This window comes from Crocodylus siamensis, chromosome 3, assembly GCF_052110815.1.
Source record: "Crocodylus siamensis isolate JL-2025a chromosome 3, ASM5211081v1, whole genome shotgun sequence".
Classification (NCBI taxonomy): Eukaryota; Metazoa; Chordata; order Crocodylia; family Crocodylidae; genus Crocodylus; species Crocodylus siamensis.
The window spans coordinates 247,195,698-247,484,055 of NC_143397.1; the positions used below are offsets into that span (position 1 = coordinate 247,195,698).

Genomic DNA, 288,358 nt, shown 5'->3' on the forward strand with positions numbered 1-288,358 from the left:
TCATTAAAAGAAAATTAAATGTTGAATTCAGTTGATACTGTAGTCCAGTGAGTTTTTAAAATGTAATGGTAACATGCATTTGATGTAAGTGGCATGCAGGCACATTTGCATTGTGTGTCATGGGCACGTCTGGAAACCTCCCAGACTAGATTCAGAGTTGGCTCCCAAGAGCCCTGGTGGCGGGGCAAGATGGTGACCAGGTTCCACCCCCGGTGGGCAGAGGCTGGACAAGCTGCCCTGGGCTCTGGCTCCAGGCTTTGCTGGAGCTGCCTGGGATGCTGGGCGGAAGCAGCCCCACTTGCCCGGATCTATGCCGCAGGGCGTGACTGAGCCACGCTGAGCCATGCTCAGGCCTGGCCGCTGCTTGTACTGTGCTGCACAGTGCGAGGCAGGTGGGGCTGCTTCCACCCAGTGCCCAAGTGCAGACCAGATAAAAATCAGTTGGCGAGCCGGATCCCACCCATGGGCCGTATTTTGCCCACCCACGTTCTAATTGCTTGTTTGCCACTGCACTGGCTTAGGGAACTGATCCATAAACATCCCAGCTCCTGAGTGGTTGAGACAGCACTTCTTTTTATTGCCCATTTAAATGCTCACATATGTTCTTTCTTCTGCAAATCTGCACAAAGCCCTGGATTGTGCACTGCATTGGGTGCTCAAATGAGCAAGCTTGGCTAAAATTGCCGTTTGCAAAGGGTTTTTTTTTTTCTCCCCTTTTTTTTAAGACAAACAAGCCTTTTGTATCCTACTGGAGAGAATGATTCTAGAAGGGAAATCACAAGGTGGAAAAACACACTGCAACTCAGAGTCCATTTCCAAGCCAAACATGAATACAAACAAGCTCCTATAGCAGTGTCCCAGTTAACCTGCCTTTTGTAGTTCTTCTAAGGGACTCCTTAAAATGGAGATGGGTTTTGACGACATTTTCTCTGTAGATCTGGGGAATACTTTGTATTGTAAAAGATTTTTATGAATTTATTTTTTCTTTGCAAAAGTTTAATCCGGTGTTTGCTATAGGCCACTGACTCTTGATGTCAACAGGATTGCCAGATGGTGATTCACAATAGAATTTGGACTATTGATTTTCTTTCTAAAGATCCTAATACCAAGGCCTCTTATATATAGTTTGACCTTTATGTCCAAACACATTTGAATTATATCATTAAAATACTATTTGCAAAGGGCTTTTCCCCTTTTTTCTTTTGAGACAAACAAGCCTCATCAGAGAGGTATGGCAAGACTGGGCCACATTTGTCCCCACTTACAATGCTGAAGACTTTTTGGCTAGGTACAGACATTCAAAAGGCCTGCGGTGGAATCAGTCCAAGTTATATGGTATTCTGTAAGTGGTGTAGTTTAGATCGATAGTGAACAGAAAACACATTGCCCTTGAGGGTGGTGGGGCACAAATCTTAGGGTGCAGACAGAAGTGACAATTTTTGCCCAATCTGGCCACAGAAAGCAGTTTATAGCTGTGACCAAACAGAAGTGCACAATTGCAGACAGCTTAAAAAATGGCCGATGGGGTGAAAAGCTGACCTTTTGTTGCATGAGGTATCAGATAAAGACATTTCAAAATGTATCATCTTTTGTAACTTGTGTCTGGAGTTCCCAGCCTGCTGCTGTTTTAAGAAGGGGAGGGGGAATGGGGAGTGGAGGGAGTTCAATTTGGGGGGCTTTCGGGCCCCCTGGAGGGTGGGGCGGATGTATGGAGCTCCCAAGGTGGGAGGAGCTACAATTCACCCACCCCACTTTTAGCACAGGCTGGGGAGCCCCAAGAATGAGCTCCCTCTGCTGCCTCTCCCCCCTCCCATTCTGAAAACAGGGATGGCTAGCAGAGCCCTGGCCAATGCCATTGCTGTGGGGGTCTGGCTGCAGGCTCCCAGCAACAACTGGATTTCCCTTCCCCTGGAACCAACAGTGAACTTCTGTATAGTCTGGGGTAATGCCGTAACTCAGAACGCTTTGCAACAGTCCTCCCAAGTTACAGCTGGAATGGGCACTTCTGTCTGCACCCTATGAGCCGCTCCTACCATTTTTAAACCAGCCTACATGTGAGTCATAGATTCATAGAAAGAATTCATAGATTCACATGACTCATGTGAGTCACAGAATCTATGACTCACATGTAAGTGGGTTTAAAATTGTTGGGAGCTGGTCACAGGGTGCAGACACAAGTGCTGAACTTCTGTGCCATTACAGGTATAAACTTGTTTTGCAAGCTGAACTTCTGTTCTGTTATGGGCATAGACTAGTTTTGTGTGCCAAACTTCTGTTCTGCTACAGGTACAGACTGATCTCTGATCACTTGTACTGGAAAAAGTGTAATGTCTGTATCTGGTCATGAAGAGGCAGAATACATGTAGCTATCCCTTCAGGCAGATACTTATTTAAAGTTGGTATCGAACTTTTCTGGATGAATCTCTGTGTCTAATACAAAAAAAAAAGTGTGCTGTGGTTAAAGCAATAAGGCCAGGAACTTCCCAAGAATGCTTTCTTGAACTTGGGGAAAATGACCCAACCATTCAATCTTTCCTAATTCTGTGGATAGCAAACTTTTGGGAATGCAAGTCTCCAAAATCCAATGACAAAAATAGTCTCATTAAATCAGGTCATGGCTATTGTACAGAACTACTTACAATGCTCCTGGGAATTAAAAAAAAGTTATTTTTCACCTATTTCATAGATGGGCAAGAAAAAAAAAGTCAAGTGACTTACTCAAGACTACTTAGAGCAAGTTCACTGCACAACATATCGCAGCATTCGGGGACTCCTGGTACTTCAGTACAGTGTATACTGAGGAACAATTTGGTGACAGAAACACTGACGGGATCACAGTCCATTGCTCTCAACAGCAGACAAACTGCATTACTTGAAATCCAGAGATATACCAGCATTGGAGTTGACTCAGGTTTTGGATACAGCTGGACAATGCTTTTCACTCCAAAGTCAAATCAGTCTAATAGAGAACAAAATCTTGCCCGCTGTCGTTAAATGAAACATATTCCAAACAGCATACAGTTTAGTACCCCAGTTGTATTGTTCTATAGGTCAGTTATTTATTTCTTAAAATCAATACGATCTAGACATGATTGAGCAATGGGGCTGTCTTGCGCTAGCTTTATGACACCAGCTTATGAAACCGGTTGAAATCTCGCTAGACAAGCCTGCGAGAAAGTAAACAACGGCATGAATCATTAGCCAGCTTGACCCCGAGTTTCAAGTACAATACCTTTTATATGGAAAGCTGGTAATCACCAATGAAAATTCAAGTGTGTGACTGCAATTAGTGTTGCTGTTTACTGTCGATGCTTTGCTCCTCACATACTTTTTCAGAGGCTGACTATAAAAATGTTGCTACAGTTCAGGCTCATTAAGCGGTGCTATCAGATGACATGCATAGGTCAGCATTCAGGGTCTTGACAGTAGCATAACACAATACACCTCCATTTTGTGTCATGTCCTCTAAATAAACTACAGGCCAAGCTCTTCTCTCACTGACACTGTTTTTGCACCAGAGTGGAGTACTCCAACTACTTCAGTGGACTTCTGATTTATAACGCTGTGAGAGGAGAAGGAAGCCTTCTCTGTCTAGAGAGAGACACCGTATGCAGTTGCACAGTATAAAAACAACAGCTGCTGGATGGAGAAATGAAGAGGTCCAGATAGAGAAGGGGGAAAAAGGATGTTTTATGGAAAGCTGAAAATAGAGCCACAGCGAGGTAGAAAGTTTTGGGAAGGCTGCGCTGGATGATGGAACTGCACAGGAGGGGTGTGGGAAAACTGCATGGAGCGGTAATGTAGACAGGTGCAAACTGAGGACAGGAAACCAGGAGGAGAACAGTCAAACCAGATCAGGGCAGCAAGCTGGAGCAAATGCTGGAGGGTTTTTGTAAAGGTCAACACCTGTGGACTTTGCATCCTGGAGGTGTCCGGTGAAGGGTGAGAATCATTTTTCTGTGGACACATGAGAAAATAGTCAGAAACATTTTTGCATGGGCTGAATTCTGGAAAACTGAGACCCCCCGAGGAATACAGGAGTGTGTTTTTTGTACTGGCAGAGAGGCAAATAACATGATCTCGCAGGCTTTCTTCTACCTGTGACATACACAATCCAGAGTTAAGGAAAGTGAGAAGACATGGAGACCTGGATGATAGTTTTAGAAGGGTTGGATGTGAAACGGTGTCATTCCCAGGCAAAGCTACAGGTTTACTATGTAAAGTCATAATCTCTTCAGAGCAGGACCGGCTTTTTGTTCTGCATTTGTACTGTGCCTAGGACAGCGTGTTCCACCACCAGTCTTTGGTGGTAAAGTAATGCTAAGAAATAATAAATCATAACCAGCATCATAAAAAAGATATGTATTGTGTGCCATCAGTGGAAACCCGGTAGCTAAGGTTAAGCATATAGAAAATATTGACTAAGAGGTAGAAGTTAGAAAGAAAGAGGAAAATATCTGGGAGCCTTCTAGGATCTTGGCACAGGTGAGCAACAACAGAACTAGTGACAGCAGGTCAACAGCAACTATAAGAAGGCCCCATGGCTATTTGGTTGCAGAGCATCAACCTCAAGGACAGTGCTGAAGTGATGCACTGTGATGTGGAGGTGGGGCTGTAAAACAGCAGAAAAACAAGTCTTTAATAATTAAGAATTAGTAGAATATACTAATGGATTAGTATATTCTTCAGGCATACCCAAATCACCCCAAAGCTAGGGTGAGCATATTATTAGGGTGAGCCCCCTTGTCCCCAAAGTTGGTGGCACTGCTGCAGGCAGCAGTGCTCTACTGTGGTGCTTGCCCACCCACCTGCCTGGTACACCATGCCATGCCTCCTCCCCCGGATTGTATCCCACACTCCTGTGATCCTGTTACTTCTGTTTTAATTTTCACCATAAGCCTGGGACCAGCTTATGAAATCTGGGACTGTCCTAGCCAAACCAAGGCATACGGTCACTCTACCCAGAGGGAAAATAATCAGGGGATACAATTCCAGGACTGGAGAAAAGAGACACGAGTCTCTTAAGTGCTCTGCTGAGACAGAGGAAGTGGAGAGAAGTAGGAGAATAAGATAAGGGAAGTAGATCATACAAGTTATCCTTAGAGGACAGAGTTCAATGTTTAAATGAAGCTAACTCCTTGCTGAAAAAGTGCTGCACTTCCTGAAAAAGCAGTTGTAATTCATATGGTGTAGCCCATGGGCTAGTGGAACTTGCTGCAAAAACAAAAACCAAAATAAATATTATCTTCAGTCACGCATTGAGATCTGCTGCTCCTTCACTGCCTGCAAACTAGGTCAATGCCAAAATAGAAAACATTAACTCATGCCCTGAGCTGATGAAAAGATGCCAGTGAGATGTCTTTCCATGTAATGTGCTTAACCTTCCCAATGTGAACTTCAGCACTCAGTTGTTTCCAAATGCTTAATAATGAAGGGAAATATTGTAGTTGTGAGAGCAGCTGACAGAGAGTTAGGAGATCTGGTTCCTTTTCCCAGCTCAACCAGTGCCTTGTTCTGGGAGGCTGGACAAGTAACTTGACCTTTCTGTGATGTTTTCCTATCTGTTAACAGTAGAGCAGCAAGAATAATTGATCAGATACACTTCATCTCTCTTTCTGTCTGTGCACAAATTGTCTACAAGCAGCCTGAATTGTATCACATTTGTTATTTAAAATTATTCACCGAACAGCTTCTAAGTATAATTCTCTATCCCTAGCTTGTTTAGAAGTCTATTGCAAGTCAGGGTCCAAAATTTGAGTTGGCCTGGTGTGCCCACTCCACACAATTACTTTTGTTAAGCAGTTCTGTCTTATACAACATACAAAGAATCTCTTCCTTGAGTAAATTTAAAAGAAGAAAATAAATTAGGATCCACTCGACACAGAACACAAACAATACAGTGCAACCTCATTATAACGAGTCCCCACGGGGCTTCAAGAAAAATTTGTTAAAAGACTGTGTTTTCTATAACAGGGCTAGTCAATTTGCTGCACTGGAATAAAGAGAAACGAGTGAGAAGTGGAAGTTTGTTATAACGAGGTTGCATTGGCCGAACATGTAATTGCTGGGTTGCAGCGTGACGTTTACAAACGTCTTCTAGCAGCGTGTCTGCGATCGCTCGATTTTGCTGAGCAAGGACACGACTTGGTACCAAATTCCACAATACAGTCGAGGTTGCAAAGCAGGCAGTTTATCTTTAGACCAGTACATTCAAAGCCCAATTCAAGCTACACTCAGTGTATGACTATATGAGAAAGAAAAGTGCAGAATTTCTGTTCCCATTCAGAAAATATTGTTTTCAAATCCTAACAGTGGACAAAACCCTTTCCCTGTCTGTACGGTTATACTGCAGTAAAAAGAGAAGGCCGGGGGTGGGGTGGGGGACACACCACCCCTGTTCATGCCCAGACACCAGCTGGGGAATTTTCAAATCTATGCTCAGCAGAATGATAAGTAGACTATCAACTGAATGGGACACTGCTACAGTGTGTACCAAAAGGTCAAAGCCCCAGTCCTTTCTATTGAACCTGAATGCCACGGGATGGCTCTGGACCAACTGCTGAGGAGTTCTGAATCACTGCCTTCATTAAGTATTAGAAAGACAAGTTTTCTATTATGTTTTTCACACAGACGCCCTTATTTTATACCGATATTGGAGTTTAAGGCAATGCAGATATGTTGACTTTGGATTAGCAGCAAGTGTTCGAATTATAGTGGAGCACACGTGTATTCTAGATCTCCAGAATGATACGTAGAAGCACAGTCTCTTCATTGTTAAAGGAGAGGTTTGCCACATGATGGGTTTAAAACGGTTCCCCCTATCTTTGCCAAAAAAGATACCAATAGCCCTACATTTTCACAGGCAAAACCTTTAAAACAGGAAAATTCTGCCCTACTTTAAGCTTGAGGGAAAACAAACATGGTTTTGTGGTACTTGAAGGGGTCAAAATAAGGAGGTTTCACTTGTTAATGCTTTAACATTGTTCTCACATTTCCTGTCTCAGTTTAACTCCAAACTGGGCTGGCTAAAGACTGCTGATGCTTTTGTAGATGGAGATATTTAAGTAGTTGTTTGGGACCAGCTTCTGTCATCTTTACTTGTGATGAGTGAAGCCTTACTCCAAAAGTAGCTCCATTGGCTTCACTGGAACCACTTCTACATTAAAATATTATCTGATAGGAGTATGGATGGCAGAATATGGCCCCTAGTCATTAGAAACCACAATTCTTCATTATCATTTCCTGGAAAACTTGGACTGAAACCAGAAGTCCATTGTGCTGGGCAGTTTTTATACATATACTACTACACATACAGACACTACTTACACAATAAATTCTTTAATCAGGAACAGCCTTTTGGTTCAGTGCTTATGCCCAGTAAAGCAGAGTACTGGTCCATTTATCTATCTTAAATTCTTATCTGGCTCTTTTCACTGCAGCATCCAAGAATCTGTCAACTTTAATATATGTATCTTCACAAAATACCTGTGAGGCGTGAAAGTCCCATTATCCTTATTGTACAAAAGGGAAATGGAGTCAGGCATCATCTATGTTACCAGCCCAAGGTCACGCAGGAAATCTGTAGCAGAGAAAGAAGCTGAACCCAAGACCTCCAGCCCCAGACTAATGTTTTAATCACTGAACTATCATGGCTAGGGACAGAAATTACACATAAACCAGTTTAAGTGATCAGAAACTGGTTTCCACCTGTAACAGGACATGAGTTCAGTGCACATAAACTAGTTTCAAAATGGCTGAAACTGGTTTAAGATAAACCTGGTTGAATATAGCATCAGACTTAACTTGGGTCAAACTAGTTTATGCAATGTCTGTCTCAGACCCCTTCCTGGTTTAACTTAAACCAGAGTCCCCCAGCATCCCAGATGCTTTGCATCCCTGGGCTGGGCTGGGCTGAGCTATGCTCTCTGCTCCAGAGAACAGGGCTGGCTCCAGCCCTCTGCTCCCTGGCCAGTGCTCCAGGGGAGACTGCAAGCACAGCAGGGTCTGCCTAGCTGCCCTCACTGCTCAAGCATGGATCACCCCCTCCCTTCCTCCCTCTGATCTCCCACAGCATGGACCCCAGCCCCACAGACCCTAGGCATGTAGTATGCTAGCGAATGTTGAAAGGTGTATGTGTCTTGATTTTTACTGGGACAGGCAGACAGAACAGTTGTCTGCTTGGGGCTTTTTGGACCTAATCAACAGGTCAGCTGTTAATGTCCCTCCATTACTCCCTTGGAAAAAAAACTGTTTAAGAAGAGCTTGAGAGGCTTTTGCTTGGTTGATGGGCTGATAAACACTGTGCTATCAGCCCCCTACTGGCTACTTCACCTGTTAGATTTGCAGGCCATATGAAGAAGCAGGGAGAGGGAGATTGAAAAACTCAGTATCACCAACAGATGCATGCCCTCCACACACCTCCTTTGCCTCATAGTGCTAGTGGGGGTCTGGGGTCTGGCAACACTCCTGTCCCTTGAGCAATGAGCAAAGAAAAGCCTGGGATCATAGGGGATGCATAGGAGAGGCATGGGAGGTGGGGAATGTGCCTCACCTGAGAGTGCTGGTGTCCTCCCTGAGAGTGAGCACTCTCGCTAGTAGTGGGGCACAGAGAGTACTCATGCCCCCCCTGAAATTGGCTCTGCTGGCGGGATGTCAGTGGCAGAAGTGCCAGATGGCATGCTCAGTGACTGGCTGCTGGGGGACCTCTCTCCCCAGTAACTGCATTTGGATACTGGGGGACCCCCCCCCAGGTCGTGCCCCACTGGTGCCTCCTCAAACATGGGAGGCACCAGTCACTAATGCCTGGGAGAGTGGGGCTTTAAACTCCTCTCTAATCAGAGCATCCTGCTAGGGCCTGGCCACACCCCGCTCAGCTCAGCACTGTGGGAGGGAATGGAGGACTGCCCCCTGACTTCTAGCCTGAGCCACTGCAGGCGCGTGCCTGAATTTCCTCAGTCCAAAAAGAATGTCTGTACAGTTGCAAACTGATTCAATCTAGACAAGTTAGACTAACCTGCAAAGATTGAATCAATTCAGACTCAAGCTTTTTGAATGTCTGTCCCTAGCCCATGACTACAGCGTCAAGGTACTATTGCCATACTGTGAAAGTAAGAAACAGTCCCTGACTGGGGGCATTTTCAGGCTCTACATACAGTAGATATAACGGTAAGTGTGGGGCACAGAGGTAAAATGACTTGTCCAAAGTTACACTACTGCAGTTGCAGAGCCAAGAACCAAATCTAGGTCTGACTCCTAGTCCAGGAATGTGAAGGTGCCTAATTTAGGGAAAGTAGTGTATTTTAGGCTTCAGGAGCCATCTGGGATCAACCCCTATGCTGTTCTTTTGTTTTCTTCCCCCTTCCCCCCCACTGTTGTTGATTCTTATTTACAGTACAGTAGTGGCCCTTGTCCCATTCTGCTAGCCACTATACAATACACTAGACAGGCCTAGTAACAACAGTAGGAAACAAGTAGAGTAGTAAAGAGGAGAGGCAGAACCCATGGAAAGATTACAACAGGCGGCGGGACCTGATGATCTTCCAAGATCCCTTCCAGCCTTACAGTCTGTGAATCTATGAAGGAGAACACCTGCTGACACAGATTAGCTGAGAGCACACTTTGTTAGATATGTTAAAAATCAGACTGAACTAGCTGAGACATCAAATTCAACTGACCTCCTGCTGACAAAAGGAGGGGGTTTAATGAAAGTGGGTAACGAAGGATCCAGACCATTCTCATACATACAGGCCTTAACTGAACTAGTCTTTAAGAGCAGGACTTCAGGCTGGGAAGTGCCACGACAAACCCTGTGGAAACTAGGAGTTCAGTGCACTAAGGAGAAAAATCTTTGGTGTAATTCTGTACTCAGCCCTACCACCCCAGATACAGGGAATAAAATCTATCCTCATTCCATGCCAGAGGGCTGTGTGGCAGGCCAATAACCTTCACAGAAGTCAAGCCCCTATGCTTTTTTGAAAAGCAAATGCAGCCCTGTCCTAGGCTGTTATCCAGAGCACCAGGCTCTCCGCGGAAGCCTGAAGAGACTCTCAAAGAGACCGTGTCTTAAGGTTCAAAACAAGCAAAACATCCCCTTTGTAGGGAGTTTCTTTCCCGCAGACATTTTTGCAAAGAACCCAGCCTCTCCCCAGAGATCTGGCAGGCAAGATCCACACAACCGACAGGGAACGGTTTCCTTCTCTGCAGGACGCGCTGTCTTCCGTCCCCGTCAACAGCCTGTCCTGCTCGGTGAAGGAGGCTGCTTCCATCACGCCCAGGGTAGCCATGGCGCTGTGCTCCTTCCCAGGATCCCTTTTGATGGAGAGGAGGACTAGTTTAAGGCTGCCAGCCAGGGCCCTGGACAGCCAGCTGCCTGGGTTCTCTCCCCAACCGTAAACTGCTAATCTGCAACCACTTCCTCTCTTTCAGTTCTTGCTGGCAACTGAGACTTAACTTTTTTACCTTAAAGGGAAAGTACACCCTGTCAGACATACTGAAAAAGGTTTTAAAGCACCCTGGGCAACCTGAAATCCAAGGTCAAATTGAAGAAAACAAAGCATGTTGCTACCCTCAGACTGGATATACTGGGAAGGGCAGAGCCTGGTTTTGTTTATTGCCAGCTATAACAGATAGCCCAGGGCTCTCTGCTTCTTAGAGGAAAGCAGCCCAGCCAGGGAGCTCTGTAGACAGGCAGGGTGCCACAGCTGCTGGTAGCCAGGGCAACTGGCTAATGGGATAATTAGCCAGTACCTGCAGGCGGTCTGATGCCTGGATGTAGGCAGGGCCCCATCTGCATATTAACTCAGGGCTGGGGCTAGCAGGGTAGTCTCTCCCTGGCTGCTACCAGGGAAGGAGCTCCTGCCCTGGGGAGTCTGGGGTACTGGGTTAGTAAGGGGTTATACTCTTGTAGGGGTGGAAGGACATGATAAAGCTTGAGAGAGTCCAGAGAAGAGCCACCTGTATGACCAGAGACTTGTGCAGCAAGCCGTATGAGGAAAGGCTGTGGGACCTGGGACTCTTCAGCCTGAAAAAGAGAAGGCTGAGAGGTAACTCGGTAGCAGCTTACCACTACATCAGAAGAGTACATTAAGGTCTCAGTGAGCAACTGTTCACCAGGGCACCCTTGTATAAAACCAGAAGTAATGGCCATAAACTCCTGGAAGACCATTTCAGGCTCAACATTATGAAAAACTTCTTCACAGTCAGGGGGTCCAGATTGTGGCATAAGTTCCCTTCAGAGGTGGTACAATCACCTACCCTGGAAATCTTCAAGAGGACACTGGATGGTCGCCCTGCTGGGATCACCTGACCCCAGTTTTTTTTTCTGCTTGGTGCAGGGGGCTGGACCTGCTGATCTTCCAAAGTGTCTCCCAGCCCCTTACAATCTTTGAATCTAAGGCTGCTAAATGTTGGTATTTACGCTATAGCCCAGAGGCTTGTATTTATGTTGTGTTTACTGGTGGTTTGTGGATGAGGCTACAGGGGAGGTGAAGGTCTCATAGATTCTAGGGTCGGAAGGGACCTCAGTGGGCCATCTAGTCCAACCCCCTGCCCCTGGCAGGCAAGAAAAGAATCACCAGCCCTGGTCATGAGATCCTAGCCAGGTGCCTGTCCAGTCTCCTCCTGAAGACCCCCAAGGATGGGGTGAACACCATTTCCCTTGGGAGCCCAGTCCAGATCCTGGCAACCCTGACCATGAAGAACTTTTTCCTAATGTCCAGCCTAGATCATCTCTCCAGTAGCTTATGGCCATTGTTCCTTGTCATTCCAGGGGGTGCCCTGGTGAACAGATCGTCGCCTACTTCATGTTGCTCTCCCCTTATGAATTTGTACGTTGCCACAAGGTCCCCTCTCAGCCTTCTCTTGGAGGGGCTGAAAAGGTCTTTGCCTTTCCTTGAAGGGCCATCCCTGCAGGCCTCTAATCAGATGAGTGGCCCTTCTTTGGACCCTCTCCAGATTCTCCGCATCCCGCTTGAAGTGCGGCGCCCAGAACTGGACGCAGTACTCCAGCTGCGGCCTAACCAGTGCCGCATAGAGAAGGAGAATCGCTTCCCTGGACCTGTTTGTGAAGTACCTACGGATGCACGACAAGGTGCAGTTGGCTCTGCCGACTACTTCGTCACATTGGTGACTGGTTCATCCTGGAGTCAACAGTGACTCCAAGATCTCTTTTGGCCTCAGTGGAGCTGAGAGTGTCGCCCCCCAGCCTATAGGTATGATGGCAGTTCTTTCTCCCTGATGTAGCACCTTGTACTTGTCCTTATTGAATTGCATCCTGTTGCTCTCTCCCCACTTCCCCAACCTGTCTAGTGTCTGGGGGGGGGGGGGCGGCATTTGATTGTTGTGAGCTCTACCAGGGGCAGGTTCAGGGCATGAAGGCTTACTGAGCCAGGGGCTCCTCTGTGCACCTGGGAGGGACACAGCCACAGAGAGAGCAGGGATCTGGTATATAGGAGCCAAGGGCTCGGTGCCTAAAAGGGACAAAGGCAGCTAGTTCCTTGCAGCCAGTTTCTTCTTAGTGGATCTAGGCTAGTAAGCCTAGCTAAATTAGGGGGGCAGAGGCCGAGGCCCTCAACAGAGGGACAATATACTGATAACACCTGTGAGGCATGGGGCATGATAAAGGGACGGTTTGGTGCCATGCAATTAGCCCATAAAGTTTTGAGTGCCCTGCTGGGCACAGTTGATTGCAGAGGCTCAGCCAGGGGCCTGGGAGTATAGAGGTGCAGCCAGGGATCTGGGGACCAGTACAACTGGGGCCGAGCAAAAGGGCAGCCTCGCCTTTTATATATGTATATGATCCATCAAAGCATGGCAGGAGAGATAGGGGGAGTGCCCTAGGGGCGGAGCAAGGCACGGTCACAGAGCCACCAGGGGGCATCACTGCCACCCCTGGGACCCCAACCTGTTACACCAACCCCAGTCTTTGCTTTCAAGAATCATGGTTAAGACCCTGAAAATATGCAGTTCTTTACAAATGATTATTTTTTGGGCAGAGAAGAGGATGTTTTGGGGTTTTTCTGCACCTGTTTTCTAAGGATTAAAAGTGAGTTGCCCTGCTCCCAAAGATTTCAAGAGCATTTCCAAGCCAAAATACAGGTCCGAACACACTGCAGTTTTGGCTCCTAGAAATGTCCTGGAAACCGTCTCCTCTTTTGTGGCTCTCTGCCTCCTCAGTCTGCTTGTACTTCCCTCCCCGCTCTGCCTCCCTTCTCCTCACAGGAACACTGCTCCTCACAGTCCCTGGGCGCATCTACATGAGATGGTTACTGCACAATAGCGAACCGGTGAAAGCCGTGCTAATCTACTGTGCAGTGTTATTAGGCTATTGAGCAGTAACTATCACAAAAAAACCCATGCGCCGGGACTACTGTGCAATAAATGTAGTTACTACACATTCAATTAGTACTTCATTAAGGCAGCCTAAGCTAAATGTGCAGTAACTACAGTGCATTAATGAACATGTAGACATGGCCCCTCTGTCCTAATAGGGCCTTGAACCCTAGTGGCAGCCATTGTGCTTGAGGGAAGTGGTTCAGTCTCATTAAAGCAGTGGGAGGCAGCAGCCCCCTTTATTAAGTGCCCCTCAATATCCATATGAACACACTCCATAAGGAAAAAGCATCCATCTTGTTGCCTCTAGCCCTATTGAGAGTATTGGGAGATGGTGGCTATTTTGAAATGCATAAGGGAAAAGTTGGCTTTTGGCTACTTTACATGTTTTCACGAAGTGTTAAAAATATGCCCCAATGCCACGAGTCCTACCAAGATTGTGATAGTTAAGAAGACTCTTCTTATTGCATTTTGGATGCATGGAAAGCAATATCCCATTCCTAAACAGCTTCTAATCTATACTTTACCATTTTATAATTTTAACCTTTTGTTGGTTATGCTGATTATATTCCCAGCTCTATAGAGTCAGTTGAATCCCTGTCCATCCTGAAGGCAGAATTCCCTCTGATTTCTGAAGGGGTATGATTTCGCCCATAGCCTGTAGACCTCAAAGTGCCCTATAAAGGCAGGAAACCCCCATTGCCTTGTTTTAACAGTGGATAAACTGAGTTGCAGAGAATCAAACTGATATGTCCATGGTCACATACCAAGAGGCCTAGTTTTGCCAGATGATGTGGGTGGCACACCTTTTCCTTGTCATGGAGCACATCTACACATGCAGTTAATGCCACTGAATATACTCTGGCTCAAAGTAAGCTAATCCTGACATCACTGTCTCCACATGAATCTAAGTGTAGTAATTTACAGCAGCATAGTATAGTACCTGTTACTAACGGGACTATCCTACATCGGAGTAAATTAATCTACTGTACACTAATTGTGGCACATGTGTAGATAGTGATGCCTTATTGCGAATTAAATTAGTCTAATGTGCAGTAAAGCACCCATGTAGATGTGCCCATGGAGTGCCACTGCTTCTACGAGACTCCGGGTAGACGCCATTTTTATCACTGCCGATTGCTTTGAAGATTGAGTCCCAAGTCATGTCACAGTTTCCCTGATTCCCAGTTTTATGGTTTGTTTATCCAAGGGACTATACTCTGTCACTTAGCCCTTAAAACTGCCATTCCCTTACTGCATAAAACACAATGGATGAGGTTTAAGATATCTGCAACCAAAGCTGTGTGCCAAAATGCATACCGTTTTTAAATTGTCCCAAACACAATGGAACACAGCCAAACCAGTAATCTATTCAGGAGTTAAAATTACACCTAGCTGTCATACTGCAATAGTAATAGACATTCATTCACGTGTCTTGAGTAAAATAGGAAGTATGGGGCTGGTTTAAGATTGCCTGGGGAGAAATAACTCTGGTTTGCATAGTTTAAAGAAGTCTTATTTTGTACAGTTCCATTTTGTCGTAAAACGGTTTATTAAATACAAATGCGTCTCAGCTCTTTTGCTGCAACTACGCTTAGTCTTAACACTGAGGACTGAGGACTTTATCCAGATCACATTTTCATTTAGGCAGTATTTCCAAGGTTTAATTACTGAATTCAAATATACGATAGCTAAATATATAGGACAGATTCTCAGCTGGTGCTGCATTCTGATTTACATCAGCTAATATCCTAGGTCACATTATCCTACAGGCTGAAGCCTAAATTCATCACCAATGGCTCCTAGAAAACTTTAATCCTAATAAACTGAGATATTAGCTGCAGGAAGAAGGGAAAGAGAAAAATCTATGATTCCTCATTCTCATTATTTATTCAATGGGTTTTTTTCTCTTGTTTCTAGTACCTGACTCTGGCGGCATTCTTTAACACACATGTGCCTTATAACGCCAGATGCCAACGCCAGTGGTGTACAAGGCACAGAACGCGCAGTTCCTGCCCCAAGGAGGTTACGATCTGAACAAGACAGTAACAGAGCAGGAAGACAACACTGAGAAACATGACGAGGAAGTTGGCTTGAAAGGCAAACAGATATAAATAATTATAAGTATTACAGTAATTTCCCACAACACACAAGAGCCGATTAATCATTTTCACTGATTAAAAAAATCCCTAATTTTCAGATTCAAAAAGTAACCCCAAATCCACATTTTCCCATGATTAAAATGAAGCTCCACTATATATAGCCATAGAGCTAGGACTAGCATCCAAGATCAAGGATAATAAAAAGTCCTTTTTCAAATATATAGGGAGGATGAAGAAGGCACCGGGTAATGTGGGGCCCCTGTGAAGTACGCTGGGTAATCTGGTGGTTGCGCCAGAGGAGAAAGCAGACCTCTTTAACCAATTCTTCACCTCCGTTTTCTTGTGCAGGGACCGGGACTTCCCCGCTGTGATGCAAGACGGACTCGAGGGGAACACCTCCAGACCTCAGGTTGCGGAGGACCGGGTTAGAGAGCTTCTGGAGGGGCTGGTCGTGTTCAAATCAGCGGGTCCAGATTCTCTCCACCCCAGGGTGTTGAGGGAGCTAGCAGGGGTTATTGCAGGGACGGCTTTACGAGCGCTTGTGGTGCTCAGGCCAGGTGCCAGATGACTGGGAGATAGCTAACGTGGTCCCCATCTTCAAAAAAGGGAAGAGAGAGGACCCGGGCAACTATAGGCCCATCAGTCTTACCTCAATCCTAGGGAAGCTCTTTGAGAAGATCAACAAGGAGCACATCAACAAGGGCCAGCTTCAGGGATGATACTCAAGGGCAACCAGCGCGGTTTCATTAGGGGCAGGTCATGTCAGACCAACCTGATTGCCTTTTATGCTCAGGTCACAAAGGCAATAGATGCAGGTGTCGCTGTGGATGTAGCCTTCCTAGACTTCAGCAAGGCCTTTGACACCGTCTCCCACCCCATCCTCATTAAAAAACTAGGCGACTGTGGCATTGATGCCTACACCGTCAGATGGATTGCAGATTGGCTCAAGGGTCATACTCAGAGGGTGGTGGTGGATGGGTCATATTCGACCTGGGGGGAAGTGGGCAGCAGAGTCCCCCAGGGCTCGGTCCTGGGGCCTGCGCTGTTCAATTTCTTCATCAGCGATTTGGACGATGGGGTGAAAAGCAACCTGCTTAAATTCGCTGATGATACCAAAATTTGGGGTGAGGTGAGCACGCTAGTAGGGAGGGAAAGATTGCAGCAAGATCTGGATAGGTTACAGGGGTGGGCTGACATAAACAGGATGCATTTCAATACTGACAAGTGCAGGGTGCTGCACTAAGGCGGTAGAAACCAGCAGCACACTTATAGAATGGGAAACTCCCTTCTTGAGAGCACGGAGGCAGAAAGGGATCTTGGAGTCATTATTGACTCCAAGATGAACATAGGCCGACAATGCGAGGTCACGGTTGGCAGGGCTAACCGGACCTTGTCGTGCATCCACAGGTGCATCTCAAGTAGAGCCAGGGAGGTGATCCTCCCCCTCTATGCGACGCTGGTCAGGCCACAGCTGGAGTACTGCGTCCAGTTCTGGGCACCGCACTTCAGGAGGGATGTGGACACCATGGAGAGGGTCCAGAGGAGGCCACCCGCGTGATCCGGGGACTACAGGGCAGACCCTACAGTGAGAGACTGCGGGACCTAAACCTGTTCAGCCTTCGCAAGAGAAGGCTGAGGGGGGCCTGGTGACTGTCTATAAACTCACTAGGGGGGACCAGAAGGGTTTGGGGGAGACACTGTTTCCCCTCGCGCCCCCTGGCATGACAAGGAACAATGGCCACAAGTTGTTGGAGAGTAGGTTTAGATTAGACATCCGCAAGAACTACTTCACGGTCAAGGCGGCTAGGAGCTGGAACCAACTTCCTAGGGAAGTGGTGCTGGCTCCTACCCTGGGGGTCTTTAAGAAGAGGCTTGATGCCTACCTGGCTGGACTCATATGAGTCCAGTTTTTCTCCCGCCCAGGCGGGGGTCAGACTTGAAGATCTACAAGGTCCCTTCCCACCCGACTTCTATGATTCTATGATATATATATAGGAGCTCTTAAACAGGTGACATTGAGAGGTCTGGGTGATGTGCAGGGATCCTGGTTTTCACAATATCTATCTATCTATCTATTTATAGTGGTGCTTCATTTTAATCACAGGAAAATGTGAATTTGGGGTTACTTTTTTAATGCAAAAATTGGGGATTTTTTTATCAGAGAAAACCAGGATCCCTGCACATCATGCAGACCTCTCAATGTCACCTGTTTAAAAGCTCCTCTTAAAGTCATGGTGATAAAACCTCCTTATCATGATGCCATGAGGACTCTGATTTTTAGCAAAGTCTCAAGCAGAGGGAGTCACATGTTTAAGGTTGAATTTGGCTTAGTGGAGAGAACCGGCAAAAAACCCAGTGGTACAAGTGTCTTTCCTTCATGAGTCTGTCTCAACTTTATCTGCCAGAAAATCACTTGTGAACCAGTCCTGATCTTTGCATTTCTTCCTATTCAGAGGAAAGAATGTATTCCACAAAGCTATCTGGGGAATTCAATATCTTTAAGCATCGGGGTTGTTTTGGATGCTCACTATTCCTATTTGTGTGGGCAGACACCACATGAATAATGCATGATGTAGTTTTGATACAGTCTTCCCAACCAATTATCCTCTGCTATACTTTGTTGAGCTTTTTGGCTGTTTCTAGCATTTATTCCTGCAAGACCTTCCTCTAGTTCCCTCTGCCTTGGAAGGAAGTAGCTCCAACCCGGCAAATGCCTCTCTGAAGCAGAAGGAATTAAGGAGAGTACAAGAATATCCTGCCACAAAGTAGTGGTGGCCCAACAGAGACATACAGCTGGTTTCTTCCACCCTTCTACCTACTGGTTCACTTGTCCTAACGAAACCTCAAGCTGAGCATCCTTAGCACCCACTGATTTCAAAGGGTATTTTACTACCTCATTGGATAAAGACTTAACAACATATATATTCAACTCCCCCTTTCCCATCTTTCTCAACCCTTCAAGGGTCCAGTCCTAAAGTCATTGAATTTCCTTTGGTGAGCAAGCACTTGTCCTAAAATGAAAAAAAAAAAACATTCTCAAGGATAAAATGAAAAAAAACCCCAACAAACCCATTCTCAAGGAGGAACCAATAAATTGTCAATGCAATTTTAAATCCAATGCACTTTAGAATAGGGAGGGTCTAGCACAACTAAAATGGCAGTTCCGTGGAGAACTGTATTCGTCAAACATTGCTCAAAGCATGCATGTTCTCATCACATAGAGGTGTTGTGGGTTTTTTCCCCCCTTAAACACTGGTTGAAAGGCACTTCTTGGGAGACAGCATGACTGAGTGGCACATGATTTGTCAGGTGTTATGGAAAAACCTTTACTTTAGTCATAGGAGATAAGTTACAGAGTATGCCCTAAGGAACCTTTCCTAATGCCCACACCCTACTTTCGCCTATTCATTGGTGGAATGCTCTAAGCATCCTTGAACAGATCAAAGTGTCCCCACCCTCTGTGCCTCCGGCTCGTTTTACTGTTCAGCTTTAGATTAAAGGGGACCTGCTTCGGGGCTAGAAGGGGCTTCTGGGAAGAGAATCCTTAGATTCAGGCCTTCAGAAATGGGCCCGCTGCCTTTTATGAGACTTTCGGTGGGAACTGCAGGAATAATAAGTGCCGTCTGAAGGCAAAGCTCCCATTGAACCCAGTGGGATAGAGTGCAAGTGAGACACATGAAATGCCAAAAGAAGAAAGTCCAGAAAAAAGATGGGACAGAGGATGAGTAGTATCCATCCAGTCCTCCCATTGTCTGTACAATGGTTCCCAAGGTGGATGACTAAATTAATGTTAGCTTTTTTCCCCTTGGCCCTGAACACAAGCCACACATCACCTCGTCCACCCTAGATTCCCTCCTACAATGATTTGCTTTTACTGCGCCAGCATTTACAGTTTGCATTGCAATACACTCCAGTCAGGATCAAGGTCCTGTTGCGGCGGGTTGGTACAAACACATATGGAAGAGATCAGCCGTGTCCAGCTGAGTTCACTTTCTGATTGGAAGCACAAGATGAAAATCCAGCTGTTACCAGCAAACAGAGCATTTTCAAATTAGGAAGGTACAATTTGCTAAGTGTATTAATTACAACAATCCTAACCCTGTTCTACACAAGGAGTCAAATCCTCTTCTCTGCCTCATCTACCCTCCTGGTGCTAATCGCTGCAAACTGTTGGACAGGTTGGAGAGGTCGTCTGCAGAGTGAAGCTTCCCTTCGTAGGGTCTCCTGACTCCTACCTCTGCCTTGCTCAGAACAGGTTTGTGCGGGGATCTGAACCTCAGCAGGCCTGGATGAAAGACTGGGGCTTCTCTGTACTTTTTTCTGGCTGGACTTTTCCCCAGTTTACTGAGCAGCTAGCCTGGAAGAAACCAGCTATTATATTGTCTCTTATGCAATCTCTGGAGCTTAGAGTGGAAGTGATTAGACATGTGAGTTCTGGTTTAGAAGAAAGGTTTGCAGAGTGCCAGGGGACGTGCAGAAGATCACACACACAGAGTCATACCCACAAAAAAACAACAACCAAAAAACCCAACAAACTTCACATAGCTGCAGCAGTGACTCAGTGCTTCTTTCTGTCAAGGAAATGCAGACACAGCAACCAGGAGCAGAAAACAACTGGGAAGGATGAACAGAGAGCAGCAGAGGAGGGAAGCCCTATTTTAAAATAGGATGGGGGTTTCATAACCTGGGACGTGCTCCTCTGCACCTGTAAGGGAAGTCTGTGCATGCCCAGCCTGGCCTTGCTCCAACACTTTCACTCTCTGCACCTCCTATCCTCTTCCCTATCAAGCTGATACAAGCAGGCAGGAATTGTAGGATATGGCTGTGTCTTGTGAAGAGACCAAGCTTCAGGTACATGAGCCTCTGGGGAATCTGTGTTAAGGGGAGTTCACACAAGGCAGTGGAGATGGTTATGTACAAACATTCAGTACTTCAAAATCAAAACCACATGTTACAGTGCGTTTCAGAGCTTGCCCCATGCGATGGTAGGAATGAGATGGGAGGTTGCATTTCAGGATTACTTTTTCAAACACCAGGAGCTTTAAAATGACACATTGTTATTAGTTACATATACATAAAAACAATTTTATTATCCTAGAATTACGTTTAATCGCCTTTAATTGCATAGAATATCGCCTTTAATTGAGTTCATAACTGAGAGAGGGATTATTAATAACAAAAATAAGGTTAAAGACTAGCTGGAGTGACACATTCATGTGACCAATACAAAGGCCCTAGCGCTTTGCAAATGGCACATTTAGTTAACAATATAAATAGGTAAAAAACAGTCACTGCACTTTTCACAAATGACCTTAATTCTGACCCATTTGAGATATCTATAAATTGTTCTTACACCTCAGTAACATACATGTATTTCCAACTATCCAGACTGTCTAAGTGGTGATACACATGTGGAAAGAATGCACCAGGAGTAATGAGTCCTAACTAATTAAGCCCTAACAAAGGGATTTAATCCCAGCATTAACCGGACATCTCATACTATAGAGTTACTAATGACACTCTCATAGCAAGCATGGAGTTTTCCATCAGTCGGTCCTCTTATTCTGGCTCCAGCGACAACTCCTGCAGGCAGTAGCTTGGACTGGCTTGGGTGGATGTAGGGGCTAATGCACTCTAGTGAAGAAGACATTGGCAAGGTCCCTTTCCACCACTAACTCTCAGCTTAGCGTCTAAATAGGGTTACTGTTCAGAGGTACAGGACCTCTGTACTGCGGCATATTTCATCCTTCCAGAACAAGTCGGGGTTTCGACAGGTAACGCCACATCCCAACAGGAATAGTTCGGTGCTCTGACTTTCTTTGTAACAAAAGCAGGATCTTGGAGTGACGGTAGGTCTGTGTGAGCTGCCTAGCTCTCCAGAAATATCCAAAGCCCGATGTTAAAGTCCTGACAAGTGTAAAATTGCCGGTGAAATCACCTGTGCGAGGGCCTTGGGGTCAGGCAGCTACTCAAAGCAGCAAACATACAGCAGTATGTTTCTTTGAGCCTTCGCTGAGGTTTCTCACTGTAGCATCTTAACATCTCACAGACGTGTAGCCTCACAACTTCCCTGTGAATAAAGTTTTGGGTTTTTTTTTTAAAACACCTGGCTTGCTCTGGGCCATAAAAGTAATCTGTGGCGGAGCTGAGACTGTCAGGCAGTCTGAGACCCAGATTACTCCCAGGGTGTGGTTTGCTCATGAAACCATTACTCTGCCGACTAATAAAAGAGTACTGAAAGCTGTTTCAAATGCCAACATGCTGCACAGGTCTCAGCCTCGTAAGACTAAATTCTAGCTTTTTTATGGTGCTCATCACTGTAGTGTCTGGTCATGAGTACTGCTGCATTTTGAAATGCAGCAAAAATGTAGCTGGGCAAGGCGCAGACGCAAATGCAGAGCCCCCCATGGCTGGAGGCAATAGGAGGTTACTCAGCACCGTGGCCCTGCTACCAGCCACCCTGGGGGAGAGGAGCCTATCCCTGAGCAGGGCTGCAGCTCCCTGGGACACGGTTGAGCCTGGGACCAGGACCAGGCTTCTCCCTGTGAGCAAGTGGGAGAGCAGGGAGGCTGCACTCTTCCAAGGTTATGCTCAGTGAATGCCCACCCTACTCTTCCTCCTGGGAGTGTTTGGGGGATGGAGAGAGCAGAGCAGTGTGAGGTGCTCAGAGAGCAAGAGACCAGGGCCACGGTGCACTTGGCTGATGTTAGATGTGGTGCTCGGAAATGAGGCACTACAGAGAAGCTCTTGTTTTGGCCAGGGATGTTTCTGTAGTACTTTTGCCATTTTGGAGGGGGCATGGACAGCTGGCTCCTTGACTTCTGTAGTGCAACAAGAGCACGTGCAGCGCTATAAGTGTAACATCTGTCTTTGGCCTCTGAGTACTTCGCAAGCATTCACTTTTACGTCATCCACTTCTGTAATGCCGGAGGCAGAGGTCCTAGGCAATGGTGCTGCAGCGGTCCTACAGACAAAGGGACTCCTGCTCTCCACTGCCTGTGCCATAGCGTACAAGGAGGGGGCTGTCCCTTCACTTCCAGGATGGGACTCCAGCTGATAGAGTCTATTTTAGCCTGAGTAACCAGGGAAATGGCCTGGGGTCCCAGTCTGTAGGGACACCAATAGGTTGGTTAGTGCAAGTCATCCCACGTGCACGTGGTAGGAAAGAGGCACCTGTGCCACAGACTGTGTCCAGGGCCTCATCAAGTGTAATAAAGACTCTGCCTGTAGCAGGCATTTGCAGAGCTGCTGCTGCTCCAGGGTCCCTGTGCTATTACACAACTTGTCCTCCTTCATGCTCCATGACCCCCTCATCATCTCCCTATCCCTTTCTTGGGATGTCTTGTCTTCCGTTGCGCTGCGCATTGAAGGCTTATAACTTGCCCAAAATCTGGTGAATTTTCACAGCAATGGCCAAGGTCCCTACCAGGCTTTTATTCTCTTTCCCAAAGTCTGTGGATAGGCAACTTCATCCAAATTCTTCTTCAGAATTTAAAGCAGAAAAACAACTTACTTTCTAGCTTCATTTTCAGAAATGGTCAATTATGGTGGTTGAAAGTTAAAAAAAAGTCAGGCTTTGCCATGCAATATTTCAGATGGACTGGTTCAGAGTCTGGCAATATTATAAGCAAGTAAACAACGGCATTTCATGGGAAGTTTGGGGCAACCTTAATAATAGGCATTGAACCCAGTCCTGCCTCTGGCTATCAGAATTCAGTTTGAGAAGCATTGCCACTTTGGAGCTGGGGACTGACCACAGAATCCCATTCATACATCGGAAACATAAGGCACCTATCAGTTTATTTCAGTGCATCTTATCAATCTTATCATTTGTCTTATTATTTGTTTAGGTTATTGCGTGTATGGCAGTCTTTCCCTCAGACTTTGCTGTTTGCCATGTAGATATTTATTAACTGCTCAGTGCTAATGATGTGAACGCTACTGACTTTGCTCCTTTTCTCAGATACTTACTTTGATTGCATTTGGGTGTGGGGGGGAGCCTCACTTCTACCAACCATATTCAGCAGACCAAACATTTCCATTTAAACAAAATAGAGGGTTTGTCTTCTTAGCATGCTTTCAGAATAGTTTACACTGAAAAAAAAAAAGAGGCCTCACCCCATTTCATTTTGGAAACATACTGAGTTTAATGAAGAATGATAAAAAACCCAAGCCATTCACGGCAGGAGACAGCTGTGATGCATCTGTAACTTTCTAAGCCCACATTGCAATGCCCATTATTATTTTGCCAGCAGACGCATTCTGCTCTCCAACGGTTTTATACAGGTGACTCACAAGTCCTAACAATCTCTCAGGGAAAATGCTGAAAAATGTCCTCCAACCAACTTCCCTTATTTGCTTGCGGAGTGTCTTGTGTTACAACAAATTCTTTGGCTGCCTGTATGTACACTGTCACATATTCCTACTGCTTCAAACACTAGCAAGGCCTTTTCAGGTGTTTCTGCCAAACCTGCAGCTCCAGGAAAACCTTTATTGTCTATTCCATTTATTAGATCCAAAAAAAACCCCCTCAAACAGTTCCTACTACCTCATCCCTTTTGGTCCCTCTGCTCCAGCACTGACTAGATTTCTTCCATGTGATCCCCGAAGGGATCCCTAAAGGGAGCACATGTATACCTAAGCATTATTATTAAACATGATGGGACTTTTCCCACCTAAGCTTTAACACTAAACAGCCATTTTTTTTTCTCAAATGGATTTTTTAAACCTTATTTAACATTTTAAATGCATTAACAAGAAAACTGAAAACCCATGTATCTCTCATTCATGAAACTGAAAAATGTCTCACTTTTGGTAATGATTTCCTGTTTTCAAATAGCAAATATTCTTTGTTTTCAATTCAGACACCTGAAAAGAAGCCTCTATAAAATATATTTTTAAAAAAGGAAATGCATAGCATTTATAATCAGTTCTGTTTATGAGGGCTATGGTATATCTGTCTAAGACCAGAATATTTATAAACCAAGAGGAATCCCCAGTTTGCAGAGCCAAAAGGTATCCCCAGTTTGCAGATACTCTCTGGGGTCTGGAAATGGGAGCACCAGCTTTAAGCATTTACACAAATGATTACAATGGTCATACTGAAAACACCATTGCCAGGTTTAAGCTAATAAGGAGACTGATTTGATGACAAGAGGAAATGATAAAGAACAATGGGACACAAGAGATGGGCAGGGATTATTACATTTGTTGCTAAGGGTCCTCAGTGTAGTTAAACGTAGAACACAGAAACCTGGGATTAGAAATAAAAGAGGTGTTAGACTTACATGATAAATATCTCAAAGACAGTGAATAGCCTCTTTGACCTGTATACTCTTTCTTGGTACGCACCCTGTATATGAAGGTAGGAACAAAGAGTTGTTTTGCAAAGCTTAAACTTGATATGGAAAGAGATGCAGAGTACCAGGATGAGTGAGCTACCACAGGGCACTTGTACATGCGATGATCATTACCATGGACACGTGACAAAATTCTCTTTGTCTGGCTTAATAGCATCACACAATTCACAGGCATGGGGTTTCAAATGATTTTGCAGTGTTGCAAACTGAACCACATCCCCAAGTAGTTTAGTTTGCAGTGCTGCAAATTGCGATGATGCAGCAGCCGGCTCGCCCCCCAGCTGTGGGAGAGGCGGGCAGGATCTGCTGGAAAAAAGTATCGGGCTCCGCACCACTTAACCCTTCAGCCAGTGCTTGGCAGCTGCAGGCCCCTGCTGAAGGCAGAAGCAGCAAGGGGTCCAATCCCCGCTTTTCCGTTTTTGTCATAGAGCCTGCTCGCCTCTCCCATGGCTGGGGGGTCAAGTTGCTGGGGGGGGCAGGGGAGTGGCCCCTGGCTGCAAGGGACCTTCCCTCTGTGGTGGTGGCACCCCCAGGGTTGCCCAGGTGAGCTACTAGTGGGCCAGGGGCTGCCCCAGTTCGCAGGCAGTACCCAGCCAGATCCACCTCTTCCCCAAGCCCACCAGGGCTTCCAGCACCCCGTTACTGTCCCCACTGCATTCCTGCTGCCTGGGGCCATCTGCCAACAGGCCGGCTTGCCCCTGGGGCAGTGTGTGGAGGTGGCAGGAGAGTGGCTAGATATGCTGGTGGCCAAAGGCAGTGGGGATGGTGCACAGGGGACTGGAAGCACACTGAGCCCAAGCTCACCTGGACTTTCAACGCCCCCGTGCACCCCCGTTCAGCCCCCCAGCAGCTCAGCCCCTGGGCAGCTGTAGAAGAGGCAAGCAGGCTCTGCAAAAAAAATCCCACTGTTTCAATTTAGATGGCATAAATTAAAATCCTGGGGTTTAAACCCCTGTCACATGTGCAAGCACCCATAAAGTGCACTGTCACCATTAATGAGTAACGATAGTAATACCAGAATGCTGTGACTTTGGTGGAAGCTACTGATGTGAACTGGGTATTTGCTTCCAGAGGCTTATTGTTCAGGTCTTCTAAAACAAGGAAAAAAGGAAACCAAAACTGCAAGTAAAGCACAGTTAATCAAGCACCAAGTAATAACAGCTCTCAAACTAAAGGCCATGTCATCTGCTCTTGCAAAACCATATCACCTGCATCTTCAGCAGGGGTACTGCATGCTGCTCTGAAAAGGAACTGTGTCATCGAGCAACATCCAGCTTGTTCCTCTTTCTCTTCCAGTCAATTCGGGGGCAGTCTAAGCTGATTTGTAGCATGTCATTGCTGTGTATGCTCTATCTTTTCACTTACTAGGGTGTTTTAATGGCACATGGAGCACTACAAACATTTGCCTCAGCCCTTAAAGGAAGGACTTGGAAGATTAAAGGACAAAAACCGTTGCAATGGGACAGAAATGATATTCCCTGCTCATTAAAAAAGGTGCTAAGGCAAACGAGACAGACAAACGGCTCTGAGGTTTGCATCATGATTGCAGTGAAGGGGCAGGAAACATATGGGTGCGCAATCACCCCTCTGCCAAACCTCAACCTAAGCTTTATTAAATACATATTTAATCTCAGGGCCCAGCATCTGCTCTCTCTCTCTCTCTCTCTCTCTCTCTCTGGCTCTCACTAGTGCTGTAAGCTCTTCAGCCTCACGGATTCTGAACTGACCTGCAAAATTATAGAAAAAACGAGCATTGGGTCTGTCATCCTACTGAAGTGTATGCACTACACTGGTTGGCTCTCAGTATGCCCAAGCAAACGCAATGCATACACAAGGGAGTGGCAAATACAGAGCCTGGGTACTTTGTAGGGTTAGGATCCTTACCCGCTGCCGAGATCAGGGTTTACAAACTGGCCAGGTATATATGGAGCCACATGACACAGCTGCTTGGGACCCCTGAGATGCTCTAGTTGTGTGGGAATGTGGCATCTTTAGAAATAAAAGTGGAGACAAACAGCAGAGCAGCTTCTTCTGAATGTGGCCGTCCACTGTGGACTTATTTTTTGCAGGTGGGCAGTGCTAAGTTCTGCGAGCCTGGATGGTGCTTGCCATTGCTATCAACTGAGTTATTGATCCAAAGACAAGTGTGGACCTTGTTATGGATGCAGCGGCTAGGATAGCTTAACAGAAGGTGAAATAAAACTGTGTTATACCGTGAGACAGCAAGAAGCAAGGAAAGCTGCCATCCGGAGAGGCCTCAGCGGATCTAAGGCTAAGGCAGTGGGGTTTGATAGAAAGCGCATGGGTTAAGAAACTGGGTTTTTGGTTTCCCAGATGAGCGTGGGACAGAGAGAGGAGGCAGAGAGAGATCCACAGTTTGAGCCGAGACGGAGGAATTTCGGAGTAAGGAAACTGCCAGTTGTTTGCTCATCGTCGGGGAAATGGGGCTTGGTTTCTATGCAAATAAACAAGAAACCTCTGCTTCCGTTCAACTGCAAAACCCTGAAAACTGGCTCACCGATCAGGCCATGAGGAAAGCAGTATCCTCGCCTAGGATGCTAGGCTTTTTTAATGTTAAAATGTTGACTATAACTGGTTTATCAGGAGGCAGCGGCAAAGCGCCTATCCTGCAAACGAGGCAATGTCTAGCACTGATTAGAAGATCATCTCCCTTTTAGCCCTCCATAGACTTGGGCGCACTCACTCCAGTCTACTGCTTCTGTGAAGTGACGATATGTCCTTTTGTTTCTTTTGGATTTTGCCTCCCTTACAGTTGTTTATAATGAAGACTGTGAAAAGAATAGCATCTAGCCAGGTTAGAAAGAATGTGAGAGGCTTATTTTGATTATATGCTTTCCTGCAGGCTTTCAGTTATTTTTGCTGGCAATCTATGGTATTATAACAGAAGAAAAAGCCTGTTACTTTTTCTTTGCATAACATCAAAAGTCCTATTATCCTGATATACTTCCAGGTTGGGTGCTGACTAGTCTGGGTGAGCAAAGATCAGACCAGGCTGGATTTCTGGTGCAATGTGAACTTTGCAAGGTTTGACTATTTGCGTCTGTCACTACTAATGGTGACGATAAAACTTGGTACTGAAGCTGGCCCCTTTCATTAAAGTATCTCAAATTTTAGCTCTTCAACTTTAACTCTGCATAACTTTAATGATTACGTAGCACTTTTCCATTTCAAAAACAACTTTATTGTGCTGTGCAACTGTATAGGGTAAAATTCACATTTTATGCATAAAACCCATGTCCTAAGCAAGCCCTATTCTGAGTAAGTGCACAGGCATTGGGCAGCTGTCTATACAAGAATGTATTTGACTCCTAGGGAGCACAGGCAATGTCCTCAACTAGTGTAAAACAACATCGTTCCATTAAAATTAATGCCACCATGCCTGTAGCAGCTTGCAGCAGCAGCTAAGCACAGACTTACCTGACCCTGTTGGCGTCAAGGTTGCAGATATGATTTTACAGTGGCTGGGGGTGTACACGGTGATGCTTACATGCTGAAAGTACAAGACAGTCTGTGGTGGGAGAGAGCAGTCTGTGAGCATGTTTGGCAGTATGAGGGTGACGCACTACATTGCTCAATTGATGGCTGACTTCGCTGGAGACTTCTTTGATTTTTATTCAAGGCCTTTGCACTCAAGCAACTCCAATTACATGCTAGTATGTTTTTATTTGGCAGGTATGAACTATAATTAACTGTCACCTTTTATCTGAAGGTGCCAACTGTGTCCTACCAAACACTGAGTTAAGCGTCACACTTGGGATGTAGGTAGTTATTGTATTAATTAACTGCTATATAAACTGAGCCATGGGGAAGTTAGTGGCCTGCCTAAGGCCACAATGAGTTAGGAGAAGAACTGGAAGTAAAATCCAGGAGCCCCAATGCTCACAGCAAGATCCACAAAAGGACCTTACTGCACAAAATTTTCCACATGCAGCAGTGAAATATTCAGGGAAACAGAAATTGTCTACCCAGGGGACTCTGCAGTCTTGATGAATTCATTCATTATTACATGCAAAGCAAAGCTGCCTCAGCTGACTTAGCAAATCCTCCTGCCACACAGTCCGATGTTTTCCATACCGCAAGGGCGCATTGGCCAAGCGTGTGCTGCACTGGGTTTTTTTTCCGTGGGTTTTTTTGATGCGTGGATATCCAGGGGTAAAAAAAAAACCCCATGGAAACCCCCCCCCCGGTGAAACGCACACTTGGCCAGTGCGTGCTGCTGCAAAGTGGAGCTGGAGTTGCACTCCGCTGCCAGCCAGGCTCCGTGCGGCAGAAGCGCTGCGGCTGCAGCCCCGGGAGGTAGGGCTGCTGGGGCCAACTCGTTGTGTACCAAAAGCGTGTGGCACAGGCATTCCCTGCAGACAAGTAGTGGTGGTGCAAGGTACGCCGCCACTGCTTTTCCCTGCGGAACCAAATGTCCATGCACGTCTAGACGTGCCTTGTGGATTTAACCCCAGGTCTTCCTTATGCCAGTGGAGTACGCAAATAACTGAGATGTTGCATACAGGGCATGATGAATGGTCTCAGAATAATTATGAGATTGAGCTGCACTATGGGATATCCAAATGAATGCCTAATTTGTGAATATGGTGGCATTTATGCTGGCAATAGGTACCTCACAGTATAATGCTATAAAGACTGAATGACTTCTAGACATGCCCCCCAAAAAACCTTTAGGTACAGAGGGAACTTAACCCACAATAATTCAATTACCCCTACAAACTCTCAATAAAGTTACCCCTACCAACTTTAAGAGCCAAATGTGTTAGGTGACAGCTGAGCAGGGGTGTTGAACATTTTGGCCTTATCTGCTAAACTGGCAGTTACTCAAAATCTTAACCTTCCTCGGTCATTTTGTGGATCTAAACACCAACGTGGGTCACAAATGATGTCCTGAGAATAACACACATAGGCTAGGGGTAGGAAACGTTGTCATGTGTGGGCCAGAATGACCCATCCCTGGTTGGAGATGGGCAGGTGGGCAGGCAGAAGGACCCTGCTGCTGCTGCCTCTTGTCTCTGTGGTGGCACAGAGCGCTTCCAGCCAGTGCTCATCCCCACAGCAGCATGCAAAGACTGTCCACACTCAAAGCTCACTGCCACTAAATGCAACTGAAGCCCATGTCTGTGGGTCAGATCCAAAGGATCTGTGGGCTGTAGCTTGCTGACCAGTGTTATAGTCAATGGAGTAATTTGGGCCTTATATTATCAGTGTCAGCAAATCAGTGGGAGGGCAGTACTGTTGCAATCAGGGATCACAGTATCAAGAAAGAGGATACCTATGCAATTGTGTTATAGAAGTTCATTTCACAATCAAATGCTTTAACACAGGTGCCTAGGTGTTTAGGTACAGAAATTACATGTAAATTGGTATAAGTGATTAGAAACTGGTCTCAACCTGTAACAGAACAAAAGTTCAGTTCACATGGACAGGTTTAAAAATGGTGGAACCTGGTTGAAGATAGACCTGAATGTATGCAGTATCAGATTTAATCAATTTAGAGTAGACCGATCTATCAAACTTCTGTCCCAAATCTCCTCCCAACTCATGTTAAGTCGCAGTCCCCTGGCATCCCAGGGTGCTTAGCAGCCCCCTCCCTTGCAGAATGGGCAGGCTAGCCTCTGCCTGCGCTCTTCTGTTCCAGCTGCACAGAGCTGAGGCAACAAAGCGCTGCTCCCCCGCTCTGTGTCCTGCCTGCACATGTCAGCTGGGCCGGCCAGTAGGGCAATGGAGCCTCCTGTCCCAACCCCCTGCTCCCCCTGAGCTGGGGTCTGCCCAGCTGAGCAGCCTGCATGGCAGGGGCTTTTCCTCTACTGCTGGATCTGCCCGGCTGTGTAGTCCAGCTGGCTGGGCAGCCCAGCCCAGGCAGGCAGGCACAGCAGTCGGGGAAAAGCCCCCTCCCTGCAAGCTGTTCATATAGTGGGAGCCTCAGCTTTCCCCCCACTCCCACACTGCAGTGGAGATGGGGACAGATTCAGTGCTGGCTTCTCCCCCTCCCTACACCTGACAGCAGGGCGCGGGGGGCACGTGCTGGGCAGACAGTCAGGGATGGCCATAGTTCAGCTGCCCTCTGCAATGTCCAGCAGGTTGGGAGGCGTGCGGGAGCGCCCCCTGCCTTCTGGCCTTGGCCACTGCAGGCATCTGCCTGCCTCCCCCAACCAAAGAGCAGGCACTAGTTTCATTCACTCACCATCAAATCTGTGCAGCTTAGAGACACCCATGCAGACTGGATCAATTCTGCCTCGGGCTTTCTGAATGTCTGTGCTTAGCCTTGGGAAGTAAATAACTGAGTTTTGGCACCAGAATTTGTTTTGTTATGTTTATGGCCTGCAAATTAAAGACATGTCTAAGCTTTAAAAAATGTCAATAACTGCTCTCAATGATTCTTACGCAACCATGCTGAAGGGCAGACTTTTATTGCGGATGGCACAGGCTGCCGAGTTAAAAACAGGCATCTCTTTCCAGAACGGCACAAAGCACGAACTCTGTGTAGTAGAATGATCGTCAGGTGAATCTATTTAATGACTAACTGCAACTAATACGTGCTCAGCAAAATGCTGTTTAAAAACAAAAGGGCTTGATCCTGCTCCTAAAAGAATCAATAGGTGACTTTTACCACTGAATGGTCAGAGCTTTATCCCCTGGCATTGCTGGCACAGCTATGTTGAGGTGCTTAGTTGTGAAAAAAACCCCCAAACAACATCATGTAGTAGTCCCCAACCACATCTATGGGCCCTATTCTATTCATGTTTCCTGCAAGATCCTCTGTTGTCACTCATGGCCCTGGGAAATTAAAAAGTTTCTATTGTGGTGGACAGGAATATCAGGGTGTGATGTTGCCAGCACAAAATTACCTGGAATTGCTTCCCATGGGTGCAAAGCTTGGGGATCACTAATACATTAGATAGCTCCCCACTGGGAGTCTTTCTATAATTTAAATGGAGTTGAACAGAACATGCCAAGCAAGGGGTGGCTGTCTGGGGCTAGGACTGAGGCTGGGATTGGGACTTCACCAGGGAAGCTTTGTCACCTCCAGGTATAGAGCCCCCACCACACGGTCCTAGCACCGGGGGTGGCTCCTGCCAGCTCTGAGTTGCAGGCAGGTGGGCCACCCCTGGCCCAGCCCAAGCAGGAGTGCTGGGGCCCAAACACAGCTCACCCAGAGCCTGCTGCACAGAGCCAGGAGGGCAGACAAGGCAGCTTCTGCACAGCATCTCCTGCAGCGTCCTCAGAGGCCAGAGCCACTGCCCGTGCTGCCTGCCTGCGGGCCAGGTAGAATCAATTGGCAGGCCGGATAAGGCCCACGGGCCATATTTTGCTCACCCCTTCTCTTAACCCTTTGAGGCTAGGGGACCATCTTTGCATTATGCCTTGAATATAGTGGCTAGCAAAACAGGGCCCTAATTTATGACTACGGCTGCCAACCTGCTGCAAGACAGAGAATGAATAAAAACAGTGAAATTCCTGCAGCTCTGGGGCTGCACATGGTTTATACAGAAACAGACATTTTTAAAAGTAAAAAAGTAGATCCTTGTTTGTGCTCATATCAGCTCTGGCAGAAGGATGAAACTGCGTGGGTTTGCCAGAGCTTGATCAGTTTTGCCCGTACTCTAGTGTGAAATTTATATGCTTGCCATATCCCCTCCTGGAATTCGCTCTACAAGGAAACCAGCCCATTATGGCCAAGCTCACCAGCGGGTTGCACTATTATGGTTGTTTGACAGGTGGAGACCATGGCAGGGAGAAACTATGGATTAGATCCATGGTAAATAAGGACCTAAAGGCAGATGACAAGTGGCTGAATCCAAAGTTATTACCCTGAAGGTTGCCCCCTCAGTTTCCAGCTCACTCCACTGGAAGCACTTCCATCCAGGGGGGCCGCGGTTTTTGACCTTCACAATTCCCAAGTGCCTCCAAGTTCTACCCTGAACCGGCCCGCAAAGCCCTTGGGTTTGTCAAGGTTGAGCAGGTTGGCACCTATTTCATGCATAAGCTTGATCAGGATCCAGGAACTAGATGTTCCTCTGCCTAAGTCCCCTGAGGGATTCAATCTGGTAGGTATTTTTGGAATAGACCTAACATGCATTGACAGGATTGGACTCCTGTCAAAATGCAGAGTTTGTTGTTGCCTCCTATTAAACCACTGCTGGTGGTAGGCCCCTTTTATAGACTGCATTAGTGATTAGGGCAAGGAAGGGGCAGACCTTGGTTTAGTTTTCTCCTGTGTCTGGGGGACAATATAAGGGACAATAATGTTCCAACAGGGACTTGTACAGATATACAGATGTACGGATATAACTTTAGCAGAATGAGACCTGAAGAAGAATGCATTACACGTGGAAGCTTGTCTAAGTCTATCTCAACCACGCAATAGTCCAAGAGAAGATATCATCCATAAAACTACTTACCTCTTACATATAGCAGAATGATCGTCTGGGCACACAAGCGATTTTCTTTCCGGATAATGACTCTGCTCTGGAAAGCGTGACAGTGGAAATTCACTCCGGTGCTCTGCCTGTACTCATCCTGTGTGCATTCAAGAGGGAAGTTGCGTCCCGATTCTTCCTGGTTTAGAAATAAACCAGTAGTTTTTCTTGCATCAAAATGAACAAAGTCAGTTTTAAAAAGTGAGTTATTTTTAATGGCTAGGTGCATTCATTCAAAAAGCCCGAGACAAAATCGATCTAAGTTACGGGGTTTTCTGTAAATGGTGTAGTTTACATCAGTAGCAAACAGAACGCACATTTGCCCTTTGGCGGGTGGACACACACACACACACACACACACACTCTGTTACTGGTGTAGACCAGTTTCCAATCACTTGTACCGGTAAAAGTGTATTGTCTGTACCTGGCCTAAACGTATGTTAAAGAATAGTAATTCTTTACATCTGTCAGTAGCGATGTCTTTCCAGGAAACCTGGACAAAAAGAGAACAAGATGTTGTCACATTAAAAACTCACTATTTTAGCTTAGCTTGTAAATTGTATATAAATAGCTTCCCAACTTAATGGCTTTAACAAGAAGGACAAATATAAGAAGGCAAAAAGAAAGAGTGGTTAATAAGCAATTGTGGTTAGCAGGGTTTTTGGAACAGTGTGTAAACAGTTTTTGCTGCAAGCAAGATCTGGTTGGGCAATAGTTTTGATTTTACATTTTTAAATCCATGTTGTTTGATTATCTAATTTGCTTCATGTGAAGTACGTTACAGAGGCTTGTTCTAGGCTGTGGGGAAACGAGTAAGATTAAAACACAAGATGAATCAAAGTTGCCTGATTAAAATGAGAGGGATCTGTATTGAAACTCTGGATCCCTGGGTAATGAACTGTAGATAACTATTCTCCCTCCTTGATGTTTTGAACAGTAATGAAACTCCAGACCCAAATACACCACCCTGAAATTTGAAACGCTAGATCTAAATGTAAATAATGGGCCCTAAATAATTATCCTCTCTCACTGATGTTGCAAACAGAGATGAAATCCTAGATCCAAACACACACCTTGGAAATGTGAGGTTTGGATTTGATCCAGGCCCTCTCCCATGCAAATCTTCCAAGTCTCACATTGCTCACCTCACAGGGTCCAATCCAGCCTCTGCTGAAATAAACTCCCACTGAATTATTTCCTTGATTTCAGCATCTATTTAAGACTTGGTCCAGTCAGTGACGTAGGCACCTAAAGTAGGACTTACATAGAACTGAGTCCCCTAATGCCAAAACTACAACCTAGGACACCCCTGCTTAGCTGTCCCATACCCCAAAGATGCTTAAACTCACAAGACTCCTCTCTGTTTGACTGTAAACCTCTCTAAGTGCCTGCAGTTTGGCTTCTTGTATGACCAGAACTATCCCAGTCTGGACAATTCAGTGGCCATATTTTTATGAGGATTTAGGAAGAAGGCAGAGCATCACCAAATCCCTATGAGGGGCTTAGCTTGCTCAGGGGTCTCAGAGTCACATACAAGATATACCAAGAGGTTTGAGGCCCTCACTTGAGCCCCTCCTGCTCAAGCACAAACTGGACTGGACCTTTTAAGTGACTTGAGTAACACCCCGCCTAACATCTGGATCCTGATGTGGATTAGGTAGGAGCAAGGTGCTTAGACTGGGATAGCCTGGGCATACTCAGGAGCAGAACCTGGGTGCTTGGTGAGCTTTCACGTCCAGCTAGCAGGGGCTGAGTTAGTTTAGTGGGAATGGAGATGGCAGTTTTATACTTAGGCACCTAAAGCCGTCTTAAGTCCTTTCTTGGATCTAGCACCTTAAAACAAGGGGCACGTCACGCTACGCCACCGTCTTTGCAGCTCTGTTTTGACTGCATGTAAGGACGTTGGTGAGACTGCAGTCACTCGGAAGGAGGCAAGGGCAGTGTGTGAGATAGGAAATGATGGGGACCTTTCAGAGCTTTCATGGAGAGGTTGTGTACTGCATAGAAATAACAGGAATTGGTGCGGGGCAGGCAGATTAAGATGACCCAAAACTCCAGCAAATGCCTACTCCTTTATTTTTGATTGAGATCAGGTTGTTCTCAGTTCCTGAAAGATTTATTTAATCAAACTCACCCCTTTGAATACACTGTAGATACTATTTTCATGCACTGTAATTAAACCCAGGGCTGCTTCTAATCCTATATTATGAATGAGAGCCTCCTTATTTGACCGGTGAATGACCCTCCACTCCACCCCAAAGCAGTATGAAGTTGCCGGGTTTTTTCGGCAGGGGTATTGTTGCTACTTAGAGGCACGCATTTTTCCCCCCTTCTTTTATATGTGCAAAGCTTTCTGTCTGCTAAAAAATAGGATCACAGCACCTTTTGGGACTGTTTACATTCCTGAAGTGCATTCCTGTACTTATCTGTGGGGAGACTGTCAGAGCTGCCTGGCAAGTGCTCCCAGAAGGTGTGCCGTCCTGCTTCCCCCGCACGGCGAATCCCAGCTCAGGTGGACTTGGTGTTCACCGACTGTAAATGTGCCATGTGCCCCCCGTGTAAGCAAGGTAATGGAGTGCAAATATACCCTGTTAATGCTCCATAATCTCCAGGATCATCATGCGGATTTACCGCATATGATCTCAAGGTAGCAAGTGAAGCAGCAATTATTTGGTCTGAAGTGGAGGAGAAAAAAGCAAGTGTATCAAGACTTCGGAACGAGAGTAGGTATTGACCCCTAATGCCTGGCGAGGACATCTTAATCACCTGAGTGATTGCCTCGAAGGTAAAGGTATTCTAGCGTGGTGAGCAAGACTCAGCCCAGTGCTTTTAATCATATGTATTACTACAGGCTGGGCAGAGTTCATTTACGGTAGTTGTAAGGAACACTTAAGCTCATTTATAGGATACAGGCTAGTGGGCTCTCTCCCCAGCTGAGCCACTTAAGCCAGTCACCCAAATTATTCTTAAGCCTTTCCTTTATGGCTCAGCTTATACACCAAACTTGCAAAACAAAGAAGGCTATTCCCGCATTTCAAGTGTGATGGGGAGGAAATACCAACCCCTGCTCCAATCATTGACACGGGCTTCCTCAAGTTTGGGGAACCTTGTGTCGCTAAGAAAGGGCGAATCAGTGGAATATACAGATCCAAACCCTCAAGTACTCTTATGCCAGGTCCTTTCAGGGGAAGATGAAGAAATCAAATAGTCAGTATTGTAGATAGGTGTATTTGTTGTTGCGGGGAAAGGTCCCTCATATAACGTCTTCTCCGTCTCTAGTGTTTATGAGGCCATCCAGTCAAACCTTCCCTTTAGTGGGGATTGGTTGTGTTTATTATGGTACTGCCAAGAAGCCGCACCCGAGATAAGGGCCCTGTTATGTTAGATACGGCACAAACAGAGACAAAGTCTTCGTAGCTGGATGCTCATATTTCAAAGACGAGGCCAAGGAAGGGAGTAGAAAGGCACAAGATAAAGTCATTCGCTCAAGGTCAGTGTCAAAGTCCCTGTGTAGGGCTCTGTCCACCGAGCTGGGTCGAGCCCACCGCCCAGAATGCCAAGTGCAAACAGTCTGAATCGCTACCTGGAGTGCAGCGACGGGGGAGAAGACTAGTACAAAGGGAGTCCGTGTACCATGCAAAATGCGCGTATGGAAGGGAACCGAGCCAGAGAGCTTGATTTAGCACTGTACACAAACATGAGACCTGGACGAAGGCCATGCAGGCATCCATTTGCAGTCACACGTGTAGGTGGCATGCAACAACACAAGATAATACCGTTTAAAAAAAACCTGTCAGACGATGTTATTGGGTCCACGCTTGGTTACACCCGACGGGTCCCTGCCAATGCCTGTGCAGACATCCTCCTAGGAAGGCCAGTTGATTGGAATGAAATGGGGGGAAATACCTCAACTGGCAGTATTGAGCTGTTGTTACAAACTCCCCTGGATAGAGGTGTCAACCTCACCCTTGATCCGGATCCCAGGGGCTCCTCCCAGGCCGGATCTGCTGGACCAGCAATGACTGCAGTAGATCCAGGCCAGACGGCACTGCAGAGTCACTTTTGGGTGGCAAAACAGGGACACATTCAGGCAGCAGAGGGAATATGGGCCCCATAGTGATTTGGTATGATCTTTTCCCATTTGCGAGTTCTCATTCCTTCCCACACAGAGGCACGAGGTGGCACAGAGCTGTGCGTGGGCAGTAGCGCGGGTCTGGAGGGCTGCCATCAATGGCCATGTCCAAGGTGGTCCAAGGACCCCAAATTCTGCAGCGGGCCACGCCTTTCAATGTCTGGAACAGCCCCACGGGCCAAATGTGGATTGCAGGTTGTATGTGTGACACCCCTACCTTAGGGCTTGGGGCGCTTTAGATGTGGGGTTTTGTCCTGGACCTATAAGGTGCTGCCCTACCCTCTGCCTAAGAGTTAATGCAGCAACTCGCAAAAGGGTAAGTTTAGTAGGCGTGAAAGGGAACAAGCTATGGCTCCCTCCTATGATACTCTCCTTCTGCTCCTTCTGTTTCCCAAGCAGCCACATTTACAGTAATCTCTTCCATAAAGGTAGGGGAAATGCTGACCCAAAATTAAGCCCATGCTTGCTAGGACATAGGCATTGCTCCTGAAAGCAGTCCCCAACCAGTGAAAGAAATACAGCTAAAAACAGATCAGAACTTCTTAAAAGCAGGGAGTGGCACAGTCTGCTGTAGATCTACTTGCATATCTTCTCAGCTATGCTTGCTCTTTGCTATTCACTGCAAGTCAAATTATTGCTGGTGCTTTGTTAGGCAGCCTGAGTTAAATATTCCACTTTGAAACGCTTCAATTCACGTCCTTCTAAGGCACACCGGTCATGTGCCTGGACAAAGATCAGTGCTAGCCCAGGATATCTGGTGATAGCCAACTGGAAGTCAGTTATTGATTAAATTCTCATTATCACTTGCAATAGATGAATAAACTTGGAGAGGGACTCTATATATTCAGCACTGGAAGATTTTCCCTAACTCCTGGAAAATCTTAGTGTTTGGCAAAAGCTGGGCAAACACCATCTTATGGAGTTTAAGTCCTGTACATTTTCCCCTCTGCTGAGCAGAGGTTTGTGGCTATTCAAAATCAAACAAATGGGCTCTAATTTAAATGAGGAAAAGAGCAAGAACTAAACAGAGGCAGATGGTCACTACTGAGGAGAAGGAAACAGTATATATTTGTATATATCTACCCTCCTATTTTTTCATTCTTTGCACATGTTTGCCTTGATCTGCCTTTAATGAAAACTGACATTTCTAATAATAATGAGACATGATAGTTAAAACCTTACCAAATATTGCTCATTCTCTGGAATCACCTCATACAGTGCAGAAACACAGCCACCTCTGTAGTGTGCCAAGTACAGCAGCAGCAAATGCAACAACGAGGCAAAGAACAAAAAGGAGGATTGTGAGATGGCAGAGCTGGGATTCAGGCAATGCCCCATCCTGTACCACACTGCAAAATACTTCTGGGTGCTGAATGGCCACGGGTCATTGGGTCCTGGGCTTTGCATACACTCCTATGAAGGAACACCAGCGTGACTGATCTGACGCAGAGTTAAACCCACTCCCATCAAAATAAGACATAGGAAAGGCTTGCCTAAACAAATGCCGGCACTAGGAACTGCTGGCAGTCAAAGCATGTCAAGTCACTTTGTACTCATTACATGAGTTTTTGCAGCATTTTGGAGTAAGGTGCTTCTGATTTACTCCAATCTTTCTGCTTACTAGAATCTATGCAACAAGCTTGAATTCTGTATTTCTCACCCAAAGTGTGCAAACTTGTACAAAATAGATCTGGGTACCGCAGCCAGCATTAGGCAACCGTAAGTACACGGAAGTAGGAAGGCATGAGAGTCCTTCCCCTATATATAGGAATCTTGATCTCACTCCTGACCCGTATTTATTTTCTTCTTCTCCCAGCAAGGGCCTTAATCTGCAGTGCCCTTCTGGATTGAACAAGCTGTCACCTCCAAACATTTAGGTCTCGACTCTGCATCGTTCAAGTCATTCTTAGTATTGATATTCCTCTTTTACTCCAGTGGTTAGCCAAATACAGGAGTCTGAGGGTTTGTTTAGGAGCAACTGCTTATAGAGTCAGGCGTTTCTCTGATGCAATCCTGTTTCTAAAGAATGGACAAAGGTCTCTTTCCTTGAACAGAGCAGGGATTAAAGAGGAAGAAAGCATCTTTGCTCATACCTCCAAGCCCCTTCACACTTGCCAGGGCGTTTTATAACTATTGCCTTGGTTTCCCTCTCCTGCTTCTCTTCTCTTAGTGTCTCTGGCCCTTTTTCACAGACTCAGAAGCCTTCAAAAAACAACAGTGAAACCCCTTCACTGTTGTGTTTGTTTGGGATGGGACATGTGCTTGTGTTTGGGATGGAAGTGGTTATTGTCACATCTGCCTGGTCCCCCAGGTCCAATGTCCTAACCACTGACCCACATATTTTCCCCTCCTCTAAAATTCACTTCTTCTATGATATAGCAGCTCCTCTATAATATGAGTCGAATCTAATTTCCCACTACCAGCCCACTCATTTTTGATCTCGTCTTCTTAGCAACCCCAGTTGTGACTCAACAGCCCACGCTCTAACCAGCAGACGACATTGCCTCATATGCCCAAAGTGATTCATAGCATCATATACTGAGACCACACTGGATCTAGAGTTTTGTCGGCTCAGACAAAGCAGCCACTACCTGCCTAGAGGAAACGTTGCCACGAACATTTTGCTACCACTCATTTTTTTCAGCACAGACAGGTGCTTCATCTGCCACCCCGGCACTAGGACATTTTCCAGTAGAACTGATAGGAAAAGACCCCCATGCAAGCCTTTCTGGAGATCTGCAGTGGCATTGTCAACATCTGAAGTGTCCTGTAACAGGATTTGCCCTTATCTACAAAAATCTGCCTTACGCTGATTCAGCAAAAGGGAAAGATTGCTCTCCTCCCCCCGCCCCATGTTATTTTTGTCATAGCACAATGAACATTATTATATCCTTTGTTAGATCTGGTAAGTGTGAGTGGGTGAAGGCAAGTCACAAGATTTACTTGCTGGACTGATTGTGTAATTGTACGGCATTAAAAAAAATAATGGTAGGATGGCAATGTCACAGCTGCTGCTGTCTCTCAGGTTTCACATGCCTTACTACGAGGAGGATACGGCTCTCTTTATTGTCACTGGTGATCAGAAATGCAAGACACGGGGAGCCAAAGGATTCCTGGGTCCCAGAGAACTGGCCTGAAGAAGGCCAACAAAAAGTAAACGCTTCACGAGTCCCATCCCTTTGTGCCTCTTGGTGGATAAGTGACCCTTAACATTTTGGTTTTTCAGGCACGCTTTACTGTTTGCCAAAAAATACTCAACACAAATAAAAAATCACCCACGTGGGGTGGGGCCTGTGGCTTCATCCTGAAAACACAGATGCAAGATTAATCTATTTGAAGACTTGGACGTGCTGTTTTCCTGCTTGTTTTAGAGCCCTGCAGTGAGTGATAGCGGGTGCCAAAAATCTGTGAGAAGCAGCAGGTGTCAGGGCTGTACTCCCCCGATTCCCTTCTCCTCCCATCCCTCCTCCATCTGGTAGGTTCGACCTGAATGACTACCAACGCTGAGGCTGGGGAGCATGACAGAGGTTGGTGGGGAGGGGAGTAGAAAAGATGGGTGCAAGCTTTCCCCCCTTCAGCCACCCCACACCCCTTCTGAAAGCTGACTCGGGATGCTGGGTTGCCGCGGGGGGGGGGGGAATATGGCCCCCATAGTGATTCGGTTTGATATTTTCCCATTTGCGAGTTCTCGTCCCTTCCCACACAGCTCTTTTCCGGGCTTCCTCCACCTGTTCGCTGTGACCCACTCATTACTCCTATTCCCCGTGTCCCTCTCTCAACCCTGCCTGTCTGCACCTGCCAGATTTGGAGCTCTCACTTAAATTCCCTCCAGCCCACGCCTTGCTGTCCAGAAAGGCCAACAAAGGCCCATTGCATTCAAAGTCGTCCCCCACTCCCCCATCAGATCTCCCCTTCCTATTTGCTCCAGAAAAATGTCCTCCCCTATGCCCAGAAAGCCTGTTCTCCCTGGCCAGGGCTGGTCTGCAGGGCCTTGCTCAGGGTCCTGCCTTCCCTGGTCCTTAGGAAGAGAAGCTGAGGCAGCAAGAGGAGTCCAGAAGCCCTGTAGAGACCTGCGACCCCTGAGCCCCTGGGCAGCGGGAGCTGCTTTCAGCTCATACACAGCAAAAAGCAACCCCAGGCCCCCAGAAGCTCTCCTGTGGGAGCAGAGATGTTGGACCACGCTGCGCAGAACCAGAACAGGGGAGGCAATGGTTTTCCCACCATGTGAAACTGTTCAAGATACCCTGAATCAGGAGGGCAAGTCACAATTTCCACTAACAACAACATCCTCGTTGGCTCTATTGAAACACTGCGTGAATTCAGAATTATTTTACTTTGACCGCTACTTTTTTTTTTTTTTTTTTTTTGCTGTCATTGGCTTCACCGTCTAACTGGAAAGTTGTTCCAAGCTGGAGAAACAGGCTGTTTCATTTAGGAGATGCTGAAATGCTTCATTGAGTTTCAGAATTTTTTCTTTTCTTTTTCAAAACATTAAAAAAAAAAAAATTCCTTGAAGCCAGCCCTTTCCTGGGCCTAGCTGTGGTCTTGATGAATTGGCCTTTTCCAGCATTTTGCCCAGAGAGGCTGGAAATGTAACTGCGTGGTAGGCACTGCATGGGCAAACAGAGGATGCTAAGCTGTTGCAGTTATGTGCATGAGAGTAGCTGACAGGGTAGTCAGGAGTAGGGGGCGATGCTCCCACCAACCACTGGCAGCTCTGGCTGCCACACAGCGATCATCCGTGGTAACTCCTGCATGGATAAGATATAGCACCTGTGGTGCCCGCTGCACGGGGCATAAACAGAGGAACAGCACGAGCTGTCCTGCCTAAATGTTCTTGGCGTACCTCTGGGGCTGCATCCGATGGACTTTCCAAGACTCACGGTTCATCTAGCGAAGCACACGGCCTTGCTTTGCCACATAATGCATAGCGCTTTCTCCTGGTAAGCCAAGCACACGCACAAGCTCCCTTTCCCTCATGCCATCCCAGAAAACCACTGGCAACTTGTTTTCTGACAGGCTGCAAAGAGATTATTTTCAATTGTGGAGGTGTCCTGTCATTAGGATGCTCAAAACCGTATCAATATGCATTTAGGCAGATTGCCATCAGTGCACTGTACTGGTCTGTAGATAAGATTAGATTATTAATGCTGACACACCCTACCCTTGATGAGATGCCAGCCTTCGGTGCCACTGGAAGATGAGTACCTTGGCACCGGACTTATCAGCTAACTGTCTCCTGAAAACCATGGAAGAGCAAGATGTGGCAGATGACCCATGGGAAAGAAGTGTTTAGCGTGTTATCAGATCAGATTTCCCTGAAATCTTTTGCATGCCTAAGCAGGGTGGGACTCTGTAATGTTTGTTCCGTCTAGCTAGAGTTCAAAGGATGAATCCAAGACTCGGTTTGCAATCATCCCACAACTTGGTCAGGAATCTGGCCTGAACCCATCAGAGCAGGAACCACTTGGTACCAGTCCCCCCATCCGATGCTGAAAGCAGCAGTTGCAAGGCACAGCTCCTAAGGTAGGAGAGCCTGGAGCGACATGCTTCGTAAAGAAGATTGCATAGTCCCGGAGGATCCAACAGAAAATGATATCCTTCCTCTAGGATTTCAAAATCCCCTAACAGAAGCGACTTCCTCAGCACACGCTTTAATTGCACAATGACAAGTAAGACTTCTATAGGAAGATTTATTATCTTCTATGGGTGAAATCTTGGTCCTATTTAAGTCAATGGGGGTTTTGTCACTGGCTGCAGCAGGGTCAGGATTGCAAATTGTAGGTCTGCCGAGTCCTGTTCATCTTCCACAGACCCATACTCTCTAAACTGTATCAGATTTGTTGGGCAAGTCCCTCAGTGGCAGCGGGGACGGTGCTAACAGCAATCCCTACTGTGACTTGCACTGAATGCGCAGTCACCCAGCTGGGACAGGGGTATTCATTGCTGGGCTGGGACATTGCCAGTTGTCTTAGTGGAAGACAAAGCTGTACACTAGAGTGGGGAGGAGTTATTTCAATCTCATCTGGCATTTGAGTTTGTTTGGTGAAACCCTGCGTGGGGAGATGGAAACCAGCTTTAATTTAAATTTACTGCCAAGAAATATCCTGTGAGAAAGTCTGCCCTAGGCAAGAGCTAGTTTCCAGATGATAGCTAGTGCAAACAGCCACTGGCATGGCATACATTTCAGATTAAACATTACTCCACCTACCCCTCGGTTCCAGTTTAAAAGAATGCTAATTGCTACTCTTGGACTGCCATGATCCTATCTCGGATTTTGAATGAAAAATAAGGGACCTGGAACCCCGTTTTGCATCTCCCTCCCAGCAAGCATTTACATTGCAAAGAGGCTCAAGCTTCTAGCCATTGTCATCCCCGATAGTTTGCGTTTCTGAGGGATTTGAATACTGCTATTCTGCCCTATTAACTTCAGCTTTTGTTTCCACAAAATGGCATAATCATCTCAAGCAACAGTTTTGTGGTTTTCTGCATGCTGAGGATTCGCATGGTAATTCCCTGAAGCATCTGTTCCTCCATATTCATGGGTGCTCTACTTTATTTCAGCCTACGTGCTTCTAGGCTTGCATGCTAATGACTAATTTTCAGGTGGGTGACAAATAGATTGCTAATGAGGCTGGTGATGAAACAGAGAAGAGTGCCCAAAAGGTCTCCCCGTCTGGATGTTGCTCACGTGTCTGTGTAAGTCATGTTGATGGCTTCCATCCCTTTTTTTGCAGGATGGGTGACCCAAGACAGACGGTCTGGACAAAGATACCTTGCCAGGACCATGCTGTCAAAGGCGTGGAGTGGGAGGATGCCCATATTCTAACGGCGTCACCAGGTGGCTGGCTGCAGCTATTTGGGGCAAGCTTGCTGATAGGAAGAGGTATCAAAGGCAGTGCTTTATGTAAAGGTGAGTGACTTTCAGACTCAACACTAAACAGGCCTTTCACGGTGAGAATACAGACAGCAAAGATTTACTCATATATATATATAAATCTTATATAAGATTTACTTATATTTATCTATCTATATAAAGATTTACATACATACATACATACATATATATATATACACACACATACATACATACGTGTGTGTGTATGTGTATAAGCCCAGATTCATTCCTCACAGTGGACCAGATTTTCTTCTGTATCCTGCAGCTAAGGGACATTACGTCAGTGGAAGGCAGGTGCTAGGCCCTACCTTTACTTGTACTGAAGTAACATTCAACAGGTGCAATCCTGTTTAACACCTGGGTGTCCAGATATGCTGCCGCATTATGTTGCTGAAAGCAGGGGTCAGATTGGGAAATGAGGACAAAAAAAAAAAAAAAAGACTTGGGAGGTACTAGTCCAAGCTCCATCCACATTTTAAGATCCAGTCACTCGAACTGCAGTATACCTCCTGAGCTGTATACTCTGCCTGTGTAATGCCCGAGAGGTAAGTGATTATGGCAGCAGTCCTAAGGTCAAGAGAGAGGTGGGGGAGACATGGCCTTTGTTTTTGCCAGTAAAGCTGCCTTCTAGATGCTCAGAGATTTGCTTCTTGGGCATGCCCCAAACCACCCAGTTTTGACAATACTAATGAACTAGGTACCAAATCCATGTCTAAATCTTATCAGCATCCGCAGCCTAGGCAATCCTCCAGTTATTTTGCCCACAGACTCCAGCCCTCAAAATCTGGTAGGTGATTTCAGAGCGAACCAACCAGACTGAACCCTGCAGGGGGAGTGGTCGTGTTTCCTTTCAGCTAATTGCTGGTTGGGGAGGACCTGAATCCAGTTCCCCCATTTTGCTTTAGTAGATCTGCGCTGGTTGAGTGGTTTGGGCAATCCTCGAGGAGAGAGATCTGGGTTGCAATCCACTGAACATGCAAGTATTGCACATGCAGTAGGCACTGAGTTGCTATGACATAAAAGAAACTAAAACTCCTGATTGCAAAGCTTTCACATTCTCCTGGAGTCCAATGCTGCAGATGTAGGAGTCCTGCCTTCGTGCCATAGGGTTTCCTTGAATGTGCTAACAGCAACATTGCTAATAAAATCAGTTTAATCTGAGAAACTGTTCACCTTACAACACATAAATGGGGACAGCTGGAAATCTAAACAGATGTGTACCTTTATACAACCAGGTCCAGCGGGTTAAAAGACTTGCATATACTCTTTCTGGAAAGGCAGCACGGGAGCGAAGACTAATAAGTCAGGAATAGCTTCTTGTGCATGCAGGGAAACACGTTAGAGAATACAGCGACCTCCCCACTCACTCCAAAGCCCGCCCTGAAGCTTTTCCTTGACAACTTATTTCAATCCGAAAACGAACCTCGGAGGAGACACGGAGCCCGCTGTCTTCCGCTCCCTTTTCCCCTAGTCTTTGCTTTCTTTCTGTCCCTCTACACAACCTCATTGCTGCTGATACAAGAGTCGTCTTCTCTGCCAGTCTTCCCGTCTGGAACAACCATTTCATTTTCCCCATGTCATTTCACAGCTCCTCTAAAAAAACACTTCCTGGCCTGAACCTTAGTGAGCAGCAGGCAACTAATGGAAGAAAAGCAAAGCTTCATATTAATGTGACTAATCTGTTGCCCTGCTTGCTTCTCCCTGTCTGGCTTGCTGCTCTGCTTTCTGCTCCCTTTCCCTTCTTCCATCTGCTGCATACCACGCACAGGTTGCCGGTGTATCACAGGCTGGCGACCCTTGCTTTAGTAGCATCCCAAATTCACTTCCTTCCAGCACTACACATCGAAAAGTTTATGGCCTCTTTTGCCCTTTATCTTGTGGTCAGGGTGACTCATCCTCCGCTGCAATCAGAGCCCCGGGCTGAGATATTCAGAAGTAATATAACAGACTGCAGTGTCTAACTTCTATTGGGTTCAGTGGGTTGGACACCTAATTCTCCTAACCCTCTCTGCAAATCCCAGCCTAATGTCTTCTTCTAATGCACAGTAATGATGATGATGATGATGATTCAAAATATCCATGCACATGTAATTTGTGATTTCTGGGTAAGGAGAAGGAGTTACGAAATTGTGGTAGTGCTCATGCTTCCCCGTATCCACCCTTGATGACACAGACTGTGTGATGTCTTGTTCAGATCAGATACAAGCAGAACCATTGAACTTAAGGGCCATGCTCTAACCAGTCATGGGGTAAGGCAAGGTGTAGCAGGGAGAAAGTCTAAACAGTGGAAACTCCCCAAGCAGGATAAAAGGACTGAGGTGACAAAAACTGGACTCACAGAAGGAATGGGGGACGCCTGGGGCAGGGAGGGGAAGAAAGGAGCACATTTTTGCAGCGGTGGGCAGCGGCTTGGTTGAGCTGTGAAACCAACCAAGATCAGCAGCCAGCTGAGCTGAAGAGATGCTATGGTTTCAAAGCAAGCCACGGCAGAAGAAGGATCTTGGATCAGCCTAGACAATCTGACTCCAGCGTAGCATGGGGAGGTAACCAGTGCAGGGAAGGGTGCCAGGGAATATTATTTAGTGTTGTTTATTCATCAGCATGAGAAATATAGCAATACAGAGCTGAACCCCTGTGCCAAACCCATCTGGGCATGTGCTACACATAGTACACGTCCCTGAAGGGTTAGGGGGTTGCCCACACATCTGGGGCCCTGGAAGAGGGTGTGCTTAAGGCGTATGGGAGTCTGAGATCAGCATCTAGGTCGCAAGGACGGGAGAAGGACCACAGGTCCCAGCTGGCAGGGTGGGGTGTTAGGCAGATGCTTTGTGCTCTGGGAATGTGCCTGAGGACCCCCTCAGGAGCCGCACCTGCATGCTGTGCAAACTCCAGAGGTTCAAATCCAATCCAATCCAGTCCAGAGGACTGAGGCAGAGCACAGCAGTGGTGCTGATGGGGGGCTGGACAAAAGAGGGGTCCCAGGTCGGTCTGTGACACCCATCAGTGCTAGTGCCCAGGTACCAGCCCTCAACATTCGAATAATATAAAAACCTAGGTCTGTCTGCCTGCCCATAACGCTTTCTTCCACTCTGACTGGCTCCAAGCCCACAGGCTGGCGACCCTTGCTTTAGTAGCATCCCACTTCTCCCATTCCCCACCGCTGCCGGGTCGGCCCGGGCCTGCTGCTCCCTCTACCGCGGTGAGCCGGCTTCTGCCCACCCCCAGGTCCAGCCCTCCCCAACATCAGGCCCGAGCCCCCTCCTCCCCTCCCCACACCGCTGCACTGGGGGGTGGGGAGCGGGCCTGGACCCCAAGCAGCAGGAGGTAAAGGGGGAGTGGGCCTGGACGGAGGGGACACGGGGCTCCCCGTCATTCCTGGCAGACAATTAGCTAGTGCAGGAATAAGAGCAAAGCTTTGTACCAGAGGAGGAAAGAAAAGCGCAAATGAAGTTAAGCCTAAAGGGGACACATACTGCTAGACTAGCTGCTATGAAAAGTGTGACTGTGGTGGGTTATAGGCTCAGCAGCAGGGAAGGAGGATGGGACCTGACGTATTCAAATCAGCAGTGGTGCGGTGCCAAATTGAAGGACTCTCCCTGCAAACACGTCCGTCACATCTCAGCCAAGTGGGTGGTGCCCCTGCCAGTAGCACTCACCTTTCATGTGATCCCAATTCAGTGCAGCCAGCACCTGAGTCACTCTGCACCAGAGCAACACCCCTCTTGTCCTGTTTCCCATGAACTCTGAACACATCACGGGAGCTGTCCCTGCCTGAGGTTCAGGGCGGACATGCTGCTTCTCCTTGGTGTTTCCAAGCCCCGCGGGTTGCATTCTGTGAAAGGTTTCCTTGTCCAGCTATATGCTCACTAAGTACAAGCTCAGCTTGTTCCCATGTAAGCTCACTGGTGGGTTATTTACCTTCCACCCCGCTTGGAAAGGAATATCTCTTGTTATCTTGCAAGTGGAGCGCAGGCTCAGGGGTCTGGAGATGCAGATAAAAACTTCCCAAAGCAGAGAAAACTACCTTTCCCGACCTGCGTGCACTGGATGCAAGTGCCGAACGTGCCTCACCTCAGAGGATCTCAGCACACTTCACACAAGGGTGTTAATCTGGAACTGTAGGTGGGGAAACTGAGGCACATTGCATCTAAGGGACATGCTGAAGGACGGAGGGCAGAGGAAGGACAAAAGCTGATCTGTGCTGCTTCTGCAGGGAGTCTGCCTGCTCCTGCTCCTGCTCCACAGGTGCCCCCCAGCAATGAGGGAGCCATCCTGCTAGGAGGAGACGCCCTCAAGGGCTCTGCAGGCAGGCATCTGGGGAGCAGCAGCAGGGGGTGCTCTCAGAGCCTTTTTACAGCCCCATTTCCAGGTCTGGCGCATGTAACGGAAGTGGGAGCAGTGGGCAGAGCGGGCTGGAGAGCAGCACTCCTGGGAGCGCAGCGGGAGCAGTGCAGACACCCCCATCCAGGTTCGCTGACTCTCAATGACTTCGTAGCACCAGCAGGGAGCGAGGGCATTTTGCACTGAGATGGGGCGTGCAAAACCACCCAAACGAGGCACCGTGCAGCTGGCCTACTGCGACACCACACACTCGCTAATACACCCAGCCCTGCACTAAGCTGGAGGACCTACTTCCCATTGGGGCAGCAGTATGGGCCCAGCAAGCGTAGCACATCTCAGCTTGCAGCTCCCTAACGCTATGCTGGGGCGGTCTAGGTGTGCCCTCTCTCACCTGCTCCAACCACTGGAGCCATGTGCTGCCTCCTAATAGGGCGCCCTGTATCCCCAGGGTCCTTCAGCCCCTCTGCGGCCCACCGTGACCCTCCCCAGCTCTGCCATTACAATCTGGGAAGGAAAGCCACAACCTTGAGACTCCGGCAAGCTTTGCTGCTTTGATCACATCAGCCCGTAGCTGCTCCAGCCAGCGTGTGAGTACCTGTTTCAGGGTGTTAGCTTGACTTGTACAGGAGTGAGATCATTTACTTGACAAAGAGGCAGACATGAGCCCGCCTAAGTACGGATAGCACAGCTTGGTGCATACACTTAGTTAACGGGTATGCCTCGTGGTATTCACAGCCCCTCGTGCAGGGTGATCTCACAGGTCACGCGCCACTGTCTAAGAGATTTCTCTCAGATTCTTGCAGCTCCGAAGCTGGATTTTCCTCTCATGCTGCTTTTGCATCAGGCTCGTTCCACCATCTCCGATGGAGTCCCCCAGGATTCACACCCGTGTAACAGAAAGGAAAAACGCGTCTAGCTTCAGAAGTCGTCTGTAGCTGATTCCACTAAACCCCTCAGATTATCTTTTGAATGAAAGTTTATTCCAGCAGTTAATCACCCTCCCTGCTGGAAAGGCGTGCCTTATTTTCAGTTTGAATTCATCTGGCTTCAGCCTCCAGCCATTTGTTCTTTGCTAGATTAAAGAACCCTGTAATACCCCGTTAAGGTATTTGCAGTCTGTAATCAAGTCACTTCTCAAACTTCTTTGTGACAAGCTAAACAAATGGAGCTCTTTAAGCCCCTCACTGGAAGGCAGCTCTTCCAGCAGCTGAATGATTTGTTTGCACTCACTCCAATTTCTCAAAACCCTTTTTAAAATGCAGACACTAGAAATGGACACAGCATTGGGCTCACCAGTGCCAGGCACACAGGTGAAATAATGTCCCTGGTCCTGCTCCCCCATTCACGCACCCAAAGATTACATTTTTTTTCTGCAGCTTTGCATCGAAAGATCATATTCAGCTTCTATCAGGTTCTCCACCTTGGGAAGAAACACCCACAGCATGGTTATAGGCTCAGCAGTGCTAGGCTGGCTAGCACTACAGATGAAAGGGACTTGGGGGTCATGATTGACCACAAGATGAACATGAGCCTTCAATGTGATGCTGCAGCTAGTAAAGCAACCAAAATGCTGGCTTGCATCCATAGATGCTTCTCAAGCAATTCCCAGGATGTCATTCTCCCCTTGTACTCGGCCTTGGTGAGGCCGCAGCTGGAGTACTGTGTCCAGTTTTGGGCTCCACAGTTTGAAAAGGATGCGGAGAAGCATGAGAGAGTCCAGAGGAGAGTCACAAACATGATGAGAGGGCAGGAGAATAGGCCTTATGATGACAGGCTGAGAGCCATGGGGTTTTTTAGCCTGGAAAAGCGCAGGCTCAGGAGTGATCTGATGGCCACCTATAAGTTTATCAGGGGTGACCACCAGGATCTGGGGGAACGTCTGTTCACCAGAGCGCCCCAAGGGATGACGAGGCTGAATGGTCACAAACTCCTCTGTGATCATTTCAGGCTGGACATAAGGAAGAACTTCTTCACTGTCCGAGCCCCCAAGGTTGGAATAGACTGCCATTAGAGGTGGTTCAAGCACCTACTTTGAATGCCTTCAAGAGACATTTGGACATTTATCTTGCTGGGATCCTTTGACCCCAGCTGACTTCCTGCCACTGAGGTGAGAGGCTGGACTCGAAGATCTTCCGAGGTCCCTTCCAGCCCAAATGTCTATGACATGTAAGCTGCTTGTCATCGTTGACCCATGCACATTTTTCACTGCTTGTGTTAGGGCCACTATCCTGGAGATGTGGAACAGGGGATGGCTGAAATTGGGAGCATGAGCAGCTACAGCTTGAGTTGAAGACTGGAAGTGAGGGCTGTAATATCACATGCAAACTGAGCCAAGAGAGGCTCACGTGAGTTACTTTTGGAAGTTTACTGAGTATCACTAGTCTGTTTGGCTTCTGCTCTCGTATGACTGAGGTTGATGACTAACACGTAGTAGTAACACCAGTTTGTTGGCCCATATTTTATAGTGATGAATGTTCATTAACTATTCTCCTCGGAGGCCTCTGCTTGTCAATATTTTCATAGGGAATTATGGGAAAGTTCATATGATCTGCCCATTAAATGCAGAATAAAAGAAGTGCTGTGTAATTTCACAACCTCCTACAAACTTCCCCTTGATTTTCCCTTGATTTTATGCTAGGGAGCACTCTAAGTGCTTTCAATCATTTTGGGTGCATCTATACAAGACGCATTAATGTGCCTTAGCCTAAGCTGATGCACATTACGGGCACATGTCTACACGTGCAAGCCCTTAATCCACATTAATTTAGGTGTATCACACCTAAATTTGATACTTGCAAATGTAGGTCTCAAATTTAGGTGTGATTAGTTAATGCGCATTAATGCACGTGTAGGCACAAACTGGCACTAACTTTAGTGCCAGGTCTGCCCTGCCACTAGGGGGCCACACTGAGCCCAGCCTCAGGGAATATCCATGGGCTAAGCTGCTGGGCACCTACCCTGAGGCCATGCCCCTTATCCCCCGCCTCACAGCCCCCCACTCTGGGCTTGAAGACCCAAAATTTTGTAAATAGTTTCCTCCTTTTATATAGTTTCCCACCTGTAAGCCAGTTTTTATTGTTGGTGGGTGAGGAGGGTGATGGAGGGGCCCTGTTAGTTGAGCGGGGAGGTGGTTCTGTTTGTTGAAGGGGGAGAGGGGAGGGACGGGGGTGGGTGTTTTGAATAATAATGTTTTTTGTTTTACCCATGTGCATGTCCTGAGAGTGGTGCTGGGGAAGAGGGGGTGGGGGATGAGGGGTGGGCAGCAGTGCAGGTGGGCTGGAGCAGGGAGAGCAAGAGTTTGGGGTCGGGCAGGGTCTCTCACAGGCAGTTCCCTGCCCCCCACTGGTGGGTGCACAGTTGTCCTGGGGCCTGTGGAGGGGCCCGCTGGGCTCAGCAGGGCCAGCACCATGGCACGGGGTGCTCGTTGTTACTGGCAGAAGCAGGGGCAGGGGCAGGGGCAGGGGCTGGAGCAGCATGGGGAGGCAGGGTGGGCAAGGAGGGAGCTGCCACATGCACTGGGCACACGGCTCTTGGGTAGGCAAGTGGCTGGCCAGGGATCAGAGTTTCCCAGATGGCTGCTGGGTGGTGGCAGCTGGCTCTGGCTGCAACATGGCTGCCAAGTGCTGGCAGCCCTGTGGCCGGAGGCTGGAGCTCCCGCCAGTGGCCACAGGGGCGCATGGCAGGGCTGCAAGGACTTGGGACTAACTTTAATGCCAAGTCCCTGCATGTGTAGATACCTGCCAAAAATTCCTTAATTTGCATTAGCTTAATGCGCATGAAACTTAGTCGTGCTTACATGCATGTGTAGCCGCACCCTCTGAGGATGTGGGGTTGTGCTTTTGTTCTGTGTTCACCACAATCCATTTGGTGTGGACTCACGGTGGTATGAAATAAGTGAAGTCATTTGTTATCAGGGAGATGATGGCAAAATGGTGAGACAATGGAGTTGGTCTGAGACATGTTTTTGGGTGTATCTGAATAAGAAGGTCATTGCCAATCAAAGTCAGAACGCTTCAGTTTGACGTAGCACCATTTGGATATTTAATCAGAAGATGTAAGCTTGTTGAATGTTTTTTGGCTCCCTAATGAACCTAACTGTGTTGTCAAATGCATATAAAATATTGGCTTTCAGATAACCATGCCTACACTTCACTGGTCTCTCAGGGCGATGAATTCCCATCTGTTGGCAAATATTTGAGGAAGCTGTACAATGTTTAACATTTCGGAGCAACTCCCCAGTACTTTATTTTCCTGGCTGCAGGGTGTTCTGTTTATGAGGGCAAGGTACCAGGTCTGTCAGAGCACAGACAATGTCTCAGCACAGAATAAAGCATTATGCTGCCAGCTCTTTGTTCCTGCAGGAGATTTATTTAAAGATTTGCTGATGCCTTATGGAGAACGATGAGGAAAACATTCTGCGCAGGGACAATTTCAATTCTCACTTCAAGATATTTTCTATTGCCCAGATTTTCCATAATGACTCGTAACTTTGGGTGCCTTAAAACTCAGGGGCTAGTGTAAGACATTTTAAAGGCAGCCAGCGCTTTGAACAGTGAAATGTAATTATTTTAAAACTATAACAAATATAGCTAAAATTATCCAACTCTCTACATACTTTGTAGAAGCTAATTTCTGCTTATGCCTGTGATCATTGTACTTCATTTACTCCTTAATTATCCATGCTCAACCAGCAAATTCTTGCTCTACCTACAGTATATGACAAATGGAAAGCTACTGCTGGTTTGTTGCTTTTGAAAGATCCCTTCCCTTTTTTTGCCTTTCAGACAATACAGATTTCAGGGCCTATTGCATATTAAACTACAGAATTAATAAAAAATTGATCACAGATAGAAATATTCTTCCCTCTTCAGATAAAAAAGCCGGTGCCTTAAAAATAGCTTACTAAAGAGCAGTGTGAAACCAAGCTGGTTTTGTGAGAGGAGATTTTCACTGGAGTATAAGAGGCTAGCTTGCTCACTGGGAAGGGAAGTGGTAGCAGGGAGAATCTGAAAAATCAATGCAAAGAAGGGGGAAAAAAGGCTTATAACATCATTGCAACTCCAGGAGTGCATCTCCTCTGCAAAGCAGTTGTAAAATTTGCACAGTGGGGTTCCACATTTGTTGTCTCTTGATGGATAGGTTCTGGTTAAGTTTGCTCAGTCTACAGTGAAAAGAAGTTCCCTCCTCTTACGTTGTAGCTCCATAAACTCAGCCTGGGTTCTGGGATTCAAGCTGTGTGCTTTCTGCATCGCACATCATCACGGTAATAAAGATGCTGCAGACCACTGGCTGCCTGGCTTATATTTACGTAACTGCCTTTTAAGGATGCTTTCTTCTGTCTGCACATCTGTCCTATCGGTGGGGCTGTGCAGATGTGAGGAAGGGACAATGCCAAGACAGTTAGTTTGCATGCTGGTCTTCAAAACAAAAAGTCAGTTTAACTTGTTGATCCTACAGCAACCTATAGCTTTGGCAGGGTAAAAGTGATACAGTCTAAACAGGATGATCAATTGATGATAATGGACCAAAAGAAAGAAAAGTATAGGATAATGATTCCTTTGTGATTTCCACATGCCAGCCATCTTCAAAGCACTTTACACTCATTAACTGATAAAGCCTCATAATAAACTTAAAGACAGGCAAAATTACCCCTGAATTATCCCTGCCCTGCAAGCATGCAAGCAAAGTCCTCGGCTTGCCCAAAGTCACATGAGAGTGAATAGCACAACTGGGAGTGGAGGCCATGGGCCCTGACCTATTTTCCTAGAGTAAAGCCCTGATCCAAAGCTCCCTTAACATAGCAGGATGTTCCTATTCATGGCAAAGATCAGCAGTGAATGAGAGCAGGGAGAAGCAGTTGAGCAAATAATGGCATATCCAATACCATTTCTGTGGCTGGTCCCACACTGTCACCAATAAATAGGCCCTGCCATCAGCTTAAACTCAGCAGGTGCCATTAGGCTGCACAGATGTTTTGTGGTCACTGCCACAGCATGGATGTGTGTACCCAGCATCTCTCCCAGGAGCACCCCCCAGACTGACCTCCCAAGAGCGACTCTGGGCAGTCACTAAAAAGCAACTCCATTGGCACATGAAGAGCAGAAGCAAATGAATGGGGCTTGTTCCCAGTGACAATCTTGGGCTATGTAGAGGAACCTCAAGGTATACAGTGAGGAAAACCAGAGTGAAGTAGAGGAGGCATTAAGACCCAGTGAAAGAGTACAAGTTTGGGGATGGACCATTCCTCAATGATTATTTTTACTCCTTTTTCACTAACAAAGGATAATTGAGGAAATGAGGGAACTTTCTCAGGAAATAGGACACGCACCACAGACAAGAAAGAAGCAGTTAGCTGTGTTACTCTCAAGTCAGGCAGAAGTCAGGGCAGAATGGCACCTATAGACTTAAATGCCTATCTGAATTACTCTCTAATAGGGGTGGGAAAAATACAGTCTATGGGCCAGATTCATCTTGCCAGGGGGGCCTCCAAAAAATAATAATTACCATCCCATGGCTGTCCCTCTGAAAACTGGCATGAGACACCTGTAAATATGTTATAGTAGATGTTTGATTTTTGTATATGATTTGTTTTTTTCTGGTTCCAAGCCCAAAGGGAGGTAATCCTAGATGGATCAAAGGGGGCAGGAGGGCGCAAAAGCCCCCATGGCTCACCAACAGCATCCGGGAGTGTCTCCTAACTAAAAGGGAGGTGCACACCCAGTGGCAGGGAGGGGCCATCACCAGGCGGGGACTATATTGCAGTTGCTCAGGGCTGCAGGGGGGCAGTCAGCAAGGCCAAGGCAGAGATGGGACTGGGACTAGCTTCCCGGATCAAGAACAAAAGAAGTCCTTTTTTAAATACATAGGGAGCAAAAAGAAGGTACCGGGTAACGTGGGGTCCTTGCAGGACACGCTAGGAAATTTGGTCGTCACACCAGCTGACAAAGCTAACCTATTTAATGACTTCTTTGCTTCCATTTTCCTGAGCAGGGACCAGATCAGCCCCAGGGGAGACGCACCTAGGCCAAGGGTCAGGGAGGACCTAGTCAGGGAACTTCTGGGGGGACTGGATGTATTTAAATCAGCTGGTCCGGACGATCTCCACACCTGGGTGCTGGGGGAATTGGCTGAGGTCATTGCAGCACCCCTGGCATGGCTGTACGAGCACTCATGGTGCTCTGGTGTGGTGCCAGAGGCCTGGAAGAGGGCCAGTGTGGTTCCTATCTTCAAAAAAGGGAGGAAGAAGGAACCAGGAAACTATAGGCCAGTTAGTCTTACCTCGGTCCTGGGTAAGCTTTTTGAGAGAATTTTCCTGGCACACATCCAGGAAGAGTCAGCGGGGGAGCTTATGTTTAATGAACCCAACACGGGTTCATTAGGGGCAGGTCCTGTCAGACCAACCTGGTGACCCTCTATGACCAGGTTGCCAAATCCTTAGATGCAGGGGTAACAGTGGACATAGTCTTTCTGGATTTTCAGAAGGCCTTCGACACTGTCTCTCACCCCGTTCTCATTAAGAAACCAGGGAACTGTGGTGTCGACACCTACACAGTCAGATGGGTCGCCAACTGGCTGGAGGGCCGCACCCAGAGAGTGGTGGATGGGTCATTTTTGACCTGGAGGGAAGTGGGCAGTGGGGTCCCCCAGGGCTAAGGTCCTTGGGTCCACACTGTTCAATATTTCATAGATTTCATAGACATTAGGACCGTAAGGGACCTCGGAAGATGATCGAGTCCAGCCCCCCACCCACAGGGCAGGAAGTCAGCTGGGGTCATAAGATCCTAGCAAGATAAGTATCCAATTTACTCTTGAAGGTGTTCAATGTAGGTGCTTGAACCACCTCCGCTGGCAGACTGTTCCAGACCTTGGGGGCTCGGACAGTAAAGAAATTCTTCCTTATGTCCAGCCTGAAATGGTCTTGCAGGAGTTTGTGACCGTTCGACCCCGTCATCCCTTGGGGCGCTCTGGTGAACAAACGTTCCCCCAGATCCTGGTGGTCACCCCTGATAAACTTATAGGTGGCCATCAGATCACCCCTGAGCCTCCGCTTTTCCAGGCTAAAGAGTCCCATGTCTGTCAGCCCATCATCATAAGGTCTGCCTTCCTGACCTCTGATCATGCGCGTGGCTCTCCTCTGGACTCTCTCAAGCTTCTCCACATCCTCTTTGAATTGTGGACGCAGTACTCCAGCTGCGGCCTTACCAAGGCCGAGTACAGGGGGAGAATGACGTCCTGGGATTTGCTTGAGAAGCATCTATGGATGCAAGCCAGTGTTTTGGTCGCTTTACTAGCTGCAGCATTGCATTGCAGGCTCATGTTCATCTTGTGGTCAATCATGACCCCCAAGTCTCTTTCTTCTGTAGTGCTAGCCAGTGTAGCACTTCTAAGCTGATAAGGATGCTGCAGGTTTTTCCTGCCAGGGTGGAGAACCTTGTATTTTTTGGTGAACATCTTCATCAGTGACTTGGACGAGGGGGTAAAAAGCACCTTGTTCAAATTTGCTGATGACACTAAGATGTGGGGGGATGTGGGCATACTAGATGGGAGGAATAGGCTGCAATCGAACCTAGACAGGTTACAGGGGTGGGCAGATAAGAACAGGATGGGTTTCAATACTGACAAGTGCAAGGTGTTGCACCTAAGGAGGAAGAGCCAGCACCATACCTACAGGCTGGGGAACTCCCTTCTCATCAGCACAGAGGCAGAAAAGCATCTTGGAGTCATTATTGATGTCAAGATGAACATGGGCCGGCAGTGTGGGGAGGCAGTCAAGAAGGCCAACCGTACCCTGTCATGCATCCACAGATGCATCTCGAGCAGGTCCAGGTAGGTGATCCTCCCCCTCTATGCGGTGCTGGTCAGGCCGCAGCTGGAGTATTGCGTCCAGTTCTGGGCGCCACACTTTAAGAGGGATGTGGACAGCATGGAGAGGGTCCAGAGGAGGCCACACGCATGGTCAGGGGGCAGCAGGGCAGGACCCACGAGGAGAGGCTACGGGACCTGAACCTGTTCAGCCTCCACAAGAGAAGGCTGAGGGGGGATCTTGTGGCCTGTTACAAACTAGTCAGAGGGGACCAGCAGGCATTGGGGGAGTCCCTGTTCCCCTGAGCACTACCAGGAGTGACCAGGAATAACGGTCACAAGCTGGCAGAGGGTAGGTTTAGGTTAGCTATCAGGCGGCACTACTTCACGGTCAGGGCGGCTAGGATTTGGAACCAACTTCCAAGAGAAGTGGTGCAGGCTCCTACGCTGGGGGGGCTTTAAGAGGAGGCTAGGTGAACACCTTGCTGGGGTCATTTGACCCCAGTACTTTTTCCTGCCATTGCAGGGGGTTGGACTTGATAATCTGTTCAGGTTTCTTCCGACCCTAACAACTATGAAACCCTCCTCCCAAAAGGAGTATTTCCAGGGGCAAGGAGAGGCACTTCCAATGGCAAAGGTCCAAGTTAGGGGGCCAGACATTCAGTCCCCAGATGGCAATCAGGGGGTGAGGCACCTGTCATGGGGCAGGGCTACCCTTGCAGCCCTCGACAGCTCACCTAAAGTCGTTAGGCGGCCCTCCAGCTGAAATAATTGCCCACCCTTCTGTGTAGGCTCCAGTCAGAGATCTGTTCCCCACTGCATCAAGCACAGCTGAGACTGAGGTTAATGAAAATGATGAGAGCTGATCTCCAGGGAGTTGCAAATTCCTTTACAATGACATTTGCTGCTCATGCTGGAGTAGCAGCACAAGAAGGACCAATCTAAATGCATAAGATGGCCTAAAGAGGCCAATTGTAGCAAGCCATTCATTTGTGCATCTATGTAAGGCTCATTTATTTTATTTAACTGTTGTTTTCTATGGTGCTAGGAAGTAACATGGGATGACATAGGTAGAGATCACTCAACAGAGTGCTTCTCTGGAAAGTGTGGAAGTCTGGACAGACCAAGAGGTGACAGAGACGTTCATGACAGCATCACGGTTGAGTAAAACTCACAGTTTCCTCGACTATACTTCAGAGTGCAGGAGATTAGTAAAAAAGCTAGGGAGGTAATATTGTTCTATGAAGCTCTGATATGACCTAAAAAGCTGGAAAGGACACACAAATGACAGAAGGACAAAAGGCACGTGAAGGGACTAACAGAGCTAATACTCCTTGATTCGTCAAGGTCTATCGTTTTATGCCAGATTCACCAGTACATGCCAGCTGTTTTGCATTGTTCTTGTGACAGACGGCAGCCACAAGACGGGTTACACCTGCACAATGAGCGCATTCAGGTGATTCTGGGTCCTCATGCATCATTTACAACCATGCAAAGAAGTGGCAAGCTGTATTAGTCTTAAATCAGAAAGAAGGTAGGGCACCATGCACCTTCAAGGCTAACTTGTTCAGAGAGGTGCAAACCTTCCTAGGCAACAGCCTAATTCATCAGATGCTGGCCAGACAAAGCAGGTGTGTGGAAATGATGCTCTGATTTGGCAGGACTTGGTTTTCAGAGGGAGGATGATCCCATCCTCCTAGTCCTCTTGAAGCACCTAGGATATGCAGATAATTAAAATCTCAGGAAAGCAAGTCGGTCATGCAGTACACCCACAAGTGGAAACAACTGGGTACAAGGACATGGAGATGCCAGCCTTTTATAGAAGTGAGCTAGAAAATATTGCTGAAAGGTATTGCTATGATGGCCCTATCTACCAGCCCTTTGTAGCCCTATAATTACATTTCATTTCTTTTTCTGGAAATACCAGTACAACTCCACAAGAGAACTGGGGTATCTGAGCTTGCAGAAACCAATCTGAAAGCTGCTTCTCTCCAACATGACCAGTGAAAGCCAATGCACGTCCCATATGCACTAAGAGAACAGGTGTATTTATTCTCATCCAACACTAGTTACTTATTAAAAGAAGATAATGAAAACAGCCAAGTTTTGCAAGGCAGGAATACATAGTTGAAGGTGCAGAGGATAAACATTGGAGTCATTCATTAACTAGCCCACAAGCTTTTGTAACCTTTGCAGTTCTTAGCATAGTCTGACAAGAGACCAACACGCAGATCGGTGCCAAAAGTGCCCAGAAGCTGTGTAACAAATGTTAGACTTTATCTCTTCAAAACAGTTTAATGTGCATCTCTGCACCACTGCCCTCTTCTGATGGGAAACTCAGATCCGGTCCAAGGAATGTAATCCTGTTGCTCTGCAGTGATTAGCAGAGAGATCATATAAGCTCTACAACCGCTACCGTAAAAGAAGATCGTCTTTGAGAAGAAATAGTTACGCCTGTGACTGTCGAGCAGCTGGTTGTGAGTTTTCCTCCTGTGGACAGCCCCCAAGCCTCATCCTCCTGAGGACATAGCACAGTTACACCCAGCGGAAAGCAGCACAGATTACCTGGCAGTCCGAAAAACCCGTCAGATTCCTGCTTCTCGTGATGAAAGGCAAAGGGAGATTTCAGACATTTTCTTCTCTGCCATTGCCCCCATCTGGAACAGCCTACAGGTCTCTGCATTCTCCTAAGGCCATCTCTTTTTGAGTCTCATCTCAAATATCATCTCTCTCTGGTTTACAATTCTTCATTTCCCTTTTCCTGCCGTTCCTTATCATTTCAGTCTATAACCTGATTTCACTCCAAGTGGGCTTGGTTACCATCTGTAAGGAAAAAATGAGAAACTGGTAAGACTCTGTCTAATTAGAGATTGTCTGGCTCACAAGCCAAGACTTTTCCTGCTTAATGACTGCTAAGTTTCTACCCTCCACCGGTGAAGGGAATGGGACAGATGCAGCAACCCCTCCTTGGTTCTGCACCCCGGCGACGCCGGTGCCACATCAGCAGGCTGTCTTGGTGAGGTGCAATCTTCGCAGTTTAGTGATGAATAAGGAAGCAGCCATGGTGTTAATGATCCCGCGGCTGATAAAAGCACGAAAGCCAGGAGGAAGGGAAGTTCTGCAGGATCCATTGCAAGGGGGAGCTCGGTCTGGAAGAACATTGATCTGAGTTCAAAGACCCAAGCAGTAAACCTGAGCCCCACAAAGACGGCACCGTTCCCGAGGGGCCCAGCACGGCCTTCCAGCTCCATCAGTAGGGACCCAAGTCTAGGGAGCCCAGTGAAGCCAAAAGGCAACATCCCCATAGTGTGTGTGTGCATGCGGGGCAAGTCCCGGGACATCAGCAGACCACACAGGACCATTGTGAGCATCTACAGACTCCACTGGGAATGATGGATCGTCCTGGGGTCTCTCGTGGGTGGAGCTCAAAAGGCTTCAACTCTTTTCTGTCCAGTTTAGCACCAGCCTGTACACTGAACTGTCACTGAGATTATTATTATTATTTTTTAAGTTCTTCAGTTTTGTCCCTTGTTCATTCTTTTTAGCCGACCCTGGAAACAAAATGTTCGTTTGCTGATGCCCCACGTCCTCCTCTGTGACCTGCCTGTGATACATTCGGCTTCGGTTTTTTTTTATCTTGATGATTCACTGCAGGGTGCCTCCCCCGCCCCCCTCCCAAGTCCCAAATAAACACCATCGAGCGTCCTGGAAAACAATTAGAAGTTTGGCAGAGGACGAGTCTGTGCAGTCCCTGCCAGAAAAAGACACTTTGATGAACATCAGTTCCTTTCTTTTCCCCTGCGTGACAAAACTGACATCAGGGAAAGAATAAATACAATTGGAAACCATCAAGAGTAATATCCTGTTTGTTTTCCTGACTCAATTCTTTTCTGGCCTGAGGACCAGCAAACCTGATACAGGAAAGCCGGCCTTTCTCACTGCACCTCGTGCTGCTCGCCGATGCAGGGCAGTTCTGTATTATTCTTACGTATCGTCGCCATATATAATTGGTGGCAGGGGCCCTAATTACTCTTTGCACAGTCCCACCTGTTATTCCCAACCATCATTTCTTGCTTCGCTTAAGAGCAGGGGAGCCAAGCATGGCCTACAGGGCTTGTAGAGGGGCCAGGCTGCACTGCGGTACGGAGCCCCACCGGTGCTCTGTGTCAGCAGTGGAGGTGAATGAGAGCGGCGGTAACCTCTGCGGCCGCTGCCTCCTCTTGCCCCAGCACCACCTCATTCAGACCCCATCAGTGAGGAGCCCTGAAGCCTGGATCCAGCCCACCGAGTGGGATGGGGTTGACACTGCTTGTTTAGAAAGTTTGGCAGAACTGCGGTGTGATCCAAACACTTGGAAGTCATCCCCCTTTCGAGGAGACCAGAAGGAAACTGTGCTAAGGGCATCAAGCAATTCAATCAGAAGAAAGGGTGGCTAATTCATAAACCATTCACATGTAGGAGGGTCGATGTGCCATACACATGTTGGGCACCACACGTGAGCTATGGTGTCTCTGGTCAGTGCCTCTTGCCCCGTGGCACAGCTCTCATTGGCACTGGCTTCAGAGTACTGGAGATGACATGAAAGTGGTGCACGAGCGCCTTCCCTGGGCAACTGGACAGCTCAAGGCACTGGGAGTGGAGGGGGACTTTTTAGCTTTCAGTTCACTGGCTCCAATCTAGCCACATCAGCGAGGGCCAAAAGTCTTAGCGGCAGATCAAGCAAAAGGCAAGGCAAGATGACACCAGATGAAGGACCAGGTCCCCAAAAAGGATCTCTCTCTGCCTCACCAGTGCAGATTGACATGCTTGCTGTAGAGGATTGGCAGACCGCTGCATGACTAGCTGTGATTGCTTTATTGATGTCAGAGGAAAAAGAAACAGGAAAGAAGGGAGTAAAGTGGGCCTGTGGGGAGATCTGTCCTGTTATTACAGATGTGTTGCTGAAAGAACAGAAGCCAATGTGAGGGAAGTAATCACTTTTGTGGAAAAGAGTAAGGCAGGCCTCTGGGATGACATTTCATTCTTTGATAATTGCATCACTTATCCTTAACTCACCCTTTTTTGTCGTTGACCTTTAAACCCAGGTATTTCTTATCAACTGCTCTGTTAACCTGTGGACTGTTGCCCCCTTGTTTCCTGAATTTTTTTCCCTATTTAAATGATTTTTCAGAGTCAAGCCGTTTCCTTAGCACTGCCAGGTTCCAACTGGCCAGTGGCAGAGCAGACCCAAAAGGACTTTGCTTTCATTTTCCTGGCTAAAACAGAAGTGGAGACATGCCAAACATGGTCACTGAACCAAGGCGAACAATTGTTGGCCAAGGCCAGACCTGCTTTAGTCCAGAGAACAGCCTGAGTTAGCAAAGATGTGGGCCCATGCCAATCAGGTCACGCATCACATTTCCTACATTTCAGGAGTTGGTTTGAGGGACTTGTTGGGCATGCCTACACTGCCTCTGGGCTCCATGAGTGGCGTCCCAGTGGAGTACAACATGCCCGTTCCCCATATGCTTACCTGATGAAGTGGCCTTAGCAGTGCTGGCTGTCCCAGTAAACATGCCTGGGAGAGCTCGAGGGATTGTGCTTTGTGCATTTTGAAGTGCAGAGCATGTAGAACAGCCTCTCATGCTCCTCTGCACGATCCTTTGATGGTGTAGACGTGCCCTTAGGATAGGATCCACAGCCTGCTGCATTGACTCTGAAAGGCCTTGGGCCATGTCATAATACAGACCATGAAAGCCTACAACCTGATGCCACAAACACCCACCCAAGCTCCGGGACTCTGAATTCAGTTGAATAACTCACGTGAATACAGGTCTACAAGCAGGAATGAGTTTGCAGGATTAGGGCAGTGTTGAAAGTCATCTTGTCTGATCATACTTTGTTCTGAGCAAGGGTGTTTTGTGCACCAAAAGCTTGGCTAACATCTCTCCGAACCACAGAGTCACTCCAATAAGAGCTATTACCATAAAAACCCTGCTTCTTGCATATTCCCTGGACCATGATGGTTACATGAACACAGCAATATCTGTTGCCTGGCATAAGAGCTCATAACTAAGACTGTAAGCCTGTCTGGTCTAGAATACTTTACGCAGAGGTGGTTGTGAAATAGTTAACATCTGCGCTACAGCTTCTCAAACGATGTCAGAATGAATCCTGCTTGAAACCAGCTTAAAAACAGTTCTTCTAATGCTGTCTCATCACTAATGGAGAGTTTTCCAACACATACACGCACACACAAAATATTTTTAAAATGCTTTGGGGAAAAATTTTATTTTGCTCAACATGTTTTGCTTCATAGAAAACAAACCGCTAGGGGTATTTTTTCCTCCCTCTCACTCTTTTAGTTTTCCCCTAGTTTTCAAAACGTAGGGAAAAGAATGAAAGGCAGAAATAAACCTTATAATAAAAAATAGGTCATTGTTAGAAAAATGATAAACTTCCCACAAAAGTTACCTCTTATGGACTGGTGCTTCTGGTAATGCAGGGAACAGCCATTTTAAATGTTTATTTAGCAAGGTCATTGGGAAAGGGGCTGATTTTTGTACGATATTTGTACAGTGCACAACACAACTGGGAGCTTGGAGATGCTGCTGTAATATAAAACATACAATAAAAATAACAGAAGTAACACTGGGGAGGTGTTGTAGCCATGGGAATATGCAAGAGGGAAGGATTTTTGGGGCGATATCTTTTATTTGACCAACTGGATGATTAGGAGAGATTTAAAATGAGCTTTTGGGCACCGGGCACCCCCTGAGGAAGCTAACTGGACTAGTCCGTGGCTTTCTGCAAGTCTTGTATACAGAAAACCAGAATACTGGGCACTGTCCTAAAGCAGCAGAATCTGATATGCAAATATATGCAAATTAGACCTATTCCCTTGATCTCCAACTTTTGTTGGGCGGGTCATCTTATTCTTAGCTGTTTTACAGAACTGTTCAGAGGTTTCAAGACAGGGATGGGATGCCTGTGTCCTAGGCACCGGTCAGTTATCTAGAACCCCCCAAAACTTAAATTCTCACAGTGGAAAGGATACAAGAAGAAGAATGAGGTTTGTGGCATTTAGACAAATAAATTCCAAGAATGAAGGTCAAGGGAGAACTGCTGATATTAAACTGGCTCCTAATTTTCTGCCTGAATTTAATGCGTTGGATCGTGTGTAACCCAATGCAATTCCATTGCTATCACTGAGTCCAGTTGGGTTTTCTCAGGAGAGGATTGGCTGCTTGTACGGTAATAGAGTGGACTGAGAAGAGAGCAACTGTGGGAGACCAGCAACCGAACTTCCACTATTTGTGCCAGACTAACTGGTCACTGTAAGCCAAAACTCTTCTGCATCAGCCCAGATGCAATCCCTCATTGTTGTAAGTGCGTTAACTTTTTGGTACTTCCTGCAAAGTACTGCCTCTCTGCGAACAGCTGGATGGCGGGATGCTTTATAGCTGAGCTTAGAAGAAAAATCTTTATGCCTTCTGTTCCAAGCTCTGCAACTGTGGTCGGCTTACCAAAGCCATTTGATTCATGTGCAGAGCTGCAGTAATCCCAAACTTGCCAACAAATGGATGTGTGAAATGCTAAACTCAGCACATGGTTTTGCAGCTTATCTCATGGCTCTCACCACCAGGTCTCTGCAAAGAGATGAAGAGACAGATGGTTGGAAATATTAGGGCTGGCATAACAGATGAGTCAAGAAAGCAGTGTGCTGATCAAGGCTCGACCTGGTTTACATGAAGGCTTAAAGTTGAGTGGGAGCCATTATTTGGTAAAGTGACATAGCCTTCAAGGTGTGCAGGGTGCTGCACATGTGGATTAACACTCTCTACTACAAGGGTCCAGTCTAGAACAACAAAGAGAGGTGGAAATTGGAGGAAAGAGTTAGAAGGAGAACGTATGACAGAGTTACCAGGATAATGAGAAACATAGCTTGTTTTACCCGCAATGGTAATAACTACAATTCAGGTGTGGCTACAAGTATGACAAGATGGCAGTTCCCTGAGCAATTCTCATCCCAATCTGAAACTAGGCCACTGCTGACTAGGCTCCAACCTGGAACCTCAGGGCTGGATTAGTTGCTGGTACTAGGCACTAAATCTCTCGTGATAACAAGTTTTATAGTTTCATAGTTGGTCAGGTCAGAAGGGACCTGAGCAGATCATCATGTCCGACACCCTGCCATGGCAGGAAAGAGTACTGGGGTCAAACGACCCCACCAAGGTGTTCATCTAACCTCCTCTTAAAGACCCCCAGGGTAGGAGCCAGCACCACTTCTCTTGGAAGTTGATTCCAGATCCTAGCCGCCCTGACAGTGAAGTAGCGCCTCCTGATATCTAGTCTGAATCTACCCCCTGCCAGCTTGTGACTGTTATTTTTAGTCACTCCTGGGAGTGCTCGGGGGAACAGGGACTCCCCCAATGCCTGCTGGTCCCCTCTGACTAGTTTGTAACAGGCCACAAGATCCCCCCTCAGCCTTCTCTTGTGGAGGCTGAACAGGTTCAGGTCCCATTGCCTCTCCTCATAGGGCCTGCCCTGTTGTCCCCTGACCATGCGAGTGGCCTCCTCTGGACCCTCTCCATGCTGTCCACATCCCTCTTGAAGTGTGGCGCCCAGAACTGGACGCAGTACTCCAGCTGCGGCCTGACCAGTGCCGCAGAGAGGGGGAGGATCACCTCCCTGGACCTGCTTGAGATGCATCTGTGGATGCATGACAGGGTACGGTTGGCCTTCCTGACCACGTCCCCACACTGCCGTCTTCAGTTTGAACCATTTCTAATATTCGATGGATCAGCTGGGGCAAATCTGCATAACACATTTTACCACCTGATGCCAACCACACAACCCCATGGGCCAGATACAGGTGGCATGACTTACTGACTATTGCTTTACTTATACCTATAGCACAAGTGAAGACAATGGGACTACTGTTGGCGTAAGGAGCCATCCTGCATGAGCAAAGTCTTCATGTGCAGGTCATCCCCCTCATCATGATCCCTGACGGTCCCAGGGGAGGCACAGCCAGGCCCAGGGTTGGAGTAGACCTAGTCAGGGACCTCCTGGTGGAACCGGATGCATCCAAATCAGCAGGTCTGGACAATCTCCACCCCTGAGTCCTGAGGGAATTAGCTGAAGTCATTGCGGGTCCCCTGGCACAGCTTTACAAGCACTCACGGTGCTCTGGCGAGGTGCCAGAGGACTGGAAAAGGGCCAATGTGGTTTCCATCTTCAAAAAAGGGAGGAGGACTTAGGAAACTATAGGCCTGTTAGTCTTTACTTCCAAGAGAAGTGGTGCTGGCTTCTACCCTGGGGGTCTTTAAGAGGAGGCTAGATGAACACCTAGCTAGGGTCATTTGACCCCAGTACTCTTTCCTGCCTGTGGCAGGGGGTCGGACTTGATGATCTGCTCAGGTCCCTTCCGGCCCTACAAACTATGAAACTATAAGGATATCAGCGCTGAGTGCTATATGCGTTTACCATATTTACTTGCATATAAGATGAGTCAATCAGCATGGGGGGAAAAGCCCCATATCATATATTCACATACAAAGCAGAGGGAGGAAAAGGTTGTTGCTGTAGCTTTGACCGCAGCCCGGAGCACTGCCCCATGTCCATTTGCCCTCTGCAGTTTCTGCCCCCTTCTCTTCCCTTTACTGTCAGGTGCAGCTTGGCTGCATTGCACTTCTGCCAGCACTGCTGCATGGCCAGGCAAGGGCTGAGCCTCCATGTGCTCAGGGACGCAGAAGCCCGAGCAGCAACTGACAGTAAGGGGCAGAGACTGCAAGGCATGAAGGGAAGGGGCAGAGACCAGGAGGAGTTTGCAGGCAAGATGGAGAGATGGAGGGGAGCAGGAGGGAGGGGCAGAGGCTGATGGGAACTGGGGCTGCGGTGAGGCATGTGGCAAGCAGGCTGCAGAGGGAAGAAGTGAGCCGGGCAGAGGGCAAGGTGGCAACGAGGGGCCACCTGACCCCTCATTGCCACTGCTTTCCTTGCTTTAGCGGGGGGTAGGAGGGAGGGAGGATGCTAGACAACCCTCCAATTCTTAGGCTCTACACCTGGAAAAATATAGTACATTGATAAATTTTCCATATATCGAACCTAATTATTTGGCAGGGGAGGGGGATGGTTGTTTTATATTTAGGGTTATCTTATATTTGAGTTAATATGGTATTCATTCTCTGAGGTAATATACTAATGAATGGTCCCTTAACATTGCAATTAATCAAGGTATCTGTCTTTGATCTCTAATTTAAATGGTTCTGCTATAGGTTTTTCTTGATCATAAAATCAAAGGACCACAAGAGACCTGCAAGATCATCATGCCCGGTCCCGTGCCATGGGCAGGAGGTAATCGGGCTCAAACGAGCTCCACAAGGTGCTTGTCCAGCCTTCCTTTGAATACCTCCAGGGACGGCGACTGCCCCAGATTTTGGGAGTATTGCAGATTTTGGATACTTTACAGAAAAGAAGTTTTTCTTTATGTCCAGCCTGCATTTTCCATCAATTAGCTTGTACTCATTGGTGCTTGTCCTGAAAAAGGGGTGCCTTCCTGAAGAGTTGCCCCCTAGATCTTGGTGATCACCCCAATGTACTCTTAGGTGACTATCGAGTCACCTCCCAGTCTTGTTTTACTCAGACTGAACAGACCCGGTTCCCAGAGTCTCTCCTCATAGGGCCTATCCTTCATGCCCCTAATCATACGGGCGGCCCTTCGCTGGACTCTCTCGAGCTTATCCACATCTTTCCTGGCGTGCGGCACCCAGAACTGGACACAGTACACCAGCTGTGGTCTCTCCAGCGCCGAATAGAGAAGGAGAAGCACCTCCCTGCATCTGCTGGCAACACATCAGCTGATGCACACCAGACCTCTATTTGCCCTGCTGGCAACTTCATCGCACTGTTGGCTCATGTTCGTCTTCCGGTCGATTGTGACCCCTGGGTCCCGTTCAGATGCTGTGCCAGCCAGTGGCCCACCACCCATTGTGTAGTTATGCTGAAGGCTCTTCCTACCCAGATGAAGAACCAGGCACTGATGAGGCAGATCCCCAGGGTGTGCAGGGCACGGTTGCGCCCTCCCCTTTTGGTCCATGCCATGGGAGCAGCAGCTGGGGATTTCTGTTAAGTCCTGAAGCAGATAAGAAGCCACCCCTAGCCCCACTCTCAGCACCCCTCCATGTTCAGCAGCACTTTTCTCCCCTCCCTCCCTTGCCCACTGCTGACCAACCTGGGGATGGGGAGGGGGGGAGCTCCAGATCTGCTCCTGCCCTGCTCCAGCTGAGTTGCTCGACTGGGGTGGCAGTGGATGGTTTCCCCTTCCCTGTCCGATCCCCCCAAGTGTTACCTGTCTGCCCAGGAGCAGAAACCCACCTGCCACTGCTATCACAGTCCGTGACTAAGCTGGATCCCCATGCAGCCACTTCTCTCAGCCCTGGAGCAGGAGCAGGGCAGTGGGCAGGCCTCCCTATGCCCAGAGATGTAGGTAGGGAGGAGTGGGGGGTAGAGGTGGGGAAGGGAGGATGTGCTGCTACTACAGAAAGAGACTTTGGCAAGTGCATGATTAAAATACTGGAGCTACCACATGAGCTTTCTGCACTAGTTCTCTTGCTACATGTCTGGGGTCATAGTATCATAGTACTTAAGGTTGGAAGGGATCTAAACAGATCATCAGCTCCGACCTCCTACCCCAGGCAGGAACGAGTGCCAGGGTCATATCACTCCAGCCAAATATCTCTCCAGCCTCCTCTTGAAGACCCTCAAGGTAGGAGAGAGTACCAGAGGTCAGGGGAAAGGGTAAGTGTTGGTCATGCAACACCAAGAGAAGTCCCATCCGAATCGTCCAGCATGATGGACTGCCCATGACCAAACTTCCTGCCCTGGAAATGCTGGGCCTTTGTAGCCTATGAAATCAGCCACGGCTCCAGCAGACTCCCAAGACAGACGTGCCCATGAATCCCACCACTGCTAGGAGAGGAGAGGCTAAGTGAAGAAAAACTCTTTTTCCTCCATTCTCTCAATTCCTTGTATCTAATACACGTTCCAGGGTGCACCTGGTTGTTTTCTCTCCCCCCACCCAATGGGGAAAAGAAGGGAGGTTACCAAAGCGTAATAAAGCACTTATAAACACTTTCAACTGTTTTACTGAATCAAAGGTGTGCAATATAAATCGTTCTTTCCATAGTTTGCTGCCTGTAAAACAGCTGCAAGGTGGAGAAAGAAACCCATGGCTTCCAACCAAGACATTTCAAGGCCCTTTACCTTTATTTCCTTCTTCATTTAGATGAGCGCTTAGCTAACTGATGCTCCATGAAGAGGTGTGTCAGATGAAGCCATATTTGCATATCTAAAAGAAGTTTTTATGCAGAAGTAGAAAGAGGGAGAAGCTGGCCTAATACAAGGCCCTTCCCGAGGAAACCATTTTAGGAAGAACAAGAGAGAAGAATGAGCAGGACACTCCTGTCCCTTTCTCCCTCTCCAAGTTTGATATTTTTAACAATACCCGCCAGGAATATCACACGTCAAACGAAGCAGACGGTGTTTACGTTTGCGCAGATTAATTGACAAGTCTCCGTGGGAAGTATGCGCACGGCACCAGTCCCCTTGTTAGGCATCCATCCAGGTCCGGTTAGCTGACTTCAAGGCTGCCAGCGTGCGTAGCTCCCTGCTGGCCGTACTCATGTCTGTATAATGAGACATGACCGTGTTCATGGAGCCACACGCCCGCCTGCTGCAGTCGGCCTGACTTCACGGAGCTCACGGCAGGCACAGACTTGGCCCAGGCTGTTTTAAAAACAAAAGGCAGTTGTTAAACTTTTGGAAGAGGTGACGGCTGCCAGCTGCAGTCTTGCAAGATGGTTAGTTAATCAGTTCCCACTAAAGGAGCAGAGGGCAATGGACCCTTTCGCAGATTCATACCCAGTATCCATCTCGAGGGTCAGACCGTCCACATACGATCTGGTGCTTCTTGGGGCTACAAGGCTGAGTCATAAGCAGCCCTCATCCCAGCCGTGTCCTCCGTCTCCTGGCATCGAGCACTTGATTTTTGTTTTCTTTGCTGAGAACAACCTGGAGACCGAACGTGGCAGGGCTCAGCTGCTGCACGGCTTGCGTCTGAGGAGATGGAGGTGGAGATGGAGATGGGATGGGTGGGTTTGAGGCCCTGATTCTGCACTCAGCACAAACCCCACTTAACACAAGGAGTTTATTATGACAAAGCGCCAGTGGAAGATGCTGATATTTAAATCATGTTCACCTCCCAGCAGTAAGGGAGCGATACCATCTATAGGGTGGTTTCACAGCTGGCCTATTTTGGATACAGCTGCAGGAACTGCATGCAAATTCTTCTTCATTGCCTGCATACAGGAGGCTGGTTAGGGGCCACCTACACTCTAAACAGGCTGTAAATGACCCACATGGGATGAGCACAGTGTTTGGTTTTCCTATTTTGCACCATGCCGAAGGTCTTTGATAGACAGCACATTTACAGAGAACATGCAAATGCTTCTGACCACAGTGCCCCGGGCTCGGCTGCACCGCGTATCTGCAATGACCCAGCTCCGAGTTATTCTAGGGGTGTTCCTGTAGGTTCCTTCAATTTTTGATCTCAAAGCCAAAGCATCCCAAACCAGTCTGTAAAGGCAGGAAGAGATTAATGGCTCTCTTTGTACTACTGGGATGGGAGCGCCGTGCGGAAACGATTGCACCATTCTTCTCTGCTGGTCGTTTATTAGGATGGAGCGCTGCTGAAAGGCACCGACATTTAAATAGTATTCACCCTCTAGTGGCAAAAGAGCAGAACATCCATAGGATGGTATCACACCCGGCCTGAGTCTGTATGTGAACTCACTATAGCTATGGTTTTCAACTTTTTTTCATTTGCGGACCCATAAAGAATTTCGAACGGAGGTGTGGACCCCTTTAAATTGCACGTGTGGGTATTCACACACTTTTGCTTGATCACAGCCTTCTTTCACAGACCCCTCAGACACAATCTGTGGACCCCCAGGGGTCCGTGGACCACAGGTTGAAAACCACAGCACTAGAGCCTTCTCTAGCGATGGCTAAAATGCCCTGGGAACATTGTTATTATTTTTTTTAGAGACTTTTTTGTGTTCTAAGCCAAATCTGCCAAATCCATGAGTCAGTCGAGAACCATAAGCAGCCCTACTACCAACAAACATCCTCCACCCCCATCTGGGGCTTCAGATGTTTCCAAATCCTTTGGCAAGCCTCCTACATGCAGGCCCAAGCCCAGAGACCTGGGGTTTGGATGCCCCCGAATTTTGCTTGCCTTCAGCCGTAAGGCCGCAGGAGCAGGCTAGGGAGGAGTCTCCCCTAGGAACATTGCTTCTTGGAGGTGGCACATTTAAGGTACTCCCCATCTACCGAATGGGCATGTTGCTACGTCCTCTCTCCCACCCTTTGTCTAACTTCTCTGGTCACACTGTGAGCTTGCCCAGACGGGCAGGGTCAGCACATATGGGAAAGCCAACAGGGTTCAACTGAATTGTTCAACCAGCATAGACAAGTCCAGAGGGATCCTGAGTCACACTGGAAGGCTTATGATGTCCCGCACGTTCGCAAGGCAACGCCTATGGGGCCATTGCATCCATTCAACCCTTCTTTTCCAGAGACATCATGAAACTTCAGTGTCTAGCTCCACCCAATGCCTACCCCATCCTTCTGCCCAACCTCAGACTAACATGCCCTCTCCATCCTTAATGGTCTACTTGTTCCATTAAGCAAATGACACTCTTCCTCTCCCCACCAGTAGACAGCCTGTGAAGATGCAACACCATTGAGAAGACACAGTTGTAAAGGGAATTGGAATAAGAACAGAAAACCCTTCTTGGACATGAAGATGCAGCTTGCTTCGGTTCCCATACAGCAGGGACAGGCTGGTAACAGGAGCGGGATGTGTGTTTTAAGAAGGCAAGAGGCAAACTAATGAGACTAGAACTCCAGCACCCTCTGGTGATGAAATTAAGACATCGAAAACACCAGCATACAAACCAAACAACCAACGCAACCAAGCCTGTGCTAATAGCTTTGCTGGTGAATGCGCACAGCTGTTTAAATGCACTGCTGTGCAACTTTCGAGTAAGAAGCCCACAGCATTATAATATGTCAGAATACAAAGGCAGTAATCTTGCAGGGCACAAAAGATCCAACTGAATTCAGTGTCTGGGTGTGCCTACGTCTTCCCGTATCCTCAGGCAAGTCACTTAGAGCTTGAATCTCAAAGTACCTGCAGGCTCCATGCAGAACAGCTGGAGTTTTGCATGCTTTGTAGTTCTGCAAAGCAGGCCCTTCTGTGTATTGTGTCTATTCACAGATCCTCCGTGTGTAAAATGAAGATTATAACACTTCCTTTTTCTGACCATTTGTGTATCTTCCTGTTGCGTTTCTTTCCCTTTCCACAATAATAATAGTAGGTAGAAGCCACAAAGCATGGTGGAGCTCAAATAACTGAGTTTTCTATGTATATACAGCATGGTAGGGCCAGTCACAAACACAAATTGCTGCCAAGGTCAGCTTCTGAAAAAACACACACAATGAGTAACTTGCCCCAATCGCAGAGGTGAGTTTGAAGGCCAAAATGCCCGCCCCACACTACCCAGCTGTACACCTGGTCATTTGGAAAGGACAGTCCAAAACAGTCAGACATGATGTTAACCCACATCGCTCCCTTGTGTGCTATTGGCTATCGAATTCGGTGCATCCTAACGTACTAGCCCAATGGCTTGCTAGGCTTTGGATCCGACACAATTCCTGCATGCAACACTTGGTCGTCTATTTGGATTTGAGCTTTTTGGTTCAAGGCCTGCTCTCTGCTCATGCACCTGAGCTCAAGTACTGTGAGCCTCAAACCTTCAACAAGGGGAAGAAAAAGCAATACTATCAAAGGACACTGGGATGATACACCAGGCAGCAAACTGGGCTTTACAGCATGATGCTACTGAAAGGAGGGCCCAGGCTTTGTATCACAGAGCAAAGAAGTGAGAATCCCTCCTACTCTGCACACTTGGGAAATTATGTTCACATCTGAACACTTCTTCTACCTCCAAGAAATGGACAGAAAATAACTATGAATCTAGGCATGCACAGGCTGAGTGTGGAGGAAAGACTTATAGCCAAACTTCTGCTAGCTGTCTGCAGTAGGTAGATTCATTTCTTCCCGTGTGGTGACTCACATCAGATACAGCTAGTGGGACCAATGCTATTGGAGTTCAATTTGTGCAGCTTGGCTAAGGAACAACTCTGGGAGGACAGAAACAGCTGCCGCCAGCAGAAAGAGGGAAACAGCAGTCCAGGACGAGCAGTCATTAGGCAATTTCACGGGGTTAATTATGAGCAATGGGTTGAAATTAAGACTCCAAAAGTCTGCAAGAGCAGCAACAAGACGCCTTCACTGACTGCAACTGTCCTGCAGGCTGTGGTACAGGGGAAAGGTGGAATTCTCCAGGCCTGATATACGTACAGATAGACTTGATACTCTATTAATAATCAAACAGCAGAGTACAGTCAGATCCGGGCTGGGAAACAGACGGGAAGACCTTTCCAAGCTCCCGTACGCGCAGATGAGGAGGGCGACAGGAGAATCCTGTGTGTAAAGAGCCATGCCTTCTGACACGCTGGTTGAGCTCACCTGTGTATGCTTGTCCCAGCCTCTGCTGCTGCTCCACCCAGCCCAGTGCTGGTCCAAGCACAAGGCATGAAGGTCACCCTTAGACTTGCTCTATTTGTCTTCTCCTCTCCCTGAACTTGTGCAATCTGAGCTGGTCTTAAGACAGAGGAGAAAAGGACCTCTATGGAAATTGCGACAAAAGAAAAGCATTTACATTTTCCACAAAAAATGTTGACGTTTCCAGTGAAAATTCAAACAGCAATACTTTTTTTGGCCTGAACCCAAGCAATATGCATTTGGAAACATCACTGCTATATCCCACACTTACTATTCTGGTGTCTAGTACTCTAGCCTTTCCGAGTCTCCTCGTTTGGCCGGGTTGCCTGTTTGGAATACAACTCCTTTGTACCACACCGTCTTCTTGTAGAGGAGAGGCCATGCACCTTGGGAGCCCCTGGCTGATGTACATCCTGGGAGATGTAGTCTACCTGGGGAAAGAGGCCCCTAGAAGAGCGTGAGTACATGAGGCCACCAAACTACAATTCCCATGAAATACAGTGGCAGCCTGGCAAATACCTTCATCTGCAAATAGTTCACCATTTACTGACGTAGTTGAGTGCTTTGTGCTCAAATTTTCAGTTAGAAACATTGGAGCGCCTTTCAAAAAGCTCATGCTTTCGAGGGAAAAGTTTGTGCAGGCAAAATCCCAGGCTTCTGTGGGAGAAATGGTTTGGTGGAAACTTGTGAACCAGCTCTTCTAACCCCAGCTCTGTTGTTGGCTGTGTGCTGGCCCAAACCAGCTTCTCAGGACAGCAAGAGGCATAAGGTGCTCTTCATGGCATTGTTAGTGCTGCACACATACCTTTCTAAGGTTGCTGCTCCTCCTGTTTTCATTGGAAGAGTCTGGGAACAGAGGACCTCTGTCTCGAGTCTGGCTGGGTGCCTGAGCTGGAGACCCACTGGACAGGCAGCGAACCTCGGCGGTGGCTGGAGACGGGTTTGGAAGTGCGCTTTCAGAGATTAATTCCTCTCTTTAATGTAGCAGAAGACCAAAGGAAGACGTCTGCCTCAGAGCGGGGTGTCTCCAACCTTATCCAGTTAGCTCTTGTGGTGGTTTGTCTCTCTGCCCACTTGGGCTCAATTCCCTTTTCTGCTACAGGCTTCCTGTGCACTCTTGAGAACCTCACTTGTTTTCCTGGGCCTCGGTTCCTTATCTAGAAAATAGCACTCCCTTGCCTCGCAAGGGTGTGGGGATGATAAATGCACTGAGGACTGTGAGGCACTGAGCCATGATGATAACGGAAACAAAGTCAGTGCAGAGCAAGTAGCAAACTGATGGGCTGCACGGAGCAAGCAGCAAACCAATGAGCTGAACCTGGATTCTCATGGGGTCGGGGTCAGGGTCACACTCCCAGGGGCAGGAGGGATGTTGGCCTTCAGCCTCTATCATACCTTGAACAGTGTTCAGGAGGGTTACAAGTCTGCCCACAGAACAGAGGAATAGGAAGAGCTAGGACTGGTGCATTCTGGGATGCTGGAGGTATGAAAGTAAGGTGTTTTATCTCCCTGGAATGACCTGGGTAAAAGGCTCAAGGATAAACCTCATTCCGAGTGGTATAACTTAAAAACATTAAGAGGGCACGTATATCAATTTAAGTGCTTATGATGGTTTGAAGTTAACCTGTAACATGGCCCTGTGAATTGATTGGTCCTTCTTTTCAGTGGCATTGCATAGGGGGTGTATGAGAGTACACGTACAACCCCTGAGAGCGCTGGTACACCCCCTGACTGGCTGCACTTGCTGCTTAGGTGATGGGCAGGGGGGCAGGTGGGAGCGCTGGTGCCACTTCTAAAGCACTGGCCGATTGCTGCGATTGTTGCAGCCACTTCTGGGAGCACTTGCAGCAATTGGCTGTTGCAGGGGGAGACCCCTTCTAGTCCACAGAATCACCCACAGGGGACCCCCCAGTCAGCAGGATTGGTTGAGGGGGGACCCCCATGGTCAGCAGAATTGGTTGCGGGGGGGCCCCCCCGCCCCCCCGGTCAGCAGGATTGGTCGCAGGTGGGGCACATGCCCCCCCCCGAAAAAGGCAGCACCAGTCGTCCATGATTCTTTTCCACTGAATACCACATGGAAAGCTCTGTTTCTATTATAGGAGGATATGCTTACTGATGGAACTGAGATCTTAATCAGATATTAATTGTAGCCATTAATAAGGCAGATAATTAAGTGCTTCGATCCCCAGCCTTGACGGAGATGAGTTAATTACATCTCACTGCTCAGAGACTCATTAATCTGTGTATATGATGATTTTTCGCATTCCTTTGCTTCTTACAGGAAATAAAAACATTATTCCAGCCACACTTACTTATACGTATCATGTCTTCTCGCTTAGTCATGAAATTACTGATCTGGGGGCTGGAATTTTCATCTGGTATAAATCAATATCGCTCCCCTGGCTTCAGGGGAGCTGCTGCCATCTCTGTGAGCTGGGGATTTGGTCTGTGATCTATTCATGGAAAAGGGCCTGTCTCTGGGAAAAGAGATTTTGAGCAAGTAAATGAAAGGAAGTAATTAATCATCTCTGTTGCTGTTGCAATTGGCCCTTTAAAAATTTAATTCTTCAAACTGAACTGAAGAGGTCTTGTAAGTTCAAGGAGTGGCGCAGGGACAGGTTGTGCATGTCTTGTACAGGGTACCTTAGCTTTGGAGAAGCCCCTGCTTTATTTTACTTTGGGCCACTCTTACTTGTGGATCCCAGGGTGGCTACTTGGAGGGATCAGAGGGTGTGTGGTGGCATGGTTGCACCCTGCTTTGGCTATGTTGTGTGTGCGCAGTGAGCACTGGCATATCAGCACAGTTCCTGCCAGACCCACTGCCAGATACTCTGGATCCCAGGGGATGAATTCCTGCCATTTCTCATTCCCTCTTTTCCCCTGAATTCAGCGAGGGAAGGGGCAGGATGAAAGGTGACAACACTTACCCCTTGGCTTCTGGAGCACTGAGAAAGCCAGAGCCCACCAGAGGGATCAGCACACATGGAGATCTTTATTAGAGGCTATGCAGATGTGTTGGCAAGCTCAAGAGAGCTCACTAAGCATATGCCATGCAGCCAAAAGGGGTGTGAGTGTAACCTCCTCACCTCCCTCCTGGACCTACCCAGGGATTGACACAATCTGGCCTGCAGTATCAGCTGTGTCTCAGTGTCCAACAGCACCTTGCCGCATGCTGGCCTCCCTGGGTCATGGGTCTGGGCCTCCAGGGGTAGAGGGACAGTAGTGTTTCCTCCTGTTGATCCACCATGCCGTGAGCAAGCAGTGGATGGGCCATAGGTCTGCTCTGCCCCTCTGATGTGTTATCCAGCTCAGCTGCACAGGTTCACAGAGGAGAATCACAGTCAGCTGATGCAAAGCAGCAGCAAGTCCCTGCTTCCTGGAGGGCAGGTTCTGTACTTCTTGCAGGCACCATCCCTTCCCTGCTGTGCTCACAGATAGATGGTGCACAGATGCACTGCACCTTGCACAGCGTGAAAGCAAACACCAGCCCTAGGTGACCCTGAGGGCACATTGCAAGCTCCACCTGTTGCCCAGGGCATGGCGATTGGAAAGCCAGTGACTGGGGGCCTGGGGTGGGCTCTGATGGGAGGAGCCACTGAAAGGTAGCTGAAATAAGCTTGTGGGGAAGTGCTGCCCTAGCCAGGCAGTGCCTGCACAGCAGGAAGAGGTAGGGTCTGGCTTGTGGTCTCTGGGCCTGTTCAGTGATACTATTTGCAGTATGTTTTCAGGGGTTTTAGCCCATTGCTGTGCTGTTTCCTTAGAAAGACCACGGGGAAACTGGGGACACTGCAGCTCCTTTCAGACACCAACTGTGGGAATCTCTTGGTTTTAAGTGGTCATGTGGGGTGGGGGGTAGGAGGCAGAGGGGAAAGAACAGCCCAGGCTGGGGAGGGTTGGCAGTAACCACTCCCATCCTTAGGGAAGCCAGAGGCATAGTGAGCTTTTTCAGTGCCCAGGGCAGAGGCGGAGGTGGGAAGGAGGACTTATGCTGACTACTGGAGCAGTAGATAGAAGTGGGTGTGTATGGGAGGGGAGTCTTACCCGCCCTAGCTTTCCTCACTCAGGTGGCAGCTGCTATGGCTGTGGTTGTTGCTGTAGCCACATGGGCTCAAGCTGCTGCTGGTGTGGGGATGGGCAGTGCCTCAGGGGCCACTCCTGCTGCTGTTTGCTTCCCCTCCCATGGAAAAGCCTCTGCAGGGGTGTCATTGCACATCTCCTTCCCCCAGACATATTTCTGGCAGGATTGTGCCTGCCTGGCTTCTGTGGCAGGGCTGAGCATGACTGTGCCTGCCATTACCTTGAGAGGGGGCCATACTGGTGCCCGTCTAAGTAAGTCATTGCCCAAGGCTAATATCCCATTCACCTCCCTCCCCCAGTTGAAGGGGGCATTTTTGCCCCTCCTAGGCCATGCCTATACCCAGCCTGTGTTCAGACGCACTGTGCAGCTCCATGCATGCTGTGCACTGTGTAGCAACATCGGCACAGTTCCTAGTGGGGGCTAATTAGCACTGTTGAGCAACAGTGCCAGTTAGTCTTCCTGAATGCTAATTATCCTACCGCTGGTGCTTTACACTCATGGCTACACTTTTGGTAGCTGGCATGGGCCGGCCTTCAGCACAAGTCCATACTCCTGTTTCTGAAGCCTAGCAAGACACCTACCCCCAGCCTGTAAATCCAACTGGATCATCATCCCCATTCTGGAAGTGTTGGAGGTCCAGAGAGGGGAAACCCTCTGCCCCAAATCACACAGCATCAGAGGCAGAGCTGAGACTGGGGTCCAGGACTCCAACCCCCATTCCCTTTCTCCCACGAATTTCTAAGATCAGGGATGTCCTTCCTACATTTAAAGAAAAGATGCCACCAGAGTGACCTCCTAGAAAAGAGCGGTTGACTAGACTTTTCTAACTTAATTCCTGCTTGAACTTCAGCAGCTCAGCAGGAAAAACCCCATGAGCAAGACAGTACATTACATTTCCTGTTCTAGAAAAATATGGCTTAACTTCTGAGTGTTGCTTGTGCAAAACGGAGCAACCCTCAACAAACATGATGGACCACATTTTATTTCATGGTGCCTGAAGATAACCGAAAGGGAATGAGCCCAGCTGCTCCCTGTGAGCTTTCGTGAAAGACACATTGGAAGCCGAGTTTTTAAAGGTGCTGAGGGAAGCACTTGCCTTTTAATTTGTTGGGTTTAATTGCTACTCTAACTATGAGCCATCAGAGAAATTCGTGCCAGGGTGGGAAATCTGTTTTGTTCCCATATGGGTAATTTGTTGCTTCAGCCAGTGGAATAAGCAGAATCCCTTGGCCAGCTACTCTGGTTGGTCTGTCTGGTTGGGGTTTGTTGCTGCTGTTGCTGTATTTCTCGCTGGTCTCCTATGAGTCTCGTTTGTAATTTTATGCAGATTACCTTGCTGACAAGATCGTCTCAGATGGGGATGTTGTATCTCAGCGCGTTTCTGCCTGTGAGCTGATGTGAAAGAAACAGCAAGGGGGTTTCGGGAGAGGACTGCCCTCTGACAGCCAGCACCAAAGGAGCAGAGCGAGTCCACGGAGGAGAAAGCAATGTTCTGCATTCTCCCCTGCATTGCAGGGAGGGAGGAGGTGTGCAACTCTGAGTTGCATTTTGCCTACTAGGGCGGCCTCCACCGTCCCTTAAGCCTCGGTGTGGGCCCTTACCATCCATGTGATTCTCACTGTGCTCATCACCTCCAGAGTCAGACTGACACACAGCTCATTGGATGCGTCTACACAAGATGTCTACTGCAGCTAGCCTTGCTCACGCTCCAGCCAGCTCCTCTGCAGCACATTGAGCCCAGTTGGAGCAGCCCCAGGTTGGCAAGCTGACCACTGGGGCCTGCTGCTAGCTATGGCTTCTTCAACTAGGCTCCACATGTTGCGCATGCATAAACTCCGGGGATCATTGCTCCAGATTTAACTGCACATTCAAATGTTGCAAAAAACAGCAGAGCAATACGCTCCCGAGTTTATTCATGTGCACTAATTGCACGTGTAGACGTGCCCCTTGTCAGCCTGGTTAATGCTGGATGAGCTGTATCAGCTGATTGTGATCAGCACATGCTGCGGCATTGATTGGGCTAAGTGCTGGAGGGATGAGTGTCTTAGCTTGTTCTTGAGTGTGGACTTCTGAAGGTCAGGCTGATGAGTGGCTCTTACAGTAACTGTCAGACCATTATCTAAGTCTAATAGGAAAACTTGCTGACTTGCATGGCCTGATTGTAAGTGAATTGCAGCACATTGTCATATCGCTGTCTTGGATTCATATCATTAAGCTGTCTGGATGAATTTCAATAGACAGATTTCACATGCGAATTAAATTTATGCCTGACAGCCTCTGAGCTGCCCTTGCTCTTTAAAAACTATTTAAAATGGGAACAGCCTGAACAAGGCTAAGCAGCTTATGACGCTGACAAGAAATATCTAGTAGGTGGTCTCACATCAAGCTGTGGGCAAAATGCATCAACCACTTTCTGATACAAGGGAGAGGGGATAGCACCACTTCCCATGCTGTATCTCCATGCCTAGATGACCCACCCAGGATTTGGGAGACCCTGCATGGCTCTGCTAAGATGACACTTGAAAGCTCCTTCTATTTCAGTGGCAACTAGTTATAAGTTTAGATCTGAGAGCTGCAAGCAAATCTCCATGGACAGAACTGTGCAAAGCTTGGGCACCTATACACATGGACTTCTGCTCTGATGCATGTTAATTAGCACATGTTGGAGCAGACTGAATTAACTGAGACTGCTGTGAGTCTGCTGGAGTATGCTAATTAGTGCACTCCAGCAGTCTCAGTGGCACGTGTATTCAGCATCCCCAAGTTTCAAAATGGCAGCGGGGGCATTTTAACTAAAGCTCGTCAAATGAGCTTTGGTTAAAGCACCCCTGCCACCATTTGAAGCATGGGATGCTGAATACACATGATGCTGTGAGTGCTTTAATTACAGCGGTTCTCCTCTCACCCTAGAGCATGTATCTAGACACCCCTTGTTAGAGGAGCTGGGCCTTATTGGGCTTAATAATAGTGCCCTTAATAATCATCACCTGCCCAGTTGTGGGGTGGCCATTTAAGAAGAGGTGGGCTCAAGCCTACCTTTACCTAGATATTTGTCTTCAAGTGATGCCTCTGTCTGAAATGAAGGGAGTACTATTTGGAGAGACTTGGGCAGAGGGTCTTTGCTCAGAGAGTTCTCATAAAAATTGGGGCTTGATAGCAGAGAAGAGAGATTTGTGGGGTGGCTGCTGCGTGGAATTATGAGAGATTAAACCTCACCCCCAGAAGAGAAGAATAAGCATAAATTGGCTGGGGGAAGGAGCCTGGGGGTAATGGGTGGGAAGCAGTAGGGCGAGACCCAATTTACAGTGTCTACTAGAAATAAGCCGGTGGGTAGAAGCTGGGGTGCACAGACAGATGCCGTTGAGCTGATTAAAGTAAAAAAATTTATTATGATTCAGATAATAGTGAAAACTTTAATAAATAAGACATCAAAGAATGAGTGGACCAGACTCCCTACAATCAGCAAAAAATATTGATTATCAAAATCAACAATGGACTCAAAAATATAGGAGACAAATCTGGAGATGGAAGAAAAAAGTGCTGAAGAGACATGGCTTTGGTTAAAAACAAAGCAGGCAATCAAGAATTGCTTTGGAGAGTTTGCATGGTAGGAAAAAGCAGTTCAAAATGATGAACTGAAATGTCACTTAATTTAGTATTAAGATTATTATTATTTTCTTTTTTATAGAGCATTTCCAAGCAGGAAGACTGTTTGCAAACAATGACAAGAACGGACTCTTTCTCCAGCCTCCTCTGCTGGTGCCCCTTCATGCTGAGGGCATTTGAATCAGCAGAGCAAACGGCAGGGAAATCTTGACGAAGACTGATTGGGACCCACATGGATTTCTAGAAGTTTCAGAGAAATATTAGCAAGTTCCTTCAAGGTGGAAAGTGGATGACACAAATCAGCATTGTTCCTCTTCCTGTCTCCAGAGAGTCTGGTCCCTTACCTGCTCAGCACACACCCTGAAAAATGGATACCATTCCAAATGTACTTCTCCGCTGCTAGCAAAAAAGTTCAATGGGATTCTCCCATAGGCCAGTGATGAGAATTGTAGAGTTGACTATGACCTGTGGAGACCGAATGGACATACCATGCATTCTAGTTCAATGTCATAAACACCGGCCTCTATTATAAGGAATACTCTGCTAGGAAAAAAAAAGAAACCCAGCAAGTTTTAATTTAGTTGGAGGATGGAAATTTTCAGACCCAACTGAAACTGAGGTGACCATTTTCCATTGAACTTCAGCTGAAGTTAGATCCCAAAATGCCAGCTCCTATGAAAAGCCAATGGAAGTTGAATGTTGAACTGCCCCACATACCTTTGAAAGCATTCTCCATTTTAAATATAAGGAGGGTTTAGCTGCAAGTTGACCCCAGACAAAAGAAGTATGAAAATATGGTCCATTCAAGATGTACGTCTCTGAACCACAGACTGAAAATTGAAATGTCTAAAGTAGTATTTCCTCCTCCCGCTACCACTTCTAACCCAGCCTCTTTGTTTGAAACATTAGTTTGTCATCTCAGTTGGAAACATGTTATTTTACAATAATCAAAAAGTGGTAACATAAAAAAATGGGATTCAAGTGGACATGGTTCATTCTTCTACAAAGCAACATTAGATGATGGTAAGTTGTTATCACTGGACCTTATCCTGAAATCTGCAGTAAAATAACTGGATTGTGCCAGGATAAAGGATCTCAAATTACTGAGAGAGTGGTCAGTAATCCTGCCCCTTCCGTATTGCTAAAGCTAGGGGTCATGAAGAAATAGGAAGGGATTTCCAAGAGAAAGTGGGTGGTCCTGTTATGGGAAAGGGGTGCCCAGTGTAGAAGAGCATGACAGCTACGACTCTTCATATTCTGCACTGGAATGACATATCTGTGTAAAGCTGCTCACACTAACAAGTGTTTGGAGAACCAAGACCCTAATTAGTGAGACTTCAAGTGATCATGCCATTACACTGTACGTTTCTGCCACTAATCCAAAAACACTAATAAGAAAAGCCACAGGGTAAAATCCAGCCCGACAGAAGTTGATGGTGAAGGGGCCGGTATTTCACTTACAGTGCTACCAGAGCATTCATCAGAATGAACATATTTGTCACTCAATTGACCAATAAAAGAATAAAATTATTTCAGATATATTTTTCTAGATTACCACGGATTTCAACTACTACAATACATGGACAATCCAGTTAGCAACTCTTTCATGGCCTAACCCAATGGCCATTGACTTCAGTGGGAAGACTCCCATTGGCTTTCCTGGTCGATGTCTTTGGTCCATTGTTCCTTGAACCCCATTTTTATGATACTGTGAAACAAGACCTACAATACTCATGAAAGAAAAAAAAATCAAAACTCAGAAACAGCAACAACAACAAACCCAAAAAACAAATAAGCCCCCTAGGATGCATCCCCACGTGCATTTCTCTGGGGACAATTATCAGCGGTACACACTTGTGCCACTGCTAGTTCTCCCCTGGCACGCTCCTGCACATTTACTCTGGCACATGGCAGATTGCCCTGGGAGGTGTAAGGGAGGCTGGGGCCCCAGCAGCTTTTCCTGGGGTCCTGGGGGCTACCCAGGGCTGCAGGGGCAGTGATCTGGGCATGGAGAGCTTAGCTGAAAATCAGAGCATGGTGGCCAGCCAGGCTCTGGTGTGGCGTGCGCTGCAGCCACGTGTGCCATGCCACTTCTTTTCGGTGTGGTTTTTTTGACACTGGGATCTCACAGTCAAAACAAACCTGCCACAATGCAAATGAGCAGTGTGGCAAATGCTTGTGGAGATGCATCCCTGGAGTTAGCTCTTTAATCCATGCTTACAATAACAACCAGTAACCGGTGAAAATCAACTGTATTGATTTTTGGAAAAAAGAAGTCTGCAAGACAAACTCCCCAGTATGACATTTCTTATTGGTTTCCCTCCCCTTACTGCATAGAAGTACCTATGTGAACAGTTACATTTCTGTAAACACCCACATAATTCAGAAGTCTGGATTGCGCTGTAGAAGCAAACCACACAGGATACACCATATATATGCCATTACAGTGCTGTAGACTCCTATAGTGTTGGTAGTTTACATCACCGCCAATTATACCTTTTCTTCCACTTAAACAATTTAAATAGCTGTAGCCTTCTAGGTTTGTAAAAATAGAATGAAAAATTTCCTTGGAACTTTTTGATTCTGTTTCTCTTTTGATAAAAAAGGTAGAAGTTACCTTAAAAACTACCCTTGATTTGTTTCCTCTTTTCAAGTAGGATATTGGAGCTGTCGTTGTTAGTGTTGACTACAAAATGGTACTATATGGAGCCTAAACTTTGGTTAATTCTTTTCCCCTATAAAAAGTTTAATTTAGGGTTTCTGACCTTAAAAAAAATATATCTTGTTGCACAAATATAAAAGGCACATGTAAACCATTGAAAGAAAAATAGTCCATTTCTCTCTCTCTCATGGTTTAAATAAAAACCAGCATTCAGAAATGACAACGGCAAAGTCATGTTTAAAACAAACAAGCCAAGAACAAACAAATGGCTAAAAAAAGAGTTTCAATTGGAACTGTGTCCCTTCTCTCATTATGGCTGTATAAGACACTACATTAAAAAAACCAAAAGATCAGAGATGAAGGATTTTCTCCAGATTTCTAGATGCTCTGAATGCAAACTGATGCAAGGTCAGAGGCTGCTGTTACATCAGGCAAGTCAGGTGCATCCCGCCTGTCCATAATACAACGTGGGCCGAGAAATAACGCAGGGACTATAAGAGCTGGTTTAAAGAAAGGACTGATAGTGAAATATGTGAACTTGTTCCTCTGAGATAATCCTTACTGAGCTGTTTGCAGCCACCCAGGCGTTGTTCTCACCTCTCTTCTGGACCTCTCTGGCTTACTCAAGGAAAGCATGGGCGTGCACCCAGCAACTCCTAGAAAGCAACCATCTGGTTTCCCTTAGCTGCAAGAGGCAGCCCTCTCCCCAATATTTCAGCATTTAATCCTCCCCTTCATTCCCTCTCTCAAAACAGTGGCTCAGCAGATCATGTATGGCCCACAATTGATATCCTATGTCCCCAAGATCTGTATTCTCAAATGAGGCAATCAAGTTCAGTCTGGAAGCAGTACTGTTCTGCTCGGTGGCCACCGCAGTAGCGAGATGCTCCTAATCAACTGCGGGTGCCGATATTCAAAGCTGCCCAGCTCCTGGATCATCCTCACCTTGCCCCTTTCTGTGCTTCGGTACGTGCCCTTTTTACTGGAAACTGCAGTCACAGATCCCTTTCTCTGGGAAGGGTCATCTGCCCTTGAAAAGACGTATTTTGTTAACAGCAGCAAGAGTCGAAGTTATATTGGATTCGAAATCCCCATCGTGGACTCCGGTTTGTCGGAAAGCCCCCGCTGAAGGGTTGTTTTCCCAGTAGTGATGCCAATGCCCTTTGCTGTTTGCACCGAAACCGTACAAATTCACCTAGCGAGGGAGAGAATCAAAAAGTGACAGCGTCAGAGTTTGCCCTCAGTGCGGTGAGGTCTTAACTCCGTTTTGGAAGAAACGTCCATGGTTTCTGTACAGTAGTAGCACCGTGGAGTCTCGACCCCAGGTCAGCTGAGCACACAGAGCAGAAAACTATGTCTTTCTCCAAAGGGACTGCAACAGAAGCAAACCATGCTGAGACTTTTTCTATACCTGGATCTTCAGAGAAATCTCTCGCTACCCATCTAGGATTCCCCGCTCTCCTACTGACGAAGGAAAGCAAGTGGTCATGACTTTCTGGCACCAATTCTGACCAGATCACAGCCCCTTTTCTTTGGGAACCCCTCTCTGTTGAATGTAGACCTCAGAAATATGAGAGACCCGTGCTTTCTCTCTTTGCTGTGTATGTATAGTTATCAAGATGATACTTCTTGTCTAGTCGTAGCTAGGTGTCCATGGCTGGAGGAGCATTGATGCCCGGTGACAAGATGGGTAGTCTGTTGGCACCGTGGGTCAAATCACAGCTCCTGCTCTGCTCTTGGTCAGGTATTGGTGTTAGTGGGAGGCCTGAATGGATGGGACTGTACGTGCATTTTTTTTCAAACAGCGACTCTCAACCGCATTTGTTCTGTAGCACAACAGGAATATCTAGTGGCAGGATAGTCTATCAATTTGGGTTTCTCCATAAATATATCTTAAGGGGCAGGGTGAAATTAGGATCTGGTTTTTCATACGAGGGATTTTTTTTTTTTTTTTAACGTGTAGAGACATTAATGCACACATGGAAGAGAAAAGTGTCTTTTACGGGGGAGAGTCTGCCGATGCACTCTTGTTAGAGTTCAAGGCCCCCCGGCCTTTCAAGCCCACTCGCTCCCAACTTTCAAAGAGGAAACACAATTCCCCAGATATTTTGCAACCCACATGTCATCCTCAACTCAATTTTTTCCTAAGAAGAAAATCAGGAAAAGAAGAGCTGTGCAGGTAGGGCACAAAGTGGAAAGGCAAAGTTTCTTTAAAACCATCTTGGTGCTCCCCCTGATCTCGGAGACAGTGAGGAATGGGGTCAACACCATGTGTCAACTGCAGCAGCCTCTGGGTTGTCCCTAACTTACACCATCTGCTAACAGTCCCCCTTGGGCTATCCCCTCGCTGGGGAGTTCTGGAGCACAGTGTCTTCTAGACATACCTCCTTCTACCTGGTCGTGGGTGGGAAGAGGTGCTTTACAACCAGCTATGAAAACTGGAAAAGACCGGAGGCTTGAAAATTGAATCTTAAATCTGTACCAGGCAGGGATTCTCCTACAAGATGAGAATCCTATAAAAGAGCTGGCAGAAGGTGATAGATGGTTAACAAAGTCCTGACTATTACTAGTTCATTGTATTTGGAAGTGGCCCAGTCTAAAAATAGCCTATGGGTTTTGCTGGTCTTCTTAAAGATAGGGACCTATTGGCATTTTATTTTAGGGAGACTTGTGGAAAGTTTTGTAAGGGAATTACAAAGATACAATATAAAGGACTTGTGACTGGGCAAAAAGCACACAAACACCAGGCAGGGCAGAGTTTACTGACGCGTGGGCTCATTAGAACAGACTTCGAAAGAGGTGGAGAAAGTCTCAACAGGACCAGGAATTGTTAGGTTCAGCACCTCAACTAGCCTAAATTAACAGAGCTTTGTTGGCTTCATTTTATGTCAGGGATATGGCCAGTGCCCGGGTTTACCCAAAGATAGTGGAATGACCAAAAGAGATGGGTAAAGATGAGCAAGAAATGCAGAAACCTCATGCTGGCATCACGTGAGACACAATTTACAGAGCCAGATCCTATTCCATTGATCAGATGCCCTTATTAAATGCAATCATATTTTACTGTTCAAATCCCTGAAAACCCTGATATTTTTTTTTTTTTTTTTGGTAAGATGCGGTTATCTTAGTCTTACAACCAAGTCATACAAAAGCAGTGAGGAGGAGGAAGACCTTCCCACCTTCTGAATGAACTGTTTTGCAGGGACTCACGCAGAATGGATGCTATCACGCTCAGGTGTCTAAGCAGTGGAAGAGGATCTAGGCCCCAGCACTACAGTCTGTCAGGTTATCGATGTACGCTAAAGTCTGAAAGGAAACAGCCTTTACCTCATCACATACGTGGAGAGCAAATATGACTGACAGGATGCCTGTGGAGGGGTATCTTCCATGGCGCTGCAGCCAGTGGTCAAACACATACTTGAGGAAATCTGGGTGATAGACCAGGATCTAGGGAGAGTTGGAGAGAGATGTTGGTTAGCAAAATCGTTTAGGAAAATAACAGCAGCCATCTCCCAAAGGGGCTAGGAGGTAGGGGGAGGGAAAGAAAGGGAAGGGACATAAAAAAGTGTCACAGTGAAATCCATGGTCTACCCTTCCTGGTCCTGTAGGTTTTTCAGGTTGTTGGGATGCATTTCTCCATGCACTCACATGAATGCCAGTTGAAATATTGGAGTCCAGGCGGAAGGAGAACCAGGAACTTAGGTTTTCCTGGTCCTGTGCAAAGGTTGCAGCTACAGATTTCACCCTGGGCTGCAGCAGCAGTAAGTGCTGAGCACTGGTGTGGGGAAGGCAAGTTTCTGCACCGGATTTGGCAGGGAAGGAGTGTGTTCTTGTAGCTGGCATGCCCATGTCTTATTGCTACCATCCATAGAAAGATGGAGCCCATTGCCACTCTCCCTTCCAGGCGAGCCCAGCCTGATGGACTATGTGACCAGGCGTGAACTGTCATAAGTCTGTTCAAGTCAGTTGTGTCCATGACCATTTACTTCACCTGGGAATCTGGCCCTGGATTTCTATTCCTGCCCAAGCCTCAGTCTTGCAGTGTGGTTGCCAGCAAGTCCCTCACCTCTTCTATGACTTCTTGTCACACACAGATCACACTTGCCTGTCTCCCAGGGGAATTATGGGTCCGATGAATCCAGGCATCGCTCTCAAGAGGAGAGTGGAGTTGCAACAATTTGGGAATTTGTGTTGAATACAAGTTCAAGGGTTTAAATATACAAAAGTGGAGGCACCACTTTCATTTAACCCACAAAGGCTACCACCTAAGTCCTACCTCAAGGGGTGCCACCTAGGAAGTGGAGTATCTAGTCTAACTTCTTCCTCTGACTGTGGAGCTGTGAACCTATGTCTTCCCTGGGGTGGAGACTGGCACCCAGTAGGCATCGGGCTACTTGAGACTCTCAGTTAATGGCTAAGCAGCTTACCCAACGTAGAGCAGCTCTCACAGGAGATGTGGAGAGCACATGCACCAGAAGACCCCACCAAACTGGCATTAGGACAGCCCCAAGAGGTGGGGGCACCTCAGGTCTGATCCCTCCTCTGAACCAGGTGAAGAGAAGATTTTCCATTCCAGCCCCGCTCTACCCGCCCATGCTGCCTGTAGAGAGAGACTGGGTATCCAGGCAAGCTGATTAGCTGCAGGGCTCTCATTATGGAGGCAGGGGTTAATTACTGATATCTGCATGCAATCTCTTCTCATGGAGGGGTTCTGCATCACACCCCACATTTATTGTCCTATTGCCTAGACGTTCAGACTACAGGGATGCTCTGAGCTGTGGTTATCTGCCAGGACACTGTGCACAGCCCCTGGTCATCCTGAATCTGCCTTAACATCTGCTGTGATTTCTTCTCTAAGACCATCTCTGTTTGCCCTTTCTTGGATGGGGTGGCTATGGGAGGTGAAGCCGAAAACAGCTGAAAATGTCTCACTTCCTTCCTGACTTCCTCAGCATGGTTTTGGGGTAGGGAACTCTGAGCAGGGCTGTTAGGGTTAGCCATTAGAGAACTTGGCACATCAATTTTATGTACCTGGGAACGGCTTGTACTTTTCCATCCGTGGCTTAGGCTTGTGTCATATAATGATGATGCTTTAACAGAGGGATGTCAAACTCATCTGGTGCCAGAGGCCAGTCCATGGGCTGGATCAGGCCCATGGACCCCCATGCATGCCAGAGCTAGCGCACATGTCGCTTTTTCTGGCCAGTCCAGGATTACACCACATGTAGCACCTGCATGGGCCAGTCCAGGACATGTGCTGATCATGGCACCTACCCTGGACTGGCTGGGGTGGGCACCTCATGCAGCACAGGTCCTGGACTGGCCAGAGTGGGGTACTGCATGAGGCTCAGTCCTGGACCAGCTGGGGCGGGCACTGTGTGTGGGGTGCGCTTCCTGTTCCCAACAGGCAGGGCTTAACTCTTCCGTTATTCCTCTACTCATAGGTGGAGAACCAGGGCACAGGGAGATATGGTGATTCACACAAGGTCATGCCTGCAATCTGTGGTAGACTCCAAGTCGCCTGACAGAAACATGCTCAAACCACCACCCGCTGCTGTCAGGCATGTTGCTACAGGCGGGCTCTAGTTTTCAGCAGTGAAAGGGCCGTGCCTTATGCACAGCATGAAAAGCGATTCATGGTCTATGCTCTAACGCAAGTTATCCTAATGTATCCTAATGCAAAATATCAAAATGTATGCACTATCAAGTTCTAATTTATTTTCTATATGCAAACAATTAGATACTAGGTTCAGGTTCAAGAGCCTTTAACCTTTTGCCTGTATTGGCGAACAGGGCACAATGCATAGTAATGGCATATTAACACTTGACTTACTCTACAAGAAAAGGAGTATCTGTAAATCCACCGTCCACTCCTGAAGGGCACCTGGAATGCTATGGCTCTGGGCTCTTGTTTGCAGTTTTGGGGAGAGATTTTCAAAAGTGCCTTGCCTAAGGGGTTTAGGAGCACAAGCTCCACTGAATATTGATAAAAGAGAAGGGGGAGAAGGACACTCTTATTTTCTTAAGAGCTATTGCAACAGGCAGCCCTTACACTCCTTTAGGCAGGAGACGATTTTGAATCTCAGATGATTTTGAGTCTCCTGCTTAAAGGAACCTGTGTTTAAAGGGCAACCTACTGAAATGACTACCTTAAAATACAAGTTGCATTGCCCCCCTCCCCTGTATCAGTACCCACATGTATTGCTCACAAATCAAGCTTTGTCACAATGGATTGGGAACACAAAACACCAGATCCGGTGTATGCTGTGTCTGGTCTGAATCCTGCCTCCAGAAACAGTTTGGTGTCTGATCATTCAAAGCATAGGCTAGATGAACCATAGCTTGGTAACACATGGGAATAAGGATTCCTTCCTGACCACTATCGTGTTCAGTCTCCTGAAGCAGAAGATATGACCACCTTTGAGCTTCTCATGGTCACGAATTCCCCAGGCTGGATATGTACTCTGCTCCAAGGGCCGTGGAAATCAATAGGAGTTTGCAGGTTTGGGATTAGAGCTGGTATGAACAGCACTTCTTTATTTAACTGTCTTCTTATTGTGAGCAACAGAAGAGTTCTTGAAAACAAGCATACCAGTGTCTGGGGCTGACCCTTAAAATGGGAAAAACAAAGGTGCTTCACCAGCTTGCTCCAGGCCAATTAACTCCCCCAGCAAAGATCCTCATTGACGAGAGGCGCTGGAGAGTGACTTCAGCAGCAGCGTTCCCTCTAGGCAGTGTGGTGTGCACGGCTGTGCAGGCACGCTCATGCCACACTGCCAGGTGTGCCTGCGCAGCCACGCACGCCACACAGCTTAGAGGGAACGCTGCTCAGCAGTAGAGGTGCACTGATATACTGGTCCATATCAGATCAGCACCAATAAAAGGAAAATTGACATTATCGGCCATCGGCTTTGTTTGGCTGGCATAGGCAATAATGTCACTGAAGAATGCCGTGTGCAGCCGCAGCATGCATGTGGCCAGGAGTGCAGCCCTGCGGCTTGGAGAGCAGCATCTGCCCAGCAAGTTAAGAGAGTGTAGGGGAGGGAAGGGCCATGGGGAGGGAGGGCAGATCAAGGGCCCCATGGCGAGGGAGGGGCAGCAGCAGGCACTGCCCAGCCGGGGCATGGCACAGGACGGAGCTGTTGGCAGCTCGGCCAGGAGACACGGGGAAGGGGGTGAGCTCCCTGCTGCTGTGCACACCCCTGGAGGAGGTGCCCCCCCAGATGTGTGTGTGGGGTGAGGGCAGGCTCTCTTCTGTGGGCTCGGGGCCAGGAGCTGCACCGGCCTCTTCCTGGCAGCGGGGCCTGGGCTGGAGCTGAATTCAGGGTGGGCAGGGGCAGGGCAGGCAGCAGCGGTGCTGGGAGGGGGCTATGTGGTGGGCTACAGCCACCCCAAAATTCACTGTAGTCCCCCTGTAGGCCCCCTCCCAGCACCCCTGCAGCTGCTCACCCATGCTTGCCCTGAGCACAGCCCTGGCTCAGCCCTCCCCGCTCCACTGAGAAGAGGCCAGCACAGCCCCTGGCCCTGATCCTGCAGTGGGCAGCCCACCCTCGCCCCATGCACAAATCCAGGGGGCACGTGCCCCTCACCTCTCCCCCAGGGGTGCGTGGTGGTGGGGAGCTCCTGCCCCCCAGACAAGTTGCCCATGGCTGGGCAGCGCCTGCCCTGCCCCAGCCCCACTCCCTCCCTCACCATGGGGGCCTCGATCTGCGCCCCCACGCCCCTTCCCCACTACAGACTTCCCAGATGTTGGTCTGCAAGACACCGGGATGCATATCAGATATTGGATTGTCATCAGCTGATATGGCTGGTTAATAATCGACCATCGGTGTCAGTCAAAACAATCTTTGTTGGCTCACCTCTACTCAGCAGCCATCTCTCAAAAGGCCAGCATCGACAAGGAGATCTGACGTGCCAGCTCTGCCTTCAGAAGACCCTGCCATCATGTGTTCAATGAACACGACATCAGGACGTGAACAAAGTTCCTGTTATAGAAGGCTGTGGTAATCCCAACCCTACAGCTGCGAAGTGTGGGTGACTGGAGGCCTGCAACAGCCTCGCCAACCAGCGCTACCTCCACAAGATCCTGACCAACGCCAACACCACCGGCATCAAAGCACTGATTATTCAACATCAGCTGCGATGCACAGGGCATTGTGTGCCATGTCTGATGTCCGTTTACCAGCACAACTGCTACAGTGCAAACTCAGCCAAGGACAAAGGACAGGTGGGGGGCCAGAGAAAATGCTTCTAGGACCACCTCAAGGTGAACATTAAAAAGTGTGGCGTTGACAGTACAAATTGGGAAAAACTAGCCTGGGACACGGCTACATGAGAGAAAGTACACATAACTCTCAGGAAAACCATCTTACCCTGGAGGCAGAAAAACAGTAGAAATGGAAGAAAAGGGAACAAGATCGATAAATCCACAGTCCCTCTCTTTTACCGCCACTGGTGGCATCTGCGGCTCTAGGATCCGCCGTCTTAGCCATCAACAGACTTATCTACATCTCTTTACTTGACTTGTGGGAGCGATCATCCTTGACCGTGGGGGATCTCCAGTGAGGATTCTTGTGAGCAAAGGCAGAGTTCTTGAAAACAAGGTAATCAGCCTTTGAGTTCAAGCAGCTGGATTAATAAAAGCCAGGGGTAATTATTAATGGGGCACTAAACCCTGTTCAATGTTTAAAGCATTGCAATTCTAAGGTCTGCTAGTTTATGTTAAGAAGAAATCTAGACAGTTGCTTGGGGTTAGACTAATGAGCCAGCTAATCTCATCTTCTGTCTTTGATCGGTATCAGAGGAAGCCACAAAATCCTCGTAATGGGCAATAATGTAATGACTTGGTCACGTGAGAACTCCCTGTTAGTTATTAGCAAGAATATCCCCCAAACATGAGGCCATATAGTCTTAGCCTTGCTAATGTTGTTGCTGTGAGTATTTGTATCACTTGCATTATTCGTTATTAATATCTAATCATTGTTTGCATCCTACCAATCTTTTAGGCCTAAGAGTATTTTAGAGCAGTGAGTTCATTAATGAAGAGAATGAAAAACAAAACATCATTCACCTTTTCTTTCTTCACTTTGATTTTGCGAGGAACTGGAACATATGTGCTGTTAAAGAAGAGAAACCCGAATCAGTGAAATCAGTCAAATGGGATATACGCTTTAAAGTGAGGAAAGCATATAATTAAAATCAATCAGCAAAGTCAATCACTGCAACCAGCACAAGATCAATACATGTATAATACCTGAGAGCGATAAATGTAACAAACGCTGGAAAATGTAGCAGCATTTCAATATCTCATTCAATAATTAATAACTCAAATGAATTGCACGTTAATGGCTCAGGTTGCTTTCAGCCTTGTGCTTGGGAAAATACATATTTCACCACTAGGAGGAGACTCCTTCCCTCTTAATAGTCCTGGATGAAGATTCACTGCTTTCAAAGTAAAAGCATTTTTCCCGTTTTACATTTCCAAAGTATAATGGCATTTTCCTGCCTCCTTCCACCCACGTGGGGGTGGAATACGGCCCTTCCGCCATCACACCAGCATGTCACTCCTCTCGTCTTAAACAAATGGGCCAGCCGCAGAAAGTTGCCGGGGGCTTGCAATGTAAAACTGCAGCTCACGCTCGTGACGCTGTCAAAGCTCAGAGCCCTGCCTCGGAAAGGAAAAGCCTGTTTCCCTCCACATCACATGCATGGTCCCGTCTGGCAGGATGCAGCTGTGCCACGTCATGTGTGTGCTGGGTCGTAGATACAAACACATGGGAAAAAAGTCTCTGGGGGTTTTCCTGAAGTCAGAGAGTCCTGCAGTGCTTGGTTTGCAGCTGGTCAGGGCACACCTATGGGTACGGGCTCGATCTTTTACTTACCCAGAAGACGGGTCCTTGCTCTGAAGTGAAAATTGCCATGGGAATCTTTTCTTCCTAACTGTACTTCAACTTTTCCAAGTTTTTACTCTTGCCTACCTCCATCTCTTTATTCAGCCCCTGCCTATTAGCATTTGTGTTTGAGTCTTTCCTACATGCCGGGTGTTTTCAAACATCTGCTCCTTCCCAGTCATTTCCCTGGACTGTAATTCCACCCCGACCCTCTTGTCTGCTCTTTGAACCCTTACCCACTGCAACCAGAATTTCCACCTCTCTGTTTAGCAGTGTCTGCTACCCAGGCCACAGAGGGCCAGACTTTCAAAAGAGCCCAGTTCCCAAAATGCCTCTTAGCTTAACTCATCCTGGAGTTGTGGGAGAGTTCACTATTTCCAAAGATCTGTCTAACCCCTTGAGACTGTGGCCGCGTGGCATGTCGCGTTGCCTTCGGCATCCCGAATCCTCCAAAAATCTCGTACTTCTCCTCATATCCCCTGCCCCTCATCCTTTTGGTACCACTTTTGGTAGCTAACCTCAGTCCCGCTGACCATATAGGCTGCCCCCTTGTTGGCAACTACACGGTCTTTTTAAAGAGATTGGACTTGATGGTCTGTTAGGTCCCTTTCGACCCTAGCTACTATGATACTATGGAAGGGACAAGCCAACAGCCATGTTTTGTGGGTAACCAGCCAGGTACCAGTCGAGCCCAAAGCTAACCCTAGGCTAACTATCTCACCATTTATCACATATCCGTCTTTTTCTACCACCTAAGTGGTGATGAGACCTATGGATCTGCTCAATCTACTGTTAAAAAGAAACATAAGCAGGGACCGAAGGAAAAAGCATTCACATTGGAGAGGGATTTTTCCAACCAGTGTGACCAGCCTGCAGTCCTCAGGCTGAAATCTCATAAGATGATCCAGAAGAGAAGGGATTATCTGTTTGGAGAAGCAGCCAGGCTTTAGTTATGGCTTCTGCGGTGCAGCCAGAGCCACTCTGTGCTACAGGAGGACACTAGAAGCAATCCAGTGATGGGGGCTGAGACGTCCAAAGGCACACGTGTCCAAAATGCATTCTCTTAGCTGTGTTTTCAGAGCACGACACAGCGGGGGCCCAAGGGACTCCTACCTTTGCGGCCTCCTCTATCTACCCGTGGAGTTCAGGGAGGGACCTGCAGGGCAAAAGCCCTGGTCTTCCGACCACCAGGTCCTGCCTGGCAGACGCGTGCCTTGCAAGCTCTTTGAAAACTGGGGCAATGGCTGCTTTGAAATATAACGGAGGCACCTCCGGCGGCTGCTTCTGTGTGGTTTATTGTTATGCAAATATTGGTTAGCTGATGGTGTTTTTCAAAGCACCGTAATACAAGGAAACAGCACTCTATGAATTAATAAACAACAACAACAAATAATTTACTCCTCACTCAAAGCCTATTGTTCAACGAGGCAGATTAAAGGATTGCACAATGTTTTGTAATAATCCGCACAACGCTGCAGGTGGAGGGCCGGGCTGCCTTCAGGCACAAGACTGGAGTAACCCTAGGCACCGGACTCGGCTCATCTGACGGGGCATAACTAAGGGCCCGATCCGAAGCCCACGTCAGTCAGCTGGAAGCTTCCCATTGGTGCCAGTGGGCTTCGTTAAATAGCATAATTATCATCAAGAGAACTTGCTCAAAATCTCATAAAAATGACAGAGGCTTTGTTTTGCTCCTTTTCAAAATGGACTGGCAATTTTTTCCCTCTCCCTCCCATATTTTCTGCTTTTTAACCGAAGCCTTTGTTTAAAAAAAAAACCAACAACTAGTATTTTCCCTGAACTTGGAAAGGGCATTTTCACTCTTGAAAATCCCCAAGCACGTGACTGCATTTACAGAGAAAAAGTGACATGAGCAAAAGCAACCATATAATTGGGAGGGAAAAAAAATACAGGATGTTTTGAGAAAATCTAAACTAATTTGCAAAAAAGTTTTCATTTTTGGAAAAAAGGCCATAATTTGCCAAATCACATCCCCGCCCCCCCTTTCTTCAGAAAAAAAGCCAAGCAGCTCTGATCACTGGTGGGTGGAAGTATTTGTTTGCACATTCTAAGTCTTTCCTAGTTTTCTGTGACTCAGGCAGGGACCTTAGGGAAAATGCTGAAACATTTCACAATTCCTCTTAGTAAGAAACTGCTTGACAGAGGCTTTGCTCTCTGTGTAGAGCAGGAAAAGAGGTCGCCATTGCTGGGTCTTCCTGAACGACCCCATGAGGTCGTGACTTATAGGCACTGGAAGCAAAGACAAGTCCTGCATACAAGATAACAACAAGCTATTGTTGGGTCCACTTTCAACAATTTAATTACTGTTTCAGCCGGCAACCCCAATCCTGAGGAAATGCAACAGGGATCTGGGAGCAGCAATTTCCCCTTCATCAGGGGTATGTGAGATATAAGGGGAAGGGAGAGCAAGAGACTCAGGGAGCGTAGGGGACACGGTGTTATTGTCGGTTTGCTCCCTGCCTGCCCCGCTCTTTCATCCTTACTTCTGAGTAAAGAAGAAAAACAGAGATCTGTCAGAGGCCTCATGCCTCAGGAGCAGAGATGATGCAGAGCTACTTGCTCTGAGCTAGGGACCCCGTTCGCAGGTCCTAGGTCCGAGCATTTATAATCCTCAAACACAAATCTTGGCTCTCTTCCCATTCCTTAGTGTTGTCCATCAAGCCTGACAGACACAAGCCTTTCTCAATGGCCCTGATACCCCTTTCATTTCATCATTTGCCTCTGCATGGCTTGTGGGGAGAACCATCCCTGTCCCCGCTCCGTGTGCTCTTCCTGAAGGCAGGTATGACGCCGTGCCTGAGGCCCTGCTTGTGGCCTCGGTCCAGCAGACTGGCCGTGGCAGGGGTCCATGGGCCTGCTCTCTAGGACCTTCTCGCGTGAACTTGACTGGTCCCCTGCTCCGGTGGGTCTCCCACAGCAGCTCACATCCTGCTCAGCATATGTTCAGAAAGGGGCTCTTCAATAGCTGAGTCCCTCCTTGCAACCTCAGGTGATGTTGCAATGATCTTTGTGTATTTGTGCTACTTTTGCCTGCCACATTTAGTCCCCAGGATCCCTGGGCACTAGGGCTCCCTGGGGCTCAGACCTGGCTTTCAACAGGCAGCACATCCCCAGCAAGCTCTGTTTTTACCAGGACGGAGGTAAACAGGGCAGTTTTGAACCCCTCTCCCCTGCTCTCTGTCTCCAGCCTAGTGGAAACGCATGTAAAATCAGATCTTCTCCCTGCATCTCTCCTCTTTGCTGTGACAGACCCTGTCTCCTCCCCATTTTGTGGACCTGCAATTAGCCGCAGCTGTAATTTAGTCCTGTCTTGAATGAATTGTCTGCCTGGATATTCAGGCTCTCATATAGGATCTCGCCAGACTGTTTGAATGGGAAACAATTTCCCACTAGGAAATTAAAAATGCACAAGAAGGATGTCCCAAACACTGAGTTTGCTGAGGGAAGCAGGAAGGAGGGAAGGAAGGAGAGGACAGAACTGACAGGCAACGGGAGATGAATGGAGGGGAGACTGAGTCCTACAAAACTCTCCAGTTAGATTAACCCATCAGCAGGTATGCCCCCCCTTGTGCTGCAGCTGAGCTTTTCAAGCTAGAACGGGGGCGGGCAATTATTTCGGGCAGAGGGCAGCTGACTGAGTTTTGGCAAGCGATCGAGGGCTGTGTGACAGGTATCTAGGGGCAGATAAATGCTATTATAAATTTTTAGAGGCCCCGCGGGCTGGATAGACTGGCTTGGCAGGCTGCATCCGGCCCGCGGGCTGCATTTTGCCCACCCCTGAGCTAGAATGATACCATGGGGCAGAGCCTGCTCGAATACCCACATGTGGCTCCATGCAGGGGAACCCTCCAAATGTTAAACCCCTGCACTCTCACAGCACCCCAGGGGTGCAGGCTAATAAGGGAATTTTGTTCTTTCTTTTCAGAAGTCAAAACAGATGTTAGGCAGCACCTGGCCCTGGCCTAAAGAGCTGAATCAAATGGTTTGGGGTCTCCACATGCCTCTGCTCTACATACACTCCTTCCTTCATTCCACATCCATCATACCAACCCACTAATGGTTGGTATGACAGAGTTGTCGATTTTAAGTATTTTGATGTGAGACACAACGGGCACTTTTCCCCTGTGGGTCCACAGCAGGGGACTTAAATGACCTGCTGAAAGTCAATGGCAGGGCATGAGGCAGGGGAAAGGTCAGTGGCAGGATGCCACTTGAAGAGCAAGGCACTGAACCTAGGTTTCCACGGTGTAGGCTAGCACCTTGGCCACTGGGCCATCCTTCTTCTCTGGTCAGGTGCTGCATGACCTTCAGTAAGGTCCCAAACCTCGGTGTGGCTCACTTCCCTCATCTTAAAATAGGAATGATAACATTGAGAAGTGTGTGATGTGGCCGATAAGCCTTGTCAGGCAGCAGCAAAGTATTAAGTGGGCAGCCAGCTGCTGCTCAGTTGGTACATAAACCCATGATGGCCGCAGAGAGACAGGGAGATGCTCAGGCTGAAAGCCAGCCAGACAGAGGCCCAGCTGGCTCGGCCGCCGACTGACTTGGAACGGGCCAGCTAAAGGCAGTCAGGATGAAGAATGGACAGTCTGATGACAGGCAGAGGCCTGGAAGGCTATACATCTGGAGGAACTTATGAGTTTGGACGATGTACAGCCCTGACCCAGGGAAAGTTACTCAGATCTGGCGTAGAATTACTCTGGGAGAAATTAGGGATAAAACAACACTGATATAAGTACACCAGTGTAGATGTCATCTGTCTGCAGCACATCATGGGCTAGACTTTTTCTTGAGGCAAACTATAAGTTACCTGATCCCCTGCTACCTAATGTTGAAGTACTGTAACAACAATGTGTTGTGTGCAGCTACCTCTGGATAGCTGCAAGCCTGTCTCCTCTGGATCCCAAGTGTGATTTATAGTGCTGTACACAATGGATACAAATCACGCTGGAGTCAGAGGAGGGGCACATGGAAGTGCTCTGGGTTAGGATACAAGGCAGTCGAGGGGAAAGAGACTTAACCGTGGGGGTCTACTGCAGACCCCCCAACCAAGGGGAAGAGCTCGACCAGGAATTCTTAAGTCGGCTCACGGAGGTAGTTAGGTCAAAGGACGTGGTCATCATGGGTGACCTGAACTTCCCGGACATCTGCTGGGAAGAGCAGTCAGCCAGGTCTGACGGCTCACGTAGGTTCCTAGCCAGAGTGCAGGACCTCCATCTAACCCAGGAGGTGCACAGCCCCACCAGGGGGACGCCTTGTTGGACCTGGTGCTGGCCACGGGTGACGACCTGGTGAGGGGGCTGTGGGTGCTCGACCACCTGGGTGACAGTGATCATCGCCTGCCAGGATTCACCATCCAGTGCAAGGTGGCAAAGGCCTGCAGCAAGGCAGCAGCCCTAGATTTCAGGAGGGCAGACTTCAATGAGCTAAGGGGAATAGTCGGGGAAGCACCGAGGTCCCGGGGGAGAGGGGAGCCAGGTGTCCAAGGAGAGTAGTTGCTCCTTAAGGAGATGATCCTCCAAGCCCAAAGAGAAGTAATCCCAACACGGATCAAAGGGGGCAGGAGGGAGCAAATGCCCCCATGGCTCACCAACAGCATCCGGGAATGTCTCCTAGCTAAAAGGGAGGTGCACACCCAGTGGCAGGGAGGGGCCATCACCAGGGGGGACTATACTGCGGTTGCTCGGGGCTGCAGGGGGGGGTCAGGAAGGCCAAGGCGGAGATGGGACTCAAACTAGCTTCCCGGATCAAGGACAACAAGAAGTCCTTTTTTATATGCATAGGGGGCAAAAAAGAAGGTATCGGGTAACGTGGGGCCCCTGCAAGGCACGCTAGGAAATTTGGTTGTCACACCAGATGACAAAGCTAACATATTTAACGATTTCTTTGCCTCCATTTTCCTGAGCAGGGACCACATCAGCCCCCCGACACCGGGACCACCTCAGGTCCCAGGGGAGGCGCACCTAGGCCAAGGGTCAGTGAGGACCTAGTCAGGGAACTTCTGGAGGGACTGGATGTATTTAAATCAGCCAGTCCAGACGATCTCCACACCCGAGTGCTGGGGGAATTGGCTGAGGTCATTGCAGGACCCCTGGCACGGCTGTATGAGCACTCGTGGTGCCCTGGTGTGGTGCCAGAGGACTGGAAGAGGGCCAGTGTTGTTCCTATCTTCAAAAAAGGGGAGGAAGGAGGACCCAGGAAACTATAGGCCAGTTAGTCTTACCTCGGTCCTGGGTAAGCTTTTTGAGACAATTATCCAGGCACATGTCCACGAGGGGCCAGCGGGGGAGACTATGCTTAGGGGCAACCAACACAGGTTCATTAGAGGCAGGTCCTGTCAGACCAACCTGATGGCCCTCTATAACCAGGTCACCAAATCCTTAGATGCCGGGGTAGCAGTGGACATCGTCTTCCTGGACTTCTGGAAGGCCTTTAACACTGTCTCTCACCCCGTTCTCATTAAGAAACTGGGGGACTGTGGTGTTGACACCTACACAGTCAGATGTGTCGCCAACTGGCTGGAGGGCTGCACCCAGAGAGTGGTGGTGGACGGGTCATTGTTGACCTGGAAGGACGTGGGCAGTGGGGTCCCCCAAGGCTCGGTCCTCGGGCCCGCACTGTTCAACATCTTCATCAGTGATTTGGACGAGGGGTAAAAAGCACCCTGTTCAAATTGGCTGATGACACTAAGATGTGGGGGGATGTGGGCATGCTAGATGGGAGGAATAGGCTGTAATTGGACCTAGACAGGTTACAGGGGTGGGCGGATGAGAACAAGATGGGATTCAACACTGACAAGTGAAAGGTGATGGACCTGGGGAGGAACAACTGGCACCATACCTACGGGTTGGGGACTCCCTTCTCATCAGTGCAGAGGCAGAAAAGGATCTTGGGGTCATCATTGACTCCAAGATGAACATGGGCCGGCAGTGTGGGGGTGCAGTCAGGAAGGCCAACCGCACCTCGTCATGCATCCACAGACGCATCTCGAGCAGGTCCAGGGAGGTGATCCTCCCCCTCTATGCAGCACTGGTCAGGCCGCAGCTGGAGTACTGCATCCAGTTCTGGGCGCCGCACTTCAAGAGGGATGTGGACAGCATGGAGAGGGTCCAGAGGAGGCCACCCACATGATCCGGGGGCAGCAGGGCAGGCCCTACGAGGAGAGGCTACGGGACCTGAACCTGTTCAGCCTCCACAAGAGAAGGCTGAGGTGGATCTAGTGGCCTGTTATAAACTAGTCAGGGGGGACCAGCAGGCATTGGGGGAGTCACTGTTCCCCCGAGCACCGCCAGGAGTGACCAGGAATAACGGTCACAAGCTGGCAGAGCGTAGGTTTAGGTTAGATATCAGGAGGCACGACTTCACGGTCAGGGCGGCTAGGGTCTGGAACCAACTTCCAAGAGAAGTGGTGCAGGCTCCTACCCTGGGGGTGTTTAAGAGGAGGTTAGATGAACACCTTGCTGGGGTCGTTTGACCCTGTACTCTTTCCTGCCATGGCAGGGCGTCGGACTTGATCTGCTCAGGTCCCTTTGACCCTAGAAACTATGAAACTACAATATGGCATCTCTCCAGGCCCTGAGAAGCTCATGGAAGCCAGCAGCTTCTCCCTCTTTTTGAACTCGATTACAAGTGTCAAACTCATTTGGTAGCCTTGGGGCAGGATCCAGACTGTGAGGCTCCTCGCAGGCCAGATCTACATCCAGCTCCAGAGGCAGGGTGAGCTGGAAGGTGTCTCAGAGAGCCACAGGCCTTAATGCTGCTGTCACTTGCCCTCCCCTTGTATCCCTGTCCCCCTAGGTACCCCACGGGCCAGATGACAGCTCCGTCTGAAGACCAGATGGTTGATACCCCTGGACTGGACCGCTGCTATGGACTTGAAACCACTCCGGGGCCAAGGGGGAAGTGGTGGGGTGGAGGCAGGTTAGGAGGTGGCAAGCAATGTCACTGGTGGAATTAGACACTAGAAGTCTCCGCTTCACCCATCGAGGCGGAGGATGCATTACTGGTGGACTCCAGGAGTAGACTTCTAGGGTTTGAAGGAGAAAACACAGTTCCCGCCTACTTCAGTCCTAAATGCTACCTGACAGGAAAGAGGTGTGGAGCAGCCACTGTGAGTCACTCTGCCCAAAACAGCTCAGAAAGCCAGCAATTAAAGCAGGAACAGACAAGGACTGGTTATTTATAGTGGCAGCAAACACCCTCTTCCATTTCTCCGCTTCTGCTGACCCGGGGACAAAAGTGGGACTTGTTCTGAACTCCCATGCCAGCCTCCCCCCACCCCCCAAAGTCAGGCTGTTATAAGAAAACAAGTCTGCAGCCAAACTTGAGGTCTGCAAAACTCCTGTTAGCTTTGCTGGGATCCACAGAGGCATACACAGAGGGAATTTATCTCTGAGCAGCCTGGTCTGGTGCTATCACACGAGATGGTAGGGGGGCTCTCCCCGCTTTTTCAGTCTGAGCACCGCTGGCCTCACATTTACTCACTGGTTGATGGTGCCTGTGGTGAGAGCGCTGACAATCCAGCGCAGGTCCAGGGTCTTGAAGGGGATGACAATCATGCTGACATTTTCAGGCAGCTCTTTGAAGCTCTCGGGGTAAATGAAGTGATGGGTCGTTTTGCTCCCGACGTCCAATTCAAACCCAACTGTGGGGGCACGGTTCATCCTGCCACCCAAAAAGAAGACGAGAGGGGAAAAACATCAGGAGGAAAATTGCTTCCATTGTTTCCCCGGGTGCTTGCTGGGGAGGAGGGGGAGAAAAAGAGTCTCTGGGCTCAAGTCTCATTTATGTGACACACAGAATAAAGGGGATTTAAAGTAGGCTTAATTAGCTGGGGGGGCGTAATAAAGAGGCCATCATGTAAGCTGGAATTAGGCACTCGGTTTTTTTCTAATACACTGAAGAATGTGACTGTATATAAGGGGCTGTAATCTGAAGGCAATATGTGCTCCACTTTCACAAAGTCACATGCAGCACTTGTGTGAAACGGTAAATCTTCCTATCTGCTGAGCCCAAGCCATGCCAGAGTAACAAGCGCTGGGCATTTCTGCTGTTCCTATTTGCACTAGTGAGTGCCTTATTCTGCAAGCAGTTCCAGTGGTTTCAATAGCGTGACTCACAAAGTAAGCGGCTGCTCCGTGGGAGGCAAAATTGTGTCCGTTGCTAACTAAGGTGAAAGGTCTGCCATTGCTACACACCTTGGCCAACAGTCACCAATGCACTAAGATCAAATACAGACTAACTAGATATCACCATGCTTTCACGGAGATAAGCAGCACTACCATTTTACTGCTGAGAGAAAGGAGACCCAAAGCAATCGAGGGACTTGCCTGGATCCACACAGTGGCTTGGCACCAGATCCCAGACTAAAGCCCAGGTTTCTTGGCTCTCAGTCACATGCCCTAATCACTAAACAATGACATTAATCCATGAGCATTAGCAAAGTAAACCTCACGCAATGTAAAACTCAGCTGGATTCAGAGTGTGACAAATTGGAGCGGTCAATCTGGATTCAGTGAAGGGGTGGTGTGAACTCTGAGTGAACCTAGCTCCTTTACAACGGGGGCTCTGAATTTGGGGCTTTCTTTTCAAACACAGCCAGGCTCCCAAAACATCCCCAGGCTACGCTTCTTATCTCAGGGTGGTTAACGTGTCTGGGCCACTGGCACATGTTAGTTTTGGCATGTTCACCTCCTGCTGAGTGGTACCACTGAAGGGCTGGGTCTTCACTGTGGCTGCCTATACATGCATTTTAATTAGAGCAGTTCCCAGAGAGCTGCTCTAATTAAAACAGCTCACCATCACGTGTATTAAACCCCCGCGTGTTTCCAAGTGGCCATGGGATGCTTTATCTGAAGCTCATTTGACAAGGGCTCAATATAAGTGATGGCGGGGCATGGAGGCGATGCTGGAACAATCCTAATCAGAACGGGAAGCAGACTCGATTAATCTTGAATGATTATTATAACACGGACAAGCATGTCTACGGGCAGCCTGCCCGTGTTTTTACCTCTGGACTGCTGACGTGCTCTAGTCATCTAAAAACACAGCTTACAGAGCATCGAAGACAGGCGTGCCAGCTGCCACTGCTGAATTGAGCGTGGCTCTACATCTCAAAGCTGTACTCAGCGCTCTTTGGTTTGTGCATGGCCCCTACTGTGTTCAGTAGGTGCTTGTGTCCCCAAGGGTGAGCACACAAATGCAGCCACTCAATCCAGAGAGGTGGAAGGGTGCTCTTGAGCTGCTCTGGTCTCCACTTGTGCGTGCGTGTTTGTGTCCGGGGGTGGGGAGGGATCTTGCAAATTGCTTTCTACAAGCTCTGATGCTTGAGTCCACGACACACAAATAATTAAAGGAAAGCACACATTCTCACAAGCCCATTTACACGCCTGCTAATCTAGATCCAAATTCTGCTAGGCTTTCACTCGCATATGGCTCTCTTGAGGTTACGGGTGTGTAAGAAGAGCTGCAGTCAATCAGTTAATGGAAGATTTAGTTTGGGTGTGACTGAAACTATTCCAGCTCAGTGAGCTGGGGCCTTTATGGTGGAACATTTCTGTCAGTGTAAGAAGATGCCAGTGGATAAAAGAAAGGGTGGGCTGTTCCTTATGCACTGGCATCATGGCAGGCTTCAAAGGTCACTGTCTCCTTTTTTTGACCCTATATAGGCAAAGTTCCAGGTTCGGTGGAAAGCCCCATGTCATCTCAAAGGCTCTTCCTCCTGGGGGACTGCTAGTCTCTATTGCACCTGAAACAAGGGGCACAGCGATTACAGATAAAAGGATCCAGTTCAAAATCACACAACAATCTCCCCCCTCCCAGTGATGAAGGGTTATTATAAAGGGTTTTCTCTCAAAGCAAAAGTTAGGGTATGCTGCTTCCTCATTACCACCATCAAGACAATTCCCTGGGCCTAAAAAGGACCTGCAGTTATGTCTGATTGTACTGATTCAAACATATCCCAGACGTGACACAGCACTGGATGGAGCATGGGAGGGGTCCAGATATGTCTGGAATGAAATTCAAGTCAATCTTTCCTCTGAGTCAGTAGTGAATCAAGAGCATCGCCAGGAGTTACCATACTGCTCCTGAGACACGAGCAGATCTTCTGACTGCTGTATTCAATAAAGTTCCCCTGGCCGCTTTGCAGAAGCAAGGTTATTAAGCTGGATATTGTGGGTACACACCATTTTGAGTAGCTTGGTTCTGACTACCTAAATTTCCCTGCCCTTCCAGTTCGATATGTTCTTACCATGCCTGGCGATGCCGTCCATTACAAAACAGCTGCAACTGCCCGGTTGCTTCCTGCCCTGCTTTGTGTTTTGCTGTCCACAGAGGAACTGCTTCTGTTCCACCCCAGAAGTGAATGAACTCTGGGGAGAGGTTACGCTAGGGTGAGGGCAGGATCTGATCCGGGGTATTAAAGTTTGTAAAAATTGCCTACCAAATGCAAATCTTGTATTTATTTAAAACCATCATATCTGAATGGAGAAGTAGGTGCCCAGCATCAGTTACAGAGGTTGCCTCTGTTCCCAGCAGACCGAGGCTGGTGTTTGTACAGTTAACATGTGGGGCCACATTCAACCCTCGTGAAACTAGTGCAACCAGGAGTCACACTAGCTCCCAGTAGCTATACAGGGAACTGAGAGAGCCCAGTGCCATACAGGATCTGACCCATGTGTGGTTCAAAGAGCAACACAGATTCCCAGGTCTGTGCTCAGGGAGGCAGTGATGTGTGTATTGGTAACTGTTCTCATGCAAGCCAACTTCTAATTACTTCTCTGGGAGTATGATCAGAACCCAAGCCCAAAACTGCACTCTGCCATGCATCCTTCTGCATCCCAGTTGCCTCACAGGATGCAAATCAGGGCTCAGTTGGGCCCTAAAGACACTGGCAGGCCTGAAATGATGGAGCCAGGTCCTTCCACCTCCCAAGGACTCACCTGAGCACAAAGTCATGGCTGTCTATGTCTTGGCCGTAATGAGATTGCCGGAGGTTCCCGGAGTTCCCCACAACGGCGCACCTTCTGCACATGGAAGAGCTTCTCTCCTGCAGCTGATTGCCATCGCCCGAAATGGTCTCAAACAGCTCCTTGATGGTTTCATTAATATTCTTAGGATTTTTCTCTCCTTGCAGTTTCTGTTGGGAAGAACAGGAGTGTTCTGGGTTATTGATGCTGGGAGCTTCTGGCAGAGGAAGATGCTGCTGACTGCTCCTTAGCTGTGCTAATGGCTTGTGATATGTCGCAACACTTCCTGGACTGAGGAGGACAGGATGGGAGTTCCTGTTCCCCAAGAGTTTTTAACCTTATTCCCCCCCGACTCCCTTCCATATCCTCGCTCTTCACCTGGTGACTGTGGGACACGTGGTGGGACACTCATCTGTGCAGCACAGTGCCTTCGGCTCAAGCACCCAGCACTGAATTTAGTTGGGCACATACCTCCACTCCCCAGAAGCTTTGTCTGGTCCCTGAATCAGACTTCCTCCACCGTGACAGCTTGTTCACACCCCTCTGGTGTGAACGAACAGAATGAGCGTGGCAGAATGAGCGGAGAGCACAAATCCAGGAGGAAAGAGTGGCCAGGATGGGTGGGGAAGAGGGCAGAGCACATGCTGCTCTGGCTCTTCTGGACTGCGGAGGAGGCGATCTGTAGCCGAGTGGAGAGCCACTCTAAGTAGGCCTGCTAGGTCTTTGCTGCGCATCCTGCCTCTAGAAAGCGCCCACTGTCTCTGCAAGGAGATTCCCTGGTAGGGAGGCAGCGTGCTACTGCAGGCAGGAGTCGAGGGCTGCAAACCATATGCCCCTCCCTAGGGAAGTCGTGCTTCTTTTATTTGGGGACCTGCTCTGGCCGAGCTGTGAGTTCAGTAGTGCCTTCATGGAAGGGTACCGTTGAACCCATGAAAAGTGCTGCTGTGTGGGTCTTCCTGTGCCTTTCCTCTTTGCAAGGCAGGACGGGGGCTGCTGCATGACCCCCCTCTCATCGGCTACATGGAACTTGTGCTCCAAGCAAGCCCCGGGTGTGCTCCAAGCAAGGATCAGGGAAGGGGGACAAGGGCCCCTCCTTCTGTTTATGTGCCCAGCGCACAGGGCTTCCCTTACAAAAGGGGTACTAAACCCTCAGCCCACAGGCCAGATCCAGCACCCTGCGCTGTGTTATCTGGCACTCAAAGATCCCCATGGATTGACTGGGGGAGGGGCTGCTACCAACGTGGCCCTGAACGGTAGACTGAGTGTATGCGTCGGCATGGGCCCCCGTCCTGGCATGTGAGGTCAGACGCAGGCAGTGTGGGCCCCCAGGTGCATCACACACTCGGATGCACCTTCGCTGCTTTAATTTGGGAGGCACGCTTCTAAGCCCCCAGGCCAGGAGTTTACCAAGAGGAGATTACATTTGTATAGGGAGAACAAGCATATGCCTAATCACAGCAGAGATCTACGAAGCGACGTAACCTTCAAGTTCGGGTCAGAAAGGATCTCTCCCTGGGGGCAGTTTATTTCCTACCTGGTTTCTTATGCTTTCCTCTCCAGCCAGGTGCACTGCACACTACTGGAGGCCAGATTAGTTGGACCACAGGTGAGCCATTATGAGCCATTATGATAGTGCCTTTGCTCCAACACAAGCAGATCCCTTCTCTGACCACCTTCAATATTCCCTGCGGTATTTCAGTGCAGGAAAGGAGATGGCATGAGCGATTTCTGTACTTTCCCCCATCTTTGTTCAGGCGGCCATTCTCAGGAGTGGCACTGTGCAGAAGCCAGTTCCACAACGGGGGGGTAAGTGGTGAGACTCATCCAAATCCCAGGAGAAGGCAAGATGCAGAGTAAAGCCAGAGTAGTCGACATTAGCACTGTGCCTGCCGAGCTCATTCTGCCAGGTGGGTGTGTGGGCACGTGCCGAGAGCACAGGCTCAGTGATGTGTTTATAAATCCAACCCCAAATGCATTTTCAAAGCAAATTTCTTCATACGGATCAAAGGGATTTAAGGACTGATCCTTCAACCCGAACCCACAGAAATGAATGGGGGTCTTTTAATTGATGTTGCTGTACTGGGCGGGAGGTGCTATGTCTACAATGAATACGACCGTCTCTGAAGGAGCTTGTTCTGGGTTATCTGAACACGCACAGAGATATTTCTCTCCTTCTCATTCTGCAAACTTGAATTTGTCCTTCGGTTCCTCAGAAAATGCCATCTTTTCTTTTTGTCATCCAAATCTTTCTCCAGAAAGGCACCCTTGAGCTGATCATATACCTGAGAGAATTTAGACCACTGGGTAATTTTTTCAGAACGTCCTAAGCACCTGAAAGTAGAGAGACTGAACGGCATTGTCTTCCCGAGCAGAACCGAAGCACGGCTAGAGGGATGCGATGGGTGCAATGATCTTTTTATGTCTTTGAAGGGTTAAAGGCTGCCTGGAGAATAGAAGGGGACAGGGCCCTTTATATACAAACTCTCCTTTCTGTTCTGCTGGCATGAATCTGGAGTGATTTCATTGAAACAAATTTGATTAAACACAGCTACAGAAGCCAGGAGGAAACGGGAGAGTATTTCACAAGAACCACGGCTACAATGGACGGCATTACACAACAGACACATCCAGTGCCCCTTAGCCAGCTGCTGGGGCTAGATAAACCTAAAACAGAGGTGTTCCTGTTCCTGACCCTGCAAACATTGCAAACGCTCTGTTTCCATATCCTTATCGCTCGCTGCAATTTGTGTGGTTTTTCTGGACTGAATTTTCCACGCTCAATCTCAGCACAAACCTGATTCTCTCTGGAAAGTCCTCACAACCGAGTTAGAACAGCAAGGCACGCAGTCAGCTCAGAACCTGCTGACTCTGAAAACTTTCAACGTTACGTGTGGGAAATGGTTACTGAAGACTGCTTGCTGGCTTGGCTTGACAATCTATTTCAACGTAGCTAAATCACAGGCATTTCAAAAGTCAGGTTCTCGTGGATGAAATGTGTCTGACAGTCCCGGGGTCCCTGAGTCAACGCTCCACCACGCTCCACGGAGGCGCCTCCCCAGCACTATAAATGCCGCGTTGACCCACATGTCCGGAGAAAGGGGGAATCAAATAGTGCTGCTTTCTACACCAGGCTGAGCCTCTGTGATTATAAGCAAGCTGTGTGCAGGAACAGCAAACCTGAAACCTACTCAAGTTTTCAGAAGATAACTGACTTACAAATAGTATCAGATATGCATCTCCTACATCTGAAATACCCTCTCTATCTGTGGTTTTACAATCACATCCTCCTAGAGTCATTTGCGTATGTTTTCCATCTCCTTGATTGCTCTGCGAGGCATGCAAGCAAAAAGGCCAGCTGAAGCAAAAATGCTCTCTATCAAAGGAAACAGGGGAAACACCCCTTTCTATGTGTTGTTCCTTTTCAGGCCGGTGGCTGGCCAATGCCTCTGGCAAGCGTGCCAGGTTAAGTCCAGTGTATGAAACAATGCCACCCACCCTCACAATTGGCCATTTCTGCTGCCCGGTGTCGCTGAATCGCTTTGCTACACGAGCTGAGTTCAGCAGCATGTACCCCTGTAGGACCCGACCTGGCGCCAGCAGTGACCCCCCAACACCTACTCCAGGACTGGTGTTTCTATCTCTCCCCTTCCCCAAGTGCCACTCCGATTCCCATCCCCGCCGCAAGTGCCACAATACTTCTTGTTGCCAGCACGCCCTTTAACTTGGTGCTTGAGACTCACATACTGAACGCACTTGCCTCCCGTGCCACTTGCTGCCACGTCTGCACCATCTGCATGCCATGCCTGGGCTGACCGTGGAGAAACAAGCCACTTGTCCCTCGTCTGGGCAACGCGGCAAAGTAGAAGTCAAAAGCTGTCCAAGCTGTCTGCTCTTGCCTCCTGGCTGGGCTTGTGGTGGGAGTGGGAATGAGTGGGTAGCGCTTGTTTCTGAGCCCAGGAAAGAAGCAGAGCGGACAACTTGGAAGGGTCCTGACTTCTACTCCTGCCCCTGCCAGTACTGGTCAGGCTTTGATCTCCCCCATGTGAAGTGGTCTGAGGTGCTGCACGGCACAATGGCGATTTCACACTTCCAGCCCAGAGCATCTTCATTAAACACTCACACTCTCCCTTCAGCTTCTCTCTCGATTTCTCCGTCTATACACTATGGATGATCTTGAATATGCCTCACAAAGCTGCTGTCAGGACGGATGTTTGCACTGTGCTCTGTGCTGGAAAAGTGCTCGGTAAGTCTTTCTGTTAATTCTGTAGATTAACACAGTGATGTAATTAGCAGCTGTACCAAACACTTCTCGCTGAGTTTTACTGCTGCAGCTACATTTGCAAATTTGCTTTGCTTCCTGTGTGTTTTTTAAAAAAAATCCAATCATTTTAGAACGATTTAGTAAATTAATTTCTAAATCATTTTACAATGATTTTGAGATTAATGCTGGGACTTGAACGTAGGTTACCATCAGACAGCAAATTACAAATCTAATCCAGGAATGTGCTCGCTAATGATCTCCTCCCTTGTTTGATTTGTTAAGTATTAACAGTAAATCTAATCCAGAACCCACTGAATTCAATGGGAAGCAGCAAACTGTAATGCTGGACTGCCAGTCAGGAGTGTGGGGTCTGTTCCTGGCTATGGCCTGGATGTGCTGTTTGATATGGGGCATGGTGTTTTACCTGTCTAACTCTCTGCTTCCCCTCCCTCCTCTTGTCTGCTTTAGACTGTACAGCAGGGGTGGGCAAAATGTGGCCCGCGGGCCAAATGCGGCCCACCAGGCCATTCTAGCCAGCCTGCGGGGCCCCTAAAATATTTGGAAATGTTATATTTATCTGCCCCCAGCTGCCCGTCATGCGGCCTTCAACGGCTTGCCAAAACTCAGTAAGCAGCCCTCCGCCCGAAATAATTGCCTTCCTTTGCTGTACAGGCAGTCCTCAACTTACAACGTTTCGAGTTACAATGCTTTGCACTTACAGCACTTATAAATTGATACCCTGCTTCAACTTCCGATATCACTTTCGACTTCAGAACATTTGACCCAATGCCACATCACGCCATACCAGCGAACAAGTTCATTGCGTCGCCCATCTCCCCGGAGAACATCTGTCCAAACTTCCTTGGACACTTTTTTTAAGAAAGCAGATGAGACTCCAGAAAAACCTGCAGCCAAAACTCCTGAGAAGACTGCAGCCAAGAACCCTTCAAAACGTCCAACCGAGAACCCTTCAAGAAGTCCAGCAAAGTCGCCTCAAAGAAGTCCTTCCAAATCAATGAGATTGCTATTTACAATATAAATACATCCATGTAGCTATATTACTCATCTATAATTGATCGAATACAAAATTCTGGGGTATTTTTGGTGAAAATAAGGTATCCGGCCTTGGTTCAGGAGCCAATCCCCTATTTATAACATTGTTTCCTATGGGAAAATTGGTTCCGAGTTACAACGTTTCAATTCAAGACCCGGTTTTCAGGAACCAGTCATGTTTAGTCTGAGGACTGCTTGCAAACGTTTTAGGGCCAGATTGTCTCCTATGATGTATGAACATGGATCTAGTAAAACAATGCACTTTCTTAAGCTAAATCTGTGTGGCAAAGGCAGTGTGTGTGTGTGGAGGGGGGCATTTAATGCACTTTTGATGAGTCATTTGGTTTTCAACCCTTTAAAAGATCATATTTTCAAGTTTTTTCTCAACGCCCACAAGAAGTAGTAACTGATTTTTTGTTTTAGATGAGTGGCAAAACCCAACCAAATGTCACAAAACAAACGATAAAGTCTTGGTCATGCAGTAGTTTACGGGCTACGTGTTGCAGTTAAGATCGCCAGGGGAACTTTGAAGTTGATCTGAAGTATTGCAGCTTTAATACACTGATTTCAGTGGAGTCCCTCTGCGTTTACAACAGGGTAAGTGAAAGCAGAGTCTGAGCTCTTAATTTTTTATGTTTCCTAACCTGCAAGATTAAAACAAAACTAGTCCCCAAAACACTTTAAAGAAAAGCTTACTTTGATGTTGGTTCCCTATGGGCTTTAGACAGACAATGGTGGCCTTTCCCACTGATTTTAGTTCTATGTTATTATGCTTCAGGCTAAAAATATGGACCCGGTTGTTACTGCTGCATTATCTTTAGGCTAACTCAAACAGTGGAAGCATACCTAGCATTTCTGTAACAGAGAAAATACCATTACAAGTAAGTCAGCTAAAGAAGGGGGCTGGGAGGCAGATATAAGCAGAAAAACATTGCATCACACAACAGGACCTGCCAACTTTCAAACACAAAGGCTCTTGCACGCTTTTTAAATCTTATAAACCTATTTAATTAAGATTAAACCTTGTGACGTGTATACAGGTGCCCCTTGGGGATAACACGAGAAAAGATTCACAGCACAGGAAGCCCCAAAATATCTTTTTGAGAAATAAAGTTGAATTTTTAATCTGAGTTACAGCAAGTGCTCTGCATTTTCTGCAGTAGACTGTAGAGCTGAGTGTGGAATATGACTGCATGTTTTTTAGTATGGAGGATTGCCTTGTCAGCTTGCTTAGACGAAAGCAATGTAAAGAAGATAACAGGGCATTCAAAAATGCTGAACTGCTTTAAACAAAGACACAACAGATTAAATTGTCATGTTTCACATGCCTGGGAACGGGTGAAGAAAGCCTATCTCCTGCTGTAGACCATTAGAATACGTTTGATTAAGTTATCCATAGTATAGTGTTTTAGTAGGCCTTAGGAGGCTAACTGTTACATTAGCATAAGTTAATTTAACAAAAAGCAGTGTGAGAAAAATGGAACTAGGTTTCTCGGTGTGAAATACTTCTCGGAAAACTAGCTAATCTCAGAACATCTAATCTTGATAAAGGGATTTTGGTTGGTTTATACCATCTTTATTAATAGGATGACATAATGATCTTTTTATTACCATATTTGTCCAGGTTTCTACGCTCATTTTGTAAGGCTTTCCTATGAAGAAGGATAAAAAGAGGGCCGGTGATCCAAAATGTGTTCCTTTTGCATTCTGTGCTGAAGTTCCCATCTGCAGATGTTCGGAGGATCCTGTGCCCCTTAGAACTTAGTCTCTGTTTTGGGTAAGATCCTCTTGACAGGTTGGCCACCTGTCTGGACTCTCAGGATTTGGGGGTTTAGATTATATTAAATTGTAAGTCTGTTTAGCTCATAATTTATAACGGCTTCTAGTTTTATAATTGATTATAAATACATCTAGGTATATCTGTATTATGCATTATCTGTATTGCATTCTCATTTATTTGTTAGCCATCTTCATGTTTGCAGCAGTTTAATAAAGTTTGCTGTGTCATCACTTCATAGAACTACTTCTTTGCTGGGTAAAAAAGGGCTGGTTTAACATTGTTCCTCGGTCCTTTCACTTCAGATGTTTGTCAATGTTTTCATAAAACAGTCATGTTTAAGCCAATTGGCAGGTCTCATGATGCAGTGCTTATTTATACAAACTACCCTTCCTTCCTAATAAAACATTACACATTAGAGCAATGGCAGAAGCATTGGGCCTTCTGGCTGCAGGTTCCTTGGGTTGATGGCTATTTTTGCATCTAGCACAGTGCCAAACAACTCATTTGTGTTGACCGGCAATAAGTTATAGTTTCACAGATAGATAATATCTCCACTGCAGTCACAATGGCATCTAAATTACAGTACCAATAAGACAGGGACCCAGCCCAACTTGCTACTTTGCAGTCTCTGTTCTCCAAAAAAACCAACTTTAAATAGCTCCCATCAAAGCACCAGCACTTCAGTAGCCATTTTTTTCTAGCACTATTATGGTCAGAAAGTCAGAAATAAGTAAGTTGGTACAAGTGCCAATTAAATCCGGCCATTACCTTAAGTTGTAATGCTCCCTTTAGGGCTGGCAAGAAATGTTACAATCACTTTTAAGATCAGCACAGATTTAAGAGGCTATCGAAAAATCCATTAACATAAGAACAAAATTCTGTCCTCAGTTAAACAGAACTGTGTTTCAGACAAGACATAGAAATGGAGACCTGGATATTTCTGGTTATTTAAAATTAGATGTAGGCCAAATATTTTTGTCTGACAGTACATTAGCCAAAAAAAAGAAGAAGCATTGGGATGACCAAAATTTTCCCCAAATGTAAGTTGCATCTGGCTTTAAAAAATTGGGGAGAAAATTGGAAAAGTAAAAATGCCTAAGGGTTGACATTTTCAAACAAGAACCTTTGACTTTTCATGTTAAAGTGCTGTATACATCTTGAAATTCACCTACATCTTTAAAATACAAAATAAAACAAAAACAGTATGGAACATTTTGAAGGGGCTCAATTATTTGAAAATTAAATGAAAATTTTCATTTTTGGCTTTTTTGGCTGGATCAAAATGATTACTGTTATCAGTTTCATTTCATGACCCTCTTCTCTACTCAGCGTTGGTGAGACCCCAGCTGGAGTACTGTGTCCAGTTCCGAGCACCACACTTCAAAAAAGATGTGGAGGATCTTGAAAGGGTCCAGAGAAGGACCACAGAAATGATGAAGGGCCTGGAGGACAAACCTTATGAGGAAAGACCAAGGGACCTGGGACTCTTCAGCCTGGGGAAGAGAAGACTGGGGGGGACTTGGTGGCTGTAGATAAGTATGTCAGGGGTGAATATCAGGATCTGAAAAAAAAACCTGTTCACTAGGGCACCCCACAGGAGGACAAACAGCCATGGCCATGAAGTGTTAGAGGACGGTTTCAGGTTGGATGTAAGGAAGAACTTCTTTATGGTAAGGGTGACCACCATCTGGACTAGACTTCCCAAGGAGGCCGTGCCATCTCCAACCTTGGAAGTCTTCAAGAGGAGACTGGATGGACACCTTGCTGGAATTATTTATTCACAGCAGTGTTCCTGCCCAGAGCAGGGGGTTGGACTTGATGGTCTTTCGAGGCCCCTTCCAGCCCTTTATTTCTATGATTTCCTCTTTCTTCTACCCATCCCTCTCCAAAGTTTCTGTTTCAGGTTGACCTGAACTAATCTCCCCACTACCAGTCTGACCACGACATAGGAAAACCGTTGTTGACATGGCTCTATTAAAGATCCCAGGACATTTTTTTATAAAAGTATGGGCGTTCACAATGACAATAGGAGCCAGGTTCCAGGATGACTACTAAATTCTGCTTGCTTGGACTCCCCTGGCAAGTACAGCAAGACAAATCCAGTGTTATTACCATCCTACATATGGGGGGGGGGTCCCTCTAACTAAGAAACTTCCCCTACCAGGTCACAGCTTAAAAAGCTCTTTTTTCAGGGTGGATGTTACATGGAGAGTTACATAAAGGACATCCTCCACTGAGACATAAGGGTTTAGCTCTGAAAACAGTACGCCACCATAGGAGGATTCTGGCAGCTGCTGAGCACCTCCTGACAGCAAGTATTCACCTTAGTGCAGAGACCAGTAGGAGCTGGAGGTGCTCATCATCTCACAGGATTGAACCTGTAATCAGTAGGGCTGTGTGAAATTTCACCGAGCGTTTCGAAGCTGTTTTGATGCGTTTTGAGCTCGACACAGCAAAATAGAAACGAAACAAAAAGCTTCGAGACAGCTTCGAAATGAAATGAGGGCGCTTGAAATGTTTCAAAAGTCCCTGCTCATGCAATGTTTATACCTCAACTGCCTGATCTGCTGCTCTGCTTTTTGTCTTATCCCGTGCTCCCTACCCCATCTGCTGCTCTGCTTCCTGCCTGACCTGCCATTGTGCTGCTTGTCCCCGCCTTATTTGCCATGTGTCACGCACACGGAGGCCGCCTGTGCCATTAGTGACATGCATGCCTCTGGCTGGCCACCCCTGGATTATATTAGCCAATAAAACACTGCTTATTCTTATCCATATGGGATTTTTAATATATTTAACCCTGTTAAGTTCTGAAGCCCTGTAGTACCTTATGGCAGGGAGTTCCACAAGTCATTCTGCAACTTTTGTTTTCTTTTTATTTCGTCCCCACCTTAAAACTATGCAAGCAGAACATTAATACTCTCAGGATGCCTTGGCTGCTTTTAAATATTGTAGGTAAGATAAGCATTATTACAAATATAAGCTATACAAAAGGAACAGGCACAAAAAATGTTCAAGATTTTAAGAAGAAGAATTTTGTAGTTATGGGATTGTATTAAGATCTGAGAGATTCATGTTCAATTCTCAGCTCTGCCACACACCTTTGCATCTTTGGGCAAATCAGCGTGTGCATATCAGGGAGACAGGAGCAATAATACCGACTTTTTCTACTCTTTGATCATCTTGCCTATTTAGACTGCAAGCTCTTTCAGTGGGAACTCTCTCTCACTACTGGACGGTGCCTTGGCCCTGTTATGAGGCACAGGCCTCGAATTATTACCGCAATACAAACAAATAACGATTACGGTACAATAAAAACACTGGCACTTGCCCAGCTCCCCACTTACCAGCCACCACCTGTAGCTGTCTTGAGAAATCAAGGCGTTTTGGGTGGTCAAGAGAGGTTGCATAGTTTGATTAAACCTCTCATCAAACCACAAGGAAAGTCCCAGCTCAGACACGCACGCCTTGCAGCTGCAGGGTCTCCTGGAGTGTTTCATCAGTTTTCTGAACTGCTCCGAAAACTGCATAACAATCTGCTGGGGGGCCCAGCTGACCATGGCCTCGTAGTGATTGTAGTTCAGGAAGAATGACATCGCCGCTATGAACACAAAGAGGAACGAGAACATTTTCAGATGCCGCCTCCTCATGGTGATGGTTTTCCCTGGGGGGTCCTCAGGTCTAGCTGGCAAGGTGTGACACAGTAACCCAGGTTAAGGCAAAGAGGGGACGCTGCAGGATTTCTAGTATTAGAAGGTGTTCAGGCCCAGCACTGCAATTCAGTTCTCTCTCTTGTGAAGGGACAAGTCTTAATTTTGTCCACAAGCATCAAAAAAGAAGAAAAAAACGTTTTTTTTAAAACCAGTTTAAAATTGTCCCAAATCTCTCTTCCACGTTCCTCACACCGTTACAGTTTCTCCCATGGAGGGTTTAATCAAAACTGATAACCGCAGTTTCCTCTTCCCATTCCAGCAGCTTGAGAGGTAATTAATAGCAGTATCAGAGCCTGAGTTTACTGAGGCAAGCGAAAGGGCTAGACAAAACTTCTTTTTCCTGAAAATGGTTTCATTCGTGTGTGGTTGCTTAGATCATCTCATGGCCCGTGTCCCAAGTGATAGAGATGCCTTCATATTCCTTTAAGCCACAGAGAGTTGTCTGCCACCTGCACAAAATCACAAAAAGAAAACACATGAATTTTTGTGGTTTGCTTTCCCCACCCAACAGCTTCAGACAATCTCAAGAGCCCTGGAAATAAAAGCAGATACAGCTTCCAGGCCTTTGCACAGTGAGAAATTTCATGGTGGCCTTTCCAAAGGGAGGAAATGTCAGCCTATAAAAGCTGAATCTCTGCCCGTTGATTTAATGGTATATAGCTAAGGCATCTTGGCCCTTTTTGATCACAGTGTGCAGACACCGTGCTAAATCAGCTCAACACCTTCAACTGACCTTGACGGCCACTAGCTTCACTGAGTATTTATAACTAGTAGCGGAGGGAAGCAGAGGGCAAAGGGGCTGGGGGAAAGGGAGTCAGACAGACAGACATGCACCCACTCCTCTGGATGACATGTTCTCGGGTGATGGCCAGCCTTACGATTAACAGAGCAGGATCAAGGCTGTCAGAACAGGGAAGGGGAACGTCAAGCAAGAAGTTGCCGCGTTCTGCATATGCTGATGCACGGGGTAAGGAGCCCAGGAAGAGCGCTCCTTCTACCACCACCGCCCCTGGCCTCGGGAGTTTAACAGGGCAAAGCCCCCAGTTGATGCCTAATTTGTTTTCTGACCTGGAGACTGAGAGAGACCCGTAGCTTTTTTCTACTTCCCTACTGACTGAATGCTCGACATGTCCTCTGTGTTTGTAAGAAGCCAGCACAGCACTGATAATTTTTCAAACGTTTTTACTGAAAAAAGCAGACAATTCTGGGGTGATAAATACAGCTTGCATTATTGGAATGTGAATGTGTGTGTGAAAGCGCCACTTTAAAATAACATTTTCTATAAAAATGGAACAAATAATGAATTATTTAATACGCTGAACAATTTAAAATAAAATGGGGGAAGTTTTTGTTTTTTTTTTTTTTAAATTAAAAAACGAAAAGTGAGTTCCTTCTAAATCCTTTTATGTTACTTTGGCATTTTAATTTTAAACTACCTCTGTACATGTCTAAGAGGCCCATGGCTATGGGAAGCCATTGTATTTCACAACATAAGGCCACGAGACGAGCGGAGTCAAGTGTAAACCCAGGTCTGGGAGTCAGGGCTCCCAAGTCTGTCTCCTGGCTCCTTGTGACCATGGGCAAATAGCTGAGGCCAAAATGCTTTTAAAAGCGATGGCCAAACTGGGAGAGTCAGGATGGGACAATACAGGGCCTGGTTTTCAGGTGTGCTGAGTAACTTCCAGTGAAGTTGAGAGAACTCAGCACCTTTGTAGAAAAGGCCCCTGAAATCAGGGCTGGCTTTGGAAAATGTTGCCCTCCGCCTCTCTAGAGCCTCTGTGCTTGCATCTGTCCGATGGGGGAGGACGATACCTAGAGGCCTCCAAGGTGGGTTGCGCATTCAATTAATTCCTGTTCGTAAGGCCAAGTCTGGGACTCGACAAAGCCACTTACAGGGAGTCAGAGCCTGACAGCTGTTCCTGGGCAGCGTGCACCTCTTGGGCAAAGATGATTTGGTTTGCCTGTTGTAAGGGCAAACGTGCCAGGACCTGTGTTGTCCTTTACATTAACATGACCGCACAGACTCTACTGCCTCCCACTCTATATCCTAGCAGCTGTGGGTTTGGAGGATGCCCCAAAGTACCCACTACCACAGTGTGCATTGTAAGGACAGAAGAGCAGACGGATGGCAGACAGCACCTTTGCCCACTTTTCAATCCCGCCTCCTGGCCAAAACCCTGAGCTCTTCATGCGAACGGACTCCACTTCCGTGCTGCCCAATCAACAGCTGCGTAGTTGGGCAAACAGCCCCCTTTCTCACTCCTGCTTCCAGCGGGAGGCTTTCGTCCTCGAGAACTAGATCCGACCTGGTCCCTGCTGTGTGCAGAGCACCACGCCGTGGCTGGAATCCGTTCCAAGGAGGCCCGGCATTTTTAGACGGTTCCCAAGTATAGGGATCTGGACGTCTGTGGGCATCAGCGTAATGAGATCAGAAGGGACAAGGAAATGCAATGGAATTGCTTGTTAAGTGAAAGACCTGACCTACATCTGATTTCTACACCCTGAGAAATCTAACAGGAGAGATGCGTGGATGCAGTGCTGCTAAACCAAACATCCTAGAGACAGCCCCTGAACATTTGACCATTCAAGAGATATTTTAAAAAAATGTTTTGGATGATCTTTCTTTGTTTCCTGATTTTTGAGCACTTGACATTCATGTCATCAGGCTAGTTTCATCAACGGTCAAGGCTAGAAACATGCTTTTGATGAAGTGAAAGCCGAATCTCAAGTTACTCACATGACTCCAGAGGGATTTTGAGAAAATTACCAAATATTGTGAGGTTTGCATCAAATAATATATATATGTGTGTGTGTACATAGAGAGAGAGAGAGAGAGAGCGAGAGAGCTATATAGTGCGTGTGTATATATATATAGCTATATCTATAGCTCTCTCTCTCTCTGTATATACACACATAAACACACATATAAACACACACACACACACACACACACACACACACACACACATATAATGGTTCATGTCTGTGTGGCGCTACCACCAGCAAGTATCCTCTCTTCCAGACTCTTCAGCCTGGGGCTTCAGATACTCCCAAATCCTTGGCAGGCTTCCTACGTTCAAGCCCCGAACCCAGAGGCCTGGGGATTCAGATGCCCCCGAATCTCGCTTGCCCTTACCCAAAAGGACAAAGAAGCAAGCTAGGGAGAAATCCCCCACCTCCTTAAAAATAAAGTATGCAGCTGAAATCCTTCCACTGGGAGGCTATAGTAGACTCTTGTAGGGGGGCCTGCGCACTGTGCATTGGACAAGCCCTCCATCTTGCACCCCACCAATGCCATTTAAAGTGATCCGGGCCGGGTGACCATGGCATCTCCTACTAGAATAGGGACTACCCTTGATCTCAGCCAATAGGCCAAGGTCTGCATCAAATGATGGTAGTGGGCAAGCACGACAGGGGGATTGGGGCAGCAAGTTTTGATAAGCCAGATCAGCCCTGGGGGGTATGGGCACATGAACAAGTTACCGCAGGACAAAGTACACTCCAGGCAAAGCACATGAGCTGCTAATCGCTGAGTTTCTCACTAAACTACAAGTGGAACGAGACACTTCAGAAATCTCACAGATCATCTTCAGATGAAGGCTGCTTATGTGGCTAAAGTACTGACTAGGACTGAGAAGATGAGTTCCCGGCAGTGGGCTTCTTGTATGACTAGCACATTACTTCATCTCTGCGTTTGATCGGTGAAATAGATACTAAACTTCCTTTCCCCCCCATGTGTTGGCTGTTCAGATTGAAAGCACACCAATGTAGAGACTGCCTCTCGTTCTGTGTTAAAGTGCCACTTGTGATGGAGACCAGACTGGGGTTGCAATATGAAATAATATCAGTCTGTGGAAGAACTCGCCCATTTGGGGCTGAAAGCAACTCCTTCCCAGTTCTGGGTCTGATCCAGAATTAAAGGCAACCCAAGCCGGCGGATTCAGCGCCTCCCTTTGCATTTGAGGGAAGGTGCCCTCTGGTCTAGGTCCCAGCACTCTCTGAAAAGCAAAACGGAACAACCCAGGGAACACTGGAAATATTTATTTCCCACAAAATGTAAAATCTTGCCTTAACCTTAACCCCCCATGTATACGTGCATTACTTACTATAGAGACCTTAACTGAGGCTCACATCCAACCAGTCTCCCTGCCTCCTTCAGGGGTCCTCCAACAGTCTATTGAAGTCACAGAGAAACTTTCCATGGATTACAACAGGCTTTGGATCCCTTGAGGACCTGCTGTATCGTACGTAGCGGGAAGCGGCAGAACAGCAGGGAGGTGGATGTACATCCCCCCTTCTCTTATCTAATGCAGCTTCTGTTGCTACTCGGGGCTTGTCAGACACACTTCGCACTTGGCTCAGGCCCAGACTATGTTTCACTGAAGGATTCACAGCTTCCCAATTTCCAAATTTCCATCTGAATGCGTGTGCATGTGATGAAAGACATAGAAAACAAAATCACCTTGAGAGTCTGTCGATGACTGCATCTAAACAAGCAAAAAGCTTCCCGCTTATGACCCTGGAGGAGCCATCACTGGCATAAGATGCTGGTCTGTTTGGGTAAAGTTGCCTTCTAATACTAAACAGCCTGGGTTAAAACAAAAACAACCTCAAACCTCCTAAAAGCTATAATTTCCGGGAGGGTTTTTTTTTGGTGTGCTTGTTTTAAAAGATTTTTTTAAAACAAATATTTCATGTAGTGAAAGTGCAAGAGAGCTGTGCCGGGCTCCTAAACAAACACGAAGGTTGCCAAGATTTTTTTTTTTTGAACACAGCTACAAGTTAAAACACGCATTTAGACTTGCTGTTGAAAAATGCTCTGTTTACACACTTGGTTCCAGTGTCTCCAACCACATAATCGCACCTTCTTCTATAGCACACGATGGGTAGGTGAGAAACCAGAAGAGTCGCCCTGGGTTGTCTTGTGTATAACTATCCACAGGGCATGCTATTTTAATTCACGTTATATATTGAATCCTATGTATACTCACATTTCCTAGAGGAGTGCAGGTTAAAAGGGCTACACTGGCTGGATGGCACCGGAGACTGCTGAGATGATTTGGGGCCTGATGAAAAACCTCCTGAACTGAACGTGGCTTTTGCTGACTTTGTTGGGCTTGGACATACATTTAGGCTTTAGCCTCTAGGTCACCAGTTAAATCCAATACAGTGATCAAAATGTTCCCGTCGGTTCTTCCCTTTGGATCTGGAGTACGTGATCGACCCCCCAGCACACAACGGTCCTTGCCACGACGGAAACACCCCGCTGTCCTGCTGGATGCTCCCTGGCTGGGCTGACAGACTGCAAAGAGGAGGATGGCAGCTGACCATGGGGATCAAGGCAGAGGCATTTTGGGTTGCAGTGCTGTACCTGCAGCACCACTAGAGAAGAGGTTGCCCCACAGTCCTGCTGGTCTGGAACTGTATTCAGGCCGCTACGGGCATGTCTACACGTTGCACTACGGTGACTTTGTTACTGTGCCGTGCTTTAGTACTTCTTTTGTCTGGCAGCAAACGAGAGGCTCACACCTCAGCAAACACTATTTCCTTGCCCATGGCATCAGTAAAAAAGACCAGGGGAGCCTGAAACTGGCTTTGGGCAAACCTGCCTTCACTCTCCACCTTCCCTGAGGCTGTAAGAGGGGGAAGACTGCCCTTTGGAAGTACTCAGTCATGGCGCAGTAGCTTCCTGTACTGCACCGTGTGCATGGCACACTGTTAGCTTTTGCCATGGCTTTGCCATAGCAGTGCACTAAACTGGGGGATTGTGCTGCCACGGTGAAATCGTGTAGACCCACGTTATCCTATGTTGCCATTGTGATGCGCTACGGTGACATAGCGTGTCGCTACAGAGATGTAGGGTGACATGTAGATGCGCTCTATAGCTACCACCTTGGATCAAGGCTTCTTTTGCCACATCCTTGCCCAAAAGCTATTCTTTCTTCTCCCCTATTGTGGTTTTAAGTCCTTCAATGCCAAATGCTTCTATAGGGAGGGCTGTTTCCAGCTCCTCCCCGAAGGCAACATAACTCAGTGTTAATGGACTAAAGGTGTGTGGCTAATGCTGACCTCCCACAGAGTTGCAAGCTGGATGCGGGAGAGGAAAAACAAAGGATGGGGGTTGAACAGTCCCTACCTCCTCCAGTTTCCAGCCGTCTCTGTCTGCTTCTCATTCAAGCCCAGCACTTTTTTCCCCCACTTACAGCCTTTCAGGGGGTGCAGTGAAGGCAGGTTTATCACACAAGGCTGGGTTTGGGCTCCCCTGTTTTTTACTGATGTGGAAATAGTGTTTGCTGAGGTGTGAGCCTTTCGTTTGCTGCTGGACACTTGCAGTGTCACCTGGTTTTGTCTGGAATAGCTCATTTTAGTGACTTGCCCTCCTGAGCACTCAACTGAGCCAATGCCCCTGTGTGGCACTAAGCAAGACTGGACTATAGCTGCAACCAGTGCCAGGGCACGGGTTAGAGTATAGCTGTCTCCTGCCACAGTGAGAAATCACTATCCTGCAATAGGGCTAAACTCTTCGTCTAAGGGTCAGCAACGTGTCTTATCTACAGGACAACTTTTAATGGAGTTGAAGCAGTTTGGGTGAGCAGGACACATACAAACCCATCTTCCTGCCTTTAAAGATGCTGCCCTGCCCTCAGCACTATCTTTCATGGAGAGGAAAATCAAGGCCCCAAAGCCCAGTTGTCACCCTAGGTGTGACCTGGCTCCAGCTCAGGTGTTTCCATTCCTATTATTTTGCTCTGCCAAGAGAGTGGAAACCTGGACCTGGGCTGGCCTGGGTTGCCCACCCCCAGTTGCTATTGTATTACTGTTGGTATTGTTGTAGTGCTTTGGGGTATTTATACATGTGCGTCAGAAGTTGGGGCGGGGGGGCACTTTAATTAGAGTGGCTCCAAGACCTGCTCTTATTAAAGTGGCCAGAGCATCTTCTGCATCAGCATCCCTGCGCTGAAAAATGGTGGCAGGGTGCTTTAACTCAAGCTCGTTCGATAAGCCCCCACTACCTTTCTGAAGTGTGGGGATGCTGATCATGAAACACTGGGGTCTACTGGAGCACAATAATGACAGTGTGATTAATCGAGTCTGCTCTGAGACGCCGTAATTACACTGTGTTGGAGCAGCTTTGCTGCACGTGTATAGGCGCCCTTGGTGCCCTAGTCCCAGACCGGGACCCTTCTTGGAAACGGGCTGCATGGATGCAGATGCTTTCATCAACTTTAAATACGACATTAAAAATGGGAGGGAGGGACAGGAAGAAGCCATAAGAAAAATTTTGGCAACGGAGACAATGCCTTAGGCAGTGACCACCCTAAAGAGCTCCATCTGCTTGGCTTGTCAAACAGGAAACGGAGAGGTGACGAGATTTATAGCGTTGGGGAGAAAACAGCAGCTAGAGTAAAGGGCACTGTAATCTAGCAGGAAGAGCTGTTGTAAGGACCAACAGCTGGTGTGGGAGCCAGGCACAGACTAGAGAGGAGATATGCCTTTTCAGCAGCGAGGGGGAAAACAGCCGAAGCAGGGGGCTTCACGAAGTCCTGGGAAAGCAGAGGACTGGACTGGCAAGGCTGGCACAACAGAGCTGTAGTGAAGTGCACGTGCTACCCCTGCCCCTCTGGTGCAGAGCGTACCTCACCGGAGACGCGGCGGGGGATGGAAGGTGGAAGCTCTGCGGGCTAACGCGTGGACGAGGAGTGACCACGGCAGGCTTTGACCCCATTCATTCTGCGCCCCGGCAAGGTCCCGCATGGCGGGAGGACGTCTGAACACACTCAGTTCTTCAGAGTCACTGAAATCAGCCATGCCAGACAAAGCCGGGAAATGCCACCAATGTCCAGAAGCCACGGAAAGTCTCGCACATCGGCAAACCCCATTCCCCTGTGCACAACGGCAGCAAAAAACAGGGTAGTCCGAAACTGGCCTTGTGTTATAAGAAACCTCCTTCACGCTGCACCTCCCCTGAGAGGCTTGCAGGGGGGGAGGAGAGAGCAGCGCTTTAATAAGAAGCAGACGAGGCGGATGCAGCCGGGAAGCTGTGCAAGCCGGAGCATGGGACCAGGCGTGACCGTGACGAACTTGTACCCTGTTAATGCTGCTCCCCTGCAACGCCCCTTGTAGGCCCCTGAGCAGGGGCTCAGTTTAAGGCAGCTCTACACCATCCCTACTAGGCTGCTACAGGGGAAAGAGGAAATTTGTACCTCCTATGCAAGTCAGAGTCTGAGCAAGGGTATTTAAATTCCTCCTCAGGCCCATGCATCCCATGCTGAGCCTGCTGCATGCAAAGCCAGCACGGCTGTCTGGAGCCTCTGGACAAGGAGGAAAGAGCAGAACAAGCTTTTTATCACGGGGAGAAGTGCAAGAGGATGAGATCAGCAGAACACCGCCCCGCAGGCTTGCACAGCTATAAAAGTACTCTAGCCCAGCGGTGCCAGCCCTGGATCATGCACTGCTCTTTGAGGTTGCTCAAGGTGCCAGGGGATGAAAAAGTTAAAAGTGAGGGTGACAGGGAGAGTCAAGCAGGATACTGCCGCAGCCGGCTACTGGCTTGTGGACCAGCAAAGGTTGGAGACTCAGTTCTAGCTCAGCTGTCTCTGGCATTGCAGGGTCTGTACTTTGCTCTTGGACTGCCTACTGTTAATCCTGTTCATTTTTCACTGCTCCACACTGCAACATGGCTCTCTCCACTTTTGATTGGGGATTCATAGATTTCCTAGACATCAGGGCTGGAAGGGACCTCGGGAGATCATCGAGTCCAGCCCCCCACCCAAAGGGCAGGAAGTCAGCTGGGGTCATAGGATCCCAGCAAGATAAGCATCCAATTTACTCTTGAAGGTGTTCAATGTAGGTGCTTGAACCACCTCCGCTGGCAGACTGTTCCAGACCTTGGGGGCTCGGACAGTAAAGAAATTCTTCCTTATGTCCAGCCTGAAACGGTCTTGCAGGAGTTTGTGACCGTTCGACCTTGTCATCCCTTGGGGCGCTCTGGTGAACAGACGTTCCCCCAGATCCTGGTGGTCACCCCTGATAAACTTATTATAGGTGGCCATCAGATCACCCCTGAGCCTGTGCTTTTCCAAGCTAAAGAGCCCCATGGCTCTCAGCCTGTCATCATAAGATCTGTTTTCCTGACCTCTGATCATGCGCGTGGCTCTCCTCTGGACTCTCTCAAGCTTCTCCACATCCTTTTTGAATTGTGGGGCCCAAACCTGGACGCAGTACTCCAGCTGCGGCCTCACCAAGGCCGAGTACAAGGGGAGAACGACGTCCTGGGATTTGCTCGAGAAGCATCTATGGATGCACGCCAACATTTTGGTCACTTTACTAGCCGCAGTATCACATTGCAGGCTCATGTTCATCTTGTGGTCAATCATGACCCCCAAGTCTCTTTCTTCTGTAGTGCTAACCAACGTAGCACTGCCGAGCCTATAAGGGTGCTGCAGGTTTTTCCTCCCAAGGTGGAGAACCTTGCATTTTTTGGTGTTAAACACCATCAGGTTCTCGTCCGCCCATTTGCTGAGCTTGTCCAGGTCAGCCTGGATCACCCGCCTGTCCTCTGGCGTGGATGCTTTGCCCCAAAGTTTGGTGTCATCGGTGAACTTGGCCAGTCCGCTCCTGACTCCAATGTCCACATCGTTAATGAGGATGTTGAACGATATGGGTCCAAGGACAGAGCCTTGAGGGACCCCGCTGGTCACAGGGCACCACGATGAGTGACTGCCATCAGTTACTACTCTCTGGGTCCGACTACAGAGCCAATTTTCCAGCCAGCAGGTTGTGGTGGACCCAAGGCCACAACTGGCCACAATTGGGATGACACCACAGTCCACAGTGCCCTCCCACCCCTGTCAGCTTTTCTTTCACATTTACCAGATCCTCTTTCATGCCAGGACTCTGTTCTGCCACCCTAAGCACCACCTTTGTTGGTGCTTCCAAATACCAGGAGGCCTTTAATCACCACTCAGGCAAGCTGCCCGTGTTTGAGACCACAGCAATCAATCCTTCTAGCCTCACTGGATGGGGGGGAGAGGGAGGTTGTGCTCTTTTTCAGCTTCTTCCGGAGAAGGACATTTTTTCCCATTCACTGATGCTGTTGAACTTGAACCCTGCAGAATGCTTGTGCTGTCCCATGGCGTGGTGACTCCGCTTGTGCGGCACTGGAATACTTTACTACCACATTATTACAAACCTGTAGCTCACAGTTGCCTACAGTCACCCACAGAGTTCTCCGCTCCAGCCATTCAGCACTGCAGACCTCTATACTGCCCAGGGAACCTGCATGTGTTATTACCTTGTGTTTTTTTCCAAGCTGAATTTTCATTTTAATCTTTCTGCTCTTATTTCCAGCTGATCTAGATGGCTTTTTTTCCAGCATTTCTTGTTTTATAGGGGAAAGGGCTTTTGCTACTAATATCTTTAAAACAATGTTGCTTTCTAGTAAGTTTGCTTTGTAAGATTGGGGGGGGGGGTGGAGCCTGCCAGCCCAGGGCTGCTCCTCCCTTCTCAGCGTGCTGCGGAGGGACTGGGTGGCTGCAGTCGTGGCCAGCTGTGCCGAATAGTCCACAGCTGTTGCTCTACACTTCTGCAGTATTTTTGAGCCTGTGATCAGAAATTAAGCCATATGCTGGCTTAATTTGGGGCAGGTATAGAGCTCCTTCTTCAGCCCAGAGGAGAGGAGTAAGGGGAATCTGTCTGCGGAGCAGGCTGTTCTGCTCAAAGTCCTCCATGAGAAGTCTCAGAGCTAAGGAGGGCCTTTCCCCTTTCTCACCAGAAATAACTGTTGCTCTATGGGGAGATGCTCAAATACAGTCAACAGCATGCTGGAGCAGTGCTGCTGAGCAAAGGTGTAGGATTTCATGTCACAATGGATGCGCACGGTAAGCACGGTGCAGTGCCGCACTGTCTCTAGGGCTAAGTACAGACAGTCAGAAAGCACGAGGCAGAATCGATTTAATCTCTGTAGGTTAGTCTAAACTGCACACACTGAACCAATCAGCAAGTGAACATTTTCTGGTACTGCAGTCTGATGCCTGCAGTGGCTCAGGCCAGAAACCGGGGTGAGGGGGGACACTACAACATGCCTCCCTGCTCAGATGGAGCAGACAGCTTGGGCCAATGCTAGCCTATCCACCCTGTGGGGGTGGGGTTTGCATGGTGGGGGTGCAAAGCATCCTGGGATGCTGGGGGACTGTGAGTTACCTTGAATATGGACGGGATCTGGGACAGAAGTGCAATAAGCTAATTTAACCTAGATCAGTAAGCCTGATGCTACATCCATCCAGGTTGATTTTAAACTGGTTTGGCCATTTTGAAAGCGGTTTATATGCACTGAACTGCTGTTGTGTTACAGATTGCAACTGGTTTCTGATCTCTTATACTGGTTGATATGTAATTTCTGTCCCTAGCGTAGGGGAAGACAGACATCCTTTCCCATTCTCCCTCCGGCTGCGCTGCCTCTTTTGCAGAACTCTCTGTCCTGGAGGGAGCAGCAATTCATGTACATGCTGCTTGGTCCAGCCACACGCAACCCACACCCAGTGCCAGGCACAGAGCCTCGGAGGAGGCCTGTCGGCTTTAAGGGCAGAACCGCTGGCCAGTACCAAAAGGCTGAAACCATCTCCTTACCAAACCAATTTTGGGAAATCTCAATGTTGGGATCCTCCCAGGACTGTCTGTTCTTCAGACCCCTCTCACATGAGGAATGTCTCATGTCAAGGAAGGCACCAACAAGAAAAGTCACCGAGAGCTCAAATAGCCCTGATGCCGAAGGTAGCAGATTCCAGTCCACCCATCAGGCATATTAGTGGACTTAGGTGCTTAGGAGTGAATCTATTCCACCCTATTGCAGTCCTAAAATTCCAGTTTTACTTATGAAACTCCTAATTGGGTGAACAGCAGTTCTTAAGTGCCACGTTCAACTCTTTCTCACTTTCTGGCACAATAACTTAATCTAGACTGCCTCTCATCCAAGGATTTGGTAGCACTTAGCAGGCTAAAGTCTCACTCCCTGCGCCCTATCTTACATAGATAATGTTTCTCAGAAGAAGAAACAGATCCAAGTATCTAAATTGGGTCTTGGAGTTGCTCAGATGGCAGGGTGGGAATAACCTGTCGCAAAGAGAAGTGCAGTATCTCTCACACCTACTTCAGGTATCAAGTTTAACTATAGCGCTCTTTCCTGCCTAGGCAGGGGGTCGGACTTGATGATTTGTTGAGGTCCCTTCCGACCCCAGCATCTAGGAATCTGTTAATCTGTTCTCGTAACACACATCCCTGAACCTTTAAGACTGAGTCACAAAAAGTAGCACGGTGAGGATGACCCATTCATCTTGTATAGTAGTAGATTTTCTGGGGCGGAGCAAGCTGTGACAGAATTGCCCTTGGGCACGTAGTTTGTCTGCTCCAATGCACCAGAAAACCACTGTGTCGGAGCAGACTTGATCAATCGAGTCTGCTCCGCATGCGAGATGATGCGCCCGGTGCTGCGTCACACTCATTTGTATAAATGGCGAAAAGGAAGTCAGCACTGAGAAAATAGCGCGGTGGTGCGCTTTTGAACTAAAACACCTTTGATGGGTTTTAGTTCAGACGTGTGCCGCTGCCATTTTCTCAGCACTGATGGTTCTACAGATGCTCAGCGCTGCGGCGCGTGCACGTGTATAAATGCCCATACAGTCCACGTATGTGCCTACATGGTGGATACGAATCTGGCCCCAGGTACTTGTTTAGAGAGTTTGGAGTACCCAAAGTCAAGCGCCAGTGGTTATGTTTGTACCACACCTGGGAGATGCATAACACTAAGGAAGTGCTAAGTACCCCAGCATTATTCATAGCTGGGACAGATATTTCACAGCTGAGTGCAAGCCTGGGGGACTGCAGCCATGCAGAGGATTTTTACACAGAAGAATGTGATGGAGCCCATTACTCATTCCAGTGCAAACCTGATGGGCTTTGCAAGCTGCTCTGTTTATGGTCATTGCGTGGGATGTGCTAAGCAGGGAGAAAAGAATAAAAAGCGGAAGCAAGTTTTGAAGGATAAAATAAAAAAGTCCCAGTAACATTCTCTTTTCCTTCTCTTTATGCCCTTCATATCCACAGCATGGCCTTTTTCTGAGCCTAGCTGCCTCAGGCCAGTGCCCTGAAAGCAGAGCGCTATAAAGCTTCGATACCACATGCACGTGCTAAATCAAACCCCGTATAAAAATTGTTGCCCACTGGAAGTGTTGGGTGATGGCAAATGCAAGGAACTGGCTTATGTGCATGTGCCGGACTGCCCTCTGCTCCAAATCAGACCTGCTGGCCTAAGCATCACAGATCTTGGACCACCAACATTGCAAACAGTTTCCCTCATTTAAAGTGGCAGGAATTGGAGCTTCCAGGGTCGGATGCTCAGACATACCTCCCGGCTCACAGACTCGCATGCTGATGAGCCATGGAGGGCATCCTAGAAAACCACAAAGACTTTGAGGGCCACAGATGTGTTGCAGCCTCTGTAATCTCCCTTGAAGTTTTCTGTAAACTGCTAATGTTATGCACACCTACACAAATCGGATGCAATTCATTTCCTACATGCTTGGTAAAAGGAACAAGCTGTCACAATGCTGCCGGATAACTTTTCTATTTTCTGGTTGACAACTTAATTAAAAAGCAGAGAAGATTGGGTTTGTAAGAGCTAAACAATCCCCCGCCAGTCTTCCTACCTTTTCTCCCCAGTGCTGGCTTTTTTTTGTCGAAACAGAAGATAAGGCACTGTGGTATCGCCTGCCCGTAGCAAGGGAACGAGCCGCTCTCGAGTCCGGCCTGCCTTTCAGTTCACAAGAGAATGATTTGCGGCCTTTTTGCCCCTACTCTTTACTGCAGCTTGATACACAAATCTGTTTGACTGTCACAGTCACACTGTGGCGCACACATCGGGCAGGCTGGGCTGTCAGTGGGGAAGCTCAAGATTTATGAAAGCAGGGTAGCCCCGGGGGATGCCAGCTCATCATCCTGAAGGGCCTTGTGCAACAAAGGAAGTGTTTTCAGAGCAGTGAGCCTCAGGAGGAACTGGAAGTCTTGGCCCAGTGCAAAGCAATTCCCAGGGTGTTTTCGGCACCGGCCTTGTGGTATCCCAAGAATTGGGAGTATTTCATTCATCACAATGGATGGGGAGAAATGGAAAGAGTTTGTGCAGTGGAAGAGCTATGCGTTTCTGAGGCTAACAGTTTGCATAAATCAACTCGTATCTGATCTATCGATGTGCAGAGGCTGAAGTGCAGAGGCCATGGGAGGCCCAAGGTGCCCAGCTGGGTAGGAGATCCCTGGAGCACTCAAGTTCTGGCATTTCCAAGTTTCCTAAATGGCCTTCTCACCCACCCCTGTGCAGCCCTAACGGGAATTGGCATGGGCATGTCTATTCCACTGCCTGAACATACAGCTTTACCATGGCAAACTTTAACACAAATCATGGGGTTGTTTCGTGAGTGAAATTCCCCCAGCAGCATTCGAGGGAAGGGCTGGAGATGCAGGGTCAGGAGAGGTTTGGTGCCTGGTTAGCTCTGCCTCAGCACTGACAGCCACCACCACTCCCTGCATGGGCCGGCAGAGCAGGCATTAGTTTCCTCCACCCCCGCTTGCCGCAGTAGCTCTGTCCTTCAAGGAGTGGTTTAGACCACAGTACTGATGAGCAAAGCCCAAAGGGGTGACAAAGTGACTTAAATAGTTGGAAAAAAAAATTTTAGCAAACATTCTGCACAAGCAAGAGTTCACCTAAAAACCGATTTAAGATAAACCTGGATGGATGCAGTATCAGACTTAACTGATTTAGTTTAAATCAGTTTATTGAACTTCTGTCCCAGGTTCAGGTTAACTCACAGTCCCCCGGCATCCCAGGATGCTTTGCATCTCCCCCGCAACCCCCTTCACCCTCGCAGGGTGGGTGGGCTAGCCTTGGCCCAACCTGTCTGCTCCAGCCCAGCAGGGAGGTGTGCTCTGGTGCCCACCGGCTTGTGGCCTGAGCCACGCTAGTCATGTGGCTGCATTTCCAGAATCAAAAGAGAGTGTCTGTTCACTTGCTTCATTCCTAGACCAAGAGCATTCAGGTAATCCCAGCATTCACCTGGGCTGGAAAGGCCAGGAAAAGCTACAAGTCTGATTTGTATGTGGGTTCCAGTCTTCTGCTATAGCATCTGCCTATCCACGAGGCACGCAGAGCCTTAGTATCAGAACACCTACTTAAAATGATCTCTGCCATAGGGCAAATTTACAGTGTTTCTGGGGATACAGCACCAGGCTGGATGTCATGTTCTCATGGACCTGACCCAAGGCGCACTGAAGCCAATATGGTTACAGGTCCGTCCTCCCTCAGCAACTCAAACTGCTCAGTTTATCAGGCAAATAGGTGCCAGTGCCACCAACTCATCCCAAGATGCAGGGGGCAAACCTTCCCATTGCCGGGCTAAGCGCTCCTCCTGCCCCGCTTCAATGCAGCGCTCGGGGAAGTATCTAGACCACGCTGTCAGAACAGAATCCGCCTCCCCCTTGGAGCCGCGCTTGCTACGCCAGGCTAGCATTCAGTGAAATAACCGATTACGACTGGGAAACACGCACCGCAGCAAAATCACCGGAGCCACACCTGGTATCAGCTGAACCTGAAGGGACCCGGTAAACTGAGGAAGTCGCTGTTTGTATATTCTAGTCAAAACGGTCCTAACCACACTTCAGTTCACACCAGCTTTTGTAGAAAAACCACTAGCAGCTGGTAATTAACCAAAGCCCTCCAAAGTAAACCTCACCAGGTGACTTTTCTTAGCTTATAACTGCTATAAAAGGGAGCGAGAGAGCTAAGGCTCAGCCTCTACTGGCACATCTCTACCCAAACTCGGTCGGCGTGCTCACACATCACTTCAGGAAACCAGCTATTGCTTGCACATTGCTCCATGCAACCTCCCCTTCTCTGCCCACAGAAAACCTCACAGAAGAGCAATGCTCGGAGAGATTACATCCCGCTAGAGGGGCCGCTCTTTCTGCAAAGCAACCCCAGCTGTGAAATGGACTCACCTGCCAGAGGTGCCCATGGGGGGAGGGAGGGGTCCTCCTGCTTTCCCCTTTGTAGCGTGTGCCACGTTGGGGTAGTGGAGATACAAAGGAGGGGATGCCAGAGCCCCGGGTCCAGTTTCTGCATGCTGTTGCCTGCGGATTCAGTGCAACAAGACCTGCTGGATGTTAGCTTGGAGGCTGAAGTGACGTGCTGCTGGTAACTCGAGTGGCGGAAAAGAAATCCTTGGTAGGGCCGGCCCCTACAGATGGGCACAGCTGGAAAGCAGCTTTCATGCCAGGTCACCCAGCTGAGCTCAGTTAATTAAGAAAGCATGCTTGTCTCCCCAGTCTGCCGGTGTCATCTGACCTCTCCCTTTCTCAGGATCCAAATCTTCCCTCCCCCAACTCCCTGCTATAACAAAAGCTCTTTAAGTATGTTCCTTCCCTCTCCATCCCACACCTCCCCACCCAATGCTGGGCAGACAAGTTGGGTTATACACAGAAATCCCGCATGCCTGAAACGGGGCAGACCAGGTAGCAGGTCTTCTCAGGGGCAAGCACCTGTGAACGGGTGAAGCAGATGCTACCCTTTTGTTCTGTGTTTCTACTGCACTAGGCACAGTCGAGTCCTGGCTCATGACTGAGATTCAGATGAGTTGTTGCAACACAAATCATGAAAGCAAAACTCCAAGCTGACACATAAGCCTCCCTGCAACGTCAATCACGTTTGAGCATTTATTGTTTCAAAAGCTAAGTACGGTACCTCCTCGGCTTTCTGAATCTCGGTTAGCTGAGCCCTCAATTATGCAAACGGCAAACAGTTATTTATTGACATGTAATTGTTGGCATCATCTAATAAACCACTCTCTATGACATACTACTGTATTTAATAGATGTAACATTATTAAAACGTGACCTTTTAATTGGGTTTGGCTTTCCATTGTGCATTCACGTGTATAGGTGGCAAAGGAGAGTGCATGTAAAATTTAAAATAACATCTCAAAACTTTTGAATAATGCAACTTTCTTCTACAGTTTCTCACCAGATTCTCCGATTGCACTCATCTGAATGAATTCTGATAAGTGATAAAACGGTACGGCTTTTGGGGCAGTTGCTTTCCCTAGGGGGTTGGATAATGGCGGATGGAGTCTAATGAGTTAACAAATGCCTTCAAAAATCCTACTTTTCCAACTATGTAGTTGGTTTAATAAAAGATATCAGATTCACCCAAAGAACCTTGTCTGTCTATGCCTAGAGACCAACACGGCTACACCCTGCACCCCTTGAAAAATCCCATCGCATTCAGCACAGAGAACCAAACAGTACGAAGCAACCTCGTATGGATGGCAGGTCCCCTGTGCGGCCTCCCTTGTGAAGGATGTGTATTGGACAAGGTACTTTCTTCAGAGCTGAATCCTTTCCATGCTGTTAGGTTTGTCCTAGGGCATGAATTAAGATATGCCACTCCTTGTGCATGTTCTAGTCTGGATGACAGCTGAGGGAGCAAGGAAGTTTCAGGTGACCGGTTAGTAACTCTATCCCATGCTACAAGCTTATCTACCAACCTCACTACAGGCCACAGTCCTCCAGATGGGCCTGGTCCAGAATTTATTGTTTCTATTTGTTTTTGCTTGAAAACACTGATTCTTCAAAGTGAGCTGTTCATGATCAAGGGTTGATTTTAGTTTATTCTTCTCCTAGAATAAGACATTTTGCCATTTTCAAAGTGAAAAGACCAATTTGTTTGGCACGAAACACCTTTTTTCCCAGAAAAAATAAGTCACCACATAATAATAAACAAGCAAAAAACTGAAGTTCAAAAGAAAAACAAAAAATGTTTTGACCGACCCAATCCAAATATACTTTTCCTTCAAATCTTCAGTTTGCAAGAATTTGGGATTTTGACTTCTTCAGTTTGGGAAACGGAGAATTCAGTGACCTCCACTTTTAGGTGACTAGACAGAGAAATTAATTGTGGTGGTGGTTCAGCTAGAAATTGAGAGAAATGAAAGGTAATGGAAACAGGAGAACTCTACTGCATGCTTTGGTTTCAATTCGGATGACGGAATGGGTTCAAATAAAGGATATGGTTTAAACACCTTGAAAGCAGATGTTTTGCCTTCCTGTCTACTGGCTGCTTTAAGACAGGACCCCAGTGGCCTGTTCCCCAGTGCAAGTCCCTACTGTACAGAGCTGTTTAGGAAGGGACGTTGACTTCCTGTACATGGGAAGTGCTTAGCATTTGGCAGGTGTTCCCATGCCATGAGTAGTAAAGAACAGTTAGGTTAGATAATAGCGAGTAGCTTTATTGAAAGTACGCTCAGTAACGATTTGACAAAATTAAAAGACTATTTTAATGAATAGTACCTGCAGCCCAACCCAGACAAAACAGCTTATTCCTTTTTTTAATCTTATTATTGTCCAGGTGAGAAACAGCTTTTGTGGAAAGCTGGTCAACTATACACTCAACCCCAAATATTTAGAAGGTCACCTTGACCATAGTCTCATCTATAGGCATCTTCTACAAAAAACTAAGAACAAACTTGTCACACGTAGCATCATCTCAAAACTGGCTGGTACAAGTTGGGGAAGTGATGCTGAAGTTCTCAGAACATCAGCGCTGGCTTTCGTTTATTCAGCAGCTGAGTATTGTGCCCTAGTCTGGGGCAGGAGTGCCCATACCAGCCTAACTCTCAACTGACTGAAACAGTGAGATTCATAACAGGTACTTGCAAATCCACTCCTGTTCCTTGGCTGTCCATTCTCTCTCATATCCCTCTTCCTGATCTTCAGTGTAAACAGGCTACTTTAAGGCTAGGGACGGAAGTTACACATAACCGGAATAAGTGATCGGAAACCGGTTTAAAGTTGTAACACAACAGAAGTTCAGTGAACATAATCCGCTTTCAAAATGGCCAAAACCAGTTTAAGAAACCTGGACGTTTGTAGTATCAGACTTAACTGATTTAGTTTAAATCAGTTTATTGAACTTCTGTCCCAGATCCACTCCAGATTCAAGTTAACTCACAGTCCCCCAGCATCCCAGGATGCTTTGCATCTCCCCAGCAAACTCCCCCTTGCAGGGTGGGTGGGCTAGCCTTGGTCCAAGCTGTCTGCTCCAGCCGAGCAGGGACGTGTGCTCTAACACCCCCCAGCTTGTGGCCTGAGCCATGGAAGTCATGTGGCTGCATTCCCAGAATCAAAACAGAAGGTCTGTTCACTTGCTTATTGGTTCAGTCTACGTAGGTTAGACTAATCAGTGAAGATTGAATTGATGCAGCCTCTGAATTTTTGACATTCTCTGGATACAGTCTCCAGATTTAGCCAAAGAGTCTACAAAAAAACTGCTTACAAGTAATTCACTACCAATTTTTGAGGACATTAATCACACCCTAGGCCAAGGCTTAAGTTGAGAAGGCCATTTTGGAGTGCAGGAAAAGAGCTGAATAGTGAAAACTTTGACATCAAGAAAAAATGGATCCAGCAATGGAACACAATTGACATTATTAATACATTTCTCACCACGGACTCCCTATCTAAACCTCCTACCTTTGCTTTACCAAAGTGGAGCTGGACAACATAGACCACACTGGACATGGTAGATCTAACTACCTGCTGCATAAATGGGATCTTATTAAAGACCCTGAATACAAGTGTGGAAAATTCAAACTATAGCAAACATCATGGAGAACTGTCCTATTTATCATTTTAATGGCTGCACTGAAGACCTGCACTAGGATACTAATGATGCCTTGTGATGGATATCAAATCTAAAACTGTCACTCTAGCCTTATCCCTCAGTGCCATTGTTTATAGGATGTTTATAGCTTGTTCTGTCATTTGGTTGCGGTATTCCATACAAATAAAATAAAAAGTAGTGTTTAGCAATGTAATGTATAATCCTGTAAGTGCAAAGGGTCAGACTGGCTGTTCCCCATGGTAATCTCTGATGTGTCTGTGTAGGAAGCTGAGCATCTCTCTAACATGATACAAGGACAAAGAGTTCTTTGCACGCTTGTTGCCTTGTAAACTGATAAGTCTTGTCTGATAATCAATTATACCAGCTATCATGAGGCTGCATTAAACACTTATTCATTACACATGCTGAATCTTCTCTAAGGAAGGGGTGATATTACCTCTGGGACATGTTACTTCATTAATCTAAGTGTGATCTAACTTCTGCGCTTGTGCTACAATGAAGCTACAATATAGTGAATGAGTAGAAAAGCGCGTGTTAAACCACTCACAGAAAAGCTCCCAGAGGTATATAGACCCATGCATCTTGTCTTGGTGCACAAATTACAGCTGGGGTGTGCAAAGAAGGGCGTATACAGCATGCAATTTGCTGCACACCCTTTGGGAAACGTAGCAGTCGCCTTTTACCAAGCACTTGTTTAATTCAAGTGTCAATAAACAGCTGCTACAAACATATCACAGCCATGAGGAGTATGTGTTACCAGCCTACCAAAGGTGTTACAAACATAGTTATAAAGCCGTAAAACAGGGGGGTGTTTTCGTAAGTTTTTAAATTAGACATCTAACCACCCTGAATCTACTCCAAATGTGCCTTGATCAATCTAGTCGTGAATGCGCTGCCTACGAGGAATCTTAATGTCTCCACGTACGCGATGCAGTTCTGCACAAAGGGCTGGGTCCTGGCCTACCGAGGTCAATGGAAAAAGTCTGCCTTGGACTCAAAGGCAGCCTGTCCCTGGTAGAGAACTGCAGAGATGTAGGATTCCAGCACAGGAGGAATCATGGCTTTACGAAGGCTTGAAAAGCATTTTGAAAGAAACAAAGATTAGCATACATTAGAGGCACAGAGAAGGCTTCGCATAATCCCTCATATGAAAATGTCAAGAGTCGCACACAAAAAGGATTTGCATATATCGAAGCGCCACGTACGGCGGCTTGACTCTGCATTCTAAAGCGTATTAAAAATGTTAATATTAAATTATGTGGGCAGCGATAATGGAAGGCTGGAGAAACACACGCGTGCACCAAACTGTGCCGGCTTGCTTTCAGTTGCCTTGACATGGTTCAATATAAAAAAAAGACTGTTAAGGTAGCCAAGGCTTTGTGCATATTTAAGGGTTTTCCAGTTCAAAGAGAAATTCACGGCATTACTTATTCATAGGGGCATGATTAGCAGGGCTAGATTTTGTGTGTTGAGTTCAAAATGGCTGTTTATGAGTAAAGAAGAATGTGGCATTGTATTGCGCTCTGCAAGGTTTTGTGACTAAAGGAAGTTTGACACAGAAGACACCGGCAACCAATTCAGACTAAAAGCAAAGCTTTTGCCTTTAAAGAGCTAAGTGGCAATCAAAGAATACAGGAACCAAATTCCAGGAGGCATAGCTCCAAAGCGGTGATAAGATTTGTATTCAACACCAGAAATGCAATAGGTCCCACATCTACAGACACAGCTGGAGATAGCATAACTCTTTCCATGGGTTGATGATTATTAGATGGGGATTGAGATACTTATACTACTCCTCCCTGAGTGGAAGACTGTCTGAACTGTTTCTTTCAGAGGAGGGAAGCAGATTTGGATGTATACCCCAGCAATTATTTCTGACACTTGCCCTGTGGTACAGGCCATTTCACTCTGCTGATGCATCCTTCTGGGCCCAAGACAAAAATCAGCCCCAGGGGAGGCAATATAATAGCTTCCATTGACTAAACAGGGCAGGATTTCATCTCCAGTTTTTTGCACGTCTCACCTGGTATGAACACTGGGACACTGGCAGCCATTGGTCTCGGGGACTATGGACACTGTGCCTTTGGTGGGTTACCAGGTACCACCACAGCTTCTTGAGTCCTATGCATGACAAACAGACACTCCAGCAAGTTGCACCTACAAACTCGGTTGAGCTTGCACCGTCATGCCGAGTACCATCTTGTCCTGCCTGCTTCTCTATCTCATTACTGACCCTCTCCATCTCCATCTGGTACAACTTCACATCTGGTATAACCTGTAATATTAGGATTTGATCATCTTGGCATCAAGTGTGATAGCACAAAGGCTGCAGGGTCCTGTAACATTGAGTGTCCTCAGGATCACATGTACAGCATCCCCTTTGAAAGTTATGGGAGCCAAAAACATGCATTCTGGAAGATAATTTTGCTGGGTACGGCAAGTTCACATAGCGCTGCTTACTTCTGGGTCATCTGGTGGTGACGGAGGGAAGCGAAACAGTGGGTGCATCTGCACGTGCACCCAGCTGCTCAGGTGTTAGAGTGCAGTGCTTTAGCAAGTACTAAATGACTGCGTAGTAACCACCTTTATTGCGCAGTCCCAGCGGTGCACAGGTTGTTTCCGACACTGCTGCGCCTAGTGAGTACTAACGTTTGCCCATTTTTACTCAAATGACGTTCTTCTTAAGACAGCTCAGAAATTTGCATGCTCAGAAATTGCTTAACGGATGCAAACTGGTAGCTGTATAGCAGGGCCCAGTAATACTACATAAGAGATTGGAACAGGAGGACAAGCCATCATGTGCGGTTGCAAACAGGCCTAATTTGGATGGGAGAAGGTTGTTACCCACACTGATGTTATTTCAGGATTGGGGGGCTCATGACCTTACAGGCACATTGAGGTTGGGATTTTCAAAGCTCTCACCCAGCACTGTTCCAGCTTTGAAGTTTCCAGTAAAATTTTCTCTGATTTTAGTAGCACAGGGTGAAGCCAGGGCTGAAAATCCCACACCTAATTACCCCATGGGGCACAGACTGAAGTGCACTCGTGGCTCAGAAACAAAAGCCCCACTCTGCAGCTGCAGCTGGTTTTTCGAGCAGGAGTGAGAGTATTTTTATCTGTGTGGTCTCAGTTAAACAACGGGAAAACAATATTGTTTCGCTTTCAATTAAAATCTCTTTGGGGACTTTCCAAGAACCTTTTATTTAATGAATTCAGCTCTTGTAAAAACCCTGTTCTACTTATTTCTAAACAGACTGATGTTAGTTTTTAATCTTTCTTGCTCTCTCCCACCCTCTCAAGAACCCCCCCCCCCAAATGCTAAGAAATAATGACTGCGTCTATAAGGAAGTCATTACAAACAGAGTTTAGCAGTCAAGAGCCCTGGAGAGGATCTGACATACGCCTTTCTCTGTAAGAGATGGAGCAGCTGCTGCAGGGCATCACTGTTTTTCAGCAGTTCTGGCAGAGGCAGGGAAGCGTTGTCCAGAAGAGCTTCATCTTGCTATCTCCTGGCACTTGGCTCCCAGGGTTTTGACTCCTTGTTGTCTGGTTGTTCTTACTGGGGTTGCACTACTCCACTTAGAAAATCAAAATGAACATCAGGGAAGTGACGTACCATGAATTCGGTCCTTCACATCATTCACCACTGCTTGTTTAAGGGAGAAGCTTTTTAATTACCAATATATTTTTACGGATCATCAACCAGATCTTTAGCTGGTGTAAATCCCCTGTAGCATTATCGTCTTCCTTGCATCTCGATTTCAAAGGCCCTACATCCTGGATCCTACTCTTGACAGTAACCAGTACCGTTCTTCCAGGCACAGCAAGACAGACGGTAAACTACAAAAGCAAGGGACAGAGTAGACTTGAGGCAATGCACCGGGGAGCCCCAAGTTCCAATAAAGACATGGAAACTGCGTGTAAAAACTATCTTGCCTTTCTTAAGAAAGCAACCCAGATCATCCATCCTGACCCAACTGGCTGCAAACAGCGCAGCGGTTTAATCTAATACACGCAGTAAATTGTTCCGTTTCTCATCTCTGCAGTGGCTATTTGTTTGTGCAATTGTGAATCCGAAACGCGCTTACTGGCTGCCACCACGAGGAGTCAAAAGGCAGCGCCCCACTTTGCTTGATTCACCGGGCTAGCCACAGTTTGGGAGAGAGAGCCCCGAAGTCACTCCCACATCACGTTCAAGCCAGAAACCCCAGGCTGGTGTCTAACCCTAACCTTTACCCCAAGCTGGGGGCCACCTAGGGTTGAAATTGTCCTGGTTTATAGAATCAAAACTACTGCCGGGATCACAACTCAGATCTCAAGCCAGAAACCCCCCGGTTGTCAGTGAAGACAGATGTCATTAGAGATTCAAGTTGTGTGACCACCCAATGGGGGGACCGAGACTGTCCGTAGCTGTGAATTTGGTGATTGATCACCGACCCACCTAGAAAGAGGTAGGTGATTATGTCATTAAAAACTGTCTGCTACCACAGACCCACAAGGGAGCTGAGTGCATGTTGCCCGGGCCGCTGTACAGGTTAGGGAACGCTGGCTGGGAGGGCCCGGCTGAGGCGTGCACAGCCCTTTAACTTCACTTTCCTGGATGGAAAGTCTCTCGAACGTAAAGCTAACCCTGCTTGCCGCACGCTGCCTGCGCCAGCTTGCTGCGTGTGCCGTGGCGCCTCGCAGCACGGCATTAGCTCTTCTCCTACGACGTGCCAGGCAGGCTGGAAGCTAAATCAGCGAGCGTGAAGTGGTATCTCGGGATCTGTAAACTGGCTTCACGCAGGGAGCACTGTGAGATCAAGGCATTGTGCTCCCTGAGCTGTGTAATGAGGCATTCATCTCTTAGCTACTATTCTGCTACCTGTGTCCCCTCTCGGGCATGTCCCTTGGGGCTGGCAGCGTTCCCACATCCCCTCGGAGAGGCGGCTATGCATTTGGATGCTACACAGGCCATTTCACTCCGACTTCAGCTTTGATGGATGCACGACGGACACGACTCATTGAGGGGATGTGGAGCCACCAGCCTTTACAATGGGGTAATGCTGTACCCTGGTGTAATGCGGATCCGGGGGAAGGGTTAGACTTACCCTGGGCTTTGTCTTCCAGGTGCATTTTTAGGTGAATCTTTCCTTAATCCAAATCTCAAAGCAGTCTCTCTGCCTAGGGACCGGACTGGATTTGTGAAGCGCGTATGGAAAAGGTACGGCTCGTTCGAGGAGGAAAGGGGGCGAGGAAGTAGAGGGCTTGGAGGAGAACGGGGCTGGATCTGAAGGCACGTGCTACATTCACAGCATGGTGAATGGGGCTCCTGCATGCTATGGAGACGTGGGCAGTGTCAAAGGGCTGTGGACCTCATTCCAGGGCATTTCAAGCCTTAACCCTAAAGGAAAGGGCAAAATCAAGAGGACATTCTGGAAAACAGTATCATTAAAGAGGCAGTGTGCCCCGACAGGCATGCTGAGAGGGAGGTCTGAGATGCTGATGGGGAAAACTCCCCCTCGCAGGAAGACTACTGAAAGCCCCCAGGACCCCCGCCTGGCTCGCTCAGGTGGCGGGGGCTGAGAAGCAAGCTGTCCATGCTCCCAGGGCTTGGTTAGGTGACTGCTCCGGGAGTGGGGTGTGCAAAGGGGAAACATCATGCTTGCCTTGACTCCAGCAAACCCACGCAGGGGCTCATCCCAATCTGAGCTCTCATGTGGAAGGGCCAAATTCTGCCAGCCTGATCCCAACCAAGCTCCCCCAGAGATTCATAGGCTCTGCTGCAGATGGGTTAAAACAAGGCGAGGGACATCGGTCTCCTTCCCCCAAGCTTGACAGAGCAGAGCTTCATTAAATCACCCGCACAGCTTGCCTGGTACAAGAAGAGCCCTCCTCTGGGATTCAGCCCATGTCAACCCCTGCTGCAAAGTCCATTCAACGTGCCCCAAGGCGCTCTTTGTTTTCTCTGGAAGTAACTCTCTGCCCTCTCCTCCATCACCCCAGCGAGATCCACAGCACGATTCAGGTGGGGGACTCAGAGAACGGAAAGACTTCATTCGAATGATGAGCACTCCAGAGAGCCCTTGCAGTTTCCCCCAGCCACTCACTAGTACTGAGGCTGGCTCAGCAGTTGCAAAGCGGAAGGACAAAAATGGTACTTTGAGTCACTCAGTTGTAGGAAAGCTTGAAAATCTCCTTTGGAAAAATGCAAAGGCTTTTGGCTAGGTGCGCACTGCTCAGGCTGCTTGCGCCAGGGCGAATGCACAACCAAGCCTGAAGAAGCCTTTGTGATCATCACTGCCATGGCTCTGCGGAGAGAAGGGCTCCCTTAAACAGTCCAAGCCCCTTCAGCAGTACTGTCCTGAACCTGCCCGCAGTGCCAATGGGCGGATTACAATACCTGCCGCAAGCCGCTCACAATGTGTCTTTGTGAGAACACAAAGGAGCCCATTCACCTTGCCATGCACTGGCACATCTCTATTTTTCTGAACACAGTGCCTATTGTCAGTGGCTTTTCCCCTTCCCCTTTTCCCCTTCGCTGCGGGATGGCACCTCCCACCCTGCTGCGACTCTCCCCTGCCGCATTCCCAGCTAACTTGAAAGTCTGAAGCCCGGTAGCTAAACAGGCTCAGCTTCCCCTGCAGCAGTATTATTACTGCTTGCATTGTGGTTGGATCTGAGAGAGGTACTCAGGAGCCAAGACCCTCAGTGACTTATCTGCTATGGAAACAAATTAAAAAGCCTTCCCCTGTCTCAGAAACCCTGAGCTAAGAGCCCAGCAGAGTGAAGACAGGCTGTCTCAAACAGCAACAGGCTTCATTTTCAGAAGTGCCGAGTCCCGGCAACTCCAGCTTAAGTCGATAGGAGCTGCGAGCGCCCCATCCCTCCGAACGTCTGATCCAGCATGAGTCCATTGGTGATGAAAGTTCACACTTACATGAGGTGTTATGCACCTACACTTACCATTAATGTAGCACTACTGAGCCTGATTTAAACTTTCAACTCTGACATTTCCGGTGATGTCAAAGCACAGCCGCGCAACCCACTCCACAATGGTGCCAATGCCAGAAATGAAGAGGCGGAGATAGGTAAAAGCAAAGTGTAGCCAGTGGCCATATGTAGCAATGGATTCCTGATGTGCCATCTCTGGCCAAATCCCGCTGCACTGTGTGTAGTCACCCATTGGCCTTGTACCTGGGCATTTGGGGATGACTGCAAAAGTCAGCTAAGTAGTTACCCTGCAGTTTTCTTAGTGGCGAGCAAGCGAGGGAAGGAAAAACAGTCTAATGTTTAAAGAAAAAAATGACTGTCTGCCTTGAGATCTGAGTCATGATCCTGGCAGTAGTCTTGATTCTATAAACCAGGACAATTTCAACCCCAGGTGGGGTTAGACACCAGCTTGAGACACTTTGGGCCAAGCATCCAACGCTCTTGCCGATGTCAGCAGGAGTTTGGCAGTTAGCACCGCAAGCCAAGCAACCCAAGAATTGAGGCCCCCAGACTTAAAGAATATCCTCAAAAGAGTCAGCGACAACCTTTTAGTATCTCAGTTTCCCTTCCTGTAATACGTGGATACAACTCCCAACCCTACAGGGGAGGCAAGGCTTAGATACCATTTGCAAAGCCTGCTGGCAGGCGTTACAGCGATGTAATTAGGAGGTGTATTTCCATTTGCTGCTCAATCCTGGCCAGCACCCTCTGCGGGGAGGAAGCCCTTGGGAGTGCACGATTCATATACTAACACCCACAGGGTAACCCAACACATGGATGGGTTACTTGCTGTACACATGGCAGCATCTTTTCCAACAGAGCTCCTCAGGCATCAACCCGACTATTTTTCCTCCTTCCCCGAATCATCCCTCCCAACAAGACACACACCTTGTATTACGACACCTGCAATTATCAGCCCAGTCCCATACTGCGCTTCCTCCTTCCTTACAGTTGTACAGCATCAATTCCTTGAGGATCTCAGCACATTTTCCCCTAAAATCAAGGCTGGTAGCACCCCTCATGAGGGAGGGTGGCGTTAGCTCTCTTATACGATTGGGGGTAATGGTCACCTGAGGCAGAGACGGGCTACCAGCAAATCAGCGGTGGCAAGGTTAGAAGCCAGTGCTGGCTCCTACTGACAAAGCTGGACACGTTGCGCCTTGCTCCCGACTCAGCTGCTCTCCTCCCGTTTTCACTGGTTCTGTTTATTTTGCAGGTGAATAATTTGAAGGGGAGATGCTGAAGTAGCAATAAAATAATTTTGCATGCCAAGGAAATCCATTCTGTGCTCCTGGTGGTTTCTTTCATGCCTATGCCTCACTTCTCTAAAGACCCATGATAAGGCAAAGATTTGGGCTTTGGTAAGGAGCAGTCCCCGCCAGGTGCACGGCCAGTCTGGACATGGACTGGTGTGATGGGCAGCAGTGCAAAAAAGTGGTGTTTAGCCACAGAACAGCTACCGATAAGGGGATTTCATTTTCTATTGGAATGGCTAATTACCTGAGCACTGCAGCCAGGTGAATCTACGCAAGCAAGCATCACTGGGATTTTTTTTTTTGGTCCAGCGTACAACATATTCTATTTGTGTGTGTGCAGTCTCTTTTATTTCCAACCATTTGAGTTGATCACTGTATTCACCCCTGAAATGCAGCTCTCCTGTAGTGAAATACAGTAACTATTTCATAGTATGCAGGGCCACCATACAAGGATGAAAAGCATCTCATGAACAATGTAGTATCCAATTGATATCCCAAGCAGCATGTTGGGAGGGCTGAACGTAAGGACCCAGTTTGAGCAGGACACAGGGGTTAACATTACTGCTCTTAAGAAAGGAGTACCGGCAGGATCTTTAAGGAGTGCAGGTTGCCAAAGCGTCAGTTTTACAAGGAGAGGTGGCACTTCCAGCAGCACAGAGCCCACTAATATTGTGGGGCACATTGGTGCAATGAGCTGAGTAACACGAATGGAAAAGCTGATAGCACACTCTCTCTCTCTCTCTCTCTCTCTCTCTGCAATAACTAGGTTGATTCCTGGCCAAGTATCTTCCCATCTCCAGTATTGTTTGCTAGACCAGATGGCATTCATAGACGTGCCTGCCTGTTGGTTGAGAAAGGCCAGGCAAATGGCACTTTGTATTTGTCACATATAGTGTATGTGTGCTGCCACAAAAAGCATTACAAGTAGCATTAGGAAAAAAGGCTGATTTACAGCACACCCACTGCCAATGGATCTTGTGCTTCTCTTTCTACCTCTAGTGCTAGCTCTGTGTTAAAAGCCCTCTCCGCCACCTCCCTTTACAAGATTAGCCTCTGTAAATGGACTGTGTGGTCATGGCAATAATAATAATAATAATAATAATAATAATAATAATAGTAGTAAATCTGTGCTCATCTTTTTCCTTTTTAAAAAAAAAAAGTCAAGAATCCATATTACTATGTTAGGCCTCTGGCATTAATTATAAATGTTATACCTGCTATAATAATGGAAGGAATTTATGGCACAAGGCTACATGCTTCTTGGAGGCCATCACGATACATGTAAGCAGAAACAAAAGTGTTGGTTTTGCAGGTTAGGTTTTACTGCAAAACGTGCAAACAATAAAAGCAGAGAGGTATTTATCCCAGAGCTCTCTGGTGCATTCATATATTGATGGTTGGTTTAGATTCATAGATTCATAGCTGCTGGGGTCGGAAGGGACCTCAACAGATCATCGAGTCCGACCCCCTGCCTAGGCAGGAAGGAGTGCTATAGTTAAACCTGATACCTAAAGTAGGTGCAAGAGGTACTGCTCTTCCCTTTGCGACAGGTTATTCCCATCCTGCCATGCACTCAGTCTTACCATAGGAGTCAATGACAAGCTCAGGACTGAATGGAAAAAAAACAGTGGCTACCAGTGTAACTGGCTAGCAGAGCTGGTAGATTAGCGGTCCCAGGTCTGTACGAGGGTAATGCTAAGCTGCTTTTGTCTGGCTCGGACCATAGTAACATACCACAGATTGCTAAACCAGCATGTGCTTGGCAAACATGAATTAGGAGGAGGCAGTAGGGAGGGGAGGAGAATCCTGTTGAGTTTGCTGTTCTTTAAATCTTTATTTTTCGGATCCCTGGTGCCTTGTGCAGACATAAGGAGGAGACATTCTAGACGTGAATGTTTTGGGACCGAGGCAGGAGGGACAGGTTAGGAGGCAGCTTTGTTATGTATCATTTTCTGAACAAGAAGGAAAAAAAATAGCCTGTTGGCACAGATGTAGGTGAGCCGCTGCCAAAGCATCACCCATGACAGCAGGAGGGGTGGAGGAGGGCTGAAAGCAAGACAGAAGACCAGGCAGGAGCCAACAAGAGTCTGGAAGCAAATGTAAAACCCTTCAGTGCCATTTGCTGAAAGCAAGAGAAAGGATCTGAATGTGATCTGGCAAAGCAAGCAAGACCTGCAGAGTTACGGTCTGCTGCCCCTCTCCGTCTCTGAAGCAGTAAGCTGTTGCAGTCTCTGCTCCTGGAACGTAAGCGAAATGGTAGAGACCTGGGACAGATGCATAATATCTGCAGGTCAAATCCTTTTTGTCATAGATCTGCATTTGTGTGCATAATAGTCCAGATTCTGTACAGCTCTTATCTAGAGCCCCGCCAGTCCTGGACACAAACACAGCTCTCACTTATACCTGGACAAACCCACCCAAGCCAGTAGGATGGCAGAGGTGTAATCAAAAGCAGAGCTTTGCCCTAGACACTGATTGCTGGGTTCAATCGACTGGACAAGTACTGATGTTTTTCATTCCTGTTCAGTCTGGATTGAATATTAGCCTTTGCACTCTAGGCTCACTCCCGATGCAGCTGAAATCAGGGGAGAGGAGGTCATACCACTCATGTCCTAGGACCTTGGTCCTAACCCTATGTGCGCTTTTTCAAATCCAGTGAAGTTTTCAGGATCACTGTTTGCAACAATGATCATTCCATGGCAAATATTCTCCAATTACTTAACAAGTAGCCCAAAATCAAGAGGACGGACACCAAAACACATTAGATGGGGAAACATGGTCAATTTATATGCGAGTCTGCACAGTTGACTTTAAAGCTGCTTGGCAAAGCAGGAATCTAAGGAAGACTAGATTATCTGAACTAGGATAGACTTCAGGGTGGACAGAGCAGGGGCCTTGTAAATGATTCTGGATATGCCTCGCTGGACGTGAGCCAAAGCCCTAAGCCAACAAAAAAGTGCCCACTGATAACCGTGTTCTTGAAAATACAGAGCCTGCCCTAATACCCGCTGTGAATACGCCCTGGCAGCAGTGCCTGAAGTGCTATATTAAGCAGGAATAGAGCCCTGAATATTTAATGGTGCCATTCTCTACAAGCAATTTTCCATAACAGGACAGGAATTCAGTAATGATCTCGGGGACTGCTTGTTTGAGTTAGAAGTCAATAAACAGCTATTAGGAATGCCACTTGATCATTAATTAAGCAAAAATCTGGTCATTTTGCTGTTGGAACCCAGCACTTTGTAACCCGCCCCAGCAGCCTGGTATTGTGTCAGCACAATGGTAGTCTGCATGGACGGGGGGGTGGGGGCGGGAAGGGGGAGATGGCTGAATATGGCTGAGTCATAGTTTCATAGTTGTTAGGGTCGGAAGGCACCTGAGCAGATCATCGAGTCCGACCCCCTGCCTTGGGCAGGAAAGAGTACTGGGGTCAAACGACCCCAGCAAGGTGTTCATCTAACCTCCTCTTAAAGACCCCCAGGGTAGGAGCCTGCACCACTTCTCTTGGAAGTTGGTTCCAGATCCTAGCCGCCCTGACAGTGAAGTCGCGCCTCCTGATATCTAACCTAAACCTACCCTCTGCCAGCTTGTGACCGTTATTCCTGGTCACTCCTGGCGGTGCCCGGGGGAACAGGGACTCCCCCAATGCCTGCTGGTCCCCTCTGACTAGTTTGTAACAAGCCACTAGATCCCCCTCAGCCTTCTCTTGTGGAGGCTGAACAGGTTCAGGTCCCGTAGCCTCTCCTTGTAGGGCCTGCCCTGCTGTCCCCTGATCACGCGAGTGGCCTCCTCTGGACCCTCTCCATGGTGTCCACATCCCTCCTGAAGCGCGGCGCCCAGAACTGGACGCAGTACTCCAGCTGCGGCCTGACCAGTGCCGCAGAGAGGGGGAGGATCACCTCCTTGGACCTGCTTGAGATGCATCTGTGGATGCACAAAAAGGTGCGGTTGGCCTTCCTGACTGCCTCCCCACACTGCCGGCCCATGTTCATCTTGGCATCAACGATGTCTCCAAGATCCTTTTCTGCCTCTGTACTGACGAGAAGGAATTCCCCAGCCTGTAGGTGTGCTGCTGGTTCCTCCTCCCCAGGTGCAGCACCTTGCGCTTGTCAGCATTGAATCCCATCCTGTTCTCATCCACCCACGACATCTTTGAGTTGTTTGTCAAAGATCTCATCTCAGTAATCCAGGCCACCGGAAGAAAATATCCATTTATATTCCTCATCCAGTGTAGCATTTGCACCAGTCCTACCAGACCAGATGGAACTTTCTCCCTGCACTCAGACTTTTCTCCTGCTATTGTTCTCCTACAACTAAGAAGAAAACAATACTAGAGAGAGATACTGGGTCAGGTCTCAGCAAGTGCAGTGCTATGTCATATACCTATACTGCTTGCTCAGTTCCCAACCCGCTGCTCAGATGAGCAGTTTCCAGTCCTTAAGCTAGGAGCAGCCAGACTTTGGTTACTAGTAAAAGCCAGAAGACTGTTCTCTTAGGATAAGTACAGACAGTCAAAAAGCCCAAGGCTAAATTAATTCAATCTTTGCTGATTAGTCTAAGCTGTGTAGATTGAACTGAGATGCAAGTGAACAGACACTCACTTTTGATTCTGGAAATGTGGCCACATGCCTGCAGTGGCCCAAGCCAGAAGCTGGGGGGACACTAGAGCACGCCTCCCTTCTTGGATGGAGCAGACAGCTTGGGTCAAAGCTAGTCCACCTACCCTGTGAGGTTTGTGGTGGAGGTGCAAAGCATTCTGGGATGAGGGGAGACTGTGAGTTAACTTGGATCTGGAAGGGATCTGGAGCAGAAGCTCAATAAACTGGTTTAATCTAAATCAATTAAGTCTGATACTACATCCATCCAGGCTTATGTTAAACCACTTTCAAAATGGCCAAAACCGGTTTATGTGCACTGAACTTGTGTTGTGTTACAGATTTGAACCAGTTTCACTTATACTGGTTTATGTGTAATTTCTGCCCCTAGCCTCAAACTTCCCACTCCTACTCCGCACTGCCTGCAGGAAGTAATAAGAATGGCATTATAGTTTAAATGGCCAGCCCCACTGTGCCTTTCACCCAGTATTTATACTTCTTAGTTCAAGCTTCATAAAATGCCCAATTACTGCACCTTTGAACACCAAATCAACATCCCAACATTTACCCTGTGCTTTTATGCAACACTGTCAATCAAGTGCAAGAAAAATAAATATTTTACATCACCTCTCTTCCTTCCAGCCTTGGCATTAAGCATACCCTAAAAAGGAACTGTGTCATAATGTAATTAGACATATGTAAATGCAGGACTTCAGGAAAGTCTGCATGCATTTCTCTCAAGGACAAGTTTTAGAGTATGGACTGAACAGAAACAACAAAATCTTTGTTTAATGCTTGGGGATGCCTCAGCTTTTTTCACATCAAAACAGTATAAAGTTAAAAAGCCAACCACATGAACACTTCCTGATTCTGAGAATTCATGATTGCATGACTGCGGCAGTTTGGACGTTTTAACTAACTCCTGTACACTGCTGTGCCCCGTGTGTTGTTATGATGTGCAACTGCCAGCCTTACTTCTCCTTAGAAGATACCCTATCTTCCTTCCAAGTGATCTGCACAAGCATACGTACTTATTACAAAGGATCAATGCTGATCCCTCAAAAGGATGGAGGTGTTCTGAAAAAAAAATTGGCATCGATTGCCAGCACAGCAAAAAAAATGCCTAGCTCACATGTCCACATTATTGATTAGTATGTCCCCCCCACAAAGGCTACTCTTGTTACAAGCATACTTTTCACTTGATCTTCCCCCTCCAGAGCAGTTTCACTGGCCAAAAAGTTAAAAGTTATATCACAAGTTGGGCACTTCAGTCTTCAAATGAGTTTTAGACCAAGATCTCTCAATACTGCCCAATTCCCATTAGTTCTTAGTCTCTTGTGTCCATTTTAGTGAAGGGAATGGACTGAATTTCCCAATGGTATACGCAGAAGAGCTTCCATTGATATTGTAGTGTTGTATGCTCTCGCCTTCCTCTCTGTAACTGCTGAAAGAGCATGACCTGTTACTCGGCTTTTTACTGAACCATCTAGGATGAAACATTTAAATGCAAGCAGGCAAAACAATGCTATTGATTGTCCTTAGTATGAGATTATTTAATTCTGTAAAGCAAACAGCTTGTGTGAAAAGTGCTGCTCATAATAAAATTGTACTGCACCATCTGCCTACTGATGGCCACCAAGGCAGCGAATGTGCCTTTGCTCATCATTAAGTATTTGGCCTGGCAGTTTGATTTCTTGTTGCACAGAGATTATTCAAAATGAGAGAGACTACTGGTTCCAAGACTGCTGCCCTTCAGGATTTAGCCTGTCAGGCTAAGTACAGGCCTTCAAAAAGCCTGAGCCTGAACTGATTCAATCTTTACAGGCTAGTCTAACCTGTGTAGATTGAACCGATTTGCATGTGAATAAACTTCCACTTTTGATTCCGGAAATGCAGCTACATGCCTGCAGTGGCTCAGGCTAGTAGCGGGGGGTGCTAGAGTGAGTCCTCCCATTCCTTCCCTAGAGCGCTGAGCAGGGAAAGCCAGGCAGACCCAAGCTGGAGTCCCGTGTGGGTGGGAGAGGGGAGGCAGCGGGGTTTCATCCTCCTCCTTCCCCCTAAGCCCGCTGACCCATGCCCCCCACCCGCTCCACTCCAGCGGGGAAAAGTCTGGCAGGAGCTGCTCTGCCCCTGCCAGGCAGACCAGGCTGTGCCAGCCAGGTTTCCCACTCCTACCCTCTTGTCAACCAGCCCTCACTGCTCAGGTTAGGGAGCAGAAGGGCAGGGCCAGCCCTGCTCTGCTCAAGCAGACAGCACAGCACAACCCAGCCCAGCCCAGACCAGGGCTGCAAAGTATGCTGGGATGCTGGGGGAGTCTGATTTAACTTGAACCAGGGAAGGGTCTTGGACAGAAGTTCCATGAACCGGTTTGACCCAATCAGTTAAGTCTGATACTACATTCAACCAGGTTTATCTTAAACCAGTTTCAGACATTTTGAAACCAGTTTATGTGTACTGAACTTCTGTTCCGTTACAGGCTTAAACCAGCTTCTGATCACTTAAACCAGTTTATGTGTAACTTCTGTCTCTAGCCGCAGGCTGCACTGCTGCAAACGCTTCATCTTAGTGCATTTCAGCCCTACCCTATTATCACTGGACAATGTGCAAGTCATCACAACCAACAACGCAAACTTCACAAAACAAATCTTGACTTTCAGACCTCTCCTTCTTGGTGGAAATGAGTGCTCTGTTGCAAAGTAGCACAATTCCGTCATATAATAAAAGCAAGCTGTTTAAAATGAATCAGCGATTTACTGAGAGAGCACAAAGGAAGCCAGAGAATTCAACTTAATTCCCTGTAAAATTGTTTCTTCCCTGTCTTTGAACGTTCTCCAGCCGCTCAGCTGGGGATGTTAATTTACCAGCCCCGCCTGCTTTCTGTGTGCTTTTTTGCAGTTTGGAGGATCATTTATAGAAAAATACTTTGCAGACAATTTACCTGAACCTACCACTTCTCAACCTTTTTGCAATTTCCTCCTCTTCAGGTACCTGAAAAGACATAAACCTCTAATATGTATTATATCCACATCCACACTCCCTTTCAGCATTCCAGACCTGGCTAGCTGTGCAACCTTGTGTTACTGATAAACTTTTAGACTTTCTCCAGCAAAAGGCAGCATAACAAAATTCTGTGGGGTTTAAGTGCGTGTCAACCTGGGCACCATTTCCCCAAAAGTGAGATTTTATCAATTCAATGCTACCTCGACCCTGACAAGATCAGTCAGCTTGAGTCTGAGTAATACTGTGGAAAGTCTAAACCCTGCAGACAATTCGAGAACGCTTAATCACAGAATTTAATCAGGGTAATAATTAGACACTGTATCCTGTTTGATGCACAAGGACGTGCAACTTCCAGCTCCCACCGCCAATTCAGAATGGAACATGTGAACAGGGAAAATGCTGTCAAGTTGACAGGCTACAGCTTTGATTCAAATGCACGAAACACTGAACAGACGCTGCTTGGAAGCTCAGACTTCTCTGAAGCTACAGTGCTTTCCATGAGCCGAGGATCTGCTTCCCCACATATTTTGTTCCATTCCCTCACAGATAATATCATTATTTGTTTACTGTAGGGCTTGAAGGCTGTGTTGTTCCAAGAGCTGTATCAATGTTTGGCAAGAGACTGAAAACATCCAGAACAGGGGTGATCGAAACAGACGGGTCCGCAATAGGAGGAGAAAGATAATAAGAGACTGCCAAGGTCAAACACCAGAATTCACCTCCTGACTTCCATTCAGTGCGTTGTCCACTGTAACATACTGCCCCTACTATTAGCTTCATACTATTGACATTTACTGTTACAAGGCAGAACAAAAAGATGGAAGAATATAGAGTTTGCACGTTTTTCTAATGAATTTTCTAAGATGTCAACATATCTCTCCATCCCCCATGACTTCAAAGCACTGCTGGGGTTTTCTGGAGATGAACTACCTTCAGACATCAGTGATCTAAATACGTGGAGGCTACAGGCAGACACTAAGAGATAGCAATTGCTCTGTGAACATGCCTTGGAGACTTTAGGGCCAGTGGCAGCCCCATGGAGCTCAGCCCAGTGGTGGGAGGTGGGCAGAGCTGGGTCTGTGCTCTGAGCGGCTCCATAGTCCCATGCAGCTCAGCCCGGTGGCGGGAGGTGGGCAGAGCTGGGTCTGTGCTCTGAGCGGCTCCATAGTCCCATGCAGCTCAGCCCAGTGGTGGGAGGTGGGCAGAGCTGGGTCTGTGCTCCACCTCCCGCCACCGGGCTGAGCTCTGAGCGGATCCATGGAGCTCAGCCTGCTGGCAGGAGGTGGAGCACACACCCAGCTCTGCCCACCTCCCACCACCGGGCTGAGCTCCATGGGGCTGCAGAGCCGCTCACAGCTCAGCCCAGTGGTGGGAGATGGGCAGAGCAGGTGCTGTGCTCTGCCTCCCGCCTCCTGCCACTGGGCAGAGCTCCTTGAGCCCAGCGCTGGGTGCGGCCGGCAGCAGCAGCCTCCTGTCATCCGGCGCAGATCCGGGGGCCCGCACCGCCAGGAGGAGTCCAGCACAGCCCCGCAGCCCTCAGCCAGAGCAAGCGGGGAGCAAACACCAGCACACATTGCTCGCAACGGCTTTATTCTGAGTTGACACAGCTTTGGGTGAGCTAAGAGCAGCAATGAACAATAGTTTTTTTTCCACATTTATGCACTTTGTTTCATGTTTATTAACATTTATTCTACCCTTGCCCCTCCTGCGTTCCACCCATTTCTCCTCCCATCTCGAGCTCTGCCTCTGTTTACTATTTGCATCATTTACATGCAAATACCTATGCATTTCATTCATTTATGTGACTTCTTGCTATGAGTGCATGTCTAAGACCTTGACTCCTTTTCTTCGGTCAATGGGCGGACTTTGACTAAAACCTGGAAGCTTCTGGAGGCTTCTTCACTAATCACCGTTCACCTTTCTGCACATATGTTCATCTTGGATTCCGTTACAATTACGTGTTGTTTTCCACATTTCAGTCTGTTTTTCCGTTTTAGGTTGTACCAACTTCCACCTTTTTGGGCCCCTTTATCTTATCTCGTTCCCCCCTGTAGCTGGTTCACAGCACACAGACTCACACAGATTTGCTTGCTGCTTTTCCCTCAGAAAATGGTTAACACAGTTAAAAGGTTACTTAGCATAAGCAAATGGCTGGCTTAACATAAGCACTTGTCAGCAAAATCTGGTTGCCTAAGCATCTTGCAATATATTTTTAATATATTATTCTGCCCTGTGGTTAGCCGCTCTGCTAGGCCACAGGTCATGCCTTTATTCAGCTGCAAATCCAATGCTCCCTAAGATCCAAATTATTATCACCCTAACAGCTGCCACTGCTGCCTAGGGCCAGCAGCAACATTCATCTTCCCCGGTGCTGGGTGCAGGCTGTGCCTAGCACCAGTCCCAGGCAGCAGCTTCCTGTCATCTGGCGCAGATCCGAGGGCCCGTACCCCAGGAGGAGTCTGGCACAGACCCGCAGCCCTCCCGGGGGTGCAAGCCCCTGGATCTGCATGCCGGATGACAGGAGCTGGCCAGCAAATTTTGCTTTCAAGATTTGTAGTGCAGCTTCCAAGAAATCTCTCCACTTACCCCCTTGAAACTTGGTGGGTTTCATGCCCTCAGCAGGGGCTACCATCCCTGCAATTTGCATCTGAAACAGGCAAGAAATGACAATGTTTTCAGCATTTTCATGATCCCCCATTATAGCCTATGGGCGAAATGTCAAAACGAGTAAAAACAGTTTAATAGATTCATAGATGTAGGGCTAAAAGGGACCTAAGTAGATCATCAAGTCCGACCCCCTGCCCTGGGCAGGAGAGAATACTGGGCTCATATGACCCCAGCCGGGTAACTGTCAAGCCTCCTCTTAAAGACCCCCAGGGTAGGAGCCAGCACCACTTCCCTCGGAAGCTGGTTCCAGACCCTAGCTGCCCTGACCGTGAAGTCGCGCCTCCTGATGTCTAGTCTGAACCTACTCTCAAACAACTTGTGGCCATTATTCCTTGTTACTCCAGGAGGTGCACAGGTGAACAGGGACTCTCCTGTTCCCCACTGGTCCCCCCCGGTAAGTTTGTATATGGCCACCAAGTTCCCTCTCAGCCTTCTCTTGTGGAGGCTGAACAGGTTCAGCCTGTAGCCTCTTCTCATAGGGTGTGCCCTGCTGTCCCCGGATCATGCGAGTGGCCTCCTCTGGACCCTCTTGATGCTGGCCACATCTCTCCTAACATGCGGCGCCCAGAACTGGACGCAGTACTCCAGCTGCAGCCTGACCAGTGCCGCATAGAAGGGAAGGATCACCTCTTTGGACCTGCTCATGATGCATCTGCAGATGCACGACAAGGTGCGGTTGGCCTTCCTGACCATGTCCCCACACTGCCGGCCCATGTTCATTTTGGCATCAGTAATGACTCCAAGATCTATTTCTGCCTCTGTGCTTTCGAGAAGGGAGTTCCCCAGCCTGTAGGTATGCTGCTGGTTCTTACTCCCCAAGTGTAGCACCCTGCACTTGTCAGTATTGAATCCCAGCCTATTCTCATTCTTCCACCCCTGTAACCTGTCCAGGTCCAGCTGTATCCTGTCACTCCCTTCTAGTGTGCACACATCGCCCCAGATCTTGGTGTTGTCAGCAAATTTGAACAGGGTGCTTTTCACCCCCTCATCCAAGTTGCTAATAAAGAGATTAAGCAGTGCGGGCCTGAGGACTGAGCCCTGGGGGACCCCACTGCCTGCATCCCTCCAGGTCGAATATGACCCGTCCACCACCGTTCTCTGGGTACGGCCCCTCAGCCAATTTGTGACCCATCTGTGTGGGCATCAATGCCACAGCCGCCTAGGTTTTTAACGAGAAAAGGGTGGGAGACAGTGTCAAAGGCCTGCCTGAAGTCCAGAAAGGCTACGTCTACTGTGACACCTGCGTCCAATGATTTTGTGACCTGATTGTAGAAGGCAATCGATGAAACAAAACAGGACTCTTCTTCAAAATGAAATGAAACAACAAAACGAAACTCTGTCCCTTCGAAACGGTGAAATGGACGTCGAAATGAAATGATGGTGTTTTGCACAGCCCTAAGCTGGGCAACAGACTTGATGGCCAAAGAGGCCCTTATTGTCCCCAAGTTTTATGTTTTTTCTGCTTTTTAAAGACAAAAAATGGTTTTAAGCTAGTATGGAGTCATGATCCTCCCTGGCTGGGGGGGTGGAGCACACGAAGCTACTGAAGTTTTGGCTGCACTGGGAGGATCCATCCAGGGACATAATGCTAGACCTCAGGTAAGGACATTGGTAAGGGACTGGTTGAATGCAGGGTCACATTAGCTGGTCAGGGTTTGAAAGAAGATTTGTTTCTAAGGTTGCCAACTCTGACCGAAGCCATTCTGGAGATTTTTAAAAAAAATAACCCATTAAAAATCACTCAGATTACTTTCAGTGGTCACTAGGAGATCGGTGCCAATTCCAGTAGACTCCCAGACAATTTGGGGGGGGGGGGGTTGGCAACCCTAGCTGTCTCTGTCCACATGAGGAGACAAGTCATCTTCAGTGTTAAGTCAATGCACTGTTGTTACACAATGCCTGTTCCTCACTGTAAATCTGGCTTGAGGGGAGAGAAAAAAGGGGGCAAAACCATCCCCTCCTCCCCAAAATGCCAAACCTACACCTGGTATAAATCTGCCCAGCTTTGTCCACATCAAATCAATTGTGCCAGCAACCTACATGGCCTCAAAGTCCAACTCTTCCCTCCTTGGATTTTATGAAAAGGTTTTCTGTGGAAGGGGAAAAAACCCCACAAGCATGTACCAACCAGTAAGTGAAACCCTTTATTATCTCCTAAGAAAGTACAGAATGAAAAGCTGAATGCTGGTAACGTTTCTCCGAGTCTTCAGTGGCAGTTATCTACTGAAATGAATCCCTTTAGTAAACTTAGCATCTTTAGCAGTGAGTGCTTATCAAAAGTTGTTTTTTTTTTCTGCCCCCAGCTCCTCTGATGCTATGAACAAGAATTCCCACTGTATTCAAATGGCTGCTGGCCACCTCCATCAAAAAGGGGACTATCGCGGGGATACAGTTTCCATTGTTTAAATTTTAATGAATATATGGCATCCCCATTCATTATTTAAGTAACATTCAAATGGAGATTCAGTCAAAGCTGGCTTTTCATAAGTGGTATTAGCTACAGATGTGCGTCTAATAAAATATTATATCAGGCAAAAATAAGGTATTGTATAACATACAGAGGAAAATGAAAGAAAAAAGGAACTAAAAATCCATAGGGATGAAGCCTAAATTCTTTACTGATCCAGAAATTCTCTTAATTTTAATGGGAGTTTTGCCAGAGTCCAAAGAAATTCAAATGATGGCACACATACAGACAAAATGAACAGAGCTAACTCCGACTGGGATGTGTGAAATGGTTGACACCACAGGCACTGGTGCAGCGCTAATAGAACAAGTCCACATGTGGCCATTTTGCTCATAGTCCAATATTATTATCTGCGAGTCAAATGTACCGATGACAACCCAGACGTTTCAATGGTTTGCATGCTAAATACCAGAGCCAGATATTTCAAAAAGTACCAGGGATTTGGAATCTCAATTTTTGGGCACCCAACTTATTATCTTAAAAGGGCTTGGTTTGTGGAGCCCACTTGTACTGTCTGAAAGTCGTATCATTTTTCATGGCCATGCCTGGCTTGGGCACACAGAAACTGAAGCACCCGAAGTCAATAATCACATTTGAAAATCTTGGTTTCAAGCCACATGACCACCCCCTCATGCCTGAAAAAACCTATGCGATCTATTTACATGGGCCCCAGCTCAGCAGGTGCAAGCGCATGCCTAGCTTTAAGGATTTGGGGAATCCAAGTTAAGTGGGCTTCTCGTGCATTTAAATTAGGCAGGTGCTTAAATGCCACACAGAATCAGATTTCTGCAAAAAAAAAAAAATCTTTAATTGCAAGCTTTTGGGCAATTAAAAAAAAAAAAGCTTGAAATTAAAGATTTTTTTTGCAAAAATCTTGTTTGTCTAATGAAAAATATCATCTCTACTATGAGTCCTGATTGCTTTTTCCTCTCGACCAACACGGCTGCAACCCAGATACCTGACACCAAATCAGAGTCATTGTGATATTAAATAGTAAGCATCATGACAAACAATGGTGACCTGCAGCTCACAAGGACCCGTTTGGGGCAAGAGTCTGCTTGACCCACACTATCGGAGATCTAAGCCTCTTCTCTCTCTCCTGCCTCCCCGCCCAGGGTCGAATGCAAGTTACCCCCACAGACATATCTATCCCGAAGGCTGATCCCTATATGCAATCCCTTCTTCCCAACTCCTCTCTCCCACCCCACAATGCGGCCAAACTAGACTACTGCTCACCAAGCCATGAACCCTTCCCCTCCTCCTCTCTCTGCTTAGGTGGAAGATTTCAGCCTTTCTATAGTGTTCATAAAAGCAAGATTTATCTGTATTCTCCCACCCTGCTCTTCTGCCAAACGCTTCAGACGAACACACTGTCATTGTGTCTGCTGCTCTCTGAAGTGAGAGTGACAGCAGCAGAGATGTTTTATTCTTCAAACCAGGAGACGTTTACTCTGTGACTAAGTCCTATTAAGTGGACTTTATTTCTATCACATTAAATGAACAAGCCCATGCTTCATCACGGCTGGCGTGCTGCTGCTAGCAACAGTATATACAGTGTATGAAGAGCAATGCAAAGCACAGGACACTGCGTGCCTGAATGGCACTGAAACACTATGCTTTGGGAGACCAAAAAAAGATGTATGTGCTTAAATTCTACTTGAAGTCCAAAAATGCAACCCCCAAAACCCTCAGTCCAGCTGCCACCTAAACCCCCAAGGGTCCTAAACACCTGGCTTTGACTTCAACATTACCCAGACACCTTTGTACGGCTCTGTGCATGCCTGAAAGTGCCTTCGCCTTGGTTGGGCCGATCAGCTCAGTGCCTAGCTCCTGCCTAAGCAAAGCTGGGATCTAGGAATGAGGAGCTGCTCTGCCTAAGCCCCCAGAGGAGCTCGATCCAGCCAGTTGTGTCAGAGCACACGGAAAGCAAAGGTAATAAAACTGGACACCCAACAAATGCAGTTGCTGCCCCCAGTTTCTTCTGAAGCTCTGCCCAAGCACTGGCCTCCTATGACACAGCAGCCCAGGAAGAAGGACCAAGTTGTATTTCTTCCTCTGCCTACGGGGACTCAAGCCCGTTTCTTCTACCCACCCTAGAGGAGCATTGTAAGCACAAGGCAATGGGTAGTTAGAGCTGGCGGGGTGCCCTCTGCCCCTCCCGGTGAAGCGCGTCACTGTGCAGCAGAGAATTTAAATGGAAGAAGAAAGCGCTGCTCAGGAGAAGAGAGCAGCGCTCTGCGCCCCATTTCGTGTTATCCCATCACTGCTCCATGCGAAAGGCAAAACCGTCCTAAGTCATGGAGGAGACTCAGGGTCTCCATCCTCCCAGGTGAGTGCCCCCTGTTTTGAAAGAAGAAGGGTGAGCCCTGCTCATTTCTTTGCAAATGAAGGGCTCGGGTGCCTACCTAGAGAAGAGGGTGTGAGCCTCTGGATCCCAAGTGGAGGAAGGGACCTCCCTGAAGGCCCCCGGTAAGGTGCCGGAGAAGAGCAGGTCCCTGCACTGTTTCCTTGCCGCGTGCCTCTCGCCTGCAGCAGGCTCAGTGCCGCCAGCTGAAGGCAGCTTTCTGCTCGGGAGACCTCATCCCACCATCGCTGCCTGAGCACCTGCCACAGGGTCCAGGCCTCTACGAGTCAGGCACTGCCCGCTCCCAACTCCTTGGCTCCTAAGTCTTTACTGGGTCCAACCAGGTAGGTTTGATGGCCACCAGTACAAGCAGGAAGGATTTTAAATAAAAACACAGTGAGAAAAGTAATGATAGTCAGCCAGCAAAACAGATTTAGGGGCATGTTCTCCCCTTCTTTCTATGTTAAGGGTGGGCCAGATGTTGTTCTCGTGACATACATCAATATACAGCTGGAGCCTCTCTCTCTCTCCAATCCAGGCACTATGCATTCACATCAGCGTAGCACAGCAGAGTCCTACCACATGGGTTAACGAGGAGAATTTCACAGAAATCCATGGCTTGATCTGGAGGGATTACTGCTTCAAGTGGCAGCGGTAGAAGGTGGCTGTCATCTTTTAGAGGGCTTGCCATTAAGCTGGGATTTGGCAGATACTTTGCCAGTATATTAGAATCCCCCCCAGAAGCAATCTGAACTAGATAACATAGGATATAATACGAAGCTCTTAATATTCCTTCTAACCTGCAGAATCAATTCCATAGGACATAATGAAACAACAGCAGGGAACTCAGCCTCCTTTTTGATCAACCAGGTCGTATTTTAAGCCCCTGGCATTGTTCCTTAATAAATGAGGCTCATTTCTGACTGGCTTCTATTTTAATTTTTTCCCCATTACTTCATTATTGGTGAATAAGGAGCAGCCATCCAGTAAGCTGCCTGGCTCATGCGATTCCATCTGGAACAAAGATATTCCCAAAATAAATGTTTTAATAAGAGCGACGGCTAAAAGCTGAGCGCAAGATATGGAGGCACCTTATTAAAGAAATGGATAAAAGGAAGTTGGGTCAATCTGGTTAAGTAACACAGCGGCTTCAGTCAAAACAGGAACGGGGGGGTGTCGTAAGCATGGAGAAAACCCGCGAGTGGAGGAAGGGAACCCATAAGGACACATCGGTTTTACATAAAAGTTGGCAGTCGTGCTGCCCGTTATATCTGCAGTTCAGTCACTCCGAAGGGATGCATCTTGCTCAAAATGAGCCACAGGAATTGTAGGTTTAAAGGCATGCTGCAAATGAGAAGCAGACGGTGAGTAAGTCTGCACCATGTGTTAATACTATAGAAGCTTTTGTACGCAACCACAATCTGTGCTGAAGGAAAGGGACGAGATTAGAAGAACTGATAGAGCTGTGAGATGAGTATCGCTAAAAATGATGAACGGAGAGAGAGAAAAATTGTGCTCTTTCTTACACCAGTAAGAGACTCGTGTCATTCTAGTGAAACCGAAAGAACTGACCTGAATTTATACTGGGACAGAGAGCAGGACATGGCTCCTCTCTTGGCACTGTGGTTGGGTAATGAACCACTTGTAGCTGGTGAGCAAACAGGCTGGGCTCTGCCGCAGCGCCACACTTCGCGTAGGGTTGCCTACAGTGGCCATTGCTTCAGGATTTCCATGCTGCCGAGGACAGCGCAGCCAGAAGCAGGCTGGCTCATCTGGTGTTTAAATCACTCCTAGCCAAACAGCACCTGCCTAGCAATCGTTTTTTTATATGGCGGCCCATCAGCATGAGCTAGCAAACTGCTGCTAGACTCCTGGGCCTCCTGTGCAAGTCCCCAGGCGACCCCGCTGAGATGATCTGGGGGCTTCTTTCCTCACTGAGCAGAGGGACCATCTCTGAAACAAGCACACGGTCCACTGACAGGGACGTGAGAAGGTTTCACTTCTTGAAAGAATAAACCCAGTGCTGCTTGACATGATAAAACCAGTGCTATTTTGGCTATGGGAGTTCCCAGAAGCAGCTGAATAGAGATTTTGTTCTGTTTTGACTTAAAATCATTGTTCTGGCATGATACAGGATAAATCATAATAATTAGGGGCCAAACTTATCATGCACGCATCCCCTTTCTTCGGAGGATCTCAAAGCACTTTACAGACCTTAAGCTTTACAATGGGCAAGCTCCACTTCCTCCTGGAATAATACAATCCAAGTTTTGCCCATCCCCATTTCTGGCACGCTCCTTCTGTTGATGGCGACCAATGGGGGCTTATACGTATCAACAGCCCCAGTCATGCAATCATCATAAGCCAGCTTGACTCTCCCCCAACCCCCAAAAGTCATGCAACTTATTTCTACATGAATTCACTGCAGATTCTCTTTAAGGGTCACGTCTTCAAGATTGCCTCTACAAACAAGAAAGCCTCAAGAACAGGGGTGGGCCAAATGCAGCCCGGGGGCTGGATGCGGCCTGCCAGGCCATTCTATCTGGCCCGCCGGGCCCCTAGAAAATTTAGGAAATATTAATCTGCCCTGGGCTGCCTGTTATGCAGCCCTCAATGGCTTGCCGAAACTCAGTAAGCAGCCCTCAGCCCAAAATAATTGCCCGCCCCTGCTCAAGAACATGGGACTTTGAATAAAGTACCAGACTTGCAATAAAATGGTGTTGGCAACACTGTCTGCTACTGATTCTCCCTGCAGTAGAGACAGTCACTCTCGCCACGGGGGGAGTGGGGATGGGAGGGGAGCAGCAGCAAAGGGCTACAGGAACATGTCCCCCAGGGAAGAGGAGAAAGAATGGGATTAAAAGGGGTCCCTACAGGCTACGAACCAGACAGGCTATGTCTGCGCCTCAGCTAGATGAGCAGGTATCCAGGGCCAGCTTCTTGTCAATCCTTCCAAGAAGCCAGGCCGAACGCAGAGCACTTTGGAGCCTCCTTCAGACTAACGTGGCTAACGACCTCTCTTCAAGCAGCCAGGAAAGGGTAGTAATGCTCTTCTGTCAGACACCAGGGACAGGACAGCATTTGAAGGGGCAGGCAGCAATAGCGATCAGGGAAGCATTATTCAGAATAGGTGTTGTCACATCTCTTCTGTCTGGAAGAGCTTGTAGGAATCAAAGTAGCACCTCACACTCGCTCCCCGCCTCTGGATCGGTCTAATGGCTATTCAGGAGTTATCGTCACTGATAGTTGACACCTATTTGCTCAACTCCCTAATATTTAAAAGGAGGTGGGCGCAGGGCTGGATTTAGGGATGCAGCTGAACTCTGCACAGCGGAGGAACCAACAGGGCAGAGTTGGGGGAAGCAGAGGTCTCACGGTCTCGCACCATCTCTGCACTTCTCATGGTCAGGAGGCGCTCCAATTCCTGCCATGGATTAAAGCACAGTACAATAGAAGTGCTTTGATCTGATCAGACATGGTACAGTAAAAGTGCTTTGCTGCAGGCAGGCTTTTCCCAGGGCCACATCTTTCATGCAGATAGTTGTGCAAGGAAGGGGCAGAGAAGCACTTCAAGCAGGCCTGCCAGCACGTGGTAACACGGATGCCAATGGGACAACTGCTAGTGACTGGATCTAGCAAACCTATATCCCCCATGAGCTGGGAGCCAAGACAGAGGGGAAACCACGTTAGAGATGAGGTCCCACAACTTGTTGGCAGTATGGAATCAGAAATCCATGACAGGCAAAGGTCAAATTCCTATCTGATCACAGCCAAGCAAGGATTTCCTTTTAAAGGTGGGAAAAGTGGAACGCATCTAGAGCAGCACAGCCCAGGATCTTCTTTCCTGATTGGATCCAGCTACTTCACAATACGTGCGCAATATGAGAAAACTCGTTTCCACTTTTCTGCAAAAATATTGAGAAAAGGGGGAAATCCGCAGTTCTTGTGCAGAAGAATATGGAGCCGCTCTCCCCGCGCACGCACTGGCCCCTGTGGTCAGCACTGGCTACAGCCCCCCTCTTCCTCACTTACCCGCTAGATGGAGGTTTTGAGTCATCCAATAACTTACAGCTTTTAGGAAGGTGCTGGTTCAAATCCCGCAAGACTAGAGAAGGAAATCAACCCTGGGTCTTCCTCATCCTAGGAAAGACCTTTAATCCCTTGAGTTACTGGATAATAAACTATGACCATGACCACCAGTTTCTATTTCCTTCCCTTCTCATAAAGGCCTACAACAAAGGGTTTCATTTTCAGTCCAAGTAAAGGTAAAATTTACGATTCGGATCCAGGTAAACTGATTTCCAGTTCAGCCGTTGAACCAGGAGTCAGAAGAGCCCTACTCCGAGCTGTTGTACACAAGGATAAGATGGTGTGAGAGGGAAGGACGCAGCAGTGACACCTCCCTAAGGGTCTCCAAATGTTTTACAAAACATAGCATGCAGCTTTATTGAAACAAAGCCCTCCCGGAGCTAGAGGGAGGGCCAACCTAGTAGTTGCATGGCTTGGTGGAAGGAAGCGAAGATTTTAGCTGGATTCCTAATCTGAGAAAAAAAAAATGACAAATGTCAAAACAGATCTGGGATTTCAGGACTAAGGCTTTTTTCTTGGGATCCTACATATGGACAAACCCACTGCCATTTGAGCTGTGTGTGTGAACAACTGCCCTGCACTTGTTTTGATGCAAGTCAAAACCTGGGACAGTCAGACCCAGGATAAACCTGACATCTGTTTTTACCCCAGGAGATCAGACCAGTATTCATACCACTCACTCTGCTCCTCTGGCTAGATGCATCAGTGATTCAGCAGAGCAGTGCAGACTGCCAAGTGTCTGCAACGCCTGGGCACAGCAGTCGCAAAACAAGATAAGAAAAAAGGTCATAAATAAACTTGTTTTTCCTTCCACTTGTGGAACATGACACACCACCTTCCCCCGTCCGCGCAGGGCCCTATGGGGCAGACGGCCCACGGGATCTTCCCCCTGGAGTGCTCAGGCATCTGCTCCGAGTAGTCATGACCCCAGACAATGTTTCCTGATGCTAATGGGTCTTGTGTCACCTTTTCCAGACAACCTGTCTAACTGATTCATTTCCAATGGGAAAATTTTATCTTTGGTTTGGGCTCCACTGTAGGCAGGGATGCACGTGGTCCACACATGAGGTCTTGTGTGGACCACGTGCACCCCTGCCTCCAGTGCAGCCTAAATCGAGGATAAAATTTTCCCATTGGATATGACCTCATGCATCTCAGGTCTTACTTCCCATGGATTCAAGACCTGTGTCCCCTGCGAGCTTTGGCGATCCCCTCCTTACCTCCCCTCCCGTCACTGCAGTCACTCCCCAATCTCTCGGAGTCAGGCCAGCAATCTTCGCCACGAGCTTTTAGCTACTCAGAAACATGCTTCTGAACCTTATTTCTGCACTTGTTGAGATCTGACTGGCTTTTAATGCTAGCTGTATGTCCTGTGAAATAGTTTCATAGTTTCTAGGGTCAGAAGGGACCTGAGCAGATCATCTAGTCCGACCCCCTGCCATGGCAGGAAAGAGTACTGGGGTCAAATGACCCCAGCAAGACGTTCATCTATGCAGGGCTGAGAAAGGCTGCTCCTAGCTTAAGTCTATCAACATCCCACCTTCTCTTAAAAATTCATAATGCCCCCCTTCTCTATCCACCCCAATATTCACATTGCCCCTTCCCCTCCGTTCTAGCAGCCGTGTTGCGCTGAGTGATCTTGCCAGCCTCTTCTAGTGACCACGTCCAGCTTCCCATCATCAAACAGATACTTCCCAGTCCTGTCTTCTAGGGTCTTTCATCCCTTCCCCCCACCCACTTGCTCTACCAAGGACACCAGCCTGGACATCTAGTGTGCCCCGCATGCTGCATCTTCACCCTGACCTCCCCAGTTCCTCGTGCCCCAATTCCCTTTAGATTAAGATCCTCTGGGCAGAAGTCCCCATTTTTGTGCTAAAAACAGGCTGAGGTTTTCAAACGTCAGCAACCCAAGTTAGGCACAAAAATCTCTGCTTGGGCTCAGCCAACAAGTAAACAGATTCTCCAAGCCGCGGAGCACAACTGGCTCGACGGCTGGATCCGAATCGCTTTGTTCCAGCCCTAGTTGGAGGCTGAATAATTGGCTGATGGGGACAGAACAGCTTGAATCTTCTAAACTCCATAAATCTAGTGACATAATTCAGCAAGCTGGCACTGGCTGTAAGGCCCCAAAAGCAACCCAAAGAAAAAAAACTGGCACACGCACAGGCAAGGGTTCACAGAGGGGTAACCACCAGGTCACTATTCAGAATCAGTAGCTGCCGCCTTTTTAAAGGCACTGTCTCCACTCCCCAGTCAATGCAGATAATACAAAGTTATGCATATACAGACAAGGCAGATCTCTACGTGCGGCAACTATGTGAAAAGCCAGGTCAGCTGCCTTGCCAGCTACACTTTGCAGACAAGTATACCTGTACAAATGACTCCTTGCATGACCCTTAGCCAGCACTATGAATCAAATGAGCCCTAAAAGCAAAAGGAATCAGATGGACCCTGGCTGCATAATCTCCTGGCAGAGGTGGGAGGTTTTACCGGGATCAGCAGCGGTTCTGAGACCGACTGTTGGAATCTCATCATGGGTTACCGAGCCAGGGGAACCACATCCACAGATTAGACTAGCTGCTCCAGGCATGTGACCGTTCTGCATGGCCTGGCATTCGGGGTGGCAAGTCCACACTTCAGAAAGGATGCTTCTGCATAGCAAAGGGCAGGTTCGAGCCGTTCTGAGGGTGGGGGAGAGACAGTCCTTTCTGTTCTGGTGTCTGTGTCAGTATTGTGCAGTCTGAGTCTCATCTGCAAAAGTTAAAGCACGCCTCAAAGAAATGCTCACTTGAAAGCAAACATCTTTCTTTAGCAATGCTCCTAATCAAGCTTTGCTTTCTCTGGCCAGCCTTTCCAATTAAAATTCCTTTTTTACTAACACCTTCCCTGCCCCCAAACCTCTTTCATTTGACTTAAAACCTTGGCATATTCAGCGTTGTAGCTAACCTGCAACTCACAGTTACTTAGACTCTCTTATGACTGAATCACTGCCTATAAAGATGGTGACACATGCTCTGCAGTGATTCATCAAGCCCTGGTCATCATGTAGAATTACAATTCGAAGTCTTGATAATAGGAAGCAAGGTTTTCACATCCTTTGCTGCTCCATTTGGAAGCGAGAGGTTGGTTCGGTTTTCGAGCAGCAGGACTGAGGGTTCCCCCCCAGATTTTTTTTCAAGTGATTCAATTATCAGCACAGACACAACGTTACAAGCTTCACTTCACTCTTGCATTGCTGCACCCAGTGCAAGCCAAGAAAACCGTTTCAAAGACGGTCTGCCTCTATACCACTGGACACACCAAATTAAATGGCAAACCCATCACAATATTTTCTCATAACCACATGCTCCTAAATAAGACATGTACAATGTTTAGAAAAGGCAGAATGAAGGAAAAAAGATTTTTCTAGGACCACGGTGCAAAATGGACTGAATGCAGAAGCTCACTTGCCCTCAGACAGATCACTGGCTGCTTTGGGCAAGAGTTAAAACTCAGAGGCACTGCTGAATTGGCAGAAGCTTTTGATCGCTCAGCCAGCAGCTACCGCCAATTTGGCAGTGGCTGTAAGATGGTTAAAGCTTGACTCTGCCCCCCTGATAATTGCTGGCTGAGGAGAAAGGAGAGACGCAAAGGGCAACCATTACAATATCTCTGTACTCCAATTCCAGCACAAAAATTAGCTTCCCTGCTTAATATATGTGTCCCAAATCTGGAGGGCTAATTTTGGAGGAGAAAGAGGCATGTGGTATGTGAATAAATGCAGCATTATCAATGCCAACATAGAAGCACAGTAGAGGGACAATGAATTAGGCACATTGCATCACACAGCAAAGAGTTCATAGGTCTTCTGCTCTAAAACAGAGGAGCCTGAATTGTCTGGGCTTCACAAATCAGCACTATGGCCACCTTAAGACCTTCCCCAGGCAGTACCCAACAGCTGGTACCTCAGAGGAAGATCTAAAGAAGCTAGTTGTGTAATGAACTTTGCAAAGGTGGAGAAGAAATTCCTCTTACATAGAAGTGAGGATACGCCTTGAAGCACCTGATTCAGCAATCAGCCTTATCCTTCATCCTGTCTGCCCAGCTACTGAAGTGCCCTGCAGCAGCGAGTTCCACGGGTTGACATCAAAGAAATCTCCTTGGGAATCTACATTTTACTATCTGTCCAATTCACTGGAAAATAGCAATGAGATTTGTAGCTTTCTGTTCGACTAGTCATTAAACAGCCGCAAACTCAGAATCAGACCTGCTGAAGTGATTACAGTGGGAAGAAGGCAACTGTGGTACAAATTATGCCAGGCACAACCAGCTCGTGACACTTAAAGAGAAGCCAAAATGGGTGATAGAGAGCAAGAAGAAATTCCTGGGGCAAAACACATTTAAAATGCATCAGCACAGGTGATTTGGGGGGGAGTTGGTTATAGCCATGTTGGTCTAAGGGCATAAGCAGACAAGGTTCTTTGGGTAAATGTGAAATCTTTTATTAATCCAACTAAATAGTTGGAAAAATTGTTCTTTACAAGCTTTTGAGCATAAACACCTTTCTTTAGGCACAGGGGTTAGGGAGAGACAGTCAAAAAGCCTGAGGTTGAATTGATTCAATCTTTGCAGGTTTCTGTAAACTGCTTCGATTGCACCGATAAGAAAGTGAACTCACCTTCTCTTTTGAAAAGTGAAAGGCAGCCAGACCCCTGCAGTGGCCCATACCAGATGCCAGGGGGCACTAGACCAAATCTCCCATCCTGCAGCCAGTGGGGAGATGAGTGATTTCCCCAGCTAGCCCCCTCTCTAGCCTCCAGTCCACTGAGGAGGGGGCATGAGGGAAACCCCTGACCAGACCTACGTGCAGGGTCCCCCTAGAGCTGGGGAACACGGAGGAGGGAAGCCCCCCAGTAGGGTGCCTCTTCCTGTCTCTCCCCATGCCTGCCCCCCTCCTCAGTCCGGGTCTGGGAAACCCTCCCCTCCACCTGGCACTGGACCTGCAGCTGGGGGGGATGGCCCCCCACCCAGCTCTGTACCCCCAGTTGGGCTGTGCCAGGTGCAGGGGTCTGGGAGCCCTCGGCGGGAGCCGTTCCTCACCTCTCTCCCCCGCCCCACTTCCTCCTCAGCGAGCTGCCAGTGGAGCAGAAGACGTTGGGGGGGTGAAGGTACATTTCCCTCCTTTGCATCTTTCCTCTCCTCTGATCTTCCCTGCCACACATTTGCATTTTCACAGACCTTCATTTTGCATATTAACTTACACTTCTATTCCACCCAAGAGAGTACACAAGCACCAGCAGACTCTCCCTATGCCTAAAGAAAGGTGTTTGTGCCCAAAAGCTTGTAAAGGACAATTTTTCCAATGATTCAATTGGTCTAATAAGAGATATCACATTCACCCAAAGACCCTGGTCAGCACAGGCAACTGCTTGGATGGGTGTCAGAGACAATCCACGCATGTTCCTTAGGCCTGCATGCCCATCTCACGCAACATTTCTGCAAACTCGAAAAGCGGCAAGTCAGGCGCCCCCTTAAAACAAGATGTATGAAGCAGATGCATGAAGAGGTTTCCAAGTCCCATAAGAGTCTGACACTAAAGGGTACTGCCCCTCTGACACTTACTGTTATTACATTATTTCATGAGGATGATTCAAGACAAGCAGACCCATCACTTCTCAGTGCTAAGGCAAGTAAAACCGAGCAGGTTATCCCTATTACAGGTCGGGTAAGTTGCTGAGCCAAAAGACCTAGAGGCTGACCTCCTCCATTTAGCCACATAGCAAGAAAAGCACAAGCTTCCTCCACCCACCTGCCTCAACCCTAAACTGAAATAATATCCCACTGATGGCGGGGAATAATGCAGTTCTGCGCTCCCTCCAAGCTCATCAAAGTCACCGTGACCAGAGGATGCCTGTTATCTTGAGGACCGGTGCCTTGTCCCTCTCCTAGCACAGGGGCTTTGTGGCGTGCTAGATGAGCGGAGGAACGCCGAGGAAAAGGCGGCAACTCTGCTCTGGGACTGAGCAATGGCTTCAACGCCCGTGCCAGTCTTCTGCAAAACTCTCACTTTTAGTGGCTGCAATTTTCTGTTAACTTTATGGATTAAAAAAAAAAAAAAGAAGTGGAAGCATTTAGAAGAGAAATGAAGCTCTAATTCACTAGGGGACACTGGAGAATGTACTCCCTTCTGCAGCCTTGTTTTAAAATTACGATTGGATTCCCGCAGTATATTATTCACGGTATTGATTCTGACAAGAGCACTGTCAGGCCACAATATTGAGAGCGGTGGAGGTGCAGCAGGCATCCTGCTCGTTAGAGATACCACGTGTGGACTCAGAGGTGGGCCCTGAACGAACGCCAAGGAAATGAAATGCTCAACCTCTGCGGCCCAAGCAGGAGCATGGTTTTCCCCTCTAGTCTTTGCCCCCTTAGCTGTGTGTTTTCATACCCTGACACTCCAGCTTCATGGGGAAAGTAATTCCAGGCCTAAAGAGCCAATTTCCTTTCTAGCTGCTCATTTTTACATCGCTACAGCCCTCTTGCTGAGGCTGAGACGCTGACTCGGTTTGACAGCTTACTACCACCCCTTGTCAGCCCAAGGAGACCGGCTCTCTGATAGCCCAGGGAATCTGGCAGAAAAGCGCCCAGCTCAATGCATTACACAGTTTGAGGACCCTGAGCACACTTTCAAACTCGGGAGCTGTGTGGAAATACGCCTGGAAACAAAAATGTTCTGTTCCTAAAACAGAGCAGAAAATCTCAACAGCCTGGCTGCAGTCTTCATGAGGCCGAAGGCCAGCAGCTTTCCTGACCCCTCTTACAGAAAAGCAGTTTCTTTATTTGCAGCCCTGGTAAAAGGAACTGGGGCAGGGTGGGGGGTGGAGAAGAGAGACATTGGGTGTGTCTACACATACATAATGCACCTTTTCTGATGCGCATTAAATGTAGTACCTCCTGGTGCCTGTACATGAGCATGGAGGCTGCTCCAATTAATTGAGTCTGCTGGAGCATAGTATTTACTGCGCTCCAGCCAGATACTGTGTCTCTTGTATCAGCACCCCTGTGCTTCAGAATGGCGATGGGGGGGCACTTTAACTAAAGCTCATTCAAACACCCCCACTGCCATTTTGAAGTGCAGGGATGCTGATACATGAGACACTGCAGCGCTCTGAGAGCTGCTCTAATTAAAGCACCTCCTCCTCACCCCCCGGAGCACGTGTAAAAAAGCTCTCCAGTGTGAGATACTAAATGAAAATGTATTACGATGCACTAGTGCGTAGTAGTGCATTTGTAAGCTTTTTTAGTGATGCTTAATGGGCAGCAGACAGTTTTACTGCGCATTCGCATAATGTCACCGGTTTTTACGTGGCACTTAAACGCACAGTAAAATCGTCTACTAAGCCCTCTCCAGTAGAGGCTAAGCAGAGGTCAAATGCACTATACAGCAGCCATGTAGCACCCCTGTATATGGCATCCATCCACAGTAACTAGTCAGATTTTGGGAGCAGTGTGTCCATAAAACGATTGCTAAACTGCATTATTTGGTAGATTAGGTTGCAGCCAGTCATTCTGTGTGGACCAGGAGGACCCTTACATCACAGTAAGCTTGCTTGCTCTTCCACTTGAGACTCAGCAGGTTTGGCCACAAAAAAAGTTACATGAACACTTGCAGAGGGGAACTTGACAGTAAGCACACATTATGTGTTGCAATACAACAACCCTCCCAACCCCCTTCTGGTCCCCAGCTTCTTTGCCCAGTTGAAGAACTAGATGGACTCACCACCTGCTTGGCATTTGCCATATGTGGGGAGGAGGGGAGTAATAACATAATACAATAATATGGTATTTACACTGGAAACTAAAGTCTCTGCAGTATCCAGCCTCAGAAGCAGAGGCCAAGCTAATCACCTTGGCACCTTCAACCCAAGCAGCTCCCCTCGCACTTCCCTTTACAGCTTCTGCAGCACAGATGTTGAAGACCAAAACCTACTAGCTGATAAGCTTGTTTATTGTGGCAGCAAATGCAAATGCCAGGGTGAGAGTCGCTGGGAAAGTACATTGGCTCAGGTTCTTTGAACACACTTGGCTTGCCGTAGGTGTGATTTCACAACCTGAGCGGCCCAAATCAGGCCACAGCAGCACTGCAGCATGCATCTAGGTTTCAGAGGCATCTGGCTCCATGACAAGTTACTGAAGTGCTCTATTCAGTGTGCAGCATCCTTGCTCCTGCCACCTACAAGTCAGTAAGGAAATCTTAAGGCAGAAATTGTGTATGCCAGAATATAGCACGCTGCAAGACCAAGCTGCTTGCTTGGGACTGCCCGCAAGCATGTTTCTTCCACTCCTGACTGTCAGTGGTCTGCTGCTTATCTTTTGCCTTCCAGGCCTCCAGTATTCAAACACTCAAAGGTTCAATCTGCGGGGGCACACATGCCGTTGGCAGCCTACTAGCTGCTGTCCTTCACAACCCTGAATCAATACTGGAGTGCCCCAGGGGTCAGTCCTGGGGCCAATTTTGTTCAGTGACTTCATCGACGACCTGGAAGCTGGCATGGAGTGCACCCTCAGCAAGTTTGCAGATGAAACCAAGCTCGGGGGAGTAGTAGATATGCTGGAAGGTAGGGCTATGATTCACAGTGACCTAGAAAAATTGGAGGATTGGGCCAAAAGAAATCTCATGAGGTTCAGCAAGGACAAGTGCAAAATCCCATGTACCAAATCCCATCCCAAGTGCACTTAGGACAGAGCAATCCCATGTACCAGGACAGGCTGAGGGCTCGCTGGGTGCACAGAAGTTCTGCAGAAAAGGACCTGGGGGTCAAGTGGAGAAGAAGCTGAATATGAGCCAAGTGTGCCCTTGTTGCAAAGAAGGCTAACAGCATACTGGGCTGCATTGGTAGGCGTGTTGCCAGCAAGTCAAGGGAAGTGATTAGTCCCCTCTGTTCAGCACTGGTGGGGCCACATCTGGAGTACTGTGTCCAGTTTTGGGTCCCCCACTACAAAAAGGAGGTGGACAAATTGAAGAGAGTCCAGCAGAGAGCAACAAAATGGTGAATGGGCTGGGGCACATGACTTCTGAGAAGAAGCTGAGGGAACTCGGCTTATTTCGTCTATAGAAGAGAAGACAGAGGGGATTTAAAGGCAGCCTTCACCTACCTGAAGGGGGATTCAAAAGAGGATGGAGCTGAGCTGTTCTCAGTAGGGGCAGATGACAGAACAAGGAGCAGTGGGCTCAAGTGGCAGCAAGGGAAGTTTAAGTTAGATATTAGGAAGAATTTTATCACTAGGAGGGTAATAAAACACTGGAACAGGTTACCCAGAGAGGTGGTGGACTCTTCATCCTTGGAGGTTTTTAGACTCGTTTAGGCAAAGCTTTGTCCGGGATGATCTAGGTGGGGCTGGTCCTGCTCTGAGCAGGGGGTTGGACTAGACGATGTCCAGAGGTCCCTTCCAACCCTCAATTTCTATGCTTCTAACACAGCCACCCCACAACCCAGAATTGGTAACAGGCTTCTCTACTAGGAGAAAGTAATTTGGGGAACAGCTTTCCCTTTCCGATTGCCCCCAGATGACAAGAGAAAATACAAGATGTGGTGTTTTTTTTTATCATTGTTGGCATAAGATTGGGGGAGTTATTTAAAAGGTTCCCCTTTTAAATAAGCCATTACAGCCATGGACCACAAAGGAGAAACATGCCTGGAGAGACTGAACCATTTCTGAATAATAAGGAGTTGGTCGAATCTATCAGGGGAAATACAGAATTCATCCGAGCAGAGCCCAGAAAAACAGTGCTAAGGAGGGACGGTTTCTGGGAGCCTTCCTAAAGGCTCAGACTGCAACACTTTGCACTGGAAAAGGGACATACCGCAGATGCCAGCAGCTACGATGCCGCTTGCCACATCTTTTCTGCGAGGTCAGCTACCTCGCATTCCCAGCAGGTTAAGAGCATCCATGTGGCTAGTGGCAACAGAGTAGTGCCAAGCTCAGGCACAAAAGTCGACGCTTATTTCCCAGTAACTTAAGCGTGTGCCCACACTTTAAATACCGGCTGTTGTAACACATCCTGCTAAAAATTACACTGTTACTTCAGCTTTTGTTAACTCAGTATTCATTCTGCTGAACAGGCAGCATCCCAAAATGCATGGCAACAGAAACCCCAGAACACAAAGCAGAGGTATGGGCTACGGCAGCACATCATAACCGACCAGCATAATTCACATAAATGTGAGTAAGGGCAGAGCATGCCACTTCAGCGCTGCATCAGACTGCTCACTAGGCGCAGCGTAAAAGATTGATATCAATACCCAGTTAGATACGGCCTAGAACTGAAGGTCAGAGCAGGTCCTGCATTGATCAGGAGAGACCTACATGCCCTCCTTTTTGACCGCTGCCTCAGTAAGCGGGACTCCAGCCACACTGGCAGGCGTGACGCTCATTGTTGCATCTTCTTCGATGCAAGGAAATTTGAACATCTCTAAAAATGGACCAGACTCTCCAGTGGCACAAAACTAGCACAACTTTAGTAACTCCCAGCATGTTGAGGAGCTCTGAATGAATCTGTGTACAGCCAGACAGGCTCTAGCTAGTTTGAATGGACATCCTACTGTAGCCCAGTACTAGTTGTGCACTTGGGTCTTTTATAGAGCGTCTGGCTACAAGTGAATAATTTATTACAATGAAGAGGTCTCTCCTACCAGAGGTAGGCCCTGTACATGAAGCTACAGAAAGTCAGTGAGCCAACTGCTATGCTCATCAGGAAATGCAATTAAGTGTCAGAGAAATACAAACATTAGAACTATGCTGCTAAAAAAAATCTCCCATGTCAAGGGAATTTATTGTACCAGGGCTAGGAAGGATTCACACTCATGAAACTAGACCTTTGGCTACCCAAGGGGACACAAGGTGACCTGAGAGTGGCTTTGGCTAGGCAAGGTGAAGACGCCTATGGCGATGTACCCTTCAATAACTATCCCTTACGCAAAACTTGCAGGATATGGGTGTCCTAGTCAAAGGGGAAGATAGCCCTTAAAGAAAAAGGGAGCTAGCAGATGTAGTGTTTTTTTCTGCTTCATGAGATGGGTTTACAAAATCACAGGGCACAGAGCTGAGTGGTGGACTTTGAGTTTACAGATAGAAGTGGGCTTCTCACATGAGAGCTAGCCAATTCAGCCAACTATTGAGCATGGGACCGCTGTAAATTGGGGCAAGTGAGTGTCAGTTAGTCCAGTGTATTGTTTCAACTACACAAAGTGCATCAAAGCTTTTCCTCTACTCCTGCAGGTTCCCAGAGGAAGAAAACCAGTGATTTTTAAAATGGGATTAGCTTTTCTTTGTGCCGGGCATTTAACAGAAATAATTCCTATTTCAAATGAAGTTGCCCACTCTATATTTAGCTAACACTTGCTTCTTACAGAACACTTTTTGTACAGATCTCAAGGCACTTTGCCAAAGGAGGGCAAGCATCATTATCCCCACTTGACAGGGAGACAAAGATCACAGAAGTTCAGAAGTGGAGGTGGGAACAGATTTGAAACTTCAACTCCAGGGACAGAGCTACCAGGGAAGGCTACCAGGTTTCTGTGAACCAGTTAGAGGTTTGCCTGGCAAAGGGCTCTTTAGTTTTGGGGTATAGCAAGCAAAACTAAGAACTGCCATACAAGGTTTCTTTCTGGAGGTAAAGTGGGTCCTACACCGTACACTCAGCCACGCAGGCACTTTACTTGGCCAACACATGGATGTACAAAATAAGATCCAAAGAACACTTCTCCCACCCAGATTTTAAATGTGATAAATCAACTGGATGCTTTATGAAGCTAAAGATTCACCGTGTGTTTGCATAATGGGGCCCCTACCCTGTTACTAGAGAGGAAAGAGATCCAAGGGTGCTTAGTTCTCCCCCCACCCTTGTCTTCCTATTTTCCTTGTCCCTCCTTTGTATTGCTAGAGTCAAACCCATAGGCAGAGAAGTCTGAAATAAGAGGGCTGGCAGGTCCAGGTGCAGACAGTGCGTAATGGCCGAGGGAGGGTCCAGTGATCCAGAAACACCATTTATAAACACAAAGCGCAAACTGGAAGGAGGAGGCTGGCTGTAGGAGCTACAGGGGACAGGAGACCCTGATGGAGGGATTCGGGGGCTGATCACTGGACCCTTCACTTCTGCTCCCTGGGCCAGGAAGGATGCAGAGCAGCAGCCTGGGTGAAGGAAAACTGAGAGCCTGTGCTGCAAGCAAGTGAAGTATCTTGAGCCTTGAGCCTTTTCTGTTTTTCTTCACGCCATTATAAGGCGAGGCAAACCCCAGGTGGAACACTGCTTTGAGCTGGGATCAGGACCTGCATTTTGTGGTTTTCATTTCCCTGGTGGACTGGACTGTGGCTGTAGGGGAGGCAGAGGCTATGGAAAAAGGTGCTTGGGGACATACCGAGTTACAGACTCGGGTAAGAGGATGGAAGATAAAGGACTGGGGGCATGTTCTGAGCCCAAGTGGACAGAGCCTGCCAGGGACTGAAAGGCAGGAGTGGAACTTGGCAAAACAGGACCCGTGGTCCCAGTTGCCTGCGCAGGGCTCTCATGGAGCCTGGAGCCCAAGGTCATAAGAGCATGGGCCAACCTGAGCCAGAAGCCTGCAGCTCTGAACACTGGACTCCAAGCCAGAAGGCACAGCCAGAGTAAAAGTGGGGCGAGACCAGGTGAGCCATGGTCCAGAAAAGGGTCTGCTTTCCAAAGCTTTGGGCAAAGCTCCCCCTATCTAGTTATTAAATCAAGACGTGGCAAGCGAGAATTCAGGAGGAAACAATCTAGGATGCTAATGGGAGGAGGCTCCTAAAGGTGGTTGCACTCTGTTGGCATCCATGGGTGTCTTAGACTTTGAATGGATGATTGAATGGCAAGTGCACATCTCCTTATCATGTACTACCACATAAAATGCTGGGATACCGCAGTTTGAGCTTTGAAGCAGCCATTTCTCTTGATGTCATGATAGCTGGTGGCCAAACACAGCGCTAGTGTTTGGTACTCATCCAGAGCATTCGGTTTGGCACCCAAGTCATTGCTGGATTACCCAATGCCTTGTTGACCTTCTGCCAAATATCCCATCCAATATTGGAAGAGACAATTGAGCAAAGACAAGCTTCTTGATTTTCTGGCTCTGTCCTAGTGGGCCAAAAAGCAGTCATCTACAGGAATTAGCTTTCGAGTAAGAATCTGACACCTTTGCCGATGCATGCAAACCAGGGATTGTGAGCAGTACATGCATGCACACAACACTATTATTGGGACCAGGTCTTATGTCACTATTTGCCACAAACAGGAATCCAGTGTTATACTTTGCTGAGAGGACTGGAGGAGATTCCAGCTGCACCAGTAATGATCACTATGCCATTAGGGAACCGGTGCTCCAGTTCCCAGGGGCATCAAGAGCTCCTGTTTCCTTTTAGTCTGCTGCCCACCACCACATAAAAATCAGAGCACCTCCTATATTAAAGGCCACTGCTAGGAATTAGGCAACTGCCAGACTTCTTGGAGCCTTCGGCGCTTCCTTTTTGGGATGAAGGCTCTGCTTGGAGAGTCTGCAGCTTGGTTTAAAGCAAAACTATGTATATAAATATAAAGACAGAACATCCACACAGCTGGTAAGCATGGACAAGATTTTCTAAAGACAGAAGTGTGCAGGTTCCTGAAGATAACAAATTTGCCTAATTATCATGGCTGGGCCCTTTGAAAAAGAAAGCTCTCTTCTCCTCCAAAGCCAAGAACAATAAATTATCATGGGCTGCAGTCAGGTCTCTAGGGAAAATGCCAGCTATTATTTTCCTGCAGCTGTATATCACAAATCTTTGATTATCAAACACTGTACAGCAAGCAAGAATTCATTTCAATGTCTAGCTTGCTACTGAAAGCAAAAGGAAGACCTCAAGAGTAACTTATCATCACACTTCGATCTTTAGCAGGTGGCAACTATGGACTGGTGTGGTAACAAGTATTTCTAATGATTTCAGAGAAGAGTAGCTAGCCACCATTACAACATGTACATGGCAAAGTTTCTAGGTTGCTACCAAGAGCTGTGTCCCTCCCCCCACTCCAAAACACTTCAAGCCTTTTAAGAAGCAAGAAGTGCATCCATGTTATTCTCCATTCGCTGCTTCCTGCAGGCACATGCACTCATCAGCAGGATTTGCACCTCATTGACATGCACTGGATACTTCTGTTGTTCAACAATTCAGTTCCACTTGTCAGAGATGTCCTTGCTTGACCATGAGTGGTTCCAAGTGCTTCACAGGATGCAAATGGCCCACTTGTCCGTTTAACCATAACTCATTTAATTTCTCGATGCAGTTATCTTGTGCATATCAAATCTCAGCATGCAACACGTCTTGGAAGGTCTCCATTTCTGGTTCTTACATTTTGAGCTGGAGCACCTTTCATGGGGCATGTTTTACTGCTACTGCTTGTAGGAAAAAGAGTTGGGTTTCCCCTCCTCTCACAACATTCACTGAAATATTGTCACGGGTGAGAGATACAGATCTGTAACATGGCATGCCAAGTTTTAATTCAGTTTATTCACCCTACGGTGTTGGAAGTTGTTCGCCGCAAGAGCTGAAGGAGTTTGGTTTGCTCACATTAGCTAAAAAAACCTCACCTCTTGCTAAGTAATTGTGCTGGCTTATCTATCATATACAAGTATTTGAGAGCAGAGCCCTGCAGTGCCAGGAGCATTGAACTTAAGGCCACAATTCCCAGTCTGTTTCAGCTGCTCTGAGCTTCATGCAGCTTCAGAGAAGTCAATGTATAGATTTCTAGATGCTGGGGTCAGAAGGGACCTCAACAGGTCATCGAGTCTGACCCCCTGCCTAGGCAGGAAAGAGTGCAATAGTTAAGCCTGATACCTGAAGTAGGTGCGAGAAATACTGCACTTCCCTTTCCGACAGGTTATTCCCACCCTGCCGTCTGAGCAACTCCAAGACCCAAGTTTAGATACTTGGATCTGTTTCTTCTTCTGAGAAACATTATCTATGTAAGACAAGGGTGCAGTGAGTGAGACTCTAGCCTGCTAAGCGCTACCAAATCCTTGGATGAAAGGCAGTCCAGAAAGTTATTGTGCCAGAAAGTGAGAAAGAGTTGAACATGGCACTTAAGAACTGCTACTCACCCAATTAGGAGTTTCGTAAGTAAAAATTGGGAAAGTGAAGTATTCTCTTGCATGCAATATTCGCCTTTCAACTCAAACTGAAAACCCACTAATAAAGACAAGAGCCAATTGATTAGTTCAACACAGCTAAATTAGTAGAGGTAAGAGAGAGGGAAAGATGTTAGGTGGCCAGATGAGCAGCTAAAGGCTGAAAAGCACCTTGATCTCCCCACATCAAATAGAATACATCTACTTACACGAACGCGGTAGCCATTTCATAAAGGAGCACTCTTTCCGACAGACACACGAGTATCCAACTTTAGATCAAAGTCTCTTTAAAAGATTATTTTCTAGTGAAAGAAAAAAAAAATAAGAGAAGAAAATTTACTTTATCACTTCTCACCAGCCTCATGTTAATATACAACTTAATATATTCTATATGGGATAGCTCTTTAGATTAGTTTATAAATATGCATTTAGGAGGTCTAATCAATTTTCACTCTCACGCCAGAGCAGCAGATTTTCATTTTTAGATGCAGATGGTTACTCCACTCTATATACTGTAAATCAACATGTGCTATTAATTAAGTCTCCTAACTAAAGATAATACAGCAATCACTAGTTTAAGTATGTGAAAAGTGTTGCAGTAAGTATGTTCCTAGAAGCCTACGCATTTGCTTTCATATCAGAAGTAAAACTTTCCCACTCATGTTTTGCTGAGGTTTTACACTTCTACAGAATTGCAGACTCTAAGTCAGGGGACAGCGTAATCCTTCGCTGGAAAAAGTATGAGAAACAGCGAAAAAAAGACGGCTCAGAGGGATAAATAAATCCTGGTCTTGTTTACATCCATTTGAGTCTCTCTGTTGGCTTTAATAATGTAAGTCTGGAGCAGTGTCAGCAAAGCTGGGCTTTTTCAGTATAAAGTTTAAATGCCGAACTCCTAAGAGCCCCAAAGTAGGTGCCTAAATAAAAAACTCAAATGGAATAAAAAAAAAAAAAAATCCTGCATTTCCAGCTGAAAGAGAAAAGCCTGCCCCTTATTTCTGCTTAGTTGAATTCTTCACAGAGGAAGCAAGAGGCAGACTTAAGGACAGGATGCCAATTCCCTTAGGGCACCCAAATGGCAGCTTTCTAGCCACATGCCTGGGCATTTTTGGCACTTGCCCTGCAGCATGGATGCAGAATGCAGGATGCATGCGGAGATTGAGCATGTGTAGTCTGCTATGCACTGGCTGGGCAGACACATAGCCATGCCCATGCACCCATCTGGAAGCATCTGTGGGTAAGTCACAAAAATGTCACCAGCCAGAAACCCATGACTAATGGGTACTGCAAGCTGGAGAAGGATGACAATGACACTCCTCTCATGTTTTAGCCCTAGATGCATTCCTTTTGGAGCTGCCCCCTCTGCAACCAAGAGAAGGACATGCAGGGCCTGTAGTCAGAGAACAAGCTGGAGAACGGGTGGCTCGGTGAGCTGGATGTTGCTCTGGCAAGGAGGCCCTGTTCTTAGTCTGGCCCCGACTGCAAATTCGGTAGAAGCCTCCACCCTGCACAGCTCTCCATCCATCTTATCCAACAAGTATGGGTAGCAGCTCAGCTTCAAAAGGAGCCCTGGAGAAGGGCATGGATAACGCTTAAGCAGTGGAGTGGTGGTTTGAGCCTTGTGCTGCAAAGTCAGCGATGCAGGGTCAAACCCCATTCAGGAAGAGGTGCCCTAGAAGCTACTGGGGTGAAACCCCATCCTTTCCCTCCCCACACACTTTTCCCAGGCTTCGATTCAGTATGCACACACAAAGCCTCGTATGTGCCAGGCCAGCGTGCGGTCAACTGGATGGGCTCAGTCTACGCATCTACAATACAGGGGTAAGAGGTCCAATCTGTAAGTCCCCAAAACACCACTTAAGACACCTGGAATACCCCCATTTTAGATGCCCAAACGGAAGTCAAACTCTATCTTAAACTGGTTTGCTGAGGCTCACATATGGCAAGGAGAGCAGAGCCAGTTTCTTCAATGGATCCTCAGTATTTAACAGTATTTTGCATACATCAGCGAGAGAGCTATGTTCTCCTCCAGCTTCTATTCATTTAATCCAAGCAAAAACTGTGAATTACTCTAGGCTTCCATAGGTGCAGCAGACATCACTTTTGCACATTATATTACATTTGCAAGCATAATTTTGTAAGCAAAGCCACAGGCCTACTCTCCAAGTGTCTTATCCTTATAGTGCAGTACACATCCAAGGTGCAGTAAGATTTAGCCACCCGTTGACAGTACATTTGTGCAAACATTGCTCGGTATTTCCAAGTCTAGTGCATGAGTGCATTTATAAATTCTCAGGCTGAGAGCAGGGGTGGGGTGGGAAATCAAGAAACTGTTTACAAACAACGCAGTTTTTATACATTGCTGTAATGTGTATCAGTTGACTTTGATATTCTTGTAAGGTTTAAGGAGGGTATAGTTTATTACTGGCATGCACTGCACTTGGAAGAATCCCTGCTCCTACATCTGCTGTGCTAACAGCTTTAATGAGCTAAGCAGCAAGTATGGATAAGCAGGAGAGAATCTGGTTTATCACATCCTGCAATGGTGAGATGGGGGAGGAGAAATAAGATGCAGTGTCGGATTGGGGGGGGGAAGGGAATGAACTAAAATATTCTGAAGAACTTCAGTCAAATAAAAAAGAAAAAATGCGTGTGTGTGCGTGCGCACGCACGCACACACACACACACACACTTTAAGAGAGCTTAGATTACTCATGCATCCATACAAGAGAATCTGCAGTGTGTGGTCACACCCACGTTTTTGTTGGGTCACACCCCAATTTTTGTCAGGCCACACCTGCGGACTCAGTAGAGGGTTTGCCTGGACCCTGCTTTCATGCAGCGCAGAGGGTGAGCACTGTCACTGCCACTCGTCCCCTCCTGTCCCCTGCTGCTGACTCCCGCATGGAGAGGAAAGGGCCAAGAGAAGCAGCAGGATCCCCCCCCATGGCTCCACAGCCATGCAAAAGCAGGGGCTCTGGCCAGAGCCCACCCCAATCACTGGATAAGCTCAGAGCTTATTGAGCATGGGGCGCTCCAGCAGGGGCCCATAGGCTGCCTATACACGTGCTCCAGAGTGGGTCGGGATGCATTTTAATTAGAGCAGCTCCAGGACAGCTCCTCTGATTTAAACACCTCTCTGCCACGTGTATTAAGCCCCAGCACATTTAAAAATGGCTGTGGGATGTTTTGTATGGGGTTTCGATAAAGTGCTCCTGTGGCCATTTAAAAATAGGCGGGGGTTTACTACCCAGGACGGTGAGGCAACACGTTCTAATTAGAGCGTGAATGAGCATGTGTATAGGCAGCCACGCTGACCAGGCAGCGAGCTCAGAGCTCACTTAGCATGCATGGCAGAGCCTAAGTGAGGGGGCTGCACCCCTGCCACCCTTGCGCTGTTTCTGAATGTGCTATTGCTTAAGATTGATGCTAAAAACTCTGCCCCAAAAGACCGCAGTAGCCCATCACACATACTCCCATGGGGCTGTGTGGGAGTATGTCCATTTATGCCAGCTGAATACCTGACCCTAAAGCAACATACACTCAAGGTATTTTTTTCCCTTGAGACTACAGAGAAAAGTGGCATATGTTCAGTGCACATCTTCGCATGGAATGACTTTTTTGTGCCAGCCAGTACACTAATTGCCGGCACAGTGCCCACTGACTACGTGGACAATGCAAGCTTCTCCGATGCAAACTGAAACAGTTGCTGAACAGCATGCAGACCCCCTTTCTCCAGCAAGCCTCCCATTTCACTGTCGCCTTGTCAGGAGACACTTGCCAATGGTCTCATGTTGTGTTCCACAACGGATGCAAACCAGGGCTCCACGCTCCTCTTCGAGCTCGCCATTCACATCTCAAAAGGGAGTTACATATCCTCCATTCTCCTATATAAACTTTCACATCTGCAAAGGCCAAAATTTAGGTCAAATTGCATTCAGGATTTGAGGTCTCATTTGGAGGAGGAAAAGTTAGATCCACATTTTTTCTCCCTCTCTACAGTTCTGCAGATTGTGCTGGGTACTGGGGTATGGTCATTCATAATAAAAAGAAGCCTACATTCAGGGATATCCAAGCACAGTGCTGGCTACCACTGCTATGCTTCATGCATCAGGGGTTGCATCTCATGTCCTAGCGTGAGGGAGGTAAGGACTCTGGAACTGGAGAGGGGGTGGGCAAGGGAGCAGCACATGGACTCTCCATCGCTGGAAGTTTTCAAGAACAGGTTAGACAGGCATTTGGCTGGGATGGTTTAGTTAGCGATGATCCTGTCCTAAGAAAGGGGCTGTGCTAGATGACCGAGAGGTCCCTTCCAACCCTATGTTCCTATGACCCCATCCCCGCTGTCCAGAGGTTTACTAGACACTGACATTGGTCCAAAGCCAGAAGGTTCATGATTTACCGTTTGGTTCTGCTGGGCCCCGGCATCTCAAGCCTTGGTGACCCCGTAGCTCAGCACTGCTTAGTACGTGTGTGCGCTCCAGAGACCCCCACAAAGGATCCATGTGTTAATTAACCCCCCGCCTACCCCACACCCATTACTGCAACCTGGTGTTCTTGTCATCAGTCCTGGGATCCTCCGAAAATTTACATGCAGAAGAGACGCAGGGCAACCTGGTCCGGTTCCCCCTCCCAGAGGCTGGGGACATACTGATCCTATGCCACGGGCTGGCAGAGGGGCAGCGGGGATTCTGGGTGAACTGTTTGGGGCCCTGTTTGGTGATATCTGCCAGATGTCTAAGGCTGGTGAAGACCCGGGATCACTGAAAATGGGAAAGAAAGGCACAGCTCAGCTGTGGGAGCGATGAGGAAGCCAAAATGTACGCAAGGTAATGGCTCACCAAGACTTTAAAAAGAGTTGGTACTTAATGGGCACTACTATGGACTCAGATCCTCCCATTGCTTGCCTGATGCCAGTTCCCTGTAGAGGGAACAACTGCCTGTTTCTTTAAGGACCACACATGAAAAAAACCCGTCCCCATCAGCATATCAAATGCTGGCACCAAGGGGAGCATGTCAGGGCTGGCTCTGACCCTCCCAGTGCCAGCCTGGTATTACAGCACCCCTAGGCCTGGCGTCCGTCTGCCGTGGGGGGCACACCCACCCATTTTTTTTTTTTAAAGGGCCACAAAAGTGGTTTCCGTCAGCATCTCGGCTTTTTGGCTAAAATCAAGCATTTTTGGCACCGAGGGGAAGATGTCAGGGCTGGCTCTGGCCCTCCTGATGCGGCCTGGTATTGCGGTCCCTCCAGGCTGGGTGCCAGCTCCCTGTGCAGGGAACACTTGCATATTTTTTTTAAGGGCCAAGAAAAGAAAAAGAAAAGAGGTTCCCATCAGTGCAATGTTTGCCCAATACAGGCCATGTGTTTTATAGTCATGCTCAGTGTTGGATGCATTTAATCAACTTTGTGGTTGGTTTCCATTACTGAGCACATGCTGATTCTGGAAACAGTGTCACGACAGACAATGCATTCAATGAGGTTTCCTTGTATGCAATTGTCAGACAAAGGGCTTTTTCCCTATGCTGGGGGGAAAACCATCAAAAAACCCTCATCTTGTAGTCAAGTAAATACAGTAGGTGTTTGGCCCTGTATTCATACTACTGATATAAACCACATGTAGTCTCTTCCAAGAATAGCCCAAATTTAACAAGGTATCAGTTCAGTAGAGCCAACATTTCCTTTCACACATTGGAAATCAGCTGCTATGAGACACAGCTATGAAAATGGTCTTTTAGGCTCAGGTCTGAATTAGTTTGCATCGCTCCAAGTCAGGGATAAGCCCACTAGAGTAACAAGATCAGGCTCAGGCTGAGGAATTGAGGTCTAGGAAGAGTCTGGTTTGTGCTCAACACCTATAGTGAAGGGAGGATGCCCTCTCGGTCAGAACGGCTGTGGAAGAGACCAAGAGGGAGGGAAGAGCCTCTACCCCTTCTATCTGCACTTAAACATCTTGCCTAAATTACTGGTCTAAATCAGAAATAAGCCCCTTACAATTGCATAGGTAGAGCAAGATTGTGATCAGAGGCATACCATCTGACCCCTGAACCTTTACATCATCCACCTTTTACTAAGAATGGATACTCAGAATTTATCTGTGATAAATTATTGGATGTACAGCATGTCTGTAGTGCATAACAAAGGAAGAACGTAAGCAGCAGTTCATTAGGAAACATCTCCTCAGACATGTCAGTGCTACAAGAGGGTTTAAAATTTTATCCTAGCAGTTCTAGCCAACCTACTCTTGATTATGAGGGGGTTTGGGACAGCATCAGGACAAACGATGTTCACCCTCTCTGCTTTTAGCTGTATGACACAGCACTGCCTGCCAAAACACCAGCCTGAAGCTGTAGGTACAGGTGCTAAAAGTATTGTGTGGACTTGGATCCTGATCCTCAACACCAGCCTGTGAAGGCATTTGCTCCCGTGGAGCGTGGCTCCGAAATGCTACTTCTCACGCAAAATTCTGGAGTAAAAGAGAAGATATTGCCATGGGAGTGCAAGTCCCTGAATGGCACTTGAGAATCAGGACCAAGGTTTTGCAGAAGTATGGAACTGCAAGATCAGCTACTGAGACTGGTAGTTTGAAGTCCTACGCATCCCGGCTTCATCAAGCAAGAGGTACAGTGGAGCCACTATTTAAATGCAAGGCAGGACAGATTGGGAGTTGTTTCCAAACACAGTTCCAGTTTGCTATGCTAAAACACACTGGTCAAACGCCAGTAGTAATTTTGGATGCCAGTTTTATTTACCCAAGGAAACCTCCTTTTCAGAGACCGTAGCCCAACCAGTATCTCACAACCACGTCAGCTTATAGCGCATCCCCTTAGGCACCTCCACCCTGCAAGGAGCACATTAGAGCCCTGAGTTCAGTGCCTCCATCTTGTACAATCCCCCCTGACACAGGGCTACCCAGGGTCTGGTCCAGGCTTGCAAGGCCAGATTCCCGGTTTTTGCTGGTGTATGCAAGGGTTTAACCACAGTCACACAAAAAGCAACTGAAACCCATTACCCTAAGGGATAGCACCAAACTGCGAACATCCAGGGCAATCCCTCGTAAAGAATGGTTAAGCATCGATCCTTATTTCTTCAGGTAGCTGCAGAGGGGGGGCGTCTTCATGATCAACCCCTTTCATCAACATATGCCCAATCAGGTTGTGGATAAAGTGCCATTAATGATGGCATACGTATGATTGTAAACCTGGGGGAAGTGGAGAATGATAGTCCTGACCTGGGGGAAGAGCTGAACAAGAGCTGGGATTTCCTGGGGTCTGGCCTGCACTCATCCGCCTGGGCACGAGTCTATTTTTGCATTTCTACTGAACGATCTGAACGCTAGTTAAACGCGCATTTAGCTTTCCGATACCCTGACACTCTTGAGAGAAGACAGGTGGGCTCTCTCGACAGAGGAAGCTCTCTTCGCCTCAGTTTGGGGATAGGAGGCTTCCCTTTACTCTCCCTCCCCACCAATCAATGCAATTTAAAAGCTTTTACCGCAAGGCACTTCCAAGGATTGCTTCATCCGGCCGCCCGGAGGAGCCGGCCGAGGAAACGGGCAGAAACGGCCGCGGAAGCAGTGACGTTCCACGGCAGTTTAGGACGAGAACCGCCGGCGTCTTCGCGCGCGCTCCGGGGCGAGGGCGCTTTAATTAAAGCAGCTCTTGGGAGCCGCTCGAATTAAAGTGTCCCTCGTGCCTCGTGTACTCAGTGTCCCGTGCTTCAAAATGGCAGCGGGGGCGTTTTAACTGCAGCTCGCTGGACTTGGTGAATACCCGATGGCAGCGGGGGCGTTTTAACTGCAGCTCGTTACCCCTGAACTGTGCCTTAGGCGGAGAGGACTTCTCTAACAGACAGTAACAATGTGAAAACCTGGGTAGCTGACTAAAGTCAGGTTTGTAAGACATCAAATTTCCAAATCCAGAGAGATGACTGACCGTGTTTCTGATATCTGGCCAACAGCACACCCTGGGGTTTTGGGGGTTTTTTTATGGCTGCATTTATTAGGGTTGAAATGCAGCTGGCTTTTTGTTTTCTTAAAATCACAACAGTTTTCTTATACTATGCAAAGATAATACCGTAGCATAGGTAAATAGTGGATTTAGTCTACGGGATGTGGGTTTAGAAAGAAACGGAAATCTGCAAGACCGGGGATTGTTGAAGGTAAACTGCCGAGACATAGGGGATCGCTTTTAGAAAGGGGGAATCATTTTCACTGAACCTTTACCTAAGTTTTGGTGCATCTGAAAAGAATACCCATAAATACACTAAATCTGTTACTTGTTGCTGAATGAGAAACACAGCCCTGAGTCACCGGGAGCTGTACGTGGGAATGCAGGTAGATCGCAATAGGCAGAAACCTGGCAGGGCACTGCTCAGGCCAGGTCACTTCTGGGTTTGCACAGGCAAAACGGCAGTCATGGAGGGAGCTCTCGGGAGAGCCCCATCTACATGTAGGCAGCTCTGAGCTTACTTTGGCTCTCACTTAGAGATTCAGATACTGGAAGACCTCCTGCGGGGAGGAAAGGGGTGTCCCTCTGTCCATCCGTCATGGCAGATAAGTACCAAGGTCAGGGCTAAACCCCTCAAAATGCGGTACAGACTCACAGCCGGACAATTTTTCCCAACCCCAATGAGTTTTTCTTTGGTCAAAGCCCTGTTTATCGCCACCCCCTTTACTGAATCTCCCCAGTACAGTGAGATTCCTTAGCAGCTTACTTGTAATATTAGCAGGGGTAGCATCACTGCAGGGCATGCGTTTCTTACTATCATTTTTTTTTGCTCCATTGCCACCAGAAATCCCTACCAGTTCTGTCATCTCCCACAAAGGGGAGAAATGATTCAACAGTCCTCTCCTACTACCTTCTCCCTGCGTCCTGGGCTTACTGACTGCATCTGTGAAGAGCAGATGCTCTGGGTCTATTTAATTCAAGCGCTGTTTATTTGGTGTACGGCTTAGGAAGATCGTGCTAAGAACCGTGGAAGCCCTAACATGACTAAACCAAAGATGCAAAGCTTGCTTCAGAGCCACCTTGCACTGTCCTCTGCGCCTCTGCAAACTGGATGCAACAACACTCATTCTGCTCTTTTACCCATTTTGCCCCGCTCTAATTATTGAGGTAACGCAGGGAGCGAGACTAGCAGGAAAAGAGTAGGTTAACCTGTCTCAAGGTTTCTGATGTTGGGTAGGGACAGAACAATTCTAATATAATAAAAGCCTTACCACTTCCGTCTGTCTGTCCATAACGCTCCAGGCCAACGGCGTGTGCGCGGCCCGGAGCTGTAGGACAGACAGATGGACAAGTGGAGGCAGAAGTGGGGGCCGAGGCAGGTGGGGCCAGGCCGTGCTCCCCACTGTGGGGACTGGCCATGCGGGGGTGTGGCTTGCAGCTGGGGGGGGCATGCCATGCCACCATGGGGGGGGGAATATGTGGCACGTGACTGCAGAGTGCCACGAGGGGAGCAGGCAGGGGGGCACGGGCAGTGCCCACCAAATGCAGCATGTGACCAGGTGGCGGGGCGCATCCGGTGCGGCACCCTGACACCATGTGATACCCCTCCTCCCAGTGCCAGGAGCACCAAAACATGGGGGGGTGGGGTGCATGGCCACAGGGTGCTGTGTGGGGGGCGCACGCCACCCCTCATGCTACAGGCAGCAGGTGCTCCCTGCCACTCACATGCTCCTTCTCACGTCCCCACAGGGTACCGTGAGGGGAACGGGCAGGGGCGTGTGGGCAGTACCCACTGGCTGCAGCACATGGCCATGGCGGTGTGTGGGGTGTGTGGGTGGGGCGTGTGTCTGGGTGGGTGTGTGTGTATCTAGGGTGTTGGGTGGAGGTGCACGGGGCCGGACACAGAGCTGGAGGAGGGTTGTGTCCAGCTAGATGCATAGTGGTAGCAGCACGGGACGGTGGGTGGTGGCGCTCTGTCCCCACTGCCCGCCTGACATTCCTGATGAGCACCTTGCTAGTAATAATAATAATAATAATAATAGGTTCTTCTCTTTCCATCTCAGCTCTTTCCTGGAAGTACCAGGTATGCTGTTGAGTGGGTGTCACTGAGTCAACTGCTGACACATTTGCTCCTCTGTCATTTGAACAGGGTTAGTTTCCATTCTCACTGCTGAGAGAACCAGAAGCACATTCATTTCTCCTCTATTTTGCACTAAACATTGGTTTACCATTCCCCAGCTGTTCCTCCAAGTCCTGGTCTCCAGGCATCCCCCCCTCCCCCATGTTAATAGTTTGAGGTTTCCCATGTCCTTTTTAGGACAGTAAAAATTGCATTAGGACTGCACCTCCCTTCCCCAAGCTGGTCAACACCGGTTAGCAGCCCTCTATTTCCAGGCTGTTAGAAGTACAGCCATCTGGTATAGCATGGGGCCCAGGACATGAGGCTCAAGAGTTAAATCCTGCTCCTCCATACACATGCATAAGCAAATGGGGCAGTTTTAACCTTAGTAACCTGTGCCTTATTGATGCCACGGCCACGGGCTTAGGCATTGGTGCCTGCACACAGCTATGACCATGACAACTGCCATACCCAGGCCCCAGAGCAAGTTCTTTCACAGACCATAGTTAAATGGCTTACTCCTAGCATGCTTGTTGCCTACCACACAGCTTCTGTGCATCGCTGTGTCCATACATCAGTGTCTAGTTGAGATAAATGGAGTAGACAATTGAGGTGGCAACACGGATGTGTTGCAGGAGATAGCAGCAGCATGCTATACAAGATAGGCGCACTGCTGCTGCTGAAGATAAGGTCTCACTGTTAACGACCCTGTCCCCCAATGCTTTGAGTCTCAGTATTCGTAATTCACAGTGAACAACCCTTAGGCCTATGAGAATAAATAGTCTGTTCTGACCATCGCAACAAGTGAGCGGCTACGTTGCATTGATCTGGAACGTGCTTGTCCAAAGCCTGAACTGCTACAGAAGGAGTAGCGACTATATCACACGTGTCCCTTCCCTTGCAGCACAAGTCGAAGAATCACCAAGGGGAGAAAACAGCTAACGCAACAGACAATGTGACAAGTTCAGGTTGCAGGTCCCTATAGAGGGGTTACTACTTCTGTTTTTAAAGATATCTAATCTCCCCCTAACTTCCCTAAACAGCCGTGCTTGCCCATTAAGAGCAACGAGTAATAACAATACTCCTGTCTTTGTCTTTACTTTTTACCATCTAGTTTTGGTTTGAAGATCCCCGCTCAGGCCCCAGGGGACAGCTTGACTTGACATTTGTTGGTGTCTATAGTACAGATGAAATCTAGTCTTGGCATCCCTGATGTCTGGCACGACTGCTTCTAAATGTTATGCTGGAGCATGGCAGTTAAGCAGGATGTCTGATGAGCAGGGATCCTGCTTTTCACGGACTGAAAAAAATCCCAAAATTTTCTGATTTAAAAAAAACCAAAACCAAAGTCCACATTTTTCCAGGATTAAAACACCCCTATATATACACACGTATATACACATACATACACACACAGATCTATACCTATATCTATACGTATAGCAAAGCGCCCATCAAGAATGATGGGCGGGCAGTAGGGACAGAGCGCCACCGCCCACCACCCCGCGCTGCCGCTGCTCCACAGCCACTGCGCACAACTCCCCTCGGCCCCCCGCTCCATGTCCGTCCCCATGTGCCCCTCCCCAGACACCCATCCACCCAGCCAACCACACACCACACCCACCCACCCAGGCACGTGACACCCCCCCACACACACCCAGGCGCATGACACGCCCCACCCACACACACCCAGGCACATGACACCCCCCCACACACACCCAGGCACATGACACGCACCACCCACACACACCCAGGCACATGACACACCCCCCACACACACCCAGGCACACCTCCCCCCCCACACCCATGCACTCTGCCATCCGCAGCTGGCTGGTGCTCCTGGTGCGGGGAGCGGCGTGGTGCACGGTTGTCCCACAGGAAGCGTGCACAGGGGACACGCCCTGCCCTGCAACCATGTATTGCATTTGGCAGGCACTGCCCGCGCTCCCCTGTGGCGGTGCGCCACACCCCACCCCCAGTCGCAAGCTATGCCCCCGCATGACGGCCAGTCCCCATAGTGGGCACAGCCTGGCCCTGCCCACCTCAGCCCCACTCCACCTCCACCTCCGCCTGTCTGTCTGTCTGTCCTAATGCTCTGGGCTGCACACACACAATTGGCCTGGAGCGTTACAGATAGATGGATAGACATGATACGGCTTTTTTATATATATACACACATACACATACACACACACACATACACATATATACATATACACACATACACATATTTTTTATATATATATATATACACACACACACATACACATACATATACGCACACATACATATACATACATACATTGAGGGGCTGTAGGTTGGGAGTGAGGGGCACTGGCAGGGTGGGAGTGAGCGGGGCCTTGAGTCCAAAAAGGTTGACAACCACTGTCCTAAATCACACCCTAAAGACAACTGACCGAGATGGCCAGAGGGGTGCATGATAGCTGTGAGTTTCTGCACCTCTGACCCAGCCCTCGGTACTACTGCCGTTCAGGGATGCAAGGGTTTAGATGTGTGGCAGAGAGAGGTGGGGGGAAGAAGGGCAATAAAGAAGAAAGGAAAGAGAAAGACAGCAGAGGTTAGACAGAGATCTGCCACACATTGCTAGCTTCTATGGTGCAGCCAGTTGACTAAGCAGCAACACAGAACTGTGACTGCACCCAAAGGGCATTAGAAGTGAAAGTTTCACCTGAGACGCTGCATGCAAAAGCTTCCTCTGCGGAGTTGCTTTGCTGGCAACTGGGGACTGCACAAACTTCAGCTAACTGCTGCTGAGCCAAATGAGCCCACGGCCAGACCACACATTAGAACAGCCCATGAAAGGGAGTCAAAAGAGGAATAACAATATTCACAAAGCAGGAACAGAAGCACAACCTCTGGGATATCAATTGTGGCATTTGAGATGTTCCCACTTCGGTGGAGGTCATTAAAGAGAGCCGGTCTGCGTTTTAAAACTCCCTCTTCCTCCTGGACAAGCGAGAGCTCGTGTCATATAATCTGGTCATTTTAGAGCGTGCCTGACTAGCCCGACGTTCTCCTGGCACTTGCAATTTCTTCAAACGCGGCAAGCTCTGCCGAGAAACAGTCAGCGGGGTTTTCACCAGTTTTGCAGCAAGTTATTAACACTATTGTTGTAATAATACCACATCCTGCCTTCTAGCTGAGGCTATTTCCCATGGACAAATATGAAAGATCTAACTCACTGCTCTTAAGGGGCAAGTGCAGGTGCTTAGGGAGGTCAGGGGAGGGTGGATCCCCTTCAAAAACTGGCCACTTGACCTAACCTAGTTCACCCAGGTGTAGACCTTACACTTAGATCCTTATTTAGGTTGGTCCAAGCGAGAACTGTCCAGAAGATCAGACTGGTCAAAAAAGGGCCGACCTCAGCAAATGTAGCTGTACCTCGAAGGTGCACTAATTCAGAACAGGTACAGGTACACCGATCTAACTGGACTTCCGTAGGCACTGCGAGTGCGGTGCTGCAGCTGGGAAAGCCCGGCTGCTGGCTCCAGCCCCAGGGCTGCGCTTTTCCTAGCTGCCACCCCCACCCCCGGCACTGGGCTACTCTTAGACCCCTGGCCCTCCCCCCACCTGTAGACAACCCCTCATGGACCAGCCAGCCCCTGAGCCTGCCAAGCCCCGCAAATCCCACAAGCTTCCCAGTTGTCCTGGCATTTGCTGGTGCCAGAAGTCAACCAATGTAAGTCAGGTAGGGGGGAGGGAAGGGGTGGGTTGGTTTGCTGGGGCAGGGGGCAGGAGAGAAGCTAAAAACAGACCCTGGTCAGAGTGGGGGTAGGGAAGAGAGCCCTCCTGATTCTCACCAACCCCCTCCTGCCCCTGTGAAGCTGCCAGCTCCCCTGATCTGCACCCGCCCTTCCCCAGCTTGCTTCAAATTGGGCTCCCAGCATCAGTGAATGCTGGTAAAACTGGGCCCTGGAGCGGTTTGTGGGATCAGGGCTGGTTCGATGATATCAGGAGGTTTGGAGAGGTCAGCGAGCCTCTCCAAACCCCCCTCAGATCCCACTAGTCCCTGATCCCCCCAACCAACCCCACCCTGCAGACCCTGCCTCCCGCCCGCAGGACCCTGCTAGCCCCCAATCCTGTCGGTCTCTCCCCCTACCCTGACTTACCTTAGACCAGGCTCCCAGCACCTATCTAATTACTGAATTAGACTGGGGGAGAGAAGCATTTTTAAATCAATCTAACTCCCCAAACGCCTAATTGTAAAGTCTTTACAAAGCCAAGATGTTCATATCAATGCACAGCTGACTGTCTGATTTGTATTACAGAAACCTATAATGGTGAAGATGCAAGAGGCAGAAAAGCAGGGTTTGTTAGGGGGTAGAGGGTCAGAAGGGATTATATTTAAATGTTTCGGGTAGTTCAGAGCAGAAAGCAAGCAGATAACCAGAAGCAGGCCTGAGGGGGAGGGTAGCATTAGAAGTCTCCCTTCTCGCTTTTCCCTATTTAGTTTTGGTCACAAAGGGAAAGAGTGAAGAATTGAGTTTTTTCAAGAGAAGTAAACTAAGGGTAAAAACACTTTGTGCCCCATAAAAATTGTGACAGCACTAAGGCCAAGCAAACAGACATCCATACCCTTGGCCATGCCCCAAATGCCGAAAATTTGTGGCCGTGACATAGGTGGTATCCATTTGTGCCACTTTATTGTGGTGGGCCTCTAAGGCTTATGGCAGCAGAGAGTGGTAAGCTTGGAGCTGCCCGTGCTCTCCAGCCACCCCAGGCAGCTCCTCCCAGGGTGTCAGGGGCCTGGTCCTGTGCGCCTCAGAAATTTCCATTCCCAGCGCACTCAGGATAAAGCCCTGAATCCCTGGGAGACTTCCCTGGGTTCCCCAATATGAGATTTGTTGGTGCCCAGACACTCCAGTGCAGTCCTGGGGCTGGAGCCACCAATCAGCCCATTGGCAGCCCCAGCCCCAGCCCTGGGGCATACTGTTCTGGTGCAGTCTCCCGGGTCTCTGTGAGATAACCTTGGGTTTCCTCACCTACACCCTAGAGATTCCCAGGGAACACATTACCCGCTGATCTTGCACGACAAACGGGCGACGTGTGTATTGCTCAATGAAGCGGATCCGCTGTGCCAGAACACACTCCAGCACTGCTGATCTGCTTCATCTAACAGGATCTATTTCAGCCAGATGAAACAGAGTAACACAGCTGGTCCTTTCCTCATTAAAAAAAAAGACCTCACAAACAGGCAACAAATACACTATGGATCTGGAAGCCATTTGTGATAAAGTTTGATGGAAAAAAAATGAACTTGAGGGACCAGAATTATTCGCAAATTTGGCAAAGAGCACCTAAGAGCCGACGTTTCAAGAACCTAAAATTCTGGTTTAAAAAAAAAAAAATCACAGTATTATCGAATCTATACTTGACTTAGTTTTAGGCTACTGTGTTCTGTTTTAGCTATGTCTGTATTTAGGATTTAAATTTAAAAAAAAAAAAAGAAGTAGTAATTTTGGCTCCAGTGTGACTGGTTGTTAATGATGAGTTTGTTCAACCTGAACCTAGGAGAATCTCTTGCCCCTCCCCATATACTTGTGTTCAGCCACCCAAAGAACATGTTTTTCCACCCGGGTCTCCTGTAGAGCTGTGCTGAGGAGCCAAGACTAATGCCCCAAGCGCAGTTAAGAGCCATCACACGTAGACACCCGGGTTGCCCAGGATGACCCTTGGCACAGCTTGTCAGCTGCTACTCCAGCCTGCTGTAGGGTGAAAGCAGGCAGCGTTACTCTTCGGCTACCACTACGGAGGACTGGTTTTTGATTCTAGCTCCGCTGTATCATCTCAACGGATTTAGGCATTGGCTTCAAAGTGTTTTTCACTTCCGTTTACTGCAATTTTGAGGTGCTCAGTTCAACAGAGCACCTCTGAAAGGGGCGGCAAGGGCAAGAGGTGGGCAACATCTGGGTGTGTGCAGCTTGCACTGAATTTGGACCAATTCTTATCTAGTAACTAGGAGGTAGGCATTGCTGTTCTGTTAGGGCTCCATGGGCTAGAGACCGCCTTCAGATTTAATTGGTACAATTATAGTATTCTTTATTGAGCCGCTACAGTACCCTGGCATGCCAGCATCAAGGGCATTTCAGAAATATAGACGCAATTTATTGATTACAGGGGCCCGTTCTAAAAAGAAAAGTGATTAAGCAGTTTGACTGCTCTTTAGACGTAACCACCTTTGTTTGTGCATTTTCCATTTTAGGAAAAAGAACTTCAGTACTTTAAACACAAAAACACTAGCTTACTAATAAAGCCAGTGTTCAGGACTTTAATTAGCTAGTCTGTGTACAAGGGCAACAGGTCTTTGGTTTAGTCTAAATGCCTGGCGTTTGGTCCTCTGCGACAGCGCTATCTACTGTGTGCTGAGCCACCCTGAAGGGGCAGATAATGATGACTCCTGCATAGGGGGCTTTGTATGGTTGTACACAGCTCACGTGGGCAACTTTATGCCATGAGCACTCTTTCAGGTAGGAGGACGGAGGAATGGGTGGGAGGTATGGAAGAGCATGGAGTAGACTGCATTCTGCCAGATCTTCAGGCATTACAGAGACCGGATATAGGCAGCATGACCTGGAGCAGCCCGAGAGCTGATGCAAATATCACCACCGCTGGGAGTTGGGAACTTTTGAGCTAAGTATATTTAATGTTTATGAGAAGTCACATTTAATGTCTGTGAGAAGTCACCTACACATTGACCTTATGTTATAGTGACAAGGCAATAAAAAACTAAATACTAGGTTGGTGAGTAAAGTGCACGGATATGGGTGGCTCATTTTTAAAAGCAAGGCAGGAAGGACAGGGAGCTGGGTAACTGTATGGAATAACTAAACAAATAAAGAGGGTGTGTCTGCAGACCCTGGAGGTACAAGTTAAGCAGCTTGCCTAAGCAAACTATCCAAGAGCACGCACGTGGTGATAAAGCTAGAAATGTATCCGGGCCTACGAGTCCTAATTTAGTGTTGGAGTGCTAAAGCACGCATCTTCTTTAGCCCTCGCCCTGCCAGTTTTACTGGGGAAAAAGCTGAACACAAGTGTCAGCTAATCCTCAAGAAACACAGGTCCCTCCAAAACCTATTAAAGTTTTTGCCCTTTTATGTTTGACCCAAGTCAGCCCTAAAATTTCTCAGTGGCGTTTAATCCTGTACCTATTTGGGCTAAATGCCCGTCTAAGCCAGGGGTGGGCAATTATTTTGGCTAGAGGGCCGCTTAATGACATCTGGGGACCTGTCAAGACCCATTTCCATCTCTTCCTCTGTCTCTCTCTCTGTCCATCTGTCTTCTCTCTACCCAGCTCCAGCTCCTTCCCTGCCTCCTCCTCCCTCCAGAGCCTGCTGAAGCTATAGTTCGCCAGGAGCCCAGATGCTCAGCTGTGGGCCCAGATGTGGGCTTCCATCCCACCTGCAGGCCAGATCCACTTAGTCGGCAGCCGTCACCCCGCAGGCCGGATCAAATCTGTTCAGAGGCCGGATCTGGCCCACGGGCCATATTTTGCCTGTCCCTGATCTAAACACAGGCAGTGGCAGTACTCTCTGCAGGGATGGAGGAGTTCTGCCACACAGTATCTTAACAGCCCTTACTGGTAGTTGCCTCTGAAGTCCGTCTCAAGTGAGATGTATTATTTTCAGCTTCACCCAGAATAGTATTCAGTAGATGTCGACATAATGGCCAGGAAATTGTAGGGTTGAGGAGCATAGAAGCATCTGACAATTCATCAGTATCAAAGGCCACCTTCCATTCTTCAAGTACGCTCAAAAGACTTGAGTGGGATCCAGACCCCATTACAATAGATGCAGTGCAAACCATGTAGGAGACAGGCACCCCAGCCACGGAGAGCTTGCAGTCTAAATAGGCAAGACAGGTCTCATTCCAGCCATCTTATCGCTTGGGAACTGAAGCACAAAAGGTTAATTGGCTTTCCCAGTCACACAAAGTCCCCAGCTAAGCTCAAAATTGAATCCAGATCTCCCAAGAACCTGCTCAGTACCTTAATGCCAAGGCAGTACAGGTCAACTTGCAGTTTAAAACAAAACCCCCACACAAGCCAAACTATCCGATGCTTCCCAGAAGGACTTTACTATGCAGTTTCTCCTCTAGTCAGGCAGAAAGAGAATTAGACTCACTCTCTGCATTTGGATGCAGATGGGGTGGGGAGAATGTCACAGAGAGACTGCTTGGCTTGTCATTTCAACAATGCTTACAAGGCAATTTTGGTAAGAAAGCACTACTAGAATGCAGGACCCATAAGACCTTCATGAGCTCACCCCATCCTGCTCGAGCGAGACCTGCGTCTCTTTGATCCTGATCGCCAACAGGCATCCAGCAATATGTCCGGTTACTTCTCACATAGACAGGACAGTCCACAGACATACAGAGAATGCAAGCATGCCAGATGTTAGACATGTGCATTCCCTGTGGGCTACGGTAAAGTGTAACAGAAGCTAATCTGCAGAACTAATTTGCTGGTTCTGTCTAGCAGTTTTCTGAAGGCAGCTCGCTAACATGAAAATAATGTACTCAAAATATGGTCACTATTTCCATTCTGGGGTTAAGGCATCTAATTACAACAGCATTTTATTATAGTCAGTGTAGACTTCCACCTGTTGGCAGCACAGAGCCTTATTCAGACCTTATCTGGCATGGCAGCTATCATCACAAGCTAGCTGCGCAAGAGGAGGTCAGATTGATGCAATAAAAGCACACACTTTAAATATGTACAGATCCATTTCTTCATATTAGTCACCCCACCTAAGTGAAAGTTATGCACTTCTTCATGGCTCAGTACATTTTTGGTTGGAGGACAACGCTGCCCTCCTTTTGCTATCAGTTGCCCTCTCCAAGAAGTTAGGAGCCCTTGTGTAATCAGGTAACGAGGCTGTGGAAGAACGGGTGCAAACCCATTCATGTCCAAGTCGGGCCTGTGCTGTGCATCTAACTGAACTAGGTAAGAAGCAGCAAGCTCAGCAAGAGTGCTTTCAGACCAGAGCTGCTCTCGAGTCTTCTTCTTTCGTATGGGTGATATAGATACAGAACAGCAACTATAATTTTACCTTTAGGTTGAACCAGACAATTGTGCCAGGAGCAGAGTGTATCACTGTGATAACTCCTTCGTATTTATGGACTGGGCACTGAGTCGTTACCTGTTTCATGGTCTGCTCTGGGTGACTGCAGCTGCACACTGGAGAGTTTTTAATTCTCCATTTGTGCATCAGGAATCGGCATCTCCCATGGTTTGTGCAGATATGGTTTAGAGTTGCTCACGAGCATCATGAGAGGTCAAAGCCGGGGGATCTTCTTCATCAGATCTACCAAGATGTTTATTTGGGACATCCTCTGGGGGTGTTCCTAGTACAGTCCTGACCATTTCAGGCTCATTCTGTTTGCCTGTATCATACTGGGCATTTAGGCTCCCTGCTCCTTTCCTTTTCACTCAGTCCTATGAACGATAACTAATTTTAAAGCACAGCTAAATTTGTGCTAGTTTAGAGCCATTTCTTCATTATTGTGAAATTCATAGCCTAACTGAAACAATACCCTCCAGATTCATTAGTGCATCCTTAAAAGCATGATGCAAGGGGACCAGGGTCTGTCCGTCTCTCTCTCTAAAGAGAGAAGCAATTTGTTTAAATTTACTGTGGCTTTTTCCCCCTTTATGGAAAGGCAAGAGCATGTCCAGATTTCTCTCTAACTGTATGCGTGCCATATTACTTTAACTGGTCTCTCCTGTTCTTCTGATAGTCTATCCTACAAAGAGAGGAGCACTGCCCTGAATTCAGCAGAAAGGGCAGCATGCTCTTTTCTACTACATCCAGTCACTCCTCTTTGTTTTGCAAGACACAGCAGACAGCATGTTGCACCACTTGCAGAGAAAGTCTTGTGCATGCTGCTTCCTTGACACCAGTGAGTGGTTTGTGGCTTTTTTAAAGATTTTTTTTTTACATTATGAATAGGAGTGGGGGCTGCAGGGAGGAAGAAAGCAGAAATAAAAAGCAAAACCATCTTCATCTAAAACTCTCCAGACAATGACTATTGAGCTTTTACCATGAGAATGAAAGCTCACTAAACAACAATGGAAAGAGAACCTGAAGGCTAGAAGTGCACAGGAGGGCTGGAAACTTTTAACTAGCACAGTATTGGAAGCCCAACAAGAAACCGTTCCCATACGACAGAAACCCAAGGAGGACGTTAAGAGACAAATGTAGACGCATACAGAGCTTCTAGCATGCATTTACTTCAAATGCAGAAGGAAAGCACACAGGCAATGGAAGGATGGGTAGGTCAAAGGTAGATACCAGGACTTGCAGGGGAAAGGGAACAAACTGAGGGATGAGATAACAAAAGACAACAGGTTGGAGAGTGTATCTGAATGAATTCAAGTCGGCAGGACCGGATGAACGTAACCCCGGAGTAGTGAAGGCACTGGCAGAGATCTCAGAGCCCTCAGCAGTAACATTGACAACATTGTGGGAGCACAGCGAGGTACCAGAGGACTGGAAAAAGGTCCAATGCAGTGTTGCTCCTACAATAAAGCAGAGGAGTACCCGGAGAGCTACAGACTGGTTGGCATCACAGTACCCAGGAATTTAATGGAGTATATTATAAAAGGATGTTCATTTGCAAACATCTGGATAAAGGAAAGCTGATCAAAAGCAGTTAGAGTGGATTTGCCAAGAACAAATCATGCCAAATAATTTTGATCATCTTTGGTGAAGAAACTACTAGGGTAGATAAAGATAATGCTATGGACATGGTGTATCTGGACTTTTGATGAAGTCCTTTTTCCAGTCTTTTAGTACCTTGCCCATGTCCCACAACTTTGCCCTATATAACCTTCTCAAACAATCCGGAGAAAGGTGGGCTAGACAAACTACTGTAAGGGGGACAGACACGTGGCTCAATAGCCACAAGCAAAAAAGGTATGTATAAAATGGATCCGTGTCAAAGTGACAGGAGTCCTGCAGGGACCCGTCTTGGGCCCAGTGCTGTTCAACATGTTTCTTAAGTTGCTTGGATGCTGCAAGTTTGCAGATGACATGGAACTGGGAAGTACTGCAAACATCCTGGTGGACAGGAGTGCAGTTCAAAAGGATCTTAAAAAGACTGGAAAACTGGCCTGGAGCCAACAAGATGAAGTTCAGTGCTAACAAATGAAAGGCACTGCAACATTTCATAGATTTCACAGACATCAGGGCTGGAAGGGACCTCGGGAGATCACCGAGTCCAGCCCCCTGCCCAAAGGGCAGAATAATTAATTAACATAGGAAGAATAATTAAAAATACAAACACAAAAATATATAAAACTGGCAATACCTAGCTGGGTGGCGGCATTACGGAGAAGGATTTAGGAGTCTTTGTGGATCACAGACTCAGGAAAGGTATGTAGCATGGTGCAGGTACACAAAAGGCCAATGCAGTTTTGGGCTGTGTCAACAGAAGCATTAGCTACCAGACACTGGAAACGATAGTACTGAGCAGGGAAGCACTGGTTAGACCTCACCTAGATTATTCTGTGCAATTTTGCACTCCACATGTTAAAAAATGACATAGAGAAGATAGAGAGTGTCCAGAGGTAGGCAACAAAAATGACAAAGGGCTTGGAAGGCACATCATACAAGAGATCAAAGGAAATGACATCTTTTCTGCAAGCTGAACAGGCATAAGAGGGGACGTGGCAGCAAGTCTTCAAATATCTGAAGGGCTGCCATAATAGGTGGTTTCCCTCATCTTTCTCTTTTAGTGCAGAACACAGACCTATGGCTTAAGGCTGCGGCAAAGTAGGTTTAGCTTGGCTGTCAAGGTAGGGGCGAACCCACAGAAACCCCCCTCCACTGTTGTAAGAGGCAGTAGAATAGGCTGCCGAGGGAAGCATGGGCTCTTCCACACCGGGGGTGTTCAAGAAGGCTGCACAAGCCTCAGTCAGGGATGACCTGGCACAGCCATGTTCATGCTCTCCCAGGAGCATTTCCCATGCTTCTGGGCTTCGCTGCTGCCACCCGGGGCTGTCCCACCCTCCCCACAATTGCTGCTACGTGCTTAGGGGTTTTGTTTCACCCCAACACCTTCCTCAGAGGACCGGGTGGTGGCTGAGCCCAGGCGGGGGATTTTGACTGGGGTGTGCCAGCTCCTGCTGGGACTGGCTCCAGGGTCTTGTCCCTCTGCGCCAGGTCAGACAAACTGCCATATTTGGCATCAGGAAGGCATTTTATCCCCAAACTGGGAGGTTTTGCCAGGAGTGGGCATGGTCCTCCACTTTGGATCCCTCCGGTGTATTGAAACAATCCCTGCAGCATTGGCTACTGTTCTCCCACCTGTTTTACTTGTGGCAGGTCCAGGTGTTATGTGCCTCGTGGCCGTGTCAGGGCTGCCTCTAGTTTTGCTAATAGGTTAGATTTGTATGGAAAGGTTTGGCTAGGGACGATCCTGCCTCCAGCGGGTGGGTTTATTTCCAGCGGTCCCTCCCAGCCCTACTTTTCTGCGATTTCTGTGAACTCTGCATCTAACGCTTTGATACTTTTCACTTCTATCCAGGCTCCCCAGACATCCCACGCAATCCTCCCTATCCCACTAGATTAAGTTTGAACTTTATTCTAACCAATTTTAAGCCAGGGAAGGGAGGAGAGGGAGAGAGAAACTCTTACGTCGGCTTTTTTTGCTGTTGTTGCAGACTGATAAAGCCTGCCAACCAAAGGCCACGTATGGGGGAAGATTTCGTAAAGTACCCCAAGGAAAATCCTAACCTTCTTTCACATAACAGTCATGCTGTGCAGGTACTAACCTCCCCCTTTGGCTCCTTCTGCCACTGTAGTGAGCTGATCAGGCCCTAAAGCAAAGGACAGCTCAATTTGTCTGTTTGCATGGACGCGGGCCCTCACTGCCAATGCGCAAAACTAATTGTCAGGAGTCGAGATATTCCAAAGCAGATGCCTACCAAAGCCTCCCCCTCAGCTATAACCATGTAAATAAGATGCAAAGAAGCAGTCAGCTAATTGCTTGCGCTCTCAACTGCCAAAAGGCAGGAGATTTACAGTTAAAAGGTGGCTCTTCGTCTTTAGGAGACACGATGTTATATAAACTAGCTCAGGAAAATGGAAAAGGTGTGGGGGAGAAGAACAAAAAAACTAGACTAAGAGGGACATTTTATCCTTGCACTTCCTGTCTTCTTTTCTCTGCTGAAGTTTAATTTCCTTTTTTTAAAATGCTATTTTTGGAGCTCATAAAGAATTATTGACCTAAAAGATTAAGAGATTTGTCATCCGTCCGCTCTTTCAGAGACATATAATTAGGTAGCTCTTTTCTCTCCTTTTTCCAAAAAAAAAGGGGTGCGCCCAAGATGTAATCTAGACTTTTAAAGAGCATGATACTATGTGAATGAGTCACTTTATTGGGTCTATGTGCGTTTCAAAAGAGTCATATGAAGGCATCTTTCATAGACGTTAGGGCTGGAAGGGACCTCGGGAGCTCATCGAGTCCAGCCCCCAGGCCCCAGGGGCAGGAGGTCAGCTGGGGTCAAAGGATCCCAGCAAGATATTTTAGGCGTGCTACCAAGTAAATACATACGCACGCATCTGTCCATTCGCCTTTTAAAATTGACAGGAAACGGTCCTGTGGCACATCCCCGACATGCGCTAGCTGTAGCAAAGCGTCTTAAAATGCAAGAACAGGACATGCACAGGCAGCCCAACATTGCCTATCCCTTACTTATTCCCTCCCACTTCACAAGCCAAAGAATAAAAAATAAAAAAGTTGGCAGGCACTTAGTTTGGAGCAAAAAGGCCGTTCGGAGTTGGGCTGGCCCGGCTCAGCCGCCGCCTCTCCCCGCGGGGCTCCCGACACCGGCTCCGCGCCGCCCGGGCAGGGGCCGGCTCCGGCACGCAGAGCCCTCGGCTTGACAGCGCCGCGCTGCCGGGCAGAGCCCCTCGCGCCGCGGCCGGGGGGCAGGAGCCGGCGACGTGAGCGCTCCCGCCGGAGCGGCGGCCCCGCCGGCATCGCCCCCCGCCGCGGCGCGGCGTGTGCGGGCGGCCAGAGCGGCCGGCGCCCGCGCGCCCCCGGGGCGGCCCGGCCCGGCCCGGCCCCGCCCGGCCCCGCCGCCGCCTACTCACCTCACCTCACCGCCCGGCCCGGCCCGGCCCGGCCCCGGCCCCGGCCCCGGCCCGCCGCGCCGCGCTCCGCAGCGTCTGCCCGGGCAGCCCTGGCGGCCGCTCATAAAGAGCCGCGGAGCCACGTGGATGGAGCCGGGGGGAGGCAGGCAGGGAGGCGGCTCCTCCTCGCCCGCCCCCGCCGAGCCGCTCCGCCGGCCCCGGCCCCCGCCCGCCCCGCGACCCCGGCCCGGCCCTCATCGCCTCTCCGCCCCCAGCGCCCCGCTGTAACTCCCGCCTGTGGCACCTCAGAGCGCACCCCTCTGCCGGCCCGGCATCCCGCGGCCCCTCGCGGCACCCCGCGCGCCCTCACTGCCGCCGCAGCACGCCGCTTCTCCACTCACCCCGTGTCCCATATCGCCCTCGCTGCCCCGCACCCTGTATGCCCCCCCGGCACGCCCCCCCTCACCTCCCAGCACCCCGCAGCTCCACACTGCCCCCGCACCCTGTATGCCCCCCGCCCCCCCTCACCTCCCAGCACCCCGCAGCTCCACTCGCTGCCCCAGCACCCTGTATGCCCCCCGCCCCCCCTCTCGCCTCCCAGCACCCCACAGCCACACGCTGCCCCAGCACCCTGTATGCCCCCCTGCCCCCCCCCGGCACGCCACCCCCCTCTCACCTCCCAGCGCCCCACAGCTCCACTCACTGCCCCAGCACCCTGTATGCCCCCCCAGCACGCCCCCCCCTCTCACCTCCCAGCGCCCCACAGCTCCACTCACTGCCCCAGCACCCTGTATGCCCCCCGCCCCCCCTCTTGCCTCCCAGCACCCCACAGCCACACGCTGCCCCAGCACCCTGTATGCCCCCCTGCCCCCCCCCCGGCACGCCACCCCCCTCTCACCTCCCAGCGCCCCACAGCTCCACTCACTGCCCCAGCACCCTGTATGCCCCCCCAGCACGCCACCCCCTCTCGCCTCCCAGCACCCCACAGCTCCACTCACTGCCCCACACCCTGTATGTCCCCCGCCCCCCCCTCTCGCCTCCCAGCACCCCACAGCCACACGCTGCCCCAGCACCCCGTATGCCCCCCTGCCCCCCCCGGCACGCCACCCCCTCTCACCTCCCAGCACCCCACAGCTCCACACTGCCCCAGCACCCTGTATGCCCCCCCCCGGCACGCCACCCCCTCTCACCTCCCAGCACCCCACAGCTCCACTTGCTACCCCCAGTATCTTACATCCCCCCTCTCTGCCCCCAGCACTCCATGTTCCCTCTCCCTGTGCCCCAACACCCCACAGCTCCACTCACTGCCCCTCAGCATCCCACATCCTCCCTCTACTCACCCTCAAGAGCACCTCTAGCTCTACTCACTACCCCTCAGCATCCTGCAACCCCCTCACTTCCCCCCAGCATCACCCCATGTCCCTCCCAACCCCCATGCCCCCCTCACTGTCCTCACATCCCCATCACTGTCCCCCCATCTGTGGCAGCCTGTCCCCTGAGAGCAGGCTGGAAAGGAGCAACCTGCCTCCCTGGCTAGAGCATTTCAATCAGCGCACTCCTTACTTATAGTAAATTCAGCAGGAAAAAAAGACTAAATCTGGGCTTTTGTCTTTATTAAAAATCCATGAATGCCTGAGTCTTCCTTTACAGTGACTTGGGTTAGGTTTTTGTAAGTCTGGGGCAATGCCAGGTATCTGTGAGCTCCATTTGTGTAGTGAAAAGAGAACGAACGGACTGTTGACTTTTGGTCCAGTGTAATTTCTGCAGTATCAATTTGTTAACTGTACAACAAAAATGAGCGGTATCCAAATTGAAGCCATCAATCAGGAGGGGAAGACAAGAGTGCAGGCTATATATACACACATGCTGGAAAGGGTCAGTATATTTATATGTGACCCCACGAGAGCAGATGACAAACTCTAGATTCTTACAAACTGATTTTGGGATCAAGTGTCTACTATACACAGCTGTAGATAGGGTGACTGGTAGATTATTGCCTGTGCAATGATCCACAAGGGTCAACCTGAAAAGAAAAGAAAAGAAAAAACCATAATCTTTTAGAAAATCATTCAAATTTCACTTTGCTGACATAGAAATACAGTACATGTAAATCATACACACTTTGATCCCTAGTGAAGATCATCAGACAGTTTTAAGATGGCTATAAAATACTGCCAGCATTAAATAAAAAAAATACTACACCATTAATGAAACTCCCAGGCAGACGCATTCAACAGATAAAGCTTCTGCTAAAATTATTTAACCACACAATGAATGCAGTGAATGTGAAGTCTGAGACCCATCAATAGCCCCAGAGTAGAAGTAAAGAAGTTATATCACTCCAGGCTGGCCTGGGGGCTATCCAGTCTCATATCCTGCCTCTGACTGAGGCCAGTACCATGTGTTTCACTAGAGGGAAAATGCTCCTATTCACAGACAATTTTTCTATACAGTTACATGCCAACAGAATGTGTCTTCCTATTTCTGGACCATGAGTGCATGACTTACATTGTGAAGCTGGGGGTTTTACAACCCTTACGTATTGTTAGACTGTTTCACTTAACTGCAAATATTTGTGTATTATTGCATTGCAGAGGACAGACTCCAAGGGAAACTGCATTCCCAATTCTGCACATATTATGTATAAGTGTATAAGCAACCTAGCAGTGGCTGCAAAGGAAAACATAGATGAGTGTCCCTGCTAATCACCCTGCAAAGAAAATGAAGCAAAAAACTCAAAAAACATCCCCTACCACTAAGTTGCTCCAGTACGGAGCACTGTAGGTCTAGCTATCAATATGTGATAGACAACGGGCTAACCAGACAGCAATACCTACAAAAGCTAAAGAAGTACGACTTTAAACCAGACCTGTTCTCGCAGTATAACTCCTCTTCTGCTAGAGTACCCTTTTTTTGCATAGCTGTTGTTCCACAAAAAGGAAGTGAATCCAGTCTTGGTCGGTCCTAAAGGAAGAGAATCCAATCCTATTATTACAAATCTCATCCTTTTGTTAAAGCACAGCAATCTCTGTAGCCAATGGCACACAAAGTGATGAACCTAACATCACGTCTAGCCACCTTTGACCACACGGGCCACAGAATAGATTTAAACCAAAAAACCCCCAAACTGATATTTCAGGACAAAAGCATCCACATGACATGCATAACTGTAGGGAATTTATTACACTAGTATAATCAGGGGTAGCAGGTTGCACTCTCCCTTCTAGGCAAACCCACTGGTGCCACTTCTGGCATGGCATCATTCTCTGATTCGCACGACATCAACACCCAGTTCAGAGCACTAGGCACTATGTCATTCACAGCCACACCGTTCTCAAGACAGCATGCTCAAAAAAACACTATGCTCATTACCGCAGAAACCAGATCCAAACCCACAAATTTACAATACATGTAAAAATATTAGTGCTGCTAATATTTTAAAGGGACTCCCACTAAAAATCTGTCCTCCTCGCTCCATGGCACAGGAAGGAGTTGCTGGCTGATACTAGAAATGATAAATCTATTAATCCGTTTCCCCATTTTAAATAAAACTCTGCTTTCTCAGACCTGCAATCAAGGAAAGCCCCGATACCCAAAGACTTTACTCAGAGGTGTTGGTGACTCTCTTTTTACTCTGTTCTCACACATAACCTGTGTATATTGATAGCATAGCACAGCAGGTAACTTGTATAGTATGAAGCATGAAAGCTCTTTGAGGATCTTTTGCAAGTGCCCTCTTGTGGGAAACATTTTTGAAAACATCTGGCAGCTGATACAATCTGGTATACTCCAAAAGTAGCAAGAAAAAATGTAAATACATTCAGGCCCCCTGAAGAAAAATCACGGCCTATCAGGCAGTTTCCTTATAGTCCCCTCTATCCATCTATTTTCTCTGGCTTTGTGCAGTGAAAACATATTGCAAGATCTTCAGGGCAGGGGTCAACTTTGTGCCTTGTGTTTCTATTATTGTGTTCCTGGCACAACAGAGGCCTAATGCATGACGAGGGCTTGTAGGCATTGTGGTGGTAACAACAACAACAATTAAAAATAGACTTAATAGTCTACAAAGGATGGAGGATGGGATTCACCTCCGAGGAGGAATATTCGGCACTGGTCCGGTCCTGCAGAGAGCGAACCAGGAAAGCCAAGTCTGCAACAGACCTCCAGCTAGCTACAAGTATCAGGGACAATAAAAAGTCCTTTTTCAAATATGTGGGGAGCCGGAGGCAGAGCAAAGGCAATACTGGGCCCCTGCTAAACCAGATGGCACAACTGACAACCGACGCCCAAGAAAAAGCCAACCTATTAAATGGGTACTTTGCGTCGGTCTTTCATCAGTCCCACAGGGTGCCCCTGCCCACTACGGGACAGGGATGCCCAGGTGAGGCAGATCCCCTGCCCTCCATCAATGCTGGCCTCATGAAGGAACAGCTTGAGAGGCTGGACACCTTCAAGTCAGCCAGCCCTGACAATCTACACCCCAGGGTACTCAAGGAGCTGGCGAGCACAGCCCCCGGCACAGATCCTTGAAAACTCCTGGCACTCTGGTGTAGTGCCCGAAGACTGGAAGAAGGTCAATGTGGTGCCGATCTTCAAGAAAGGGAGGAGAGTGGATTTGGCAAACTACAGGCCCATCAGCCTGACCTCTATCCCGGGGAAGGTCTTGGAAAAGATTATCAAGGCGGCCCTCCGCAACAGACTAGCTGACGGCAATATCCTGAGGGATACCCAGCACGGGTTTGTTGCGGGTAGGTCTTGCTTGACCAATCTCATTTCCTTCTACGACCAGGTGACCTATCACCTGGACGAGGGAGAAGAGATTGATGTCATGTATCTTGACTTCAAAAAAAGCCTTCGATCTGGTATCCCATGACCACCCCTTGGCAAAACTGGCCAGCTGTGACCTTGGGTCCGCCACGATCCGCTGGCTGGGAAATTGGCTTCGTGGTCGGACCCAGAAGGTGGTGGTTGATGGCAGTCACTCATCATGGTGTTCTGTGACCAGTGGGGTCCCCCAAGGCTCTGTCTTTGGCCCTGTATTGTTCAACATCTTCATTAATGATGTGGACATTGGAGTTGGAAGTGGACTGGCCAAGTTTGCCGATGACACCAAACTTTGGGGAAAAGCATCCACACCTGAGGACAGGAGAGTGATCCAGGCTGACCTGGACAAGCTCAGCAAATAGGCAGACAAGAACCTGATGGTGTTCAACACCGAAAAATGCACGGTTCTCCACCTCAGGAAGAAAAACCTGCAGCATCCTTATAGGCTCGGCAGTGCTATGCTGGATAGCACTACAGATGAAAAGGACTTGGGGGTCATGATTGACCACAAGATGAACATGAGCCTTCAATGCGATGCTGCGGCTAGTAAAGTGACCAAAATGCTGGCGTGCATCCATAGATGCTTCTCGAGCAAATCCCGGGACGTCATTCTCCCCTTGTACTCGGCCTTGGTGAGGCCGCAGCTGGAGTACTGCGTCCAGTTTTGGGCCCCACAATTCAAAAAGGATGTGGAGAAGCTTGAGAGAGTCCAGAGGAGAGCCACGCGCATGATCAGAGGTCAGGAAAACAGATCTTACGATGACAGGCTGAGAGCCATGGGGCTCTTTAGCCTGGAAAAGCACAGGCTCAGGGGTGATCTGATGGCCACCTATAAGTTTATCGGGGTGACCACCAGGATCTGGGGGAGCAATTGTTCACCAGAGCCCCTCAAGGTATGATAAGGTTGAATGGTCATAAACTCCTGCAAGACCATTTCAGGCTGGACATGGGGAAGAATTTCTTTACTGTCCGAGCCCCCAAGGTCTGGAACAGCCTGCCAGCGGAGGTGGTTCAAGCATCTACATTGAACACCTTCAAGAGTAAATTGGATGCTTATCTTGCTGGGATCCTATGACCCCAGCTGACTTCCTGCCCCAGGGCAGGGGGCTGGACTTGATGATCTCCCGAGGTCTCTTCCAGCCCTGATGTCTAGGAAATCTATGAAATGTATGAAGTCAAAGCACACAAAAATCCTAGCTTTCCTTTTGATTTGATACTGAAATAAGGGGCTTCTGCAAGTCTCTTCATTGCAGTAATTTAATAACAGTGTTTAATATATGCATTGCAGTATCATGGGTGCAGTGACAAAAAGGTTAAGACATCTTGCTGTGGTTCCAGAAGTATGAAGTGTAGCCTGGGTTAAGACTTTTGCCAAAGGCCTCATCAGTTTAACTTAGCTGTAACTGGGGACCTGGCCATTTGAGCGGTGGAGTCAAAGGTGGTTGGACGTGATGTTAGGCTCATCACTTTACATGCCACTGGCTACAGAGACTGCTGTGAGTTAACCATGACAGCCCAAGGGGCTGCTAGTTTTAGGAGGACCTTTGACATTTTAATTACAGTAGCAGGGCCTCCAACTGGGACCAGGTTCCCATTGCTGTTGGCAGTGTCTGCACACATAGGTAGAAATGCTCCCTCCCCGCAAAAGCCCACAATCTAAACAGATTATTTAGAGAGTGGGAAGCAGAAACAGCAGCACAGAAAGAAATGATGTGAGCTGTCCAAGAACATACAGCAGATCTGTGTTTGAGCTGGAAATAAAACCACTGGCATGGCTGTTTGAGTGCTCATGGTGCTTGGGTCAGGTCCCAGAGGACTGGAAAAGGGCCAACGTGGTCCCTATTTTCAAGATGGGGAGGCAGGAAGATCTGAATAATTATAGGTCAGTAAGTCTCACCTCCATCCTTGGAAAGGTCTTTGAAAAATTTATGAAGGATCATATTTGTGGGAGTCCAGTGGGAAAAATAATTCAGCAGGGACACCAGCATGGATTCGTAGCAGGTAGACCATGCCCGACCAATCTGGCTTCATTTTATGATAGGGTCACAAAATGCTTAGATGCAGGAGTAGAGGTGGATGTTGTCTTCTTGAACTTTAGCAAGGCCTTCAATACAGTATCACATCCTGTTCTCATAAATATAATAAGAGGCTGTGACACAGATGTTTACATGGTCTGGTGGGTGACAAATTGGCTTAGTAGTCACACCCAGAGAGTGGTAGTAGACGGGTTGGTATCGACCTGGAAGGATGTGGGTAGCGCGGTCCCGCAGGGCTCGGTCCTTGGGCCTGTACTCTTCAATATCTTCATCAGTGACTTGAATGTGGGTGTGAAGTGTACTCTGTTTAATTTTTGGGACAGATCTTTGAGCCATTTGAATCGTCAATGTGGTCTAAAAAGTTGGATTTTGGTAGGATTTTCCCTAAGAGGACAGATTCCCTTCAGTGTCCCCAAGGAAAATAAACTGGGCTGATTTAGCTGAGTTTGAAGGTGTAGTTGGTGCATGCACCATGTTTGTTTAGCAATGTAAATGGTTTGTAATAAAGACTGGTCAAGGTACTTTGTGCTCCCATCACTGTTGTACATGAACATCTTTCAAGCACATGTGACAGTCCCTTTCACCTTAATTGTTATTACTTCCTACATATTAGGGACATACCTCTGTCCCTGCTCCACTGTTTTATAATACATTGGTCTTCAGGTCCTAAGCCAGTCACTAATTATCAGAGATTAAAACGAGCTCCTCCCGATGGGCCTGTTTCTTGCTGGGTTGTTTTTCATACCTTGGCAGCATCTGGTGCTGGTCACTAAGGGAGGGGAGACTCACCCTCGCTCATAAGCCGCCTTTTTTCATATGACAAAAATGGTGTCCATATCTTTACCTTTGTGCGCTTTGGCATTTTTATCAATTCGGGAGCTCTCGGCCATTAGAGATGTTAGCAGAGATCACTACATGGAAGTCGCTCACGTCGATCCCCGCTCCCAGGCCTGCTCCATGCTGACAATTCCTGGGTTCCTCTTACGTTTTTCTGTCTAAGCCACAAGAAGAAAAAAAAGCATGAGTTGTTTCTTGTATGTTTAATTTGTTCATCTCTTGATGGCTGTGGGTGAGTGAGTGGGTGTGTGCAATATGACTGTGTGCATTTATGAAGGAATTATTGAGGGAAAGCTAATCAGAAGAAATGAGCGTTGCTTGTGCAGCTTTACATGCTATAATTGTGATTCTTACAGCAGAGAAGCCCACAAGCTATGTTCGCAAGCCTAAAGAGGATCCATCTCCCTCACTCACAAGTGTCTTGCTTCCCCCCCTGCTGCTGATCGTGGTGCCTGGCTCTTGCGGTCATGGCAAGAGAGAAGATCTCTCTATTTGCTGAAGTATCCACGAAGGCTTGGAATACCAGGGTTGAAACCTTGGACTCTTTCTTCAATTCAAAGACAAAAGGACTGGGAGGATGAGTGACCTGAGCCTACATCCTTAACTGCGGTAATTCCCGACCACCAAATACTTCCGTGCAACCCAAACGTTCTTGCAAGCCCGCATTTTGTCCACGACATAAAATCAGTGATTACATTTTGGAAGAGGAAAGGAGGAGACAAAAAGCCTTTTATGAACCCAAAGAGCAGCAACTCTGTAGAACAGGAGATACAACAGCAGGTGAAAGACCGCTCTTTATTTATTATAGTTGAGGAATCAACATGGTCCCAGCCCCACACGCTTTCAAATCACACTGGGAAATCATTTCCCAGTGAGGAGCAGAAGGGTGGTGATTTGCCATCAGAAGGCCTGATTAGAAACCATTTCCACTTTGAAACCCTAACTGGTGCATTTTACTCCTATGTATGCTAGCGTAGCACAGATTCTGTCACACGGGACTTCTGAGTTTCCTCCGATTCATGCCACTACGACAGAGAGGAAAAGCAGGCTTTATGTCCGCTGTGGGACGTGTTAATTTTGTAGCACTCATATTCTTTCTTGTAGTGATAAAGCTGGCATGGAGAATGGGAGGGAGAGCAATACAGATGGAAAGTGACACAGAAAAAGAATAGGAAGTGCCTGATTTCACTCATTTACACTAAATTTGTGCTGGCGGAGAGAAGGGCTGTTCTGGGGCGACTGGCCAGTAGGTCAGACAAACTTCTGTAGTGACAAGACTGTTCAGTTGGTTTGTGGGGAATAACCAGGGTTTGTCCCACAGGCAGTCATTGGTAGTTTAAGTCACCTGTGCAAGTCCTGATTGTTTCTTTTATTTGGAGAAGCTATGGTCTCTTGTAACTTCGGGCCAGATTTTTTGACAGTACAAACATTTGACTTCAACGGAGCTATACCCATTTACACCAGCTGGGCTCTGGCCCCTTGCTTCCTATTTTAAATTCACAGGTGGTTTGTGTGTGAAGCGCTTGCTCTATATATATTTAAGTAGCCAGTATTTTATTTTATATCAGTTCCCACTGTGGCAGGATTGTTTCTCAGTAGTCAATGTTTTAAAGGACCCTCAAGGCTGAAGGAATTAAAAATGAATAATTTAAAGCTTGTCTATGATGCAGAATCTTTAACATGTGCCTAACAGGCCATGGGAGAGTGCTGTTAGCCTTTTTTTTTTTTTTTGGTTTAATTCTTAGATACTTTAATAGGGATAAAGCTCTGATCATTTCGGACTGGGTCTTGGGCCTTCCACAATGCCAACAGAGGGGAGCGCTGGGGTCCGAAGAGTGATTCCCCCCCGGGTGAAGGGGGAGGTATGAACCTGACTGTGACTCCAGGCTTACAGGCTCGTTCCCACACTGTCCCCTATGAAATCCATGAAAGAAAGGGATTGCCCAGCCCTTTCCTTCATAGATTTCATAGACATTAGGGCTGGAAGGGACCTTGAAGATCATCAAGTCCAGCCCCTGCCCCAGGGGTAGGGAGTCAGCTGGGGTCAAAGGATCCCAGCAAGATAAACATCCAATTGTTTTTTGAATGAGTCCACAGTAGGTGCCTGCACCACTTCTGGCGGGAGTCTATTCCAGGCCTTGGGGGCTCAGACAGTAAAGACGTTTTTCCTTATGTCCAGCCTAAAGCGGTCATGGAGGAGTTCGTGACCGTTGGTCCTTGTTATCCCTTGGGGTGCTCTGGTGAACAGATGTTCCTCATGCACACCCCTTACAAACTAATAGGCAGCCACTTAATTTGCTGCTTCCAAGTTGCAGTTCAGGAGGACCCATACTGGTTATTTGAAGAGTTTGCTAAGGCTGAAAGCAATTTGGTGAAGGATTGTCAGCAAGACTTCCGGCGGTGGGCCACACGGGGAGTAAGAAACCATTAGGGTACCATACCATACCATACCATGTCCTCTTTTTTGGCCCCCTGTACTGCATCTGGGTGGGTTTTTAAAATAAGAGCAAATGTCTGGGTTTTTTGCTCTTCCTCTGCTGTCCCAGGCTGGCTGCTGGGGTGGGAGCAGCGGGCAAGGTGATTGGCTGTCAGGGGTCATGTGCTCCCTGCGCAGGCCCTGGCAAGCCAGGTAAAGAGACAGTGTGTGTGTGCACGTGCGTGTGTGCGTGAGGGTTCACATGCAATGTGGGCAGCAGAGCTGAGGGGGTCAGGGATCTGCGGATCGGGAGTGAGGGGCACCAGCAGGACTGAGGGGCAGGGCTGTGGTTCCAGAGTGCAGGGCACTGGCAGGGCTGGGGGGCGGGGGGCTGCGGGTCAGGAGTGAGGGGCACCACAGGGCCGGGGAGGCAGGGGGCTGTGGGTTGGGAGTTAGGGGGGCTGGCAGGGCTGGGGGGCAGGAGTGAGGGGCAGAGGAAGGGCACAACCATATCACTGCTCCCCCACAATCATATGCTCCTCCTTTCTCTCCTTCCCATCTCCCTCGTGTCCTCTTTTTTGAGGCTGGAAATATAGCAATCCTAGATGATACTTTCCTTTGTGCTTGTTGCATTTCCTTGGCAGGTCGCCCATCATAACTGAAACACATAAGTTGCCATTAAACCTGAGCCAAGAAGGGTGCAGCATGAAGAGGGTGCACGGTTACCCACAAGCTTCCTTTCCTTGCCTGTGTAAATTTAGCAGTGGCCAGCGGCAATCACAGACCGCCCACAGATGCCAATGGCGAGGGGAGGTGGCAAGTGGCAACCGCCCACAGGTACCACCGGCAGTGTCAGCGGTGCCTTTTCACAAGGGGTGCACCACCAGGCTCAGAGGGTGCACGTGCACCTGCATGCACCCCCTACGCATTGTCACTGCCCCCAAATACAGCGCTACCCTGCCCTACTAAAAATTTTCTGCTAGCTTTGACTGTGGATTACAAATCCCAGAGGCGCCTGCAAGCAGGAAGAGGAAGTGATGGGTACCCTGCAGAGTCCTGCTGCTGTAATTGTAGACTGCAAATCCCAGAGACCTCAGGGGCAGCAGGAAGAGAAAATGAACACAGCTCTAGCTCCCCCTGGCTTCTGGCCTGATCTGCTGCAGGCATGTGGCTGCATTTTCTGAATCAAAGGTAAATGTCTGTTCACTTCTGTTTCAATTTAATCTGTGCATTTTAGGCTAACTTGCAAAGACTGAATCAATTCAGCCTGGGGCTTTTTGACTGTCTGTACTTAGCCTTAGGGTTCAGGGACCTGGAAAAACGCTTTGGGTATTGACTTATGACCATTACCCCAAGCATCTGCTCCAGACTGCTTCTATGCTAGACTACATCACATATAACTTTGAAATCTGAGTAGCTGTTCCTATAGGACAAACTACTGCGCAGGCATATGTTCTGCCCTGTTACAGCTTGTATAGTATATAATATTAGGTTGCTCTGATGTAACTGAAGGTTGAGATACAGCAAAACTTGTCTCTCAGTAAGTATCTGTGGCTCAAAGTTAGAAAAGCCCTTCAGTACTGGGTTTCAAACCATGTGTGATAAAGCCACAGGTCTCACATCATGCCCTCAGCACATCTACATAAAAGCAATCTGGGTTATAAAAAACTGGTTTGCTTTTACAGTCTTAGATAAAGCAAGTTTCGCCTGGAGAACAAAATAAAATCTAAGAGGAAAAATAAACACTAGAAAAGAATAAAACACTACAGGGATATTAAAATAGATAAAGGCAGGGTACCACAGCCAAGATACAGGAAGCAAAATTAATGTAAAACCATACATCTCCAATCAATAGCCAAATAAAACCGTAAACATTCATAGCATAAAAGGCATATAAAGATAAGTAAGTAGACAGCAAAGAGGAGCAAGTATACTATGGGTTTTTCACTGTTTCATGATGGGAATCATTTACCAAACATAAATACCTTCCCCCCCCCCCACCCCTTTTTTGGGCAGTGCAGACGTTACTCACAGAAGTCATATCAGAAATATTAGATTTGCCTTTGTGTATCTTGATCTTACAATGTTCGCAGTGCCATGGATTCCCATCCGTTTCAGCTGAAAGCGCTTGACTTTTCACAGGCTGAGGCTCAAAACCCACGTGCATCGACTCGGCCTGTACGGCCCTGCTGGCGTCATTTCATTTCATTCCACTTGCAGCTGTCCTCCAGGAGGGTCAGGAATAAACTGAAGGCAAGATCAGACTCAGCATCAGAAAAGAAATATTGTTGGCTAGGTCAAGTGTCCATTAGGCTTCCTTATGAGACGCATAACTCCAGCCCACATGAAGTATGGCAACCAAAGCCTGTTAAAGAAACATTTTGACAATTTTCTGTGGATCAAACAAAGCCAGTATAGCAAGACCGAAGATTCCTTTGAAAATCAGCCCTATACGCTCACCTGACCAGCTAAACGCTGCATTTTCTTGAATCTCAGCTAAGTACCAAAACTGTGCCACTGAGCAGGTTTTAGGGATAATTTTTTTTTTCTTCAAAGGATGCTGTGGAGTTCACAAAAGACTGTTTGTATTTAAAAAACCCAACATGTTAGCACAACAAAAGGCGCTGCTGCATACACAATTCTTCCCCTAGGGAGAGGCTGAGAAAGAGGGAGCCACACCTGACAGATGTTAATCACATTGTTTAATGAGCTAGCAGAAGGCGCTGGGAGGCTAAAAACAGACCTCACATTTGAGGCAGTCCTGCCGGATCCCAGTCAAAACCTGGGACAATAGAAGAGCCCATAACACGCACACAGCTTGTCCCTGGAATGAATGGCAATGAACTGGACTGAACCATGATTGTCCTGGGAAAAGGTGTGATCTTATCCTGCATACTTCACAAGTGCTTAAAGTGGGACAATAGACTTGTAGGATCCCAAGACAAAAAGCTCCCCAGAGAATGGGATAAGAGTGCACACCAACTGCAGAGGCGTCCTCTGCCTGATGAAGGGTTTTTAAACCGGAAAGGTTGCTGATTTTTTTTTCCCCAACAAGTTAAGTTGGTCTAATAAAAGATATCAGATTCACCCAAAGAACCTTGTCTGCCTATGCCTATTTTTAGACATATACTATAGGGATGAACTGATGCAAGTGTAGCCCCAGTACACCCGGGGGGGTTGTGCCCTGTCCTCCGATAACTGGTGGTGATCAGGCAGGGGGCTGAGGAAGCTACTACAGTGGCTTCCTCCCCTCTCTATAGAGGTAGACCAAAACCAAATACTTAGCTATGTACAATTTATTACAAGAATAAATACAGACACTTAATATAAAACATAGAAGATTTGCAAAGCTTAACATATAATACTATATATAATATTCCACAATTCACATATAATACTAAATATGAAACAAATAACTTACAACCTATACAACACAACTGACACACAGGGATATTAACCATTTAAATTAACAATAATATTTCTTTAAACCTTCACAAATAACAATACCAAATATACACATTGAGACATTAAAACACAAAAACCATATAAACCCCCTTAAAGAATATCCCGAGCCTATAGCCCTTAACATGGCAACCTCAAAATAGGGAGTGCATTCAGCACCTCCCCTGAAGCCCCTCCCCTTTAGGTCCCTGAGATGTGGACACGACCCTCCCGCAGTGGAGGGTGGAGGTGGCAGTCCCTTCTCATCCATGTCAGCCTCCCCTGCCGGGCCCATTTCCCCAGCAACTCGCTCTTCCTCTCTGGAGAAGTCAAGGCTCGTCCCCTCGTGGCTGATCCTGCAAGAGCTCTCCCCAGCGGCACCTTTGGCTCTCCTCGATGGCTGGCACCCTGCACTGGGCACCCAGGACTCTCTCTCCCATGCGTGAGCCAAGCCCTTGCAGGCTCTGGCTCCCCGGTCTCACACCGGGGGTCCTCCCCTTTCCCAGGCCCTGCTCTGGGCACCAGGGCTCTTTTAGTTAAAAGTGGAGTTGCACTAAGGGGCTCAGTGACTTGGCCTAGGACTGGGGCTAATGTGAGCAGCCGCGAGCTGCTTCCAAGGCGGTTCTCCGTGCGCCGACCTGCGCACTGGGTAAGGCCTGACCAGCCATCCGCTGCTTCTAGCACCAGCTCTCTGCATGCTGATCTGCATATCGTGCAGGGCCTGAGCAGCCTTGAGCTGCTCCCTGTGGCGAAATGCCGGGCTAGCGGTTCCGGCACTGCTTAGGGGAGCCGCGGGCTTTGCGGAGTTGTGCGAGCGCGCGGCTTGTGGGGCGGAATTGAGGTAGCTTTTTAGCCGCCCTCGAGGTTCGCCGAGTTGGCACAAGCAGACGACTTAGAGTAAGTTGTTAGTGTCTCTTAATCTATCGGGTGTCCGTTGGTTCACGAGGTTCCAGAGCCAGCCCTTGCTCTCCAACAGTGGAGCTAGTCCAAAGCTAGGTGCGGCTGCCGGCTCCTTAAGTCCCAGAACTGGTCAACGGCTCATGAATGGGATATACAATGCAATACTGTAACACGGTGAATCGTTGTCAGTTGTTGGATTTCCGAGGCCTTTGTCTTCGCTGGGATACGCCCAGGTGGGGAGGCTGAGAACCGGTCTGTGGGGTGATCGGGCCCACAGAGTTTTCCAGTTGTCGTCTCTGCTGCTTCCTGCTTTTTTGCCTCTTTTATAGATGTTCGTTGGACTGCCTCTATGACACTAACTATAATATAGGCTAAACATACAGAGATAGGATAATCTTCTTTTACATAATAGTTACTAGGCAGATTTTCTACACAAGTTTTGTTTCTGCAATACTGACACTTTTTAGATAAGAGGTAAAATTTATAGAGTACAGGTGTGGGGCCTACTGCCAGCAGAGCATAGTACCAGGCACTTGTTTAGACAAACAGTAAAACTGCAAGGCAATAAAAAGCGGTACCAGGCACTTGCTTTGGTTAACAGCACAGGCCTCAAAGTTACATAAATGTGAAAATGCCACACGGCAGTTATACAAAAAGGAGAAAATAATATAAAATATATGCCTTATACAAAGATAATATAAAACGGTTATATGCTAAATAATATAAAATAGTTACACTCCCAAGGCCAGCTCTCTGTGTGTTGATCTGCACACCAACTGCCCAGTCGCTTGCTGGGTTCGCAGACTCAAGCCGCCTCGAGTGGCTCCTAGAGCCTAATCCCCACGTGCCAATTCACACACTGCTGAAGCTCAAGCAAGGTCCCGAGGATGGCCGTCTCTGGAGCTCCTCTGTCCTCGCTGTCCCTTATCATCTCCCTGCTGAGCACACTCCCCTTTTATACTCTTCAGGGCTCCACCCCTGACTTTCTCCAGACCTGGCTGGCGCAGTTCCGATTCAGGTCCAGCTGCTGCTTGCCCCCTCCCTTCGGAAAAGGGCGGGGCATTGCTTCCCTTGTGCTGCCTCTGGATTGGCGGGTGGGCTCCACCAACCAAACAGCAAGCCCTCGATCCTGGGATTCAACTCAAGCTTGAAAAAGGTAAGCCTGCTGCATGAGAACCTACAAGTAAGAGAAGCATACAGATTTTGCTTTGCTGTCCGGACAAGGGAAAGAATGATCAGACACGAAATTTGCAGTAGCAGATTTTGCATGTGCAACCAGCTGTGCGTAAAAAAAACCCCAGCCTGAAACTCACAGGTGGGGATTTACATGCAGAACAGAGCAAACACAAAGCATTTGGGTCAAACCCACCAAAGGCTGGTAAAAGAGGCTGTAGTGTGGCAGTGCTGGGAGTCTGCCATAGCTAGTAGAATTAGTTAGTGAAGCCAACTGAAGAGATGAGGGACTGGAACATGCAGAAAGCCTGGAATTTGTTCAAGTCAAAGATGCAAACATATCAGGAATTGGCATCCGAGGCATGGGAGAGGGCTCCAGGACTAGCTGGGTGGTGCTGTTGCAGGTTACCTTTAGAATATCTTAATTCCATGAAATGTTATGCTGTCATAGTGTAATAACAGTTTCAGAGAAGTCACAGGGTAAGGCTTAATGCAGTCTCAGACCTGTCCAGCTGTGACTTGCCACTACAGAGGGCCTGGCAAGCAGGGATGTGGACAGGAGTCACAACCCTATCCCTTCTCCAGGATGTGAGAGGAGAGGGAAGGTGGCATGTATCTTGGAGGTAGAGGAACCAGCAAGGGGGCTGTGGCTTCTCTCAGGAGCCAACAGGAACCGGGGGGAGCCCATGAGTGGGAGGGGGAAAGGCTTGGAAAAAACCCTGCTTGAAGTGAAGGGGCAGGGGGGAGAAGTAAAGAGAAAGGAGTGAAATAATGAATAAACAAAAAATAAAGGACCAAGATTTTGCATGCGTTTCACTGAATTAGGATTGGGTCAGTGGAAAGTTGGGCTAGTACTCACACCAGGGCAGAGCTGAGACCAAGCCGGCTCGCTGCATGCCACATCAGGGTTTGCTGCAACGAGGGCTCCTGACAAAGTCATTTCAAATAAGCAGCAGTTCAGCTCAAATAAATACCATGGGGGAGTGGAAGCTGAGCCATGGGGCAGTGGGCAGCAGAGGTGAGGACGGGCACGGTGAGCAAGGAGGGAGATGGTTACCAGGCCCTAAAAGCCTCATTAGCAGTTCCTTGGCTTTTTAACTTCTCTCCTTGATCAACAGCCAGCCAGCCAGCCAAGTGCACATGGGTGCTAGAGCAAGCCACAAACTGGTGAGCTGCACCTGGGTGCTCAGAGTGGCCAGGGTGTGCTGGGGTCACACCCCCTGGGGCAAGACGGGGTGCTGGCTTGGGCCAGGACCACCTCTCTAGGAAGTAGAGTTCAAGGGGCTGAAGATTTGTCCAGAGAGCAAAGGAGGCGAAGGACCAGGAATGTTGCATCCTGGGATGCTGGAGGAATGAAAACAGCATTTTATCTCCCCTGAGCCGACTGACAATTACCCTGGAATGACCTGGGTAAAATGGATCAAGGATAACCCTCACTTGAACTGGAATACCTTTAAAATGTTTAGAGGCTCCTTAGCACAGGCCTTGCCAAGGATGTTAAAACAGACAGCAAAATGTTTTTCAGCCATCTAAGTAAAACAAAAACACATAATGAAGAACTGGGGTCAGCATGCAATTAAGATGGGACTCGCATTACAAGTAATCTAGGTATAGCCTAAACTCAATGAATATGAATGATTTGTCTTTGTTTCCACTACGAACAATAATATTAACCAGTCATTGGAACAAGGGTGGAAATATGGAAATTACCCTGACTGAGGTGGCAGCTATGCCTGAAGAAGAGTGTTTGTGCTCGAAAGCTTGTAATTAAAGAATTTTTTTGCAAACATCTAGTTGGTCTAATAAAAGAGATCACCTCTACCACGAGTCCTGATCCCTTTTGCCACTAGACCAATACAGCTACAACCTGGATATCTGACAGAGTTGTTAAATGCACTTGAGTGGGTGATTTGGATAATCTTCCTTCCAGAATTTTGAAAGAACTGAGATAAAGCGGCAGGCCTGGTAACAAGGATTTTCAACAGATCTATGAATTTGGGATGGGTAGGGTGTAATTTGAGATCAGTAAATGTACTATCTACATCTTTAAGAAAAGGAAAAAAGTTAGTTTTTCCTCAATGGTATGTAAGGCTTTACAGAAAATCCTGAAGGAAAGAATAAATATATATACAGAAATAAATGGTAAATGGGATAAAATGCAACATGGGTTTTCCAGAGGTAGATCATGCAATACTACCCTGATGTATTTGATAAGATAACTGATTTTCTAGACAAAAGGAATGCACTAGATCTAATTTATTTGGAGGCACTGTCAATACAAAGGAGATTGGGAATAATATACTAAAAGAACTGGATGAATTTGACAGCTGGACTAAGAGAAATGGGATGAAATGAAATAAGAGGAAAGGCAGCAGAAGGGCTGGCAAGCCCTCCTGGCTTAATAGGGACATTGCAGTCCTCTTGAAAAAGAGGTGTATGTGCAGTGGAAGCTAGGGATGGTTCTCAAGGAGGACTGTACAACAGTGATCAGCACTTGTAGGGAAATGATCAGGAAAGCCAAAGTGGTGACAGACTTTAGGTTAGCTATGGGAGTCAAGGACAATAAGAAGTCCTTCTTTAGGTACGTAGGCAGTAGAAGGGGCCCCTGCTTAACACCTTCGGACAGCTGATAATGAAGACTCAGGAAAAAAATGAACTCCTGAATGCCCATTTTGCATCAATAGTTCACCGGACGACGGGGAAGGTTAAGCAAGATAAGACTCATAAAGGACATGCCAGGACTGACCCACTGTGGATGCTGAGTGGGTGCAATACCTCTTAGAAAAGCTAGACATTTATAAGTCAGTAGGACTGGATGGGCTTCACCCGAGAGTGCTGAAGCAGCTGACTGAGGTCATCGCAGAACCCCTGGCAAAGCTCTTTCAGAAATCGTGGTGCACAGGGGAGATCCCTGAGGATTGGAAGAGGGCCAACATTGTGCCCATCTTCAGGAAGGGGAAGAGGGAGGACCTGGGCAACTATAGGCCAGTCAGACTAACCGCCATCCCAGGGAAAATCCTGGAAAAGCTCATTAACGAATCTGTGTGCGATAGGCTTGTTGAGGGTAAGATTGTGAATGACAGCCAGCGTGGCTTCATCGCAAGTAGGTCTAGTTTTACCAATCTCATCTTCTTCTACGACCAGGTCTCTCACCAGCTGGACAAAGGAGACATGGTAGAAGTTATATCCCTAGACTTCCAAAAGGCTTTTCCCCGCTGGCTGGGAAATTGGCTCTGGGGTTGGACCCAGAGGATTGTAATTGATGGCAGTCACTCATCGTGGTGCCCTGTGACCAGTGGGGTCCCTCAAGGCTCTGTCCTTGGACCCATACTGTTCAACATCTTCATTAATGATGTGGACACTGGAGTCAGGAGTGGACTGGCCAAGTTCGCCGATGACACCAAACTTTGGGGCAAAGCATCCATGCCAGAAGATAGGCGGGTGATCCAGGCTGACCTGGACATGCTCAGTAAATGGGCAGACGAGAACCTGATGGTGTTTAACACCAAAAAATGCAAGGTTCTCCACCTTGGGAGGAAAAACCTGCAGCATCCTTGTAGGCTCAGCAGTGCTACGTTGGATAGCACTACAGAAGAAAGAGACTTGGGGGTCATGATTGACCACAAGATGAACATGAGCCTGCAATGCGATGCTGCGGCTAATAAAGCGACCAAAACTTTGGCTTGCATCGATAGATGCTTCTCGAGCAAATCCCAGGACGTCATTCTCCCCTTGTACTCGGCCTTGGTGAGGCCGCAGCTGGAGTATTGCGTCCAGTTTTGGGCTCCACAATTCAAAAAGGATGTGGAGAAGCTTGAGAGAGTCCAGAGGACGCGCATGATCAGAGGTCAGGAAAACAGATCTTACGATGACAGGCTGAGAGACATGGGACTCTTTAGCCTGGAAAAGCGCAGGCTCAGGGGTGATCTGATGGCCACCTATAAGTTTATCAGGGGTGACCACCAGGATTTGGGTCACCAGAGCGCCCCAAGGGATGACGAGGTCAAACGGTCACAAACTCCTGCAAAACCGTTTCAGGCTGGACATAAGGAAGAATTTCTTTACTGTCCGAGCCCCGGAGGTCTGGAACAGTCTGCCATTGGAGGTGGTTCAAGCACCTACATTGAACACCTTCAAGAGTAAATTGGATGCTTATCTTGCTGGGATCCTATGACCCCAGCTGACTTCCTGCCCTTTGGGCAGGGGGCTGGACTCGATGATCTCCCGAGGTCCCTTCCAGCCCTGATGTCTATGAAATCTATGAAATCTAGTATCCCATGATATCCTGGTGGGAAAACTGGCAGATTGCAAGCTCAGGTGCTCAATGGTTCAGTTGGTGGGAAACTGTGACTGCATGGTAGGACCCAGAGAGTTGTCATGAATGGACATGTGTCATCCTAGCGAGAAGTGGCCAGTGGTGTCCCTCAGGGGTCTGTGCTTGGACCGATGCTTTTCAACATCTTTATCAATGATTTGGATGAGGGAATGAAAAGCTCGCTGGCCAAGTTTGTGGATGACACCAGGTTATGGGGCAGTGTGGTCACGTCAGAAGATAGGTTGCAGATACAGGAAGACTTGGACAGGTTTGAGTAGGGTAGACCCAAACCAGATGAAGTTTAACACTTCCAAATGTAAGGTGCTCCATCTGGGGGCAAACAATCCTCAACATACATACAGGCTTGGTGGTGATAGCTTGACTTGCACCATGGCCGAAAGGGACCTAGGGGTAATGATCAACCATCGTATGAATGTGAGCCGTCAGTGTGAGGCGGTGGCCAGGAGGTCAAACGATACATGCATCAAACAATGCAACTTGTGTAAAACCAAGCAAGTGATACTCCTGCTGTACTCAGCACTGGTGAGACTGCAGTTGGAGTACCACATCCACTTCTGGGCACTGCACTTCAATAAGGACGTGGAAAAAAACTTGAGAGGGTCCAGAAAAGAGCCACTCGTATGATCAGGGACTTGCAAGACAAGCCGTACGAGGGAAGGCCGAGGGACCTGGGACTCTTTAGCCTAAAGAAGAGATGGTTGAGAGGGGACTTAATAGCAGCTTACTGCTATATCAGAGGAGTGCATCAAGAGCTCGGTGAACAACTGTTCGCTAGGGCACGCCTGAGGAAGACCAGGACCAATGGATATAAACTCCTGGAAGGCCGCTTCAGGCTTAATACCAGGAAAAACTCCATCACAGTCAGGTGTCCAGACTGTGGAATAAGCTCCCTCCAGAGGTGGTGCAGTCACCTACCCTGTAGGTTTTCAAGAGGAGCCTGGACAGTCACCTCGCTGGGGTCACCTAACCCCAGTTGTCTTCTGGCCTAGAGTGAGGGGACTGGACCCGATGATCTCCAAGGTCCCTTCTAGCCCCTAACAATTTACAAATCTAAGACAAAATACAGAATCTTTTTCTTGGGGATAAAAACAAGAACTTCTGTTATACACTGGGATAGCATCCCCTTGTACAAAGGCATGCATTTCCAGGGGCACAAAAAGCAGCTGCACATATTTGTGCCTCAGGGCACATGGCTGCACGTGCACCCTGATGCATTCTAAATAGTCCCAGGAGAGGTAGGAAAGGCTGGGGCCAGCACATTCCTGGTTCCAAAAAAGAGTACACCTGTCAGGGGAACACCTCACTCCCAACCCATCCCTGGTGCTGCCCCTCACTCCTGACCTGCAGACCCCTGGGCGTGCCCCTCTCTCCCTACCCACAGTTTCCCACTCTCCTGGGCCAAGCTGGTGCCCCTCACTCCTGACCCTCAGCCCTCTGGCACAGCCAGTGCCCTGCACTCCCAGCCCAGAGCTTCTGCCCCCCTCAGTGCCCCTCATTCCCCACCCATAGCCCCCCCCCCAGCTAGGGCTGTGCAAAGCTTTGACTTAATATTCAGTTCGACAAATATTCGACATATTCAACCTTGAAGAATAAAAGTCGAGTCGAATAGCAGCTGATCGAATAGCTGTCGAATCGAATACCAGCAGTCGAATATTAACAGCGCGGGTCAAAGATTTGACAAGGATCGAGTATTTGACTTGCCTATCCTGGATTCTCTGTGGGGGGAAAAAAGGAAAGTAAGGGGAGGGAGGGGGAGAGGGGGAAGGAGTGCTTTCATGACTGACACGTGTGGCTGGCCAGTGACCTGTCAGCATTCTCTGAGGTCCCGTCCAATCCCAGTGCTCTGGGGGAGGGCCAGAGAAAATGCAGAAAAGGCAGCAGTTTTTCTGCTCCCTGCTTTCTGCCTTGGGGTCCGTTTCTGAGCTGCTGGTGTTCTCCAGCACCTCTGTGTCAGACCACGCCGGCTGGAAGCCCTGATCTTCAGCAGATTCCCTGCTTGCAATGCTAGCTGCAGGGATTTCTGAAAACTTGGTGCTTTTATTTTATAACTACTTTTCATATTAGTTTACGCTTATATTGGATAGGGTTAGTAGCAGCCCAGATCTATTCTACATATAGGAATTTAGTTTATATATATATATATATTTTATACATCATTCATTCTTTCCGCCACACCAACGCTTCTCAATATATTATCCACACACACAAACACATTGAGGTAACATCCAGAAATCTAATCCGCGGTGCACGGCACACTTAGAGGTTCCAGTTTACATACGAAGGAACGCATTATGAAGCGGGGTGGAAAGGCAGGTGGCCACACTGGCCAGCCTACATGAAGGGGAGCAAGGGGGGTTGCAAGCGGGAGAGCTGCAGTTTCTCCCCCCGCCAAACTCAGATGCAGCCTCTTTCCTCCCGCTACAAGGGATGAGGCTGCTACAAGCGAGCAGCAGTGCCACCAGAGCCACGGCCTGTGCCTGAGATGCTCTTGCGTCCAGACACAGCAGCCACAACCTCTCCCACCATAACTGCAACCAGCACAGCAGCGCGCTCCACCCCGTGTCACTGCCTATGCTGAGCCTTCCCGCGCCAGAAGAAGAGCTGGAGCTGGATCTGGATCTCAGTGCCCTGGCAAGGGAAGGAGGGGGAATCAGTCGAGTTTGTGCTTGACATCCCTCAGGTTTTTTCCTTTCAAGCCACAAGGTCTTTCCCAGAAGGCACTTCAGGAGGTGCCTCCGTACAGGTGAAGGGAAGCGGCTCAGCTGCGTCCGTTCTTTCTCTTGCTGCGCCTCTGACTGCTGAAGAGGAGGAGAGTTCAGCAGCATCCACAGATGCACCCGCACACCAGAGGGAAAGGCCTAGTACTAGCATGGTCTGGGATCATTATGAGCTGGCGGATGATCCCATGTTTGCTATCTGTGTGCACTGCCGAGCCAAAATCAGCCGGGGCAAGGGAACAAAGCGCATGACCACCCTGGGGATGCTGAATCCTCTCCGCAGGTACCACCCCTTTGCCACAGGAAGGGTCCCCGTTCACTCCACAGCCCCCGTCCCCCACAGCAGAGGCAGGGCACCCTGCAACATGGGGGGCAAAAGGGACCAGTTGCAAATGCGAGCAAGGTCACCCAGACCACTGGGGAGATGCTTGCTCTGGATGGCCAGTCCTTCACCTTTGTTGAGCGGCCAGGGCTCAGGCGGCTCCTGGCACTGCTGGCTCCATCCTACCAAATGCCCCCATACACCACCTTCAGCAGGACGGTTGTGCCCTCCCTATATGAAGCATGCAGGGAGCACTTGAGGGAGGAGCTGCACAAGGCAGGTCCACAGGTGACTGTACACTTCACCTCGGACATCAGGAGCAGCCGGGGTGGAGATCATGCGTACCTCTCCTGCACAGGGCACTGGTGTGGCCAGTCAGGCTGCCAGCGAGCTCTCCTTCATGCCAAGGTGATGGATGAGTCCCACACAGCAGCAGCGACAAGGGGGGCCATGAACCGCATAGTGCAGGGGGTGGCTGGGTGTTGGGCATGCTGAGCTCACCTGCGGCTTCATGGTCACCAGCAATGGGGCTGATATGGTTAAGGCAGTCCATGATGCCAACTTTGCTGGTATTCACTGCATGGCACACAATTTACATCTGATTGTGAGGGATGCCTTGGAAGGGGACAGGGCTGCTGGTGATGGCGCCAGCAACCAACACCAGCAGGCTCGTTTCCAGATGCGGGAAGGTGGCAGGCTATTTCCACCAGAGCATCAAGGGGGGCAAGATGCTGTGGGACAAACAAGCAGAGCTAAATGTCCCGCAGCGCAGAATCATGCAGGATGTGGAGACTCGGTGGGACTTCACATACCTGATGCTCGAGAGGCCGGTGGAGCAACAGAAGGCCATCCATGAGCTTGTCTTGTTTGGGGAGATTGGGATCAGCGGCCCCCTGACCAAAGCTGGTCCTCAAGCCCTTCCTTGAGGCCACTGAGACCCTCAGTGCTGCTGATGCCTTCCTCAGCCAGGTGGTCCCCATAGTGAAGGAGCTCTGCAGCCAAATGGAGAGCTTCCTGGGGGCCAGTGTCCCTGGCTGGGGCAGGCTGCTGTCACCAGATGTGCAGGCACTGGTGAGGCGGCTGAAGGAGGCCTTAGGAAAAGGCTTGAACCCTTGGGGACCAACACAGTGGGGGCCGCCATCTGTGACCCAAGGGTGAAGGGCACCAGATGTGGCAGCGAGACACTGAGTTGCTGGAGGGAGGTACTTATTGAAAAAGCGATGAAGGTGGAACGGCGGAGGTGGGGGAAAGTGGGACAGGGGGATCCACTGCCTGAGCCCAGCCCCGCATCCACCAGCCAGTCTTCCCCTCCACCACAGGTGCTGCCCATATGGGCCAAGGCCATGGCAAACATGAGGGGGTCCAGACCCACCAGACCCCAGGGTCAGGCAGACAGCCCTCACACCGTGGTGTCTGCCTATCTTGCCGAGCCTGTGGAGGCCCTGGCCTGCGACCCCTTGGCCTACTGGGCGACCCGCAGCCCGATGTGGCTGGGTCTGGTCGCAGTTGCCTGGGAATACCTGTCCTGTCCACCGACCAGCGTGCCGAGCGAGAGGGTGTTCAGCGTGGCTTGGGTCCTGGTTTGGGGGAGCAGCTGGTGCTCCTCAGGGTGAACCTCCCGCTGCCGGGGGCCCCCAGCGCCAGGTGCAGACGGAGCGAACGCCGCCTCCTCCCTCCGTCTGTGTCACGACTTTTGTCTGTCAGCAGCCTAAGGTGCAGTTTCCCCCAAACCCCTGCACCGATCACCATGAAAGTTGGCAGGCTTTGTGGTCTCCTCAGGGGCGAGCAGGCCGGCAGTTTTGAGCTCCCTGTGGCTTTCCACACAGAAGTCACAGGAGGTTTTCTCTCAAGAATTTGGGGTGCTGTTTCTCCAACCCCCCTGAACCTATCTTGTTGAAAGTTGGCAGGCTTTGTGGGCTCCTCAGGAGCTACCACTCCTGCAAGTTTCATCAAGATCAGAAATGCCAAAGTTATAGCCTGCCTCGACCTTCCCCATTATAGCCTATGGGGAAGTTGAAGCAGCTCAAATATTCAACTGAGCTTCGACCTCGACTCCAAGCGGACCCACTTCGACTCGACGCGGACAGCAAATTGAAGCAGGACCCGGTTTAATATTCGACATGGCTGTTGAACCGAATATTACCTGCTCTGCACAGCCTCACCCCCAGCCCTGCCAGTGCCCCTCACTCCTGACCCGCAGCCCCCCTACTCCCTCCAGCCCTGCCATAGGGAGCCTCCCACCGCCCCTGTCCTGACCGGGCAGCACGCAGCAGCCGTGGCCCGTGCAGGCGGCAACAGAGCGAGATCACCCCAGCACGGACTGAAGAGAGGAGCATGAGTACACGTTGCTAAAGTGATGCAGCCATGAAAAAGCATGCACCATGTTAAAATATATCAAGATATTTCCAGTAGAAAAAGGTTTTTCCAGTAGAAATAGGGAATTATTCATGCCACTGTACAATGCCCTGGTGAGGCCTCGCTAGAACAGTATGTGCAGTTCTGGCTGCCCGTATCCGAGTAAGATGCATTCAACAAGAAAACATGAAGAGGAGGCCCCTCTGATGATCACAGACGTGCCGAGCCTGTCTCCCAAGAAGAGGCTAGATGTGCTCGTCTTATTTAGCTTACGATTACCATCTAAATAAATCAAGAAGTAAACACTAGAGAGGGAGCAGAGGTGTTTAATCTACAGAATAATGCTAACACAGGAAAAGTGGGTATAAAGCAGATCTGAATACATTTAAATTGGAAACTGGAAAGAGGTTTCCAGCCATCGGAAGGCAGAGATCCTTGGAGAGCCGTGCTGTCAGAGCAATGGGGCCCAACCGGATCTACTTGTAAACCGGGGCTTGATGACTGTCTGAACGGGACTGTGTGAGATGTTGCTTGTGAGAGTCGGGTCTGGATTCATGGACCCAGGCGGCCCGCTCCAGTTCCATGTTCTTGTGTTCCTGCATTGTTGTATTTAGTAACTGATTTATATTTCCCATGGTGTGATTCACATGTGCAAAAATAGGCTTGTTTTACGCAGGCACAAAGTTAGAGGCCTGTTTTGAAATTTGGAATGCAGTATATCAGCATATATCATATGACAGGCTGTATATCATAAAACCCTTTGTATATCATATGACACTGAAACCATTAGGGACTAAAGATATTATATGATACAATGTGACTACAGGCTGCAGGACAGGACTTTTATCTAGCAAATGGTTAAACCAAAATGTTTTCCTACAGTCCTGCCTTCTTTGATTGGTACAATGTTGCAGAAGGACTGATGCTATCAGTGAACAAAGGCCATGTACAGGGCATCAGAAGATATCCAGAATGAACAGCACAATATAAGAGCTAGGGTTTATTATAATAACATTTATGCAATCTGTCGCATTATGCAATAACATATACGTCAGAAGAATGTTCCAAAAATGTAGGTTTTTAGGGAAGATGTATATTTTTTTGAGAACTTCCATTTTAAAAAGGAGGAAGAGTCGTGTTTCCACAACAGAACATGAGCTGCAATTCAGTTTAATCTATTAACACGTAGTCAAATTAAACTTAATGTTATGGGGAACTAACCAGGGAGCAGTCTTTGCAGCCCAGCCTGCCATTTCCCCCTGGGCTGAAGAGGGCAGGTAGGTATCCTACTTGGGAAACTATTTCCAGCAATTATTTACAGCAAAGCTTGCTCCTTCTGAGCTCCCCAGATTGTTCCCCACCAGAACTGCAGGCCAGAGCTCTGCCTGCTTAGCTTTTTTTGTCACATCATGTAGGGAATAATTGGAATAGCTTTGAGTTCCTTGCAATCTCCCTGTCCCTAAAAGGGGGCCCAAATTGTGTGGTTAGAACAGCAAAACTAAATCTATCATTATAATTAGGCACCTGTGGCCAGATGCTTAAGTGTATATATCTGCGGCGCTCCACTGACTGCATTAGAACTGATCTGATCTGATTTGGCATAGGATTGAGCCCCACTAATGTGTGACATTTTGTATGCCTCAATTTGGAATTTTTTCCCCCTTTCCTTTTCCCCTCATATATCTAAAATAATGAATGTGCAGAGTCCTGATTTATTCTCTTGTTCTGATTACAGAAATTGAGGGCGTGGAGTGGAAGATCCTTTGGATGGGGATGCTCCTGTGGATGTGGATGATGCCCAGAAATCAGTATGCTACCAGAGTAGACTGCACAAGTACTAGCTGTCACATATAGCACTATACATACAGATACAGCAAGCAATGGGAAAGCAATTAAAAAACAAATGTTTCAGAGAAACAAATCCCCAAGTTGATACAGCCCTTTGCTTACACTGCACCTCTCTAGAGACCCCCTTACTTGCACATCCTTGTTTCTCGTCCCCTCACCTCAACTAGCCATTATAGTTAAGATGTATATCTCTCATTCAGATTCATAAAACAAAATCTAGCCTTCCTGAGTGCCTTGACAGTGGCTCCACTACTTCACTGTCAGTCATTTCTATACCTGAGTTAATATTACCCCACCTGAGTCAAAGTTTCTAGCTAGAGCTAAAGCCAGCCTGCGGGGCTGTAAAATAGAACAGAGACGTTACCAGGAATGGCTAACAGACAGCAACATTGCAGAAGAAAGGATAGAGAATAATGAAACATCAAGACTATTAAAAAGGATAGAGGATCGTTAACACCCGTGGAGTAGAGAGATTTGCAGGAATCAGGAGAAAAATAAGAAACCATGAATTCAACTGACTCTGTTAGCACTGCCTGAATAGAAATGCTACTTTCCTGCCCAGGCAACTGGTTTTCAAGTTTAGGTGGGGCGAAAATCAAACGAGGGGTACAACTGCACCAGTGCACTCCTTTGAATCCACCCCTGCTTGTATTGGGGCGGGGGGAGGCTTTGAAGCTTGAGATATACAAACAGCAGAACAGAGACAGTTGATGCCTACAAGAGTTTAAACTCTACCCATTCCTGCCCATCAGTCAGGTGTATTAAACCCACAATATTCTTAGGGGACACTCTCAATTCACTAATGTGATTGTTATACTTTCCACGGAAAAAGAACAAACCTGCACTTTCAGTCTAAAAGGCTTTTTATTTGACTTTACTTCAGAATAAGGAAAACAACAAAGCAAGAAAGAACAGAAGTACATTCTCTTCGAGAGAGCACAGTGTGTGCATCTCCTTCATAGACTCCACCATGCTGTGTTAACCCTGCCAAAGGGCAAGCTCTGCCGAACATCACCTACTGAAGTCAATGGGAATCTTTTCAGTGACTTAACAGAGCTCTGGATCAAGCCCTAACTTGTAGATGGGCTGTTAGATAATCTAAAAAGCCATATACAGAGTACAGGGCAATAGTCAGAGAGCTATGGGCGTTGGTGTACCTACTGCCCCCTGACAGGTTCCAGGGATATTTTAATCTCACTGACTGTATCCCTGACACAATCTTCAAAAATTTATGTCAGTACATGTCAAAAGTAAGGGGCGCTGTACATGATGAGGTCATCACTGTGATCAAAAATAGTCTTGATATTATTTAAGAGTCATGCAAACAAAATCCTTGTGTTTGCTATTGCTACTAGAGCTCTATAAAACAGAATGCTGTTTATTTTGTACAAACAGCATAAAATTCTCCTTTTCCTGGTGATTGGGGGTGGGGTGCGGGGAGTTCGGGGGGGGGAGATTGATGAAACCTGGTCGAAGAGGTAATTTTCTTTTTTCAATAAACCTACATTCACATTCCATCAATCATTAAAATTGGTAGGGATGCCAAAAATGGTGCCCTGCTTTTGATTTATTTTCCATATGCAAGCTTTAGAATATATTAAGGGAAGTAAAAGGTCTTGACACATTATATACTCTCACCTCTAATATGACACAGACCACAGAATTTCACCCGTGGCCTCTGTATACATGTTCCAAACAGACACCTACTCTGGACAGAGAAGTTGAGAGATGGAGAACCCCCCCAGATTTCTTGGTAGTCCATTACAAGGGTTATCACCCACTGTGATAAAATCCTGTGCTTTATATCTAATTGGAATTTATCTGGCTTCAGCCTCCAGCCATTGGTTCCTGTCGTTGTCTCTTAGATTAAAGTACCCTTTGGTACTGGGTATTTTCTTTTTGTATAAGTACTTCTACACTGTAATCAAATTGTCTCTTGATCTACTTTCTGATAAACTGAAGAGAGCGAGCTGCTTCAATCTCTCACTGCTCTTGGTTTTTTCCTCTCCTGAATATGATAATCTCCAAGGCTTTGAACTTGCAAAATCTTAAGCATATGCATAACTTTAAAGACTACACTAAAACATTGTCCTTTATGCACTCTGGGTGCATCTACATGAGATACGTTACTGTGCATTAGACTAACCTAATACGCAGGAAAGCATCAGAGTTTACACATGCACGGGACTTAGTGCACAGTAAATTAAGCTAATATGCCATTTGCTAGTACGAACAGATACAGGTATTAGATTAACAGCACATTAGCTACTACACAGTAGTGCATCTATAGATACTGCCCAGGGGCAAGTTGCTTCCAATCAGGGGGACCACAAGGGCCATGGAGAGCAGTCCTGCCTTGGCAGGACACTGTCTGCCAGCCAAGTGGGGATTGGGACGCTCCTGATCCCCACGTGGCTGGGAGAGCTGTCATTGCTGGATGGGGATGCTGCCTGTCAGCCATGTGGAGATCAGGAAGGTCCCAATCCCTACATGGCCAAGAGAGCCATCCCAGCGGGATCCCCATGTGGAGACTGGGACTGGTCCGTGTGCCCCCTGCCGACCCTGGGGCTGGCACCCAGGGGTGTCTGAAGCTCCCCTTGGCTACTGCAGTGGGTGAGGTGAAATTTGCTTCCAACGAGGGTACACGTGTAGACATGTTCCCCGGAGTACTTTAATGAGCCTTAATTTGTGCAAAAATTTCAGGCACATTAATTGCATGTGTAAACATGCCCAGAGAGTAGACAATGGGACTACATTAGATGAGCATGTGTGTAAGCATGATGGTCAATAGTGGAATTTGAATACGTGCGCTATAGCATGTCCTTGCTATTTATATCACCTTCTTAATGAGAGACACATGGCATTAGCAGGAGAGCGTCTTACTATTCATGCTGCTGCTGGAGACTGACCAGATTATGTAACCATTAATCTTATACTTTTGTTTCCTGCCACAAATCCATAGTTAACATCCCCTCTGTATTCCTGTTCTCAATTCCCTTTCTTTTACTTGGTTTCCTACGGTTCACGAGTCAGCTGTTTCTAATCATATTGGTCTGAAACACCAGCCCAGCCAGTGAACAGCCCAGATGTTTTACTTTTAAATAAATGCTTGCATCTGTTAGGTTATATAGCAAAAAAAAATGGATACTTCCTTGAGGATTTTGAGGTCCTTTGCCCCTGAAGAAGACAGGTTAAACATTAAATGGTCTCAGTAACAGAGAGAAAGGCTTCATGACAGTTTTATTTTAAATAAACCTGTGTAAGTCTCCTCTCCCTGACCCCTGTCTCACGCCCTCCCCCCACCATAACATTATCTGATTGGAAGAAAACATTCACAATGAAAAAATCACATGCAACTCTCCCCTTGTCATAAAACAATCCAACCCTTTTAGACCCTGGCTGTAGCCAAAGCTCTCCAATAACTGAGTAGTTTCACCATCACTTGGTCATGTCAACTTGGATTGGCCATGTCAAGAGAATAGGAGGAAACCATATCCCCAAGAATATTTTGTATAGTGAGATTCAAGATGGCTCCAGAAAGCAGGGTTGCCCTCTGTGGCGGTACCACAATATGCGCAAAAATGATATGAAGTTGTCCAACATCAACATAGAAAGCTGGGTGCAGAATCCTGTCCAATCTGGAGGGAACATCTGGGACTGGGTGCAGCTCAACATGAAGCGGCTTTGACCTAGAGGATGGAGACAAATCAAGAAAGAAGAAAGCGATGTGCTATAAACTTGGACTCCTACTCATACAACACTTAGATCCATGAAACTTGTAACAAGCTGTGTTGCTCTCCACTTGGGCTTGTCAGCCACAAATGGATTCAACTAGCATTTGAATAGACTACACCATGATCTAGAGGATTGACAGTTGCCTACTCACCAGCGCTCATTCTTCTGGCCCCGAACAGAGATTGATATTTGTTACACAGAAGAATTTCCCTCCGATGCTGCTGGCTGGAAAAAGGGGAAGGAAGAGCTGCATTTTACCCTGGCTGCTTCTGCTGTTATCGGCTAGGGAGGGGGATAGGAACTGCTCAGGGGATAACCTTGCTCCACACTCCTACCCATTATCTCACTCTCACTTTTGCTCCTTTCTTTCCTGCCATCTTTTCATCTCTTCCTTTTTCCCTCACTTCCAACGTTAAGTCTTTGTGGTCATGCCACCCTAACAGAAAATGAGAGGGAACATCTGGCCCAGCTTAGCTATTACTCCTACTTGTATGGCTGCATTAAAACCCCTGTCCTAAGTGTGTTTGCAAGCTTTGCTTCAGCCATGCTATATACTGGGGTTGCAGTAAGGCCTTTTCACATGGTTTCATATGCTGTTTTCTATCCAGGAAAGCAAGAGGTAACGAATGCTGTAATATGATAATGTGCACAAATACAGACTGGGGAATGCCTGGCTGGGCTGCAGTGCTGCAGAGGATGACCTGAGGATTACAGTCGACCATAAGCTGAATATAAGCCAACAGTGTGCTCTTGTTGCAAAAAAAACCCCCAAAAACCCCAACAGCATCCTGTTCTGGGTTGGATGAATAGGAGTGTCATTTGCAAATCAAGGGAAGTAATTCTTCTACTCTATCCAGCACTGGTGAGACTTCAGCTAGAACACTGTCTCCACTGTTGGGCCCCACACTTCAAGACGGATGTGGACAGATTGGAAGGAGTCAAGTGCAGGGCAACAAAATTATTAGTGGGGTAGGAAGCATGATTTATGACGGGTGGGCAAAATGCGGCCCGGGAGCCAGATGCGGCCCGCCAGGACATTTTTATCCAGCCTGCAGGGCCCCTAAAAAAATTTAGAAAATTAATATTTATCTGCCCCTGGCTGCCTGTCATGTGGCCCTTGACGGCTTGCCAAAACTCAGTAAGCGGCCCTCCGCCCGAAATAATTGCCTGCCCCTGATTTATGAGAAAAGACTGAAAGAGCTAGGGTTATTTAGTTTGGAGAAGAGAAGATTGAGTGGGGATTCGATAATAATCTTCAAATATCTGGGGGCAGTTATAGAGAGGGTGCAGATGGGTTTCTTTCTGTGGCTGCAGGGAACAGGACTAAGAGCAATAGCCACAAACTGCAGCAGAGGAAAGTTAGGTTGGAGATTAGGAGGAACTTTCTGTCTATGAGGATGGTCAAACATTGAAACAGGCTACCCAGAGAAATTGTGGAATCTCTATCCTTGGAAATTTTTAAAAGCAGGTTCAACAGACACTTAGCTGGGATGGGCTGGACTAGATGACTTTGTGTCATCTCTTCCAGCCTTACTTTCCTATGGATCCTCATTATTCTTCTCTAGGGAGCCTGCTCTTCCTGATCCACAGGCTTCACAAGTATAAAGCCCATGCAGGAGAAGGCTGGAGACTACGCATACTTGGTGGAGTTGATACTTAAAAATACAAACCAGTAAAGCATAGCCACTATTCCACCAACTATCCATTTGCCGGTTGGCTTCTTGCAGGCAGCATGACAAAAACCTCAGTCTCTCTGTTCGAATCCGCTGTGTAATGTTGCTGCTGACAAACTGACTTGATTCAGTTAAGCTAGTAAAAACTCCTCTTGAATTGCTATAAAACAGACTTTTATCAATTTACCTTTCATCGGTAAGGGATCAGCCAAAGCTAAATCAATATCAAGCAAGTTTAAATTGATTTAAAAGGGTCCCAGGCAGGGGTTTTCACTGGTTAAAATAAATCAATTTAAAAATACACCTTTAGTTAAAAGAATCACAACTCGGCAAATCCACATTCTACAGTCAGCCTGGCCTTTTCAATAGGGTACATAGCAACAGGAGGATGCACGATACAAAGGAACTCCTCTGGGATAAATGTACAAATGCTAGAAGCATCACGCAATTCAATAAGAATTCAAACATTTTCCAATATTTTGATATTCGTCTTTTCTTAGCAAAGATAATCCTGTATTTCACAAAATGTATACAACTCCGGGTCTTCATTTCCCCCCCTTTTCCTGCTTATTATTTATACTAAAAGATTATTATAATCATCTGTTTGCAACGTCTTGCAAACATCCCCGTGACAATTGAAATAATGTTTCACAGAGAATTAGGGGAATTTGCAGGAAGAATAGTTATTTCATGTGGGAACAATCAAACATTCACTGCAGGCATCTTGCTTCTTTAATCTTAATTTATTTGTGCCTGTACCTTTGATTTGTTTTACAAATTTAGCAGAGAAGGCAGGAAAGCCACTAAAAATCTAAAATTACATTGTAGCCATATGGAAATATTAAGTTTAGAAAAGTCTGAGTTCTCAAACCAACTGTTCTGGGTATTTCCCCAGTAACGCACTTACTTAAACCATATTAGTCTTTATGAGCGTTGTTTTTCAAAATTACAGATTTTTGGAACCATCTTTATTGCAAAATGTGGCCCAGACTGAGAACCGGCATGCGTCTGTATGTCAGACTCCCGAGTTCAAATTTCAGCAATGACTCTGGCATGGACAACTGAGCTGTGGCCAAAGCGTTAGCATTAATTTCGTCAGTCTGTTGTTTCAGATATACAGAGCACTTACAACTCCAGCTAGAACAGTCTTGCCATCTCTCTTGTGAGTCCCAGGATATTGAGGCTTTTCTCTCAAAGCCCTGCTTTTTGTAGGCAAGTGAATATGTGAGAATCTGTAGAGGAAAAAGTAAATTTGCAGCATTTAGAAGAGAGGAGAATCTCCTGAAAGCATGAATTGAACACACCTTAAAAACTCAGATACAACCCTCCCCCCCAACATTTATTATATCACTGGATTTTATCATTTTTAGATAATCCTTTGAGTTTTGAGGGTGTATTTTATGAAGCACTTGAGTTGGTGATATGGTTAAAACCAATGAGAGGTACATTGAGCATTGGCCAACTCAGTCTCAAGCTTAGGGGCTGAACGATTTATGCCACACAGAAGCAGGGATGAAAGGCTCGGCTTCTCTGGGCTTGTCTATACCTCGGCAGCAGTGGGTCCCAGTGAAGACAGCTGCCCATTCCCACGGCCCAAGTCTGCAGACACAGAAGTTCCCAGGGCAGGGCGTTCCAGGCTTGTTCAGAGCGCCTGCTCTTGGGGCTTCCTGAAAACTGAATGGCCACGATCCATCCCAGGGAGACAAGCCTGGAGAGTCTCCCTCGTGGCCATCGAGGTCTGAAGTGCGCCTTTGGACTCGGGTGCGAGGTGCTGGGATGGAGCCTGCTCTGCCTTGCCATTGTCAAGGCCAGCTGCTGCTGCAGTGTGGACAAGCTCTCTGAAAGAACCAGGATAATTTAGCCTGGAGGAGAGAAGAATGAGCAGGGATTTGATAACAGACTTCAGTATCTGAAGGGTGATTATAGAGAGGACGGAGATTGGCTTTTCTTTGGGTCTGTAGGGGACAGGAGTAGGAGCAATGGCCTTAAGCTGCAGCAGAGGAAATCTAAGTTGGTGATTAGGAGGAACTTTCTGACTATGAGTGTGGTGAAGCATTGGAGCAGGAGCACCCGGTGACGAGGTGGAATCTCCATCCCTGGAAATGTTCAAAAGCAGGTTGGACAGACACTTGACAGGGATGGCTTAACAAAGGGTGATCCTAGCTCAAGCTGGCGGCTGGACTAGATGACCTTATGAGGTACCTTCAGCCCTACTTTCCTATGATAATGCAACGCACGCAACCAGTGCAACATCCCTATAACACCTGCACGATGAAATACTCGTTACCAGATACATGTTCCTGGAACCCAACCTTTTTTAGCTGCTACATCTGCACAATCCTCTTAACACTGGCAGCAGTCTCTGGTTGCCTGGATCAGGGTTTAATGCCCTTGTTTGCGGGGATGGGTGTGGCTCTTGTGCTTCAATGGATGCTGTTATAGTTAAACTCAGGTTATCTTGACTGTGATGTGCTTTGAAGTTTCCAGTGAGGATGAGTCTATCAAAACACACAGCTGAATCTACTTCTGCCCTGACTGTGAGTGCACTTGGATAGGGGGTCAGTACAGGCTGAAGGAGGTAACCAACTGCGCGAGCAATGTGAGCTCTTCCTTTGGTATTTGCACACAGCCAATGTAGATACTTACTGAGAGATTAAGCAGGGTGGGGAGGGATGTGAAGAGCTCTTTGGGGGCAGGGGAGGGTCCCTCCATCTCCACTTTGCTTCCTCTCTAATCCTTAGGAGTTCTCCTCCGCACCCTGTGTCTGCTGCAGTTTATTAAAGCAGCCGATTCTGGCCTGTAGTGTTGGGACTGGACAGTTGTTTGTCAAACCCAGAGGTCACTTCATAGAACATTTACATTGGCAAAGATAAAGGTATTTCCCTTCAGCCCATGCAGCAAGACAAAAGTGACAGCTGTGCATCAGGAAGCAAGATCACATGAGACAGTGTCCTGTCCTCTCCAGTTCCTATGGCAGTTTGCACTCTGTTCTGGGGACGTCCTGTCCAATTTATTGTTCAGAATAACCATCTCAGGCATGTTTGCTCTCGAGTCTTATGTCTATGGCATTTATTTACTTTCACTATCTCTGGGGATTTTTTTGGAGGGGGATATCCATTTCTATACACTGGAAAAAGGGAGCTCCTTTCTAAGTGGCATTCCTTTTTTTAAAACTTAGATTAAGGGAAAAACAGAACAAAGGAGGACCAAAATGAAAGATTCTGGAGTGTATGTGTATATCAGTCCCTTACCCTGGTGCACTTATTTTGCCCTCTGTTCATGGACACCCTCACAGCAGACAGACTGCCTCAGTATTTAAAGGTATATGTAACCGCCCCTCTCTCCAGGGGTGGTTGTGAAGCCCCCAGAGGCGCCTTTTTTTTAAAAAAAACAAACTTTTTCTACCCTGCTTTCTCTCTTTCTCTCTCTCTGGGCCATCATCTCTTTTTTCTCTCCTGCCATGCTTTGATGTAAATGGGTATTTATATACAGGAGGCTGCCCCAGGGTTCCCAAACCTAACTTCTGGCACATGACCACCATGTATCTGTGATGATCACTGCCTTAAGGGCCAATTGCGTGGCTCCATCTTCCCTTGAACCATGCCCCCTGCCTTGCAGGTGTCATCACTTGATGTCACTTGTTCTTAGTCTAACACTCTTGGCCCTTCATCCAGGACTCTGGATCCCATGTCCCATTCTCAGGCCCTCTCTGGGCTTCTGGACCCTTCTGGTCCCACCTTCTGCCCTCTCTGGGCCTGGATCCTCTGGTATTACCTGCATAGAATCATAGAATCATAGAAGTCGGGTGGGAAGGGACCTTGTAGATCTTCAAGTCCGACCCTCCGCCTGGGCGGGAGAAAAGACTGGACTCAAATGAGTCCAGCCAGGTAGGCATCAAGCCTCTTCTTAAAGACCCCCAGGGTAGGAGCCAGCACCACTTCCCTAGGAAGTTGGTTCCAGCTCCTAGCCGCCCTGACTGTGAAGTAGTTCTTGCGGATGTCTAATCTAAACCTCCTCTCTAATAATTTGTGCCTATTGTTCCTTGTCATGCCAGGGGGTGCTAGGGGAAACAGTGTCTCTCCTAAACCCTTCTGGTCCCCCCTAGTGAGTTTATAGACACTCACCAGGTTCCCCCCTCAGCCTTGCCTTGTGAAGGCTGAACAGGTTCAGGTCCCGCAGTCTTTCATTGTAGGGTCTGCCCTGTTGTCCCCAGATCATGCGGGTGGCCTCCTCTGGACCCTTTCCATGTTGTCCACATCCCTCCTGAAATGGGGCGCACAGAACTGGACGCAGTACTCCAGCTGTGTACGTTGTGCCCCTCTCTATGCTTCTGGACCTTCCTGGTCCTACTCTCTCTCAACTCCTCTTGTCCTCAGGCCTATTCTTCCCAAAGCTTGTTTATCCTGGGCTCTGACCCTGCTCCCAGGCTTATGACTGTGTTTACCTTGTCCCAGGCTCTGGCCTTGCTCTCAGGTCTCTGGCCCTAATCCTGGGCTCTCATCTTGCTCCCAGGACTCTAACCATGTTTGCCCTGTCCTGGGATCTGGCCTGGCCCCCAGGCCTCCAGATCAGTCTCACCATTCCTGGACTACCCTGGGCCTTCTTCCTGGTCCCACCATCAGCTTCTGTCTAGGCTATTACACTCAGCCCCTCTCTCTGGGCTCCAGATACCTCACTAGGTCCCACACACTCAGCCTTTCTCTAGGCTTCCTGGACTCCTCGCTAGGTCCCTCATCCTTGGCCTTTCTCTGTTGGCTCACTTTGACCACTTAACAGGTCCCTACACTCAGCCCTTCTCTCTGGGCTCACCTGGACCCCTCCCTATACTCAGTCTTGCTTTGTGGACTCCAAACCCCTCACTGGGTCCCCAGGAACATCCTCCACCCCTTAGTTCCTTCCCAAATCTCCAGCCTGCTACAAGTGTTACTCTCCGTGCTGGCCTTCAGGAGCTGCAGCCCTCCTGCGCCCCCAGGATCTTAATGATGTCTTCACTCTAAACACAGCCCTCCTCCTTGGTCAGCTGATTGCACAATTGGTCCTGGCCTCACCTGCAGGCATGGCCCCTAATTGCTTTTCTACCACACTTGCAGCCTGCCCCAGCCATAGCCTGCCCGCCCTTAAAGTAACAGGAGCCTGAAGCCTTCTGCTAGAGTGTTGCAGGACCCTAAAGTGCCTGCTCCTTTAAGAGCAGAAATTGCCTAGGGAGAAGGCTCTAGGCAGAAACCCCACAGGTGCAGGTTACTCTGGCAGCAGGCTAACAAGGGAATTAGCCTGTACCAGCTGACAGGAAGAAGGCAGGGCCCTGGGCACATATAAACCCCAGGGCTGAGGCCAGCAGGGGTTAGTTCTCTGGCAGCAGCCAGGGGAAGGAGCCTGCAGAGAAGAATTGCCTGGAGATGCTGTGGCCTCCTGATATGCTGCCTATAGGACTAATGGGGCTCCAGGAGCTCACCAGGTACCCTGGGCTACAAGGCACTTAATGCTGCGGGGGAAGTTTGACTCTTTCAAAGGGACAGAGCATGCCCTGAACTGCTTGTATTATGTTATAGCCCAGGGGCTTATATTTTGGTTGTTTTTTTATAAACTGGTGGACTGGACGGAGGCTGCTGGGGAGAAGGAGATCTCATAGTTTCTAGGGTCAGAAGGGACTTGAGTAGATCATCTAGTCTGACCCCCTGCCATGGCAGGAAAGAGTGCTGGGGTCAGATGACCCCAGCAAGGTGTTCATTTAGCCAGTCTCACTGAGACCACACTATAGTGTGGAGACCTCAGTGTCAGCAGGTGCAGCACCAGTGTGGGTGCAGAGACAGGGCTTCGGAGAGCCCAATGATGAAGGAGAGGCTGAGCTATAGCAAGGTCTTAGAGGGACAATGTTTAAATACCATCTGCAGGGCTTGGGGTGTGGTGAAGCGGCAGTTTTGGAGCCGTGCATCTAGCCCATAAGGCTGAGGGTGTCCTGTGAGGTGTCCATTTTCAGCAAGACCCAAAAAGGGGTCTGAGAACCCACAGGGTTCATTGGGTCCATTAGGACCGTGTCCAAACATAAACCTGAGGGCAGCCTCCCTATTTATTATAATTACCAGCAAGACATGACAGGCAAGGAAAAGGGTGCCCGATGGGGCAAGATTGGCATGGTCATGGAGCCCTAGGGGCATCACGGCCATCCCTGGGGACCCCATGCCATGACATACAGTATAATGTAGAGAAAAGCAGCACGCATGCAAATATATTCCATAGCTTTCCCATACATTTGAGCTTTCCTACGTAGAGTTAAAACAAAAAAAGAAATCAGTGTGATTGGTGGCTATTAAAGATGCTGGCCTAATGGCATCAGAGAATACAACTAGATACGTCATTTGTGGTACACAGACCTCTCTCCACAGAACAGGTATAGCCTGGCTTCCCTGGAAACCCATTTGGATAGTCTGTATGTCCCTTCCTCTGTGCTTGTGGTGGTCTTTTTATCATCTGCACAGGATCTCTGTTATGAGGCCTGAGCATATGACCAGGACACCTATCCCCAAGTCATTTCATAGGCACCACCAGACTGGTGGCAGAGGGCAGTAACTTTGGCAGTACCATAGTACATTTGAAGAAGTATCCTAGGATAAAACACTTTACAGATACTTTTTACAAAAGCACTTAAGTGACTCAGCAGCCTATGGGATGGATTTGCTTAAAGATGTGGAAAAGCATCTAGTGGGATTCTGAAAAGAGCCTGAACAGATTAGGCATCAAACACCCACTGATTTCCCATGTTTTTTTAAAAAACCCTGCAAGGGGCTTTCTGCATCTTTAGGCATCTAAATGCCCTTGTCGGTCTGGCCCCAAGTGCCGTTTTCCAAATGATTCAATCCATTTCAGTGGCCCAGCCACTAGGCACCCAGTCAGATATTGATACGGTGCCTTTAAGAACCAAGCGCCAACATGAGCAGTCAAGAGTAATAAATTCCTATTAGTCCTACAGACAATCCCTAATCTCTGAACAGAGCAGACTTCTTCACTCCACTGGTACTGGCTTAAACAAAGGTTCCTTTGTCATACGATATAAAGTGAGTGAGCTCAGTCTTGCTTTTCATAGGCTGCTAAAGCCCAGCTTTCCACATGGTGCAGCACGCCGTACAGGCAAGTATCAGAGTGACTGCAAGACGTTCACGGACGCTAGGTTTTATTGCCACAGAAAGAGTTTAGTTCCACAGAGACCACCACAGCAATGGACAGTTTCCAGCTGTGTCTGAGGTTACGAATAAGGCGGCTGGGGGATTAGAAATGGCCTCAATCCTGAGCTGAGCGAGGAATTGGCAGCGACGTGCTGGTCTGATGAATTTGACCCATTTTTCCCCCCGCTTTTGACTGCAAACAAACCACAAATATTCTTGCATTTCCTCACTATTTGCAATAACTGCTGTGACTCTTCTGTGAATGACTGTGGATCCTCATGATGGGCAAAACCTGTCCTTTATACGTAGGGGCCAATGCAAAGTATCTGTTTAATTCCAACCAAGCTAGAGAAGTTCAGGCCGCACTTGGTGTCCCTCAGGCTTTGGGCTGGCTCCTTGCACACGATTGATTTTCATCCATTCTGAGGAGCCAAAGTTTGCAGGCAAGTCGACGGCTCCAAAGGGATTTCTGAGCTCATGCCTGGAAAAACGAAGGCAGGATACACTGCTTTGAATCAGCTGCTAGAGTCGCATAATGCTCATGGATTTCTTTGTGAAGATGGCAAGTTGTTCATGGGCCCAGGCCCAGGTGGGGCTGGCACTGGAAACTGAAAACCCATCCTACTGTGGGGATCCCCAATTGCTCTGTAGCAACAGAAGCAATGGCACTAGTGCCATGTCTGCATGGCACAGCGCCCTGCTGTGCAGAGCTCAGCGGGCTAGCTTTCAGTCAGCTCTCTCAGGAATCAGGAGCGGTCCAGCCTCATTAACGCGCTGCTCTGCCTAGGCCCTGAGAAGCAGTATGCCAACAGTAGCAGTATAGCCTCAATATCAGAGCTAGCTCTCTACAAGGCTCTGCATCATGGTATATATGCAAACACAGCTAAACTCCCGATCCAAGACGCATAAAGGGCCCTGACAACTTGAGCTTCTGGGGGCTTGTTTTGCTAATGGGATTAATAAACCTGGAGAGACAAAGAGGTACAGCAGCAGGCTTCTTTGTGAACAGCACTAAACATTTAAACAAGGATTGGGATTTTGAGACTGGAGACCTCAACCTTTGCATTCCCGTGGCAATCGCCACTATTACAACTTTTAATCTTCTTTTATTAAAGATACAGAAAAAGAAGGAAAAAATGGTTAAATCATTGGAAACATTAGCTACTGGGTAAGGCCTTCATTTTAACAACATGCCTTATTCCTTTCCTCTCTAGATAGAGAGTATTGAAAAGGAAACCCTTGTCTGACAGTTTGTTGGATGGTATCAAAGTTGGGATTGATAATCTCTTCAGGGCAAAAAACAGAAGTTGGTTGAAATGGGCTGAGACCACAGTGGTTGCTGCAGCTGTAAAAGTCTAACTCTGTTTTCTTGAAGATGAACATGCACAAAAGGAGGGGGAAAAGTGGGGAAAATGCAGCTTCTGGCTCTTGCTGTAGGGGAAGGCACAGGTCCAGCAAATGGTCTTACCAGACATGCTAAGACCAGGTAAGTTCAAACCAACTTCAGGGTTTTTAGGGCCCCATTTTAACTTCACAGATTCACTGTGGTATGGTGAAAGGAAAAGTCCTGGCTGGCTAAGTCATACTCTGAAAAAACAACAGGTGAAAGGAGGCAGATAAAAAAAAAGAGATGAAATAAGGTGGTGAATGAAAAAGACACATGAAGGGGGGAGAGACAAGAAAAATATCTCACACAGCAGGTGCTGTTTAGGACCAAGTTAAAATCGGAGGAAACTGTGCTGTCCTTGCCCAGGCTGATAAGGATTAGAGCCGGTCATAACATTTTCCAGTAGAACATCCTTCTACCGGAAAATGCTGATTCCTGGAATCACAGGAACGTACAAATTTGGATGAAACCTTCATCCTGAAAAGTTTATCAGCATGGGATTTCTGTTCATAATTAGAGAAACCTGTCCCAGAAGAGCTGATGGGCTGGTGATGAGAGCACTCGGTGAGGATGTGGGAGACTGAGGCTGAGCATGGCAGGTTAGCATGCTGAGAAGGTAAGTGATTTGCTGGAGGGCAAATCTGCAGCAGACATGAGCCCCTGGATCACCAGTCTTTAGCCCCAACCACTGGAGCATCCTTTCTTCATAGGCAATTCCTTGGCTGAGTTGCCAGCATGGCTTCTGGCCATGTGGAGGTGCAACTATGAGTTGGGTTTAACAACCAAGAATGATTCATTGCCATACTAAGATCTGGGGGCCAAGTTCTCCTAAGGTCACATCGCTCCATTACATGCTAAGAATGATCTGAGGGCGTGAATACCAGCGCACAAAATCCCGGCCATGGGTGATAAAAGAAAAGGGACAGAGCATATTGTGTGACTTAGATCTATTGCTTCCTCTCTCTGCTGAAACGTGACAAAAAGGGAGAACACAAGACACGGCTTTGTACAAGAGACAGCACTGCTTCTCCCTCCCTTGGAAGACAGGGGGCCAGTTCTCTGCACAATGGGCAGAGCCTCCAAAACGTGAGTTGGGTCCACACCCCTGGGAAAACAGACAGGAGACCTAAGCCATCTCAGGTTTAATGTCTGTGTTTCTTTGATACTGGTGCACTCTGAGCACAGTGACTGGTGTTGCTGTGCTGGCTGTAGCACAGCTACTTGGAGTCAGGAGTCACAGCGGGTGCAACGAGAGTGCTTCAGGCATCGGTGGTTGTTGAGAAGAACATGCCACGTACCATAGCTGCTCCTTGGCTCTGCATCTGTGACAGGATGGGCCCCAAGGGCATCCATGGAGCCCCCCTAGGGACCACACTAATCCTGCCTTTACTCCAGGTCAGTGCTCCCTCTAAGCTGTGTGGCGTGCACGGCCGCACAGGAGTGCCTGGCAGCGTGGCACCTGCATAGCGGCACATGCTGCACAGCTTAGAGGGACCTCTGCTCTGGGTGCTCCACAAACCTCTCTTCCTAGCTCACCTGTCACATCTAGATGTTCTTCAGATATCATTTGGGAGGGTTTTCACCGGTGTCTAACCAATTTCACCAAACTCTTCTGGTCTCTGGGCCCTCTGCCCACTCACCAAACCTTCACAGCTCTCCACAGGTGTCTCTCACAGCCAGGTGGACCTACCTGTGCCTGGCTGACACTACAGTGGGCCAGTGGTCACCACTTGTGGCCCTACTGGTCCTGATTACACCTTGGGGCTCTATATCATGGTCTCCAGCCTCCTGCATAGCCATCCCTATACCTTGCAGGTGTCATTCTGTTATCATCTGCCTTCCTATGGGATTCAACCCTCTTGGCCTTAGCCCACCAGTTACTCTGGCTGTAGCCCTCTAGCATAGGTCCACTTACTCTGGCTAGGCTTCTCAGCTTCTCCTGTGTTGGGGCTCAGGCTGGGCCCTTCCAGTTGCAGCCTGCCCCATCTCCTTCACTCTTGCACCCCTGCCCCTGGCAGGGCTCACAACCTGGCATGCCCCTCATATACCCCTTTGGGACATTCTTACCACCCATACAGACATCACCCCATCCTCCAGTTTTAAATCTAAAATGGAAATACAAGCAACTGCTTCAAGCCAAGACCCTCAAAGCTGCTCTCTGGGTCACCAGACAGCTGCTGAAGTCCCCACTCACTGGCTTTCTTACCCCAGGGAGCGCCTGACCTCGCCTGCAGCATTTGTTCCTTGCCAGCCTGCGCTGCCCAGAGCTTTTCTTGCAAAGTTCAGGGCTGCACTGGCCCTTCTGCCTCAGGAACTCAGGATTATATCTCCTGAACTCCTCCTCTTTTGCTCTGGTGAACTGGCCCCAGGTACGTTGTCTCAGCTTCAAGATCACCTATTGCTACTTCTCCAGCTAAGCTGCAGTTGTTCCCTTGCTGCTTTCCCAAGGCTACTGTCCTATTGCTAGGTAGCTAGCCATGCAGGAAACACTTCCAACCTATAGGTCCCTGTCTACCTACTCTCCTGCGGCTAGCCCAGGTTCAGCTGCCTTCACCCACCTGTGGACATACCTGCTGTGGATTTTCTTAAACTAACAGGTGCCTCTGGATCCCTGTTAGCACATCCCTCTAGCATTACATGTTTGTAATGATGGCATCCTTCATGGATCTTCAGTGCCCCAGAAATGGGTTCCTAGTACTCAAGCTCACAGAGTGCCCTCATAAGCTGGTGGTCATAGTAAACTCTTCTTGCCAGATGCATCACCCACAGAAGGGAGAAGGCGGGCATAAAGCCCATCCCCTAATCGAACAGATGGAAACGTAGGTGGTGTATGCGTGTGCCAGGGCAGTTTTGATTTGACCGTGATGTGACTGGGTATCCCAAGGTGTGGTTGTTGGTGTGGTTCTTCCTATCATCAACTGCAGGAAGCAGATGCAATTACAAGACCTCTAGGTGCCAGGGAAGCAAATAATGGCCTGCTTGCCCAATACAAGCTGTGGATGCCCTGCAGCGGTGTTACACCCATGTAGTTCTACCCGTTTTTTCCTGGGCTTGTTCTACACGGTGTACCAGTAATTTATATCAGCGTAGAGCTTCATATGCACGCCTCCCTTGCTGCTTCAGCTTAAAGCCTGATTACACTAGTGCAAATTTGCTGTAGGTCCAGGCCCTGAGCTCAAAACTTTACCTAGTTGTTCAAAACTCCCACTGTCTGCATCTTCTCTTTTCCACTCATTTTACTTTCCCCCATTGTCATACCTCCCTGGTTTAACCTTATCCAGTCTCTCATTAAAATGGCATGGCCATTCCTGCTCATGGCACAGCAGACAATTTTTGAAACACCACCATGTTATCCCTAATTAGGGGTTCGTTAGAGCATACCGGTTCTTATGGTATCCAATACTTTGTTCTCTGTCTTCAAAATGCTGCAGCAGCTGCCCTTTAGCAAACTTCTTTTCCTGTTCCATGTGGCTTGTTTAGTCTCCAGTTGAGCAGCTGGTGAAGGATTCAAGGAGCAGAAGGTGATGAATGAGCCATAGCAATTTACAAGGGTATAATTCCCTCTTGGTGTTCAAAGTACATCACGTGGGGCTTGAGTGATCACTTTGTGTTTTCATTCTCTCTCTTTCTCTCTTCACATGAACCCTTGGAAAGAATATAAAGTATTAAGAGCACAAATTGTGGACTTCGGTAAGTGTTTAATGAGTGAGTTCAAGTATGTGACAGTATTCCCTTATTTACGCATCACCCATGTAAGGGTGAGAAGAGAATTATCAGTTACATCATGGGTGATTCATGGTTCCAGTATAATTACATTCATGTCCCACTCTGCAGTTTAAAGCCAGCACCAAACAGAGTCACAGAGAAGTTCTCAGAGGTCATGGAGGCATCACCCCTACCCAAACCATCCCATACAAACCATAATCTAAATGCTATATGAGGCTAATGCCAAACCTAACACAACGCAGACCTTACCCCTAACATGCTACAGGTAAAGCAGGGGAACCATGGTGGCCAATGTCCTGCTTCTATAAACTGTTGCCAATATATGATCAAGAGATCCAAGTAGAGGACCATGTCCCCCACTACAGAGGAAAGCAAAAACCCCCACAGTCTGAACCCATGGGACCATGAGATAAAATAATTTCCTGACCCCAAATATGGTGATTGGTCTGACTCTTTGTGGAGGGGCAAGACCCTCTTCAGGAACCTCCAGCTCTGCTCCCAGCAGAAGCATGGACACGATGTAGTCAAAGTCCCCAGCTTTGGCTGCAGCCAACACCCAATGCCTCTGAGAAGACTTAAAAACAACCTGACACATGTAACTGGGGGCGGGGAGGGGGAAGGGAAGATGGGTCAGCAGGCACAACCAGCAAAGCTCAGGAGTACTGCAAATACCCCTGGTATTTCCATAGGCACAGCTATGCCTAGATAATCCCTGAAGAGTGGCTGTCCATCCTCTTCTTGAACACTTTCAGTGATGGAGAGTCCATGACTACCCCAGGCAGTCTATTCTACTGCCTCGCTATTCTAACAGTGAGGACATTTTTCCAGATATCCAATCTAAACTTACTTTGCTGCAACTTCCGGCCATTGGTCTGTGTCCTCCTCTCTGCAGTGAGAGAGAAAATGTTGTTTTCGTCTTCTTTACGGCAGCCTTTCAAGTATTTGAGCACCTTTTCCACATGCTGAACATGCCTAGCTTCTTCAGCCTCTCCTCATATGACTTGGCTTCCAAGCCCTTGATCATCTTTGTTGCCTGCCTCTGGCCCCTTTAACTTCTCCACATGTTTTTTTTAAATGTGGAGCCTAGAACTGTACACGATACTTTAGATGAGGCCTAACCAGTGCCGAGTAGAGCGGTATTATCACCTCCTGTGTCTTGCACCTAATGCTTTTATAGATGCATCTCAAAACCGCATTTGCCTTTTGTGCAGCTGCATCACACTGCAGACTTATGCGGAGCCTGTGATCTACCAAGACTCCCAAGTCCTTTTCCATAGAACTGCCAGTCAGTCACGTGTCACTCACTTTATATTTGGGGTTTGGATTATTCCTTCCTAGGTGCAGCACCTTACATTTGTCCACACTAAACTTTAATTTGTCTGCATTAAACTTCCATTGCAAGGGACCAGCCAAACTCCAACAAGGCAGAAATGGACACACAAGATATAACCAACACCAACTGACTTGAATCCACATCTTCTACCTCCTTGGAGAACACTCGCACAAGTTATGGGGCATTCTTGGGTGTGTTATCCTCATACTTTTCTTTTAGAGATTGGCATGGAATAATCAATATCTATTGAGCCAGAGTGTAGCGGGTTTGGGGTTCTTGCTTAGTGCAAATAGTCCATAAGCACAGTTCATAAAGGAGCAACTCACAGTCCTGGGGTCTCTTCCCAGCCCCTGAGAAGCTGCTGCTGGCTTCGTGCTGCTCCCTTAGCACAGCAGTGCAGTCTTCCTTCTCTCATGTGAGTTTCCTGTTGTGGTCTCCGGGCTACTTCCTCCAGTCCTGCAGCGCTGGATCTTTTGCCAGACCCTAGGAGAGTCCTTGGCCCAATGTTGCAGCCACCAGCCAAGTACCCTCACACTCTCTCTGTCTGACCCAAACTCCCTTCCCTAGGAGCCTTTGGCTTCCTGTGTCCAGCCACTAATCTGTGTCATCTGCTCAGTCCTCCAAGGCAGCCTGCAATCAGGCTTTACTGCTCACAGCTGGGCTGTAGTCCTTGCCAACCTTCAGGATCCTACAGCTAGGCATGTTCAGGCTGCAGCAGGCTACTGCCAGCCAGCCTACTACACAGGGAGAAAGAGAGGGAAAGTGAAAATATGATAAGCGTAAGAAAGAATGATGTTATACCTAGTGTTCTGCATTCTCAGTTTGTACTGATTTTCACTGATACATTCCCTGATTTTGTTTTTGAAGTCATTCATTTTTACTGATTGTGACAGGGTGGCCAAGACACCCTGCCATAGTAAAATAAAGAAATGAAACTTACTGGAGGATGCTGAAGAAACCGTGCCAAGCCATGGAGGGAAAGACGCCATGCCCTGACTAATTAAAGGAACCAGCTGGGGCCATGGCAATTCAAAAGCTGTTGTGGCAAGCCCAGCTGCTGGAGCTCGAGGTGGGATGAAGAAAAATGGCGTGCAGACAGAAAAGAGAAAAACTGCGCTGAAAAAGAAGGAGAACAGCTGTGTCTAGAATACAGCGAATCAGACATTGCCATGAGGGACACCGTGGGGAAGAAAGGGAATTTAAAGGGATGCCGAGGGAGCATCCAGGGTCGGTCCAGAGAAAAAGAGAGCAAGGTGCAGATAGAGAAGGCACTGAGAGAAGACAAGAAGAGGAACCAACCCTGGTCTTGGATGAAAGCTGACTTACCTGAGGAGAGCCGGTGAAGTGATGGAGAAGGCCACTTTATCAGTGGGTCCAGTCCCGAAGGGTGAAGAGAACTGCTTTGGGACCCTAGAAGGAAGATGAGATGCAGATGAGATTACACCTCTAGGAGGGGTGAGTCCATCCCAACCCTGAAGGTAAGGGTGAGATTAGAACTGAGAGGTGGCTGTCTTGGGACCCATGCAGGGAAGAATGGGGCAAGCAGCTGACTAAGCAGGAGACCCCACCATGGGACTAAGACCAGACTCTCCATCTAGTAGGCAAACAACAACAAGCCTGGAACATCTGGTGTGGTTAGGGCAGGGTATGGGGATGTTGGAGCCCTGTGAAGATAAGCGGATCTCCTGAACCTTTAACTGAGTTTTTGTCTCCCAAAGTGTTTGGTACTTCTCTAACCAGCAAAGGCATGGCAGGAGAATTTTAAAGGACAGAACATGACCGCTGCAACAGAATCACAACTTGGCTCCAAGCTGAACCACCCTGCACCCTAACACCAATTTACACCCATTTTTCAGTTCAAATCCCTGTTAAATGGCATGAGTGGGGAATGGCCCATTCCCCACTCATGCTGGGTAACAGGGATTTGAACTGAAAAATGGGTGGTGCTGGTAAGCTAAAAATGCCACTCGGGTGGCTGCCTGAGACACAGGTTTCTGGCCAGATGTTGGGGTGGGATGCTGTGGCGGTGACCACATGTGGAGCAAGGGGCAGGGTGGTGGTGGCCACATGGAGGCTCGAGGAGGGCGACTGGAGCTACTACCTGAGGGCACAGAGCTCCTGGCTCTGACCCTGGCTGCAGTGGGATGGGCCACGGGAATTGCCCCCAGGACAGGAGGGTCCGAGCTTCATCCCAGCGGCTCTGGCTTTGGCCCTGCCCCAGGTGCTGGGAGCTGCAAGCCCTGCTGTGGGGGGGGGGCAGGTTGGAGAGTCTGGCCCCACTCCCTGCACTGGGGGCTGCACCCAGCTGCTCCGCACAGGCCCGCGAGGCTGGAGCCTCTGCCTGGGGGTTCGGGGCTCCCAGCTCTGACCAGTGCTGGGGTTGGGTCCCCCCTGCCACATCCAGCCCTGAGCCATTCCCCCCTCCCCTCAAACACTAGGGCAGCCTGGCAGCAGGCTGCTGCAGCAGGTGGGAGGGGCGTGAATGCAACCAGGAAAGAAAGGCAGGGCACAGCACCATGTGCTTCCTGCAGGTGCCCTCCAGGAAGAGCCTGGCACAGGCCCCGCAGTTCACAACCCTCCTGGGGGATGTATAGCAACAAGAGCTGCACCCCCTCACCCTGCACCCCATGCCCACTGACAGCTCCCCCCACTTTGCACCCTGCTGCAGCCCCAGGAGTGGCCGGCAGGCTACGCCATGTCTGTCCCCCCACCAACTTCCCTAGTCCCAGCCTTACTCCCTCCCTCACTGCCGATTTCCCCCCAATTTAAACAGATTTTTTCCTTTTCTTCCTTTTATGCTGATTTCATCCCAGTTTATATGTTTCAAAGGTAAGCCCCAAAAAATTCACGGATTTTTTTTGTTTTTAATAAACACTGAGAATTCAGGACACTAGTTATACCCTAGTAATTTGGGCCCTCACCTGGGAGCAAGGACACCTGGCTTCCTGTTCTTTCTCTTATGTATTTTACACAAAGTAGAACAACTTCAACAGCAAAGGCTGTGTGCACCTAATGGCCTATTCCTCAGTAGACAGGCCATTCTCTGGGGATGTGGGTTGAAGCCCCACAGACAGAGAATGGAATTGAACCTGACCCTCCAACCCCTTGCATGAGAGTGCTGCCCAGTGGGCTAATGGGTAAATGAAAACCTCCTTTCTAACTTTGTGAAGCTACCAATATATTTTTGTTGATTTAAACTCTTTGGACAATTTGACCAGAATCTGACAATGGTCTGGGGACAAATGGAACTGTAGTTTGCAGCAAATAAATTACTCTCTAGTCAAAAAGAAAAAAAGTCCAGCTGAATTTCCATCCTCGCTACAGGAGTTCATTTATTTTCTGTGCATGTGCATTTCACACTGGTTTTTGGCTCAAGTTTTTGAAGTTAGTTCAAGAACTGAAATTTCATAGGAGAAAATAAGTCAAAGAAAGTGATAAGTGACAGCGGAGCACTTGAGCCAGGCAGGGGGCTTTGGCTAAGAACAGGCGCTAACTTAGGGGAGAGGGTGGCCCCACTTTGCAGAGCAGAGAGGGTGTTGGGAATTGGTGCCTGAGACCTTTCCACTTCTTGGGTCACATTTTCAAAAGCACCTAAGTCATTCAGGAGGCAATGGCCCTTGTTTAGACCCTTAAGTGCTCACCCTTTCTGAAAATAGGACATAGGCTTTTAAATCACCTTTAGCAGTGGGGGGCAACCTTTTTGGCAGGCATGCCACAAAATAAGCTCCATGCTCTCCCCAAGTGCCACTCTGATCCCCTTCCCCTGCCTGATCCACTGCTCTGTTTTCTGTTCCCTGCCTTGGGCTCCCTGCTCAATCTGCGGCTCTGCTTTCTGCTGTATTTACCACTGTGCTGCCTGTCCCCCACCCCAGTCTGCTGCGTGCTACACACAGGGGCTGCCTCTGCTACTTGTGACACCCGTTCAGCACATTGGTCACACCTGGTCTAGAGCAAAATTGTTCTAGGTAGTCGGACATGTATCTCATGGTGTAGTAGCCCTGGTTTCGCTGATCTGCAGGAGCTTTATCAGCGTAACCCTAATTGCAGTTAGACAGAGCTATCAGCCCTGGTGGAAATAACCCCAGTACCGAGCATGAGTAAAATTCACTGCTGCACACTGCAGCCTATAGAAGCATTAATTCCATCTAGGGTAGAGATTTGCATTGGGGGAGTCACGCCAGCTCCTATCTATTAGTCTTTGAGATCAGGGCTAATCCCCATCCTCGACAAAGACTCTAAGTATCCTAACCTTGAAGAATCAAAACCAGGCACTGAAGGGAAAGCAAACAGGTGACAGCCAAACAGACTCAGACTTCAAAGCTGTGTGATGAAACCTGCCAAAACCCACAGAAGCAGAGTGTTTTGTATAGCCCCAAAATAATTCCCCTGCGGAAATCAGTCAAAATGCAAGAAGAGTCAACAAGAGCATCTGCAAAGAGGAACAAAGAAAACTTACTCTGATATTTCTTTAAAGAAGAACATCACAGGAGAACTTCTGACACTTGTTAAAGTCGCAGAGTCCTATCGGCTTTTCAATTTACAGAGGCACAGTGACATAAATGTTACAGGAGAGATACAGCCAAACCTTTGAGTTTTAATGGCTACATTCATCAGGGAAATGAGAAGGAGAGTGGTCCCCCCTAATGCAAAAAAGCCCCTTTTTATTCGTATATACTTAACAGTGCTGAAGGGATGAGAAATGTTGACTTTCAAGCTTGGATGCATAAAAACAAGGATTAAGTTTATATTTTGTTAGGGCTATTTTTTTTTTAAAGAAAATTATTTTGCACTGAGTGTGTATTTCACTCTCTGCTTTTTGGGCTTTATCGAAGGATATTACATCCCTGAAAATCAAAAGTTTAAAAAAAGGCCCCTGAGAAACCAAACTAAACATTTCCAGGCTCCCATCAGTTACAAAACCTGTTTAGAGCAACACTTTGCTGCAACTTTCTTGGGCTCATTTGGACTGACTTTAGCTTTGAGATCCTGCCTGCCGGTGGGTTTCTGCTGCGTGCTGAATTCTTCTCGCCTGGACTCCAAAGTTTCAAGACTTTTAATTCCTGTCTTGACCTCAGTTGCTTCAGCTACATATAGAGATGAGGGGCCAGATCTTCAGGAGCACCCGGAGCACATGGGAGATGGGCAAGGATGCTGTATGCCACCTTCCTGGCCTCAGTCCTGCATTAGCTAACCTGGGGCAAGTGACCTCAGAACATCTATGGCCAGGTCTGCACTGTAGCCAAAGCCTTCCCCTGCTGAGACATTCCCAAACACGCTGCCCACATGTCCCCTGCAGTTGCTCTCAAGACCTCAGTCTCCAATGTATTTGATCGTGGCAGCTGGGGCAGCACCAGTGCAGCCTTGCTGTTGTATGTCTGGATTTGGAGCATGTTTGTGAGAGTAATGTGCTGGGGAGCAGAGCTTCTGCCATGGTGCAAACGTGTCCTTAGAGCAGCCTCTACATTGCAGGTGTCTCCAAAAAGCTGTTTGAGTGGCATGGGCCCACCCCTGACCCATGGGGGTCTAGAATAGGGCTGATGGGATCCTGGCTGCTTGCTGTTGAAGGATTCCCATCACCTTAGTGCACTGGTTCTCAACCTGCTTGCCATAGTGGGCCACACTTGCAGCTCTCAGTGTGGGCCTCAGCCACACAACTTACTTCCTGCATATCCATTTAACAAATGTTTTAACAGGTTGTCACAGTGTGCTGATTGGGGCACATGCAACCCGTGAGTCGCGGGCTGAGGACCACTGCCCTAGTGGCACCCCCAGGGAGGTGGTTACTTCATCTTCCCTGACTCCTTCGCACGGCGTGGCCAAGGCTGGGTTGTTTATCTGGGGACAGGCATGGCCCAGGACCTTTTCAGCATGTTGGAACAAAGGATGACGTTTGCTACTATGAATCTGTAAGCAACAGCATGGCGGTGACTCATCGGGGAGTTGGATGGCTCTGTCTTTTAGGCTCAGCTACCTAGCACTGGCTGCTTGGTAAAATCCTATCTTGTACTCTCTCTTCTCTTTTGATCGGAGGCTCTCTCTGTTTCCCACCCCCTTCAGAGCAACCCACTTGTTTCCAGCATCTTAAAGCCAATGGATGTGCATACAAGATAAGCCATTTTCCGATCTGGGCAGGCACACGACATTCTAACAAGCATTAATCAAAGACAAGGCAGTAAGGTTTTGTACCCTAATTAAACGTAGCATTACACTAATAGACGCTTTCCAGCTTCTTTACTTGTTTCAGAGCTGAGTCATCAGTTGATTCATTGGTTGCTGTTTCTTCTGGCTGCTTCTCCCTGATTTGTGGCCAGATCATCTCCTGGGTCTGGGAGCTGCTCTTCTGAATGCCCGTTCTGAATAGCTCCTCAGCAGGGGCCCTACACGGAGGACGGGGAACCTGAGTCAGTTAGGAGAAAGACTATGTCGGCCTCTCCACAATAGGACAGAGGAGATGATGAGAAGCCTGTTCCCCAGCCAGACTTACTGTGCAAAAGTTAAAGTGCAAACCCTCCGGGGACTGTCTTGTGGTGCAGTACTAACAGGAAAGGAAGGGACACAGCAGGAGGGGAAGCCCCCCTGTCTAGTTGTGGGTCCAGTCGGTGGACATGATAGCAGCATTTGGGCTGCTCCAACCTGGCACCAGGGAGCAAGTGAATTAACAGCAGAAGCTGGTGCGTGCAAGGAGGGAAGTGTAAGCCACGTGGACCAGCCCCCATGACCTGTAACACGCATGGGCCAGTTGCACCCGAGGACCTGGCCTGGAATCACAGCCAGAGCTGTTGTCCACTTCTGGTAGCTCACACACAAAAGCTGGTGCTGTGTGCTGGTGTTGTAAGGAATCACAACCCCCCACCCCACACGTGATTCTCCTTTCCAAGCCAAGCCCTGTGCTTTCAAATCATGCTGCTGGCTGTCGCCGGTAAAATCCAGGTCACAAATCACAGGCCTTGCCACAATCAGCCTCTAGCTGCTAATGGATGAGGTGGCTGTGTACTTCATCAGTTCTTCACACCTTCAGCAGTGCAGTGGGTTTGCATTTTGCTTATTGATACAGCTCCAAAAGAGGCAAAATTGCTAGCTCAGGAGCTCGCCAATCCTCCTCCTCTGTTGGGCAGCCTTTAATGCTGCGGTGGCATCTTGGAGTGAACATGGAGCCCTAAACATCTGGGGGCTTAGTACATGTTGGGAAGAGTAAAGAAAGAGCCACATAGCAAAGGGTGTGCCTGGAAGCAGGGTGATATAGCTAGGAGTTCTGCTGGGGCTGAATTAGGCTGCACTGCCATCAGAAAAGCAGCACCACCCCGCATATGCCCTATGTACCATAAAATAATAGAGAACCATAGAAACATAGAGGAGTAGGGGTGGAAGGGACCTCCAGAGGTCATCTAATCCAACCCCCTGCCTAAGGAGGATCCTCCCTATCCAAACCACTCTGTACAAATTCAGAATCTAAACTCTTTATAAGACTACCATTAACCCTGACACAACACCAGATCTAATACCCTAACCTGCCACAGGTAAAGCAGGGGAACCATGGCAGTGAATGTCCTACTTCTATAAAAGGTCATTAATATATGCTTGAGAAATCCCAGGCAGAGGGACATGCCCCCTGCTTCAGAGGAAAGCAAAACTCCCCATGGTACGGCGACATAGTGTCTGCAGGCACAAACCGCGATGCCGATGCTACTACGCGGTAGGGTTGGAAATGACCCATGCGCTGCTGAGACTGTGCAACAATGGTAGTTACTGCTCAGTTATTTAGTACCTGAATTATTTAATAAATGCTAAAGCAAGTACTAAGTTGGGGACACGAGTAGATGACTATACTAATCTGACCATGGGGTAAAATCCCTTCCTGACCCCAAATACAGTGATCAGTCTGACCCTGAGCAGAGCAGCAACATCCTCTAGCCAGGAACCTAGACCCCAGTCAAAATCCCCAGCCGTTGCTGCAGCTAACACCCATACCTCCAATGAAGGCTTCAAAACACCTTGACACGTAGCAGAAAGAGAGGGAGGGAGCAACCGGCAAAGTCCAGAAGCCTGAGAAATACCTGTTGCAGAACATAGACGTAGCTATGCCAAGCCCACCCCTGACCAGTGGCTGCCAACCTCTTTTTGTCCATCTCCAGTGATGGAGAGTCCACCATGTCCCTTGGTGTCTATTCCACCGCCTCACTGTTCTCACAGCAAAGAAGATTTATACATAGGTGTCATGCTTAGAAAGGACAGGGCTTCTGGCTGGCCTTTGGGTGCAGTTACAAGGCGCGAGAAGGTGCCCTGTTTCACAAACTGGCTCATAAGCCAAATCTAGATCCTCATGTAGATTCACCAGGAGGTTTTTCTCTTCCACAGTGGAATTTCAATCAGAACCAACATGCCCAATAGATTTATGAAAGGGTTCAAACAAAAAAGTAATCAGACCAAGACAATTAGAAATAACTGAAGCAATGACAGAGCCCCCCTCAGCCCATTGGTTTTAGCGGTAACAAGTAACTTTGAGGAACCAAGGTCTCAAGTAGGTCCTTACAGAGTCGCATGCTGCTGTGAGTTGAACCTCTATAAAACAGTTGGGTCTTCACTGATTTCAGTGGGCGCCTGTGCACCACGTTGGCTTTTTCTAGCTAAAGATAATCTCTAGGTTTATTTCACTCTCACAAGATACCATGATGATTCCCATTACTATTGTGCACGTAACGCTTTTAACACTCATAATTGGTTAATGTGTGCTAATCCTAGTACAAAACTGCTAGAGGGCACCTGATTGACAAATCGTGTCAGATCGGGAAAATGGCGATTTTAGTTGTGTGCAGCAGTGGTCAGGGTGGCATGATTTCTGCCCTGACGGTGAGGCATGGGACTGCAGCACAGCTGGACCCAATGCCTGGCAGCAGTGAGGGTGGTGGTGGTGTGGGGTCATACCCCTCGCAAGCGGTGGTGGCGTAGAGCAGAGGTTCCCAACCCTCAGGCCATGGCCCGAAAGAGTTGGCTGCCAGATCAGAAGTCCAGAAGAGACCAACATCCTGTGGACTGTCATGTTGCGGACCTTTTTTATACTGAGTCTTTTATACTGGGTATACAAAGGGTTGGCTGCCAGTCCACAGTATGCCGGTCACTTCCTGACTGCAGTATGCTGGTCCACAGTTTGCTGGTCCGCAGTCACTCCCGGTCCACAGTTTGCTGGTCTGTGATCTATAAAGGTTGGGAACTGCCAGCATACAGTTGTGCCCCCCCACTGTCAGCACTTACACGTCACCTATGAAACCAGATATGAGCAGTATGAAATGAAAGGACTGAAGTCACTGGCATAATGTTGATTTATACGGGTGAGGAATGGGATCCCCAGCCGTTACTGCAGCTAACACCCATGCCTCTGATGAAGGCTTCACATGTGTAGTGAAACTTCCAGATCTCTTGGGACTCTCCCATGACTTCTGAGGAGCTTGTATTTTCTATTTGAGGATAGGTTAACAATCAAGAAAGCTTCCATTCCAACATTTTAGCCTGTCACCTTTTGATGAGAGTTGTTATGTGGAAGCACCAAAGTGCTCCATGAAGACTGAAAATGCGTTATAACCAAATGCTTTTGAATTTTGCAGTGATTTTTGTTTCCCTTCCGTCCTATATCAGGAACATCATCCTGGAACATGAGCAGTTTAGCTAATATTCAAGGTGCTTTAATTTGATACACAGGCCTGAATATTGCCTTCTCACCTACATAATACAGTTGTAGTTAAACACTGTGCTTTGGAAACGTTCTGGATTTCATGACTTAGGAGCCTCTTTAATTATAGCAGATCAGACCATTAATGGTGAGTTCTCAGCTAGTCCAAACATCTCCTCCCCTCTGATGCATTTCAAGAGCACAGGACTCTTGAGTGGTTATCCCTGATAAAAGCCCTGCCAATAACAGTAAGAATATTGTGCGTGGTACTGAGAGACTTGTACTTGTTCAGGTAGACTCCCAGGATCATCGCTAGGAGTTTTCCCTAACATGGCAAGAAATACAAGTTGCAGCCCAAAGTCAATGGAGTAAGTAAAATGAGACGGTGGACCAACACATACGCTTTACTTGCAGGGTAGACCTTTCTTCTTGCCTCTATTCCTTCTTCTATACCGTGGTATTTAGAGTTACAAGTTATAGTCTTTAGGAGGCACAAGTCAAAAAGCAACATCTGCAAGTGGAAATCCCAGTGGGAGCTGAGGTAGCAGTCACACTACAGAAGGGAAGCAATGAACCCCGGCTATACATCTTTGTGCGCCACATCCCAAGGTCAGGCATATGGGGCTGGAGTCAGGGTGAAAAGTATTTAAGACTGTAGAGACTCATATGTGCTCTTTCAGAAAACAAATCCTGCTTGAGCTCAAAGCACTTATTTTTAAATCTAAGCATTCTGCATTTGAAAAGACCTCGACACGCTTCCAAGTGAGCAGTTTGTAATTACAGTGCGGTGGTGTATAATGCCTCTGTTGCAAATTTATTTCCTCCCATATTTCTTGCAAGTGTTGCTGATGCAAAATGAATGGAGCAAATCATTCATATGAAAACAAATGGAATGGAAAACCCAGCGGTAATAAGGCTGCAATGAGGTGTTCTGTGTCTTTTTTTTTTTTTTTTAACTCTGTTGGCATTTAAAGGCTAATTTCTAAAAGATCACGGCTCTATTATATGCTGCAGCAAGCCAAAGTTAGCACTTGTACTGACAGGCCAATTTGTCCATACCTGGAGTAATATACTTAGCGCCAGATTTTTAAAGGTATTTAGGAACAAAACTCCCGTTGAAATCTCTTTAAAAACCTGGCCCCTGTCTCTATTCAGGGACTAAAGAGAATTTTGGCCACCAGACTTATTCTGCAGCAGCATCCCAATGCAAGATTCCTTTTATTAGTTGCAAGCACTATGGGCAACTTATGCAGAATTGCATTGTCAAGGCAGCAAGGATTTTGATGAGAAAATAAGGGGTCAGTATGAAACCACACAAAGACAAGTCACAGTGTAAGGCAGGGGCAGGCAAAATCCAGCCTGCAAGCCAAATCTGGCCTGCCAGGCCATTCCCACCAGCCAGTGGGGCCTCTCTGAAATTTAGAAAATTCTTACTGGGCAGTGGCTGCCTGTGTAAAATCTGATGAGGCACCAACAGCAAGAGGAGGCAGTAGCAGGACCCAGCAGCAGCAGCAGCAGCAAGACTTGCTCCACCCCAGCCCTCTATCTCTATCCCTAGCCCCCAGCCAGAAGCTTTAGCCTACCAGAGGCTTCTGGCCTGGGCCCTTGTGACTGTTCCCTGCCTCCCTCCATCCAAAAGTGGAAACCCAGACAAGAAAAGGTGGAGGGGGAGGACTGTCGGTGATCATCCAGCTCCATTCTGGCTTCGTGCCTCCGTGTGCCACTCCCAGCTAGATTGCCAGGAACATCACATGGAGGCACAGAGCCAGCTCAGCCTGATGGCGTGCGATTTCTTGTGGCTCCTGGCACTCTAATGTGACACCAGGCCATTCTGGCTCCATGCCCTGTGGGTCCCAGCCATGCAGCCGAGAACTGTGTGCTGCTGGAGCCAGCCTGGCCTGTCTCAGACCATCCCAGCAGCACACGGTTAACAGCTGCATGGCCAGGACTGCAGGATGCAGCAGGAGCCAGGCAGAAACTGTGGGGGCTGAGCCAGGCTGGCTCCATGCCACACCATGTGGTCCTGGCTATGAAGCTGGGTGGCTCTGGCAGCACATGGTTTCTGGCTGCATGGCTGAGACTGCAGTACGTAGCAGGAGTCAACCCAGCTCGGTCCAGCCCCTGCAGTTCCCAGCTGGCTCCTGCTGCATCCTGCAGTCCTGACCGTGCAGCCAGGAACTGCATGGAACAGCATAGAGCCAGCCTGTCCCATCCGGTTCCCCTACTGCAGCTGGAACCATGTTGTGCTGGGCCAGCTTGGACTGCTCCTGTGCCGCGCCATATGGGTCTTGGCCTTGCAGCTGGGAACTGTGTGCTGCAGCTGAGATGGGATAGGCAGGGCTGGCTACTCACCTCCCACCATATCACCAACACAGACCCACACTTCCCACAGCCCCCACACATACTCCCATCCCCCCACCCTACCACACCCACACCCACACCCACGTTCTCCCACATACCCCCGCCCCAACCACATACTCCACACCCCTCCACACCCACCTCCACCCTCCCCCACACACTCCACTCACCATACACACACCCCATATATACCCTCTATACACCACCATACCCACTCCCCAACCACACAGTCCCCACATACACCATCTTACTCCCTCCCCGCCCCCACACACAGTATACAAGACTAAGACTGCATTTTGAGCTATTATGCAATTGCCTCTAGGTACACTATGGAAACGCACCTAACTCAGGACAAAAATATTCTTTAAAATGAAATTAAAATAAGTTATAGTAGATGTTTGGGTTTTTTTAGTACATGATTTTTTTTCTCCAATTTCAAGATGGCAACTCTCCCTACCCCTCCAAAAGGAGTACTTCTGGAGTAAGGCGGGGTGTGGGCATGACTTCTGATGGCAAAGATCAGGGGTTAGGGGTGGGACTTCTGGCCCCAAGATAGTGGCCAGGGGTAAAGCAACTGTGAGGGGGCAGGGCTTCCCAAGCAGCCTTTGACAGCTCACCAAAACTCATTAGGTGGCCCTCCAGGCAAAATAATTGTCCACCACTGGTGTAAGGGAAGTGGTAGAGGTGTAAGCACCAGGCCACAGTTGAAATGTGTCAGATTTCAAGCATTTCTATCTTTTCACAGATTAAGTTTAATGACTTAAGGCCAGATCCTGCAAGTACAGCACCCATTATTATGTAAGTAATTAAGAATAATAATAATTCTGAACTGACTCAGCTCCCACAGGATTTCATTCTGACATCACCAATTTCCTTGTAATTAAATAGAAAATAATTTTTTGGCTTCAGGGAAATCACGCCAGTGAAAAACTGGCATACGTGAGACTGAGTCTATAGCTAGCATACACAGAAATGTCTGCTCCGTGAGAAATTTTAATATTTTGAAGTTAGGTTTTGCTCCAATTTAGAACAAAACATTCAAAAAAAATTCCAGCAAAACACAAATTCTGAAAAAATAAATATTTCTAAAATTTCAACAAGTGGTGCTTCAGAAACACAACATCCACTGCGGTGAAACTGTCAAGAATGTCAGTTATGGTCTGTTGCTGTGGCTGGCTCTGAGTCCTCTCTGTGAACTGACTGCCTTGAGCCTGGGGATCTCATGGCCTCAGATTCTCAGGTCAGCTGACTTCCAGGGCTGCCTGCCTGGGTGTCAAAGTTTGGTGTCACTAACTCAGCGCACCATGGGTGGAAAGTCTACTCCTGGAGCTGCAAACCCTGGAAGCCTGAGAGACCCAGCTCAGATTGGAGTTCTCACAGCTTCCACATACACCATAGTGCAGCTGGCAACTGAGCCCATGTTTCAGGTGGGATGCTTACGGCTTCTGGTCTCCTAGCTGTGGATCTGGGAGCTGAGGCCTTGTTAGAGCCAGGGTCCCCCATGATAGTTCTGAACTGAGAAGCCTGGAGAAGCCTGATGGGTCCCAAACTTCTAACCATGCAGCAAGGGGTCTGCATGTCTTGGGAACCGTGCTGGTTTTATCCTGGTATCTCTGGACTTCCAGGCTAGGGACAAACATTCAAAAAGCTTGAATTGATTTAATCTTTGCAGGTTAGTCTAACCTGGCTAGGTTGAACTGTTCTGTAAACATACAGACATCCTCTCTGGACTGAAAAAAAAATGCACGCACATGCCTGCAGTGGCTCAGGCTAGAAGCTAGGGCATGCTACAGCAGCCCTCCCTTCCCTTCTACAGAGCTGAGCTGAGGGGGGCGGCGGGGCATGGTCAGGCCCAGGCAGGATGCTTTGATTAGGGAGGTCTGCCTGCAGTTGCCCAGCCTTTTCCCAGCTCGTTGACCAAGGCGCAGGAGTGTTGCCAGCCCCCAGCCCCAGACTAGCAAGGTGGGTGGGGTGTGTGCAGTGCATGCATCTGCTGATGAAATGGAGCTTTCCAATCTCCCTCTCCCTGCTTCTTTGTACTGTCTGCAGCAAACTGACGGGCAAGCAAGTCAGCAGAGGGCTGATAACAGTGTTTATCACCCCACCAGCAAAACAATAGCCTCTCTCATTAGTTCAAGCTCTTCTAAAACAGCTTTTTCCAAGAAAGGAAGGAGGGACCTTGCTAGCTAACCTGTTGATTAGCTCCAAAAAGCTGTATTTGCAAACTGTCCCGTCTGCCTGTCCCAGTGAAATTGGAGACACACACAGACACTTCTCAGCATTAGCTAGTATACCACAGGCCTATAGTCCATGGGGCTGGGGTCTATGCTATAGGAGATGGGTGGGAGGGAGGGGGGGATTCCTGCTTGAGCAGTGAGCAGCGAAGGGTGGTGGTTCAGCAGAAAGCCAGGCAGCCCCTCTGTGCCTGCAGTCTTCCCCTGAGCCCTAGCCAGGAAGCGGGGTTGGGGCCGCCCTGCTGTGGAGCAGAGATCCCTGCCCAGCCCAGAGAGTATGCCGGGATGTTGGGGAAGTCTGATTTAACTTAAACCAGCAAGGGGTCTGGGACAGACATTGCATAAACCGGCTGGAGCCAAATCAGTTGAGTCTGATACTACATTCAGCCAGGTTTATCTGAAACCAGTTTCAGCCATTTTCAAACTGGTTTATGTGCACTGAACATCTGTTCTGTTACAGGTTTAAATCAGTTTCTGATCACTTAAGCTGGTTTATGTGTAACGTCTGTCCCTAGGCTCTCTTGTAGGGACCCAGGAGCCTATATTGCAGGAATCACCCTGAGTCTCACAGACTGCAGATTCACAGCAAGCAGGAAGCTACAACTCACTGAGAGCCCTGGCTCAAGCTCTTGGGAGTTTCTTCTGTGAAACCGGGGATCCTAGCTGGAGCTGGAGTTCCTGGGGCTTTCTGTCTTGCAACTCCATAGCTTTAGAAACCTTATCACGTTACAGCTGACCCAGAGCTCAAGATGCTGAAAAGCCTGCAGTCCATGATACGAGACCACCCATATGGCAGAGTGGCGCAGAGTCGAGGACCCTGGAAGCCCAAGTGCACAGGCAGCCCTCCAGGAAATTAGGCAGATTTCCCCTTCGAGAAAGACTGAACCTGAGATGTCTGCATTAAACATTTGGGGTTCAAGGAGTTAACATTCCCTGACAGCATTCTGTTCTACGGACCACACGCTCCCTTGTTGCTCCTTGCCCTACGCAGTTTACACGGCCTGGCCATTTCTGCTTTTGCCCTCTAAAATTTGCAACAATATGTGGAAAGGTCAAAATGATAAATGACTAGGAGATTAGGAAATCTTACTCTGACTCTCCCAGGGACAAATGGATTGTCCATGGCAAACTTGAAATCCATCTGGTCTGTTATCGTGTCTGACAGTGCCCAGCCCCAAATATCTGTTCATTCATTTCTCTCCCATCCCAGAAAATACACCTCTGTAAAAATACTTCTGCACTGATTGGGAGTCTGGACAGTGTTTGGCCTTTTGTCAACATCCCAGGGCTGCATGACATTATGAGATCAAAAGCCAGCGTTATCTCTCTTCCCCCTCCCTAGCATACCTTACCCTGCTGCCTGCAAATCCACAATTTCCGTTCATTCACTATTTAAACAAGCAGTTGGAGTCTTCAGTGGAAAATGCAATGGGAGCCAGGCTTGCTGTAAAAAAATGAAGGAGTTAAAATGATCTGCAGCTGGGGGAAAAAATTACTCATTAAAAGCCAGCCGTTTTTCCTCCCATGGAAAAAGATCCCCAAGGAAGCTATGTGGTGGCCGACTGTATTCAGTATGGTAAGTCTGCACCTAAGCATCAAGGCAAGGCGATTAGTTGAGGAGCAGAGGAAATGGAGGCAAAAAAGCTGCATAAATTGTTGGTGTGTAAACAAGAATTTTCTTGTTTACGATGATGGATTCAGAGATGCAAGAAGCTCATATATCAGATCAAGGGAAGTGAATCTTCCCCTCTATTTGGCACTGGTGAGGCCACATCTGGCATACTGTCTCCAGTCTTGAGCCCCCCACTACAGAAAGGATATGGACAATTTGGAGAGGCCAGTGGAGAACAGCAAGAATGGTTCAGGGGCTGGGGCACATAACTTATGAGGAGACGCTGAGGGAACTGGGCTTTTTAGTTTGGAGAAGAGAGGTCAGAAAGGATTGAATAGCAGCCTTCAACTACCTGCAGGGGGTGCAAAAGAGGATGGAGCTGGACTGGTCTCAGTGGTGACAGATGACAGAACAAGGAGCAAGGGTCTCAAGTTGCAGCAAAGGAAGTTTAGGTTAGATATTAGGAATTTTTTTTTAATTAGGAGATTAATGAAGCACTGGAACAGGTTGCTCAGAGAGGTGGTACCATCTCCCTCCTTGGAGGTTTTTATGACCGAGTTAGGCAAACCCCTGGTTGGGATGATCTAGTTGGGGTTGGCCCTGCGTTGAGCAGAGGGTTGGACTAGATGACCTCCAACCCTAATTTTCTATGATTCTATGATATTTCAGAAGCCTGGCTGAGAGGTACTATAGAAAGGGGAAAGGAGAAGAGAGCTGGGGACTGGTAAAGATAGGGAAAGTCTAACTACCTTGTTCTGGGGCTTGTTTTGCTTTTCTTGTGTTTGCAGAGCATGCTTCAGCCTGACTAGCACATGGAGCAAAAATTATTCATTTATTTTATCAGCCTCAATTGCAGGTGCAAGGCAGAAAGATGGATGAAGAGCAATAAAACCAAACGAGACAAACAAAGCCATGTTGCTTGTATTTAAAGGAGAGATGGGCTTCAAAGGCATTATCCCATGAAAATATCCTCAACTCCAGCAGAATTCAGAGCTGGTTAACAATTCTGTCTCTTGGGAGTGAAGGGAAGCCCTGTGTCCCCATATTGGGACTTACTTTGCCAGTTGAGGCCCTGGAATAAAGTGGGAGTGCACCTTTCTCTTCTCAAGAGCATCACTTCATTGGAAAGCTAAACATAAGTTTAAGTAGCATTCAGATCAGGCAATGGAAATACAAAAACATAACCATCCCTGGCAAAATGAGTGTAGGCCAGATCCCAGGAAGTCTGAGTTCTTGTTCAGTTCTTTCGACATCTCAGGTCCATGATATCCCCACTTCCCCCAGGTTTACAGTACAATCATTGACGACAACCTGAGTGGGTATGTGTTATTGAAAGGCAGTAGTCATGATGGTCTTTGGTTTATGAAGATCTTCAGATTAATGAAGAATTTATGATAAATACTTAAAAACTGTTTAATGAAGATATCCTCAGTTAATTTTTAACTCTTGATAATGAGTGCTATGTATGGCAGTAGTATTAATTGCTTTGTTTTTCTGACTATGACAGACAGACACTTAGGACAGTATTTTATTGCTTACGTAAGCAAACACATGGTATCTGGCTTTGCAAACCTGTCTCCATACAGAGTTACACAAGGTTTGTTCCAACCTTTATATAATGGAGGATGTATACAAGATGGAGGCACTTAAGCCAAGGCCTCTAATACGTTCCTTACAGGGAACAGCAGGGCTCCGTCCATCAGTCATATCCTCTCCCCAAAACAAAAACTAGTCTGCTAGATTTCTGGCTGTTGTCAACTGGTGTAGGGGCATTAATAATAGGGAGCCGGATCACTGTCTCCCGAGAGGCAGCTAACTAGAGTTGTCTGAAAATCAAGGTCTCTGATTTGTAGGAAGTTTTGAGCTCTTCTCCCCTCCCCATTTGTTTTTGGACCCGTTTGGACAAAACTTGACATTTTTCAAAATTTCTGGCTAAGGCAGAAGTTCTCTGGACTTTTCAGCTGCCCAGTGAAATTGACTTTCTTGTTCGTTTCACGGTTAATACCAGTACATGTCAATTTCACCGAACAGTTGCAAGGGATCCCAAGGCCCAGAGTCGAGGGCAAACTGTGCAGGCTTGGAGCCCTGTTTTGGCCTCAATGAAAGTTTGTTGAACCTACGCTGATTATATTGAAAACTTTTGGGATCAATGACCAGGCATTTTTTGACCATACTTTGGTGCAAAAAGTTTTCCCCAGCTCTGCTATTACAGGGTATGAACAAAAGGAAAAAAAATGGTTTACAATATTTTGATTGAAGCTTTTATCAGGACTGTATATGCTGTATAACTTTCCATGGAAAAAGTTACAGCCAAAATGTTCCCCTGATCCTGCTCATCCAAAGACATCTACTTGAGATGATTTTATTTGTATGGGCTTAAAGGCATGGATATGTAGTAGCATATACCTGGATTCTTCCATCCTAGGCACAATTATCATTTCATTGTGGGATGCACAGTGGGGTGGGTCCCTATTGGTATTCCTTTTTTCAATTCAGAGTGAAATTCTTTTCTGCAGTTCAAGGGAAAAGACAGCACAAAGAAAGAAATATTTTCATTCTCCTTAGGTTTTTCCATGTCCATTCTGCAGGCAGTTTGTTTCACTTTGCTCAAAACATTTCCCTCCTCACTTCACTGATATATGCAAACCTACTGAAAATCCCTGAATTAACTATTCTGAAACATGTTTCATGCATTGCAAATCCTAATGTAGGTAAATCCTGCTCCTGAGTAAATAGCTCTGCAAGAAAATGTGCTGCCTTTTAATGAACCAAGCTCCCTCATGAAGTCCATGAATGGATCCTGATGATATTTCTCCTAAGCATCATGAGCTTGAATTTGCATAAGTCTGTGCAGCACCCAAAGGGGCTCAGGGCTACTGAAGTTAGCAGGATCTGATGGTCCCTAGCACCCTCCACAAGTTGCTCAGGATATTGTAGAATTGAACCTCAGGTCTTTCTTGTCTTGCAATACTTAGACTACATCCAGTAATTTCAACAAACAGCTGGAGACAGCACATGTCCTCGGGATATTATCGGTCATCAAATGATGTAATACTCCAAGCTTGTTTTCACTAGCTGACCACCCTGTCACTTGATATTGTAACAAATTCAGATTCCCTCTAGGAATTGCATGGCCACAGCACATCGTGGTCACTTGGGGATGTATAATGAAAGTGAGGGGTCATTCCAAAATCTCCTCACTCCAGAAACATATACAACTCTCCCAGTCGGTCTAACAGACACTTGATACTTTAAACAGGCTGTCACCTATAAAAGCTTATCAGCTGGTCTTTAAGATGTCACCCTGCCCTCTGTCCACTTATAGCGAAGCAAGGGCATAGTCCTAGTACAGAACTTAACACCCACCTGAACAAACCAACCAGTATCCGGTTCATTACTGCAGCAGGCAGTATGGAGGTAGGAGGGAGGCGCTCAGGCTGTAGGACAAAAGCCTTTGTAGGGGGCACCAGGCAGGCAGCCTGAGCACATGGGCCTAAACTGCGATTTTGCAGCTGCAATAACTCCATGCATAGTCCTCTGAATGAAGGGCCTGACAAGCAGGGTCCTTTCACGTTTTTACCCAGCACACAATACATTAAACAATTCACATAAGCTTAGTTTTAAAGGTATCCAGCATCTACAAGGTGAGTAGAAACCAGTGGGAGCTACAGGTCCTGAGCATCGTTGGAAGCTTTTCTAGAACTTTTTGAGGAATGGCGGGGTCAGAGATTTTTTGGACACCCTAAACTTTCATTATCCTGTACTTCAATATCATTGAAGTCAGTTGGCAATATTTTACAGTTAGGGTGGCCAGAATCTGGAACCACCTTCCTAGGGAAGTGGTCCTCGCCCCTACCTTGGGCAAATTCAAGAGGAGGTCGGATGATCACCTGTCTGGGGTCTTGTGAACCCAGTGTTCATTCCTGCCTGTTGCAGGGGGTCGGGCTAGATGATCTGTTCAGGTCCCCCCTGACCCTAGCTACTATGAAACTATGAGATAGGGACCTAACTAGTTCGAGGTGTCTGTCTGCCAGTTTCATGGGCAGCATGCAGGGCCCAGCAGCTATTTTGTGGGCAAAATGCAGTGGGTCCCCACCCCCCTGCCTCTGATTGGGCGAGGGGCCTTAGTGGCTCTGTGTCTCACCATTGATTGGCTGCAAGCGCTGTCCATCATGCAATTTTGCCACCAATGACAACCAGCCCTCGCAGCCAATCAGTGGCAAGGGTCGGGGTCAGCAGTCACTTTGCTGGCAGCCCTTCACATGGACACTCCCCCTCCACAGTTCCCTACCCCTGTGGGCTGCTGCAGCACCCTGAGGACTGCTGGCTCCCTCTGCTTTTACAGGCAATGCCAGATTTCATGACATCTGAAAAATCACGATTTCAGTAGGTCCCTACTTATAGACTAATTAAATCAGAGATGCATAAGCTTTCATAAGCAGCAACTTATTTCATCAGACTGCCACCAAAAGCTTATGAGTCTCTGATTTACTTCGTCTACAAGGTGCCGACCTACAATGCCTTCTGCCTTGTAGGCTAAAATGACTAACTACCCGCCACTCTTTGAAACACTGTGGTCAGCATAGGGGTTCTCCACTGACTTAGTTCTATGCACAAACACACCCTGAGTCATGCATAAGCATTTCCAAATAATCAAAAAGCTCTAAGCACTAAGACCTGTGTTATTACAGTTTTCAACGGGTTATTTTCAGAGCTAGTAGCATGGAAAAAATTTCCCTTCTACCTAAGCACCACATGACCTTTTGCTTTCTATAAAAAAAGCATTTCATCTGTGTGATCTTTAAGATGCAAAATGTCGTTCAATTAAACCTAATCTCCCATTTCAAACTGTTGGTAGTGTTGCTTTTTTCTGCTTCAGACATTGCACTGTTCCCTGCTGATTTTCCTTGGATTTAAGTTCCCATAAGACAATTGAGCACATAGACGGACAGCAGGAAGTTTAGCACTAAGGTGACATTTCAGGAGGTTTGCAAAACACCTCTCTGTATCTTTGGTATAGTGACGGATCCAACACCCACTGAATTTAATGGTAAGACTTCCCTTGTCCTCTGAGCTGTGATCAGACTCACTGGTAGAAGCCAAGCAGATGCACTCTAGGTTACACTTCTCTCCCATACTTTTCCTGCAAAATGCAGTGCAGGTAGCATTTTAATCTTTGGATATGGACAAAAACAACAAATTACAGAAGCAAAAGAGGGGCTTTACTGACTGTTAGGTGTCCAGGGTACTAGCTTGCGTGATCGTGCCTACCTCTGGGAAAGTGAACGATAAGCCGTAGTAGATTTGCCCCTGTGAAAGAAGGGTAGTTTGCCATGGATTAGTTTCCATGTTTCAAGAGATAAGAATGTGCACAGAGCAGTTACTGCAGAGACTTTCATATAAAAGGGAAAGCCTTGCCTCTCCTCTCCTTCGGTGAATTGTTCCTGTGTCCATAATCCCAGCTAGATACACAAATGGACTGAGAATGTGAAAGACAGAGAAATGTATAAACTCAGGAAATTTCAACAACCAAGTGACTGTGCAAAGTCCAAGCAATGTAACATACACAAATAGTTTCATGCCTGCTGTTTTCAGGGGTAATTCTCCACAGATTAGATGAAGTTACCCTGGCTTAGGGCCTGTCTGCAGTTTTTTTTTTTTTTTTACACTGATGTAATGCTGATTATGCAGACGTAAGGATGTAAGCAGTCCCTGGGTATATGAAAAGGGTACAGGCAAGCCAAGATTTCCAAATATTAACCCGGACTGGAACTGATGTTTGATCCTTTGCTGAAGGACATCCCAAGAGTGTGATCTGCTACCAGCAGCTTCCCTGTGCAAAGACCCAATTGAAAAAACAGTGCATGTAGAAGGCATTTCAAAACCCAGTCACCCACACTGTACTGGGAAAATGCATCACCTTAGAGATACTTTAATAAGATGAATGCATTCCCACTGTGGACGCAGGCAGCCATGTTTAGAAAGGCATTAGCTGGAGCCTCCTAGAAACCAGGTCAAATCACACAACAGAACTGCAGTGCACATCAACTGCTTTCAAGATGACCAAAACTGGTTTAAGACAAACCTGGATGGATGTAGCATCAGGTGGAACTGATCTAGTTTAAACTGGGTATTGAACTTCTCTCCCAGATCCTCTCCAGATTCAAGTCAACTCACACTCCCCCAGCATCCCAGGATGCTTTGCATTTCCTCAGTCTGGGCTAGGACCTCCCTACTGGTGAATGCAATGGGCTCCATTCCAAAGAGGTTTCTGTCAGGTGCCGGCAGGCTCTGCCATCACTGCTGCGCTGCCCCGGGCATTGTCCATAATGCCAAGCCTACATAGAGGCCTGCTGCAAGAAGTTATTGAGGTGGAAGCTGCATCAACATGTTCCCTGAGTTGTTCTAGGCATTCCTCCCTCCTGTGCCAGTACACCCCCGTCTGGGGCTCTGCGACTTGAAGGTGGTGTCAATTTTCCCTCAGATTTGACCACTATTTCCAGGAGGGAGGAAAATGGAGGGAGAAAAGGAGCCAGCCAGAGAAACACAGCAAAGACAGAATGATTTACTTCTTGAGTGTGCTGCTGGATCTCTGCCAGTTAGGAGAACTGGGGCAGGCCACCCAGAAACCAGCAGCCTGAGAAACTCCAGTCAAAAGGAAACCTTACACTCAGCTCAGAAAGAAAAACAATGTTGCTGGTGCTGCTGATGAGGCAGTGGGTTTCCTCTTCCTCCCGGCCCTCTCTAGAGGGGTTTTTTTGGAGAAGTATGGGATTAACAAGAACAAATTGCCTCACTGATTGCCATTGAGACCGCACCGCTCTTCAGACACCGATCACCAAAGGGTGGCAGAACGGCACCCCCAGACACGGCACGATTAATCTGCTGCTAAATGGAATTTCCGCCCGTTAGCCTTTGCTTTCTGAACACAGACATAATATAACAATAGCCAAATTCTTGCCCCATTACAGTCGAGACTTGTTCCTGCCAAAAGCCATTGCTTATGATGAATGTGCAAGATGCACACTAGGAATGAAGGGACAAATGCTGTCTGTTCCGTTCAGGCCCAACAGGAGAAGTTAAATAAGGTGGAAGTCAAGGCAAAACTTGGCCCATAGCCTATATAGAGGAAGTCCAGCAGAAGAATGACAACAATGTTGTCAGCTGCTGATGGAGCGATGATAAAGGTCTGAAGCCATTTCCACTCTGCTGAGATGTCTTTTCCTAAGGTCAAAGCAGCATCTTCCCACCCCTTCCTTTTTTGCTTACAGTCTGCAGCAGAGAGGGCTGGAGCCAGGGATGAGAAACTCCTTGTGTGAGGCACTGTTCAAACAGAGCACAAAGAGACTGTTCCTTCCCCAAGGAAAGTGTGGACACCATCAAATCTCTACCAAAGAGTTTATTCTGGTAGAGATATGTCAGCATAGCAGAATAATCTGAGTCACCATAAGGACCTCTCAACATTGGCATGGCCACAACTTCCTTGGGAGGAGTCCTGAGGTGATGACCACTCAGTACCACCTGCCGTCTGATAAAAGGCATGCCTGCCTTGAGCCACCCCTTCTTACTTGGTGACCACTGCCCACGGTTCTTCCTGTTCCTTGAGCAGAGCTCTTCTAGGGATCATTCTGCTCACGATTTGTATCTCTGGTGCTTAGGCCTTATGACAGAAGTTACAGAGAGGAAGTGGGGTGCAGAAGGGCTGAAAACAAGAAGAGGAAGTTGTGGCACTGCTAAATCTCATTGGCAGACTTCCTTTGTTGGTGGCCTGCAGGACCCAAATGAATTCAAACATTTGGAGGTGCAGGCTTGGAAGAGGCTCAGCCTCTCACCCTGGAGTTCAGCAAAGCTTTTAGGGTTGGGCTACATAGTCAAGCTTAGAGGTCTCTTAGTGTAGCTGGTCTGATTTTGTACTTGAGGCTGGTCTGGACCCAACAAAATCCGAGGACTTAGTAGTGAGTGCTGGGAAAGAATCCAGAGTCGGTTTGTGGACAAACTTCCATGAACAGGTCAACAGACTTGGGGGAAGTGGGAGGTGAGGGAAAGGGGAAGGGGAAAAGGTGGGATCATTCATAAGACTTGCCAGTGTCCCAATACAGACAACCATCAGAGTCCAGCTGACTGCAGAAGGACTCCATGGAGGTACACAAGTCAATCCATGTGGTCATTGCAGAATCAGGACCTACATGTTTGGGAATCCACTAGTTCAGGATGCTCAGCTCAAGACATTTAAGTTTCCCAAACTGGGCTCTCCCCTCACCTGCTGTAGTGCATCATACAGATGCTCCCACCCCTGCACAGTGCTGTGTGTATGCCCCGCATGGGCCAGATGGCAAGTCAAGAAACCTGTGTGCCAGGGCTGTCCATCTCCAGTTCTAACTACTTTATGCAGTACCTCTTTAAAACAAATCCTGCTGAGTTATATTCTTATCTCTAGTAAATTAATGTCACCCTATTAAAGAGCAGAATATGCATCACTTGCTGGATCTGCCCAATTATAGAAATAGAAAACAGGAATGGAAGAGACCTTGACGAGTCATCTGGTCCATCTCCCTGCCTCAAGGACGGATCAGCTATACCTAAACCATTCTTGACAGATTTCTATCTAACCTGAATCTTAAAACCTCTAATGATGGAGATTCCACAACCTCCCTAGGTAGAGGGAGAGAGCTATAAATATAACTATACACGTATCATTATAGACAACTGGATGATTGACAATGTGAATACAATAGAATATCTTCGTCTAAGCTCCAGGTCACCTAACAACTCATTAAGCTCACCCGCCCCACACTGATAAGCATTCAGCTACCTCCGAAGGATCCATATATAGAAAATACATTCACTCAATCAGTTGGTAATTCAAACCAGCCGCAAATGCCCCTTCTTACCCCACCTGAGACCTTGTATCCTTCGCTCTGTTCAAAAGATAGCATGATAATTGGTCAGTTCAATTTGTGATGTTCTGCTAATTGCCTCGGGTTCAATCAGGTTAGATAGCTTCCATGGCACCTGAAACTGGAAGACACAAACTTTTGGGGGTTTTGTGGGGGGGTCATAACCATATTTCCTTTTTTTGAGGGCTAGATGGAGGGTCATCCTAAAACATTTCGGGCTGTAATGTGAAGTCATAGCATGGGAACTGGGGAGAACAACAGCAAGGATCTACCCCACAGCCCTGTGCTGAATGACTGCAGCATTACGAAGAGTAATTTCCTTCTCCCTGCCTGTAACTAAAGCAATACATTAACAATGGCTTATTTAAGGGGCAACAGGAGAGATGCTTCATTTAATAAAGCAATAATCTGATTCCCTAGTGGATAAAGTTCCAGACTGAAGGCGGAATAGATTATTCTCAATGAGGAAATTGGATTATTGCAGAGGAAAATGGAGCACCTCTCTTATTAAGCCTTACCTGACTGTGGGTTAACATAATGCACACAAAATGTGGCTGCTCAATTCATGTATCAGAGTGGGGTGCTGTGTGGGAGGTATTAGGAATGAACTAAGGAGAGATGGCACAAGGAGATCTGGCTTGACGTAACAGACAAACAATAGAAAATAGGACACGGGGCTGGAAGGGACCTCAAGAGGTCATCCAGGCTTTCCCCCTACCTTAAGGCAGAATCAGCTGCTCCTAATGAAAGAGTAGCTTATTGATTATTTTAAAGCAGTGGAGGCAGAGCAGGGTCAGGGTTTGTGGGAGATGGGATGGAGAAGCTGTTTGTGGGTTTGGTTTTCAGAAGAATGATAGGAAACTAGGACTGGAAAGGACCTCATAAGGTCAACTAGTCCCACCCCATGCCCAAGGCAGGATCATCCGCAACTAGAACATCCCAACCAAGTGATGGTCTAACCTGCTCTTGAAAACTGCTAAGGATAGAGTTTCATTTTCTTTAGGTAGCCTGCTCCAATGCTTGACTATCCTCAGAGTCAAAAAATTCCTCCTAATTTCCAGCCTAAATTTCCTCTGGTTCCTCTTGAGGCCATTGGGTGCTTGTACACACCACGGGGGTTTAATTTGGTTTAGTTCTCCCTACATGGAAATAGCAGGCTCTTAAAAACGCTGCTTCAATTTAAACCAAACTAAGGCCCTGTGGCGTGTACACAAGGGTGGGGGCTCAATCCTTACCTGCTGCTCCAGCAGTGGGAGGGGGCGGGGGGGAAGCTGCCAGCGAGCCAACCAGTCCCTGAGCTGCGGCAGGGGGCCATATTTCTCCCTGCGGAGGCAGCGGCACCCCCAGGTGGCACCCACCCACTGGCACCCAGCCCAAGCAGTCCCGGGGGGCTCTGCAGCTGTGGAGGGAAGCACCGGACTGCCGTGCAGCTCAGGCAGGCAGGCAGGCTCTGGGGAGGGGGAGAGGGGGAAAACCAAGCTCGACACTTTTTCTTTTCTTTTCAGTGGAGCTTGCCTTTGGCTGGAGCTGTGTTGTACAGCCCTTAAGCTGCGTGGGGCCCGGTGCTTCCCTTTGCAGCTGTTCCACTTCGTTAGGGTAGCAAACTAAAACACCTCCGAGGTATTTTATCTTGCTGCTTACCAAAGTAATTTAAAGCACAATACGCCACCGAGGGTGTAAACAGCAACGCCATTAAAGCGGTGCAAAAGGGCATTTAAGTCGTTGTACAGGCCAATTTTGTGCAATGTACAAAGGCCCATTGCTTCTAGTTCTGTCCCTTGAGACCACAGGGAAAAGCCCATCTGCATCTTGCTATAATCACCCTTCAGGTATTTAAAGAATGTTATCAAATCCCTCCAGAGTCTTCTCTTTTCCAGACTAAATAACCCTAGCTCTTTCACCCTTTCCTCATAAGCCTTGCCTCCCAAGCCCGTAATCAATTTTGTTGCTCTTGTCTGGACTCTTTCCACATTGCACACATTTTTCCTGAGCGCCAAACCTAAGTGCAGGACTCCAGCTGAGACCTCACCACTGCTGAACAGAACAGAAGGATCACTTCCCTTGATTTGCAAATGACATTCCTGTTAATATAACCCAGTCTACTGTTGACCTTTTTTTGCAACAAGAACGCAGTGTTGTCTTATATTCAGCTTATGATCTACTGTAACCCCCAGGTCCTCCTCTGCAGCACTGCAGCGCAGCCAGTCATTCCCCAGCCTGTATTGTGCGTGCCGCTATTTGTTCCCAAGTGCAGGCACTGCACTTCTCTGTGTTTAATCTCATATGATTGACTCCAGAGCATTTATCCAGCCTAGTCAGGTTATTCTGGATCCTAGCCCTACTCTCCAGGAGGACCCGCAACTCTACCGAACTTGGTTTTGTCTGCAAATTAGCTGAGCATACACTCGATCCCATCATCCAAATCATTGGTGACAACAAATACCTTGGAAACCCCACTTGATACTTCCTGGCAAGCAGTCATTAGGCTACTGATGACTACCCACTGAGTATGGTGATCAAACCAGGTATATATCACCTTACAGTACTTTCATCCAGGCTGCAATTCTTTAGTGTGTTAATGAGAACGTTGCGAGAGAGAGTGTCAAAAACCTTGACGAAGTCGAGGTATATCACATCCACTGCTCTTCCCCCCATCCACCAAGCCTCTTACCATATTGTAGAAGGAAATCGGGTTGGTCAGCTATGAAGTCCTCTGGCTAAACTTCATCCAGCAGCTCCTGGCTTTGCCAGACAAATCGCTGAATCAGAAGTAGGTCAGCTTGGGACACTATGAGTTGAGGGCTTAGGAGGGGACTTAGAAGTTTTCATTTGTGACCTGCCTCTAATGGATGTCAAAAATAGTTCATATCCATGCTCTGAAGCATGTTAAAGCCCTTCATAGAAATCCCGGTTCCTGTCCCAAGCTACTGACACAGCTGTGTTGAATCCTAAGTCCTAATCCATGACCCATGGAAGGGGGCACACAGACAACCTGCCTACTCCAGTGCCACCGTCCAGGCAGATCCAATTGTCTCCCCGCAGGGACAGAGAAAAGCGTGTGTGGCTCTGGAGGAATATGTGACAACTGTTCTTCTAAAAATTCACCTAGTGCTGCATAAGCACTTCTGGAGACTGAAGCCCTTTGTTTTAGTTGTGAACCCCACACAGGGCACGGAAAACAGTAGTGGAAGCATCCTTCACCCTGTGCCAGTAACAAATGTCACCACTGAGCTGGATACATCTTCACGCAGAAGTAACCAGGGTCCTTGTTCAGGTTTTGCCCTGACCCTAGTCCCATTTACACACAAACCCCCTCACCTGAATGTGGGGGTGCTGTTATAAAAATCATGGAGTCATAGGATAGTAGGGCTGGAAGGCCTCTGGAGGTCATCTAGTCCAGCCATCTGCTCAAGGCAGGATCATCCCTGTCAAAAGCAACCCAGGCTAAGTGGCTTCTCCAGGGACACAAGGCTAATGCCGCAGTGCTGCTTATGCTAATCTTAAAGAGCTGCCTGCTCTGACATGAGAGTGCAGGGTGAATTCAAGAGTGCTGAGACTAAGTGCCAACACTTCCAAAACCTTCCCAGCATTGTCTGCACACTTGGAAGGACAGACAGGTTTCCTCACAGTTTACCAGGAAAGGCACAAACAACCGTGGGCTACGTCTCCAGAAGTCCCAGCAGCGCCAGCGAGTGAGAAGAGCAGCAGGGAGGATATAGTCACTCAAGTGTGACTTTGCAGTGTGGCTGTTGAACACAAGCTAGGCAAACCAGAGTGCCCAGGTCTAAATGCTGCCCACCCAGGGTGACTTGTCTGTGCTGTAACGAGCAGTCCAGGTTCCCTGCACTATTTTGCAATGTCCTGAGCCCCTTTGATTCCTATTAACTTTGGTGAGAGGTGAGGGTACCTCATTGCACCTCCCCAAGGCTTTGCACAGCCCTCTGTGCTGAGAGTGCCAGTCATAGTGCCATCTGCGGCGGGAGCTTGATGTAGTAGGAACCCGGCAAAGGTCACCAGATCACTTCAGATGGTCTGTCAGACAACTAACAATGGGTCAATGGGTTCAGACAAAATAAGAAGCACTCCACCTCCATCCAACCTTTGAAATGGGTGCCCTTCAGAACAAAGAGCAGAAAGTGAACAACCTGAGTGTTCATACCGGCCTGTTCATTAATGCTTGATTTACGACACTGCTTCAGCCGAGAGAACCAAGCCCTGTCAGTGGCCCTGGAGAAGATGGCTTTCTGTCCAGATCCCATTTCAGTGAGCTCTGCTTAGGAAAATTCATCTCAGGGAGCCATAAGCATGGTGACAAATCTTCCTCCCCTGCAATGCTTACAGTTGTACTGGCAGCAAGAAGGTCTGCACGCTACATCCTCCCTCCCACACAATATGTTTTTCATCCAGCTTTCATTTTCTCCCTTCTTTTCTTCCTCTTTATTGTGTTCTGGGAGATTTGTGCTTCTCAGCCCTCACCATTTATCAAGCGGCACAGAAATCTTTTCCTTGCAAAAGACAACACGCAAAGGAAAATAAAACTCCCAGAAGCTTTAAATTAGAGGGAAAAAGAGAGAAGCTGGATCATGTTTTATCATTTAGCGTGGTTTTCATGGCAGGTAGGTGCTACAGGGGATCAAGAGGAGAGGGGTGCAAAAATACGGCACATGAGATAAAGGAATCAAGCCCCTTTTATGATGCCCTAGCATGGTGATGTAGGAGCAATAGTAGGTGTGCACCAGCCATCTATCTTGTGAAACAACCATGCTGAGGTGGTAACTCATTTTAAGTTCGAAGTCCAATTTTTGCCTGTTCTGCCATAACTTTTGTAAAGTACAAAGCATGTGTCCTGGCACATGTGGCCTAGAACCAGGGCAGACAGCTTTGCAAAAGTTTGAAGTTCCTCTAAGAAAATGTGCCCTCAAAATGTAAGAAACAAGGGCTTTTAAAAACTACCGCAAAGCAGATTTCGATCAAATCTCACACAAAGCTTCCTAACTTGGAGGAGAGAAGGAAAGTGGAACAGGCTGCCCAGGGTACTTATGGAATTGCCCTCGCTGGAAGAAGAGGCTAGAAGGGCATCTACCTGGGATAGTTTCAGAATAGAGACTGCTGTATCTGGTCGGGGTGCTGGAGTAGAGCAGGGGGGGCAGGCTTTTTGCAGGCAAGCTACAAGTCAGCTCTGCACCCTCCCTGAGGGCCACTCTGACCCCTTCCCCTCCTCAATCTGCTGCTCTGCTTTCTGCTCCTAGCCCTGTGCTCCCTGCCTGATCTGCTCCTTTGCTTTCTGGTCTGTATTGTGATCCCTGCCCGCCCTCCTTCTCTGCTTTCTGCCTTTTGCTCCGTGTCTGATTCCCCACTCTACTTTCTGCCCTAGCCACTGCTGTGGTGCCTCTCCCCTTCCCGATCTGCTGTGTGACCTACACAGAGGCTGCCGGTGCCAGTTGGGACTGTACGAGGTGGCCTTGGACTTTGGAAAATATTTCTTTGTTTTAGTTGCAGTCCAAACTGTCCCACCACAACCGTTCGGGAAAGAGAACTCCATGCAGCATTGCTCTGCAGCACTGCACATACTGCACGTACAAAAAAGATCACTTTCAGTGTATGCGAATAAAGGGATGGAAAGGCAGCATTCGCCATGGAGCACAGGGTGGCAAAAACACACAATGCAGTTTACTGACAATGTTCACCTCTTTCTCCGTTTTCCTTCAGCACCGGTAGGGCTGAAAGGTGCAAATGCTCTAACTCACATAGGAGTGTGCACAGTGAGTGTGAGAAGAACTTGGTCTATGGACTCTTGAGTTTATCTTCCCTTACTTTTCCCCTTCCTTTTCATTTGTATCTGAGCTGATACTGCCTCTAGCTCCTGCCCAGTTTTTATTTTGTGTTCCTTCACCAGGGTGGCGAAATCATGTTGCCCAGTCTGGCATGCATAACTGACACAAAGAGAGGACAGCTGGCTGAGCCCAGACTGTTGTAAGGCTTGAGTTGTGCTGCAACACGTTATTTTAAGCTACCCCTTGGCCAGCAATGAGATTGGGAGCACACGGTTTTGTTGAGCTGCTGTTCAGAAATGACAGACTGGAGCCAGAGCACTGCCACTGTGGTACAATAGACCATATTTGAAGTGTGTATGGTAACTTCCAGCCGAGAGAGGCAAGAAAGATTTTTTTAAATGAATCTTCAAGCAGCATCCTTAGAAGCAGGCACCACAGCTATCCTGTACATAGGCAAACTGAAACATGCAGTGGTTGGATCATGTCTCTCCAGACCGTACAAGAAATCAGTTGTAGAGCCGAGACTCACATTCAGGAATTTCACTTTCTGGTCCTCTCTGCTAAGCACTACAACATGGGGTGCACTAACTGCACCTTTGATGAAACACAAGCCATGCCGAAGCATCCACTTGCTATTCAAAATGTTCTCTCAAACCACCGATTTCATTGCAAAGGACAGTGAGAGTGTATTATGCTTCCCAGGCTGTGCCATAGTCCCAGAATCTCTCCCAGCCAACATTTTATTTTTTGACGCTGGCTCTTTAGCACAAACTGTAAATGCTCTTCTTGCCTCATGGTCCCTGGTTTGTGTGGCGCCAATAGTGGTGGCTATTAGACTAGCACAAATAGAATAGCGGGGAGCATCTGTGCGCCGGCTGATGCGTTGCAGCAGTGGAAGCAGCACCCGGTTTTCTGTCTAGCTACTGCCAAGACCTACGGTAGGGGCCGGGTGGATATGCTTTTGGGTGACAACAGCAGAAACTCAGATGGAAACTTCTGCGTGGGTAGCTCAAAACGGATGTGGGGTTGGGGACTTTCTTTCAGGATTTCAGAGTGGGCGTCTTCCCCGTGCATCAAAAACTTCTGTGATCGTTTGGCTTGTGTGTGAGGGAGTGGGGCCTAGGAGCGGCCGTGAACTCCCTAGCGACCCCCTACCGTCACTTAAGGTGGACTCAGCACCCTCTGTTTCTCGCCCGCCACGTCTTTGCTGGTAATAAGTTTAGATGGGAGGCTGCCACTATGCCCTGGTGAACGGTGCATGTTACTACCCCTACTCCGTAAGGGGTGCCTCAGCGCACCCCTGCCTTAAGGGCAATGCGTGTTACTACCCCTATTCCGTACGGGGTGCCTCCCCTTTAGCACGCCCCGAGCCTCGCAGTTGTTCTCTGGACGTTGTTTGGTCCCTTGCCCTCCGGCGCCCTCTCTGGCGCCCCTGGGCCTGTCACACCCTGGCGCCCCTCTCTGGCACCCCTGGGCTTACCACACACTTGGCGCCCCGAGGCTGTCCTGCCCCGGCGCCCCTCTCTAGACCGTCTGTTGTTACCGGCGCCCCTGGGCCTGGCACGCAGCCGCCGCCCTGGTACCGGCGCCCCTGGGCCTGGCACGCAGCCGCCGCCCTGGTACCGGCGCCCCTGGGCCTGGCACGCAGCCGCCGCCCTGGTACCGGCGCCCCTGGGCCTGGCACGCAGCCGCCGCCCTGGTACCGGCGCCCCTGGGCCTGGCACGCAGCCGCCGCCCTGGTACCGGCGCCCCTGGGCTACCACTCAGCTCGCTGCCCCCTTCTGGGGCCTATGCCGCGCTCTTTGCACCCGCTGCCCCCTTCTGGGGCCTATGCCGCACCTCACGCGCGCTCGTTGCCTTCTCTAGGGCCTGTGTCGTGCCTCTCGCGCCTGCTGCCTGCTTCTAGAGCCTAAGCCGCGCTTCCCGTGCTGAGGCTACAACCCCCACTCACCGAGCACCTCTCCGGCACTCGCCCGCTATGCTGACTGTGGCACACACTCCGTGCCCCCCCGCTGGGCACCAGGAGCCCCCAAGCCACTGGGGCACTCCTGTGAGGCCTCCTCACGCCCCTACAGCCTCACCCGGTCCTCCGGTGTAACTATAACTCAAGCTCGAGCCAAACGGCTATACCCGAACACCAAGGAGCCTCCTGGCTCATAACATACCCTCCGTGCCCCACTGGCTCTCAAACCATACACCCCTTAGGGTTTGCTCTCCCCTCGCATCTCTGCAGCTGGTCAAACCACCACCATTGACTGTGCTGCTCAGCCCTCCCACAGGGCTGCGGCTGCCAGAGGGGAACTGCCGCTCAGGCTCCGGCCTGGGCTGTTTATAAAGGCCCAGCCCTGCCCCCTTCTGGCCACCTGACCTGCTTGGTTGTGATGGCAACCGACAGCTGAGCTGCCCCGCTGATTGACAGCTCTGTTACTTTCACTTACATGGCACAGGACACCTCGTGCTCCTGTGACACTGTGGTGCGCTACAGTGTCATATATACAAACTTGCTCTGGTCTCAGATCTGCTCTGCAAATTAAAAAGATAAGACTATGTACACGCCATGGGGAAACGTTTCTTTTACTTTTCTCCCCTGCAATTATGTCTCTCCTCTCCAAAACGCTCTTTTGAAACAGCACAATGGGAATATGGTCTATGGCTGGAGTGGTGGATTGGACATCAAGATTTCTGGGTTCCATTTTTGTTTCTGCTACTGACTTGCCGTGTGGCTTTGGCTACAACACTTAACTTCTCTGGGCCTTCCCAGCCGTAAGACGGGAAGGGCAACATTTATAACACCTACAATTCCTAGGTAATGACACACTTTAACGTTAAATGCCTTGAGACCCTCCCCGGCGGGAGAATGATAGAGGGAGAGGTATAGCACCATATTTACTTGCATACCACACACCTCTGAATAAGGCACACACTTTGTTTTGAGAAGGCAGGACGAAGAAAAGAAAAATGTTTTTCCAGAGTTTTTCTCACCGTGTTTCTGGCTCACCCAGGGCTGAATGATCTGGCCACAAGGGAAAGGGGGGTGTCATCAACATCATTCCCCTTTCCCTGCTATTTAGCCAACAGCTACAGCCAATTTGAGTTAAACCTGTTGCGCTAAGCCTGTTGCTGGTGGCCCTGCCATCAGGGGGAGGATGAATGTGATTCTGTGGGTAGGAATCCCCACCTCCTTCATGGGTCCAGAGCACCCAGCCCTGAGAGGGCTGCCGAGCATGGCCGTCTGTCACCACGCTTCTAGTATCCCCACGCTTTCATTCTGGTGAGGAAATCAGTCCCCCCCACTTAAGACCTGTCCCCCCCCCTCCAGTTTTGGATAGTTAATTTTCAGGGGCAAGGGTGCACATGGCACGTGAATAAATACAGTAATACCATCAGACGATACAATGTCAAAGCAGATTGCTACCCATTCACATGCCTTCCTTTTACTGCCCCACTCCTAATAGGCCTTACTTTTAATTGTTCCTATGTCGTTGTCAATAGGAATGTAGGAATAGTCACATTGGAGCAAATATAACTCCTGTTAGGCAGCTGGCCTCCTGCATTTCCTTGTACAGGATGCCTCCCTACAAGGAGAAACTTTCCATCATTTACCTAGCCAGCTGTGCAGTGTTTTCCACGGGAGCCAGATATATTTTTCCTGACCTCCACAGGCTATTATCTTATGTCCTGAGGCGTGATGTTTAATCACTCTTTTTATCTTAGCTTGCAGAGTTACAAATGCTATTAGTGGTCATGAAATCGGGTCTTATCTGACGTACAGAACAGAGCTCCAAGAGCTCCGAATTGTACCTCAAGTTTTAAACAAGGGTGCATTCACTTTTCTTGGGAAAAGAAAAGAGAAGAAAACACATTTTTTCTTTCCCCCCAAAATGGCTTTTCCCTCAAGTTGTCTAGGTACAGAGACCTCTATGTGACCGTCTGTATCTTGACCTATCTGAATAGAGTTAAAAAAGAAGAATTTGTCGCAACCCACATTTTGGTACCAAAAGAAACATGTGGCCAAGACTTCTTGAAGACCTCCATATGGACTTCATTTTGGCCATTGGTTTTACAAGGAAAGCTGTCAGATATTTCAGGGATGGGTGACAATATCAAAACTTCATAGATCATTTTTACAGATGCATTTTAATGCACTACCAGAATAATTTATTTGAGAAAAGGGCATTGTACTCAGCTGTCTCTGAGCCACTGAAGAGAATGGTACCATTTAACCCTGACAATTCAGCCCATCTTCATCTGACTCTTTTCTTGACAAGTCTGAAATCTGCACAATATCTCTGTTTGATGAAAGGCAACTGCAGTGCCCTGGTCCATTAGCAGGACAGATACTCAAGCGTGTGAGTTCAGACTTTCCCAGAAGCCTGAGGGCCACCTCTCTGAGGGGTGTATGAAATTGTACCCCTGCAGAGGAAGTGAATTTTACCCTCTCTGAGCATTAGGACATGACTGGCATGTTTGCAGAGGCAAAATACAGGCAACCAAATAATGGATCTTGTTTTGTATAATCCATCTTTGAATGCTAGTGCAAGCCTGGTGGGATTTTTGAGGATGTACTCACTGCTTCTAATTAGTTTTACTTTAGGAAAGGTTGAAAAGAACTTCATAGGCCCACTGCATTGTACAAGTTATTGCTTTCTGAATAATCTCCTGGGGCCACTGCATTGGAATAGTTCTGAAACCAAAGGGGTGAATGCCACTGCTGCTTGCACTCCCCTTGCACTTTTCCTTTACTCTGAATTTGAGGTGTGTAGCCACACTCACAAACACACCACCTTCTCCTGAATTTGCCCATGGCTGCTGAAGTTTGTTAGAGGAATGCTATGAGCTATACTTGTACATTTTCCCACCTGGGTTTCATTAACAGAGAACAGAGTCTGCCACAGAAGCATATAAAGCACTGTGCATAGATGCAGCTCTTTCAGCGTTAGCCCTTTTTTTTTTTAGGTTTATCATCATTGACTGCACGGGATGCCCACTCATCAGTGCTGTTAGCTGACACTTGCTAGCTGTCCAAGGCCTCGGGTATAAAAATCAATAGATTTGATCCCCACAGAAACCTGCAACACACAAGCACCATCCACTTTCCTGTATTCTGCTAACATGTGTGTACATGTGAAAAAGCACTCTCTCCTTCTGACACCATGCATATATCCTGACTCATCTCTGTAGCTCATCAGGTTGAGCAATGCACATTTAAATCAACAAGTCTTGGAAAAAACAGTCTTTGAAATGTGCAGCATCAGGCAACACATGACACATAGGGGTCAATGAGAAAGGCAAAATTCCATCTGGTGGGAACCAGCCATCCTGCAATCAGTGCAGTGTGAAAATGTTCAACAAAGGGAAGAGTTTGAGAGGCGTCTAAGTGACTTAGGAACCTGCATGCTACTTCCAAAAGTCTCACTGACTATTGAGCAGATAAAAGATTATATGTAGTCTGTATAAACTGGCTGAAGTAGATGCAGTTGTATTGAGATAGAGATACCTTATGTGCTTTTCCTGTAGAGAAATGGGAATAAATTAGAATTACACCAGTCCATGGCAGTAGAACTATCACTGCACTATTGACAGACATGTCAGTTAGTGTCATGCTCCTAACCCCAAATCGGTAGGGAGCTTTTGTGGAAGAAGTGGGATTGAACTCCCCAGGCTACACCAACATCGAATGTCAGCCTAACTTCTTGGGCAGAAGCTCTATAATGCGCTTGCTATGAGCTAAAATGTGGGCACCCCCACCATTCCTTGTGCTTTATGGAAATGAGTAAGGCCTGATAGGCTTTTCCAAGGAATGAATGCAGCCCAGGGCCTGAGGTAGGTAGGCAGTCCCATCTGGGCATCTGAGAGGGAAGGAGCTCTTGAGCAGGCTGCTGAGAGGGTGACTCTGGCTTGCACCAAGTATGTTTGTGGGTCTGCAGCCTTAGGGCTAGTAGGACAGCCAGCATGCAGCCTTAGGGCTGGGGAGCTCTGGTGGGTTGTTGAAGGGACTAAGGGGAGGTAAGGAGTAGGGCTGTGCAAAGCTTCAGTCCCTGATTCAATTCGGCGGAGATTTGGTCTGATTTGATGGCCGAATCTCCAAATCCAAATTGAATCAGAGGACCCTTTAATCTCTCTGATCAAATAGGAACCCTCCGAATCGATTTGGAAAGATTTGTCAATTTGGACATAGAGACGGCTTTAAATGTTTTTTCTACTTACCTCAAGGTATCAGGTGGCTCGTGAATGCTGCAATGTTGGGGCGGGTGGAGAGTCCCACAGGAGCGCAGGGGGGGCCCCAGCGCGCTCAGCAGCAGACCTGGAAGTGGACAAGGACCATTTCCAGTCTACTTCTGGGTCTGCCGGGGTGTGCGATAGGGGCCACCCCAGCTCAGCAACTGGTGCCTCCTGGGTCTGGGGGTCACCCAGGGTCCCCCTGCGACCAATCGCCGAGCTGGGTGGGCGGGCAGGGGGTCCCCCAGCACGCTCCCAGGAAGATCCAGAAGTGGACTGGAAATACATTTTGGGTTTGCCGCCAAGCATGTGGAGGGCCCCTCTGCACTCCTGTGGGCTGCTCCCTGCACCCCAGCATTGCAGCAATCACAAGCCGTGCCTACTACATCAAGGTATGTAGAAAAAACTTTTAAAGCTGTGTCTGTGTCCAAATCCATGATCCTCCAAATCAGCATTAATTCTTTGGATTTGTCTGAATTGAATCAGGGACAGTGATCCGAGTCAATTAATCAAATCACTGTCCTTGATTCCAGCTGAATTTGAATTGAATAGGGCCCGTTTTGCACACACCTAGTAAGGAAGTCCCAGCTGGCCCAGAGAGACAGAGAGCAGAGAACTTGGAAAGAGGGCCTAGGAAGCAGGTAAGACCAGCGTGCCCAGAGGTCTCACCGGTCTAAGAGTGGGGCCAGGGCTCAGGAAGGGCAAAGGGCCACTGCTGGAGACTGGCAGGGCTGGAGAGCCCATGGCCTAGGAGTGCGCCCAGGATCTAAGGAGAAGGACTGAAGGCCAGGAGGGCCACAGCCAGAAGCTGAGAGGGACAGAGTGTCTACAGCCTGGAGAGGGTTAGTATAAGGACAAACAGAGCCAGGAGCTAATAGCCCATAGGGGCAGTTAGGATCTACTTCAAGAGTGGGTAACCCTTGGCACAGATGCCAGAGTGTGGCATGGCAAGGCATTTTGCTTGGCACATGCACCTCAGGGAAGATGTTAGGGAAGGGGCTGCACTGCCACAACAAGGATTAGGCCCCTCGTGGCTCCCCTAAAGTCTGCCCCTTGCACGCCAACATTTTACAAATCACGGTTGCAGGTATTTTTGTCACTCTTCCCAAAAACATTGTCAACTCCTGATCTAATTAGTATGTGTGACAACAGCGAGGCATGGGTGTGGGTACTAGGGATGACAGAGCCCACGTAATTAGCCCTTAAAGCAATGACCGCAAATGCCTGTGTTCATGAGAGGAGATCTGACTGTGGGAGCCCTGGGGCAACATCCCTTTTCAAAAGGTTTCATTTCATTAAGGCATGGAGGGAGAAAGGAATGTGAAACTGCCTGAAAAAGCATCAGCCCCTGTAGCATGCCATGATCGTATAGTGGTTAGTACTCTGCGTTGTGGCCGCAGCAACCTCGGTTCGAATCCGAGTCATGGCATTACCTTGCAAGTGATGGTATGTTGTGGGGCTCAACATTTTACGGAGGAATAACAAGGGAAGCACAGGGCCCTGGATGAAGGAAATAGGACAGCTTACAACCAATGCTCAAGATAGGACAGCTCAATGAATACTTCACGTTGGTATTCCACCAGTCCAAGGGTGCTCGCCTGCTTGACAGAGCCCAGGAAGATCATAGTGGGGGTGACAACCCTCCCACAGCTGGCATAGATCTTGTGGGGGAGCACCTAGAGAGTCTAAATATCTATAAGTCAGCAGGACCAGATGAACTACACCCAAGAGTGCTAAAAGAACTGTCCAACATCATTGTGTCACCTATAGCAAAGCTATTTGGAGACTCATGGTACTCAGAAGAGGTCCCAGAAGACTGGAAGAAGGCCAGTGTGATGCATATCTTTA

General features: G+C 48.0%; 1 protein-coding gene, 1 long non-coding RNA gene and 1 other non-coding gene across 9 annotated transcripts; 1 reads left to right on the forward strand and 2 right to left on the reverse strand.

The window, feature by feature from the left end:
* Positions 1 to 81,523: 81,523 nt before the first annotated feature.
* ST3GAL1 (ST3 beta-galactoside alpha-2,3-sialyltransferase 1) lies at positions 81,524 to 203,693 on the reverse strand. 6 transcript variants are annotated; one of them, XM_090040686.1, is made up of 9 exons: positions 203,555 to 203,693; positions 179,581 to 179,673; positions 155,239 to 155,299; positions 116,744 to 117,558; positions 106,279 to 106,475; positions 102,821 to 103,000; positions 93,496 to 93,541; positions 87,753 to 87,872; positions 81,524 to 85,620 (listed from the first exon to the last, which is right to left on the reverse strand). In XM_090040686.1, the coding sequence occupies exons 4-9, from the start codon at positions 117,044 to 117,046 to the stop codon at positions 85,447 to 85,449; spliced, it is 1,020 nt and encodes a 339-aa protein (XP_089896812.1). In that variant the 5' UTR covers positions 117,047 to 117,558; positions 155,239 to 155,299; positions 179,581 to 179,673; positions 203,555 to 203,693; the 3' UTR covers positions 81,524 to 85,446. The 6 variants fall into 6 exon arrangements, with proteins under 6 accessions (XP_089896812.1, XP_089896809.1, XP_089896810.1 ...); XM_090040683.1 differs by lacking the exon at positions 155,239 to 155,299; XM_090040684.1 differs by lacking the exon at positions 155,239 to 155,299 and having other exon boundaries at positions 203,560 to 203,590.
* A 1,448-nt stretch (positions 203,694 to 205,141) lies between these two features.
* LOC149869651 (uncharacterized) lies at positions 205,142 to 215,897 on the reverse strand. Of its 2 annotated transcripts, none has more exons than XR_016441124.1 (4): positions 215,729 to 215,897; positions 211,238 to 211,388; positions 206,403 to 206,497; positions 205,142 to 205,556 (listed from the first exon to the last, which is right to left on the reverse strand). It is a non-coding gene; the product is annotated as an uncharacterized LOC149869651 (long non-coding RNA). The 2 variants fall into 2 exon arrangements; XR_016441123.1 differs by having other exon boundaries at positions 215,679 to 215,897.
* Positions 215,898 to 287,867: 71,970 nt separating this feature from the next.
* Positions 287,868 to 287,939, forward strand: TRNAH-GUG (transfer RNA histidin (anticodon GUG)). The gene has a single exon. It is a non-coding gene; the product is annotated as a tRNA-His (tRNA).
* Positions 287,940 to 288,358: the final 419 nt, after the last annotated feature.

Bases quoted from the DNA above. Each gene is read 5' to 3' on its own strand.
- ST3GAL1 (XM_090040683.1), bottom strand. From the start codon at position 117,046: ATGAGGAGGCGGCATCTGAAAATGTTCTCGTTCCTCTTTGTGTTCATA. The intron at 93,542-102,820 runs GTGAGTAAATGT...CTTCTTTAACAG, and splicing joins ACCACAGGCACCATCAACCA to CACATATGTTCCAGTTCCTC. The intron at 85,621-87,752 runs GTAAAGGCTGTT...CTCCCTCGCTAG, and splicing joins CTCTCCACGTATGTGATGAG to GTGAATTTGTACGGTTTCGG.